Source organism: Gymnodraco acuticeps, unplaced genomic scaffold (genome assembly GCF_902827175.1).
Source record: "Gymnodraco acuticeps unplaced genomic scaffold, fGymAcu1.1, whole genome shotgun sequence".
Lineage (NCBI taxonomy): Eukaryota > Metazoa > Chordata > Actinopteri > Perciformes > Bathydraconidae > Gymnodraco > Gymnodraco acuticeps.
Genome location: NW_022991779.1, coordinates 104,951 through 381,559, shown reverse-complemented (window position 1 = coordinate 381,559; position 276,609 = coordinate 104,951). Strand labels below are relative to the sequence as shown.

Here is a 276,609-nt window from a genome sequence, read left to right as displayed (position 1 = left end):
TTCTACATCAACATGTGTCCCCTCTTCTTCATGTCTCTTCTACATCAACATGTGTCCCCTCTTCTCATGTCTCTTCTACATCAACATGTGTCCCCTCTTCTTCATGTCTCTTCTACATCAACATGTGTCCCCTCTTCTTCATCTCTTCTACATCAACATGTGTCCCCTCTTCTTCATGTCTCTTCTACATCAACATGTGTCCCCTCTTCTTCATGTCTTTCTACATCAACATGTGTCCCCTCTTCTTCATGTCTCTTCTACATCAACATGTGTCCCCTCTTCTTCATGTCTCTTCTACATCAACATGTGTCCCCTCTTCTTCATGTCTCTTCTACATCAACATGTGTCCCTCTTCTTCATGTCTCTTCTACATCAACATGTGTCCCCTCTTCTTCATGTCTCTTCTACATCAACATGTGTCCCCTCTTCTTCATGTCTCTTCTACATCAACATGTGTCCCCTCTTCTTCATGTCTCTTCTACATCAACATGTGTCCCTCTCTTCATGTCTCTTCTACATCAACATGTGTCCCCTCTTCTTCATGTCTCTTCTACATCAACATGTGTCCCCTCTTCTTCATGTCTCTTCTACATCAACATGTGTCCCCTCTTCTTCATGTCTCTTCTACATCAACATGTGTCCCCTCTTCTTCATGTCTCTTCTACATCAACATGTGTCCCCTCTTCTTCATGTCTCTTCTACATCAACATGTGTCCCCTCTTCTTCATGTCTCTTCTACATCAACATGTGTCCCCTCTTCTTCATGTTCTTCTACATCAACATGTGTCCCCTCTTCTTCATGTCTTCTACATCAACATGTGTCCCCTCTTCTTCATGTCTCTTCTACATCAACATGTGTCCCCTCTTCTTCATGTCTCTTCTACATCAACATGTGTCCCCTCTTCTTCATGTCTCTTCTACATCAACATGTGTCCCCTCTTCTTCATGTCTCTTCTACATCAACATGTGTCCCCTCTTCTTCATGTCTCTTCTACATCAACATGTGTCCCCTCTTCTTCATGTCTTCTACATCAACATGTGTCCCCTCTTTCATGTCTCTTCTACATCAACATGTGTCCCCTCTTCTTCATGTCTCTTCTACATCAACATGTGTCCCCTCTTCTTCATGTCTCTTCTACATCAACATGTGTCCCCTCTTCTTCATGTCTCTTCTACATCAACATGTGTCCCCTCTTCTTCATGTCTCTTCTACATCAACATGTGTCCCCTCTTCTTCATGTCTCTTCTACATCAACATGTGTCCCCTCTTCTTCATGTCTCTTCTACATCAACATGTGTCCCCTCTTCTTCATGTCTCTTCTACATCAACATGTGTCCCCTCTTCTTCATGTCTCTTCTACATCAACATGTGTCCCCTCTTCTTCATGTCTCTTCTACATCAACATGTGTCCCCTCTTCTTCATGTCTCTTCTACATCAACATGTGTCCCCTCTTCTTCATGTCTCTTCTACATCAACATGTGTCCCCTCTTCTTCATGTCTCTTCTACATCAACATGTGTCCCCTCTTCTTCATGTCTCTTCTACATCAACATGTGTCCCCTCTTCTTCATGTCTCTTCTACATCAACATGTGTCCCCTTCTTCATGTCTCTTCTACATCAACATGTGTCCCCTCTCTTCATGTCTCTTCTACATCCAACATGTGTCCCCTCTTCTTCATGTCTCATTCTACATCAACATGTGTCCCCTCTTCTTCACTGTCTCTTCTACATCAAACAGTGTCACCCTCTTCTTCACTGTCTCTTCTACATCAACAATGTGTCCCCTCTCTTCTTCATGTCCTCTTCTACATCAACATGTGTCCCCCTCTTCTTCATGTCTCTTCTACATCAACATGTGTCCCCTCTTCTCATGTCTCTTCTACATCAACATGTGTCCCTCTTCTTCATGTCTCTTCTACATCAACATGTGTCCCCCTCTTCTTCATGTCTCTTCTACATCAACATGTGTCCCCTCTTCTTCAGTCTCTTCTACATCAACATGGTCCCCTTCTTCTTCATGTCTCTTCTACATCAAAATGTGTCCCCTTTCTATCTTCTTCATGTCTCTTCAGACATCAACATGTGTCCCCTCTTCTTCATGTCTCTTCTACATCAACATGTGTCCCCTCTTCTTCATGTCTCTTCTACATCAAACATGTGTCCCCTCTCTTCATGTCTCTTCTACATCAACATGTGTCCCCCTCTTCTTCATGTCTCTTCTACATCAACATGTGTCCCCTCTTCTTCATGTCTCTTCTACATCAACATTGTTGTCCCCCTCTTCTTCATGTCTCTTCTACATCAACATGTGTCCCCTCTTCTTCATGTCTTTCTACATCACATGTGTCCCCTCTTCTTCATGTCTCTCTACATCAACATGTGTCCCCTCTTCTTCATGTCTCTTTACATCAACATGTGTCCCCTCTTCTTCATGTCTCTTCTACATCAACATGTGTCCCCTCTTCTTCATGTCTCTTCTACATCAACATGTGTCCCCTCTTCTTCATGTCTCTTCTACATCAACACGTGTCCCCTCTTCTTCATGTCTCTCTCTACATCACACGTGTCCCCTCTTCTTCATGTCTCTTCTACATCAACATGTGTCCCCTCTTCTTCATGTCTCTTCTACATCAACACGTGTCCCCTCTTCTTCATGTCTCTTCTACATCAGAACATGTGTCCCCTCTTCTTCATGTCTTCTCATCAACATGTGTCCCCTCTTCTTCATGTCTCTTCTACATCAACACGTGTCCCCTCTTCTTCATGTCTCTTCTACATCAGCACGTGTCCCCTCTTCTTCATGTCTCTTCTACATCAACATGTGTCCCCTCTTCTTCATGTCTCTCTACATCAACACGTGTCCCCTCTTCTCATGTCTCTTCTACATCAACACGTGTCCCCTCTTCTTCATGTCTCTTCTACATCAACACGTGTCCCCTCTTCTTCATGTCTCTTCTACATCAACACGATGTCCCCTCTTCTTCATGTCTCTTCTACATCAACACGTGTCCCCTCTTCTTCAAGTCTCTTCTACATCAACACGTGTCCCTCTTCTCATGTCTCTTCTACATCAAACTGTCCCCTCTTCTTCATGTCTCTTCTACATCAACACGTGTCCCCTCTTCTTCATGTCTCTTCTACATCAACATGTGTCCCCTTTCTTCATGTCTCTTCTACATCAACACGTGTCCCCTCTTCTTCATGTCTCTTCTACATCAACACGTGTCCCCTCTTCTTCATGTCTCTTCTACATCAACATGTGTCCCCTCTTCTTCATGTCTCTTCTACATCAACATGTGTCCCCTCTTCTTCATGTCTCTTCTACATCAACATGTGTCCCCTCTTCTTCATGTCTCTTCTACATCAAACATGTGTCCCCTCTTCTTCATGTCTCTTCTACATCAACATGTGTCCCCTCTTCTTCATGTCTCTTCTACATCAACATGTGTCCCCTCTTCTTCATGTCTCTTCTACATCAACATGGTCCCCTCTTCTTCATGTCTCTTCTACATCAACATGTGTCCCCTCTTTTCATGTCTCTTCTACATCAACATGTGTCCCCTCTTCTTCATGTCTCTTCTACATCAACATGTGTCCCCTCTTCTTCATGTCTCTTCTACATCAACATGTGTCCCCTCTTCTTCATGTCTCTTCTACATCAACATGTGTCCCCTCTCTTCATGTCTCTTCTACATCAACATGTGTCCCCTCTTCTTCATGTCTCTTCTACATCAACATGTGTCCCATCTTCTTCATGTCTCTTCTACATCACCATGTGTCCCCTCTTCTTCATGTCTCTTCTACTATCAACATGTGTCCCCTCTTCTTCATGTCTCTTCTACATCAACATGTGTCCCCCTCTTCTTCATGTCTCTTCTACATCAACATGTGTCCCCTCTTCTTCATGTCTCTTCTACATCAACATGTGTCCCCTCTTCTTCATGTCTCTTCTACATCAAACATGTGTCCCCTCTTCTCTCATGTCTCTTCTACATCAACATGTGTCCCCTCTTCTTCATGTCTCTTCCTACATCAACATGTGTCCCCTCTTCTCATGTCTCTTCTACATCAACATGTGTCCCCTCTTCTTATGTCTCTTCTACATCAACATGTGTCCCCTCTGTGGAAAGAGACTCTGAAAGTTTCAGGAACAAAGATTCTCTCTCTTTTTGTCCTGATCCATTTCTATAAAAACCTGTCTGAAATGAGCTGATCAGATTTTGGCCACTTGATGATTGTCCATAATGATGTTTTGTCTTGAGTAACCATTAGCCAATCAGCAACCAAGGTAACCCCCCCCCCCCCCCCCCACCTTATCACCTGCATCTCCTCCTAGAGCACCATTGAGTTCTTTGTAACCAAATCTCTCTCAGAGGGGCGTGGGGAGGGGCTCCTTATTTTCATCTAAAGTCACAGACAGAGAATCAGCACTTTGGAAACAGAGGGATTATGGGATGCATGCTGCAATGATCTGTTGGTGTTTCAGCCAATCAGAGACATGTTCTGTATATATCTGAGACCTGTAGTATATTGATGAAGAACGGTATTATAGGGGACCTTTAAGACACACACTTTAATATCACAGGCACACACAACCAGTCTGAAACCCCATCATGAAGTCAGTTTATTTATTCTTAACCTTTTTAACATTACCATATTTTATTCAATATCCTCCTTAGATAACTTTTTATTTTATTTGTTTTATTATTTTCTCCTAACAGCATTGTGAAGCACCTTGAGATGACGGTGTTTTTAAAGTGTGCTATATCAATTAAATGTATTATTATCGTTTGATAGGATGATGGACGAGTTCTTGCAAAGTCTTGGAAAAAGATTTTTTTAAACGAAAACATAAAATTGAACAAGACTAATGTTTGCTCATTTGACCAGTCGCCGTCCGAAACTGTCACAGAGTAGATGCTGGATGTTACAATTATAAAATCACCAGGATTACAAGATATGTTCCATTAGTGATGGTGCATGATGCATGTTACAAATACAATACATGTTTCTATCTATTGCTAAATAAGGGTCTATGTTATTGGCATCTCAACTTTTGTGGCGTACCAGTTTTAAAGTAAAAGTGAAGATTGATAGAAGAAGAAGAAGCGGCAATTATTTCTGCATTTTGAGCAACTAGGTTACGAAGGTTAGCAGGTGTTTTATTAAAGCTTTGATCACAATCACTAGAGGGAAATACTAATTATTGCGCTGTTACTGTGGAGTGTAAAGTGTTGGTACATTTTAGAAAAGAGTCACAGAAAATCTTCCCATAAAAAAGTTTAGATCTGGATTTTCAGATAAAATTAACTAAATTGTTGATTTGTAATTAAAAACAATAAAGGGTAAATACAGCCTGAGCATTTAAACCCTATACTTCCATTTTAAATGGTTAATATCCTTACATTTGTGAGTAAAGTTCAAATCTTCCCAGGACTTTGCAACCCTAACAAATCATGTATTACCAGGTTAGTTAACTTCGCTTGCTCTGTTAATGTTTTAAACCGCATTTAATCTTTTAGGAACATCAGCCCTTAAACGCTTTACACCCCTCTTGATTGAAATTGACACCGTATTCTGTGTTTTCAGCAGATGTTGGTAAATGCTCGGCAGCAGAGATCGCTCTGAAGAAGCAGCAGGCGATGGAGAAAAGACGCCAGCGACTGCAGGCCCAAAACCTCCGAGCTCCGACCTGAGGAGGCAAACCGGCCGCGGAAAACTACAACACACCTGTCTCCCTTCACCTGTCTCCTTTCACCTGTCTCCCTTCACCTGTCTCCCTTCACCTGTCTCCCCTTCACCTGTCTCACCTGTCTCCCCTTCACCTGTCTCACCTGTCTCCCTCTCACCTGTCTCCCTTCACCTGTCTCCCTTCACCTGTCTCCCTTCACCTGTCTCCTTTCACCTGTCTCCCTTCACCTGTCTCCCTTCACCTGTCTCCTTTCACCTGTCTCCCTTCACCTGTCTCCCTTCACCTGTCTCCTTTCACCTGTCTCCTTTCACCTGTCTCCCTTCACCTGTCTCCCTTCACCTGTCTCCCTTCACCTGTCTCCCTCTCACCTGTCTCCCCTTCACCTGTCTCACCTGTCTCCTTTCACCTGTCTCCCTCTCACCTGTCTCTCCCTTCACCTGTCTCACCTGTCTCCTTTCACCTGTCTCCCCTCCCCTGTCTCCTTTCACCTGTCTCCTTCACCTGTCTCCCTTCACTGTCTCCCTTCACCTGGTCTCCTTTCCCTTCACCTGTCTCCCTTCACCTGTCTCCTTCACCTGCTCCCTTCACCTGTCTCCTTTCACCTGTCTCCCTTCACCTGTCTCCTTTCACCTGTCTCCCTTCACCTATCTCCCTTCACCTGTCTCCCTTCACCTGTCTCCCTTCACCTGTCTCCCTTCACCTGTCTCCCCTTCACCTGTCTCCCTTCACCTGTCTCCCTTCACCTGTCTCCCTTCACCTGTCTCCCTTCACCTGTCTCCCTTCACCTGTCTCCCTTCACCTGTCTCCCTTCACCTGTCTCCCTTCACCTGTCTCCTTTCACCTGTCTCCCTTCACCTGTCTCCCTTCACCTGTCTCCCTTCACCTGTCTCCCTTCACCTGTCTCCCTTCACCTGTCTCCCTTCACCTGTCTCCCTTCACCGGTCTCCCCTTCACCTGTCTCCCTTCACCTGTCTCCCTTCACCTGTCTCCCTTCACCTGTCTGAAGAGGAAACAAACCGCTGTCAGAGATCCACCTGTGCAGCACTGCTCTTAATAGCATTCTGAGGATTTAAATGTAACAGTTAAGATCTCCGAATAATCCAGACCGACATTTCCTGTACAGAGTTATGTTAAAATTAAACTGTAATGATGTTTATGTCAAGTTCTAATCTATCAGATTTCTTTTTTAAAGCTGTTCTTTTCTTTTAAATCATGTCAAATTTTTGACAGTATTCGTGGGTGTTTTAAGTAAAGAGCTGGGATCATGGTTAGCCTAGCTTAGCATAAACACTGAAGGTAGGGGGGAACTGCTAGCTTGTCACTGTTTAAAGTATAAAAACACATCTAACTTTGCCTCTAATACTCACTGAGGCAAGGCTAGCAGTTTCCCCCTGCTTCCAGTCGTTATGCTAAGCTAGGCTAACCACGTCCTGACTCCACACAGACGAGATCTCCTCAACAGAATAAGTGTTTCCTAAAACGCTGAACCATTGCTTTAATGCCAGATTACATAACGATAGTACAAATGTTTATTTCAATCTGTTTTAAAGAAGGATAAATATTCCTAATTCAAGTCTCTTGTGATTTAAAGACGTTTGTGTGTTTTGTTCTTTGGCTCTTAATGGGTGTCATTTTATATTTGTAGGGACCAAACTCTTTTTGCACATCAATAAAAAGTAATTAGTCTTCTGTCAAAAGATGGATTTAGTTTTTAGTTCACATCAGTTTGCAGTTATCGTGCTAAGCTAGGCTAACCTCACTGTTCGGATTCTTTTAAATATTTCTCGTGTCTGTTCTTGATCTTGAATCCTTTGAGTCGCTTTTCTAACCTTTTCCCTGTTTTCTACGTTGCTGTAATTTCACTTTATTTCATGTAAAGCACTTTAACTGATTTCAAAGTGTTTTTACCAATAAAACGTTGTATTGTTGATATCATTGCTGGTTGTTATTGTTTTTTTTTTTTATCTGACTCATCTCAGAAAAAGACATATTTCCATATTTGATCAATATGTTGTTCTTATCTGCATGAAAGATAACATATTAAACAAACTGTAGAGATAAGAGTAGCATTGATGAACCAACATTAATTCTATATAACATAAAACAGAAAAGTAGGACCACATATCTAAAAGGCTGACGAAACAGTATTATTTATTATAACACTACAAATAGAAATACTGCATTAACATACAAGTACCTCAAAACCAGAGGTGGTAGAATAATTCAGATCTTGTACTTGAGTAAAAGTAGAAGTACTCAGATCTTGTTCTTGAGTAAAAGTAGAAGTACTCAGATTGTGTACTTGAGTAAAAGTAGAACTACTCAGGTCTTGTAGCCTACTTGAGTAAAAGTAGAAGTACTCAGATCGTGTACTTGAGTAAAAGTAGAAGTACCAGATTGTAGGAATACTCTGTTACAGTAAAAGTACTGCATTCCAAATGTAACTCAAGTAAAAGTAGAAAAGTATTCTCATCAAAATATAGTTAAAGTGACAGTAAAAGTAGTCTTTGTGCAGATTGGTCCATTTCAGAATAATATATATGATATGTTTTATAATGATTGATCATTAAAGTGTTCTCAAAGCTGGTGAAGGTGCAGCTAGTTTGAATGGCTTTGTATACTGCAGGGTAGCTTGTGGATTTACTCCAGGTGGAACTAAAGTCTGATTTAACACTTGATTATATTTCACATCATTCATCCAGATCTGTAAAGTAACTAAAGGTATTAAAAACATCTGTATTAATGCCATTTTCTTAATGTCTTTCATTTTTCATAAAAATACAAGTTTATACATTTTTAAATCCCTAATTGTTGATTGTATCTCTACAGCAGCTTCACCTGAAAACCAGGGTTTGGGTTGTAATTTGGGGGGGGGGGGCTTCATTAAGTCTGGCAGCTGTCTGATGGAGCAGATATATATACAGAATTACAGATCCTCGCTCAGGTACTCGCTCCGACCGGTAAACCGAGCCTCGCTATCAGCAGACAGGTGTGTAACTGTAGTCAAATCACAGGCACACTGATGATATCTGCCTCGCTCTAATCACGTTGTCTTTGTCCCAAAAACCAACTCCAAGATCCACTTTACTCCGTCTAAAAAATAACGTTTCTCTTTGCCAGGCAGCAGAAGACGTTTCTTTAATTAAAAAGGAACTCATTTTGGCTTTCAGAGTCAGTGTGTGAGACATCAGCTGTAACACTGTGTGATGGGAGGGATTTTTTGTAATACACTGAACAAAAATATAAATGCAACACTTTTGTTTTTGCTCCCATTTTTCATGAGATGAACTCAAAGATCTAAAACATTTTCTATTTACACAAAATAACCATTTCTCTCAAATATTGTTCAAAAATCTGAAAAAATCTGTGATAGTGAGCACTTCTCCTTTGCCGAGATGATCCATCCCACCTCACAGGTGTGGCATATCAAGATGCTGATTAGACAGCATGATTATTGCACAGGTGTGCCTTAGGCTGGCCACAATAAAAGGCCACTCTGAAATGTTCAGTTTTATCACACAGCACAATGCCACAGATGTCGCAAGTTTTGAGGGAGCGTGCAATTGGCATGCTGACAGCAGGAATGTCCACCAGAGCTGTGCCCGTGAATTGAATGTTCATTTCTCTACCATAAGCCGTCTCCAAAGGCGTTTCAGAGAATTTGGCAGTACATCCAACCGGCCTCACAACCGCAGACCATGTGTAACCACACCAGCCCAGGACCTCCACATCCAGCATGTTCACCTCCAAGATCGTCTGAGACCAGCCACTCGGACAGCTGCTGCAACAATCGGTTTGCATAACCAAAGAATTTCTGTACAAACTGTCAGAAACCGTCTCAGGGAAGCTCATCTGCATGCTCGTCGTCCTCATCGGGGTCTCGACCTGACTCCGGTTCGTCGTCGTAACCGATTTGAGTGGGCAAATGCTCACATTCGATGGCGTCTGGCACGTTGGAGAGGTGTTCTCTTCACGGATGAATCCCGGTTTTCACTGTTCAGGGCAGATGGCAGACAGCGTGTGTGGCGTCGTGTGGGTGAGCGGTTTTCTGATGTCAATGTTGTGAATCGAGTGGCCCATGGTGGTGGTGGGGTTATGGTATGGGCAGGCGTATGTTATGGTCGACGAACACAGGTGCATTTTATTGATGGCATTGTGAATGCACAGAGACGAGATCCTGAGGCCCATTGCTGTGCCATTCATCCACGACCATCACCTCATGTTGCAGCATGATAATGCACGGCCCCATGTTGCAAAGATCTGTACACAATTCCTGGAGGCTGAAAACATCCCAGTTCTTGCATGGCCAGCATTCTCACCGGACATGTCACCCATTGAGCATGTTTGGGATGCTCTGGATCGGCGTATACGACAGCGTGTTCCAGTTCCTGCCAATATCCAGCAACTTGGCACAGCCATTGAAGAGGAGTGGACCAACATTCCACAGGCCACAATCAACAACCTGATCAACTCTATGCGAAGGAGATGTGTTGCGCTGCGTGAGGCAAATGGTGGTCACACTAGATACTGACTGGTTTTCGGACCCCCCCAGACCCCCCGATAAAGCAAAACTGCACGTTTTAGAGTGGCCTTTTATTGTGGCCAGCCTAAGGCACACCTGTGCAATAATCATGCTGTCTAATCAGCATCTTGATATGCCACACCTGTGAGGTGGGATGGATTATCTCGGCAAAGGAGAAGTGCTCACTATCACAGATTTTTTCAGATTTGTGAACAATATTTGAGAGAAATGGTTATTTTGTGTAAATAGAAAATGTTTTAGATCTTTGAGTTCATCTCATGAAAAATGGGAGCAAAAACAAAAGTGTTGCATTTATATTTTTGTTCAGTGTAAGTTCTGATGAACCTTTGTGGGAAAAGTACTGTGGTGTGAAAGCGCCTAATATAATGTTTGCAAGTTTAGAGTAGTGGCTGATGTTTTTAGTCAGAAACAGCTCAACATACACATGTACACATACAACACTACTAATAAATAACTTTAGTGCTGAGTTACTTATTTGCAGTGTAAGAGACTGTATATCAACGCAGCCTATGTCGGTCTTCTCACTCGCACTTTCCCGCTACATCTGGCCGAACAATGAAACCTAGCCAAAGTAGCTAGATAGCATTAAACATATAGCTGCTAATGCTATCAATATAATGCCAATTGAAGAATGTTGGTCACAGAAAAGAGTGTAAGCTAAATTAAGTTATAATAAAAAAGAAGAACGGCCCAAAGGAAAATAATTGTCATCCAGGCAGCTAAACTCAAACAATAGTTAGCTGTTCCACATTGGCAAAACATATTTATTTAAGTTAAAACATATTTATTTAGACCCCTAGCTTGCTCACATTATGACAATATCTGCTCACTTTGTTGAGTCGTTTGTCGTTTGGTTTCTGTGTAACTTACCTAGTGTTAGACTCTCCTCCGCTGAAACATCCATCCTCCACAGCAGCCAGAGTAGAGTAGAGGAAGAGAGGAGAGTAGAGTAGAGGGGAAATGGCAGTTTGGACGTTTGATGGACAGTTGGACAGTTGAAGGTCTTGCCAGCACCACCGGCTGACTCAAATCCAAACGGTCCACAGAAACGCGCTAGGCCTTACCACCCAGGTCGACCACAAGGTGTTTGTCCCCGTGCTCCAAAACACGGAAAGGTCCGTCGTAAAGAGGCCTTTTGACCCCTGTGTGCATCGTGCCGTATGAAAACGTGCTCTGCCGAGCGGAGATCCGCAGGAACCCGGGACACTTGAGTACCATGTTGGGCAGTGGGAATCGGAGCAAAAGTCTCGGCGGTGTCCTGCAGGCAAACCCGCTGTGCTGATGCCGACCAGGGAACCGATGTGTTAGGGAGGAAATCTCTGGAACTCTCAGCGGCTGACTGTAGACCATCTCAGCCGTGGAACACTGCAGATCTTCCTTGGACGCGGTCCGCAGGCCCAGCATTACCCAAGGCAGCTTGTCGACCCAATTTCCATCCTTCAGGCTGGCTCTGAGTGCTGCCTTCATGGAGCGATGGAAACGTTCACAGAGGCCGTTAGCCTGAGGGTGATAAGCGGTTGTCCTGTGAAGCTTAACCCCCAGACCACACGCCACAGAGTTCCAGAGCTCAGACGTGAACTGCGAACCCCCGACGGGGTGCCAAACCGACACACCCACGTCGCAATGAAAGCCCGGGCTATGTCAGGCGCTGACGTCGACACGAGAGGAACCGCTTCAGGCCAACGGGTCGTCCTGTCCATCATGGTGAGGAGGTAGAAAAGACCCTGAGAGGAGGGCAATGGACCCACCAGGTCGATGTTGACGTGGTCAAACCTCCTCTCCAGCACCATGAAATGTTCCAAAGGGGCTTTCGTGTAGCGATGCACCTTAGCACGCTGACAAGCCACGCACTCACCAGCCCAAGTCCTCACGTCCTTTTTAAGTCCCCGCCAGACAAACTTCGCGGCCACCAAGCGCACCGAAGGTTTACCGCCGGGGTGAGACAGGTCGTGCACCGCCTCGAAAACGGAGCTCCTCCAACTGGCGGGAACGACCGGCTGCGGCAGGCCTGTGGAGACATCGCACAGGAGAGTAACGCCTGCGTCACCGAAAACCACGTCTTCCAAGCGCAGCCCCAAACTGTCCTCCTTCAGGGCCTGTACGCCGGGGTCCGTGACCTGGTCCGTCACCATGCGGGTATAGTCCAGGCCCAACTGGACGGCCTCGATGACGACCCTGGAGAGGCAATATGCGACAAGGTTCGATTTGCCAGGCACGTGCTTAATGTCTGTGGTGAACTCTGAGATGTAAGACAGCTGCCGCTGCTGACGTGCAGACCAAGGCTCAGCCACTTTTGACATGGCGAACGTGAGCGGCTTGTGGTCGACAAACGCCGTAAATTCACGGCCTTCTAGCAAAAAACGGAAGTGCCACACGACCAGCCAGAGTCCAAGGAGCTCTCGGTCAAAGGCGCTGTACCTGCGTTCCCTGGGCGTCAGCTGACGGCTGAAAAAGGCAAGTGGCTGCCAAGCGCCCTCCACCCATTGCTCGTGCACCGCACCAACTGCGCAGTCCGATGCGTCCGTGGTAATGGAGATGGGAGCCGTGGATGATGGGTGCGCCAACAGGGCCGCCTGAGCCAACGCGGTCTTGACCTCTGTAAAAGCAGACTCAACTTCCGCCGTCCAGTCGATCGCCTGGATGGGGGTCGTACCCTTCAAAGCCTCATACAGCGCCGCGACAGCCTCAACCTTCGCCGGCAGGGGTGCTGCACCGCCTTTGGTGACGCGGTGTCCGAGAAAGTCAATGTCAAACACCCCGAACTGGCACTTTGCAGGATTGATTATCAACCCGTGTTGGCTGAGCCTCGTGAAAAGGGCTCGGAGGTGGGACAGGTGCTCTTCCACCGAAGCGCTGGCGACGAGTATGTCGTCCAGGTAGACGAAAACAAATGGCAGGTCCCGCAGCACCGAATCCATCAGGCGCTGGAACGTTTGAGCGGATGATGGGTGCGCCAACAGGGCCGCCTGAGCATCTGCAGGAACTCGAAAAGTCCAAAAGGCGTTATGACTGCCGTCTTAGGAACGTCCAGGGGATGCATGGGCACCTGGTGGTATCCGCGCACCAGGTCCACTTTAGAAAACACCAACGTACCGGCCAGATGTGCTGAAAAGTCCTGAATGTGCAGCACCGGGTAGCGGTCAGGTGTCGTGGCGTCGTTGAGGCGGCGGTTAGGGTTAGGGTTAGGGTTAGGGTTAGAGCACGGGGCTCCGTAATGGACGTGTTGGCTAGCGTCGTCTGAACCCGGGAAGTCAAGTTGCGCAGGAACGTCTCCATGAACAGAAACCGGGGGTCTTCCCCCCCCCTAGCAGATTTAGCATTTTCTCCATTAGCTGAGATGGCTTGCTGTCTCCTAGGCCTTGAATATCAACTATATGGCGGGCCCTCTCCTTAGCAGATAAGCTAAATGTCTTAAGGAGAAGGGCCTTAATCGCCTGCTACCACGTGGAAATATTTCAAATCCCGTCACAGACTTGTCGGCAGGCAAAGTGTGCCTCCACGTGTGCGAACCATGCCCCCAAAACTCTGGCAGCTTTACAAAAACATCGCGATCAGACATGTTCATTGAGTCTTCGGAAACTTTCTCGAAAACGTCAGGGTCACCAGTGTAGAGCCGATGAACGGGAGTCAGAGGCGGTGTATTCAGAATGGACTTCCACACTTTATTATCCATTAATCAACAACAGGTAAGTACTGCTCTGCATGACAAGCTAGCATGAATGATCTCAAACCCCGGTACCCTCACTAACGGGTCCGGGTTGCAACACAATAATCTCAATGGTGAATTATGTATCGTCACCACAATATCATACTATTACTATAGGAGTGTTCTATAGTGTGTTAAAAAACAACTACAGAAACACTATATATTATACTATATACTATTTAAAATAATATAGGAATACTACAAATATCTAGATACATAGTATTACTATTGAAATATTATAGGGCTACTATAGCTAATAAAATGGCACTACAGAAAAAACTATAGTATACGATAGCTGGTGAAAAATACTATAGAACACAACAAACTTACTATAGGCTACTATACAACTCTTATAGTATACTAATACTATAGTTCATTTTCGTAAGGGGGTGAGCGGAGCAAAACCCAGTAATGCACAAGTCAACAGCAGACTCAGATTCACAAAATCACCCTTTTTTTGTGATCAACATGTTTTATTAAAGCAAAAGACACCTCTTTACACACATATAACACATACAAACACCAGTACTGCAATGAGAAAAGAGGGGGGGGGGGATATGATTAGATCTACCTGACTCATATGACTCAAATGACTCATATGATTCCGTAAAAGGATCCGGATTTTCCATCTCTAGTTGTAATCACAAAAACATTTAAGAACCATCTCTATTTGAGACAGACGAATAGGAAGTTTTAAAATGCGGACTTATTTCCGGGTTTTAGGACTCATTCCTGCACCACTCTGGTTACCTGAGGTTAAACGATGAGTATCTGTCAGTTGATGTGAAGTCTGCTGCCCCCTAGTGGCCACAAGTGAAATTATGCAGATTTAAAGGAAACCACTATATGATATACCAATGAAAAAAACAAAACAATGATTCCCTTAAAAAAAAAGTCGTATAGGTTTAATAAATGCACCACACACACACACACACGCACGCACGCACGCGCACACACACACACACACACACACACACACACACACACACACACACACGCACACACACGCACACACACACACACACAAGAACATGGCAGAAAGTGTTTACGGCGGATCTTTTTCCCCGCTGCAGCCGACACGTACCTGCAGGTGAAATGAAGTTACCTGAGAGATACACTGAACTCTGAATGACTCCCCCTTTAGCTCCCCCCTTACCTCACCCCCTCATTAATAATTCCCGGGCCAAACCCAGTGACAGGTTGGTGTGTGTCCAGCTCTCTCAGACGACAGCCACTCTGATAAAGAGCCGGACAGGTTTCACTGTAAAGACCTTTTTCTGACGTCTGTGATATGTTAACGTCAGCGGAAAAACAAACTACTAAACTAGGAACGGGTCATTTAAGAGTCTCTTGAACTCTAGTGATACCTGGTTTAATCAAATATAAGAGCAGGTTAAAGAGTAGAACAGACACAGAGGAGCATTAAGTGCTTCTACATTTCAATAACACATTTTTAATACTCTTTTTATTGTCATTTTTGTAAACATTCAGACTCAAATGTGTGCAGAATAGTTACTGTGCATATAACGTACATCTCTCCATGGGTGATAATAATCTCATTTTAATCATGTTTAAAGATATCTACGTATATCTCAGCTTACATACCAATTACTTAAATAAAAGCACAGAGAGAATTCATAAAGAATAATAAATGATAATCATAATGGCCTAATTACAATGAGAAACATCAAATAGAAGGGAAAGAAAACAAATATATATATACTAATAGTAATAATAATAAATACAATTTTGTTTTACTTTACACATCATTGTATCTCTGTTCAGGATCATTTAAAGAAGGATTGCCAAGACAGAAGTTTTAATATTAATTATTGGTAAATCATACTTATTGGTAAATCATACATCCAAATTGGGATCAATAAAGTTCTATCTTATCTTATGTAAATACAATTATACATTTAGTTGGGTCATTTTTTGTTGTTGAATTTAGAATCGGAGGATGACACCCTCTTCCTTTTTGTCACACAGTGAAATTTGGTCTCTGTTTTTAACCAATCCTAATACTAGGAATACTTATTTTAGGTCTGTTCAGGGAATTGAACCGGCGATCATACGAGTCCCAGTCCAAGCCCCTTCTGACTGAGCCTCTGCTGGATGAATAAAGTGTATGCAGGACCTGTCATATAATTGTCATACGAGTAGGAGTATAGTGGGCCATTAAAATGTCATATTAAACAAAAGTATGTCATGAAAATGTCAAAAGAAGTATGACATACAAATGATCAACTTCACAAGTTATTTAAAAAAAAAAGTCCAAGTATAGTGGGTGTGATATAATGTCATTAAAGTAAACCATAAAAATGTCAAAAAAGGTTTGTCACACTATAATGTAATGTATGCCATGAAAAAGTAATTTAAATAAAAGTAAAAAAAGTTATAGTATAAATAGTCATTAAACTCATAAACGTGTGACATGTGATAAATAGTCCTGGTATGGTATGTTATACACAACAACAATACTACACTATATACTATACTAACAAGTATAGTCATATAAATGTCACACAAAACGTACGCAACGAAAATGTCAAACCAAACCTTTATTTAGTATATAGTTTAAAAAGTCATGTATATTTCGTCAACATAAGATAGTTTAGTTTATCGATCTTTGTCCGTTATCTTTTAATGTCGGTATAACGAGGAAGAATACTCTATTCTGTACACAATACAAGCTTATTAACATGAGACCTATTTCTTGCAATATTAAGCATTTTTCTGGGCTGTACATCAAAGAGAGACATTATTAAAAACTTGGATTTTGGGTTGTTTTCCAAGAAGAGCTGCAAACAGCAGCTTGACATATTTGACGTTATTAGAAACAGTGATTTATTTTTGGAATAAATGTACATCGTTGGCTTTGTAATAGGATACATTTAGACTGTGGCTGCGAGGGAGTGCGGTCGTCTTTCAATGGTTGATGGTTCGATCCCAGCCTGGCATTCAACATGTCGATGTGTCCTTGTGGAAGATACTGAACCCTGAGTTGCTGTGTGTGTGTGTGTATACGTGTATGTGTGTGTCTGTGTGTGTGTATGTGTGTGTGTGTTTGTGTGTGTATGTGTATGTACATGTGTGTGTCTGTGTGTGTGTATTTGTATGTGTCTGTGTGTGTGTGTATTTGTATGTGTGTATTTGTCTGTGTGTGTGTATTTCTATGTGTATTTGTATGTGTGTATTTGTCTGTGTGTGTGTATTTATATGTGTGTGTGTGTGTGTGTGTGTGTGTGTGTGTGTGTGTGTGTGTGTGTGTGTGGTGTGTGTGTGTGTGTGTGTGTGTGTGTGTGTGTGTGTGTGTGTGTGTGTGTGTGTGGAGCTTTTAGGGGTCATACAGAGACTGGATAGAGGGCTATATAAATACAGTCCATTTATCCAGAAAAAAGCCAAAACACATAAATATTGGCCTTAAAAACACATAACAAGTTGTTTATTACATAAATGATGGCAGAAAAAGTAACAGCAAAAAGGTCATATATATATTTCATATAGAACACTAATAAAAACAAGTCATAATATTAATTATGCCCGTTGATGTTATACTAACCTACAGTATGTCATAAACATGTCGTAAATAAGTCAGAGTATATTATATATTTTTTCAAGTCACATTTTTCAGTTCCCATCATAAATAAACTGTGTTCTATACATTTGTAACATTTTCTGACTTGTCTCTGTCTACTCTGAGGCTGCTGAGTGTAAATCATGTTTCTAAGAGCAGTGTTTCTGTAGTTTCTCTAAAGTTATGGTGCAGATTGTTTGAGAGAAGACTTTCTTGGAGGCTCTGGCTCAGAGACTTCCATGTTGGCTCGTGTGAAAATAAATCCTGAGTGCAAATCACAAACAGATGAGAGTTTGAGGCGGAGGGTCCGAGAGCAGCAGAGAGATTATGAATGAGACTTTTAATTGTTTGTGACGGCAACAACTCGCCCACTTCTTCTTCTTCTGCTGCTCCATTAGAGGCAGTCAGACCTGAAACATCCATTATCAGATGATATAAAACAATATGAAGCATTAACAGGGCTCAACGCTAACTTTTTAAAGCGGTTGCCAGGCTGGCAACCAGGCATCAGCTTTTGGTTGCCAAAACTGAAAATATGGTTGCCATTTTTAGTCACCTTATATTTTAAATAATGAATATACTATGCAGTTATACATCAACTTAATAATGAAAATGTGACACAAAAGAATGTTCAAATGCTTTACAATAAGTAATTAACACAATTATTTGAAACTAAAGTGGTAGGAAACTTGTCCACCCTCAATTGCTGGTATACAGAACACCAGGAGTGCAGCTGTTGTCATGTTCTTCACAGATCCCTCACAAATGAATTGAGCAAGTCACTAGTTTCTTGCGCACGCGAGTAAACGTGCATCGCTTTCTGGCTCCGTAATCACACCAATGCACGTGCAACTTAATTATCAGGTTCCGACTCGTCACAACAATAATTAAATATCACTCTTAATACAACAAATAATAAACATTTATCTATTTTGGGGTGCACATTTTGCTGTTTGCTGCCCTTATTTCTTTATGTTAAAAAACTGGTTGCCACTCATAGCAACCAAAGGCCAAGAAGTGGTTGACTTTTTTCTGAATGGTTGCCAATGGCAACCTGGCAACCGTTACTGTCGAGCCCTGCATTAAGGAAAAGCAGTGGCTACGCCAGAGTATTTTTGTTGGGTAATCTATGGTAGGGCTAACTCACACAGTGGTGGGGCTCAAATCAGTATTTACCAGGCCCGTCGCGTGGGCTGGGCATCCGGGGCTTTAAAAGACGACAATTCTCAAGTGGTGGCTCACACAACAACCCCAGAGCCACCACTTGCGCCAGGTAAACAAGGTATTACATGTCAGTAAACTTCCAAGTTATGCATGTAAGCACAGTGTGTTCCCCTAGGATGGAGTCATGCACTTTGAATACAAAATGAATGTATGGATACAGCTCTCAACACTCGAAAGGGAGCTGTATACTTTTCAATAATGCAAAAATCTTTAGAATGTGATCACAACCAATAACAAATCATTTAAACTTCTTTATTCTTTCCTATGTTACCTAGTTAGTATTCTTTCTTTTTATTTATGCATATTTGACTAATCACTCCCCTTTTAAACAGTTTTTTTGTACTCTCCTAATTGGACATTGGAATGATTTCTTACCTTATTTTTTACAACTATTAAATAGATAAAGATGTGCTCTCTCTAGCTCTGTCGCTCTCTGTCTGTCTTGCTCGCTCACAGAGGCTGTGTGCTCCTCCGCCACGTATTATTATTTTAAAGTATAACTTTAAAAAAAGTTTCCCCTATATACATTTGCCGCTGCTGAATGTATATATAGGGGAAACACTGAAGCAAAGCATAAATTACAGCTATGTTGTTGACGTTACTTTGAATCACGCGGGTAAGCTACTACACTACTTTTACACGACTATTCCTTGCACCCCTCTTCTAGCATAACCCCGAATGGTCTCAACCTTATTGCATCAGTAACGTGCACTTGTTGTTACAGCAAGATCAGTTTGTGTATGCGAAAAGTTAATGCTCAGTTTTAAGACACAAGATGAAGAGTCGTGGATCCTGTTGTGGTTCTTCATTAATAAAATATACTTTAAACACCAAAAGTGAAAAGGCATAATATGTAGAATGACCCATTTAAAGACATTATATAAATTAATTATTATTATTGATGTATTAATCTGTTCATGTGTTCTTTCCTTCATTGTTACTGCTGGTAAATGTAGAGATGTGTTATTTGTACTATCTATAATGCCGGTTAGGGTCCGAATACAAAACAAATGATTGGTTGATTACATTTTGTAATATTAGTTTACATTTTGATCGTTAAAGTAACTAAAGTAATCTAATACATGTAGTATAATAGTAGGTGGTGCTAGTTTGAATTACTGCCGGTTAGTTAAATATATAATACATCAAACAGATATGAAATATATTTAGCATTATTAATTCAAACTATTAACTTAAAAATGTTAAATACATGTAGTAGAATAAAAACAACAACACAGGCCTTTCACATGTGGAGTAGAAGAATCATTTAGAATAAAATGTAAATAAATAACAGTAACTCAACATTTTAAGCTATTCTCAAATGTAATTGTATGCTGGAATATTATGAGTTAAGATTATGATTGTTCAGGAACTAGGAAACTAAACCAGGAAGTATAAAACTAAACAGGTGTCCACAAACATCAGCATCAGTTTCTCTCCACGTGGCCTCACGCTGCCCCCTGCTGGTCAGAGGACAGTATTACATGTTTAAATAGTTTAAATCCATCACCTGTTTTTAATCATAATGCAGGTAACTGTGAATGTCTCAGGCTCACAGGAAAGTTGTTTACTTGTGTTTCTCTGATGTGCTTACATATTTTGTGTCAAATCACCAGTGGTGGTGGCAGTATTTAGGTCGTACGAGTCTGAAAAAAAAGTGCATATTTAGAGTCTGAAAAAAAAGTGCATATTTAGAGTCTGAAAAAAACCCAAAAGTGCGTATTTAGAGAGTCTGAAAAACATTCTCCAAGAAACATTCTGAAAATGTTTTCAGGATGTTATTCTTTTTTTAGAAAATGTTCCTGTGATGGCAAATATTAACACGGTCACGATCAACGTCAGATTTATTTCTAGAGCGCTTTAAAAAACAAACTTGTTGCATTTGTTTGAAAAGGATGTTTTAAAAAATCACCATATTTTGGACGTTTTAATTTGGTTCCCAGAATGTTCTTCTGAAAGGTACTTTCTCTAAAAACATTCTTAAAATGCTTGGTAATAACCTTTTTAAAATGTTTTTGATAACATTGTTAGAACATTATGCCCTACTATACTTAAAATGTTTTCAGCTGCAAGTTCGATGTTTTCATGTTGCCAGAATGTTATTATTTGAGAGTAGGATAACGTGCTTTATCGTTCCGATTTATCAGAAGTCTTTTTTTAAATGCGACCGGCAGCTAGTACAAGTCACTGTCGGTGTCACATGTACTGGAGGGGACCCAGAATCAGGCCGTTTCTCAATCGCGAGTAAAACTGCTGCAGAGCAATTATTTCAAGTATACTACGCCATCGAGTGGCGCCGAAGGACTGTTTAAATGCATGTTAAATGCCCAGCATTCTGTGCCACTCTATGACGTAGTATACTTGAAATAGTTGCTCTAAAGCATGTGTACTCGCGATTGAGAAACGGCCACAGACTCGGAATCAGCTGGTGAAAGTAGCTGGGTATGGAGGTTGGTTATGGCGGCAGTTGTTGCAGGGTGGGTAGAGAGGCCTGGCTGGTAGTGATGGCAGTTTGACACTGAAGCTTCGAACGGAGCTTCAACCCTGGACTTCCTATTCCATAGAAGCAGTGCTTCGAAGCTTGCTTCAAATCACGTGACATGACTTCCGAAGCAGCAACTGCTTCAAATCACGTGACATGTGACGTCCGAAGCAGCAACTGCTTCAAATCACGTGACATGTGACGTCCGAAGCAGCAACTGCTTCAAATCACGTGACATGTGACGTCCGAAGCAGCAACTGCTTCATTTCCTGAATGAATCACTTGACTGGTTCGCGGTCCATTCACGCGATTCAATGCACTGCCTCGTCTCTATTCTGACAGGTGACAGGTTGAAACAGTTTCAAATGTGAGCGCTTCAAAACTTTATGACCGCTCTAAACAATGCACAATGTGTGGGTTGTTGTCGTAGTTTGCGTTGTTGCTGTTGCATTTGAATTGTAGTATCATTATAGAGCAAGCCAGGAAGAAAGATAGGTCGTTCTGGCTCGGGAAACACTTCGAAATGTGGAGAAGTTGTGAACAAATAGACAATTATCAGTAATATAAAAACAGTTCAATATTTCAAGGAATAGATAGCCCAGTGGGTAGAGCCTCCGCGCAGCTGGCTCAAAGCCCGGAATGGACGTATTTTAATCATTGCTTTTCAACTTTAATAACTGATAAAAGGCCCTCTCCGCCCAAAAACATGTCTAGCACTCTCTAGTCTCTTCTCAATAACCCAATACACACAATTATCAATCTTTAATTGCAAATAGAACATGATATTCAGTCTTAGTGTGTGTGTGTGCATCGAATATTCTTCAAGGCAAAGATACGTTATACCCACTGCAGCCTTGCACTTCGCCAGGAGAGGTCGCTGTAACTGAAGCTTCGAGAAATGAACCTATTTCCGACACAATTGTCCAAGTGGTTCGATGCTTCATTTTGCCATCACTACTGGCTGGTCTTGGGAGTGTGGAAGGCCTTGGATTCCTCCTGGGAGAGACATAAAAATGAGTGTGAGTCAAAAGCAGGCAAAGTTGTCAAAGAATATGCTGGTAAAAAGCTAGAACGGCACGCAACAAACCGTTCACGACAACAATCCGGCAGGGAATGAGTGCAGGCTGCAGGCTTTCATAGTGTGGCTGATGAGCAGGTTGCAGGTGTGGTTGATTGGAGATTGCTCCCAGCCGTGTAGAGCAGACCAGCAGGCAGGGGGGGAGAGAGAGAGACACACAGTAGAAACAAACACTAACAGGGGTTTCAGGGACGGGCAGTGACAGTCGGTCCGTTCTTCTATATGTCTGCCGGTCTCAAATCTAAAGGGTGCATTAACGATTTTTATCCAATATGCATAAACAGCGGACGCTGTTTATAAGCAGCCCTCATAAACCACACACGGCCAGATAGCTATATCCAACAGTTAGAACCTACATACGAGACACAACCTTTATAGTCAGAAAAAAGTGTGATTATTTTCTGATATTTTACACAAATGATATTATGAATATTGTGGGCCTACATACCTTAGTGCAATGGTTCCCACATTTTTTCTGTCAGGCCCCCCCTTTGGAGAAAAAAAAAAGTTGGGACCCCCCAACACAAGTCAGGCTCAGTGGCGGCGCCAGAGATTTGTTTTGGGGGTGCTGTGGGGTAGCTTGACGTTTCATAGAGGGTGCTCAAACATTTAGGGTTTCCCATTAATGTACCGGTCGCTACAGTGGAATTTTCGACTGCAACACTCCCCACGCAAATACACAGTGTACCCGCGACTGTTACAATGAAGGCTCGATAATCAGCTCACGGCATATAGGTATAAGCAGGGGTAAAGTGCTATTTTTATAGGTGGTGTGTGGACCTCACATAGCGGGGTCCGGGAGCAAGCTCCCCTGGGAAGATTTTTTTTAAAAATATTGTAGTTAAAAGCATCAATCTGGTGCACTTTGAGAGCAAAATGAGAGATCTATGGATACCTCTCTCAACACCCATATTAAACAGAACTGTAAACAGATTTACTTTTTGGATATTTTACAAATCACCCTTTTAAACTTAATTGTTTTTTTACTGTCCTATAGTATTTCTTACCTGTTTTTCATTTATTCTCTTATTTTTTTATAACTATAATGATCATATAAATGTGTGCCTCGGAATTAATTGTTTACATTAATGGTGACCAAAACGTTTGAGACCCACTGAGATAACCTTTAGCTCACTGAGTCTCTCAGTCTGACAGGAGAGGACTCTCCTCCACTTTGTTGTTGAAAAAAAACTCCTTATATCTGTTAGCATAGCTCGCTAGCACCAGAAGCTAACAACAACGATCTCCTGTAGCCTACCGTTTCACACACACACACACACACACACACACACACACACACACACACACACACACACACACACACACACACACACACACACACACACACACACACACACACACACACACACACACACACACACACACACACACACACACACACACACACACACACACACACACACACACACACACACACGAGCTTTAATGAAACAGAGACCCAGACGTAATAGTACTGTATCATATTATTTTCGAATCAATAATTTTTTTGTTATTTTTTTAATAACCATTTTTCCTCCTGGTCTCTCGCACCCCCCTGTCATGCCTCTGCGCCACCCAGGGGGGGGGGGGGCGCGCCCCACACTTTGGGAACCACTGCCTTAGTGTGATTATAAGTGCATGTGAGTGAATATTGGCATGCAAATTCGTTTTTATACGTCCTATTCATTGTCTCAATGCGCTCATACATCTTAAGAAAGTTATCACCAAACATTTTAAGAATGTTTTTAGAAAACGTTATCCTGCCTTTCAGAAGAATATTCTGGGAACCAAAATAAAACGTCCCGCTGAAAACATTCCTAGAATAATGAATGGTAACAAAAATGTCTAGCTGGGAACTCATGCCACCACAAAACATGCAATATCTGCTTACAGCTTATCATGAATTATGTTCTTCTTTGTTTTTTCAAAATGAAAATATGATATCAGATTTTTTAAAAACATCCTTTTCAAACAAATTTAACACGTTTGTTTTTTAAAGCGCTCTTGAAATAAATCTGACGTTAACCATGACCGTGTTTATATTTGCCATCACAGGAACGTTTTGTAAAAAAAGAACAACATCCTGAAAACATTTTCAGAATGTTTCTGGGAGAATGTTCTTCTTTTGTTATCATGTAACATTGAGGGAACGTTTTATAAAGAATCTCTTTAATGTGTTACCCAACAACGTCCAAAAACACATCCTTAGAATGTTGCAGGCAAAATGTTCCACCTTTGTTAACATATCACATTAAAGGAACTGTTACGTCCCCACTAAGGTCTAGGGAACCTGGAGACAATAACATACAACCAATAATTAATGAGGGAGTCAGCGTAACAGTTTACAAAAGGTTTATTTTGTAAACCCAGAACCGAACAGACATTTAACTGAAACCTTAGTTGGTGAGGAGGAGGAGGAGTCAAAGGATTGCGCCAAACAAAAGAAACAAGCATAATAAAACCAGGCCTATCTCTACATCTATCCTTTGAAACCAAAACTCAAACAAAAACCCTCACTAACTAAACTACAAAGACTTTGACAAAACAATATACAGGGGTGGCAACAATCCGCTAACCTAGTGTGTCTAAACATTAGTTAGCTACGTGGTGAGAAATGTACAGGGTACCCCAGACTTACCTAACTCCTCCACCTCTCAACACACACACTTTCAAAAAGGTCTGACAATACAAAGTGAATTTAGTTGCTAAACACTGCAGGCTCCTTCATCAGCAACAGGCCCAGAGTGAGAGAGCGAGAAGACTTTCTGGGTGCCTCCTTTATGGTCGGCCCTGGCTGCTGATAGGCCAGCTGAGGGTGAGAGGATCCAATCAGCCATCAGACTCAGGTGCACAGGCAGATACCGATCAGCTGCTGATTAGCTGTGCAGAAGACAGGGAGAAGAGAGAAACACAGGAGGGAAGGAAAACCACACCAGTACAGCCTGCCTGGCACGTAACAGGAACGTTTAATAAAAAAACTTTCTGTCATCTCAGGCCTTATTAACATCCTCAAACCATCCTCTGAATGTTGCAGTTAAAACGTTATGTCTTAGTTAACCTTAACCTGTTAAGCCCCAAGCCTGTTTTTCAGGATTCAGGCTCGAAAATGACATTCCCAGAACAAATGACCATATCTTCCCTTCTAAAAGGGTTACATTAATAATCTTTTTTCTCAAAGTAATGATAAACCTGTGAGTTGGATGTAGAAAAGTCAGAATCAATATAGATGTTTGTTATTTTAAAGAAAATTCAGATTGAACATAGTAAAAACCTGTAAATTATAGTGTCCGTCCAAAAGATATTTTGTACTTATAGTGAAAACTTACCTTGGATGATGGGTTAGTAGACTACAAGCTTTAGGAATAATAAATACCCTGTATCAAGATTGATGCAAAACAAGTGATATTTGACATTTTTAGACAGATTTAGCAAAAAAAACCCTCTTCTGGGGCCATTTGGATGGATTTTCCATATCTCTGGCCCCCCTTGCTGGATTTTGACATGTGACATCTCTTCCTGACCGTTAGAGCCAATAGAATCGAAGGGAAAGCGTCCCGCACACACTCTTAAGAAATGAAATATGGATATTGTTTGCATTAATTGCTTTTTTAAATATTGAAACTACTAAGTAAATGCACTTTTTACAATTAAATCAAGAGACTTTAATTGCATTTATGTAAAAGTTCAACGTTTTGGGATTACATTACCATGTTGTGTTTTATTTAAATGGTAAAGTTATTTAAAACGCACTGATTGTCCCAAAGTCCTTGCCGTACTTTCTCAGCACAGTCGCTGTAAGACCGGGGAAATGCGTCATTTGGACCCTGTGACTCTTTCATGTGCCATCCTGCGATTTTATGGTAAGTTTCTTAAATATTAACATATATTAAACACAAACGGTCCCTGAAATAAAAAAGTTGATGTGTAGTTTTGATTTCCCTGCTACCAACTGTATACTTTGATAATAGATTTGCAAAGCGGTGCAGCCTAGCTAACAGCTAGCTTAACTGTCTCTTTTTAATTATGTTCCCTTGCACTTAAAAGTGTTAGAATATGTCACAAAAGAGGTGACATTTCAAGCTTTGTCTGTAGAAGTCTCAATCGTTATGTATTTAATGATTTTAGCTCGATGTGGTTATAATTAGTAATGTCAGCTTAACTTCTACCTCTGACCAAGTGGACACGTTTTTTCCATCCTTTTAAAACAAAATCTGTTTTTAAATGGGCTTGATTTAAAGATTTGAGAGCCTGGTGGCAAACGCCACAAAGGTCATAGTCGGTTAAGGTCTTCTAAGTCTGTTAAAAATAACTTCATCAAGTGTAACGCCCTGAGGGAGGTTTTTTTGTTAAATTGTAAAGCTTATTTGGAAAAAAAATTCCCATCTGCACTGTACTGTTGCGTCAGCCGGAGCCGTGCCTGGTCGTTACGTTAATTATGTCGGCGAGGAATATCAAAGTGTGAATTATTTAAAGCATGTAAAGGAACGCACTCAACAAGCACATCTTCACTTAAGACAGCTCTTAAATAGACACGGAATTCACCCGAAAACGTGTTTCTTTAACATAATCAGAGAGAGAGAGCAAGATTAAATCGTGGTAGTGGCAGGTACTTCCGCCGCAGATGCCACTATTTGCTGAGACAACTGCGGCTGCTGAAGGGGTGTTACTCTGGGTGCAGAGCCAAGCGAATGTTTGTGGCAGTTGCAACATTTAGATTTTTAATGGCGGTATACAGGATTAATTATTTTTGGCATGAAGTTCATTAATTATTTAACTTTGAATTTAAGATTTCCAAGTTGTTGGGGAGTGGCCAAATGTATCGATGAAAGCCGTCGGCTCAAAAGTACAGTAAGTATCCTTCACGTCTCCAATAAGTTGAAGGCTAAATGAGTAGGATTTGTCAGTTAAAACAAACAATGTTCTAAGTTGGCTTCAGCTCGAAGCACATGCCGTGTTTAAGATCAGTGGTGGAATGTAACCAACTACATTTACATTACTGCACAAAGTACAAGTACCACAGAAATATACTTGAGTATTTCCATTTTCTGCTACTCTGTACTTCTACTCAATTACATTTCAGTGGGAAATATTGTACTTTTACTACACTACATTTATTTGACACTTGTAGTTACCTTTTTAGATAATGTTTATATTCACATACATTTACTACTAATTTACTCAGTTCTTTCCAAAATGTGCTCTATATTAACAAATCACAACATTAACACATCTTGTATGTAGATTTTTTATTATAAGAACATTCATTTTTATTCTATAATGATGCAACCCTTTTACAAAAGGCATTCTGCACAAATAACTTTTTCTTTTGATACTTGATTATATTTGGCTAATAACTCTTTGGTGCTTTACCTTAAGTATTATTTTGAACTTGGGACTATAGCAAGTAATGGAGTATTTATACTTTTACTTTAGTACAGGATCTGAGTAATTTTTCCACCACTGCTTAAGATCCAGTAATGGGTTGCTATATCCTGCACCTCACACCCTGAATTATGTTAATGGCTGCAATAATAGTTGTTATTTACAATACATTTTGATCATTAACACATTTATCTTTTTCTCTAGGTTTTGAATGTGGAGATGCAAACAGTGTACTGAGACTCAATCTACAAGGTACCAATTACTGAAGCACTATAAATTAAAAATCCTTCAGGACAAGCCCTTCATCACAGAGTTCGGAGAGAGATGGCCAGCTCTGTTTTCAGAGAGCGAGGTGATTTTTTAAATATTTTAATAGATGCACATGTATAAGAAAATAACCTCAGCTGAAATTCTTTGTTTGGTCTACACCAGTAAAGGAACTCCTGTCCTTTCTGCTATGACACTTGATGGATATTATTATAGATGCAACAGCTTTAAACAAAACATTTTAACCTGTATCACAATGTGTTGCAGGTAAACGCAGAATTCACCTGCATCACCACCGTTACGCTGCTGCCTACCTTCATGTCTCAACTGGATCGCCATTCGTCTCAGTTGATGAAGGTTTTCAAAAAGAAGGGGGGAACAGCAGGACGCAATTTGGGCCTGATCATGGCAGCCATGCGGACAAGGTATGTAGTTGTATACAATTGTGTAGTTTGGGCACTGCAACACCATATTCTCTTTATCTCTCTCTTGTTGTCCCTCTCATATACATATATTTTATGCTCTCTGACCCCCTTTCTTTGACTTGCCAAAAATCAGCACACAAGCATAATCAGTATTCTTGTGTGAAGATTTTGAAAATGTGTTTGTCCCTCAGGATCCCACAGTTGAAACACGACGGGACTGTGTGCTTAAAGCGCTCTGCGTCTACATGAATGAAAGTTCCGAGAGCTTCATAAAGGAATATTTGGTAAGTTGAAACATAGCCAAACACAGATATATATATATATATATATATATATATACCTCTGAACATCAGCAGGAGAGGACTCTTTAAAGTAGAGACACTACATACTGATATACACCTGAACATCAGCAGGAGAGGACTCTTTAAAGTAGAGACTACATACTGATATACACCTGAACATCAGCAGGAGAGGACTCTTTAAAGTAGAGACTACATACTGATATACACCTGAACATCAGCAGGAGAGGACTCTTTAAAGTAGAGAGACTACATACTGATATACACCTGAACATCAGCAGGAGAGGACTCTTTAAAGTAGAGCCACTACATACTGATATACACCTGAACATCAGCAGGAGATAACTCTTTAAAGTAGAGACACTACATACTGATATACACCTGAACATCAGCAGGAGAGGACTCTTTAAAGTAGAGACACTACATACTGATATACACCTGAACATCAGCAGGAGAGGACTCTTTAAAGTAGAGACACTACATACTAATTGGAACCTGAACATCATCATGTGCACCTACCACCAATGGGCTGTTGGAGTCAAGTGTTTTTTTATGTTGAATTGTTGTGGCAATTCAGATGGTTGTTTGCAAAATGCAATGTTATAAGTGTACACTACTGCACTTTGTCTAAAATGAACATTTTAAATAAAGTGAGGGGAATACAAATTACTGAGTTGTAGTCATTTGAATTACTTGTATTGTTAGAGCAATTTGGATTAAATTATGTTAAGTGCAAATAAATCAGTGCAAACGTTAAGTAAATACAACATAATTGGGTTAAGTAAAAACAACAATTTAAGTAAATTCAACATAACTGTATGATGTAGCATTTAATTAAGATGCTTAGGTAAGATTTACTTAAATGCAAGAAGTAAATATTAGTTTACTAGTCTGTTTCCTATTTACTTAGCCTTGTTACGTGCAGCCGGTTGACATAACTAGATTAAGTAAATCTAACATTTCATTTATTTGAGTGAACACTCATGTTAAAAAAAAATGGTGGGGTCTTTGCGCATGCAATCTTGCTTCAGAGCGTAGTAATATCTTCGCTCTGATATTTGAAAACGGAATTGCAGTTTTATTACTTATAGATTATCAGAACATTTCAAAGGGGACACAGTCACATTGGATATTAACCTATGGATTAACTACAGCATCATTTTGATCGTTTTAATGCCATTGAAGACCAGTTTTGACCAGACAAAGACCAAGGTAAGCCATGTTAGTGTTTTTGGCTACCTAACGCCACATGTTTTGATGTACGTTTTTGTTGATAACGTCGCAAGTTTGTATCTTTCAGTGTTGAGGTGGGCACCGTTAGATTCTGTGTCTTTACGATCATAAACGATGTGTTGGATGTGCAGCTAGGATAAGTAATAAGGGAGCTAGGAGTGATTTTCGGTGCAGTAATAGGTTAGCATTTTTCGCTCTGGGCTAATTCAGAGGGTCAGTGTTAGCATTGTGTGTTTTTAAAAACAAAACAAAAACAACAAGATCAGTTAAATGAGTTTTTCCCCGTTATATGGATATCAAATATTCATAGTTTATTAAATATTAAGGTTCCTTAGACGTTGTTTCCTGCAAATTACGGGATTTCGGTCCCGGAACTGGGTCCGTGGGGCTTAACAGGTTAAACCTTATAGGAACATTATTTGAAATAATAATTATCCTAAAAAGATTCTTTGAACATCAGATTAAAATGTTTCTTTAAAACATTATTAGAACCTGTAGGTCATGTTAGCCAAAGTTGTGACAACGTTCACCGCTAGCTGGGTTCCCCCTTACAAGTAGAAGTAGTTTTGGGACACACAGATCCACAGACAGCATCAGAGGACCCACAAAGGTGGGTCCCAGGGGTTTCTAATATAACATGTACCCTGGGTGAAACCTGTTCTGCCATATTTGATTTCTGTTTATTTTCCAATTGTCCAGATGCTGCCTATGCTAGGAGTATAAAAAACAATGGGATAATTTTTCATAGAGACTATATCTGCACCAGTGAAACACTCGCCTATAACTGAAACCGCAGCAATAAGCTATTTGAATGTTACCTCGGTTAAACAATTGATGACCATAGAAACAGGTTTCGAAGACAGGAATGCATGGTTGGATTGGATGATTTACACTGCTGAGCAAATGAAGTTGAGTGACTGTGTGAGTGATTTTATATCCTTTTATACATTTAATCATGGTGCAACAAAAATGTCTTAAGTAAATCAATTTCTATTCAATCATACGTTTGAAAAAAATGTCTACCTAGAATGTGGGCTACTGCTATAATCTACCTTGAAATGTTTTTCATTGCCTATTCCAGGGGTCTGCAACCTTTTTGACCAAAAGAGCCATTTTACTCCTTTTTCCAAAACATTTTTTTGTCTGGAGCCGCAAAACATATTTCATAGTTTTTTATTGTTATATCAGACAAAAACTACAGTTTTTTTGCATTTATTAGGCTATTTATTACATGATATAAAACTGTTAACCTCTAATAAGAAACAAAGAACTCTTATAAGGAGAATTAAAAATAATACACAGGCCTACTTTAAAATAAATTAAACACAGCACTTGGGGAGTCCTCTGCACATTCGAAGGGAAAACAAATATTATTAAAATGGGCCCGCTTTGAAATAAATAAAACATAGCTGCACCCTAAAAAGAGTTAAAGGTAGGGTAGGTAAGAATGGAGAAACCAGCTTGAGTGCGCTAGAATTTGAAAGTACACAACCGGAAAAAACATGCCTCTTCTTTCAGACTTTCTTACAGAGTCCCTCCTCCAACACACACGAACGCGCACATGACCAATGAGGGCACGAGATAAGTTTGTGCACAGATGGAAGGCTGACAGGCAGGTAGGCCATCCAGTTATTTTAGCCGGGCCGGCTCAGATGATAGGTCGTGCTTTTTACAGCGCTACGGCTTCCAGAGATTAATTTTTGTATGTATTTATTGTCAAAGCATTTAATATATTCATTGCTATCGGGACGTTAAGAGCATTCCATGGAATATAACAAAAAGTGTTTTCTGAAATAAATGACATACCCCATTGAATTATGACTGAAGATCGTCAGCTGTCTTCCTCTCCCTTGTTGTTCCTCGATACGTAAAGGCTGCACCACCGTTGACAACTTCTCTCTACATATCAAACATACCGGTAAACCAGCATCGTTTGCTGTGAAAGCATATAACTCTGTCCACACAGAATTAAATCCTGTGTTCCTCCGGTACTTTTCTTTGATTTATCCATAGTTCGCTCATCGAGCCGGGGGTCAGGTTATTCGCCTCCAAGAAAAGGCGCTCGCGCGGGACCGTAGCAGGATGTGACGCATATTTTAGTTGACCTAATTAAAACCGTTTTGTTTTTTATTTATGTGTCACAGTATCACCTCAAAATACAAGATACGAAACATTTTCAACCATGCAACAAAATATAAATAGTCCTACAAATACTTTTATTTTATTTCCTTCTTATTTTTGTCTAAGCTCAAGGAAGCCAGAGCAGAGGGCTTAAAGGGCCGCATGCGGGGGTTGCCGACCCCTGGCCTATACAATCGACCTACCTTAACCGTTTGGGTACTTTTGTATATGATTTCGGATGCGATGTTTTAAACTTTATAACCATTTGTATTTTTAATTATATATTATACGAAGTATAAAAAGGAGGGATATGTTGGAGAAAATACAAGGTGTCTTCTTTATTATGGGTTTTCTGATGGGCATGATACTGTGTGTGACTTTGCACTATGTGACCTTGCAGCTGCCTCTTCGTAGATAGGAGAAGGCAGGGCATAATTCATGTTGTTTATACCAACGAGAGCACACCCACTTTGTCTCCTTTCCTCTTTGAGGGGCAAAGAGCAACACTGCCTTTCCAGAGATGTCCCGACACCTGATGACGCAAAACCGATTTACGACACTGTTTGGTACCTCCTGACTTTAGACTATATAACCATATCCTTTGTATGTGACTTAACTCTGCTCCTTCTTGCAAGAATAAATTAGTACCTGACTATTGATTCTCATCCCGGTGTCGAGTGATATTTTCCTAACAATTAGGTATAAGGGATATTAAATGCTTTTAGTGTTTACAGAATAGAGTATTCAATTGTTATCAGCATAACAAGTTGGACTGCATTTGTAGAGTAAATGCCAGCAACATGTTCTACTTTGTGTAAAAAGGTGGTTTGGTTAATTACTGGTAACTTGAATCCAAGACATCTGTGAATATGTGTTTGTAAAATAAAAAAACCTGTAAAATAAACTTTTTGTTGAACGACAGATCTGAGGGAGAGTGACTTGAGCATCCAACACTAAACAGATAAGTCTGGTTTAAACGTTAAGTGTATTTCATGATACATTAATTTAGTTTTAATGAATCAACATTCCCACTAAATAATAAAAAGTTAGCAACACTTTTCTGACTCCTCCCCACTGTTAGCACCCCCTTTGCTCCATATTAACCTGAAGAGTCCCTGGTATTTCCCAATAACTGTGAATCAGAGGGAGGGAACAAACCCAGCTGCAGTGAGAGGAAGAGCTACAGTGGAAAGAGGAGAGCTTACACGTCAAACGTCAGAGAAGCAGCCACACTGCAGTCGAGACTAGTCTCTGTTTCTGTCCAAAGAAAACACAAACTGAGTTCATCAGATCTTTCTCAACAACACAGCAGAGTCTCTGATAAACACTGGTGAGTACATCTGATTATATTTACACTTTGAATAAAATATAATATAAGTATGGTGTTGTTTGTCCTCAGGCCTACGGTTCAGCCCTCTGGATTTAACTAACTTGTAACTGAGTATCTGCGGTTAGGAGTTTATCCTCATTCCTGGTTTCCTGCCATTATTACTGTTTACTGATTACTTCCTACATCCTGCTTACTCTTTTTTGTAGAGGTGTGTCATATTAAAAGCTTACCACCAAAGAACCAGTTAGAGGTTTAAAATGTGAGGCAGGTGTGTCACAAAGTACTGAGAGCTTTGTTATCAGTGTTATTGTTTAATATAAATTGGTCTACATTAGGGCTAAGGTTGATTTTTCCGCAGTAGTACAATTGCACAAGTGTAATTTCTTGGATTTAAAGGCTGTATTACAGTAAAGTGTGACTGTTCAAACTATTTGCTTTTTCTGATTATCTATCAAAAATGTTATTGTGTAAAAATATTGTGCACAAATAGTCAATCGACAATATTGTTAGAGGTGTTGGGGGAAAAAATGTTTTGATGTTTTATATTCTCCATATCGACCAGCCGTAGTCTTTACAACAGGATAAAGAGACATTCATTACTGTTATCTTAAACCTATTATGTCTTGAATGTTAACAGTTGCTCAAGCTTGGCTTAGTGAAAGTCAAAACAGCATATTACATTTTAAATAATTGGCCAAAATCAATCCCATTTATATATTTTTTTGTAACTACATTTAAATAAATTGTTCTTCTTCCACACTACAGGTGAAGATATGGCTGCAGCTAGTTGTACACCATCTGAAGATCAGTTTCTGTGCTCCATCTGTCTGGATGTGTTCACTGATCCAGTCACTATACCATGTGGACACAACTTCTGCAAGAACTGCATCACTGAACACTGGGATACAAGTGACAGGTGCCTGTGTCCCTTGTGTGTAGAGGCTTTTAATACAAAACCAGATTTGAGGGTCAACACTTTCATCTCTGAGATGGTCGCTCAGTACAGACAGTCGGCTCAACAGAAAGCCAGCAGCAGCAGCTCAGAGCAACAAGTCTTCAAAGCAGGAGAAGTTCCCTGTGACGTCTGCACTGAAACCAAACTGAAGGCCCTGAAGTCCTGCCTGGTGTGTCTGACCTCCTACTGTGAGACTCACCTGGAGCCTCATCTGACAGCTTCAAGCCTGAAAAGACATCAGCTGATCGACCCTGTGGAGAACCTGGAAGACAGGATGTGTCCGAAGCACGATAAACCTCTGGAGCTGTTCTGTAGGACCGACCAGACATGTGTCTGTATGCTCTGCCATGTTTCAGACCACAAGATGCATGATGTGGTTCCTCTCAAAGAAGAATATGAAGGGGAGAAGGCTGAGCTTGAGACAGAATCTCAGCAGATGATCCAGAAGAGACAACAGAAGATACAGGAGATCAAACACTCAGTGGACCTCAGTAAGGAAGAAGCAGACAGAGAGATAGCAGAAGGAGTGCAGGTCTTCTCTGCTCTGAAGGAGTCTGCTGAGAGAGGCCAGACCAATCTCATCAACACGATCAAAGAGAAGCAGAAAACTACAGAAAGCCAGGCGGAAGATTTCATCAAAGAGCTGGAACAGGAAATCTCTGAGCTGAAGAAGAGAAGCTCTGAGGTGGAGCAGGTCACACACTCTGAAGACCACCTCCATCTTCTCCAAAGATTCATGTCCCTTAAAGTTGCTCCACCCACCAAGGACTGGACAGAGGTCAGCATCCATTCATCACATGAGGGAACTGTGGTGAGAGCTGTGGTTCAGCTGGAGGAGACTTTCAGTGAAGAGATGAAGAAGCTGATTGAAGCTAAACTGAAGAGGGTCCAGAAGTACGCAGTGGATGTGACTCTTGATCCCAAAACAGCAAACTCATTTCTCATCCTGTCTGATGATGGGAAACAAGTGAGTCATGGTGATGTGAACAAGAATCTCCCAAACAACCCAGAGAGATTTTCTGGTTGTTATTGTGTTTTAGGAAAGCAGAGTTTCTCTTCAGGCAGATTTTACTTTGAGGTTCAAATTAAAGGAAAGACCATGTGGACTTTAGGAGTGGTCAGAGAGTCGATCAACAGGAAGGGAGTGATCTCACTGAGCCCTCTGTGGGGTAACTGGAATTTATGTTTGAGAAATGGAAATGAGTACAAAGCTCTTGATGATCCTCCAGTCATTCTCTCTCTGAAGTCTCAGCCTCAGAAGGTGGGGGTGTTTGTGGATTATGAGGAGGGTCTGGTCTCCTTTTATGACGTAGATGCAGCAGCTCTTATCTACTCCTTTACTGGCTGCTCCTTCACTGAGAAACTCTACCCATACTTTGGTCCTGGTCTTAATGATGGTGGTCAAAACTCTGCACCTCTGATCATCTCTCCCGTCAGAGTAAACTAATCACTTATCCTATATTGATTTATTTCCATTCAAACAAACATATTTAGTGTCAAAACTATATAGCTTCCATCTTATTTTCTACACAATCTGTTTACTCTGGCACATTGATTTACACAAGTCAACATTGTAAATTGCTGCATTAATCTTTGTGGAGAATATCTATTTAAACATCTGATGAAGCAACACACATTATGTTTTACTTCCAGAAGGAATCACTGTTTCTGAGACCATGAAATATGTTCCCTTCAGTGTGACGAAACTGTTTTCTATTTGTTGTGCAGCCAAATAAATGCTTACTTTTCTAATGAACGGGGCCTTTATTAGGTATAAGGGATATTACATGCTTTTAGTGTCTACAGAACAGAGTATTCAATTGTTATCAGCATAAAAAGTTGGACTGCATTTGTAGAATAAATGCCAGCAACATTGTATACTTTGTGTAAAAAGGTGGTTTTGTTAATTACTGGGAACTTGAATCGAAGACATCTGCGAATATGTGTTTGTAAAATAAAAAAACCTGTAAAATAAACTTTTTGTTGAACGACAGACCTGAGTGAGCAGTGACTTGAGCATCCAACACTAAACAGATCAGTCTGGTTTGAACGTTAATTGTATTTCATGATACATTTATTTAGTTTGATTGAATCCAGCTCAGGAATGATGGACTCTGCCACTACCTATGAACACTACTATATACAGAGAGGAAGTCAGTGCATTTAAATAATAAATAGTTATCTTTGACAACTAGAAATAGTATGAAAAATGCAGTTTTATTTAATTACAATCTCCTTGTTTATAATTATTTGACCTCAACTCTATCGAGGGATGGGTGAAATGGCTAAAATCAACTATATAAGTATAAGGGGTTTAACAATACCAACAACTCAAGGTATGATAATATAAGGATAATAAGTCAATGATATTTGTCAAGATTAGACAAATAAATTAACATCCTTCATAAATGTATGAATCTGATGTATCAACATTTGTATTAATTGTTTCATAATTAACTTGAAAGGCATCCATTTTCCTTTGAGTTTATTTCTTTAAAGATAAATTCCTGATAAAAGTATCTGCACTTTTAAATGTAGTGTTAACTCACAATGAGGTCCTCTTGTGAGAAATACAATCAGTTCCCAGTTTTATGTTGTACATCTATCAAACTAATGCTAAATAATACACCAGTCCTGCAATAAATATAATGGGCATCATTGAGGATAGATAACAGAAAAAGGTTAAAAGTAGTCACATATCTAAAATTCTCTTATTTGACATTACATTGTATATTACTATATTAAAATACTAAATTGATCGTGCCTTGGCGAAAGAGGTTACACATCTGTGTCCAGTTAACTAAACTGTTCAGTTTAAAGTAAAGCTGAGACAGTTTCAACACAAATAATAAAAGTTAGCAACACTTTTCACATATCTGACTTCTCCCCACTGTTAGCAGCACCTTTGCTCCATTTTAACCTGAAGAGTCGCTGGTATTTCTCAACACCTCTGTGAATCAGAGGGAGGGAACCATAGACTGTATAGGGGGAAACACAACCAGCTGCAGTGAGAGGAGGAGCTACAGTGGAAAGAGGAGAGCTTACACGTCACACTCAGGAAATGAAAGTTAAGTTAGTCAGAGAGGCAGCCACACTGCAGTCGAGACGAGTCTCTGTTTCTGTCTAAAGAAAATACAAACTGCGTTCATCAGATCTTTCTCAACAACACAGCAGAGTCTCTGTCAAACACTGGTGAGTACATCTGATTATATTTACACTTTCAACTAAATATAATACAAGTATGGTGTTGTTTGTCCTCAGGCCTATGGTTCAGCCCTCTGGATTTAACTAACTTGTAACTGAATCTCTGCGGTTAGGAGTTAAACCTCATTCCTGGTTTCCTGACATTATTACTGTTTACTGATTACTTCCTACTTCCTGCTTACTCTTTTTTGTAGAGGTGTGTCATATTAAAAGCTTACCACCAAAGAACCAGTTTGTGGTTTAAAATATGAGGCAAATAGGTGTGTCACAAAGTACTGAGAGCTTTGTTATCAGTGTTATTCTTTAATATAAGTTGGTCTACACTAGAGGTAAGGTAGTTATCAATATTATATCATCATCTGTTACAAATGCCTTGGTATCTGACATGATGATTGTCTCACTTTTAAACTTCATGTCAATAACCTGCTTAAAAAGCTGAGGGTTAGGCTAGGTTTCTTCTACAGGAACAAGTCCTGTTTCTCGCTTGAGGCCAGGAAAAGGCTAGTCACTGTGACCTTTTGACCTGTGCTGGACTATGGTGATTTGATGTATATGAATGCACCTGCCAATTGCCTGGTCAAGTTAGATGCTGCGTATCACAGCGCACTGAGATTTGTGACAAACTGTAAAGTATTAACCCATCACTGTACCCTGTATGCAAGGGCTGGTTTGCTTTCACTAACTGTACGGAGGCTCAGTCACTGGTACATGTTTATATACAAAGCCATGTTAGGGAAACTTCCATCTTATATCTGCTCCCTGATCTCACGGTGAATTGTAAGTGGCTACTGCCTGAGATCGAATGCTGTGGTTTTATTAAATGTGCCAACTGCTAGGACTGTCTTAGGGAAGACAGCTTTTAGATGCGCAGCTCCTCTGTCTTGGAATAGTCTGCAAATTAAATGGAAACTGAACAATCTGGTGCCACTAAATGTTTTTAAAGCTCGGTTGGATGCTACTCAATCGGAAGCTATAGGTACCTGTTTATGTGGATAATTAGGTAAATGATGCTGTATGATGTCCTTTTGTTGTTCTATTTATCTTTGTATGTTTCATGTGGAACTACTTGAGCAGGTCTCCCTTGAAAAAGAGATCAATGATCTCAATGGGAATTATCTGTCTAAATAAAGGTGTGAAATGAAATGAAATCTGGATATTAGACTAGATATAGTGTCAGGTTTTTCCGATGTAGTAAAACTGCACAAGTGTAATTTCCTGCTTTTAAAGGCTGCGTTACAGTAAAGTAATGAAACTTCCTTAAACTTCCCAACTGTTCAAACCATTTTCTTTTTCTGATTATTTATCAAAAATGTTATTGTGTAAATATTTTGTGCCCAAATAGTCAATCTACAATATTGTTAGAGATTTTGGGTGACACATTTTGTGATGTTTTATATTCTCCATATCGCCCAGCTGTAGTCTAAACAACAGGATAAGGAAACATCATTACTGTTTTGCCATGTTAGCTATCTTGAACCTATTATGTCTTGAATGTTAACGGTTGCTCAAGCTTGGCTTAGTGCAAGTCAAAACAGCATATATTACATTCTAAATGACTCTGTCTAATGTCAATTCCATTTCTATCTTTTTCCTTTTATTGTATTTTAAATAAAATGTACCTCCTTCCACACTACAGGTGTAGACATGGCTGCTGCAAACTATCTGCCATCTGAAGATCAGTTTCTCTGCTCCATCTGTCTGGATGTGTTCACTGATCCAGTCTCAACAGCATGTGGACACAACTTCTGCAAGCACTGCATCACTGAACACTGGGATAGAAGTGACATCTACCAGTGTCCCATGTGTAATAATGAGTTCAACACAAGACCTGAGCTGCACGTCAACACTTTCATCTCTGAGATGGTAGCTGAGTTCAGACGGTCGGCTCAACAGAAAGCCAGCAGCAGCAGCAGCAGCTCAGAGCAACAAGTCTTCAAACCAGGAGAAGTTCCCTGTGACGTCTGCACTGAAACCAAACTGAAGGCCCTGAAGTCCTGCCTGGTGTGTCTGACCTCCTACTGTGAGACTCACCTGGAGCCTCACCTGACAATGTCAGGCCTGAAAAGACATCAGCTGATCGACCCTGTGGAGAACCTGGAAGACAGGATGTGTCCGAAGCACGATAAACCTCTGGAGCTGTTCTGTAAGACCGACCAGACATGTGTCTGTATGCTCTGCACTGTTTTAGACCACAAGATGCATGATGTGGTTCCTCTGAAAGAAGGATATGAAGGGGAGAAGGCTGAGCTTGAGACAGAATCTCAGCAGATGATCCAGAAGAGACAACTGAAGATTGAAGAGATCAAACACTCAGTGGACCTCAGTAAGGAAGAAGCAGACAGAGAGATAGCAGAAGGTGTTCAGGTCTTCACTGCTCTGAAGGAGTCTGCAGAGAGAGGCCAGGCCAATCTCATCAACACGATCAAAGAGAAACAGAAAACAACTGAAAACCAGGCGGAAGATTTCATCAAAGAGCTGGAACAGGAAATCTCTGAGCTGAAGAAGAGAAGCTCTGAGGTGGAGCAGGTCACACACTCTGAAGACCACCTGCATTTTATCCAAAGATTCATGTCCCTTAAAGTTGCTCCACCCACCAAGGACTGGACAAAGGTCAGCATCCATTCATCACATGAGGGAACTGTGGTGAGAGCTGTGGTTCAGCTGGAGGAGACTTTCAGTAAAGAGATGAAGAAGCTGCTTGAAGCTGAACTGAAGAGGGTCCAGAAGTACGCAGTGGATGTGACTCTTGATCCTGATACAGCAAATCCATATCTCATTCTTTCTGATGATGGAAGACAAGTGAGTCATGGTGATGTAAAGAAGAATCTCCCAAACAACCAAGAGAGATTTTCTTACTGTAATTGTGTTTTAGGAAAGCAGAGTTTCTCTTCAGGCAGATTTTACTTTGAGGTTCAAGTTAAAGGAAAGACTAAATGGGATTTAGGAGTGGCCAGAGAGTCCATCAACAGGAAGGGAGCGATCATACTGAGCCCTTGGTCCGGTAACTGGACTTTACGTCTGAGAAATGGAAATGATTACAAAGCTCTTGATGCTCCTCCAGTTATTCTCTCTCTGAAGTCTCAGCCTAAGAAGGTGGGGGTGTTTGTGGATTATGAGGAGGGTCTGGTCTCCTTTTATGACGTAGATGCTGCAGCTCTGATCTACTCCTTTACTGGCTGCTCCTTCACTGATAAACTCTTCCCATTCTTTGGTCCTGGTCTTAATGATGGTGGTCAAAACTCTGCACCTCTGACCATCTCTCCTGTCAGCAGGCCCGGACTGGCCATCGGGAGGACCGGGAGGTTTCCCGATGGCCTGGCCTGTTAAGTGGCCTGCTGGCCTGAGGAATTGTTTGTATGTATTGTGAACGCAACGCTGCGCAAATGTGGGTCTGACTCTGCCTCACAGAGGGTGACTGGCTGTCTTCATGATGTGGCCTGCCGACATGGCCACTTTCATACAGATCATACACTAATGCCCTCGATTGGTCTCGTGTCATTCAAGCTCGGGAGGGTGTGTATGTGTGGCGCGAGCAAGCGAGAGAGAAAGCGCGTGCACTGGTTACGTGTATTGTTGTTGTTAGCATCCAGTGCTAGCTAGCGGCGCTAACGGAATGAGCTGTCAACAAGGTGGAGGAGAGTCCTCTGCTGTCAGACTGAGAGGCTGATAACTACAGCTCAGGTGAGGTAAAGGACTTTAGAGTGTTTAGATAGTTAACTTAGTCTAAGTTCATTGTGGGTCTCAAACGGTTTGGTCACCATTTATGTAAACACATATTTCCATTTGAAGGGGGAGTGATTAGTAAAATATAGATGAATAATACAACAAAAAAAAGTTAACTAGGTGAAAAAAGGTAGGATAAACTTTAAAAACTTGTTGAGAGCTAAAACTAGTCTTTGCTGCTGCCTCAAAGAGGAGCAGGAGGGAGAGGGGGGAGACGGTGAGGCTGGTTCAGGAGCACAGACACACTATGCCATGCTAACTATACAGTAAATGAACCAAAAACAAATAAATAAACAAGTTTCAATGTTTTTCCATATTGGATATGGTATGTTATTGGTTATGGCCATATTCTTATGATTATTTAAATGTATACGGTTCTGTTTCATATGGGTGTAGTAGTCTCTTTATTTCCCCCTCAAAGTGCACCAGATTGATGCATTTAAGTCCAACATTTAAAAAAAAAAAATCTTCCGCATGCCCCCGGACCCCCCTATAGGATTTGAGGTCTACCTCCACTTAAAATATGTTCACATGGATAGGTTCCTAAATAGATTTGCACTTTAAAAAAAAAATAGTAACCCATGTCCATGTTTATTCTGGGGTAGTTTTAAAGTTTATGGCTATCACTATGGGCAGCAACGCTGTAAATATTGACAAATAAATCCAGGAAAATTACACAAAATAAAACTGGTAGTGGCCTGGTTGGGTGTATAATTCCCGGCCTGACTTATTGTCCCAGTCCGGCCCTGCCTGTCAGAGTAAACTAATCAATTTTCCTATATTGATTTTTTTCCATTCAAGGTAATAATCTAAAATATTATTTAGTGTGAAAACTGTATAGCTTCAATCTTATTTTCTACAGAATCTGTTTACTCTGGCAAATTGATTTATAAAAGTCAACATTGTAAATTGCTAAATTAATCTTTGTGGAGAATATCTATTTAAACATCTGATGAAGCAACACACATTATGTTTTACTTCCAGAAGGAATCACTGTTTCTGATAACATGAAATGTGTTCCCTTCAGTGTGACGCAATTGTTTTCTATTTGTTGTGCAGCCAAAAAAACGCGTACTTTTCTAATGTAACAGGGCCTTTATTAGGTATAAGCAACCCAGTCTCACAAAAAAAACGTGTAATAACTACGTTGGTCCACAACTTGGGACGTAGTATTTCTACAAAAACGCCTCTGAAATTGTAAGATCCCTACGTTTTTTTTCCACCATTCATTCCAATGGCTGGCGTCTATGTCACGTGATCTTCAAATTTCTCCCTGCAGAAAAACAAAACATGGCCGAGCTTCGTTTTATTCTCTGTGGAAAATGCCTATTTTAAGGTTAGTTTGGCCATTAAAATGCGTTTTGATGTCATTTGATGTGAGAAATATGAGTTGTTATTTCAGATTATGTGTGCAGTGGATGTACATGATCTTTAGTTTGCTTGTTATTACGAAGATTACTTCAGGAAATTGTGTCTATACAACGTTTTCATTGTTACCAAGGTGGTTGCTAGGGACGCTGCTATCGATATTATTTATGTTATGTTGTGTAACTGTTTAATGGTGTTATCTTTATTGCTACCCCCTTCCCCATCAATGTATAGTGTTGGTGCACAGCGCAAACGTATTAGTTTAACAAAATCCGCATCTAAAATTGTGGCATAGATACGTTATTTTCCCCTGTGCAATTCTCCATTTACTCAACAATAGCAGATAATTATCCTTGTGTTTATTTATTTGTTTGATTAAAAAACCTGTTAAGCCCCAAAGTCCCCCTCTGCGGGGCCTTTTTTAATTTTAATTTTTTACGACACTGTGTCTCAGGGCATCGTAATATTTAAGAACCTATTAATGTGTTATACCAGATTAACGGGAAGAATCTCAGCTAACTGACAATGCAAACCATTTTTACCAAAACAAAACACAAGTCTCATAAGAAGCATCTAAAATAAATGATCCCTGCGCGAAAATGCTAACGCACTTTGGCACAGAGCTCAAGATCAAAGATACCCTTATTACTTATCGTAGCTGCACATACAAGATATCCGATTAAAGCTGAGGTTCCACAGATTATTTAGGCATATATATCATCACTGAGTGATCCAAAGTCTTGACAGGGGAAGCAATCACAGACATCACAACACGTACCTTTACGTAGCTTTTACGGGAGATCGTCTCACCGTAGCTGTCAATCTGATCAAAAGACTTGTTCAATGGCGTTAAAACGAGAAATAACTCGGCTGAATCGGTCAATCTATAGGTTGATAATGTTTCTGGGTAATAATCTTTTTTATTTATAATCCATAATTCAATTTTTATGTAAAAATCGGAGAGTAAAAGTTAGCTGCTAATGGTAGCTACCAGAGTTATCACAGCTTCCGGTCTTGGCTATGCGGCAGTCTCACACACACACATTACCAAATAATGAGTATGTGGGAGTTCCCCTCGATTCCATTGGCTCTGACGGTTAGAAAGAGATGTCACATGTCAAAATTGACCAAGGGGGGCCAGAGATATGGAAAATCCACCCAAATGACCCCAGAAGTGTTTTTTCTTTGCTAAATCTCTCTAAAAATGTCAAATTTCACTTGTTTTGCATTAATCTTGATACAGGGTACTTATTATATGTTGTAGTTTGGATTCCTAAAGCCTTTAGTCTACCATCCCATCATTCAAGGGTGGTTTTCACTATAAGTAATTTTTTTTTTTTGGACGGACACAATAATTTACATTTTTTTACTGTGTTCAATCTGAATTTACTTTAAAATAAAAACATCTATATTGATTCTGACACTTCTACATCCAACTCGCAGGTGTAACCTTGCTTTGAGAAACCCCGTCCCCTCCTCCCCCCACCCCGTCCCCAGAACTACACATGCTGGCTATTGTGTTTCGCAACATGTTCTCTATGGCACGTCTGTACTGGGAATTGTAGTTTTAAAAGACGTTTTCATATTTATATAGACATTTGTATTAATTGGGATAAACCCCTTGAGATGCACCATCTCGTTTTCAAGGGGGTCCCGACAATAGCAACAACTTACAGACATACATAAACAAAAAGACAAAATGCAAAACATGACACACAAGACAAACCACATGCAGTCTGTTAAGTACAATTCAAGCAATGCATACAATCATTACAATTTGAGAGACAGTCGAGCAAATCAGTTTCATCAATATCAGTTTCATTAATAACAAGTACAGACCAGTTGAAAGTGAGATGATAATGCATGTTTAAACATACCCAATGATGCAAGAGATCTAATAGCAGCAGGTAAAGTATTCCAGTCTGTTGGGGCTTTGAAAATGAACGCTCTTCTGCCAATCAATTGTTTTGCAGAGGGGACAGAGAAATAAATCTGAACAGAATGTCTAACTTGATGATTTGACGAGTAGGGTACGAAATACTGCTTTAAATAAGGGGGATAGTTAAGATAAATACATTTAAATATCAGCTGAAGCCAATGTGTGTGTCTTCTTACATTTAAAGAAGGCCATTTAAGTTGGTTATACATTGCGCAGTGATGTGTATGAAAAGGACAACCAAGAACAAATCTGCATAGTCTATTGTAGGCTATGTTGAGTGGAGCAAGATCTGATTTATGTGCATTTTGGTATACAACATCACAATAGTTCATAATCGGAAGAATAAGTTGAGAAGCAATTGTCTTTGGGACACTGAGCGTAAAACAATTGCGAGAGCGGTGTAAAACACCAATTCCGTAATTGACTTTTTGTATTACATGCTTTATATGTAGTTTAAATGAAAGTTCAGAGTCTAGCCATACACCAAGATATTTAAAGCTATCAACTTTATGCAGAGAAGTGCCATCCTTACATGTTATTACTACATTAGGTTTGGATTTGAGCTTCTGCCTGGTACCAAAGACCATGGTATAAGATTTTGTTTAGTTAAGCAGTAGTTTATTGTGTGATAACCAGTCCTGTAAGATATTAAAATCCGATTGAAGAGAGATCTGAATTTGTGAAAAATCTGATTTGGATGTATATATGACAGTGTCATCAGCATAAAGGTGAGTACAACAATTCATGAGACAAGAAGATAAATAATTTCCCATAATAAGAAGTTGCCAGTATTAAACTGTGTACATCCCTGGAGGTTTAGGGGATAGGAAACACTCAAATTTAAAACATATAATTAATATATGGGTGAAAATTGCTTGTGCCCATAATGGGCAGCATTAATATATACCCACATGACAGCTAAGATCAGAAGAGCTTTATTTAACAGCTGGTCTTATGTCTGTGACCCCTCCTGTTGTTAATTGATAAGCCTGAAACATGCACTTGTCAAGGTTCAGAGGCACATTTTGCAAATATGGCAGTAGCCATCAATCATCTTAAGATAAGATATACTTTATTGATCCCAAGTTGGAAACATTTGCATTACATCAGCATGTGTAACGGTTGTAAATATGCAGTGGTGTTTATTTGTAAATCATTTAGTATAATCACACAAATTCTGTGTTTTATATTTAATAATTCTGTGTTCTCTATTTATTGATTGTTCAATACCTGACAAGGTCGGAGATGAAAAATTTGTGTCGCAGGTTCCTCAACAGTGCATTACAAGACATCTATCAATATGTGTGTATACCTCCACCATTAAACTGTCGTATTCTGCACATTTCTTATACTATCTACATACATCTTATAATAGTATAATACATATGTATAATATCAGTTAAAATAAGTACTTCAACATAGTTAACATTGCTGGAGGTATACACAAATATTGATAGGGGCGGTGGTGGCGAAGTCGATAGGGACTTGGCAACTGGAAGGTGACTAGTTCAAGTCCCGGCAAGACCAACTGCTACCGAGGTGTCCCTGAGCAAGGCACCGTTCCCCACACTGCTCCCCGGGCGCCGTTCAAAATGGCAGCACACTGCTCCTAACACTAGGATGGGTCAAATGCAGAGAAACAATTTCCCCACGAGGGATTAATAAAAGTCCATCTTATCTTATCTTATCTTAATACACTGTTGAGGAACCTGCAACCCAAGTTTTTAATTCATCGCATAACTACACCGTAGTTGTGTATAATATGATATGTCAATAAACCTTAGAAAATCTTGAAAGGGATGTGCAAAATAGTCATTATATACAGTCTTTAATTAACTATTAGTAGAGAATAACGAGTAATGAATATACTTTATAGGGATCCTATTAATATCTAATAATACAAATAATGAAATTCAATAACATGCTTTAACCACTAGGTGTCCCTTTATATCAGCTGTGCACCTTTATGGTGTAAATACAGCCTATCTACCAATTGGATCAAATATAAAAGTCAGCCGAATTAGTGTTGATACGGCAAGGAGACGTATTGTGTGAAAATAAATGTAAGGTGTTGTTTAATTGCTGATATATTTATGATCCACGTCACGTTTTCAGTTTTGGCGGCAGCTCTTCCTCTTTGTCTGCTCATCAGGGCTCGATAAATAGAGAACTACGGCAGATATGTAATATTTAATGAAGCCGAACCGTGTATTAGAATGCCGTTATGTGATGACTTTCAAAGAGAAAAGCAAGCACACTCGGAATAAAGTATTATGTTTAAATGTTTTCGGTCTGTTTCCGGTATTTATTTATGACGATGTGATGTGAGATGTGAGACTGGGTTGGAGAATTGCACAGGGGAAAATAACGTATCTATGCCACAATTTTAGACGCGGATTTTGTTAAACTAATACGTTTGCGCTGTGGACCAACACTATACATTGACGGGGAAGGGGGTAGCAATAAAGATAACAGCATTAAACAGTTACACAACATAACAGAAATAATATCGATAGCAGCGTCCCTAGCAACCACCTTGGTAACAATGAAAACGTTGTATAGACACCATTTCCTGAAGTAATCTTCGTAATAACTAGCAAACTAAAGATCATGTACATCCACTGCACACATAATCTGAAATAACAACTCATATTTCTCGCATCAAATGACATCAAAACGCATTTTAATGGCCAAACTAACTTTAAAATAGGCATTTTCCACCGAGAATAAAACGAAGTTCGGCCATGTTTTTTTTTTCTGCAGGGAGAAATTTAAAGATCACGTGACATAGAAGCCAGCCATTGGAATGAATGGTGAAAAAAAAACGGGGTTTGTCAAACAGAGCACATGGTGTAGTCCAAACGATAGCTGGGGATTCTGGGTAGTGTAGTGTCTTCTGCTATCCTTTACTCCGAAAAAATATTTGTTTCTCCGAATCGAAGGGGAAAAATACAAAAGCATTGCACACAATTTATTTAAACCAATAAATGTTGTGTAATTAACAAGGATAATCTGGTGTTTTTTAGTCGACGAGTAGTGCAGATATCACTGTAAAATCAATCGACAGTAAGGGGAATACTTACTTCCGGGTGTGCAATTCTCCGTTATCCAATGAGAATGGATGCTCACCAGGGGCGTCGCCTGGGGTAGGCATCCGGGGCTAGCAAGTGCCGGATGTTTTTTCTTTAGCCCCGGACAAATTCTCCCTCAATAATATAATACATTAACCTACTTTACCTATAGGACGGACGGCAGAAATGTAATTTCCCATGTTCAGTGAATGCAACACAGAGGCAAGATGACGCCACCAGACCAATCAGAGAGTTGCATGGAAATACACGTGTTTTATTGGCTGACAGGTACGTACCTCTCCTCTGTGACAATGTTTAAACTTTAAACTGTCAGCCCCAGACGCGGAGATTCTGAAGATGGACATTAGACATTTCTTTAATAAAAAAGACGGCAATTCTCAAGTGGTGGCTCACACAACAACCCCAGAGCCACCACCTGAGCCAGATGAACAAGGTATGTACCTGTCAGTAAACTTACAAGTTATGCGAACATGTAAGCAAAACATACATTATAGCTACGTTGACGTTACTTTGAATCGCGCGGGTAAGCTAAACCGTTAGCAAGTAGCTATAGCTAGCCAGATATATTAAATAAACACTTTGTCATACAATCTAAATGTTGTGTTTTTTAGCGTTACTTGGTGATTTCAAAGAAAGCTCTCTGGGAAATGTTGACTTACTGTCTGTGTTCGACATGAAGCTAGAAGCTACCTTACAGTAGTACACAGTTGATCCTGATTCCTGAGTCCTGTCAGTTAAAGTGTTTCATAGTTAGCTTAGCTAAGCATCAACCTAGCACTGAAATATATATATGGATGTTATGTGACAGTATTTCTGAGAAAAAGTCAGCTGAAATGGTGGCATAGTTGCCACTGCTTTACGTGTCGACAGCATGTTTGAACGTATTTGCAGCAGTACATGTGGCTGTCTGGCCACTGACGTTGCCATAACAACACCTGCATTTAAATGTGCAACCTCTTTTTGTGACAGATTTTGCATGGAAATATAATTCTTCTGATTTATATTTCCTATTGACAGCTAGTTTCTATGTGAACATTATGAGATGGACAGCCAGCTAACAAGCTTTTTATACAAATATTTCAAGGGATACTATGCTCCCAAATATTAAGCCTTGACCCGCATCTTAAAATTGATATGATCAAAAAATGATCTGCATTGTCGGAGGCCTTTTTTCCTCATTATCATGTCAAATTGTACAGCTTTCCTTAGTGTTGAATGCAGAAAGATGACTATATTAGAGTATTAAGTGAAAATGACTATATTAAAGTTTTAAGTGAATTACTCAAACTACATTTGTATAGGAATGATTCTGTCCTATTGGCAGATAACTACTCTAACAGTGATATCTACAAGAGGTTTCCAATGTAAATGTAACTATTTTCAATTGGTTAGTATTACATTTTGTGACAGTGTGGTGACACTCATTTTAATGAAGACAAATGTGTGTATCTTGAAATTCATTTATTTGACAGAGCTGGAAACTGATACATACTTGTTTGTGTTTACCTACACAGTCATCACAGATGAGCCAAACAGAGTAGAGGATGAAGAAAGGAGAACAGGAGAAAGGGACACACAAGAAGGAGATACAACAGACAAGAACGACAATGGAGACAACAATGAACAGGAACACCAGAACAGACAAGAGTCAATGGGTAACATGACTGATTTAGGGACTGCAGATACAGGGCCAAGGCAAGTGAGACACCACTGCTTTCCATCCAGCATGTTTGGCCAGCAAAAGAGATCATTTCAACCGCAAACAGCAAGTGATGAGGGATTATTATTTCCTCCTTCCATCCCTTTTTTCTGTTTAATCTGATTACTAACAACTTCTAATAATTTATGTTAATAATAAGTGTTTTTAAATAATAAACCCATTTCTGATTCTGATTCTGAGATTTCTTTTTGACATATGGGTGTTGAGAGATGTATCCATATCTCTTGATGTTGCTCTCAAAGTGCACAAGATTGATGCTTTTAACTTCAGTATTTAAAAAAAGCCTTCCTGGGGGACCCCAGAGGAGGTGAGTTCCCCCCAAAATAGCACTTTATCTCTGCTTATGTAACTCCGGTGTAGTGTCCCCTCGGCAACAGATCACTCAGAGCTGGTGATTACTTTCCTGCATTTCAATGGACAGCATATAAAAGGACACGTGAGCTGCATTGCTTAAGAGATCCTCTCATGCTATCTCTTTTACAAAATAAGTGTCCAGTCAACAACAAAACATCAGTGATCGTATAGTGGTAGTATATTTTTCACAAGCAATGTGAAACATTAAACTTATACAAACTGGTGTACAAAACTCACATACCTGCGTTGATCTCCTGGAGTGTCTCTACTCTTTCTTCTCCACATCTCTTGTCCACCATCAGAGATTGCAAACATTTCAGAAACAGCTAGAGGTAGGGGACAAACAACTTGTTCGCTGGGCATGTCAAAAACCTCCTGCTTTGATCAAGACTTTAGGGAGCCTTCAGCCCCTCTAGCAAAGGGACTGGAAAGCAAGCTTTGAAAATTCAGTACCATCTACATGCTGTCATGTTCCAGACGCTGCTCTCAACCACTCAGGGCCTGCACACATACCTGCAGAAAGAAACACTTGACTTGGTGCAGGCAGTAGATTACAAAACCGCAGTTGAGAACACACTGAAAAGTTACCAAAGTAACGAGAAAGCACACGAGGTCTATGACAAGACCAAGGCCCTGTGCAATGATCTTGATATTCCCGAAACTGACACAGAGGAAGAAGCGTAGAAACATGGAAGACTTTGTAGTCAAGGCATCATGTGGAGCAACATTAAACATAAATAAACTGGTGTATAAAACTCACATACCTGCATTTCAATGGACAGCATAAAAGGACTCGTGAGCTGGGTTCTGGTACTCAGATTAGCTATTGATGATCACGTTGATAAATCATATAAAACAAATAGCCAATCACACTAAAAACATGTTGATGTGACTGTGAGCATTAAACAATTAACATTAAACTAAACAAACACAACAGTACGTTATTGTCCTTATAAAATAAAAACATACATTTTGTCCACCGAGATAATACAGGCACCTTACCCTCAAGAGATCCTCACGTGCTATGAGAATCTCCCACAATCCATTGCCGTAACAAAGCTAATGCAGGCACACGTTTGTGACACTAGATGGCACAATTGTGTATGTGCGTGTGGGGAGTCTTGCAGTAGAACATTTGACTGTAGCGCCGCCACTGTGGGCTAAGCCCCGAATGTTTCCAGGTCCAGGCGACGCCCCTGATGCTCACATTGCCTTTAAGCGTCCTTACCAGTAGAAATACATTGCTTTTAAAATCGTATTGTGCAACACGAAAAAAAGGGGAAATTCGTGTTGGTGAACACGAATCAATAGATTAAAAATCGTGTTGGTGAACAAGAAATGCCATGAGACTGGGTTGCACAGTTCGGTACGTTTTCGGTACAGCAGAAACAATTATCACAAAACATAAAATATATATATATTTTTTTAATTATTATTAAACTGATAATAATGTATTCACTCAAATAAATACAACATATAATAAAATAAACATTAAGGTGCAGCATTTCGATGAACTGAAATAATCTGTATTTGAACTGTACTGTACTAGTACCTAAGCAGCCAGTTTGACATTAGGACTTGCTTGTCATTGTATTTTCATGTTTTTTTTAAAGAAAGATGAACTTGTCCACATTGCTTGCCGAAATGGCAGATCTGCTGGCACTAACAATGTCTCCTGCTGTGGAGAACACCCTCTCTAGGGACAGAGGTAGCAGATACAGCCAGGTAGCGCTTTGCTAACATGGCAACATAAGGATATTTGGCGTTTGTAAGAGCTTTGACTCGGTCTGAACTTTTTGCGAGTGGTGGAGGCTTAAATGCTAGTGGGAGTTGGGTTTGCACTTCAGTCTTTTTTCAAAATGTTCCCAAACCGGAGACTTCAATGATGCTGCAGGATTTTCGATTTCAACTTTATCTGCGTTCGCCATTTCGAGAGTACCTGAAATTACTGACTACATATGAACGGTGAACGCATCCCTGTGACCAGCTCTCATAGTATGCCTCTCGTCCAATGAAATGACTTGGTTTCTCTATGACGCGATGAACCCAATGTGAGCAAATTACACTGAACGCTGCGACGCAGCACCTGAGATTACTTCCAAAATGTTGTTCACGTTCTCAATTTTGTACGTTTAACATTATATTCGTGTAACGAACCGAAGGGCCCATATCGAATGATTTCGGTACGAATACTGTTCTGACACCATAGTGTATTGGCAACCCCTAGTGGCAAAATTCGGTACTGTAGCTTTAAGGCACCAGATAGCGCGACTCTCCATCTTGTGTTTTAGTTTACACAGCAAAGCCATGCAGAGCACATCGTAGCTCAGTTCTATGCCACAGATCATTTTGTTTTAAATCCTTGGATTAGATCTGTCTGTAAGTATACACACTTACCTGTGTGCCAAGTTATATTTAAAAAATGTGGTTTAATTGATTGTGTGGTTTCAATGTGTAAGATAAGCTAAGCTAACTAGCTGCTAAGCTAACGGACATAGCTCATTCTTAGCATAGGCTGTTGATTATACTGCACTCTATTTGCATTATGTTGCACATGTATTATTTCAATTGTGTAACTTGTGTTGTATTTTTCTGTTTATTCTCGCAGTTTTATAATTTCAAGCCTCAGTAAATGGTCAACTCAACAACTGTCTTCTGAGTCTTTGTTCGCTATCTGTTAAGCTATGCAGTGCGATGCATACGCAAGGGCAGAATAAACACGTATACCGTTACACCCCTAATAACTGTAATTTCCTGGTTTTAAAGGCTGCATTACAGTAAAGTGATGTAACTTTCGTAAATTACCAAACTGTTCATTGCTTTTTCTGATTATCCATCAACAATGTTACTATTTTGTGCCCAAATAGTCAATCTACAATATCGTTAGAGATGTTGGGTGAAACATTTTTTGATGTTTTATATTCTCCATATCGCCCAGCCGTAGTCTAAACAACAGTAAAAGGAAACATTCATTACTGTTTTGCCATGTTGGCTATCTTAAACTTATATCTTGAATGTTAAAGGTTGCTCAAGCTTGGCTTAGTGCAAATCAATAGAGCATATATTAAACTGTAATGACTCTGGCCAATATCAATCCCATTTCTTTCTTTTTCTGTTATTGTATTATAAATAATATATACCTCCTTCCACACTACAGGTGTAGATATGGCTGCTGCAAACTATCTGCAAGCTGAAGATCAGTTTCTCTGCTCCATCTGTCTGGATGTGTTCACTGATCCAGTCAGCACATCATGTGGACACAACTTCTGCAAGAATTGCATCACTGAACACTGGGATAAAAGTGACCAGTACCAGTGTCCCATGTGTAAAGAGGCTTTTAATACAAGACCAGATTTGAGAGTCAACACTTTGTTCTCTGAGATGGTGGCTCAGTTCAGACAGTCGGCTCAACAGAAAGCCAAGAAGCAGCAGCTCAGAGCAACAAGTCCTTCAAACCAGGGGAAGTTCCCTGTGACGTCTGCACTGAAACCAAACTGAAGGCCCTGAAGTCCTGCCTGGTGTGTCTGACCTCCTACTGTGAGACTCACCTGGAGCCTCATCTGACAATGTCAGGTCTGAAAAGACATCAGCTGATCGACCCTGTGGAGAACCTGGAAGACAGGATGTGTCCGAAGCACGATAAACCTCTGGAGCTGTTCTGTAAGACCGACCACACATGTGTCTGTATGCTCTGCACTGTTTCAGACCACAAGATGCATGATGTGGTTCCTCTCAAAGAAGGATATGAAGGGAAGAAGGCTGAGCTTGAGACAGAATCTCAGCAGATGATCCAGAAGAGACAACTGAAGATTGAGGAGATCAAACACTCAGTGGACCTCAGTAAGGAAGAAGCAGACAGAGAGATAGCAGAAGGAGTGCAGGTCTTCACTGCTCTGAAGGAGTCTGCTGAGAGAGGCCAGGCCAATCTCATCAACACGATCAAAGAGAAGCAGAAAACAACTGAAAACCAGGCGGAAGATTTCATCAAAGAGCTGGAACAGGAAATCTCTGAGCTGAAGAAGAGAAGCTCTGAGGTAGAGCAGGTCACACACTCTGAAGACCACCTCCATCTTCTCCAAAGATTCATGTCCCTTAAAGTTGCTCCACCCACCAAGGACTGGACAGAGGTCAGCATCCATTCATCACATGAGGGAACTGTGGTGAGAGCTGTGGTTCAGCTGGAGGAGACTTTCAGTAAAGAGATGAAGAAGCTGCTTGAAGCTGAACTGAAGAGGGTCCAGAAGTACGCAGTGGATGTGACTCTTGATTCTGATACAGCACATCCTAAACTCATTCTGTCTGATGATGGAAAACAAGTGAGTCATGGTGATGTGATAAAGAATCTCCCAGACAACCCAGAGAGATTTTCCGATTGTATTTGTGTTTTAGGAAAGCAAAGTTTCTCTTCAGGCAGATTTTACTTTGAGGTTCAAGTTAAAGGAAAGACTGGATGGACTTTAGGAGTGGCCAGAGAGTCCATCAACAGGAAGGGAGCGATCATACTGAGCCCTCAGGGGGGTAACTGGACTATATGGTTGTTAAATGGATATGAGTACAAAGCTCTTGCTGGTCCTTCAGTCCTTCTCTCTCTGAAGTCTCAGCCTCAGAAGGTGGGGGTGTTTTGTGGATTATGAGGAGGGTCTGGTCTCCTTTTATGACGTAGATGCTGCAGCTCTGATCTACTCCTTTACTGGCTGCTCCTTCACTGAGAAACTCTTCCCATTCTTTGGTCCTGGTCTTAATGATGGTGGTCAAAACTCTGCACCTCTGACCATCTCTCCCGTCAGAGTAAACTAATCACTTGTCCTATATTGATTTATTTCCATTCAAGGTTATAAACAAACATATTTAGTATCAAAATTGTATAGTTGCCATCTTATTTTCTACACAATCTGTTTACTCTGGCAAATTGATTTACACAAGTCAACATTGTAAATTGCTGCATTAATCTTTGTGGAGAATATCTATTTAAACATCTGATGAAGCAAAACACATGTTTTACTTCCAGAAGGAATCACTGTTTCTGATGCCATGAAATATGTTCCCTTCAGTGTGACGAAACTGTTTTCTATTTGATGTGCTGCCAAAGAAATGCTTACTTTTCTAATGTAACAGGGCCTTTATTAGGTATAAGGGATATTACATGCTTTTAGTGTTTACAGAATAGAGTATTCAATTGTTATCAGCATAAAAAGTTGGACTGCATTTGTAGAATAAATGCCAGCAACATTTTCTACTTTGTGTAAAAAGGTGGTTTTGTTAATTACTGGGAACTTGAATCGAAGACATCTGTGAATATGTGTTTGTAAAATAAAAAAACCTGTAAAATAATATTTTTGTTGAACGACAGACCTGAGTGAGCAGTGACTTGAGCATCCAACACTAAACAGATAAGTCTGGTTTAAACGTTAAGTTGTATTTCATGATACATTAATTTAGTTTGAATGACTCCAGCTCAGGAATGATGGACTCTGCCACTACCTATGAACACTACTATATACAGAGAGGAAGTCAGTGCATAAAATGCAGTTTTATTTAATAAAAGTCTCCTTGTTTATAATTATTTGACCTCAACTCTATCGAGGGATGGGTGAAATGGCTAAAATCAACTATATAAGTATAAGGGGTTTAACAATACCAACAGCTCAAGGTATGATAATATAAGGATAATAAGTCAATGATATTTGTCAAGATTAGACAAATAAATGAACATCCTTCATAAATGTATGAATCTGATGTATCAACATTTGTATTAATTGTTTCATAATTAACTTGAAAGGCATCCATTTTCCTTCTTTGAGTTTATTTCTTTAAAGATAAATTCCTGATAAAAGTATCTGCACTTTTAAATGTAGTGTTAACTCACAATGAGGTCCTCTTGTGAGAAATACAATCAGTTCCCAGTTTTATGTTGTACATCTATCAAACTAATGCTAAATAATACACCAGTCCTGCAATAAATAGAATGGGCATCATTGAGGATAGATAACAGAAAAAGGTTAAAAGTAGTCACATATCTAAAATTCTCTTATTTGACATTACATTGTATATTACTATATTAAAATACTAAATTGATCGTGCCTTGGCGAAAGAGGTTAAACATCTGTGTCCAGTTAACTAAACTGTTCAGTTTAAAGTAAAGCTGAGACAGTTTCAACACAAATAATAAAAGTTAGCAACACTTTTCACATATCTGACTTCTCCCCACTGTTAGCAGCACCTTTGCTCCATTTTAACCTGAAGAGTCGCTGGTATTTCTCAACACCTCTGTGAATCAGAGGGAGGGAACCATAGACTGTATAGGGGGAAACACAACCAGCTGCAGTGAGAGGAGGAGCTACAGAGGAAAGAGGAGAGCTTACACGTCACACTCAGGAAATGAAAGTTAAGTTAGTCAGAGAGGCAGCCACACTGCAGTCGAGACGAGTCTCTGTTTCTGTCTAAAGAAAATACAAACTGCGTTCATCAGATCTTTCTCAACAACACAGCAGAGTCTCTGTCAAACACTGGTGAGTACATCTGATTATATTTACACTTTCAACTAAATATAATACAAGTATGGTGTTGTTTGTCCTCAGGCCTATGGTTCAGCCCTCTGGATTTAACTAACTTGTAACTGAATCTCTGCGGTTAGGAGTTAAACCTCATTCCTGGTTTCCTGCCATTATTACTGTTTACTGATTACTTCCTACTTCCTGCTTACTCTTTTTTGTATGGTGTGTCATATTAAAAGCTTACCACCATAGAACCAGTTTGAGGTTTAAAATATGAGGCAAATAGGTGTGTCACAAAGTACTGAGAGCTTTGTTATCAGTGTTATTCTTTAATATAAGTTGGTCTACACTAGAGGTAAGGTAGTTATCAATATTATATCATCATCTGTTACAAATACCTTGGTATCTGGCTTGATGATGGTCTCACTTTTAAACTTCATGTCAATAACCTGCTTAAAAAGCTGAGGGTTAGGCTAGGTTTCTTCTACAGGAACAAGTCCTGTTTCTCGCTTGAGGCCAGGAAAAGGCTAGTCACTGTGACCTTTTGACCTGTGCTGGACTATGGTGATCTGATGTATATGAATGCACCTGCCCATTGCCTGGTCAAGTTAGATGCTGCGTATCACAGCGCACTGAGATTTGTGACAAACTGTAAAGCATTAACCCATCACTGTACCCTGTATGCAAGGGCTGGTTTGCTTTCACTAACTGTACGGAGGCTCAGTCACTGGTACATTTTTATATACAAAGCCATGTTAGGGAAACTTCCATCTTATATCTGCTCCCTGATCTCAGGGAGAATTGTAAGTGGCTACTGCCTGAGATCGAATGCTGTGGTTTTATTAAATGTGCCAACTGCTAGGACTGTCTTAGGGAAGACAGCTTTTAGATGCGCAGCTCCTCTGTCTTGGAATAGTCTGCAAATTAAATGGAAACTGAACAATCTGGTGCCACTAAATGTTTTTAAAGCTCGGTTGGATGCTACTCAATCGGAAGCTATATGTACCTGTTTATGTGGATAATTAGGTAAATGATGCTGGATGATGTCCTTTTGTTGTTCTATTTATGTTTTTATGTTTCATGTGGAACTACTTGAGCAGGTCTCCCTTGAAAAAGAGATCAATGATCTCAATGGGAATTATCTGTCTAAATAAAGGTTTGAAATGAAATGAAATCTGGATATTAGACTAGATATAGTGTCAGGTTTTTCCGATGTAGTAAAACTGCACAAGTGTAATTTCCTGCTTTTAAAGGCTGCGTTACAGTAAAGTAATGAAACTTCCTTAAACTTCCCAACTGTTCAAACCATTTTCTTTTTCTGATTATTTATCAAAAATGTTATTGTGTAAATATTTTGTGCCCAAATAGTCAATCTACAATATTGTTAGAGATTTTGGGTGACACATTTTGTGATGTTTTATATTCTCCATATCGCCCAGCTGTAGTCTAAACAACAGGATAAGGAAACATCATTACTGTTTTGCCATGTTAGCTATCTTGAACCTATTATGTCTTGAATGTTAACGGTTGCTCAAGCTTGGCTTAGTGCAAGTCAAAACAGCATATATTAAATTCTAAATGACTCTGTCTAATGTCAATTCCATTTCTATCTTTTTCCTTTTATTGTATTTTAAATAAAATGTACCTCCTTCCACACTACAGGTGTAGACATGGCTGCTGCAAACTATCTGCCATCTGAAGATCAGTTTCTCTGCTCCATCTGTCTGGATGTGTTCACTGATCCAGTCTCAACAGCATGTGGACACAACTTCTGCAAGCACTGCATCACTGAACACTGGGATAGAAGTGACATCTACCAGTGTCCCATGTGTAATAATGAGTTCAACACAAGACCTGAGCTGCACGTCAACACTTTCATCTCTGAGATGGTAGCTGAGTTCAGACGGTCGGCTCAACAGAAAGCCAGCAGCAGCAGCAGCAGCTCAGAGCAACAAGTCTTCAAACCAGGAGAAATTCACTGTGACGTTTGCACTGAAACCAAACTGAAGGCCCTGAAGTCCTGCCTGGTGTGTCTGACCTCCTACTGTGAGACTCACCTGGAGCCTCACCTGACAATGTCAGGCCTGAAAAGACATCAGCTGATCGACCCTGTGGAGAACCTGGAAGACAGGATGTGTCCGAAGCACGACAAACCTCTGGAGCTGTTCTGTAAGACCGACCAGACATGTGTCTGTATGCTCTGCACTGTTTTAGACCACAAGATGCATGATGTGGTTCCTCTCAAAGAAGCATATGAAGGGAAGAAGGCTGAGCTTGAGACAGAATCTCAGCAGATGATCCAGAAGAGACAACTGAAGATTGAAGAGATCAAACACTCAGTGGACCTCAGTAAGGAAGAAGCAGACAGAGAGATAGCAGAAGGTGTTCAGGTCTTCACTGCTCTGAAGGAGTCTGCTGAGAGAGGCCAGGCCAATCTCATCAACACGATCAAAGAGAAGCAGAAAACAACTGAAAACCAGGCGGAAGATTTCATCAAAGAGCTGGAACAGGAACTCTCTGAGCTGAAGAAGAGAAGCTCTGAGGTGGAGCAGGTCACACACTCTGAAGACCACCTGCATTTTATCCAAAGATTCATGTCCCTTAAAGTTGCTCCACCCACCAAGGACTGGACAGAGGTCAGCATCCATTCATCACATGAGGGAACTGTGGTGAGAGCTGTGGTTCAGCTGGAGGAGACTTTCAGTAAAGAGATGAAGAAGCTGCTTGAAGCTGAACTGAAGAGGGTCCAGAAGTACGCAGTGGATGTGACTCTTGATCCTGATACAACAAATCCATATCTCATTCTTTCTGATGATGGAAAACAAGTGAGTCATGGTGATGTAAAGAAGAATCTCCCAAACAACCAAGAGAGATTTTCTTACTGTAATTGTGTTTTAGGAAAGCAGAGTTTCTCTTCAGGCAGATTTTACTTTGAGGTTCAAGTTAAAGGAAAGACTAAATGGGATTTAGGAGTGGCCAGAGAGTCCATCAACAGGAAGGGAGCGATCATACTGAGCCCTTGGTCCGGTAACTGGACTTTACGTCTGAGAAATGGAAATGAGTACAAAGCTCTTGATGATCCTCCAGTCCTTCTCTCTCTGAAGTCTCGGCCTCAGAAGGTGGGGGTGTTTGTGGATTATGAGGAGGGTCTGGTCTCCTTTTATGACGTAGATGCTGCAGCTCTGATCTACTCCTTTACTGGCTGCTCCTTCACTGATAAACTCTTCCCATTCTTTGGTCCTGGTCTTAATGATGGTGGTCAAAACTCTGCACCTCTGACCATCTCTCCTGTCAGAGTAAACTAATACATTTTCCTATATTGATTTTTTTCCATTCAAGGTAATAATCTAAAATATTATTTAGTATGAAAACTGTATAGCTTCCATCTTATTTTCTACAGAATCTGTTTACTCTGGCAAATTGATTTATAAAAGTCAACATTGTAAATTGCTGCATTAATCTTTGTGGAGAATATCTATTTAAACATCTGATGAAGCAACACACATTATGTTTTACTTCCAGAAGGAATCACTGTTTCTGATAACATGAAATGTGTTCCCTTCAGTGTGACGAAATTGTTTTCTATTTGTTGTGTAGCCAAAAAAACGCGTACTTTTCTAATGTAACAGGGCCTTTATTAGGTATAAGCAACCCAGTCTCACAAAAAAACGTGTAATAACTACGTTGGTCCACAACTTGGGACGTAGTATTTCTACAAAAACGCCTCTGAAATTGTAAGATCCCTACGTTTTTTTTCCACCATTCATTCCAATGGCTGGCGTCTATGTCACTTGTGCAGTGGATGTACATGATCTTTAGTTTGCTTGTTATTACGAAGATTACTTCAGGAAATTGTGTCTATACAACGTTTTCATTGTTACCAAGGTGGTTGCTAGGGACGCTGCTATCGATATTATTTATGTTATGTTGTGTAACTGTTTAATGCTGTTATCTTTATTGCTACCCCCTTCCCCATCAATGTATAGTGTTGGTGCACAGCGCAAACATATTAGTTTAACAAAATCCGCATCTAAAATTGTGGCATAGATACGTTATTTTCCCCTGTGCAATTCTCCATTTACTCAACAATAGCAGATAATTATCCTTGTGTTTATTTATTTGTTTGATTGATTAAAAAACCTGTTAAGCCCCAAAGTCCCCCTCTGCGGGGGCTTTTTTAATTTTAATTTTTTACGACACTGTGTCTCAGGGCATCGTAATATTTAAGAACCTATTAATGTGTTATACCAGATTAACGGGAAGAATCTCAGCTAACTGACAATACAAACAATTTTTACCAAAACAAAACACAAGTCTCATAAGAAGCATCTAAATTAAATGATCCCTGCGCGAAAATGCTAACGCACTTTGGCACAGAGCTCAAGATAAAAGATACCCTTATTACTTATCGTAGCTGCACATACAAGATATCCGATTAAAGCTGAGGTTCCACAGATTATTTAGGCATATATATCATCACTGAGTGATCCAAACTCTTGACAGGGGAAGCGATCACAGACATCACAACACGTACCTTTACGTAGCTTTTACGGGAGATCGTCTCACCGTAGCTGTCAATCTGATCAAAAGACTTGTTCAATGGCATTAAAACGAGAAATAACGCGGCTGAATCGGTCAATCTATAGGTTGATAATTTTTCTGGGTAATAATCTTTTTTATTTATAATCCATAATTCAATTTTTATGTAAAAATCGGAGAGTAAAAGTTAGCTGCTAATGGTAGCTACCAGAGTTATCACAGCTTCCGGTCTTGGCTATGCGGCAGTCTCACACACACACATTACCAAATAAGGAGTATGTGGGAGTTCCCCTCGATTCCATTGGCTCTGACGGTTAGAAAGAGATGTCACATGTCAAAATTGACCAAGGGGGGCCAGAGATATGGAAAATCCACCCAAATGACCCCAGAAGTGTTTTTTCTTTGCTAAATCTCTCTAAAAATGTCAAATTTCACTTTGTTTGCATTAATATTGATACAGGGTACTTATTATATGTTGTAGTTTGGATTCCTAAAGGTTTTAGTCTACCATCCCATCATTCAAGGGTGGTTTTCACTATAAGTAATTTTTTTTTTTGGACGGACACAATAATTTACATTTTTTTACTGTGTTCAATCTGAATTTACTTTAAAATAAAAACATCTATATTGATTCTGACACTTCTACATCCAACTCGCAGGTGTAACCTTGCTTTGAGAAACCCCGTCCCCCCCTCCCCCACCCCGTCCCCAGAACTACACATGCTGGCTATTGTGTTTCGCAACATGTTCTCTATGGCACGTCTCTACTGGGAATTGTAGTTTTAAAAGACGTTTTCATATTTATATAGACATTTGTATTCATTGGGATAAACCCCTTGAGATGCACCATCTCGTTTTCAAGGGGGTCCCGACAATAGCAACAACTTACAGACATACATAAACAAAAAGACAAAATGCAAAACATGACACACAAGACAAACCACATGCAGTCTGTTAAGTACAATTCAAGCAATGCATACAATCATTACAATTTGAGAGACAGTCGAGAAAATCAGTTTCATCAATATCAGTTTCATTAATAACAAGTACAGACCAGTTGAAAGTGAGATGATAATGCATGTTTAAACATACCCAATGATGCAAGAGATCTAATAGCAGCAGGTAAAGTATTCCAGTCTGTTGGGGCTTTGAAAATGAACGCTCTTCTGCCAATCAATTGTTTTGCAGAGGGGACAGAGAAATAAATCTGAACAGAATGTCTAACTTGATGATTTGACGAGTAGGGTACGAAATACTGCTTTAAATAAGGGGGATAGTTAAGATAAATACATTTAAATATCAGCTGAAGCCAATGTGTGTGTCTTCTTACATTTAAAGAAGGCCATTTAAGTTGGTTATACATTGTGCAGTGATGTGTATGAAAAGGACAACCAAGAACAAATCTGCATAGTCTATTGTAGGCTATGTTGAGTGGAGCAAGATCTGATTTATGTGCATTTTGGTATACAACATCACAATAGTCCATAATCGGAAGAATAAGTTGAGAAGCAATTGTCTTTGGGACACTGAGCGTAAAACAATTGCGAGAGCGGTGTAAAACACCAATTCCGTAATTGACTTTTTGTATTACATGCTTTATATGTAGTTTAAATGAAAGTTCAGAGTCTAGCCATACACCAAGATATTTAAAGCTATCAACTTTATGCAGAGAAGTGCCATCCTTACATGTTATTACTACATTAGGTTTGGATTTGAGCTTCTGCCTGGTACCAAAGACCATGGTATAAGATTTTGTTTAGTTAAGCAGTAGTTTATTGTGTGATAACCAGTCCTGTAAGATATTAAAATCCGATTGAAGAGAGATCTGAATTTGTGAAAAATCTGATTTGGATGTATATATGACAGTGTCATCAGCATAAAGGTGAGTACAACAATTCATGAGACAAGAAGATCAATAATTTCCCATAATAAGAAGTTGCCAGTATTAAACTGTGTACATCCCTGGAGGTTTAGGGGATAGGAAACACTCAAATTTAAAACATATAATTAATAAATGGGTGGAAATTGCTTGTGCCCATAATGGGCAGCATTAATATATACCCACATGACAGCTAAGGTCAGAAGAGCTTTATTTAACAGCTGGTCTTATGTCTGTGACCCCTCCTGTTGTTAATTGATAAGCCTGAAACATGCACTTGTCAAGGTTCAGAGGCACATTTTGCAAATATGGCAGTAGCCATCAATCATCTTAAGATAAGATATACTTTATTGATCCCAAGTTGGAAACATTTGCATTACATCAGCATGTGTAACAGTTGTAAATATGCAGTGGTGTTTATTTGTAAATCATTTAGTATAATCACACAAATTCTGTGTTTTATATTTAATAATTCTGTGTTCTTTATTGATTGTTCAATACCTGACAAGGTCGGAGATGAAAAATGTGTGTCGCAGGTTCCTCAACAGTGCATTACAAGACATCTATCAATATGTGTGTATACCTCCACCATTAAACTGTCGTATTCTGCACATTTCTTATACTATCTACATACATCTTATAATAGTATAATACATATGTATAATATCAGTTAAAATAAGTACTTCAACATAGTTAACATTGCTGGAAGTATACACAAATATTGATAGGTGCGGTGGTGGCGAAGTCGATAGGGACTTGGCAACTGGAAGGTCACTAGTTCAAGTCCCGGCAAGACCAACTGCTACCGAGGTGTCCCTGAGCAAGGCACCGTTCCCCACACTGCTCCCCGGGCGCCGTTCAAAATGGCAGCACACTGCTCCTAACACTAGGATGGGTCAAATGCAGAGAAACAATTTCCCCACGAGGGATTAATAAAAGTCCATCTTATCTTATCTTATCTTAATACACTGTTGAGGAACCTGCAACCCAATTGTTTCATTCATCGCATAAATACACCGTAGTTGTGTATAATATGATATGTCAATAAACCTTAGAAAATCTTGAAAGGGATGTGCAAAATAGTCATTATATACAGTCTTTAATTAACTATTAGTAGAGAATAACGAGTAATGAATATACTTTATAGGGATCCTATTAATATCTAATAATACAAATAATGAAATTCAATAACATGCTTTAACCACTAGGTGTCCCTTTATATCAGCTGTGCACCTTTATGGTGTAAATACAGCCTATCTACCAATTGGATCAAATATAAAAGTCAGCCGAATTAGTGTTGATACGGCAAGGAGACGTATTGTGTGAAAATAAATGTAAGGTGTTGTTTAATTGCTGATATATTTATGATCCACGTCACGTTTTCAGTTTTGGCGGCAGCTCTTCCTCTTTGTCTTCTCATCAGGGCTCGATAAATAGAGAACTACGGCAGATATGTAATATTTAATGAAGCCGAACCGTGTATTACAATGCCGTTATGTGATGACTTTCAAAGAGAAAAGCAAGCACACTCGGAATAAAGTATTATGTTTAAATGTTTTCGGTCTGTTTCCGGTATTTATTTATGACGTGCTGTGAGATGTGAGACTGGGTTGGAGAATTGCACAGGGGAAAATAACGTATCTATGCCACAATTTTAGACGCGGATTTTGTTAAACTAATACGTTTGCGCTGTGGACCAACACTATACATTGACGGGGAAGGGGGTAGCAATAAAGATAACAGCATTAAACAGTTACACAACATAACAGAAATAATATCGATAGCAGCGTCCCTAGCAACCACCTTGGTAACAATGAAAACGTTGTATAGACACAATTTCCTGAAGTAATCTTCGTAATAACTAACAAACTAAAGATCATGTACATCCACTGCACACATAATCTGAAATAACAACTCATATTTCTCGCATCAAATGACATCAAAACGCATTTTAATGGCCAAACTAACCTTAAAATAGGCATTTTCCACAGAGAATAAAACGAAGATCGGCCAAGTTTTTTTTTTCTGCAGGGAGAAATTTGAAGATCACGTAACATAGACGCCAGCCATTGGAATGAATGGTGAAAAAAACATAGGGATCTTACAATTTCAGAGACGTTTTTGTAGAAATACTACGTCCCAAGTTGTGGACCAACGTAGTTATTACACATTTTTTGTGAGACTGGGTTGGTATAAGGGATATGTCGTGCTTTTAGTGTCTACAGAATAGAGTATTCAATTGTTATCAGCATAAAAAGTTGGACAACATTTGTAGAGTAAATGCCAGCAACATGTTTTACTTTGTGTAAAAAGGTGGTTTGGTTAATTACTGGTAACTTGAATCGAAGACATCTGTGAATATGTGTTTGTAAAATAAGAAAACCTGTAAAATAAACTTTTTGTTGAACAACAGACCTGAGTGAGCAGTGACTTGAGCATCCAACACTAAACAGATTAGTCTGGTTTAAATGTCAAGTTGTATTTCATGATACATTTATTTAGTTTTTATGAATCCCTTATAAATCCAGCTCAGGAAAGATGGACTCTGCCACTAATTATGAACACTATATTATCATACCTATTTAGCCAGATTCTTATTTGTCTTTCACTTATCCTCTGGTCACAACCCCTGAATGCAGCTTTGAGTTTGTCCAACCATTATCAAAAGTGAAAGAAGAAGAAGAAGACCAACCAATCCCTATCTCAGGGTCAGGTCCCACCTGCCCACTACTGTATCATTACCGCCAAGCAGGGGCGTCGCCTAGACCTGGAAACATTCGGGGCTTAGCCCACAGTGGCGGCGCTACAGTCAAATGTTCTACTGCAAGACTCCCCACACGCACATACACAATTGCGCCATCTGGAGTCACAAACGTGTGCCTGCATTAGCTTTGTTACGGCAATGCATTGTGGGAGATTCTCATAGCACGTGAGGATCTCTTGAGGGTAAGGTGCCTGTATTATCTCGGTGGACAAAATGTATGTTTTTATTTTATAAGGACAATAACGTACTGTTGTGTTTGTTTAGTTTAATGTTAATTGTTTAATGCTCACAGTCACAGCAACATGTTTTTAGTGAGATTGGCTATTTGTTTTATATGATGTATCAACGTGATCATCAATAGCTAATCTGAGCACCAGAACCTAGCTCACGTGTCCTTTGATGCTGTCCATTGAAATGCAGGTATGCGAGTTTTATACACCAGTTTATTTATGTTTAATGTTTCACATTGCTCCACATGATGCCTCGACTACAAAGTCTTCCATGTTTCTACGCTTCTTCCTCTGTGTCACAGTTTCGGGAATATCAAGATCATTGCACAGGGCCTTGGTCTTGTCATAGACCTCATGTGCTTTCTCGTTACTTTGGTAACTTTTCAGTGTGTTCTCAACTGCTGTTTTGTAATCTACTGCCTGCACCAAGTCAATTGTTTCTTTCTGCAGGTATGTGTGCAGGCCCTGAGTGGTTGAGAGCAGTGTCTGGAACATGACAGCATGTAGATGGTACTGAATTTTCAAAGCTTGCTTTCCAGTCCCTTTGCTAGAGGGGCTAAAGGCTCCCTAAAGTCTTGATCAAAGCAGGAGGTTTTTGACATGCCCAGCGAACAAGTTGTTTGTCCCCTACCTCTAGTTGTTTCTGAAATGTTTGCAATCTCTGATGGTGGACAAGAGATGTGGAGAAGAAAGAGTAGAGACACTCCAGGAGATCAACGCAGGTATGTGAGTTTTGTACACCAGTTTGTATAAGTTTAATGTTTCACATTGCTTGTGAAAAAATATACTACGACTATACGATCACTGATGTTTTGTTGTGGACTGGACACTTATTTTGTAAAAGATAGCATGTGAGGATCTCTTAACCAGTTAAGCCCTGAGCCTGTTATTCAGGTTTCAGGCTCAAAAATGCCACTAACACAACAAATGATATATCTTCACTTCTAAAAGGGGTAAATTAATAATTATTTTTCTCACAGCAAGGTTACATCTGTGAGTTGGATGTAGAAGTGTCAGAATCAATATAGATGTTTTTTATTTTAAAGTAAATTCAGATGGAACATAGTAAAAACATGTAAATTCTAATGTCCACCTAAAAAAAACCCTTTACTTATAGTGAAAACCACCCTTGCATGATGGGTTAGTAGACTAAAAGCTTTAGGAATCCAAACTATAACATATAATAAGTACCCTGTATCAAGATTGATGCAAAACAAGTGACATTTGACCTTTTTAGAGAGATTTAGAAAAATAAAGTCTAAGCGGACTCACCTCTGGGTAATTTGGGAACCATCGGTTCCATTTGAACTTTTTCACTGTAAAAATCATTGTATTACTTTGAATTATCACTATATGTATTCATTCCATCCAAATACAACTGTTGTGAAAAAAATAAAAAAATAAATAAAATAAAATAAAACATAGGCCTACTCTTACAGTGAATTAGCCCCGAGCGAAAAATGCTAGCCTATTACTGCACCGAAAATCACTCCTCGCTCCCTTATTACTTATCCTAGCTGCACATCCAACACATTGAGACACAGAATCTAACGGTGCCCACCTCAACACTGAAAGATACAAACTCGCGACGTTATCAACAAAAACGTACATCAAAACAAATGGCGCTAGCTACTAACATGCGCTAGGCTAACAATGACTTACCTTCCTCGTTGTCTGGTCTAAACTGGTCTTCAATGGCATTAAAACGATAAAAACAATGATGTAGTTAATCCATAGATTAATATCCAATGGGGCTGTGTCCCCTTTGAAATGTTCTGATAATCTATAAGCAATAATACTGCAATTCCGTTATCTGCTGTCCGCTCTGTGCTCCGTGCGCTCTGGGTCCTGCTGCATTTCCTGCTTCGTTACGTTGTAAACAATAAATGAAGTCGGCTGCGTAATGTACTTAAGCTGGCTGCCATTCTTTATACTTTACGCAGGACCATATCTCTGGAACCCATTGGTCGATTGGTGTGATTTACACATTTTTCTTAACCATCAGAACCAATAGAATCGATGGGCAGTTCCCAAATCTACGTAAACATTACCATAGCGGACGTAATAGAGAAGCAAACGAAGCATATCTGAAAGTGCAAGCCTGGACGGCAATACTTTATACCGAGCATATTGCCATAAATATGATGATTGATTATCAGTAAAAAATTCTACGTGACACAAAGACATTGGATTAACCTTGAGATGCGTTTTTTTTCCGTTGAACACAACTTTTGATCACAAATCAAAAAAGGTAAGACGTAATTATTGTAATATTTTTGGAACCGGATGTTGTTTACTTTCTCTTTTCTGGCTGATAGCTCCAGGAATTCGAGGTCGGACAGTGATGACATTACATGTGTGGAATCTGTGGAGTCTCAGCTTTAAATCGTATATCTTGTTTGTGCAGTTAAGATAGTAATAAGGGCATTTCTACCGTGTGTTGTGTGTAAAAAAGCGTTAGCATTTTTTCGCTCAATGCTAATTCAAAGGCTTGATATTACTCTTGTGTTTTTTTTAGCTAACAATTGTTCTTATTGTCAGTTAGCGGAGTTTCTTACCTTTAAAAGGGTATGAAACATTAATAGTTTCATAAATGTTAAGAAGCCCTGAGACATGTGAGAAAAAAAAAACTGTGGGAAGGGTCCTCTGGGGGGACCTTCGGGCTTAACTGGTTAAGCAATGCAGCTCACGTGTCCTTTTTATATGCTGTCCATTGAAATGCAGGAAAGTAATCACCAGCTCCGAGTGATCTGTTGCCGAGGGGACACTACACCGGAGTTACATAAGCAGAGATAAAGTGCTATTTTGGGGGGAACTCACCTCCTTTGGGGTTCCCCAGGACTTTTTTTAAATACTGAAGTTAAAAGCATCAATCTTGTGCACTTTGAGAGCAACATCAAGAGATATGGATACATCTCTCAACACCCATATGTCAAAAAGAAATCAAAGAATCAGAATCAGAAACGGGTTTATTATTTAAAAACACTTCATTTTCCAATTAAATCATAAACTATGTCAAATGATTAGAAGTTGTTAGTAATCAGATTAAACAGAAAAAGGGATGGAAGGAGGAAATAATAATCCCTCATCACTTGCTGTTTGCGGTTGAAATGATCTATTTTGCTGGCCAAACATGCTGGATGGAAAGCAGTGATGTCTCACTTGCCTTGGCCCTGTATCTGCAGTCCCTAAATCAGTCATGTTACTCATTGACTCTTGTCTGTTCTGGTGTTCCTGTTCATTGTTGTCTCCATTATCGTTCTTGTCTGTTGTATCTCCTTCTTGTGTGTCCCTTTCTCCTGTTCTCCTTTCTTCATCCTCTACTCGGTTTGGCTCATCTGTGATGACTGTGTAGGTAAACACAAACAAGTATGTAAATCAATCAGTTTCCAGCTCTGTCAAATAAATGAATTTCAAGATATACACATTTGTCTTCATTAAAATGAGTGTCACCACACTGTCACAAAATGTAATACTAACCAATTGAAAATAGTTACATTTACATCTCTTGTAGATATCACTGTTAGAGTAGTTATCTGCCAATAGGACAGAATCATTCCTATACAAATGCAGTTTGAGTAATTCACTTAATATATTTACTTAAAACTTTAATATAGTCATTTTCACTTAATACTCTAATATAGTCATCTGTCTGCATTCAACACTAAGGAAAGCTGTACAATTTGACATGATAATGAGGAAAAAAGGCCTCCGACAATGCAGATCATTTTTTGATCATATCAATTTTAAGATGCGGGTCAAGGCTTAATATTTGGGAGCATAGTGTCCCTTGCTCCCTTTCAGGAGCCCCACTGGATTGGCTTTGATCTGAAATATTTGTATAAAAAGCTTGTTAGCTGGCTGTCCATCTCATAATGTTCACATAGAAACTAGCTGTCAATAGGAAATATAAATCAGAAGAATTATATTTTCATGCAAAATCTGTCACAAAAAGAGGTTGCACATTTAAATGCAGGTGTTGTTATGGCAACGTCAGTGGCCAGACAGCCACATTTACTGCTGCAAATACGTTCAAACATGCTGTCGACACGTAAAGCAGTGGCAACTATGCCACCATTTCAGCTGACTCTTTCTCAGAAATACTGTCACATAACATCCATATATATATTTCAGTGCTAGGTTGATGCTTAGCTAAGCTAACTATGAAACACTTTAACTGACAGGACTCAGGATCAACTGTGTACTGTAAGGTAGCTTCTTCTTCGAACACAGACAGTAAGTCAACATTTCCCAGAGAGCTTTCTTTGAAATCACCAAGTAACGCTAAAAAACACAACATTTAGATTGTATGACAAAGTGTTTATTTAATATATCTGGCTAGCTATAGCTACTTGCTAACGGTTTAGCTTACCCGCGCGATTCCAAGTAACGTCAACGTAGCTATAATGTATGCTTTGCTTACATGTTCGCATAACTTGTAAGTTTACTGACAGGTACCTTGTTCATCTGGCTCAGGTGGTGGCTCTGGGGTTGTTGTGTGAGCCACCACTTGAGAATTGCCGTCTTTTTTATTAAAGAAATGTCTAATGTCCATCTTCAGAATCTCCGCGTCCGGGGCTGACAGTTTAAAGTTTAAACATTGTCACAGAGGAGAGGTACGTACCTGTCAGCCAATAAAACACGTTTATTTCCATGCAACGCTCTGATTGGTCTGGTGGCGTCGTCTTGCCTCTGTGTTGCATTCACTGAACATGGGAAATTACAATTCTGCTGTCCGTCCTATAGGTAAAGTAGGTTAATGTATTATATTATTGAGGGAGAATTTGTCCGGGGCTAAAGAAAAAACATCCGGGGCTAAAGCCCCGGATGCCTACCCCAGGCGACGCCCCTGCCGCCAAGTATCAAATTCAAGCAGTTGGAAATAAGAGAAGGCCACACATTGGAAAGAAGGTATGTATTCATATTATAATAAAAGCGCATTTATTGTCACTATACCTTTACTGTTAGGTAAAATAAAATCAATGAATCTTTTAAGCTACTTTAATACTGCGAAACCTGCGAGGTAGACCATGGCATGTGCAGCCGCTAGCTTAGCAAATGCTAACGTAACATAAGCTAACGTGCTAGGTTGGGCTACCAACACTTTGTGTCAATTCTGATACTTCGTCGTAAACGGAGAACACTTGCAGTGTAGAAATGTTGACCGCGTAGTGTAGTCTCAAATGTCACACGGCTGCTGTGTCACGATGACATCACTAGCTTCGTTAGCGGCGATGCAAACGTTGACATTTGGTTTAGCAAATCATTGCAGACAGCTGAATTGATCCACTAAATGGTCAGTTGCCTCTTTTCGACACCAGTATTGGGGTCACTTATTAAATAAATTGGCTTAAAATGAAGCACTGATCTGATTGGCTACAGGAAATCCCCTCAGCAAAGGATTTCAGCGACTAGAGTAACTAGCTTCACCTCAGAGGAAATAAGTCATGAATCTCTGAGATGTTGGTGAGAGACTTTTTTGCTTCTCCCTTAAGATAATAGTTACTGTCCCACACACACCTTGCTATTTCAAATATCCTCTACAGTACGTTTATTTAGTGGGAATGCTGATACAGCATTCCAACTATATTCTGCCGAGTTATTTTGCGCCTCTTCTTCTCCCGCATTGAACATCGCAGAAACTCCGTTCGAACATCAAAACGTTCAGCTCGGTCGGGAATCGATGGCTATTACTTTTCTCATTCATAACTTTCATAATTCCAGAGATACATCACATAATTCATCAAATGTTTAACATTGAAGTCAATGGAGAAACTCTTCAGACTTGAAAAATCTTCATGTGACTTCAACTGCTAACTGTTCCTTCTTACTTTTACTCAGAAACCTCATTCCAACTTTAAAATGTTACACATCTTTCTGACATTATTCATGTTAAACAACTTTTAAATCTGATTCATACTTTTAGAGATTTTAAACATTGTTCAGACCAAGGTAAAGAGGCCTTCTTCAGATTTAGTGGGTATTGAGCAGCTCGTTAAGGTGTGTGATCTCAAAGCTAGAGTGGAGGACAGCTTGAAATTCGCCTTCATATATTTTTTAAAAACCTGCCATAATTCCCAAACCTTACACTCCTGAGACATAATTTGTCATGACAAACATAGGAAAACATCTCATAGCTTGAAAAATGAAAAATAATTAAACAAAATGCCTCTTGAGGGCATGAAGTGACAAACACTTTCAACATGTCTCCATTAAAGCCAATTGTACATTCAAGCTGATCTTTACTCAAAGCATTAGCCGCACACCTTTAGTTAATCTGCCAAAAAGGCCACATTATTAACCCGGAAATACACAAAAAGCACACTTCAGATGCTCAACTTCCTTCAGATGCTTCACGCATTGAAATTTCACCGATATCTGTTACGGTTCTTCAACAAAACGTTCACATGTAAGAGGTTTATCTCATTCAGAACAATGCAAATGCTCTCCTCTCACTGATTACTGCACATCACCATGGAAACCTTTGATCTCTGGACACGTCGTTAGCTCAAATATAGACACCTGTGTCATGTAACACGATGATGTCATAACTCCAACTGACATGCTCCGAGCAGCAGACTTCAGATAATGGTTAATGGTCCAGCCTTCAACATGTCTATGTGCCATAAGTGAGTTTTCCTCAAAAGCTGTTGCCATGGCAACGCATCCCTCGCCGTAAAACACGATATTGCTATAACTCCTATGAAAATGGTCAAAAAGTGCTCAAACTTCACATGTGTGCCAACAGTCCAGCCGTGAAGACATCTATTTGACAGTTTTAAGATTTCTTCAAATGCTGTTGCCTTGGCAACATAATGCTCACTATGAAACACGGTTTTCTCATAACTTCAGTTCAAATGCTCGAAATGGCCCAAAACTTCACAGGTTTGGTAACGATGCAGCCATCAACACATCTAAGCGTATTATGGGATGTCATCAAATGCCGTTGCCATGGCGAAAGATCATTCGCCATCAAGTTAATTCAAAAGTTTGCATTTCAAATATTCTGCTGGTTTTCCAAGCCTTTTTACTTTCTTTTCTTCTCTCATCACACATTCAAGCCCCCAGTGTTCATGTATCATTTCAATCTAAATTCTTCACTTTCTTCTTACACATTACATTTCAGCATAGCAATTCAGCGTCAGCTTTTCAGCATAAAGCATTCCCACAAGCAATTTCTTCAGGAATTGCATTCTCTAGTTATAATGTGATATTTTACAAAGCTAGCTGTTGGTTTGTGGATCTCTGTTGCTAGGCTGCTAGCCATCGGCGCAAGAAAATACGACTACTGATAAAAATGATCAAGACGCAGGTAAAAACTTGATTTTGTTTCTGCTTGATTCATTATAGATGCAAAGTGAGAAATTATTATTTTGATTTCCATAGGGATGTTCCTGCTGCATTTTTGCTAGAGTTCATAAATATTTTATTGTTAAAAGTATGCAGATTGTGATCCTGATGTATCGGACCCTTTGCCAATGTTGTTGTCAGGTAATGTAATTCCATCCAGTCCCACATGAGAACTACCCTCACAGTTATATCCTGTAAAATAGCTGTTCAGCTAGCCGGCCTCGTCTGAAGCCAGCCGGTGATGTGTGGATCTCCGCTGCTATGCCTTTAGCCTTCGGTGCGGGCCCCCAGTCCTCCGATGGTGTGGAGCAGTGGCGAGCCGTCAGGGCCCTCTAGGCCCTCTGTGAGGGCCTAAGATATTCTAAAAAATAATATTTGAAAAAAAAAAAAAAAAAAGATTAAATATTTTTTTATATATTTTGTTGTTGTTACATTTTTCATTAGTTTTACCAAAATAACTTGATTTAATTGTATTTAAAATAATATTTCCAAAGAAATAAATCCTTCGAATCTGCCTGTTCAGTTTCTGTTGGAATGTGAAGGGTTAAATGCCGTCTCTGCAAGTTATGTGAAGACGGGAGGGCTTGTTGGTCCCTCTGTACATTCACAGAGGGCCCGCTATAGTAACTCAATGAGAGAGTAATGTCAAATGACAGTACAATTGACCAATCATATCTTCCCTCTAAATGGGCGGGCTTTATTTTTGCGGACTTTATGACAAGTTCCGCCCGCTGTGAGGTCTATGCAAGTGGTGCAGTGACGCATCCTAAAACACGGAAGTAAGCTGCGCTCGGGTTCCCTCAACACAAAAGCAATGGGATTTCTCCATAGGATTTTGGAAAATAGCTTGAAATAAGGTCTGTGGAAAACGAACCTGTTAGATAAATGCACGATTTGTTCAGCCGGATAATATCCACATGCTACCCTACTTTTATTATTTTCGAATCATAAATCTAAACGATAGATTGATGAGCGATAGATTTATGATTAGCATACATTCGTTCATGATGGCTCACTTCAGTGATAGTGATGATGACATCGTTGCGAAATTATTAACCGAGTCATTTTCAAGATTGAGTTACAATGATAAACTGGAGTGGCAAAGGATCAGCTGAATGACCCGCAAGTGCTTCATCCAAAAGGACAGGAGGATCATGGACTTTGTGTTTAAGTGATTTGATCATCAAAGGTAGGCCTAAGTCATTTTCATTTGTAATTGTTACTTGGCTGTGGGTGCCCTGTCATGATAGGTGTTTATATAAATGGTGTTGTTTTGTGTGGTAGAGGTCATTCATGCGTTTTGCACCCCAGGCCGCTGTTTTGATATTCCGCTGAAGTAGACGTAATAACTCTTCTTTTTTTTCGAGGGAAGGGGGGGTCAGAGGGCCTAGGTATAAAAGTCACGGCTCGCCACTGGTGTGGAGAGGGGTCCTGCTGCTAGGCCAGCAGCCGTCAGTGTGGGACCACAGAGACCCGCCGGCAGAGCTAGCTGTTCAGCAGTCGGCCTCCTCTGAAGCCAGCCGGTGGCACGTGAATCTCGGCTGCTAGGCCGCTAGCCCTCGGCGCGGACCTGCAGTCCTCCGATGGTATGGAAGCTATCCGGCCTCTTCTGAAGTCAGATGGTTGTGTGTGGATCTCTGCTGCTCAGCTACCAGCCTTCGGCGCGGACCTGCAGTCCTCTGATGGTGTGGGGATCTGTTCAGCTAGCCAGCCTCTTGTTCCTGTTCGGGTTTGTTTGGCTGCTTGTGAAGTGACACCTGTATGTTTGAATTGTGTGCTGCTGTGTCCATCAGAATGTACCGAGGATATTCCCTGCCTTGCTTTGAATCGCCATTTCAACTTAAAGCATTTTGGCATGGCCCTCCTCACACTATAACACCTGTGCACCGGAGACGGGATAGCAGCGATAATGGAGGTAGTAGAGATGGGTGAGTCCTGATTCATCCGGATCATTAACCCGGATCCTAGTAATGAGCTGGTCGTGACGAGTCTCCCCTCTCCATTAACCCGAGTACTTTGAGTCCTACACCTGGTGACGTACAAATTAAAACTATAAATTGCGTCACTCGCTACTCTCCTTATAACATGTCAAATCACATTACAACGTACCCTAATCCATCTGCCTAGCCTTTAGCAAGTAGGATAGCTGCCAGAAGTTATCGTTTGGCTCAGGGGATGCGGATCAGTGAAACTTCCTGCAAAAAAACACTGTAGTACTATTATTAAGAATTACTATAGAAATACCACAAAGAAACGATCAGTATTATTATAGTAATTCTATGGTTTTTTGGAACACACTATAGAGAATTACTTTAGTACTACTATAGAGTTGGCTATGGTGATCTTATAGTGAAGTTACAGTTATACTATAGTGTTCGTATGGTATCACTGTAGTGTTGTATGGTATCACTATAGTGTTGTATGGTATCACTATAGTGTTTGTATAGTATCACCATAATGTTTCCTGTAGTATTTCTATGGTGTTTCGGTCACTATAGGAAATGACTATAGTTATACTATAAAGTTTTATGTAGTATCACTCAGAGGTCGCGTTAACCGAATATTTTCCGTCTATGACAGATTTTTTTTAACAATGACGGACAAATCTGAAAGCAGTCCGTCATTTTGACAGATTAGAACAAACTCGGAACAGCGGAAAAGTTTCCCCGCAGAGAGGCTGCTTATGGGTGTTATGCCGTGTTATGCATGCATTTCTCCAAAAAGGAAATTATACCGTTTCCAAACCTAACTGTGCCGTACAAATCACTGAAATGTCTGTGAGTTTTGGCTTTACGCTGTGCACGCTCCTGCGAGGTGCAGCAGCCATGCATAACACGGTGCATTTGAACTGTCCCTCCCCCCCCCCGTTGACAGTTCACGAGCATGCTTCCCCCCCCCCCCCCCCCCTCGCCAGAGTTGTGTAAAGGCCGACGGGGTAATTCTGGATTTTGACGGAAGTTTTACGATCCTGTCCGTCAAAATGACGGGCAGCGAAAAAGTCTAGCGCAACCTCTGGTATCACTATAGTGTTTTCTATATTATTTCTATAGTTTTTTGGAACATAATATAGAAAATGACTATGGTAATACTATAGAGTTGGCTATGGTGATCTTATAGTTTATCTATAGTTAATTAGCTCTAATAATTATGTAGGCTATAGTAAATATGGTATCAACAAATAAAAGTTAGCAATCAGAGCAGTTTCAATTTCAGAAGATAGGGACTTTATCAGGACCATTTCTAGCTTTTTGGGGGCCCTAGTTTTTACAGTTTTTTTAACTACAATGAATGTAGCCTTTAAGATGATCTGTGGAGATGCATCAATCTGTTAAACTTTCACGAAAACCAAGCAATTGAGACTTTCAAATTGTTCTATTAAAAAGGTAGACAATAAGGCTCCTCTACATCAATAAATGCAAGAGATGCAGCATTTTCTCAACAATGTATAATTTACATTTTTCATCTTCCTCAGACGTCACTCATTGGGGGACAGCCCAACGATGATTGTGTGTGTGTGTGTGTGTGTGTGTGTGTGTGTGTGTGTGTGTGTGTGTGTGTTTTCCTGGCCTCACCTGACACTAGAATATGGCAGAAAGTGTTTATGGCGGATCTTTTTTCCCGCTGCAGCCGACACTTACCTGCAGGTGAAATGAAGTTACCTGAGAGATACACTGAACTCTGGTGATACCTGGTTTAATGACATATAAGAGCAGGTTAAAGAGTAGAACAGACACAGAGGAGCATTAAGTGCTTCTACATTTCAATATAACACATTTGTAATACTCTTTTTATTGTCATTTTTGTAAACATGTGTGCAGAATAGTTACTGTGCATATAACGTACATCTCTCCATGGGTGATAATAATCTCATCTTAATCATGTTTAAAGATATCTATGTGTATCTCAGTTTACATACCAATGACTTAAATAAAAGCACAGAGAGAATTAATAAAGAATAATAAATGATAATCATAGTGGCCTAATTACAATGAGAAACATCAAATAGAAGGGAAAGAAAAAAAAAGATATATAATAATAATAATAATAACAAATAAAAATGTTTTACTTTACACATCATTGTATCTCTGTTCAGGATCATTTAAAGAAGGATTGCCAAGACAGAAGTTTTAATGTTAATTATTGGTAAATCATACTTATTGGTAAATCATACATCCAAATTGGGATCAATAAAGTTCTATCTTATCTTATGTAAATACAATTATACATTTAGTTGGGTCATTTTTTGTTGTTGAATTTAGAATCGGAGGATGACACCCTCTTCCTTTTTGTCACACAGTGAAATGTTGTCTCTGTTTTTAACCAATCCTAATACTAGGAATACTTATTTTAGGTCTGTTCAGGGAATTGAACCGGCGATCATACGATTTCCAGTCCAAGCCCCTTCTGACTGAGCCTCTGCTGGATGAATAAAGTGTATGCAGGACCTGTCATATAATTGTCATACGAGTAGGAGTATAGTGGGCCATTAAAATGTCATATTAAACAAAAGTATGTCATGAAAATGTCAAAAGAAGTATGACATACAAATGATCAACTTCACAAGTTATTTTAAAAAAAAAGTCCAAGTATAGTGGGTGTGATATAATGTCATTAAAGTAAACCATAAAAATGTCAAAAAAGGTTTGTCACACTATAATGTAATGTATGCCATGAAAAAGCAATTTAAATAAAAGTAAAAAAAGTTATAGTATAAATAGTAATTAAACTCATATGTCATAAACGTGTGATATGTGATAAATAGTCCTGGTATGGTATGTTATACACAACAACAATACTTCACTATATACTATACTAACAAGTATAGTATGTCATATAAAGGAATTATACAATCAAACAAATAAATAAACACAAGGCTAATTATGTGTTATTGTTGAGTAAATAACAGATTTCAGTTTTCTGAGCCCCTACTCTGCCCATAACTGACGGCAACAAAAGTCCTACATTATTCAATTAAAATAAAGAAGTAAAAACAATAAGTGTGGCTTTATATTGATAAAGAAAAAGGTTGATAAACGCTGTGAGAATGGATCTGCGGAGAGCATTTCGCCGCGATCCCAACTCGTCTATTACCAACGTTCAGGGAGCTCTGTGCAAGTCAATGGGACTCCCTGATAGTTGAAACTCGATGCTAAAGGCCCCCCCTTGCGTTGGAAAGTGACGACAGGGACCCTGACATAACGTCAACATAGGCCGAGTTGGGAGTGAGAATGTGTTGGACAAGCAGGCAGGCCATCCAGTTATTTTAGCCGTGCCGTGATGCTAAGAGCATTCCATGGAATATAACAAAAAGTGTATCTCGAGCCGGTTTCTCAAACTTACCTACCCCACCTTTAAGTCACATTTTTCAGTTCCCATCATAAATAAACTGTGTTCTATACATTTGTAACATTTTCTGACTTGTCTCTGTCTACTCTGAGGCTGCTGAGTGTAAATCATGTTTCTAAGAGCAGTGTTTCTGTAGTTTCTCTAAAGTTATGGTGCAGATTGTTTGAGAGAAGACTTTCTTGGAGGCTCTGGCTCAGAGACTTCCATGTTGGCTGGTGTGAAAATAAAACCTGAGTGCAAATTACAAACAGATGAGAGTTTGAGGCGGAGGCGGAGGGTCCGAGAGCAGCAGAGAGATTATGAATGAGACTTTTAATTGTTAGTGACGGCAACAACTCGCCCACTTCTTCTTCTTCTGCTGCTCCATTAGAGGCAGTCAGACCTGAAACATCCATTATCAGATGATATAAAACAATATGAAGCATTAAGGAAAGTTAATGCTCAGTTTTAAGACACAAGATGAAGAGTCGTGGATCCTGAGTCGTGGTTCTTCATTAATAAAATATACTTTAAACACCAAAAGTAAAAAGGCATAATATGTAGAATGACCAATTTAAAGACATTATATACATTAATTATTATTATTGATGTAATCGGTTCATGTGTTCTTTCCTTCATTGTTACTGCTGGTAAATGTAGAGATGTGTTATTTGTACTATCTATAATGCCGGTTAGGGTCCGAATACAAAACAAATGATTGGTTGATTACATTTTGTAATATTAGTTTACATTTTGATTGTTAAAGTAACTAAAGTAATCAAATACATGTAGTATAATAGTAGGTGGTGCTAGTTTGAATTACTGCCGGTTAGTTAAATATATAATACATCAAACAAATATGAAATATATTTAGCATTATTAATTCAAACTATTAACTTAAGAATATGAAATACATGTAATAGAATAAAAACAACAACACAGGCCTTTCACATGTGGAGTAGAAGAATAATGTAGAATAAAATTGTAAATAAATAACAGTAACTCAACATTTTAAGCTATTCTCTAAATCAGAATCAGAATACCTGTATTAGTCCCACAGAGGGGAAACTTGCAGCGTTACAGCAGGAAAGAGCCACAGACAGCTTAGTGTTGCATATCTTACATGCGTTAAAAAAAGTACAAGTTATAATATAATAAACAAACAACACAACAATATGCTAAAAAAAGTACTAAGTTATAATATAATAAACAATATGCTAAAAAAAATATAAAAAGTTACATAATTTTCAAAAATACAGATAAAAAACAAATAAAATCTACAAATCAAATCCTGTAGCAGTTCTTAGGATTTAGCAGCCCGGTATATATTACAGTTATTAAAGATGGCATATGTATATAAAGTATATATTGCACATAAAGCACATATTGCACATAGTTTGACGGTATTCAACAGCAGCAAGTTACACAATTTACAAAATACAAGATATATACCTTGTAACAGTAACAAGGGTTTAGCAGCCAGGTATAAATTACACAGTTATTAACGGCATATATATATTGCACATATAGCACATATTGCACAAAGTTGGTTTGTATTTAGCAGCAAGGGGTGTTATAGTCTGTGTTGTGGTGTGTGTAGGAGGGTCTACTAGGGGCAGTGCTGGTTGTAAAGTCTGACCGCTGCACGAAGGAAGGACCTGCGGTATCTCTCCGTGTGACAGGTGGGGTGCAGCAGCCTGTCGCTGAAGGAGCTGCACAGTGAGGACAAATGTAATATGCTGGAATATTATGAGTTAAGATTATGATTGTTCAGGAACTAGGAAACTAAACCAGGAAGTATAAAACTAAACAGGTGTCCACAAACATCAGCATCAGTTTCTCTCCACGTGTCCTCACGCTGCCCCCTGCTGGACAGAGGACAGTATTACATGTTTAAATAGTTTAAATCCATCACCTGTTTTTAATCATAATGCAGGTAACTGTGAATGTCTCAGGCTCACAGGAAAGTTGTTTGCTTATGTGCTTACATATTTTGTGTCAAATCACCAGTATATGGCAGTATTTAGGTCCAGTAAAAGTAACTGTAAAATACTCTGATATAAGTAAAAGGAAAATGACAGTCCCGTAAGTGTTTACTGTTATATGTTACCTGTAGGTTATCTGTCGCCACTTTTTAATTTAACCCCAACTCCCAATTCTCCTCGGAAACAAAAGAAAAAGTGCATATTTAGAATCTGAAAAATACGCACTTTTTTGTTTTTTCAGACACTAAATACGCACTTTTTTGTTTTTTTCAGTCTCTCTAAATACGGACTTTTTTGTTTTTTCAGACTCTCTGAACACAATCAAGCCTTTGTGGCAAAAGATTACAAACCTTTGAAGTGTGTATAACTGAGTTTAGTAATGATAACAAGGCTACAGAGATATGAAGAAAACTGAAGGACACTTACGCAACTTCTGCTCCTTGTTACCTTTGACGCTGAAAAATGCTGTTGTTGTTATTGGAATAAATACAAGACAATGCACTGAACAATAACTGAATCAAATAGTAAATAATATAACACATTTGAAGATTAATGTAGAAATCTAAATACAGGTAGTGATTCAGAAAGTAATGGCTTTGATGCAATTCAGATATTACCAGTACAATTACCTAAGTACACATTTAAAGTACTTTGAATTCACCCCAGGGAGCAGAAAGGTGCAGCTGACTGCAGTATTTACATTATTCTGTGGCCAGGGAAGTGCCCATTCATTTCTGTCATTATGTGTGCCACAATAATATAATATACGTGGATATATAGGCGTTTAGTTATGAATATGGCATATATTTGCTTAAAGCGGAAAACAATTATTTGTAGCATAAGTCATGACATCAGAGGACTTAATTTATTGATAATTAAAAGTTTAAACTACATTTAGTTATCAGCACTAAAAATGCAGCTGCGATCAGTGACAGATTTCTGTAAATACTGCATTTGATGTCTGGATACACGGACAGTACCTCATGGATTAAAGGGAATTTAGAAGCACTTTCCAATGTGAAGTAATCTGTACTTGCTCTTATGGGGAAAAGCTTCTCAAACTTTAAACACATTACTTGATTACTCCGTTGTGATAGTTTTGATATCAGATAGATATTGTGAAACATTACAATGACATAATCAAGGATAGAGGACATTTCTTGCAATGGTTTTTCACCAAGTTTTACAAAAAATGCACCCACCTCTAACTGATTCATAAGTTAACGGTAAAGCACTTAATAATGCTCTTAAATTAGCAAATGTCAGACTTCTTGTGCCAGATTTTGTGCATTTGCCAGCCCATTGCATTGCATTTCAATCAGAGGACAGTCAGGAGCAGACAGACTGTATCTTTAACAACGGTTAATTTTGAGGACACTTAGAAAGGATATTGTTAACAAAGTTACATTTTAAAAACAAAGGGAAAATCAGAGGGAGTAGGGAAACAGTTTCATGATTAATTTACCTTTAAAGTCGACTTCTCCGTTTCCATCGGTGTCGAATATGTCGATGACTCGCTGCACGAGGGGGTTCTGCTGGAGCTCTGGTAAGGACATGAACTCCTCCACACTCAGGGAGCCGGAGTTATCAAGGTCGAGTTTCTTAAATCTCTTTCCTAGCCTCTTAATCTCATCGGCATCAACTGAAATGAAAACAAAGACAAAGAGAGAGAGAGTTATTAACAGCCGCTAAAACAGACAAAGTCTTTGGATAACAGGAGGAGATTTGGACAAATATTATCAAGTTTTGGCGACACTTAAAAACCTGTGAACTTAAGCACACAGGAGGAGTTAGAACACCTGTTATCCACCTGTATTTCATCCTCTTTCTGTAAAGGCATTTCTCCCTAACGTACCTGGTTCCTTGTTCCTACTGGCCATGACTGTTCAGAGCTACTGGTCTCAGTCAAGTTAGACCTCATGCTACTGGACCTCCTAGTTCCACGCTCTAAGCCCTAACACCGGGTCATGTGACGCCTCGTTCATCACTAATCACTCTGCTGATAACCAAAGAGCTGGAGGACGCATTGTGTTGGTAACCTGGTAGTTCACGGAGATATCCTGTCCTTTAAAATAATCAAACATTTAAAGAAGTTTGGTCCAAGGCGATACAAAACATCACAAAGCTCATTACTAGAAGCTATCAGCAAACAAGTGCGTTCAGAACAATTATTAAAAGACAATAAAATGCCTTTCAATAAAACCTGGTCTCCTTTCCTGCAGTTTTTAGGAGCCGTTTCCTCTTTGCAGCTGATGGCCAGACCCACAACAACAAAGCTACTTGATGTGATGAACTAGTCTGTTATCCTTTCACCTTGTTTTTGTATTGTTAGATATGTTTTAATTATTTACCATTTTACTATTAGTACATTTTGTTTTTCAAATTACTTTGGTTTTTTTCCACTATGAAATATTCTAATAACAAATATAAAAATGACTACATTCAAACAATACCACATGACAAACCATTTATAATAAACAGTCTTAAAATCAAATACATTTAAAACTGTTTAAATTGAAGTTAAAATGGCAAATTAAAACTCTGAGCATTTCCACTTGAATTCCTCCACAGCAGTGTTTCTTCTTGCCGGTAACAAAGACTGACAACAATTATAACTTAAATGTTATATGTTCTCTCTGAAAGTAATCTGAGAATGATTGGTTTGTAAGTACAGAAAAGCATAAATAATTGTAATTCTGAAAATGTCTTGAGATCTGACAGCCTTCCTCTTCTACTCCCTGCAGCAACAACAGGCCTCCATGCTCACAACTAACTGATGTCATCACACAGAACGACCACTAGATGGAGACTGAGACATTATGAGACAAAAGTTACTTCTTACTCAAAAGGCAAACAAATACACGAGTCAACACACCTTCATGTGAGGATAATCACTTCTACAAGGACATGAAATATAAACAACCTAAGAGAACACTCAACAAAGAGACCCCAGCTACTCTTTGCCAGTTTCTCAACAAAGTTCAAGAGTTTATTTCTTTAAAAAAATCCTTTAAATAAAGTTCCCTGCACTGTAAGAAGTAGAATTAACTCACAATGTGATCCTCTTTTTATGAACAAACTCAGTTTACAGTTTTATTATAAACATCTAGATACAAATTCATGCTAAATAATACACCAGTCCTGCCTTAGATATGGTATCAATGAGGATAGGTTCCAATTAAATAAACTGTTCTGGTTAAAGTATAGCTGAGAGAGTTTCAACATAATAAAGAAAAACATTCTCACATATCTCACTCTCCCCACTGTTAGCACCAACTTTGCTCCATTTTAACCTGAAGAGTCGCTGGTATTTCCTCCCTCTGATTCACAATAACTGTGTGAATCAGAGGGAGGAAACCAAACCAGCTGCAGTGAGAGGAGGAGCTACAGAGGAAAGAGGAGAGCATACACGTCACACTCAGGAAACGAAAGTTAAGTTAGTCAGAGAGGCAGCCACACTGCAGTCGAGACTAGTCTCTGTTTCTGTCTAAAGAAAATACAAACTGAGTTCATCAGATCTTTCTCAACAACACAGCAGAGTCTCTGATAAACACTGGTGAGTACATCTGATTATATTTACACTTTCAACAAAATATGATATAAGTATGGTGTTGTTTGTCCTCAGGCCTACGGTTCAGCCCTCTGGATTTAACTAACCTGTAACTGAATCTCTGCGGTTAGGAGTTTATCCTCATTCCTGGTTTCCTGCCATTATTACTGTTATTCTTTAATATAAGTTGGTCTACACTAGCGCTAAGGTAGTTATCAATGTTATATCATCATCTGGATATTAGACTAGATATAGTGTCAGATAATTCAGAAGTAGTACAATTGCATAACTGTTAGGGGTGTAACGGTTCACAAACATTTCGGTTCGGTATGTATCTCGGTTTTTAGGTCACAGTTCAACCCAGTCTCATGGCATTTCGTGTTCACCAACACGATTTTTAATCTATTGATTCGTGTTCACCAACAAGATTTTGAATCTATTGATTCGTGTTCCCCTTTTTTTCACGATTTTAAAAGCAATGTATTTCTACTGGTAATGACGCTCATGGAAGCACGGCATTCGTTTGTGTCGGCTGCTCTTAAAGGCAATGTGAGCATCCATTCTCATTGGATAACGGAGAATTGTACACCCGGAAGTAAGTATTCCCCTTACTGTCGATTGATTTTACAGTGATATCTGTACTACTCATCGACTAAAAAACACCAGATTATCCTTGTTAATTACACAACATTGATTGGTTTAAATTGTGTGCAATGCTTTTGTATTTTTCCCCTTCGATTCGGAGAAACAAATATTTTTTCGGAGTAAAGGATAGCAGAAGACACTACACTACCCAGAATCCCCAGCTATCGTTTGGACTACACCATGTGCTCTGTTTGACAAACCCTGTGATAGTCCTCAAGCTCTGTGATTGGAGAGTGTGCTCCGAGGGTTACGCCGAGCCTCGAACAGCACTTGAAATGGGATGGAACCACGCAGACTGTCCAAAACTGGATTTGAACGGGTCCACCGCGTCCCCCCCTCCCCCACCCCGTCCCCAGAACTACAAATGCTGGCTATTCTGTTTCGCAACATGTTCTCTATCTATGGCACGTCTCTACTGGGAGTTGTAGTTTTAAAAGACGTTTTCGTATTTCCCATAATAAGAAGTTGCCAGTATTAAACTGTGTACATCCCTGGAGGTTTAGGGGGTAGGAAACACTCACATTTAAAACATATAATTAATAAATGGGTGAAAATTGCTTGTGCCCATAATGGGCAGCATTAATATATATACACACATGCCAGCTAAGGTCAGAAGAGCTTTATTTAACAGCTGGTCTTATGTTTGTGACCCGTGTTGTTAATTGATAACATTATATTACATTAATTGATAAGCCTGAAACATGCACTTGTTAAGGTTCAGAGGCACATTTTGCAAATATGGCAGTAGCCATCGATCAGCTTAAGATAAGATATACTTTATTGATCCCAAGTTGGAACATTTGTGTTACATCAGCATGTGTAACAGTTGTAAATATACAGTGGTGTTTATTTGTAAATCATTTAGTATAATCACACAAATTCTGTGTTTTATATTTAACAATTCTGTGTTCTTTATTTATTGATTGTTCAATACCTGACAAGACCGGAGATGAAATATCTACATACATCTTATAAGAGTATAAAATACATTATGTATAATATCAGTTAAAATAAGTGCTTCAACATAGTTAACATTGCTGGAGGTATGCACAAATATTGATAGATGTCTTGTAATTTTTTAGGTCACAGTTCAACCCAGTCTCATGGCATTTCGTGTTCACCAACACGATTTTTAATCTATTGATTCGTGTTCACCAACACGATTTCCCCCTTTTTTTCGTGTTGCACATCACGATTTTAAAAGCAATGTATTTCTACTGGTAATGATGCTCATGGAAGCACGGCATTCGTTTGTGTCGGCTGCCCTTAAAGGCAATGTGAGCGTCCATTCTCATTGGATAACGGAGAATTGTACACCCGGAAGTAAGTATTCCTCTTACTGTCGATTGATTTTACAGTGATATCTGCACTACTCATCGACTAAAAAACACCAGATTATCCTTGTTAATTACACAACATTGATTGGTTTAAATTGTGTGCAATGCTTTTGTATTTTTCCCCTTCGATTCGGAGAAACAAATATTTTTTCGGAGTAAAGGATGGCAGAAGACACTACACTACCCAGAATCCCCAGCTATCGTTTGGACTACACCATGTGCTCTGTTTGACAAACCCCGTTTTTTTTCACCATTCATTCCAATGGCTGGCGTCTATGGCTGCTTCTCAGGTCGACTATTTTCATTTCCTCGCTCCTCGGTCTCACCGGAAGTTGATTTGCCTGCGCCATCTTGAGTACCGTCCCATGGCTCTTATTTCTGCTGGAGGATCGAGGAGCGAGGAGCGATCATGGAGGAGCGATAACCGAGGAACCACCAGACCATCCTCCGATGAAATCCTCAGATACTCACTCACCCCGCCCCCTTACTGTGTATCGCTCACTGATTGGACGAGGCAGTGCATGATGCACTGATCTGATGCTTCTTGACATGAGAGCAGAGTGAAGAAAATACATGAACCTCACGGGAGTCACTCCTCAGTTTATACCGTGTTTTGTTTCAATTAATGTATCATTTAGTTACAAATATGTGATATATCTGAACAACAAAGTGGTCAAAAATCATTTAATTCATTTATTGGAAACATTTTCATGATCGCTTTTTTCGTTTTACATTTTCATTTATTGTCATTTCCATTCAGTCAGTCATTAAGTGCTATTAAAATGTTAATATGCTCCACACAAACAAACAAAGTGTGCAGTCCAATGAATGTTAATCTAACTGGGTTTTGATAGATAACATATCTGTTTTTGTTCTCTGAATAATTGTATTCCTATTGTGCACTCTAATCAATATTAATCAAACTATTGTTCATTTAAATACATTTTAAGAATGGCGTTTATCTTTTTTGAGAATTAGTTCTTATTTTATTTCATGTATTGGGGTCTACAACAGATGATACTAATGTTTGTGTCAGTAAATGTGTACTAACAGAGGCGGGGGTGTTTGTGGAAATAACGGGTACAGAGCTGCTGTCAGACGATCAGCTGTGCAGCGTCATCACAAACGGACGTCGCTTCGCGTGACGCTCCGGAGGAAAGGACGTTCCATTGCTCTTAAAACTCATTTCCCTGCTTCTCGTGGTTTCCTTGCGTCCCTTCATGCTTCCCTGGTGGGAGGGACTAACGGTACGTCCACACAGCAGCTTTTCAAAAATCTTGAAAATCTTGGAGCTGGGCGTGTCTGAAAGCTTGGGGATTTCGCGACCAACAACCAATCACATGAATCTCCCGCCCCCGACATACAAAGCAAAAAACCCCGGTTCTTCTCCACTATTTCTTTTTTTAACATTTTTAACATTTATGAGATTAATGTTTAAGGTGCTATTGTATGCTACATTCCATGCTGGCTAATGATACTGTCTATGCTTGCTAGCAACGAAGTAAACTAGCAACGAAGTAAACTGGATATAAAATCCGCAAACAAGGGAAAACCTACCAGTTTCACCCACTGCCTCTGCCACCTCCCTCCATGCCTGGTTCCTCCGGTTTGTATCCCGGTAAGTAAATAGGGACTGGTCATAAAGAACCGGGTGATTTGCTACCGCAATAACTAACTTCTCCTCCATTTTTGTGGAATATAGAAATTAACTGCGGGTCTGGTTCTCCCAGCTTGCACGCGGTTTGATTGGCTAGCGCTTGAACTGTCAGATTTGCATAAACGGATCTGATTGGCTGTCGCTTCCAGCTCAGCCTCAAAAGTTGAACATTGTTCAACTTTGGAATCCTGAACATCCTGGAAATCCTGGAAATCTTCGCCTCGCCCCCCCACAATGCAGTTCGGCGACAAGCGAGGGAAAGTGACGTCATCCCCATTCAAAGTCAATGGGCGGAGACGCGCTGGAAGCGGTGGACAAATCGCCAAAAGCTGCTGTGTGTACGGGCCGTAAACGCAGGGAAACGACGCAAGTGAGGGAAGCAAGGATTTCATTTAATCGACCTGAGAAGCAGCCTATGTCACGTGATCTTCAAATTTCTCCCTGCAGAAAAAAAAAACATGGCCGAACTTCGTTTTATTCTCGGTGGAAAATGCCTATTTTAAAGTTAGTTTGGCCATTAAAATGCGTTTTGATGTCATTTGATGCGAGAAATATGAGTTGTTATTTCAGATTATGTGTGCAGTGGATGTACATGATCTTTAGTTTGCTAGTTATTACGAAGATTACTTCAGGAAGTTTTCATTGTTACCAAGGTGGTTGCTAGGGACGCTGCTATCGATATTATTTCTGTTATGTTGTGTAACTGTTTAATGGTGTTATCTTTATTGCTACCCCCTTCCCCGTCAATGTATAGTGTTGGTCCACAGCGCAAACATATTAGTTTAACAAAATCCGCATCTAAAGATAGCCTACGTTATTTTCCCCTGTGCAATTCCAGTCTCACATCTCACAGCACATCGTCATTAACAAATACCGGAAACAGACCGAAAACATTTAAAAAAATAAAAATAATACTTTATTCCGAGTGTGCTTGCTTTTCTCTTTGGAAGTCATCACATAACGGCATTGTAATACACGGTTCGGCTGCATTAAATATTACTTGCCGTAGTTCTGTATTTATAGAGCCCTGATGAGAAGACTTCTAGACAAACATGAGGAACTGAAAACGTGACGTGGATCATAAATATATCAGCCATTAAACAACATCTTACATTTATTTTCACACAATACGTCTCCTTGCAGTATCAACACTAATTCGGCTGACTTTTATATTTGATCCAATTGGTAGATAGGCTGTATTTACACCATAAAGGTGCACAGCTGATATAAAGGGACACCTAGTGGTTAAAGCATGTTATTGAATTTTGTTATTAGATATGAATAGGATCCCTATAAAGTATATTCATTACTCGTTATTCTCTACTAATAGTTAATTAAAGACTGTATATAATGACTATTTTGCACATCCCTTTCAAGATTTTCTAAGGTTTATTGACATATCATATGTCACACAACTATGGTGTAGTTCTGCATTGAATGAAAAACTTGGGTCGCAGGTTCCTCAATAGTGCATTACAAGACATCTATCAATATTTGTGCATACCTCCAGCAATGTTAACTATGTTGAAGCACTTATTTTAACTGATATTATACATAATGTATTATACTCTTATAAGATGTATGTATATTTCATCTCCGGTCTTGTCAGGTATTGAACAATCAATAAATAAAGAACACAGAATTGTTAAATATAAAACACAGAATTTGTGTGATTATACTAAATGATTTACAAATAAACACCACTGCATATTTACAACTGTTACACATGCTGATGTAACGCAAATGTTCCAACTTGGGATCAATAAAGTATATCTTATCTTAAGCTGATCGATGGCTACTGCCATATTTGCAAAATGTGCCTCTGAACCTTGACAAGTGCATGTTTCAGGCTTATCAATTAATGTAATGTAATGTTATCAATTAACAACAGGGGTCACAAACATAAGACCAGCTGTTAAATAAAGCTCTTCTGACCTTAGCTGGCATGTGTGTATATATATTAATGCTGCCCATTATGGGCACAAGCAATTTTCACCCATTTATTAATTATATGTTTTAAATGTGAGTGTTTCCTATCCCCTAAACCTCCAGGGATGTACACAGTTTAATACTGGCAACTTCTTATTATGGGAAATACGAAAACGTCTTTTAAAACTACAACTCCCAGTAGAGACGTGCCATAGATAGAGAACATGTTGCGAAACAGAATAGCCAGCATGTGTAGTTCTGTGGACGGGGGGGAGGGGGGGGACGCGGTGGACCTGTTCAAATCCAGTTTTGGACAGTCTGCCGTGGTTCCATCCCATTTCAAGTGCTGTTCGAGGCTCTGCGTAACCCTCGGAGCACACTCTCCAATCACAGAGCTTGAGGACTATCACAGGGTTTATCAAACAGAGCACATGGTGTAGTCCTAAACGATAGCTGGGGATTCTGGGTAGTGGGGATTCTGCTATCCTTTACTCCGAAAAAATATTTGTTTCTCCGAATCGAAGGGGAAAAATACAAAAGCATTGCACACAATTTAAACCAATCAATGTTGTGTAATTAACAAGGATAATCTGGTGTTTTTTAGTCGATGAGTAGTGCAGATATCACTGTAAAATCAATCGACAGTAAGGGGAATACTTACTTCCGGGTGTGCAATTCTCCGTTATCCAATGAGAATGGATGCTCAAATTGCCTTTAAGCGTCATTACCAGTAGAAATACATTGCTTTTAAAATCGTGCTGTGCAACACGAAAAAAAGGGGGAAATCGTGTTGGTGAACACGAAATGCCATGAGACTGGGTTGCACAGTTCGGTACGTTTTCGGTACAGCAGAAAAAATGATCACAAAACATAAAATATATATATATTTTTTTAATTATTATTTAACTGATAATAATGTAGTCACTCAAATAAATACAATATATAATAAAATAAACATTAAGGTGCAGCATTTCGATGAACTGAAATAATCTGTATTTGAACTGTACTGTACTAGTACCTAAGCAGCCAGTTTGACATTATGACTTGCTTGTCATTGTATTTTCATGTTTTTTTAAAGAAAAATGAACTTGTCCACATTGCTTGCCGAAAGGGCAGATCTGCTGGCACTACCAATGTCTCCTGCTGTGGAGAACACCCTCTCGTTAGGGACAGAGGTAGCAGATACAGCCAGGTAGCGCTTTGCTAACATGGCAACATAAGGATATTTGGCGTTTGTAAGAGCTTTGACTCGGTCTGAACTTTTTGCGAGTGGTGGAGGCTTAAATGCTAGTGGGAGTTGGGTTTGCACTTCAGTCTTTTTTCAAAATGTTCCCAAACCGAAGACTTCAATTATTCTGGAGGATTTTCGAGTTCAACTTTATCTGCGTTCGCCATTTCGAGAGTAGGCCTACCTGAAATTACTGACTACATATGAACGCATCCCTGTGACCAGAGCCCTAGAGAGAGCCCTATCTCTCTAGGGCTCTGCCTGTGACCAGCTCTCATAGTATGCCTTTCGTCCAATGAAATGACTTGGTCGCTCTATGACGCGTTGAACCCAATGTGAGCAAATTACACTGAACGCTGCGACGCAGCACCTGAGATTCTTTCACACACACATACGGGTTTTGGGCCGAGGGCGACACCGTACTTCCGGTATCAACCATTTCACGCGAGGTGCATACAAAATATCATAGTCGATTGCCTTAATCAATATAGTCAACTCTAAAATACCACATATATGCATTGGCATGATAATATTATTGTGACAAGTGGGGTATTCACCTGGTGTTTCCAGAAGATAGACGTAGATGCAACCAAAATCGACCGAAGGCCACTTTTGAGGGTCGTAATTCCATACATTGTACATCCAACAACCCACACAGCTCTAGTTTACGCTGGTAACGACCTAGAGCACACCCCTCAAGTCCAGAGATGTAATCCGAAGACATGCAGCGATTTCTTCGGTCGTTAAATCAGAAAAGAAACCTAGTGCGCTCTGCCTGGCTACATAAGCTAGCTGTTTATATAGCATTGCCAGGATTTTTGCACCTCCAGAAAAATGGCGTCTTTATAAAAAAATATATGGCGCGCGTTGCATTGTGGGTAGCTGTGACGTCACTGTGTGTGAAAGAATTACTTCCAAAATGTTGTTCACGTTCTCAATTTTTTACGTTTAACATTATATTCGTGTACCGAACCGAAGGGCCCATATCGAATCATTTCGGTACGAATACTGTTCTGACACCATAGTGTATTGGCAACCCCTAGTGGCAAAATTCGGTACTGTAGCTTTAAGGCACCAGATAGCGCGACTCTCCTTCTTGTGTTTTAGTTTACACAGCAAAGCCATGCAGAGCACATCGTAGCTCAGTTCTATGCCACAGATATTTTTTGTTTTAATCCTTGGATTAGATCTGTCTGTAAGTATACAAACTTACCTGTGTGCCAAGTTATATTTAAAAAATGTGGTTTAATTGATTGTGTGGTTTCAATGTGTGAGATAAGCTAAGCTAACTAGCTGCTAAGCTAACGGACATAGCTCATTCTTAGCATAGGCTGTTGATTATACTGCACTCTATTTGCATTATGTTGCACATGTATTATTTCAATTGTGTAACTTGTGTTGTATTTTTCTGTTTATTCTTGCAGTTTTATAATTTCAAGCCTCAGTAAATGGTCAACTCAACAACTGTCTTCTGAGTCTTTGTTCGCTATCTGTTAAGCTATGCAGTGCGATGCATACGCAAGGGCAGAATAAACACGTATACCGTTACACCCCTAATAACTGTAATTTCCTGGTTTTAAAGGCTGCATTACAGTAAAGTGATGTAACTTTCGTAAATTACCAAACTGTTCAAACCCTTTGCTTTTTCTGATTATCCATCAACAATGTTACTATTTTGTGCCCAAATAGTCAATCTACAATATCGTTAGAGATGTTGGGTGAAACATTTTTTGATGTTTTATATTCTCCATATCGCCCAGCCGTAGTCTAAACAACAGTAAAAGGAAACATTCATTACTGTTTTGCCATGTTGGCTATCTTAAACTTATATCTTGAATGTTAAAGGTTGCTCAAGCTTGGCTTAGTGCAAATCAATAGAGCATATATTAAACTGTAATGACTCTGGCCAATATCAATCCCATTTCTTTTTTTTTCTGTTATTGTATTATAAATAATATATACCTCCTTCCACACTACAGGTGTAGATATGGCTGCTGCAAACTATCTGCAAGCTGAAGATCAGTTTCTCTGCTCCATCTGTCTGGATGTGTTCACTGATCCAGTCAGCACATCATGTGGACACAACTTCTGCAAGAATTGCATCACTGAACACTGGGATAAAAGTGACCAGTACCAGTGTCCCATGTGTAAAGAGGCTTTTAATACAAGACCAGATTTGAGAGTCAACACTTTGTTCTCTGAGATGGTGGCTCAGTTCAGACAGTCGGCTCAACAGAAAGCCAGAAGCAGCAGCAGCAGCTCAGAGCAACAAGTCTTCAAAGCAGGAGAAATTCCCTGTGACGTCTGCACTGAAACCAAACTGAAGGCCCTGAAGTCCTGCCTGGTGTGTCTGACCTCCTACTGTGAGACTCACCTGGAGCCTCACCTGACAGCTTCAAGCCTGAAAAGACATCAGCTGATCGACCCTGTGGAGAACCTGGAAGACAGGATGTGTCCGAAGCACGATAAACCTCTGGAGCTGTTCTGTAAGACCGACCAGACATGTGTCTGTATGCTCTGCCATGTTTCAGACCACAAGATGCATGATGTGGTTCCTCTCAAAGAAGGATATGAAGGGGAGAAGGCTGAGCTTGAGACAGACATTCAGCAGATGATTCAGAAGAGACAACTGAAGATTGAGGAGATCAAACACTCAGTGGACCTCAGTAAGGAAGAAGCAGACAGAGAGATAGCAGAAGGAGTTCAGGTCTTCTCTGCTCTGAAGGAGTCTGCTGAGAGAGGTCAGGCCAATCTCATCAACACGATCAAAGAGAAGCAGAAAACTACAGAAAACCAGGCGGAAGATTTCATCAAAGAGCTGGAACAGGAAATCTCTGAGCTGAAGAAGAGAAGCTCTGAGGTGGAGCAGGTCACACACTCTGAAGACCACCTACATCTTCTCCAAAGATTCATGTCCCTTAAAGTTGCTCCACCCACCAAGGACTGGACAGAGGTCAGCATCCATTCATCACATGAGGGAACTGTGGTGAGAGCTGTGGTTCAGCTGGAGGAGACTTTCAGTGAAGAGATGAAGAAGCTGCTTGAAGCTGAACTGAAGAGGGTCCAGAAGTACGCAGTGGATGTGACTCTTGATCCTGATACAGCACATCCTGATCTCATTCTGTCTGGTGATGGGAAACAAGTGAGTGATGGTGATGTAGAGAAGAATCTCCCAGACAACCCAGAGAGATTTTCCGATTGTATTTGTGTTTTAGGAAAGCAGAGTTTCTCTTCAGGCAGATTTTACTTTGAGGTTCAAGTTAAAGGAAAGACCGACTGGGATTTAGGAGTGGCCAGAGAGTCGATCAACAGGAAGGGAACGGTCACACTGAGCCCTCAGGGGGGTAACTGGACTATATGGCTGACAAAAGGATTTGAGTATGAAGCTCTTGAGGATCCTCCAGTCCTTCTCTCTCTGAAGTCTCGGCCTCAGAAGGTGGGGGTGTTTGTGGATTATGAGGAGGGTATGGTCTCCTTTTATGACGTAGATGCTGCAGCTCTGATCTACTCCTTTACTGGCTGCTCCTTCACTGAGAAACTCTACCCATACTTCAACCCATGTCTGAATGGTGGGGGTAAAAACTCTGCACCTCTGATCATCTCTCCCGTCAGAGTAAACTAATCACTTATCCTATATTGATTTATTTCCATTCAAGGTTATAAAGAAACATATTTAGTGTCAAAACTATATAGCTTCCATCTTATTTTCTACACAATCTGTTTACTCTGGCAAATTGATTTACACAAGTCAACATTGTAAATTGTTGCATTAATCTTTGTGGAGAATATCTATTTAAACATCTGATGAAGCAACACACATTATGTTTTACTTCCAGAAGGAATCACTGTTTCTGAGACCATGAAATATGTTCCCTTCAGTGTGACGAAACTGTTTTCTATTTGTTGTGCAGCCAAATAAATGCTTACTTTTCTAATGAACGGGGCCTTTATTAGGTATAAGGGATATTACATGCTTTTAGTGTCTACAGAACAGAGTATTAAATTGTTATCAGCATAAAAAGTTGGACTAGATTTGTAGAATAAATGCCAGCAACATTTTCTACTTTGTTTAAAAAGGTGGTTTGGTTAATTACTGGGAACTTGAATCGAAGACATCTGTGAATATGTTTGTAAAATAAAAAACCTGTAAAATAATTGTTTTGTTGAACGACAGACCTGAGTGAGCAGTGACTTGAGCATCCAACACTAAACAGATAAGTCTGGTTTAAACGTTAAGTTGTATTTCATGATACATTTATTTAGTTTTAATGAATCCAGCTCAGGAATGATGGACTCTGCCACTACCTATGAACACTACTATATACAGAGAGGAAGTCAGTGCATTTAATTAATAAATATCTATCTCGGACAACTAGAAATAGTATGAAAAATGCAGTTTCATTTAATAAAACTCTCCTTGTTTATAATTATTTGACCTCAACTTTATCGAGGGATGGGTGAAATGGCTAAAATCTACTATACCCATTATAGGTCATTTCATCCCCATAAGTATAAGGGGTTTAACAATACCAACTCAAGCTTTACTCTATTTTCAAGTTTTTCTTCAAAAAGATGAGTTTGTCTACGTTGTCAGTAGTGAGGGCAGATCTGTTGGCGGTAACTATGTCACCTGCCGTCGAGAAAACCCTCTCGCTGGGGACTGACTCGGATGTGAATGAGCATGTTTGACGTGTTACCACCAGAATACCGCACCGCTGTCGAACAACGCCGACACACCGTCCTCGTCCGATCCACAACTCGCACCCCATCATTGTTGTAGTCCACAGGGAACCCAACATGTTCCCACACAGCTGATTTAAAAGAAGCAGGTGGGTCTTCTAGCTCCTGTGTGTTGTGTGAACTCGCCATAGCTAACTGTTCTTCTTCATATATTGTGTTCGTTTTGTTGCGTTTTGTTCTTGTTCTTCATTTGTTATTTACAGGCGGCTGGCTTTTAGGCGCAATACCGCCCCCTGGATTATATATAGTGTAATACTGCCCTGAGTGACAGACTTTTTTCCCACTCGTAAAAAAGGAGTATTCGCCGTGTGACTGCATGTGCCGAACCGTGACGTCCGAACCGTGACGGTACGGGATGAATACGGATACCGTTACACCCCTACTAGATAGTGTCAGATTTTTCAGAAGTAGTAAAATTGCATAACTGTAATTTCCTGGTTTTAAAGGCTGCATTACAGTAAAGTGATGTAGCTTTCTTAAACTTCCGGACTGTTCAAACCAGGGGCGTCGCCTGGGGTAGGCATCCGGGGCTTTAGCCCCGGATGTTTTTTCTTTAGCCCCGGACAAATTCTCCCTCAATAATATAATACATTAACCTACTTTACCTATAGGCAGTGCTTGAATTGGAATGAAAAAGGTGCCAGTACTCTAAAATCAGCAACTTTTTCAAGTCAATTTTATATATACAGCCCATAAACAAGAATTTGGCTACTATAATGCTGGTGGGTTTGTCTCTTTACCCCTCTGGTGGTGTTCAACATTAATGACAAGGAAACAAAGCTCTGGTCAGAAGCATTTTTTATAAAAAGCTTTAACAAAATTAAGTATTTCTGTACATTTTGAATGCAATCTAACTTTCCAACTCAGAAAACGAAAAACGAAAAAGTGCCAAAAGTCTTCTCACATGGCTGAGCTGCTTTGCAATATACTTCACCACTGAAGAATACAAATATGTATAAAGTAAACTATGATGCAATCTAACTTTCCAACTCAGAAAAATGATAAAGAGCATGAACAAAGAACATGTAAAAACAAATGCAAAATGTGCACAATCTAAAATGAGAAACTGTAACTGCAAGTAACAAAGTCTGAGCCATGGTAAAGAGTTACATTGAACACCAAGCTGATCAGATAACTCCCTGGTTGGTCTGAAGTCCTTCTATCTCCAGGATCTGTACAAATCGGCACATTATGCCAAAAGTCTTCTCACTGGGTGAGCTGCTTTGCAATATACTTCACATTGTTAGAAAAGGCTCCAGAAGGCCTTGGGGACATCAGTATCAGGGGCTGGAGCTGGACAGGCTCTTTCATCAGCACTTCTCCTTCCCTTTGCCAGCCAGGACCTCACATACTGTTCCGGATTGAACTGTCCTAGTGATGGTCCATTACATTTAATGAAAACCAGGCTGGACAGTCGGCTGACAGAGAGAGCATTCCTTTTTGCAGTAAGGATATCGTTCATGCAGCTGAATGCCCGCTCACACTCACTAGTGGAGACAGCGATGGTTCGGACTGCTTTCAGTAGAGGCTCCATGGCAGCAGGTGTACGGGATGCCCTGGTTTCCTTGTATTCGCGAAAGCCCTGAACAGTCTCTCTTCTGTCCACTTTCAGCACTTCGCACAAACGTAGCACCTCTACGTCCCCATACTGTACGTCTAACTCCTCTTCAGGCCAACTTCCAGGATGGATAACTTTCATGTCCTGGATTAGCTGATTGTCCCGGGCCTCCCGGCCATGTAATGGGATTTCTCTTGTGCTGACATGAGAGGAGGTTGGGGAAGTCATTCTGTGTCTGTGTCTACCATACTGCGGAAAAACTGACCTGCATGAATCTGTACAAGCCTGCCATTCTCACGCAGGGCAACACCCTTGAAGGACTTCTCAGCTAGAGCTGTATGAACTGTAGTCATGTGTGGGCCAGGCATGGTGACCATGGATTCAAAAACTCGTATTTCTCGAGTTAAGAGCCTATCTGCTGTAGGCAGTGTCATCTCTCTTTTTTGGAGTTGCCGAGAGAGGTCGCTGAGCTCTGTGAGCGCATCGTACATCAGTCCCAGATTGCTGACAAACGTTGCAGATGTGAGCACATCATCCAGGCCCTTGTACTTTGCTCTGTCTCTGGAATCCCTGCTCGTGTCGTTTGCAGCATTTGTGAAGTGATCATGAAGCACTCGGTAGTTTTCCCAGACTGCTCTGACGCTCCTTTCACTTGAAGCCACCCAGCGGATGGACAAAACACGCCCTATCACCAGGAGACGCTGTCCGACTGCTTGCGCACACTGCGCTAACTGCCTCTGATTTTTGGGGGAGGCAGGGAACAAGGAATAGAGTTTGTCAAAAAAGATCTGGAAATGATTGAGCCCTGAGACCTCCTTGACCACATCCCCAACTGCCAGCTCTAGACGATGATTGGAGCAGTGCCACACAAACAGGCTTGGGAATTTACTACACAACTGGGTAGCAACGCCTGTTCTCTTCCCTAGCATGACTGAAGCCCCATCACATGCAAAAGAAACGAAACACTGACCTAAAAAGTCCTCGTTAAAATCTCTTCCAAGACACTCCATTAACGCCTTTGTGATGTCATCAGCCGTTGTTCCATCCAACTCGATCAGCTCCCAAAAAAACGTTTCGGGCTCAGCATCAGCTAATGCTGAGCGTAGACACACAACAAGCACCGTTTTACCACTAATAGTGGTAGATTCATCGACCAAAACACAGAGTTTTCTTTGGTTTTCTGTAATGTCTTTTGCCATTTTTTTCTTCAGCTCATGAGCTATGTGGTCGATGATTTCGCCACAGGTTTTATTGGAGTGCAAAACCCTGCCCACGTTCAGCCCATTCAGTTTCTGTACATTCAAATCAATTGGCATGTCTGTGAATGGCCGGCTATGTTTGCCAATTTTATATGCCGTTCGAAAAACTCTGATAGTGGTGTCTAATTCAGATGTATGCATAGACTGCACTTGATGTTGAATAGTTTCACGTGAAGCAGATGTAAGGATGTCAGCAGCTTTTACATGGGCTTGTGATTCTTTATGTTCTTTGATTTTTTTTCTCAGGCTAGCTTGTTGTTTGCCCTTGTCAACACCGAAATGAGACACTGCACACTCACCCCATTCAGTTGACAGTTTCAGTCCTTGTCCAGTGTGTATTCCCAAAGATTTGACATCTCTGCATATCCGACATCCTAGCTTCTTATCTTTAAGAAGGAGCCATGCATTGGTCTTGCAAAAATATTGCACCTGGTCCGTTGTCCAGCAGTCAGGTGCATCGCTTTGCCCGGTGTTGGTGGTGGCAGTTGCGCCAGCAGCAGCTAACGTTAGAGGCTCTGGAGGAGGCGGCGGAGCTAGTGCTAATGCTAATGCACTAGAACTTGGAGCAGGAGGATCAACCAAAGAAAGCTCCCCATCAGACACAATTTCCAACACAGGCACAGCATTCTCTGTATTTGAAGTTTCTTCTGGCGACAACCGCTGTCTTTTGCACTTTTATTAATCCACGCTAACATTTTAGAAATGCTAATTTGTGACGTGACTTGCTTTCCTTCTCTCGGGGGGCGTGCCTGCTCTGTTCTATCACTCTACATAGCCACCCACTGGGTGGGAGTTGCACTGCATAAACACAACACACGTGCATCTAGGTATGTAAATTGTAAAGCATTAAAACATGGTTTTACTAACAGTTTTCAGTATGTTGTTACTTCGGCATTATTATTATTATTATTTTGAAACGTGTATTACTATTAAATCACGGTCAAATAGGTTAATTTTGACATAGTCGTTTCCACCACAGTATTTACATGGAGAAGATAAGCCCCGCCCCCTCTCCAGCACGTTCTGTTTGAATGACAGGAGTAAACAGCTGACAGCCGCTGTGAAACTCCAGCGGTTAGAGCGATGAGAATGTCCGGTCGGCACCTCATGACTCATCTACTGAGTACCGGGCGGCTGTAGCTATATATATATATGGATGTATAATAATTACGGCGGGAGAGTGTTGAGTACTGGCACGGTGCATGAGTACCGGAGTACCGCCAGCATGCCGGTACTGAGCAAGAAGTGCCGGTACTCCATGGGTCAGAACCAGAAGTGCCGGTACTGCGTACCGGTGAGTACCGGCCCAATTCCAGCACTGCCTATAGGACGGACGGCAGAATTGTAATTTCCCATGTTCAGTGAATGCAACACAGAGGCAAGACGACGCCACCAGACCAATCAGAGAGTTGCATGGAAATAAACGTGTTTTATTGGCTGACAGGTACGTACCTCTCCTCTGTGACAATGTTTAAACTTTAAACTGTCGGCCCCGGACGCGGAGATTCTGAAGATGGACATTAGACATTTATTTAATAAAAAAGACAGCAATTCTCAAGTGGTGGCTAACACAACAACCCCAGAGCCACCACCTGAGCCAGGTGAACAAGGTATGTACCTGTCAGTAAACTTACAAGTTATGCGAACATGTAAGCAAAGCATAAATTATAGCTACGTTGACGTTACTTTGAATCGCGCGGGTAAGCTAAACCGTTAGCAAGTAGCTATAGCTAGCCAGATATATTAAATAAACACTTTGTCAAACAATCTAAATGTTGTGTTTTTTAGCGTTACTTGGTGATTTCAAAGAAAGCTCTCTGGGAAATGTTGACTTACTGTCTGTGTTCGACATGAAGCTAGAAGCTACCTTACAGTAGTACACAGTTGATCCTGAGTCCTGTCAGTTAAAGTGTTTCATAGTTAGCTTAGCTAAGCATCAACCTAGCACTGAAATATATATATGGATGTTATGTGACAGTATTTCTGAGAAAAAGTCAGCTGAAATGGTGGCATGCCACTGCTTTACGTGTCGACAGCATGTTTGAACGTATTTGCAGCAGTAAATGTGGCTGTCTGGCCACTGACGTTGCCATAACAACACCTGCATTTAAATGTGCAACCTCTTTTTGTGACAGATTTTGCATGAAAATATAATTCTTCTGATTGATATTTCCTATTGACAGCTAGTTTCTATGTGAACATTATGAGATGGACAGCCAGCTAACAAGCTTTTTATACAAATATTTCAGATCAAAGCCAATCCAGTGGGGCTCCTGAAAGGGGGCAAGGGACACTATGCTCCCAAATATTAAGCCTTGACCCGCATCTTAAAATTGATATGATCAAAAAATGATCTGCATTGTCGGAGGCCTTTTTTCCTCATTATCATGTGAAATTGTACAGCTTTCCTTAGTGTTGAATGCAGAAAGATGACTATATTAGAGTATTAAGTGAAAATGACTATATTAAAGTTTTAAGTAAATATATTACGTGAATTACTCAAACTGCATTTGTATAGGAATGATTCTGTCCTATTGGCAGATAACTACTCTAACAGTGATATCTACAAGAGATGTAAATGTAACTATTTTCAATTGGTTAGTATTACATTTTGTGACAGTGTGGTGACACTCATTTTAATGAAGACAAATGTGTGTATCTTGAAATTCATTTATTTGACAGAGCTGGAAACTGATACATACTTGTTTGTGTTTACCCACAGTCATCACAGATGAGCCAAACAGAGTAGAGGATGAAGAAAGGAGAACAGGAGAAAGGGACACACAAGAAGGAGATACAACAGACAAGAACGACAATGGAGACAACAATGAACAGGAACACCAGAACAGACAAGAGTCAATGAGTAACATGACTGATTTAGGGACTGCAGATACAGGGCCAAGGCAAGTGAGACATCACTGCTTTCCATCCAGCATGTTTGGCCAGCAAAAGAGATCATTTCAACCGCAAACAGCAAGTGATGAGGGATTATTATTTCCTCCTTCCATCCCTTTTTTCTGTTTAATCTGATTACTAACAACTTCTAATAATTTATGTTAATAATAAGTGTTTTTAAATAATAAACCCGTTTCTGATTCTGATTCTGAGATTTATTTTTGACATATGGGTGTTGAGAGATGTATCCATATCTCTTGATGTTGCTCTCAAAGTGCACAAGATTGATGCTTTTAACTTCAGTATTTAAAAAAAGTCTTCCTGGGGGACCCCAGAGGAGGTGAGTTCCCCCCAAAATAGCACTTTATCTCTGCTTATGTAACTCCGGTGTAGTGTCCCCTCGGCAACAGATCACTCAGAGCTGGTGATTACTTTCCTGCATTTCAATGGACAGCATATAAAAAGGACACGTGAGCTGCATTGCTTAAGAGATCCTCTCATGCTATCTCTTTTACAAAATAAGTGTCCAGTCAACAACAAAACATCAGTGATCGTATAGTGGTAGTATATTTTTCACAAGCAATGTGAAACATTAAACTTATACAAACTGGTGTACAAAACTCACATACCTGCGTTGATCTCCTGGAGTGTCTACTCTTTCTTCTCCACATCTCTTTCCACCATCAGAGATTGCAAACATTTCAGAAACAGCTAGAGGTAGGGGACAAACAACTTGTTCGCTGGGCATGTCAAAAACTTCCTGCTTTGATCAAGACTTTAGGGAGCCTTTCAGCCCCTCTAGCAAAGGGACTGGAAAGCAAGCTTTGAAAATTCAGTACCATCAACATGCTGTCATGTTCCAGACACTGCTCTCAACCACTCAGGGCCTGCACAACTACCTGCAGAAAGAAACACTTGACTTGGTGCAGGCAGTAGATTACAAAACAGCAGTTGAGAACACACTGAAAAGTTACCAAAGTAACGAGAAAGCACATCAGGTCTATGACAAGACCAAGGCCCTGTGCAATGATCTTGATATTCCCGAAACTGACACAGAGGAAGAAGCGTAGAAACATGGAAGACTTTGTAGTCAAGGCATCACGTGGAGCAACATTAAACATAAATAAACTGGTGTACAAAACTCACATACCTGCATTTCAATGGACAGCATAAAAGGACTCGTGAGCTGGGTTCTGGTACTCAGATTAGCTATTGATGATCACGTTGATAAATCATATAAAACAAATAGCCAATCACACTAAAAACATGTTGCTGTGACTGTGAGCATTAAACAATTAACATTAAACTAAACAAACACAACAGTACGTTATTGTCCTTATAAAATAAAAACATACATTTTGTCCACCGAGATAATACAGGCACCTTACCCTCAAGAGATCCTCACGTGCTATGAGAATCTCCCACAATCCATTGCCGTAACAAAGCTAATGCAGGCACACGTTTGTGACACTAGATGGCACAATTGTGTATGTGCGTGTGGGGAGTCTTGCAGTAGAACATTTGACTGTAGCGCCGCCACTGTGGGCTAAGCCCCGAATGTTTCCAGGTCCAGGCGACGCCCCTGATGCTCACATTGCCTTTAAGCGTCCTTACCAGTAGAAATACATTGCTTTTAAAATCGTATTGTGCAACACGAAAAAAAGGGGAAATTCGTGTTGGTGAACACGAATCAATAGATTAAAAATCGTGTTGGTGAACACGAATCAATAGATTAAAAATCGTGTTGGTGAACAAGAAATGCCATGAGACTAGGTTGCACAGTTCGGTACGTTTTCGGTACAGCAGAAACAATTATCACAAAACATAAAATATATATATATTTTTTTAATTATTATTAAACTGATAATAATGTATTCACTCAAATAAATACAACATATAATAAAATAAACATTAAGGTGCAGCATTTCGATGAACTGAAATAATCTGTATTTGAACTGTACTGTACTAGTACCTAAGCAGCCAGTTTGACATTAGGACTTGCTTGTCATTGTATTTTCATGTTTTTTTTTAAAGAAAGATGAACTTGTCCACATTGCTTGCCGAAATGGCCAGATCTGCTGGCACTAACAATGTCTCCTGCTGTGGAGAACACCCTCTCTAGGGACAGAGGTAGCCGATACAGCCAGGTAGCGCTTTGCTAACATGGCAACATAAGGATATTTGGCGTTTGTAAGAGCTTTGACTCGGTCTGAACTTTTTGCGAGTGGCAGTGCTTGAATTGGAATGAAAAAGGTGCCAGTACTCTAAAATCAGCAACTTTTTCAAGTCAATTTTATTTACAGCCCACAAACAAGAATTTGGCTACTATAATGCTGGTGGGTTTGTCTCTTTACTACTGTATATTTTAGAAAGGTTCACTGTACTTAACATTTTTTATGATAGGCAGCGGATATGGCTAAAGCTCAGTAAGGTCAATATTAACTGAAAATATAGCAATCAAAGTCTAGATCTTCTGCTGAAGACACATGAAGCAGAGACCTTTCAGGTGAGAGCCCCTCTGGTGGTGTTCAACATTAATGACAAGGAAACAAAGCTCTGGTCAGAAGCATTTTTTATAAAAAGCTTTAACAAAATTAAGTATTTCTGTACATTTTGAATGCAATCTAACTTTCCAACTCAGAAAACGAAAAACGAAAAAGTGCCAAAAGTCTTCTCACATGGCTGAGCTGCTTTGCAATATACTTCACAACTGAAGAATACAAATATGTATAAAGTAAACTATGATGCAATCTAACTTTCCAACTCAGAAAAATGATAAAGAGCATGAACAAAGAACATGTAAAAACAAATGCAAAATTTGCACAATCTAAAATGAGAAACTGTAACTGCAAGTAACAAAGTCTGAGCCATGGTAAAGAGTTACATTGAACACCAAGCTGATCAGATAACTCCCTGGTTGGTCTGAAGTCCTTCTATCTCCAGGATCTGTACAAATCGGCACATTATGCCAAAAGTCTTCTCACTGGGTGAGCTGCTTTGCAATATACTTCACATTGTTAGAAAAGACTCCAGAAGGCCTTGGGGACATCAGTATCAGGGGCTGGAGCTGGACAGGCTCTTTCATCAGCACTTCTCCTTCCCTTTGCCAGCCAGGACCTCACATACTGTTCCGGATTGAACTGTCCTAGTGATGGTCCATTACATTTAATGAAAACCAGGCTGGACAGTCGGCTGACAGAGAGAGCATTCCTTTTTGCAGTAAGGATATCGTTCATGCAGCTGAATGCCCGCTCACACTCACTAGTGGAGACAGCGATGGTTCGGACTGCTTTCAGTAGAGGCTCCATGGCAGCAGGTGTACGGGATGCCCTGGTTTCCTTGTATTCGCGAAAGCCCTGAACAGTCTCTCTTCTGTCCACTTTCAGCACTTCGCACAAACGTAGCACCTCTACGTCCCCATACTGTACGTCTAACTCCTCTTCAGGCCAACTTCCAGGATGGATAACTTTCATATCCTGGATTAGCTGATTGTCCCGGGCCTCCCGGCCATGTAATGGGATTTCTCTTGTGCTGACATGAGAGGAGGTTGTGGAAGTCATTCTGTGTCTCAGATTCTCTACCATACTGCGGAAAAAACTGACCTGCATGAATCTGTACAAGCCTGCCATTCTCACGCAGGGCAACACCCTTGAAGGACTTCTCAGCTAGAGCTGTATGAACTGTAGTCATGTGTGGGCCAGGCATGGTGACCATGGATTCAAAAACTCGTATTTCTCGAGTTAAGAGCCTATCTGCTGTAGGCCAGTGTCATCTCTCTTTTTTGGAGTTGCCGAGAGAGGTCGCTGAGCTCTGTGAGCGCATCGTACATCAGTCCCAGATTGCTGACAAACGTTGCAGATGTGAGCACATCATCCAGGCCCTTGTACTTTGCTCTGTCTCTGGAATCCCTGCTCGTGTCGTTTGCAGCATTTGTGAAGTGATCATGAAGCACTCGGTAGTTTTCCCAGACTGCTCTGACGCTCCTTTCACTTGAAGCCACCCAGCGGATGGACAAAACACGCCCTATCACCAGGAGACACTGTCCGACTGCTTGCACACACTGCGCTAACTGCCTCTGATTTTTGGGGGAGGCATGGAACAAGGAATAGAGTTTGTCAAAAAAGATCTGGAAATGATTGAGCCCTGAGACCTCCTTGACCACATCCCCAACTGCCAGCTCTAGACGATGATTGGAGCAGTGCCACACAAACAGGCTTGGGAATTTACTACACAACTGGGTAGCAACGCCTGTTCTCTTCCCTAGCATGACTGAAGCCCCATCACATGCAAAAGAAACGAAACACTGACCTAAAAAGTCCTCGTTAAAATCTCTTCCAAGACACTCCATTAACGCCTTTGTGATGTCATCAGCCGTTGTTCCATCCAACTCGATCAGCTCTCAAAAAAACGTTTCGGGCTCAGCATCAGCTAATGCTGAGCGTAGACACACAACAAGCACCGTTTTACCACTAATAGTGGTAGATTCATCGACCAAAACACAGAGTTTTCTTTGGTTTTCTGTAATGTCTTTTGCCATTTTTTTCTTCAGCTCATGAGCTATGTGGTCGATGATTTCGCCACAGGTTTTATTGGAGTGCAAAACCCTGCCCACGTTCAGCCCATTCAGTTTCTGTACATTCAAATCAATTGGCATGTCTGTGAATGGCCGGCTATGTTTGCCAATTTTATATGCCGTTCGAAAAACTCTGATAGTGGTGTCTAATTCAGATTTATGCATAGACTGCACTTGATGTTGAATAGTTTCACGTGAAGCAGATGTAAGGATGTCAGCAGCTTTTACATGGGCTTGTGATTCTTTATGTTCTTTGATTTTTTTTCTCAGGCTAGCTTGTTGTTTGCCCTTGTCAACACCGAAATGAGACACTGCACACTCACCCCATTCAGTTGACAGTTTCAGTCCTTGTCCAGTGTGTATTCCCAAAGATTTGACATCTCTGCATATCCGACATCCTAGCTTCTTATCTTTAAGAAGGAGCCATGCATTGGTCTTGCAAAAATATTGCACCTGGTCCGTTGTCCAGCAGTCAGGTGCATCGCTTTGCCCGGTGTTGGTGGTGGCAGTTGCGCCAGCAGCAGCTAACGTTAGAGGCTCTGGAGGAGGGCGGCGGGAGCTAGTGCTAATGCTAATGCACTAGAACTTGGAGCAGGAGGATCAACCAAAGAAAGCTCCCCATCAGACACAATTTCCCAACACAGGCACAGCATTCTCTGTATTTGAAGTTTCTTCCGGCGACAACCGCTGTCCTTTTTGCACTTTATTAATCCACGCTAAATTTTAGAAATGCTAATTTGTGACGTGACTTGCTTTCCTTCTCTCTCGGGGGCGTGCCTGCTCTGTTCTATCACTCTACATAGCCACCCACTGGGTGGGAGTTGCACTGCATAAACACAACACACGTGCATCTAGGTATGTCAATTGTAAAGCATTAAAACATGGTTTTACTAACAGTTTTCAGTATGTTGTTACTTCGGCATTATTATTATTATTATTTTGAAACGTGTATTACTATTAAATCACGGTCAAATAGGTTAATTTTGACATAGTCGTTTCCACCACAGTATTTACATGGAGAAGATAAGCCCCGCCCCCCTCTCCAGCACGTTCTGTTTGAATGACAGGAGTAAACAGCTGACAGCCGCTGTGAAACTCCAGCGGTTAGAGCGATGAGAATGTCCGTTCGGCACCTCATGACGCATCTACTGAGTACCGGGCGGCTGTATATATATATATATATGGATGTATAATAAGAACGGCGGGAGCGTGTTGAGTACTGGCACGGTGCATGAGTACCGGAGTACCGCCAGCATGCCGGTACTGAGCAAGAAGTGCCGGTACTCCATGGGTCAGAACCAGAAGTGCCGGTACTGCGTACCGGTGAGTACCGGCCCAATTCCAGCACTGGCGAGTGGTGGAGGCTTAAATGCTAGTGGGAGTTGGGTTTGCACTTCAGTCTTTTTTCAAAATGTTCCCAAACCGGAGACTTCAATGATGCTGGAGGATTTTCGATTTCAACTTTATCTGCGTTCGCCATTTCGAGAGTACCTGAAATTACTGACTACATATGAACGGTGAACGCATCCCTGTGTCCAGCTCTCATAGTATGCCTCTCGTCCAATGAAATGACTTGGTCGCTCTATGACGCGTTGAACCCAATGTGAGCAAATTACACTGAACGCTGCGACGCAGCACCTGAGATTACTTCCAAAATGTTGTTCACGTTCTCAATTTTGTACGTTTAACATTATATTCGTGTAACGAACCGAAGGGCCCATATCGAATGATTTCGGTACGAATACTGTTCTGACACCATAGTGTATTGGCAACCCCTAGTGGCAAATTCGGTACTGTAGCTTTAAGGCACCAGATAGCGCGACTCTCCATCTTGTGTTTTAGTTTACACAGCAAAGCACATCGTAGCTCAGTTCTATGCCACAGATCATTTTTGTTTTAATCCTTGGATTAGATCTGTCTGTAAGTATACACACTTACCTGTGTGCCAAGTTATATTTAAAAAATGTGGTTTAATTGATTGTGTGGTTTCAATGTGTAAGATAAGCTAAGCTAACTAGCTGCTAAGCTAACGGATATAGCTCATTCTTAGCATAGGCTGTTGATTATACTGCACTCTATTTGCATTATGTTGCACATGTATTATTTCAATTGTGTAACTTGTGTTGTATTTTTCTGTTTATTCTCGCAGTTTTATAATTTCAAGCCTCAGTAAATGGTCAACTCAACAACTGTCTTCTGATTCTTTGTTCGCTATCTGTTAAGCTATGCAGTGCGATGCATACGCAAGGGCAGAATAAACACGTATACCGTTACACCCCTAATAACTGTAATTTCCTGGTTTTAAAGGCTGCATTACAGTAAAGTGATGTAACTTTCCTAAATTACCAAACTGTTCATTGCTTTTTCTGATTATCCATCAACAATGTTACTATTTTGTGCCCAAATAGTCAATCTACAATATCGTTAGAGATGTTGGGTGAAACATTTTTTGATGTTTTATATTCTCCATATCGCCCAGCCGTAGTCTAAACAACAGTAAAAGGAAACATTCATTACTGTTTTGCCATGTTGGCTATCTTAAACTTATATCTTGAATGTTAAAGGTTGCTCAAGCTTGGCTTAGTGCAAATCAATAGAGCATATATTAAACTGTAATGACTCTGGCCAATATCAATCCCATTTCTTTCTTTTTCTGTTATTGTATTATAAATAATATATACCTCCTTCCACACTACAGGTGTAGATATGGCTGCTGCAAACTATCTGCAAGCTGAAGATCAGTTTCTCTGCTCCATCTGTCTGGATGTGTTCACTGATCCAGTCAGCACATCATGTGGACACAACTTCTGCAAGAATTGCATCACTGAACACTGGGATAAAAGTGACCAGTACCAGTGTCCCATGTGTAAAGAGGCTTTTAATACAAGACCAGATTTGAGAGTCAACACTTTGTTCTCTGAGATGGTCGCTCAGTTCAGACAGTCGGCTCAACAGAAAGCCAGAAGCAGCAGCTCAGAGCAACAAGTCTTCAAACCAGGGGAAGTTCCCTGTGACGTCTGCACTGAAACCAAACTGAAGGCCCTGAAGTCCTGCCTGGTGTGTCTGACCTCCTACTGTGAGACTCACCTGGAGCCTCATCTGACAATGTCAGGTCTGAAAAGACATCAGCTGATCGACCCTGTGGAGAACCTGGAAGACAGGATGTGTCTGAAGCACGATAAACCTCTGGAGCTGTTCTGTAAGACCGACCACACATGTGTCTGTATGCTCTGCACTGTTTCAGACCACAAGATGCATGATGTGGTTCCTCTGAAAGAAGGATATGAAGGGAAGAAGGCTGAGCTTGAGACAGAATCTCAGCAGATGATCCAGAAGAGACAACTGAAGATTGAGGAGATCAAACACTCAGTGGACCTCAGTAAGGAAGAAGCAGACAGAGAGATAGCAGAAGGAGTGCAGGTCTTCACTGCTCTGAAGGAGTCTGCTGAGAGAGGCCAGGCCAATCTCATCAACACGATCAAAGAGAAGCAGAAAACAACTGAAACCAGGCGGAAGATTTCATCAAAGAGCTGGAACAGGAAATCTCTGAGCTGAAGAAGAGAAGCTCTGAGGTAGAGCAGGTCACACACTCTGAAGACCACCTCCATCTTCTCCAAAGATTCATGTCCCTTAAAGTTGCTCCACCCACCAAGGACTGGACAGAGGTCAGCATCCATTCAACACATGAGGGAACTGTGGTGAGAGCTGTGGTTCAGCTGGAGGAGACTTTCAGTAAAGAGATGAAGAAGCTGCTTGAAGCTGAACTGAAGAGGGTCCAGAAGTACGCAGTGGATGTGACTCTTGATCCTGATACAGCACATCCTAAACTCATTCTGTCTGATGATGGAAAACAAGTGAGTCATGGTGATGTGATAAAGAATCTCCCAAACAACCCAGAGAGATTTTCCGATTGTATTTGTGTTTTAGGAAAGCAAAGTTTCTCTTCAGGCAGATCTTACTTTGAGGTTCAAGTTAAGGAAAGACTGGATGGACTTTAGGAGTGGCCAGAGAGTCGATCAACAGGAAGGGAGCGATCACACTGAGCCCTCAGGGGGGTAACTGGACTATATCGTTGTTAAATGGATATGAGTACAAAGCTCTTGCTGGTCCTTCAGTCCGTCTCTCTCTGAAGTCTCAGCCTCAGAAGGTGGGGGTGTGTTTGTGGATTATGAGGAGGGTCTGGTCTCCTTTTATGACGTAGATGCTGCAGCTCTGATCTACTCCTTTACTGGCTGCTCCTTCACTGAGAAACTCTTCCCATTCTTTGGTCCTGGTCTTAATGATGGTGGTCAAAACTCTGCACCTCTGATCATCTCTCCCGTCAGAGTAAACTAATCACTTGTCCTATATTGATTTATTTCCATTCAAGGTTATAAACGAAACATATTTAGTATCAAACTTGTATAGCTTGCCATCTTATTTTCTACACAATCTGTTTACTCTGGCAAATTGATTTACACAAGTCAACATTGTAAATTGCTGCATTAATCTTTGTGGAGAATATCTATTTAAACATCTGATGAAGCAAAAAACATGTTTTTACTTCCAGAAGGAATCACTGTTTCTGATGCCATGAAATATGTTCCCTTCAGTGTGACGAAACTGTTTTCTATTTGATGTGCGCCAAAGAAATGCTTACTTTTCTAATGTAACAGGGCCTTTATTAGGTATAAGGGATATACATGCTTTTAGTGTTTACAGAATAGAGTATTAAATTGTTATCAGCATAAAAGTTGGACTGCATTTGTAGAATAAATGCCAGCAACATTTTCTACTTTGTGTAAAAAGGTGGTTTGGTTAATTACTGGGAACTTGAATCGAAGACATCTGTGAATATGTGTTTGGAAAATAAAAAAACCTGTAAAATAAACTTTTTGTTGAACAACAGACCTGAGTGAGCAGTGACTTGAGCATCCAACACTAAACAGATAAGTCTGGTTTAAACGTTAAGTTGTATTTCATGATACATTAATTTAGTTTGAATGACTCCAGCTCAGGAATGATGCCACTACCTATGAACACTACTATATACAGAGAGGAAGTCAGTGCATAAAATGCAGTTTTATTTAATAAAAATCTCCTTGTTTATAATTATTTGACCTCAACTCTATCGAGGGATGGGTGAAATGGTTAAAATCAACTATATAAGTATAAGGGGTTTAACAATACCAACAGCTCAAGGTATGATAATATAAGGATAATAAGTCAATGATATTTGTCAAGATTAGACAAATAAATTAACATCCTTCATAAATGTATGAATCTGATGTATCAACATTTGTATTAATTGTTTCATAATTAACTTGAAAGGCATCCATTTTCCTTTGAGTTTATTTCTTTAAAGATATATTCCTGATAAAAGTATCTGCACTTTTAAATGTAGTGTTAACTCACAATGAGGTCCTCTTGTGAGAAATACAATCAGTTCCCAGTTTTATGTTGTACGTCTATCAAACTAATGCTAAATAATACACCAGTCCTGCAATAAATAGAATGGGCATCATTGAGGATAGATAACAGAAAAAGGTTAAAAGTAGTCACATATCTAAAATTCTCTTATTTGACATTACATTGTATATTACTATATTAAAATACTAAATTGATCGTGCCTTGGCGAAAGAGGTTAAACATCTGTGTCCAGTTAAATAAACTGTTCAGTTTAAAGTAAAGCTGAGACAGTTTCAACACAAATAATAAAAGTTAGCAACACTTTTCACATATCTGACTTCTCCCCACTGTTAGCAGCACCTTTGCTCCATTTTAACCTGAAGAGTCGCTGGTATTTCTCAACACCTGTGTGAATCAGAGGGAGGGAACAACCAGCTGCAGTGAGAGGAGCTACAGAGGAAAGAGGAGAGCTTACACGTCACACTCAGGAAATGAAAGTTAAATTAGTCAGAGAGGCAGCCACACTGCAGTCGAGACTAGTCTCCGTTTCTGTCTAAAGAAAATACAAACTGAGTTCATCAGATCTTTCTCAACAACACAGCAGAGTCTCTGTCAAACACTGGTGAGTACATCTGATTATATTTACACTTTCAACTAAATATGATATAAGTATGGTGTTGTTTGTCCTCAGGCCTATGGTTCAGCCCTCTGGATTTAACTAACTTGTAACTGAATCTCTGCGGTTAGGAGTTTATCCTCATTCCTGGTTTCCTGCCATTATTACTGTTTACTGATTACTTCCTACATCCTGCTTACTCTTTTTTGTATGGTGTGTCATATTAAAAGCTTACCACTAAAGAACCAGTTTGAGGTTTAAAATATGAGGCAAATAGGTGTGTCACAAAGTACTGAGAGCTTTGTTATCAGTGTTATTCTTTAATATAAGTTGGTCTACACTAGAGGTAAGGTAGTTGTCAATATTATATCATCATCTATTACAAATACCTTGGTATCTGACTTGATGATTGTCTCACTTTTAAACTTCATGTCAATAACCTGCTTAAAAAGCTGAGGGTTAGGCTAGGTTTCTTCTACAGGAACAAGTCCTGTTTCTCGCTTGAGGCCAGGAAAAGGCTAGTCACTGTGACCTTTTGACCTGTGCTGGACTATGGTGATCTGATGTATATGAATGCACCTGCCAATTGCCTGTTCAAGTTAGATGCTGCGTATCACAGTGCACTGAGATTTGTGACAAACTGTAAAGCATTAACCCATCACTGTACCCTGTATGCAAGGGCTGGTTTGCTTTCACTAACTGTACGGAGGCTCAGTCACTGGTACATTTTTATATACAAAGCCATGTTAGGGAAACTTCCATCTTATATCTGCTCCCTGATATCACGGAGAATTGTAAGTGGCTACTGCCTGAGATCGAATGCTGTGGTTTTATTAAATGTGCCAACTGCTAGGACTGTCTTAGGGAAGACAGCTTTTAGATGCGCAGCTCCTCTGTCTTGGAATAGTCTGCAAATTAAATGGAAACTGAACAATCTGGTGCCACTAAATGTTTTTAAAGCTCGGTTGGATGCTACTCAATCGGAAGCTATAGGTACCTGTTTATGTGGATAATTATGTAAATGATGCTGTATGATGTCCTTTTGTTGTTCTATTTATGTTTTTATGTTTCATGTGGAACTACTTGAGCAGGTCTCCCTTGAAAAAGAGATCAATGATCTCAATGGGAATTATCTGTCAAAATAAAGGTTTGAAATTAAATGAAATCTGGATATTAGACTAGATATAGTGTCAGGTTTTTCCGATGTAGTAAAACTGCACAAGTGTAATTTCCTGCTTTTAAAGGCTGCGTTACAGTAAAGTAATGAAACTTCCTTAAACTTCCCAACTGTTCAAACCATTTTCTTTTTCTGATTATTTATCAAAAATGTTATTGTGTAAATATTTTGTGCCCAAATAGTCAATCTACAATATTGTTAGAGATTTTGGGTGACACATTTTGTGATGTTTTATATTCTCCATATCGCCCAGCTGTAGTCTAAACAACAGGATAAGGAAACATCATTACTGTTTTGCCATGTTAGCTATCTTGAACCTATTATGTCTTGAATGTTAACGGTTTGCTCAAGCTTGGCTTAGTGCAAGTCAAAACAGCATATATTAAATTCTAAATGACTCTGTCTAATGTCAATTCCATTTCTATCTTTTTCCTTTATTGTATTTTAAATAAAATGTACCTCCTTCCACACTACAGGTGTAGACATGGCTGCTGCAAACTATCTGCCATCTGAAGATCAGTTTCTCTGCTCCATCTGTCTGGATGTGTTCACTGATCCAGTCTCAACAGCATGTGGACACAACTTCTGCAAGCACTGCATCACTGAACACTGGGATAGAAGTGACATCTACCAGTGTCCCATGTGTAATAATGAGTTGACCTGAGCTGCACGTCAACACTTTCATCTCTGAGATGGTAGCTGAGTTCAGACGGTCGGCTCAACAGAAAGCCAGCAGCAGCAGCAGCAGCTCAGAGCAACAAGTCTTCAAACCAGGAGAAATTCACTGTGACGTCTGCACTGAAACCAAACTGAAGGCCCTGAAGTCCTGCCTGGTGTGTCTGACCTCCTACTGTGAGACTCACCTGGAGCCTCATCTGACAAAGTCAGGCCTGAAAAGACATCAGCTGATCGACCCTGTGGAGAACCTGGAAGACAGGATGTGTCCGAAGCACGACAAACCTCTGGAGCTGTTCTGTAAGACCGACCAGACATGTGTCTGTATGCTCTGCACTGTTTCAGACCACAAGATGCATGATGTGTCGATCCAGAAGAGACAACTGAAGATTGAAGAGATCAAACACTCAGTGGACCTCAGTAAGGAAGAAGCAGACAGAGAGATAGCAGAAGGGGTTCAGGTCTTCACTGCTCTGAAGGACTCTGCTGAGAGAGGCCAGGCCAATCTCATCAACACGATCAAAGAGAAGCAGAAAACAACTGAAAACCAGGCGGAAGATTTCATCAAAGAGCTGGAACAGGAAATCTCTGAGCTGAAGAAGAGAAGCTCTGAGGTAGAGCAGGTCACACACTCTGAAGACCACCTCCATCTTCTCCAAAGATTCATGTCCCTTAAAGTTGCTCCACCCACCAAGGACTGGACAGAGTCAGCATCCATTCACACATGAGGGAACTGTGGTGAGAGCTGTGGTTCAGCTGGAGGAGACTTTCAGTAAAGAGATGAAGAAGCTGATTGAAGCTGAACTGAAGAGGGTCCAGAAGTACGCAGTGGATGTGACTCTTGACCTGATACAATAAATCCATATCTCATTCTTTCTGATGATGGAAAACAAGTGAGTCATGGTGATGTAAAGAAGAATCTCCCAAACAACCAAGAGAGATTTTCTTAGTGTAATTGTGTTTTAGGAAAGCAGAGTTTCTCTTCAGGCAGATTTTACTTTGAGGTTCAAGTTAAAGGAAAGACTAAATGGGATTTAGGAGTGGCCAGAGAGTCCATCAACAGGTAGGGAGCGATCATACTGAGCCCTTGGTCCGGTAACTGGACTTTACGTCTGAGAAATGGAAATTAGTACAAAGCTCTTGATGATCCTCCAGTCCTTCTCTCTCTGAAGTCTCGGCCTCAGAAGGTGGGGGTGTTTGTGGATTATGAGGAGGGGTCTGGTCTCCTTTATGACGTAGATGCTGCAGCTCTGATCTACTCCTTTACTGGCTGCTCCTTCACTGATAAACTCTTCCCATTCTTTGGTCCTGGTCTTAATGATGGGTGGTCAAAACTCTGCACCTCTGACCATCTCTCCTGTCAGAAGTAAACTAATACATGTTCCTATATTGATTTTTTTTCCATTCAAGGTAATAATCTAAAATATTATTTAGTAGTGAAAACTGTATAGCTTCCATCTTATTTTCTACAGAATCTGTTTACTCTGGCAAATTGATTTATAAAAGTCAACATTGTAAATTGCTGCATTAATCTTTGTGGAGAATATCTATTTAAACATCTGATGAAGCAACACACATTATGTTTTACTTCCAGAAGGAATCACTGTTTCTGATAACATGAAATGTGTTCCCTTCAGTGTGACGAAATTGTTTTCTATTTGTTGTGCAAGCCAAAAAAAACGCGTACTTTCTAATGTAACAGGGCCTTTATTAGGTATAAGCAACCCAGTCTCACAAAAAAACGTGTAATAACTACGTTGGTCCACAACTTGGGACGTAGTATTTCTACAAAAACGCCTCTGAAATTGTAAGATCCCTACGTTTTTTTTCCACCATTCATTCCAATGGCTGGCGTCTATGTCACTTGTGCAGTGGATGTACATGATCTTTAGTTTGCTTGTTATTACGAAGATTACTTCAGGAAATTGTGTCTATACAACGTTTTCATTGTTACCAAGGTGGTTGCTAGGGATGCTGCTATCGATATTATTTATGTTATGTTGTGTAACTGTTTAATGGTGTTATCTTTATTGCTACCCCCTTCCCCATCAATGTATAGTGTTGGTGCACAGCGCAAACATATTAGTTTAACAAAAATCCGCATCTAAAATTGTGCATAGATACGTTATTTTCCCCTGTGCAATTCTCCATTTACTCAACAATAGCAGAATAATTATCCTTGTGTTTATTTATTGTTGATTTGATTAAAAAACCTGTTAAGCCCCAAAGTCCCCCTCTGCGGGGGCTTTTTTAATTTTAATTTTTTACGACACTGTGTCTCAGGGCATCGTAATATTTAAGAACCTATTAATGTGTTATACCAGATTAACGGGAAGAATCTCAGCTAACTGACAATACAAACAATTTTTACCAAACAAAACACAAGTCTCATAAGAAGCATCTAAAATAAATGATCCCTGCGCGAAAATGCTAACGCACTTTGGCACAGAGCTCAAGATAAAAGATACCCTTATTACTTATCGTAGCTGCACATACAAGATATCCGATTAAAGCTGAGGTTCCACAGATTATTTAGGCATATATATCATCACTGAGTGATCCAAACTCTTGACAGGGGAAGCAATCACAGACATCACAACACGTACCTTTACGTAGCTTTTACGGGAGATCGTCTCACCGTAGCTGTCAATCTGATCAAAAGACTTGTTCAATGGCGTTAAAACGAGAAATAACTCGGCTGAATCGGTCAATCTATAGGTTGATAATGTTTCTGGGTAATAATCTTTTTTATTTATAATCCATAATTCAATTTGTATGTAAAAATCGGAGAGTAAAAGTTAGCTGCTAATGGTAGCTACCAGAGTTATCACAGCTTCCGGTCTTGGCTATGCGGCAGTCTCACACACACACATTACCAAATAATGAGTATGTGGGAGTTCTCCTCGATTCCATTGGCTCTGACGGTTAGAAAGAGATGTCACATGTCAAAATTGACCAAGGGGGGCCAGAGATATGGAAAATCCACCCAAATGACCCCAGAAGTGTTTTTTCTTTGCTAAATCTCTCTAAAAATGTCAAATTTCACTTGTTTGCATTAATCTTGATACAGGGTACTTATTATATGTTGTAGTTTGGATTCCTAAAGCTTTTAGTCTACGATCCCATCATTCAAGCGTGGTTTTCACTATAAGTAATTTTTTTTTTTGGACGGACACAATAATTTACATTTTTTTACTGTGTTCAATCTGAATTTACTTTAAAATAAAAACATCTATATTGATTCTGACACTTCTACATCCAACTCGCAGGTGTAACCTTGCTTTGAGAAACCCCGTCCCCCCCCCCCCCCCACCCCGCCCCCAGAACTACACATGCTGGCTATTGTGTTTCGCAACATGTTCTCTATGGCACGTCTCTACTGGGAATTGTAGTTTTAAAGACGTTTCATATTTATATAGACATTTGTATTCATTGGGATAAACCCCTTGAGATGCACCATCTCGTTTTCAAGGGGGGTCCCGACAATAGCAACAACTTACAGACATACATAAACAAAAAGACAAAATGCAAAACATGACACACAAGACAAACCACATGCAGTCTGTTAAGTACAATTCAAGCAATGCATACAATCATTACAATTTGAGAGACAGTCGAGCAAATCAGTTTCATCAATATCAGTTTCATTAATAACAAGTACAGACCAGTTGAAAGTGAGATGATAATGCATGTTTAAACATACCCAATGATGCAAGAGATCTAATAGCAGCAGGTAAAGTATTCCAGTCTGTTGGGGCTTTGAAAATGAACGCTCTTCTGCCAATCAATTGTTTTGCAGAGGGGACAGAGAAATAAATCTGAACAGAATGTCTAACTTGATGATTTGACGAGTAGGGTACGAAATACTGCTTTAAATAAGGGGGATAGTTAAGATAAATACATTTAAATATCAGCTGAAGCCAATGTGTGTGTCTTCTTACATTTAAAGAAGGCCATTTAAGTTGGTTATACATTGCGCAGTGATGTGTATGAAAAGGACAACCAAGAACAAATCTGCATAGTCTATTGTAGGCTATGTTGAGTGGAGCAAGATCTGATTTATGTGCATTTTGGTATACAACATCACAATAGTTCATAATCGGAAGAATAAGTTGAGAAGCAATTGTCTTTGGGACACTGAGCGTAAAACAATTGCGAGAGCGGTGTAAAACACCAATTCCGTAATTGACTTTTTGTATTACATGCTTTATATGTAGTTTAAATGAAAGTTCAGAGTCTAGCCATACACCAAGATATTTAAAGCTATCAACTTTATGCAGAGAAGTGCCATCCTTACATGTTATTACTACATTAGGTTTGGATTTGAGCTTCTGCCTGGTACCAAAGACCATGGTATAAGATTTGTTTAGTTAAGCAGTAGTTTATTGTGTGATAACCAGTCCTGTAAGATATTAAAATCCGATTGAAGAGAGATCTGAATTTGTGAAAAATCTGATTTGGATGTATATATGACAGTGTCATCAGCATAAAGGTGAGTACAACAATTCATGAGACAAGAAGATACATAATTTCCCATAATAAGAAGTTGCCAGTATTAAACTGTGTACATCCCTGGAGGTTTAGAGGATAGGAAACACTCAAATTTAAAACATATAATTAATAAATCGGTGAAAATTGCTTGTGCCCATAATGGGCAGCATTAATATATACCCACATGACAGCTAAGGTCAGAAGAGCTTTATTTAACAGCTGGTCTTATGTCTGTGACCCCTCCTGTTGTTAATTGATAAGCCTGAAACATGCACTTGTCAAGGTTCAGAGGCACATTTTGCAAATATGGCAGTAGCCATCAATCATCTTAAGATAAGATATACTTTATTGATCCCAAGTTGGAAACATTTGCATTACATCAGCATGTGTAACAGTTGTAAATATGCAGTGGTGTTTATTTGTAAATCATTTAGTATAATCACACAAATTCTGTGTTTTATATTTAATAATTCTGTGTTCTCTATTTATTGATTGTTCAATACCTGACAAGGTCGGAGATGAAAAATGTGTGTCGCAGGTTCCTCGACAGTGCATTACAAGACATCTATCAATATGTGTGTATACCTCCACCATTAAACTGTCGTATTCTGCACATTTCTTATACTATCTACATACATCTTATAATAGTATAATACATATGTATAATATCAGTTAAAATAAGTACTTCAACATAGTTAACATTGCTGGAAGTATACACAAATATTGATAGGGGCGGTGGTGGCGAAGTCGATAGGGACTTGGCAACTGGAAGGTCACTAGTTCAAGTCCCGGCAAGACCAACTGCTACCGAGGTGTCCCTGAGCAAGGCACCGTTCCCCACACTGCTCCCCGGGCGCCGTTCAAAATGGCAGCACACTGCTCCTAACACTAGGATGGGTCAAATGCAGAGAAACAATTTCCCCACGAGGGATTAATAAAAGTCCATCTTATCTTATCTTATCTTAATACACTGTTGAGGAACCTGCAACCCAAGTTTTTCATTCATCGCATAACTACACCGTAGTTGTGTATAATATGATATGTCAATAAACCTTAGAAAATCTTGAAAGGGATGTGCAAAATAGTCATTATATACAGTCTTTAATTAACTATTAGTAGAGAATAACGAGTAATGAATATACTTTATAGGGATCCTATTAATATCTAATAATACAAATAATGAAATTCAATAACATGCTTTAACCACTAGGTGTCCCTTTATATCAGCTGTGCACCTTTATGGTGTAAATACAGCCTATCTACCAATTGGATCAAATATAAAAGTCAGCCGAATAAGTGTTGATACTGCAAGGAGACGTATTGTGTGAAAAGAAATGTAAGGTGTTGTTTAATTGCTGATATATTTATGATCCACGTCACGTTTTCAGTTTTGGCGGTAGCTCTTCCTCTTTGTCTTCTCATCAGGGCTCGATAAATAGAGAACTACGGCAGATATGTAATATTTAATGAAGCCGAAAAGTGTATTACAATGCCGTTATGTGATGACTTTCAAAGAGAAAAGCAAGCACACTCGGAATGAAGTATTATGTTTAAATGTTTTCGGTCTGTTTCCGGTATTTATTTATGACGATGTGATGTGAGATGTGAGACTGGGTTGGAGAATTGCACAGGGGAAAATAACGTATCTATGCCACAATTTTAGATGCGGATTTTGTTTGTTAACTAATACGTTTGCGCTGTGGACCAACACTATACATTGACGGGGAAGGGGGTAGCAATAAAGATAACAGCATTAAACAGTTACACAACATAACAGAAATAATATCGATAGCAGCGTCCCTAGCAACCACCTTGGTAACAATGAAAACGTTGTATAGACACAATTTCCTGAAGTAATCTTCGTAATAACTAACAAACTAAAGATCATGTACATCCACTGCACACATCATCTGAAATAACAACTCATATTTCTCGCATCAAATGACATCAAAACGCATTTTAATGGCCAAACTAACCTTAAAATAGGCATTTTCCACAGAGAATAAAACGAAGATCGGCCAAGTTTTTTTTTTCTGCAGGGAGAAATTTGAAGATCACGTAACATAGACGCCAGCCATTGGAATGAATGGTGAAAAAAACATAGGGATCTTACAATTTCAGAGACGTTTTTGTAGAAATACTACGTCCCAAGTTGTGGACCAACGTAGTTATTACACGTTTTTTGTGAGACTGGGTTGGTATAAGGGATATGTCGTGCTTTTAGTGTCTACAGAATAGAGTATTCAATTGTTATCAGCATAAAAAGTTGGACAACATTTGTAGAGTAAATGCCAGCAACATGTTTTACTTTGTGTAAAAAGGTGGTTTGAGTTAATTACTGGTAACTTGAATCGAAGACATCTGTGAATATGTGTTTGTAAAATAAGAAAACCTGTAAAATAAACTTTTTGTTGAACAACAGACCTGAGTGAGCAGTGACTTGAGCATCCAACACTAAACAGATTAGTCTGGTTTAAACGTCAAGTTGTATTTCATGATACATTAATTTAGTTTTTATGAATCCCTTATAAATCCAGCTCAGGAAAGATGGACTCTGCCACTAATTATGAACACTATATTATCATACCTATTTAGCCAGATTCTTATTTGTCTTTCACTTATCCTCTGGTCACAACCCCTGAATGCAGCTTTGAGTTTGTCCAACCATTATCAAAAGTGAAAGAAGAAGAAGAAGACCAACCAATCCCTATCTCAGGGTCAGGTGCCACCTGCCCACTACTGTGTCATTACCGCCAAGTATCAAATTCAAGCAGTTGGAAATAAGAGAAGGCCACACATTGGAAATAAGGTATGTATTCATATTATAATAAAAGCGCATTTATTGTCACTATACCTTTACTGTTAGGTAAATAAAATCAATGAATCTTTTAAGCTACTTTAATACTGCGAAACCTGCGAGGTAGACCATGGCATGTGCAGCCGCTAGCTTAGCAATGCTAACGTAACATAAGCTAACGTGCTAGGTTGGGCCTACCAACACTTTGTGTCAATTCTGATACTTCGTCGTAAACGGAGAACACTTGCAGTGTAGAAATGTTGACCGCGTAGTGTAGTCTCAAATGTCACACGGCTGCTGTGTCACGATGACATCACTAGCTTCGTTAGCGGCGATGCAAACGTTGACATTTGGTTTAGCAAATCATTGCAGACAGCTGAATTGATCCACTAAATGGTCAGTTGCCTCTTTTCGACACCAGTATTGGGGTCACTTATTAAATAAATTGGCTTAAAATGAAGCACTGATCTGATTGGCTACAGAAAATCCCCTCAGCAAAGGATTTCAGCGACTAGAGTAACTAGCTTCACCTCAGAGGAAGTAAGTCATGAATCTCTGAGATGTTGGTGAGAGACTTTTTGCTTCTCCCTTAAGATAATAGTTACTGTCCCACACACACCTTGCTATTTCAAATATCCTCTACAGTACGTTTATTTAGTGGGAATGCTGATACAGCATTCCAACTATATTCTGCCGGGTTATTTTGCGCCTCTTCTTCTCCCGCATTGAACATCGCGGAAACTCCGTTCGAACATCAAAACGTTCAGCTCGGTCGGGAATCGATGGCTATTACTTTTCTCATTCATAACTTTCATAATTCCAGAGATACATCACATAATTCATCAAATGTTTAACATTGAAGTCAATGGAGAAACTCTTCAGACTTGAAAAATCTTCATGTGACTTCAACTGCTAACTGTTCCTTCTTACTTTTACTCAGAAACCTCATTCCAACTTTAAAATGTTACACATCTTTCTGACATTATTCATGTTAAACAACTTTTAAATCTGATTCATACTTTTAGAGATTTTAAACATTGTTCAGACCTTGGTAAAGAGGCCTTCTTCAGATTTAGTGGGTATTGAGCAGCTCGTTAAGGTGTGTGATCTCAAAGCTAGAGTGGAGGACAGCTTGAAATTCGCCTTCATATTTTTTTTAAAACCTGCCATAATTCCCAAACCTTACACTCCTGAGACATAATTTGCCATGACAAACATAGGAAAACATCTCGTAGCTTGAAAAATGAAAAATAATTAAAGTGAAGTGACAAACACTTTCAACATGTCTCCATTAAAGCCAATTGTACATTCAAGCTGATCTTTACTCAAAGCATTAGCCGCACACCTTTAGTTAATCTGCCAAAAAGGCCACATTATTAACCCGGAAATACACAAAAAGCACACTTCAGATGCTCAACTTCCTTCAGATGCTTCACGCATTGAAATTTCACCGATATCTGTTACGGTTCTTCAACAAAACGTAATGTAAGAGGTTTATCTCTCATTCAGAACAATGCAAATGCTCTCCTCTCACTGATTACTGCACATCACCATGGAAACCTTTGATCTCACACGTCGTTAGCTCAAATATAGACACCTGTGTCATGTAACACGATGATGTCATAACTCCAACTGACATGCTCCGAGCAGCAGACTTCAGATAATGGTTAATGGTCCAGCCTTCAACATGTCTATGTGCCATAAGTGAGTTTTCCTCAAAAGCTGTTGCCATGGCAACGCATCCCTCGCCGTAAAACACGATATTGCTATAACTCCTATGAAAATGGTCAAAAAGTGCTCAAACTTCACATGTGTGCCAACAGTCCAGCCGTGAAGACATCTATTGACAGTTTTAAGATTTCTTCAAATGCTGTTGCCTTGGCAACATAATGCTCACTATGAAACACGGTTTCTCATAACTTCAGTTCAAATGCTCGAAATGGCCCAAAACTTCACAGGTTTGGTAACGATGCAGCCATCAACACATCTAAGCGTATTATGGGGTGTCATCAAATGCCGTTGCCATGGCGAAAGATCATTCGCCATCAAGTTAATTCAAAAGTTTGCATTTCAAATATTCTGCTGGTTTTCCAAGCCTTTTTACTTTCTTTTCTTCTCTCATCACACATTCAAGCCCCCAGTGTTCATGTATCATTTCAATCTAAATTCTTCACTTTCCTACACATTACATTTCAGCATAGCAATTCAGCATCAGCTTTTCAGCATAAAGCATTCCCACTAACAATTTCTTCAGGAATTGCATTCTCTAGTTATAATGTGATATTTACAAAGCTAGCTGTTGGTTGTGTGGATCTCTGTTGCTAGGCTGCTAGCCATCGGCGCAAGAAAATACGACTACTGATAAAAATGATCAAGACGCAGGTAAAAACTTGATTTTGTTTCTGCTTGATTCATTATAGATGCAAAGTGAGAAATTATTATTTTGATTTCCATAGGGATGTTCCTGCTGCATTTTGCTAGAGTTCATAAATATTTTATTGTTAAAAGTATGCAGATTGTGATCCTGATGTATCGGACCCTTTGCCAATGTTGTTGTCAGGTAATGTAATTCCATCCAGTCCCACATGAGAACTACCCTCACAGTTATATCCTGTAAAATAGCTGTTCAGCTAGCCGGCCTCGTCTGAAGCCAGCGGGTGATGTGTGGATCTCCGCTGCTATGCCTTTAGCCTTCGGTGCGGGCCCCCAGTCCTCCGATGGTGTGGAGCAGTGGCGAGCCGTCAGGGCCCTCTAGGCCCTCTGTGAGGGCCGAAGATATTCTAAAAAATAATATTTGAAAAAAAAAAAAATTAAATATTTTTTAATATATTTTGTTGTTGTTACATTTTTTCATTAGTTTTTACCAAAATAACTTGATTTAATTGTATTTAAAATAATATTTCCAAAGAAATAAATCCTTCGAATCTGCCTGTTCAGTTTCTGTGGAATGTGAAGGGTTAAATGCCGTCTCTGCAAGTTATGTGAAGACGGGAGGGCTTGTTGGTCCCTCTGTACATTCACAGAGGGCCCGCTATAGTAAACTCAATGAGAGAGTAATGTCAAATGACAGTACAATTGACCAATCATATCTTCCCTCTAAATGGGCGGGCTTTATTTTCGCGGACTTTATGACAAGTTCCGCCCGCTGTGAGGTCTATGCAAGTGGTGCAGTGACGCATCCTAAAACACGGAAGTAAGCTGCGCTCGGGTTCCCTCAACACAAAAGCAATGGGATTTCTCCATAGGATTTTGGAAAATAGCTTGAAATAAGGTCTGTGGAAAACGAACCTGTTAGATAAATGCACGATTTGTTCAGCCGAATAATATCCACATGTCTACCCTACTTTTATTATTTTCGAATCATAAATCTAAACGATAGATTGATGAGCGATAGATTTATGATTAGCATAAGTTCGTTCATGATGGCTCACTTCAGTGATAGTGATGATGACATCGTTTGCGAAATTATTAACCAAGTCATTTCAAGATTGAGTTACAATGATAAACTGGAGTGGCAAAGGATCAGCTGAATGACCCGCAAGTGCTTCATCCAAAAGGACAGGAGGATCACGGACTTTGTGTTTAAGTGATTTGATCATCAAAGGTAGGCCTAAGTCATTTTCAATGTGGGCCGCCGCGCCGACTTAATTCATTTGTAATTGTTACTTGGCTGTGGGTGCCCTGTCATGATAGGTGTTTATATAAATGGTGTTGTTTGTGTGGTAGAGGTCATTCATGCGTTTTGCCACCCCGGGCCGCTGTTTTGATATTCCGCTGAAGTAGACGTAATAACTCTTCTTTTTTTCGAGGGACGGGGGGGGTCAGAGGACCTAGGTATAAAAGTCACGGCTCGCCACTGGTGTGGAGAGGGGTCCTGCTGCTAGGCCAGCAGCCGTCAGTGTGGGACCACAGAGACCCGCCGGCAGAGCTAGCTGTTCAGCAGTCGGCCTCCTCTGAAGCCAGCCGGTGGCACGTGAATCTCGGCTGCTAGGCCGCTAGCCCTCGGCGCGGACCTGCAGTCCTCCGATGGTATGGAAGCTATCTGGCCTCTTCTGAAGTCAGATGGTTGTGTGTGGATCTCTGCTGCTCAGCTACCAGCCTTCGGCGTGGACCTGCAGTCCTCTGATGGTGTGGGGATCTGTTCAGCTAGCCAGCCTCTTGTTCCTGTTCGGGTTTGTTTGGCTGCTTCGGATTTTTTTTAACAATGACGGACAAATCTGAAAGCAGTCCGTCATTTTGACAGATTAGAACAAACTCGGAACAGCGCCAAAGTTTCCCCGCAGAGAGGCTGCTTATGGGTGTTATGCCGTGTTATGCATGCATTTCTCCAAAAAGGAAATTATACCGTTTCCAAACCTAACTGTGCCGTACAAATCATTGAAATGTCTGTGAGTTTTGGCTTTACGCTGTGCACGCTCCTGCGAGGTGGCAGCAGCCATGCATAACACGCGCATTTGAACTGTCCCCCCCCCCCCGTTGACAGTTCACGAGCATGCTTCCCCCCCCCCCCCCCCCCCCCCCCCCCCCTCACCAGAGTTGTGTAAAGGCCGACGGGGTAATTCTGGATTTTGACGGAAGTTTTACGATCCTGTCCGTCAAAATGACGGGCAGCGAAAAAGTCTAGCGCAACCTCTGGTATCACTATAGCAGTGGTTCTCAAAGTGGGGGGCGCGCCCCCCCTGGGGGGGCGCAGAGGCATGCCAGGGGGGGTGTGAGAGACTAAGAGGAAAAATGGTTATAAAAAAAAAAAAAAATCATAATAAAAAAAAGTATTGATTCGAAAATAATATAATGCAGTACAGTACTATTACGTCTGGGTCTCTGTGTTTTCATTAAAGCTCGACTGTGTGTGTTTGTGTGTGTGTATGAAACGAGCCATTTTGTGTGCACGAGCGAGAGAGAGCGCACCGGTACTGGAGATCGTTGTTGTTAGCTTCTGGTGCTAGCGAGCTACGCTAACAGATATAAGGAGTTTTTTCAACAACAAGGTGGAGGAGAGTCCTCTCCTGTCAGACTGAGAGACTCAGTGAGCTAAATGTATGGAGTCAGATTTGGGTCAATATTCTAGCGCGTAAAACAAGCTACTCAAGAGCGGAAAATGTGCTTTTACACGCGCATAAAATGACCCTCACCCGTAGATTAAACCCCCGCAAGCGGCTCTGCGAGAGAGACAGCCCTCTTGCTCGCTCGCGGGAGTGTCAGCCTCGCGGAGTCTGTCTACGCGCGCGTGAAAAGTTTCTGGCACTTTGGGGCGGAGCCACTGGACTTTGATTGACAGCTGCCAGGAAACCCGGGGTTGCCAGGTTTGATAAATGCCTGAACTACCAAGAGCCGAGGAGTGACGGCGGCAAAATCAGTTGGACGAGATTGAATGGTAAAGTTGTCCATAAAAAACTATTATATTCGTAAAGTGTACAGCTAATATATAAATTAATTTTATATAAAACAATATATTTTTGAGTGGGCTGTATCTGTCGAAAATTGCATATATATATATATATATAAATTCATTTTATATAAAACAAACAATATATTTTTGAGTGGGCTGTACACTCTTAGAAGGGATGTGTCAAAAATGACACAACATGTGTTGAATTTCAACACACCTACAGAGTGTGCTCAGGGACAACACATGTTGTGTTTATTTATGTGTAAATCATTTTTACAGACAAAATGTGTTACATGCCCCTAACACACAATGTGCACATTTGACACATTGTGTGTCATAAATGTGTAACCAAGATGAACACACTCATTTGTTATTTCTGCACATTTTGTGTTATATTTCTTTAACCAGAATTAACATTTGATTGTGTTATATCTGCACATTGTGTGTCAATGACGATTACTGAAAGTACCAGGTGGTGGATATGGTTTTTATTCAAAAAATCGAATGCAAGAATACATTCATTGGACATTTATTTACAAGGATTTCATTAGCACAATATGTCATTAAGAAAATAATTGTTAACATTTAAAAACATTAATATTTTTCTAATTCATCAAATGTTGACAGAATAGATAATTCATAAAATCACACCTAAAAAAACTTTATACCTTGGTTAAAACAAACTTAATCTTCAGCAAACTTGTTGTAAATGACTTTCAGCTGAGGGAATATAGTGATGAGATTCTTCACAAGGACCACCTTTTCAGTGTTGGATGGATAATTAAGGATAAAAATGAATGGCAAGTGAGCTATTTATTTTTTATTTTTCAAAAAGAATACAAAAGGTTCTAGCATACAAATATTACAAATGAGTGATAATAAAGCAATTGGTTATAAAGAATGTCCTTTTGTATCAAGCAAATAAAAAAATAATTTTTACAACCAATATATCACTTAAATGCAACAATTATATATACACACATTTCACATTCATATACCTACAATGCCTCTCCATCAAGTCAGAGATGCAAACTTTGACAAGTTTAAGCCTGGTCTTCTCCGTAAGAATGCCATTAGTTTGCAGTTCGTCAAATACTTCTGGAATTTTCTTTTTCAGTTATAGGCCATTCAGAAGAACTGTAAAACGATTCCATACATGGGCACACACCATAGCTGTTAAGGATCCGAAATATTTTTACTTAGCTTATAAATGTAGGCTAGGTGCGTACAGCAGACAGTAGCTAGCAGTTTTCGACGGATACAGCCCACTCAAAAATATATTGTTTTATATAAAATACATTTTTATATATATATATATTAGCTGTACACTTTACGAATATAATAGTTTTTTATGGACAACTTTACCATTCAATCTCGTCCAAGTGATTTTGGTAGTTCAGGCATTTATCAAACCTGGCAACCCCGGGTTTCCTGGCAGCTGTCAATCAAAGTCCAGTGGCTCCGCCCCAAAGTGCCAGAAACTTTTCACGCGCGCGTAGACAGACTCCGCGAGGATGACACTCCCGCGAGCGAGAAAGAGGGCTGTCTAGAGAGCCGCTCGCGGGGGTTTAATCTGCGCGTGAGGGTCATTTTATGCGCGTGTAAAAGCACATTTTCCGCTCGTGAGTAGCTTGTTTTACGCGCTAGAATATTGACCCAAATCTGACTCCATATAAAGGACTCTGTCAGTGTTATCTCAGTGGGTCTCAAACGTTTTGGTCACCATTAATGTAAACAATTATTTCCGAGGCACACGTTTATATGATCATTATAGTTATACAAAAATAAGAGAATAAATGAAAAACAGGTATGAAATACTATATGACAGTAAAAAAAGAATAAAGTTTAAAAGGGTGATTTGTAAAATATCCATAAAGAAAAAGTAAATCTGTTTACAGTTCTGTTTCATATGGGTGTTGAGCAGTGACGTGCGGTGAGGTTCATGGCTGGTGAGGCACTGACTCTTTCAGAGTCAGATTTACAAATATTATATTTGGACCTTAATCGAAATGTTCTGTTATTTTCAAAAGCTTTTTTAGTCTGATGCTTCGATTCATTTTAAACAGACCGTTCAACAAAAGGATACCCAAAATCTAAATATTGGATTGTTCTTTCTTAGTAAGATCCCATGTTCATTACAATTGTGGTCTTACCTTGACTTGAAGATGAAGTCCATGCTATCCTTCTGGACAACAATCTCCATTACATTTTTGTAAAAGTCCTCCTTATCTTCCTGTAGTTTCAAAAGTCTAGCTTGTTATTTGCGTCTGCGTAGAATAACAGTAGCAACAAGAACCTGTGGGCTCACGTTCGCCCCCTTCAGTGCGGCAGAGGTTATGGCTGCCTCTCCTGGTGCTTTTTTCATTGCCGTTGTATGATGAGACCAGCGGGCCTAAATATCATATATACGTGAAATAAGTTATTTAGAGACTATGGATGGCGAGGATAAATGTAATAAAGGGATCTACAAACATTACATTGGTGACATACAGTGAGATGGTGCAGGCATGCGCTTAGGGCCCGCTTTCCAGCCAGTTTATGTGGGGTGACGCATCTGAGGTGAGGCAGAGCTCATCTGTGCCTCACCTTACCACACAGTAACTGGCTTGAGCGCGCTCACAAAATAAGTGCCCGCGCTACATTAGTGCCCGCGCTTCAACCAGTTACTGTGGGCTTACGTGAGGCAGAGCTCGTCCCTGCCTCACTCCTCATCGCTCCCATGTAGTTGTAGCGGAGCTCGGCCAATTTGCTGATTTTGACTATAAAAAGCGATTGGAATCATACAGAAATCATACTTACAACGCAGATCAGTGGAGACATTTTATTATTATTACTATTTAGTTTTTCTTTAGTTGTTTTTCCATTACATTGGAGTATGACAGTGAGGCTCTGCCTCCCCTGCCTCCCCTGACTGCACGTCACTGGTGTTGAGAGAGGTATCCATAGATCTCTTCATGTTGCTCTCAAAGTGCACCAGATTGATGCATTTAACTTCAATATTTAAAAATAAATCTTCCCGGGGGAGCTTGCCCCTGGACCCCCCTATGTGAGGTCCACACACCACCTGTAAAAATAGCACTTTACCCCTGCTTACACCTATATGCCGTGAGCTGATTATCGAGCCTTCATTGTAACAGTCGCGGGTACACTGTGTATATGCGTGGGGATTGTTGCAGTAGAAAATTCCACTGTAGCGACCGGTACATTAATGGGAAACCCTAAATGTTTGAGCACCCTCTATGAAGCGTCAAGCTACCCCACAGCACCCCAAAATAAATCTCTGGCGCCGCCACTGAGCCTGACTATTTGTGTTGGGGGGGCCCAACTTTTTATTTTCTCCAAAGGGGGGGCCTGACAGAAAAAGTTTGAGAACCATTGCACTATAGTGATTTCTATATAATTTCTATAGTTTTTTGGAACACAATATAGAAAATGACTATGGTAATACTATAGAGTTGGCTATGGTGATCTTATAGTTTATCTATAGTTAATTAGCTCTAATAATTATGTAGGCTATAGTAAATATGGTATCAACAAATAAAAGTTAGCAATCAGAGCAGTTTCAATTTCAGAAGATAGGGACTTTATCAGGACCATTTCTAGCTTTTTGGGGGCCCTAGTTTTTACAGTTTTTTTTAACTACAATGAATGTAGCCTTTAAGATGATCTGTGGAGATGCATCAATCTGTTAAACTTTCACGAAAACCAAGCAATTGAGACTTTCAAATTGTTCTATTAAAAAGGTAGACAATAAGGCTCCTCTACATCAATAAATGCAAGAGATGCAGCATTTTCTCAACAATGTATAATTTACATTTTTCATCTTCCTCAGACGTCACTCATTGGGGGACAGCCCAACGATGATTGTGTGTGTGTGTGTGTGTGTGTGTGTGTGTGTGTGTGTGTGTGTGTGTGTGTGTGTGTGTGGTGTGTGTGTGTGTGTGTGTGTGTGTGTGTGTGTGTGTGTGTGTGTGTGTGTGTGTGTGTGTGTGTGTGGGTGTGTGTGTGTGTGTGTGTGTTTTCCTGGCCTCACCTGACACTAGAATATGGCAGAAAGTGTTTATGGCAGATCTTTTTTCCCGCTGCAGCCGACACTTACCTGCAGGTGAAATGAAGTTACCTGAGAGATACACTGAACTCTCGTGATACCTGGTTTAATGACATATAAGAGCAGGTTAAAGAGTAGAACAGACACAGAGGAGCATTAAGTGCTTCTACATTTCAATATAACACATTTGTAATACTCTTTTTATTGTCATTTTTGTAAACATGTGTGCAGAATAGTTACTGTGCATATAACGTACATCTCTCCATGGGTGATAATAATCTCATTTTAATCATGTTTAAAGATATCTACGTGTATCTCAGCTTACATACCAATGACTTAAATAAAAGCACAGAGAGAATTCATAAAGAATAATAAATGATAATCATAATGGCCTAATTACAATGAGAAACATCAAATAGAAGGGAAAGAAAAAAAAAGATATATAATAATAATAATAACAAATAAAAATGTTTTACTTTACACATCATTGTATCTCTGTTCAGGATCATTTAAAGAAGGATTGCCAAGACAGAAGTTTTAATGTTAATTATTGGTAAATCATACTTATTGGTAAATCATACATCCAAATTGGGATCAATAAAGTTCTATCTTATCTTATGTAAATACAATTATACATTTAGTTGGGTCATTTTTTGTTGTTGAATTTAGAATCGGAGGATGAAACCCTCTTCCTTTTTGTCACACAGTGAAATTTGGTCTCTGTTTTTAACCAATCCTAATACTAGGAATACTTATTTTAGGTCTGTTCAGGGAATTGAACCGGCGATCATACGAGTCCCAGTCCAAGCCCCTTCTGACTGAGCCTCTGCTGGATGAATAAAGTGTATGCAGGACCTGGTCATATAATTGTCATACGAGTAGGAGTATAGTGGGCCATTAAAATGTCATATTAAACAAAATTATGTCATGAAAATGTCAAAAGAAGTATGACATACAAATGATCAACTTCACAAGTTATTTAAAAAAAAAAGTCCAAGTATAGGTGGGTGTGATATAATGTCATTAAAGTAAACCATAAAAATGTCAAAAAAGGTTGTCACACTATAATGTAATGTATGCCATGAAAAAGTAATTTAAATAAAAGTAAAAAAAGTTATAGTATAAATAGTAATTAAACTCATATGTCATAAACGTGTGATATGTGATAAATAGTCCTGGTATGGTATGTTATACACAACAACAATACTTCACTATATACTATACTAACAAGTATAGTATGTCATATAAAGGAATTATACAATCAAACAAATAAATAAACACAAGGCTAATTATGTGTTATTGTTGAGTAAATAACAGATTTCAGTTTCTGAGCCCCTACTCTGCCCATAACTGACGGCAACAAAAGTCCTACATTATTCAATTCAAATAAAGAAGTAAAAACAATAGTGTGGCTTGATATTGATAAAGAAAAAGGTTGATAAACGCTGTGAGAATGGATCTGCGGAGAGCATTTCGCCGCGATCCCACTCGTCTATTACCAACGTTTCAGGGAGCTCTGTGCAAGTCAATGGGACTCCCTGATAGTTGAAACTCGATGCTAAAGGCCCCCCCTTGCGTTGGAAAGTGACGACAGGGACCCTGACATAACGTCAACATAGGCCGAGTTGGGAGTGAGAATGTGTTGGACAAGCAGGCAGGCCATCCAGTTATTTTAGCCGTGCCGTGATGCTAAGAGCATTCCATGGAATATAACAAAAAGTGTATCTCGAGCCGGTTTCTCAAACTTACCTACCCCACCTTTAAGTCACATTTTTCAGTTCCCATCATAAATAAACTATGTTCTATACATTTGTAACATTTTCTGACTTGTCTCTGTCTACTCTGAGGCTGCTGAGTGTAAATCATGTTTCTAAGAGCAGTGTTTCTGTAGTTTCTCTAAAGTTATGGTGCAGATTGTTTGAGAGAAGACTTTCTTCGAGGCTCTGGCTCAGAGACTTTCATGTTGGCTCGTGTGAAAATAAAACCTGAGTGCAAATTACAAACAGATGAGAGTTTGAGGCGGAGGGTCCGAGAGCAGCAGAGAGATTATGAATGAGACTTTTAATTGTTAGTGACGGCAACAACTCGCCCACTTCTTCTTCTTCTGCTGCTCCATTAGAGGCAGTCAGACCTGAAACATCCATTATCAGATGCTGTGGCACAGAATATAAAACAATATGAAGCATTAAGGAAAGTTAATGCTCAGTTTTAAGATACAAGATGAAGAGTCGTGGATCCTGAGTCGTGGTTCTTCATTAATAAAATATACTTTAAACACCAAAAGTAAAAAGGCATAATATGTAGAATGACCAATTTAAAGACATTATATACATTAATTATTATTATTGATGTAATCGGTTCATGTGTTCTTTCCTTCATTGTTACTGCTGGTAAATGTAGAGATGTGTTATTTGTACTATCTATAATGCGGTTAGGGTCCGAATACAAAACAAATGATTGGTTGATTACATTTTGTAATATTAGTTTACATTTTGATCGTTAAAGTAACTAAAGTAATCAAATACATGATGTATAATAGTAGGGTGTGCTAGTTTGAATTACTGCCCGGTTAGTTAAATATATAATACATCAAACAAATATGAAATATATTTAGCATTATTAATTCAAACTATTAACTTAAGAATATGAAATACATGTAATAGAATAAAAACAACAACACAGGCTTCTTCACATGTGGGAGTAGAGAATAATGTAGAATAAAATTGTAAATAAATAACAGTAACTCAACATTTTAAGCTATTCTCTAAATCAGCATCAGAATACCTGTATTAGTCCCACAGAGGGGAAACTTGCCAGCGTTACAGCAGGAAAGAGCCACAGACAGCTTAGTGTTGCAATATCTTACATGCGTTAAAAAAAGTACAAGTTATAATATAATAAACAAACAACACAACAATATGCTAAAAAAGTACTAAGTTATAATATAATAAACAATATGCTAAAAAAAGATAAAAAGTTACATAATTTTCAAAATACCGATAAAAAACAAATAAAATCTACAAATCAAATCCTGTAGCAGTTTCTTAGGATTTAGCAGCCCGGTATAGATTACAGTTATTAAAGATGGCATATGTATAGAAGTATATATTGCACATAAAGCACATATTGCAAACATAGTTTGACGGTATTCAACAGCAGCAAGTTACACAATTTACAAAATACAAGATACATACCTTGCAACAGTAACAAGGGTTTAGCAGCCAGGTATAAATTACACAGTTATTAACGGCATATATATATTGCACATATTGCACAAAGTTGGTTTGTATTTAGCAGCAAGGGGGTGTTATAGTCTGTGTTTGTGGTGTGTGTAGGAGGGTCTACTAGGGGCAGTGCTGGTTGTAAAGTCTGACCGCTGCACGAAGGAAGGACCTGCGGTATCTCTCCGTGTGGACAGGTGGGGGTGCAGCAGCCTGTCCGCTGAAGAGCTGCACAGTGAGGACAAATGTAATATGCTGGAATAGTATGAGTTAAGATTATGATTGTTCAGGAACTAGGAAACTAAAACCAGGAAGTATAAAACTAAACAGGTGTCCACAAACATCAGCATCAGTTTCTCTCCACGTGTCCTCACGCTTCCCCCTGCTGGTCAGAGGACAGTATTACATGTTTAAATAGTTTAAATCCATCACCTGTTTTTAATCATAATGCAGGTAACTGTGAATGTCTCAGGCTCACAGGAAAGTTGTTTGCTTATGTGCTTACATTATTTTGTGTCAAATCACCAGTATATGGCAGTATTTAGGTCCAGTAAAAGTAACTGTAAAATACTCTGATATAAGTAAAAGGAAAATGACAGTCCCGTAAGTGTTTACTGTTATATAGATACCTGTAGGTTATCTGTCGCCACTTTTAATTTAACCCAACCCCCAATTCTCCTCGGGAAACAAAAGAAAAAGTGCGTATTTAGAATCTGAAAAAATACGCACTTTTTTGTTTTTTCAGACACTAAATACGCACTTTTTGTTTTTTTCAGTCTCTTTAAAATACGCCACTTTTTTGTTTTTTCAGACTCTCTGAACACAATCAAGCCTTTGTGGCAAAAGATTACAAACCTTTGAAGTGTGTATAACTGAGTTTAGTAATGATAACAAGGCTACAGAGATATGAAGAAAACTGAAGGACACTTACGCAACTTCTTGCTCCTTGTCACCTTTGACGCTGAAAAATGCCTGTTGTTGTTATTGGAATAAATACAAGACAATGCACTGAACAATAACTGAATCAAATAGTAAATAATATAACACATTTGAAGATTAATGTAGAAATCTAAATACAGGTAGTGATTCAGAAAGTAATGGCTTTGATGCAATTCAGATATTACCAGTACAATTACCTAAGTACACATTTAAAGTACTTGAATTCACCCCAGGGAGCAGAAAGGTGCAGCTGACTGCAGTATTTACATTATTCTGTGGCCAGGGACGTGTCCATTCATTTCTGTCATTATGTGTGCCACAATAATATAATATACGTGGATATATAGGCGTTTAGTTATGAATATGGCATATATTTGCTTAAAGCGGAAAACAATTATTTGTAGCATAAGTCATGACATCAGAGGACTTAATTTATTGATAATTAAAAGTTAAACTACATTTAGTTATCAGCCCTAAAAATGCAGCTGCGATCAGTGACAGATTTCTGTAAATACTGCATTTGATGTCTGGATACACGGACAGTACCTCATGGATTTAAGGGAATTTAGAAGCACTTTCCAATGTGAAGTAATCTGTACTTGCTCTTATGGGGAAAAGCTTCTCAAACTTTAAACACATACTTGATTACTCCGTTGTGATAGTTTTGATATCAGATAGATATTGTGAAACATTACAATACATAATCAAGGATAGAGGGCATTTCTTGCAATGGTTTTTCACCAAGTTTTACAAAAAATGCACCCACCTCTAACTGATTCATAAGTTAACGGTAAAGCACTTAATAATGCTCTTAAATTAGCAAATGTCAGACTTCTCGTGCCAGATTTTTGTGCATTTGCCAGCCCATTGCATTGCATTTCAATCAGAGGACAGTCAGGAGCAGACAGACTGTATCTTTAACAACGGGTCATTTTGAGGACACTGAGAAAGGTACTGTTAACAAAGTTACATTTTAAAAACAAAGGGAAAATCAGAGGGAGTAGGGAAACAGTTTCATGATTAATTTACCTTTAAGTCGACTTCTCCGTTTCCATCGGTGTTGAATATGTCGATGACTCGCTGCACGAGGGGGGTTCTGCTGGAGCTCTGGTAAGGACATGAACTCCTCCACACTCAGGGGAGCCGGAGTTATCAAGGTCGAGTTTCTTAAATCTCTTTCCTAGCCTCTTAATCTCATCGGCATCAACTGAAATGAAAACAAAGACAAAGAGAGAGAGAGTTATTAACAGCCGCTAAAACAGACAAAGTCTTTGGATAACAGGAGGAGATTTGGACAAATATTATCAAGTTTTGGCAACACTTAAAAACCTGTGAACTTAAGCACACAGGAGGAGTTAGAACAGCTGTTATCCACCTGTATTTCATCCTCTTTCTGTAAAGGCATTTCTCCCTAACGTACCTGGTTCCTTGTTCCTACTGGCCATGACTGTTCAGAGCTACTGGTCTCAGTCAAGTTGGACCTCATGCTACTGGACCTCCTAGTGCCCCCGCTCTAAGCCCTAACAACCGGGTCATGTGACGCTTCGTTCATCACTAATCACTCTGCTGATAACCAAAGAGCTGGAGGACCCATTGTGTTGGTAACCTGGTAGTTCACGGAGATATCCTGTCCTTTAAAATAATCAAACATTTAAAGAAGTTTGGTCCAAGGCGATACAAAACATCACAAAGCTCATTGCTAGAAGCTATCAGCAAACAAGTGCGTTCAGAACAATTATTAAAAGACAATAAAATGCCTTTCAATAAAACCTGGTCTCCTTTCCTGCAGTTTTTAGGAGCTGTTTTCCTCTTTGCAGCTGATGGCCAGACCCACAACAACAAAGCTACTTGATGTGATGAACTAGTCTGTTATCCTTTCACCTTGTTTTTTGTATTGTTAGATATGTTTGAATTATTTACCATTTTACTGTTAGTACATTTTGTTTTTCAAATTACTTTGGTTTTTTTTCCACTATGAAATATTCTAATAACAAATATAAAATGACTACATTCAAACAATACCACATGACAAACCATTTATAATAAACAGTCTTAAAATCAAATACATTTAAAACTGTTTAAATTGAAGTTAAAATGGCAAATTAAAACTCGGAGCATTTCCACTTGAATTCCTCCACAGCAGTGTTTCTTCTTGCCCGGTAACAAGACTGACAACAATTATAACTTAAATGTTATATGTTCTCTCTGAAAGTAATCTGAGAATGATTGGTTTGTAAGTACAGAAAAGCATAAATAATTGTAATTCTGAAAATGTCTTGAGATCTGACAGCCTAACTCACAACTAACTGATGTCATCACACAGAACGACCACTAGATGGAGACTGAGACATTATGAGACAAAAGTTACTTCTTACTCAAAAGGCAAACAAATACACGAGTCAACACACCTTCATGTGAGGATAATCACTTATACAAGGACAACAAATATAAACAACCTAAGAGAACACTCACAAAGAGACCCCAGCTACTCTTTGCCAGTTTCTCAACAAAGTTCAAGAGTTTATTTCTTTAAAAAAATCCTTTAAATAAAGTTCCCTGCACTGTAAGAAGTAGAATTAACTCACAATGTGATCCTCTTTTTATGAACAAACTCAGTTTACAGTTTTATTATAAACATCTAGATCAGTGCTTGAATTGGAATGAAAAAGGTGCCAGTACTCTAAAATCAGCAACTTTTTCAAGTCAATTTTATATATACAGCCCACAAACAAGAATTTGGCTACTATAATGCTGGTGGGTTTGTCTCTTTACTACTGTATATTTTAGAAAGGTTCACTGTACTTAACATTTTTATGATAGGCAGCGGATATGGCTAAAGCTCAGTAAGGTCAATATTAACTGAAATATAGCAATCAAAGTCTAGATCTTCTGCTGAAGACACATGAAGCAGAGACCTTTCAGGTGAGAGCCCCCTCTGGTGTGTTCAACATTAATGACAAGGAAACAAAGCTCTGGTCAGAAGCATTTTTTATAAAAAGCTTTAACAAAATTAAGTATTTCTGTACATTTTGAATGCAATCTAACTTTCCAACTCAGAAAACGAAAAACGAAAAAGTGCCAAAAGTCTTCTCACATGGCTGAGCTGCTTTGCAATATACTTCACCACTGAAGAATACAAATATGTATAAAGTAAACTATGATGCAATCTAACTTTCCAACTCAGAAAAATGATAAAGAGCATGAACAAAGAACATGTAAAAACAAATGCAAAATGTGCACAATCTAAAATGAGAAACTGTAACTGCAAGTAACAAAGTCTGAGCCATGGTAAAGAGTTACATGGAACACCAAGCTGATCAGATAACTCCCTGGTTGGTCTGAAGTCCTTCTATCTCCAGGATCTGTACAAATCGGCACATTATGCCAAAAGTCTTCTCACTGGGTGAGCTGCTTTGCAATATACTTCACATTGTTAGAAAAGGCTCCAGAAGGCCTTGGGGACATCAGTATCAGGGGCTGGAGCTGGACAGGCTCTTTCATCAGCACTTCTCCTTCCCTTTGCCAGCCAGGACCTCCACATACTGTTTCCGGATTGAACTGTCCTAGTGATGGTCCATTACATTTAATGAAAACCAGGCTGGACAGTCGGCTGACAGAGAGAGCATTCCTTTTTGCAGTAAGGATATCGTTCATGCAGCTGAATGCCCGCTCACACTCACTAGTGGAGAGGAGGTTGTGGAAGTCATTCTGTGTCTCAGATTCTCTACCATACTGCGGAAAAACTGACCTGCATGAATCTGTACAAGCCTGCCATTCTCACGCAGGGGCAACACCCTTGAAGGACTTCTCAGCTAGAGCTTGTATGAACCTGTAGTCATGTGTGGGCCAGGCATGGTGACCATGGATTCAAAAACTCGTATTTTCTCGAGTTAAAGAGCCTATCTGCTGTAGGCAGTGTCATCTCTCTTTTTTGGAGTTGCCGAGAGAGGTCGCTGAGCTCTGTGAGCGCATCGTACATCAGTCCCGATTGCTGACAAACGTTGCAGATGTGAGCACATCATCCAGGCCCTTGTACTTTGCTCTGTCTCTGGAATCCCTGCTCGTGTCGTTTGCAGCATTTGTGAAGTGATCATGAAGCACTCGGTAGTTTTCCCAGACTGCTCTGACGCTCCTTTCACTTGAAGCCACCCAGCGGATGGACAAAACACGCCCTATCACCAGGAGACGCTGTCCGACTGCTTGCGCTAACTGCCTCTGATTTTTGGGGGAGGCATGGAACAAGCAATAGAGTTTGTCAAAAAAGATCTGGAAATGATTGAGCCCTGAGACCTCCTTGACCACATCCCCAACTGCCAGCTCTAGACGATGATTGGAGCAGTGCCACACAAACAGGCTTGGGAATTTACTACACAACTGGGTAGTAACGCCTGTTCTCTTCCCCTTCAGTCATTGAAGCCCCCATTCACATGCAAAGAAACGAAACACTGACCTAAAAGTCCTCGTTAAAATCTCTTCCAAGACAACTCCATTAACGCCTTTGTGATGTCATCAGCCGTTGTTCCATCCAACTCGATCAGCTCCCAAAAAAAACGTTCGGGCTCAGCATCAGCTAATGCTGAGCGTAGACACACAACAAGCACCGTTTTACCACTAATAGTGGTAGATTCATCGACCAAAACACAGAGTTTTCTTTGGTTTTCTGTAATGTCTTTTGCCATTTTTTGTCTTCAGCTCAGGAGCTATGTGGTCGATGATTTCGCCACAGGTTTTATTGGAGTGCAAAACCCTGCCCACGTGCAGCCCATTCAGTTTCTGTACATTCAAATCAATTGGCATGTCTGTGAATGGCCGGCTATGTTTGCCAATTGTATATGCCGTTCGAAAAACTCTGATAGTGGTTGTCTAATTCAGATTTATGCATAGACTGCACTTGAGTGTTGAATAGTTTCACGTGAAGCAGATGTAAGGATGTCAGCAGCTTTACATGGGCTTGTGATTCTTATGTTCTTTGATTTTTTTTCTCAGGCTAGCTTGTTGTTTGCCCTTGTCAACACCGAAATGAGACCACTGCACACTCACCCCATTCAGTTGACAGTTTCAGTCCTTGTCCAGTGTGTATTCCAAAGATTTGACATCTCTGCATATCCGACATCCTAGCTTCTTATCTTAAGAAGGAGCCATGCATTGGTCTTGCAAAAATTATTGCACCTGGTCCGTTGTCCAGCAGTCAGGTGCATCGCTTTGCCCGGTGTTGGTGGTGGCAGTTGCGCCAGCAGCAGCTAACGTAGAGGCTCTGGAGGAGGCGGCGGAGCTAGTGCTAATGCTAATGCACTAGAACTTGGAGGCAGGAGGATCAACCAAAGAAAGCTCCCCATCAGACACAATTTCCAACACAGGCACAGCATTCTCTGTATTTGAAGTTTCTTCCGGCGAACAACCGCTGTCCTTTTTGCACTTTTATTAATCCACGCTAACATTTTAGAAATGCTAATTTGGTGACGTGACTTGCTTCCTTCTCTCGGGGGCGTGCCTGCTCTGTTCTATCACTCTACATAGCCACCCACTGGGTGGGAGTTGCACTGCAATAAACACAACACACGTGCATCTAGGTATGTAAATTGTAAAGCATTAAAACATGGTTTTACTAACAGTTTTCAGTATGTTGTTACTTCGGCATTATTATTATTATTATTTTGAAACGTGTATTACTATTAATCACGGTCAAATAGGTTAATTTTGACATAGTCCGTTTCCACCAACAGTATTTACATGGAGAAGATAAGCCCCGCCCCCTCTCCAGCACGTTCTGTTTGAATGACAGGAGTAAACAGCTGACAGCCGCTGTGAAACTCCAGCGGTTAGAGCGATGAGAATGTCCGTTCGGCACCCTCATGACGCATCTACTGAGTACCGGGCGGCTGTATATATATATATATGGATGTATAATAAGAACGGCGGGAGAGTGTTGAGTATGGAAGCAAACAAGAGACAGAAGTATTTGAATTTATTAGACACCGAATTTATATGCATTGAAAATAATTACTTTGAAAATCATGTATCTGATGTTTTTTGCTCCGAATTTACTATGTGAAATAAAAATGTAAAATTAAAGTGAAAAAAATTCGAATGTTCAAATTCAGATCCCAAAAATTCGACGTCAAAAAATTCGATGTATAAAATTCGATGTCAAAAATTGCGGTGCAGCATCATCCGGGCTACTCAGACAGGATAAGCAATCGAGCCCTAATGCAATCAAACTGACTTGGCCTATCAGAGCACGGCTTTGTCAGTCATGTGATCACAACAACCCGGGAGAAAAAATGACGGAGAACAGCGGGGCTCGCCGCTCGGGTAAGTTGTCAGTTTGTGCTCTTTATTTTACAAGCAGTGAGGGCTCGACAGCATTTGTAATCTTACATTAGCTAGCTAAATGAGTGAAGTAGCCTTGTTGTTAGCAAGCTCCGTAGTTATCATTATATGAAGTGAATCACAACGTTACCGTGGTTCTTTTGTGTGTGTGAGGGGGGGTGACGGTTTGCAAAGTAACGTAACGATCACTTCGGTTAGATAGGTCAAGTAGACCATGGTAGTAAATAAATAAATACACACACATCAATGTGTTGTGGATGGAACACAACAGATGGTGCTCTTACCTGTGATGCCTCCTCCAAACATTATAACCAGACTATCATTCAAACTATAAGTAACAGTTCTAGCTACTTGACTTTAGACAAAGAATTCAAAAGACAAAATCAAACACAATTTATTGAAAAACCAATCTTTATTTTACGGTGCCTCTCCTTTTGTTTGTATTATTAAACCCCTTTCAATCTAAAAAAACTGATCAACTCAACAGTTAACTTTATATTTATTATTGTCCAAAGCATCTAATAATAATAATAATAATACATGGGACTTTTATATAGCTTTGCATGAAACTCAAAGACTATTACACAATTTTTGTTCCCCTCTCATATTCACAGGATGGATGATTAGAGACTTTGGGGAAACCTCAGCTTTATGAACGTCCTGTCTGTTGGTTTGGCCGGAGAGGGCTGAGGGTTCTTTCCCTGCGAGGAGTCCTCCTCACAGGGAAAGACCCTGCAGGCCTGAGGGAGAAGGACCAGGCCTGATGGAGGAGGACCTGCACCAGCTGCACCTACAGAACTTAGCCATGCTGGGCATAGCTGTTACCACCTGCACAGGCCTAGCCTGTCAATTAACAGATTAACATTTAGTGTAACTTATGTATATTATTTCGTTTTTATTTTAAAAAAAAAAATGGTGATGGTTCATGCTTGATAACTTTTAGTTCCACATTTCAATAAATTGTATTTGCACTCCTTTTGGTCCGTATTCTTGCTGAAAATGTTAGATTACACATTCCACATCTGACTGAAGATTGGTACCATTTATTTATGACGTTCCAATACTCCGCGGTACAAGGCACAAGTGATAATGAAGCTCATAAAGTGAGGCAAATGCATTTGATCAGCTGACTTTTTTTTTTTTTGCCAAACTTTATAGGCCTGACAATAATCACACTGTTTCTGAGGTGCAACGTAAAACACAAAAACAACACAAATGAAGTTCCTGTTAGACTACAAAACTATTCTCTTTCTCTTAATGTCCTGTACTGCTCTTAAATCTCATCACATCAGCTTCTCTCCTTTCCCTCTTGGATGTTCTTCTGGACCCTCAGAGAAAGAGAACTGGTGAAGCAGTCCTGTCTCTCAGGCGGTGTCCTTTCCTAACAGAAATATCAAAAAACATATTATTGCAGAGCAAGTGTGTATTTAAGAAAGAGGTGTGTTTGTTTCTTCAGGGGCTATAAATATAATGATTTTATTTTTATTTGAATGTGTACTACAAAGATAAATCAGGTTATGAATAAACCGTTCTAAATTCATCAACATTGAAATAAATGTATTATTAAAATAATATTTAACTGTTATCAAAAACTTAGTGCAACTGTGGAAGCTTGCTCTGTTGTCTCACTGAAAGACAAAGGGTGGCAGCTCTCACTATGTGATGTTGCTTGGTAAAATGTAAATGTAACCTTTTGCTAATAAATTCCACTCAACATCACTGATGTGCAGGGGATCTAGTATTCAGCCATGTTTAATGGCATGTATATCAGTGTATTAGAGTCATTACTTTATGCATTCTTTGTAAAGTATGAAAAAGGTGTACCTTGGAATCCGTGCTGAAGTTCTCTGCTGCTAGGACTCCAGATCTGTCTCTCCTCCTCTGGTCCAGCCTGTCTGGATCACCTTAAGGAGACTTTGAACAAACAGATGTAAAGTTACATGCATGGGTTACAGACTTCTTTCCATGCAAACAACTTGTTATCTTCTTTTAAAAACAGGTCATAATCTTATTGTTATACTTAAGAAATGGCTGGATATCACAGTCCTTATACTGTATCAGTTTGATTGAGTATTATTGTGTAGGTCCTTTTTATTTTACTGTTACTTTGGATGAGGTTTTCATGAGTCAGTCAAATTAATTTGTTTTCAAATGCCATATTCATATGTATCACACACGTAAGGGTAAGACACAAACCTATTGAACAAATGCAATGCAATGGATAAGCTTCATTTCCACTGAAGTCACAGATAACGTCATATATAATATTTAAACAAATCATTTCCTTGTCACTAAAGCATTGACTACGCTATTCATCATCCTTAAATGCAGGCATTAAGTTACATGTTTGTTCTACAGCCAGGATAAGGCTGTTTCTCAAGTGTGATGATAATACAATTAAAAGAGGCATTGGTAATAATATTAAAAACAACAATGTTTGGGTCGTTCGTCGGATAGGCGGTTAGCTGCAATAAATAACTCCAGTTCAACAAACCATATTACAATATCTAAGGGAGCGTTATTATCTTGAAATGTGACGTTCATATTTTAAAGATACACATATTTCATTGTGAGGTTGATTTAATATAAACTAAGCCTCTCTTCAACAATACGTTGACGTTAGCTAGTCTATGTTATGCTATAGTAGAGCATAGCGAATTTAAATGAACCTTAACAATGCATACAGTAACCTAAATAGCAAACTAACTATCTAACGTACAAAGATGACCTTATTTTAGCAACCTCGCACAGAAGCCTTCTGGTATACAGTAGCATCCCACTTAATGTTTTACACTCTTGGATGCTACGCATAGCATCGTTAGCACAGATGGAGCTACGATTGCTCAAATGCTACCCCCAACTCTAAACATTCATTAACGTTAGCTTAATAAAAACACCAGTAACATAACATAAAGTACGCAGGGTTGACTTACCGAAGAAACTGCATTCATGGACGGTCTGTTTCAACCGCAGATAAATCCTATATTTGCATGACGAATAGTCCACCAGGAACCAACACAACAAACACTGCGAGTTCAAGTAGTGTTCTCCTCATGAGCTGAGCCGCTGTAGCATCACGGAGCTAACGGAGCTAGCAGAGAGGAGCTAGGAGCAGCAGCCCGTTGTCATGAAGGGGGAATCTAACTATATACAGAATATGTTTTTGTAGATCCAGGCTAGAAACATGTTCATTTTTTAAGTTGGACATTTTAACAAAGGGTCTACGGGAATTGCTCCCATCTGCATCCATCGCCTACAGTTTGCAGCATTGGGCTTCACCGCACTGTCCCGGGGTTTGCCGCTTGGCTCTGATAGGCCAGAAGTCGGTTTGATTGCATTAGGGCTCGATTGCTTATCCTGTCTGAGTAGCCCGGATGAGGCTGCATCGCAATTTTTGACGTCGAATTTTACACACCGAATTTTTTTACATCGAATTTTAAACACCGAAATATTTGACGTCGAATTTTTTTCACTTGAATTTTTGGGATCTGAATTTGAACATTCAAATTGTTTTAACTTGAATTTTTACATTTTTATTTCACATAGATAAATTCGGAGCAAAACAAATTCAGATTAATGATTTTCAAAGTAATTATTTTCAATGCTATAAATTCGGTGTCTAATAAAATTCAAATACTTCTGTCTCTTGTTTGCTTCCATAGTTGAGTACTGGCACGGTGCATGAGTACCGGAGTACCGCCAGCATGCCGGTACTGAGCAAGAAGTAACGGTACTCCATGGGTCAGAACCAGAAGTGCCGGTACTGCGTACCGGTGAGTACCGGCCCAATTCCAGCACTGCACGGTGTGACAGGTGGGGTGCAGCAGCCTGTCGCTGAAGGAGCTGCACAGTGAGGACAAATGTAATATGCTGGAATATTATGAGTTAAGATTATGATTGTTCAGGAACTAGGAAACTAAAGGAAGTATAAAACTAAACAGGTGTCCACAAACATCAGCATCAGTTTCTCTCCACGTGGCCTCACGCTGCCCCTGCTGGTCAGAGGACAGTATTACATGTTTAAATAGTTTAAATCCATCACCTGTTTTTAATCATAATGCAGGTAACTGTGAATGTCTCAGGCTCACAGGAAAGTTGTTTGCTTATGTGCTTACATATTTTGTGTCAAATCACCAGTATATGGCAGTATTTAGGTCCAGTAAAAGTAACTGTAAAATACTCTGATATAAGTAAAAGGAAAATGACAGTCCCGTAAGTGTTTACTGTTATATAGATACCTGTAGGTTATCTGTCGCCACTTTTTAATTTAACCCCACCCCCAATTCTCCTCGGAAACAAAAGAAAAAGTGCCGTAGTTAGATCTGAAAATACGCACTTTCTTTGTTTTTTCAGACACTAAATACGCACTTTTTTGTTTTTTTTCAGTCTCTCTAAATACGCACTTTTTTGTTTTTTCAGACTCTCTGAACACAATCAAGCCCCTTTGTGGCAAAAGATTACAAACCTTGAAGTGTGTATAACTGAGTTTAGTAATGATAACAAGGCTACAGAGATATGAAGAAAACTGAAGGACACTTACGCAACTTCTGCTCCTTGTTACCTTTGACGCTGAAAAATGCTGTTGTTGTTATTGGAATAAATACAAGACAATGCACTGAACAATAACTGAATCAAATAGTAAATAATATAACACATTTGAAGATTAATGTAGAAATCTAAATACAGGTAGTGATTCAGAAAGTAATGGCTTTGATGCAATTCAGATATTACCAGTACAATTACCTAAGTACACATTTAAAGTACTTTGAATTCACCCCAGGGAGCAGAAAGGTGCAGCTGACTGCAGTATTTACATTGTTCTGTGGCCAGGGAAGTGCCCATTCATTTCTGTCATTATGTGTGCCACAATAATATAATATACGTGGATATATAGGCGTTTAGTTATGAATATGGCATATATTTGCTTAAAGCGGAAAACAATTATTTGTAGCATAAGTCATGACATCAGAGGACTTAATTTATTGATAATTAAAAGTTTAAACTACATTTAGTTATCAGCACTAAAAATGCAGCTGCGATCAGTGACAGATTTCTGTAAATACTGCATTTGATGTCTGGATACACGGACAGTACCTCATGGATTTAAGGGAATTTAGAAGCACTTTCCAATGTGAAGTAATCTGTACTTGCTCTTATGGGGAAAAGCTTCTCAAACTTTAAACACATTACTTGATTACTCCGTTGTGATAGTTTTGATATCAGATAGATATTGTGAAACATTACAATGACATAATCAAGGATAGAGGGCATTTCGTGCAATGGTTTTTCACCAAGTTTTACAAAAAAATGCACCCACCTCTAACTGATTCATAAGTTAACGGTAAAGCACTTAATAATGCTCTTAAATTAGCAAATGTCAGACTTCTCGTGCCAGATTTTGTGCATTTGCCAGCTCATTGCATTGCATTTCAATCAGAGGACAGTCAGGAGCAGACAGACTGTATCTTTAACAACGGGTCATTTTGAGGACACTTAGAAAGGATACTGTTAACAAAGTTACATTTTAAAAACAAAGGGAATATCAGAGGGAGTAGGGAAACAGTTTCATGATTAATTTACCTTTAAAGTCGACTTCTCCGTTTCCATCGGTGTCGAATATGTCGATGACTCGCTGCACGAGGGGGTTCTGCTGGAGCTCTGGTAAGGACATGAACTCCTCCACACTCAGGGAGCCGGAGTTATCTAGGTCGAGTTTCTTAAATCTCTTTCTTAGCCTCTTAATCTCATCGGCATCAACTGAAATGAAAACAAAGACAAAGAGAGAGAGGAGTTATTAACAGCGGCTAAAACAGACAAAGTCTTTGGATAACAGGAGGAGATTTGGACAAATATTATCAAGTTTTGGCGACACTTAAAAACCGTTGAACTTAAGCACACAGGAGGAGTTAGAACAGCTGTTATCCACCTGTATTTCATCCTCTTTCTGTAAAGGCATTTCTCCCTAACGTACCTGGTTCCTTGTTCCTACTGGCCATGACTGTTCAGAGCTACTGGTCTCAGTCAAGTTGGACCTTATTCTACTGGACCTCCTAGTGCCCCCTCTAAGCCCTAACACCGGGTCATGTGACGCTTCGTTCATCACTAATCACTCTGCTGATAACCAAAGAGCTGGGGGACGCATTGTGTTGGTAACCTGGTAGTTCACGGAGATATCCTGTCCTTTAAAATAATCAAACATTTAAAGAAGTTTGGTCCAAGGCGATACAAAACATCACAAAGCTCATTGCTAGAAGCTATCAGCAAACAAGTGCGTTCAGAACAATTATTAAAAGACAATAAAATGCCTTTCAATAAAACCTGGTCTCCTTTCCTGCAGTTTTTAGGAGCCGTTTCCTCTTTGCAGCTGATGGCCAGACCCACAACAACAAAGCTACTTGATGTGATGAACTAGTCCGTTATCCTTTCGCCTTGTTTTTGTATTGTTAGATATGTTTTTAATTATTTACCATTTACTGTTAGTACATTTTGTTTTCAAATTACTTTGGTTTTTTTCCACTATGAAATATTCTAATAACAAATATAAAATGACTACATTCAAACAATACCACATGACAAACCATTTATAATAAACAGTCTTAAAATCAAATACATTTAAAACTGTTTAAATTGAAGTTAAAATGGCAAATTAAAACTCTGAGCATTTCCACTTGAATTCCTCCACAGCAGTGTTTCTTCTTGCCGGTAACAAAGACTGACAACAATTATAACTTAAATGTTATATGTTCTCTCTGAAAGTAATCTGAGAATGATTGGTTTGTAAGTACAGAAAAGCATAATAATTGTAATTCTGAAAATGTCTTGAGATCTGACAGCCTTCCTCTTCTACTCCCTGCAGCAACAACAGGCCTCCATGCTCACAACTAACTGATGTCATCACACAGAACGACCACTAGATGGAGACTGAGACATTATGAGACAAAAGTTACTTCTTACTCAAAAGGCAAACAAATACACAAGTCAACACACCTTCATGTGAGGATAATCACTTATACAAGGACAACAAATATAAACAACCTAAGAGAACACTCAACAAAGAGACCCCAGCTACTCTTTGCCAGTTTCTCAACAAAGTTCAAGAGTTTATTTCTTTAAAAAAATCCTTTAAATAAAGTTCCCTGCACTGTAAGAAGTAGAATTAACTCACAATGTGATCCTCTTTTTATGAACAAACTCAGTTTACAGTTTTATTATAAACATCTAGATACAAATTCATGCTAAATAATACACCAGTCCTGCCTTAGATATGGTATCAATGAGGATAGGTTCCAATTAAATAAACTGTTCTGGTTAAAGTATAGCTGAGAGAGTTTCAACATAATAAAGAAAAACATATTCACATATCTCACTCTCCCCACTGTTAGCACCAACTTTGCTCCATTTTAACCTGAAGAGTCGCTGGTATTTCCTCCCTCTGATTCACAATAACTGTGTGAATCAGAGGGAGGAAACCAAACCAGCTGCAGTGAGAGGAGGAGCTACAGAGGAAAGAGGAGAGCATACACGTCACACTCAGGAAACGAAAGTTAAGTTAGTCAGAGAGGCAGCCACACTGCAGTCGAGACTAGTCTCTGTTTCTGTCTAAAGAAAATACAAACTGAGTTCATCAGATCTTTCTGAACAACACAGCAGAGTCTCTGATAAACACTGGTGAGTACATCTGATTATATTTACACTTCCAACTAAATATGATATAAGTATGGTGTTGTTTGTCCTCAGGCCTACGGTTCAGCCCTCTGGATTTAACTAACCTGTAACTGAATATCTGAGGTTAGGAGTTAAACCTCATTCCTGGTTTCCTGCCATTATTACTGTTTACTGATTACTTCCTACATCCTGCTTACTCTTTTTTGTAGAGGTGTGTCATATTAAAAGCTCACCACCAAAGAACCAGTTTGAGGTTTAAAATGTGAGGCAACAAGGTGTGTCACAAAGTACTGAGAGCTTTGTTATCAGTGTTATTCTTTAATATAAGTTGGTCTACACTAGCGCTAAGGTAGTTATCAATGTTATATCATCATCTGGATATTAGACTAGATATAGTGTCAGATAATTCAGAAGTAGTACAATTGCATAACTGTTAGGGGTGTAACGGTTCACAAACATTTCGGTTCGGTATGTATCTCGGTTTTTAGGTCACAGTTCAACCCAGTCTCATGGCATTTCGTGTTCACCAACACGATTTTTAATCTATTGATTCGTGTTCACCAACAAGATTTTCCCCTTTTTTTCGTGTTGCACAGCACGATTTTAAAAGCAATGTATTTCTACTGGTAATGACGCTCATGGAAGCACGGCATTCGTTTGTGTCGGCTGCCCTTAAAGGCAATGTGAGCGTCCATTCTCATTGGATAACGGAGAATTGTACACCACAACATTGATTGGTTTAAATTGTGTGCAATGCTTTTGTATTTTTCCCCTTCGATTCGGAGAAACAAATATTTTTTCGGAGTAAAGGATAGCAGAAGACACTACACTACCCAGAATCCCCAGCTATCGTTTGGATTACACCATGTGCTCTGTTTGAAAACCCCGTTTTTTTTCACCATTCATTCCAATGGCTGGCGTCTATGTCACGTGATCTTTAAATTTCTCCCTGCAGAAAAAAAAAACATGGCCGAACTTCGTTTTATTCTCGGTGGAAAATGCCTATTTTAAAGTTAGTTTGGCCATTAAAATGCGTTTTGATGTCATTTGATGCGAGAAATATGAGTTGTTATTTCAGATTATGTGTGCAGTGGATGTACATGATCTTTAGTTTGCTAGTTATTACGAAGATTACTTCAGGAAGTTTTCATTGTTACCAAGGTGGTTGCTAGGGACGCTGCTATCGATATTATTTCTGTTATGTTGTGTAACTGTTTAATGGTGTTATCTTTATTGCTACCCCCCTTCCCCGTCAATGTATAGTGTGGTCCACAACAGCGCAAACATATTAGTTTAACAAAATCCGCATCTAAAGATAGCCTACGGTATTTCCCCTGTGCAATTCCAGTCCCACATCTCACAGCACATCGTCATTAACAAATACCGGAAACAGACCGAAACATTTAAAAAAAAAAAAATAATAATACTTTATTCCGAGTGTGCTTGCTTTTCTCTTTTGAAAGTCATCACATAACGGCATTGTAATACACGGTTCGGCTGCATTAAATATTACTTGCCGTAGTTCTGTATTTATAGAGCTCTGATGAGAAGACTTCTAGACAAACATGAGGAACTGAAAACGTGACGTGGATCATAAATATATCAGCCATTAAACAACATCTTACATTTCTTTTCACACAATACGTCTCCTTGCAGTATCAACACTAATTCGGCTGACTTTATATTTGATCCAATTGGTAGATAGGCTGTATTTACACCATAAAGTGCACAGCTGATATAAAGGGACACCTAGTGGTGAAAGCATGTTATTGAATTTCATTATTTGTATTATTAGATATGAATAGGATCCATATAAAGTATATTCATTACTCGTTATTCTCTACTAATAGTTAATTAAAGACTGTATATAATGACTATTTTGCACATCCCTTTCAAGATTTCAAGATTTTCTAAGGTTTATTGACATATCATAGGCCCACACAACTATGGTGTAGTTATGCATTGAATGAAAAACTTGGGTCGCAGGTTCCTCAATAGTAAATTACAAGACATCTATCAATATTTGTGCATACCTCCAGCAATGTTAACTATGTTGAAGCACTTATTTTAACTGATATTATACATAATGTATTATACTCTTATAAGATGTATGTAGATATTTCATCTCCGGTCTTGTCCAGGTATTGAACAATCAATAAATAAAGAACACAGAATGTTAAATATAAAACACAGAATTGTGTTGATTATACTAAATGATTTACAAATAAACACCACTGTATATTTACAACTGTTACACATGCTGATGTAACGCAAATGTTCCAACTTGGGATCAATAAAGTATATCTTATCTTAAGCTGATCGATGGCTACTGCCATATTTGCAAAATTTGCCTCTGAACCTTGACAAGTGCATGTTTCAGGCTTATCAATTAATGTAAGTAATGTATCAATTAACAACAGGGGTCACAAACATAAGACCAGCTGTTAAATAAAGCTCTTCTGACCTTAGCTGGCATGTGTGTATATATATTAATGCTGCCCATTATGGGCACAAGCAATTTTTCACCCATTTATTAAGTATATGTTTTTAAATGTGAGTGTTTCCTAATCCCCTAAACCTCCAGGGATGTACACCGTTTAATACCGGCAACTTCTTATTATGGGAAATACGAAAACGTCTTTTAAAACTACAACTCCCAGTAGAGACGTGCCATAGATAGAGAACATGTTGCGAAACAGAATAGCCAGCATGTGTAGTTCTGGGGACGGGGTGGGTGGGGGAGGGGGGGGACGCGTGGGACCCGTTCAAATCCAGTTTTGGACAGTCTGCCGTGGTTCCATTCCATTTCAAGTGCTGTTCGAGGCTCGGCGTAACCCTCGGAGCACACTCTCCAATCACAGAGCTTGAAGACTATCACGGGGTTTGTCAAACAGAGCACATGGTGTAGTCCAAAGGATAGCTGGTGATTCTGGGTAGTGTAGTGTCTTCTGCTATCCTTTACTACGAAAAAATATTTGTTTCTCCGAATCGAAGGGGAAAAATACAAAAGCATTGCACACAATTTAAACCAATCAATGTTGTGTAATTAACAAGGATAATCTGGTGTTTTTTAGTCGACGAGTAGTGCAGATATCACTGTAAAATCAATCGACAGTAAGGGGAATACTTACTTCCGGGTGTGCAATTCTCCGTTATCCAATGAGAATGGATGCACACCAGGAGCGTCGCCTGGGCTAGCCCCGGATGTTTTTTCTTTAGCCCCGGACAAATTCTCCCTCAATAATATAATACATTAACCTACTTTACCTATAGGACGGACGGCAGAATTGTAATTTCCCATGTTCAGTGAATGCAACACAGAGGCAAGATGACGCCACCAGACCAATCAGAGAGTTGCATGGAAATACACGTGTTTTATTGGCTGACAGGTACGTACCTCTCCTCTGTGACAATGTTTAAACTTTAAACTGTCAGCCCCGGACGCGGAGATTCTGAAGATGGACATTAGACATTTCTTTAATAAAAAAGACGACAATTCTCAAGTGGTGGCTCACACAACAACCCCAGAGCCACCACCTGATTCAGGTGAACAAGGTATGTACCTGTCAGTAAACTTACAAGTTATGCGAACATGTAAGCAAACATACATTATAGCTACGTTGACGTACTTTGAATCGCGCGGGTAAGCTAAACCGTTAGCAAGTAGCTATAGCTAGCCAGATATATTAAATAAACACTTTGTCATACAATCTAAATGTTGTGTTTTTTAGCGTTACTTGGTGATTTCAAAGAAAGCTCTCTGGGAAATGTTGACTTACTGTCTGTGTTCGACATGAAGCTAGAAGCTACCTTACAGTACACAGTTGATCCTGATTCCTGAGTCCTGTCAGTTAAAGTGTTTCATAGTTAGCTTAGCTAAGCATCAACCTAGCACTGAAATATATATATGGATGTTATGTGACAGTATTTCTGAGAAAAGGTCAACTGAAATGGTGGCATGTGTTTAGAGTTTTCAGAGGTCCTGATAATTTATTCCGGTAAATTACTCTGACCTCCTAATTGACCTTTCCGAAGATTATTGAGTCTATGTAAGGTTGCTGCTTGGCTCAGATCCACCAACGTCAGTAAGATCTCACCTCTTCCTAACCCCCCCCCGAAGAACCAGGTTCAATTAACTGCTGTTTCAATTCAGACAACTCTTTTTTTAATCTGTTTAAGCGATCCGAAGGATTTTGATATCAGTAAATGGAGTGTGCTCCTACCTAAGTGTGTGTGTGGCAGGGTGCAATCTTACCTTTGACGCAGGAGAGGAGGGCACAGATGTCTTTTAAAGGATCCCAATCCAACAGGTGGGATTCAGTTTATTTGAAGAAAAATAGGTCCAAACTAATACAGGGTTTTTACCTTCTCTCTTTACAACATTATAATCATCCTAACAAAAAAAACCGTGCTGTGATCATGTTCAAATGAAACTTTAATTCACAGTCTTACATTTATTACCAAAATGTTTTAATTTCAACTGCCCATTTCAGTTGTGACATTTTAAAATTCTCCCGATAGAATTTAGAGGTATTTCCTCGTAAAAAGACCGGTGACAATAAAAAGAGCATTCAACTTTTTCATTTTCACCAACTCAATTCACATCATTTCATACCGTTTTTTCCGACACAGACGGCGTGTATAACATTTAAAAACCCATACCTATCTGCAATTTCGGAGGGGAGATTTTCCTCACAGATGGCAGTATTTATAACATTCCATACACTTTTTCTCTCATCAAATCATTCCACTCAGCCAACAACCAATAAATTCGAGAGATATTTACCCCGTCTGGGAGGACCTTACCGAGAGCTATTAACCAGCTCTGAAGCACACAGCCTACCCGGAGAGAGTCTACCAGGGGTCACCCCCCCTCTCTCGCGCTCTCTCAAAAACCAGTCTCTTTATGCTAAAAAAACTGGATCCTAAACCCCAAAAAACAAACTCCTCCTCTTCACGTAATTTGTGAAGAACTGCGCATGTTCCTATAATGTACAAGGCTGACATGCCTCAACATGTTCCACAGCTGTTATGGGATAAGACACCCTTTCATATGAGGTAAAAAGGACATGAACTCTCTTTGGCCTCTTAATGTTTCTCCCCTTAGTGTGAAGCCCCCCCCCCCTCCCTGTGGACTGCTGCCCGAGGAGAGGAAGAAAACTCAACCTAAACACCACTTTGTTTTGTTTATACTGTAACTATAGAAAACCTAAAATATGAAGCATTTTTCCTTGTGGGTTATACAAGAATATAATTGATTATATTTGATTATAACTAACTTTCGTTTTTAAGTATTAAACATACTATGAAAACTCACAACACCCTCTTTTCAAAACGCAAAGTTATCAAAATAGCAACAGAAAAAATTGTAAGCATAGATGCATATTCAAAAACCGTCAAGAAGCATTCTCATTATGGGTTTATACAAGAATATGATTGATCATGTATGATTTATAATTAACTTTCGTTTTTTAAGTATTCACTTCATACCATGATCTCAATTAACTTTCGTTTTAAGTATTCACTTCATATGAAGATCTCAACACATGCCACTGCTTTACGTGTCGACAGCATGTTTGAACGTATTTGCAGCAGTACATGTGGCTGTCTGGCCACTGACGTTGCCATAATAATTTGTGACAGATTTTGCATGAAAATATAATTCTTCTGATTTATATTTCCTATTGACAGCTAGTTTCTATGTGAACATTATGAGATGGACAGCCAGCTAACAAGCTTTTTATACAAATATTTCAAGGGACACTATGCTCCCAAATATTAAGCCTTGACCCGCATCTTAAAATTGATATGATCAAAAAATGATCTGCATTGTCGGAGGCCTTTTTTCCTCATTATCATGTCAAATTGTACAGCTTTCCTTAGTGTTGAATGCAGAAAGATGACTATATTAGAGTATTAAGTGAAAATGACTATATTAAAGTTTTAAGTGAATTACTCAAACTGCATTTGTATAGGAATGATTCTGTCCTATTGGCAGATAACTACTCTAACAGTGATATCTACAAGAGATGTAAATGTAACTATTTTCAATTGGTTAGTATTACATTTTGTGACAGTGTGGTGACACTCATTTTAATGAAGACAAATGTGTGTATCTTGAAATTCATTTATTTGACAGAGCTGGAAACTGATACATACTTGTTTGTGTTTACCTACACAGTCATCACAGATGAGCCAAACAGAGTAGAGGATGAAGAAAGGAGAACAGGAGAAAGGGACACACAAGAAGGAGATACAACAGACAAGAATGACAATGGAGACAACAATGAACAGGAACACCAGAACAGGACAAGAGTCAATGGGTAACATGACTGATTTAGGGACTGCAGATACAGGGCCAAGGCAAGTGAGACATCACTGCTTTCCATCCAGCATGTTTTGGCCAGCAAAAGAGATCATTTCAACCGCAAACAGCAAGTGATGAGGGATTATTATTTCCTCCTTCCATCCCTTTTTTTCTGTTTAATCTGATTACTAACAACTTCTAATAATTTATGTTAATAATAAGTGTTTTTAAATAATAAACCCATTTCTGATTCTGATTCTGAGATTTATTTTGACATATGGGTGTTGAGAGATGTATCCATATCTCTTAATGTTGCTCTCAAAGTGCACAAGATTGATGCTTTTAACTTCAGTATTTAAAAAAAGTCTTCCTGGGGGACCCCAGAGGAGGTGAGTTCCCCCCAAAATAGCACTTTATCTCTGCTTATGTAACTCCGGTGTAGTGTCCCCCTCGGCAACAGATCACTCAGAGCTGGTGATTACTTTCCTGCATTTCAATGGACAGCATATAAAAAGGACACGTGAGCTGCATTGCTTAAGAGATCCTCTCATGCTATCTCTTTTACAAAATAAGTGTCCAGTCAACAACAAAACATCAGTGATCGTATAGTGGTAGTATATTTTTCACAAGCAATGTGAAACATTAAACTTATACAAACTGGTGTACAAAACTCACATACCTGCGTTGATCTCCTGGAGTGTCTACTCTTTCTTCTCCACATCTCTTTCCACTATCAGAGATTGCAAACATTTCAGAAACAGCTAGAGGTAGGGGACAAACAACTTGTTCGCTGGGCATGTCAAAAACCTCCTGCTTTGATCAAGACTTTAGGGAGCCTTCAGCCCCTCTAGCAAAGGGACTGGAAAGCAAGCTTTGAAAATTCAGTACCATCTACATGCTGTCATGTTCCAGACACTGCTCTCAACCACTCAGGGCCTGCACAACTACCTGCAGAAAGAAACACTTGACTTGGTGCAGGCAGTAGATTACAAAACAGCAGTTGAGAACACACTGAAAAGTTACCAAAGTAACGAGAAAGCACATCAGGTCTATGACAAGACCAAGGCCCTGTGCAATGATCTTGATATTCCCGAAACTGACACAGAGGAAGAAGCGTAGAAACATGGAAGACTTTGTAGTCAAGGCATCATGTGGAGCAACATTAAACATAAATAAACTGGTGTACAAAACTCACATACCTGCATTTCAATGGACAGCATAAAAGGACACGTGAGCTGGGTTCTGGTGCTCAGATTAGCTATTGATGATCACGTTGATAAATCATATAAAACAAATAGCCAATCACACTAAAAACATGTTGCTGTGACTGTGAGCATTAAACAATTAACATTAAACTAAACAAACACAACAGTACGTTATTGTCCTTATAAAATAAAAACATACATTTTGTCCACCGAGATAATACAGGCACCTTACCCTCAAGAGATCCTCACGTGCTATGAGAATCTCCCACAATCCATTGCCGTAACAAAGCTAATGCAGGCACACGTTTGTGACACTAGATGGCGCAATTGTGTATGTGCGTGTGGGGAGTCTTGCAGTAGAACATTTGACTGTAGTGCCGCCACTGTGGGCTAAGCCCCGAATGTTTCCAGGTCCAGGCGACGCCCCTGATGCTCACATTGCCTTTAAGCGTCCTTACCAGTAGAAATACATTGCTTTTAAAATCGTATTGTGCAACACGAAAAAAAGGGGAAATTCGTGTTGGTGAACACGAATCAATAGATTAAAAATCGTGTTGGTGAACACGAATCAATAGATTAAAAATCGTGTTGGTGAACAAGAAATGCCATGAGACTGGGTTGCACAGTTCGGTACGTTTTCGGTACAGCAGAAACAATTATCACAAAACATAAAATATATATATATTTTTTTAATTATTATTAAACTGATAATAATGTATTCACTCAAATAAATACAACATATAATAAAATAAACATTAAGGTGCAGCATTTCGATGAACTGAAATAATCTGTATTTGAACTGTACTGTACTAGTACCTAAGCAGCCAGTTTGACATTAGGACTTGCTTGTCATTGTATTTTCATGTTTTTTTTAAAGAAAGATGAACTTGTCCACATTGCTTGCTGAAAGGGCAGATCTGCTGGCACTAACAATGTCTCCTGCTGTGGAGAACACCCTCTCTAGGGACAGAGGTAGCCGATACAGCCAGGTAGCGCTTTGCTAACATGGCAACATAAGGATATTTGGCGTTTGTAAGAGCTTTGACTCGGTCTGAACTTTTTGCGAGTGGTGGAGGCTTAAATGCTAGTGGGAGTTGGGTTTGCACTTCAGTCTTTTTTCAAAATGTTCCCAAACCGGAGACTTCAATGATGCTGGAGGATTTTCGATTTCAACTTTATCTGCGTTCGCCATTTCGAGAGTACCTGAAATTACTGACTACATATGAACGGTGAACGCATCCCTGTGACCAGCTCTCATAGTATGCCTCTCGTCCAATGAAATGACTTGGTTTCTCTATGACGCGATGAACCCAATGTGAGCAAATTACACTGAACGCTGCGACGCAGCACCTGAGATTACTTCCAAAATGTTGTTCACGTTCTCAATTTTGTACGTTTAACATTATATTCGTGTAACGAACCGAAGGGCCCATATCGAATGATTTCGGTACGAATACTGTTCTGACACCATAGTGCAGGGGTGGCCAACCCGCGGCTCTCGAGCCGCATGCGGCTCTTTGCCTAGTTTCATGCGGCTCTTCAGTTCATATCGAATTGTATATGTGTGAGTTTGGGGGAGAGACACTGACTCCTGACTAGTGTTGCACGGTGTTCCGATACTTGAAAGGTATACCGCGATACCCTGTCGTTAAAATCGTTACGATTCCTCCGTTTCATTAGTATCGGTACTTTAAGAATGACGGGGGAAAGTACTCCGGTGAGAAAGCGCTGTTTTAATAAGAGCCGTGTGTGTTCAGCGCTCTGCTTCCACTCCCTGCACTGCAGCCGTGCTTGCAGTCCCTCCCTCTCAAGCACGCTCTAAGTCCCTCCCCTCTCTCATGCACGCGCTAGCTGCCAGAGAATGTGAGAAAACGAGAAGCATGGCTGCAAGTGGGAGTGCAACTGCCGCTGCGCCTCGGCTTGTTGACAAAAAATATGCCAGAAGCTAAATTTGGAAGTATTTGAGCTATATCTCTGACAGTGAGGGCAAGCCTACGGACACCACGAGGCCTGTCTGTAAGAAATGTATTAATTTTATTTAATACGAATTCTTGTCATTTATTGTATTTACCAGGGGCGTCGCCTGGGGTAGGCATCCGGGGCTTTAGCCCCGGATGTTTTTTCTTTAGCCCCGGACAAATTCTCCCTCAATAATATAATACATTAACCTACTTTACCTATAGGACGGACGGCAGGTTTGTAATTTCCCATGTTCAGTGAATGCAACACAGAGGCAAGACGACGCCACCAGACCAATCAGAGAGTTGCATGGAAATAAACGTGTTTTATTGGCTGACAGGTACGTACCTCTCCTCTGTGACAATGTTTAAACTTTAAACTGTCAGCCCCGGACGCGGAGATTCTGAAGATGGACATTAGACATTTATTTAATAAAAAAGACGACAATTCTCAAGTGGTGGCTAACACAACAACCCCAGAGCCACCACCTGAGCCAGATGAACAAGGTATGTACCTGTCAGTAAACTTACAAGTTATGCGAACATGTAAGCAAAGCATAAATTATAGCTACGTTGACGTTACTTTGAATCGCGCGGGTAAGCTAAACCGTTAGCAAGTAGCTATAGCTAGCCAGATATATTAAATAAACACTTTGTCAAACAATCTAAATGTTGTGTTTTTTAGCGTTACTTGGTGATTTCAAAGAAAGCTCTCTGGGAAATGTTGACTTACTGTCTGTGTTCGACATGAAGCTAGAAGCTACCTTACAGTAAGTAGTACACAGTTGATCCTGATTCCTGAGTCCTGCCAGTTAAAGTGTTTCATAGTTAGCTTAGCTAAGCATCAACCTAGCACTGAAATATATATATGGATGTTATGTGACAGTATTTCTGAGAAAAAGTCAGCTGAAATGGTGGCATAGTTGCCACTGCTTTACGTGTCGACAGCATGTTTGAACGTATTTGCAGCAGTAAATGTGGCTGTTTGGCCACTGACGTTGCCATAACAACACCTGCATTTAAATGTGCAACCTCTTTTTGTGACAGATTTTGCATGAAAATATAATTCTTCTGATTGATATTTCCTATTGACAGCTAGTTTCTATGTGAACATTATGAGATGGACAGCCAGCTAACAAGCTTTTTATACAAATATTTCAGATCAAAGCCAATCCAGTGGGGCTCCTGAAAGGGAGCAAGGGACACTATGCTCCCAAATATTAAGCCTTGACCCGCATCTTAAAATTGATATGATCAAAACATGATCTGCATTGTCGGAGGCCTTTTTTCCTCATTATCATGTGAAATTGTACAGCTTTCCTTAGTGTTGAATGCAGAAAGATGACTATATTAGAGTATTAAGTGAAAATGACTATATTAAAGTTTTAAGTAAATATATTAAGTGAATTACTCAAACTGCATTTGTATAGGAATGATTCTGTCCTATTGGCAGATAACTACTCTAACAGTGATATCTACAAGAGATGTAAATGTAACTATTTTCAATTGGTTAGTATTACATTTTGTGACAGTGTGGTGACACTCATTTTAATGAAGACAAATGTGTGTATCTTGAAATTCATTTATTTGACAGAGCTGGAAACTGATACATACTTGTTTGTGTTTACCTACACAGTCATCACAGATGAGCCAAACAGAGTAGAGGATGAAGAAAGGAGAACAGGAGAAAGGGACACACAAGAAGGAGATACAACAGACAAGAACGACAATGGAGACAACAATGAACAGGAACACAAGAACAGACAAGAGTCAATGGGTAACATGACTGATTTAGGGACTGCAGATACAGGGCCAAGGCAAGTGAGACATCACTGCTTTCCATCCAGCATGTTTGGCCAGCAAAAGAGATCATTTCAACCGCAAACAGCAAGTGATGAGGGATTATTATTTCCTCCTTCCATCCCTTTTTTCTGTTTAATCTGATTACTAACAACTTCTAATAATTTATGTTAATAATAAGTGTTTTTAAATAATAAACCCGTTTCTGATTCTGATTCTGATTCTGAGATTTATTTTTGACATATGGGTGTTGAGAGATGTATCCATATCTCTTGATGTTGCTCTCAAAGTGCACAAGATTGATGCTTTTAACTTCAGTATTTAAAAAAAGTCTTCCTGGGGGACCCCAGAGGAGGTGAGTTCCCCCCCAAAATAGCACTTTATCTCTGCTTATGTAACTCCGGTGTAGTGTCCGCTCGTCAACAGATCACTCAGAGCTGATTACTTTCCTGCATTTCAATGGACAGCATATAAAAAGGACACGTGAGCTGCATTGCTTAAGAGATCCTCTCATGCTATCTCTTTTACAAAATAAGTGTCCAGTCAACAACAAAACATCAGTGATCGTATAGTGGTAGTATATTTTTCACAAGCAATGTGAAACATTAAACTTATACAAACTGGTGTACAAAACTCACATACCTGCGTTGATCTCCTGGAGTGTCTACTCTTTCTTCTCCACATCTCTTGTCCACCATCAGAGATTGCAAACATTTCAGAAACAGCTAGAGGTAGGGGACAAACAACTTGTTCGCTGGGCATGTCAAAAACCTCCTGCTTTGATCAAGACTTTAGGGAGCCTTCAGCCCCTCTAGCAAAGGGACTGGAAAGCAAGCTTTGAAAATGCAGTACCATCTACATGCTGTCATGTTCCAGACGCTGCTCTCAACCACTCAGGGCCTGCACAACTACCTGCAGAAAGAAACACTTGACTTGGTGCAGGCAATAGATTACAAAACAGCAGTTGAGAACACACTGAAAAGTTACCAAAGTAACGAGAAAGCACATCAGGTCTATGACAAGACCAAGGCCCTGTGCAATGATCTTGATATTCCCGAAACTGTGACACAGAGGAAGAAGCGTAGAAACATGGAAGACTTTGTAGTCAAGGCATCATGTGGAGCAACATTAAACATAAATAAACTGGTGTATAAAACTCGCATACCTGCATTTCAATGGACAGCATAAAAGGACTCTGAGCTGGGTTCTGGTGCTCAGATTAGCTATTGATGATCACGTTGATAAATCATATAAACAAATAGCCAATCACACTAAAAACATGTTGCTGTGACTGTGAGCATTAAACAATTAACATTAAACTAAACAAACACAACAGTACGTTATTGTCCTTATAAAATAAAAACATACATTTTGTCCACCGAGATAATACAGGCACCTTACTCTCAAGAGATCCTCACGTGCTATGAGAATCTCCCACAATCCATTGCCGTAACAAAGCTAATGCAGGCGCACGTTTGTGACACTAGATGGCGCAATTGTGTATGTGCGTGTGGGGAGTCTTGCAGTAGAACATTTGACTGTAGCGACAGGTCCAGGCGACGCCCCTGGTTCAAACCATTTGCTTTTTCTGATTATCTATCAAACATGTAATTGTGTAAATATTTTGTGAACAAATAGTCAAACTACAATATTGTTAGAGGTGGTCGGGGAAACATTTGGTGATGTTTAATATTCTCCATATCGCCCAGCCGTAGTCTAAACAACAGGATAAGGAAACATTAATTGCCGTTTAGCCATGGTAGCTATCTTGAACCTAGTAAGTCTTGAACGGTAACGGTTGCTCAAGCTTGGCTTAGTGCAAGTCAAAACAAAACACATACAACTCCAAATTGACTCTGTCCAATATCAATCCAATGTCTTTCTTTTTCTGTAACTGTATTTTAAAGAAACTGTTCTTCCTTCCACACTACAGGTGTAGATATGGCTGCAGTTAGTTGTACATCATCTGAAGATCAGTTCCTCTGCTCCATCTGTCTGGATGTGTTCACTGATCCAGTCACTTTACAATGTGGACACAACTTCTGTAAAGACTGCATCACTGAACACTGGGATAGAAGTGACAGGTGCCAGTGTCCCATGTGTAAAGAGGCTTTTACCACAAGACCAGATTTGAAAGTCAACACTTTCATCTCTGAGATGGTGGCTCAGTTCAGACAGTCGGCTCAACAGAAAGCCAGCAGCAGCAGCAGCAGCAGCAGCAGCAGCAGCAGCAGCAGCAGCTCAGAGCAACAAGTCTTCAAACCAGCAGAAGTTCCCTGTGACGTCTGCACTGAAACCAAACTGAAGGCCCTGAAGTCCTGCCTGGTGTGTCTGACCTCCTACTGTGAGACTCACCTGGAGCCTCATCTGACAATGTCAGGTCTGAAAAGACATCAGCTGATCGACCCTGTGGAGAACCTGGAAGACAGGATGTGTCCGAAGCACGATAAACCTCTGGAGCTGTTCTGTAAGACCGACCAGACATGTGTCTGCATGCTCTGCCATGTTTCAGACCACAAGATGCATGATGTGGTTCCTCTCAAAGAAGAATATGAAGGGAAGAAGGCTGAGCTTGAGACAGACATTCAGCAGATGATCCAGAAGAGACAACTGAAGATTGAGGAGATCAAACACTCAGTGGACCTCAGTAAGGAAGAAGCAGACAGAGAGATAGCAGAAGGAGTTCAGGTCTTCACTGCTCTGAAGGAGTCTGCTGAGAGAGGTCAGGCCAATCTCATCAACACGATCAAAGAGAAGCAGAAAACTACTGAAAACCAGGCGGAAGATTTCATCAAAGAGCTGGAACAGGAAATCTCTGACCTGAAGAAGAGAAGCTCTGAGGTGGAGCAGGTCACACACTCTGCAGACCACCTCCATCTTCTCCAAAGATTCATGTCCCTTAAAGTTGCTCCACCCACCAAGGACTGGACAGAGGTCAGCATCCATTCATCACATGAGGGGACTGTGGTGAGAGCTGTGGTTCAGCTGGAGGAGACACTCAGCCAAGAGATGAAGAAGCTGCTTGAAGCTGAACTGAAGAGGGTCCAGAAGTACGCAGTGGATGTGACTCTTGATCCTGATACAGCACATCCTAAACTCATTCTGTCTGATGATGGAAAACAAGTGAGTCTTGGTGATGTAAAGAAGAATCTACCAAACAACCCAGAGAGATTTTGTGATTGTATTCGTGTTTTAGGAAAGCAGAGTTTCTCTTCAGGCAGATTTTACTTTGAGGTTCAAGTTAAAGGAAAGACCAGATGGGATTTAGGAGTGGCCAGAGAGTCGATCAACAGGAAGAGAGGAGTCTCACTGAGCCCTGAGGGTGGTTACTGGACAACAAGTTTGAGAATTGGAAATGAGTACAAAGCTCTTGATGATCCTTCAGTCCTTCTCTCTCTGAAGTCTCGGCCTAAGAAGGTGGGGGTGTTTGTGGATTATGAGGAGGGTTTGGTCTCCTTTTATGACGTAGATGCTGCAGCTCTGATCTACTCCTTTACTGGCTGCTCCTTCACTGAGAAACTTTACCCATTCTTTGGTCCCTGTAATAATGATGGTGGTAAAAACTCTGCACCTCTGATCATCTCTCCTGTCAGAGTCAACTAATCACATCCTATTGCATGTATTGATTTATTCCCATTCAAGGTAATAAACAAACACATTTAGTATCAAAACTGTATAGATTTCATCTTATTTTCTACATAATCTGTTTACTGTGTGGATTTGTTCACACTAAATTGTTAAGATTTTTGATATTATGTATCCCATAGTCAACACTAAATTGATGCATCCATCTTTGTGGAGAATGAATATCCAGTCAATCCTCCGATGAAGCCACAAACATTATTTTTCACTTCAAGAATAAATCACCGTTTGTTATCAAATATGTCACATTTGAATGTTGCTAAATTACTCTAAAGTAAACATTTTGTTATTATTTGATGTGCAGCCAAAAAAAAACACATGTTGGAATATTTGTATATGTTTTACTATTTATATAATAATGTAATTAAGGCTACGCCCATTCCATGCCTTCAATATGTAGAGAACACAGTTTTTGTTATTGTTATTCTAGCATGTAACATTTTTAGACAAATGAAATTAAAGTATACATGCCAACATAATTTTCTTTTTTGTAGGAAAGGTGGTTTGGATAATTACTAATAACTTGGTGTATGTAATCTGTAAATATGTGACTGTTCAATCAAAACTGTAAAATAAACTACTTATTGAACATAAGGCTGGTTTACAGTTAAGTTGTTTATGACAAATGCATTGTGTTTCCTGTAAACCCTTCATCAACCCAGCACAGGGATGATGGACTCTGCCACCAAGAAGACTCATCTGTCTTCCTTTTTTCATTAAAACATTTCAAGAATTGTACCAATCATTAAAGGATATCAGACAAGGCAAATATTTGTTCATTTATACTGAGTTTCATTGGTTAAAAGGCAACACAATAACATGTGAAGTGTAAATCAAAGTAAGAATGGGTAGCGTTATATTATCTGAAACAAGCAAACATTTAAATGGTTCATTAATTAATGTGTGGTGAAACACAGTATTGCACGCTACACTCACTCTATACTACACCCGCATTGCGCTGTGTCAGGAACATGTCAAGGAAAGCCCGCCGGCCTTCCCTTCCGACCAATCAAATCATCGGAAGGGAAGGCCTGACGTGCCGTGCTTGACGCTGCATCTCACATACACAACTGCCGTAGCGACAAGAGGAAGATATGAAATCTCCCTTCTACAAAATATAATATTTGCAAGTATAGAGTAGTGGCTGATGTTTTTAGTCAGAAACAGCTCAACTGTAGTGTACACACATTACTAATAAATAACTTTAGTGCTGAGTTACTTATGTACACTGTAATGGCGCGTTTCCACTGCAGCGGGTAGCTCGCTTTAAGCGTGCCGAGCCGTGCGGGGCCCGTTTTTGGTTGCGTTTCCACTTGGCCTAGTTTTGGCCCGGGGCTACTTTTTCACCTTTTTTCTGGCCCGACTAAATCGTGGTTCTAGGGCCAGGAACAACCAGGCTGGGTCGGGCTGAGTGTGCTAAACTAGAGAGAGAATCGCTGGCAAGGGAGCTACAACTACAACAAGATGAACATATTTGACCGTGAATTAATTGTAATACACGTTTCAAAATGATGCCGAAGTAACAACATACTGATACCGGTTAGTAAAAACCATGAATTAATGCTTTGACAAGTCTGCAGACAGACGGCAGGCGAAAAACCCTTTTAAAATGCGTGTTTTCTAAATGTAGCTTGGCTAAGCTAACGTTATATACGCTCCGACCGTCCACACTCACAACAACGGCCTATACAGACATAAATAAACCAGCGACTGTATTCGCCATGACACAGGCAGTCTGTGGTTTGTACTTGTTTAACTTTTGTCAAGTTTCTGAACAGATATGAAGAGCTGTGAGCTCTGAGTGCTAAGAGCTAACGGCTGTGTTGTTTTTCTGGGGCTCTCATTGAAGATGACGTCACGGCTCCGCCTACACTGCGTTACTATAGTAACTGCCCCAGTTCCTAAACTGTAATGGAAACGCAGCATTAAAGTGAGCCGGGCCTAATAAGGCCTAACCAAACCGAGCGAGGCCGAGCGAGGCCTGCAGTGGAAACGCGCCATAAGAGACTGTATATTAACCAAGCGGCAAACTCAATAAGGAAGTGCCACAAAATGCCGATAGATGATTGGCCGATAGGCCAATAGATGGCAGAAAGGATCCATTTCAATAGACCCCCACGTTAAAATGCCCAACTTTATAGCAGAAATAAACATGTTTCTACCCCAGGATGCACTACAAATTATTCGGGATATAGTTAGATAGATTCCACCTTATGAATTGGTGAGTGAATTGTTTTATAACGCGACCAGACTCGTGCGGACTCAGAGCCGTAATTAGGGACACAAAAGTTCAAAAGGGTAAACCTCGCATTGTCATAAAGAGAGACACAAAACATTTTGTGGAGCAGGGTTTTGTACATGATTTGTTTGGTTTTGATTGGGAAAAAATGGATCTGTGTGCTGATGTTGAAACTGCATGGTCTTATTTGTATCTTGGTTCTATGGAAATTATAGATAGACATGCACCCCTGCGTACATTTAGAGTGAAGGGTCGAGACAATCCTTGGTTTTCTGCTGAACTGTCTAATCTCCTTCATGAGAGAAACAAGGCCTGGGCAAAGGTTAGGAAATCAGGCTTGGAGGTAGAATGGCTACGTTTTAGGCAGCTAAGGAATAGCTTCACATCACAAATAAAAAGTGCTAAATCAAAGTACTATCTGTCAGTAACCACAAAGAACCTGAATATTCCTGGAAAATGTTGGAAAGCCATAAAATCGATATCCACCGGTGAAATTCGTAATGAGCTACCTCCGTGCCTTACCACAGCATCTGGCACTATATCGGACAGGGCTATGTTAAAATGTTTTAATGAGCATTTTGTGTCCTGTGGCTCTCTGTTTGATTATGTCACTAACTCTGCTTCTGTGAACACCACAATCCGTGACTCTGAACATTGAGGTCTGGAAAACCCTTTCAGTTGTACTCCTTTTACTATTGATGTTGTTCATGAAGCCTTAACCAAGCTAGATCCTAAGAAACCGGCTGGCCCGGACAACGTAGAACCTTTCTTTTTAAAGATAGCTGCAGATTTTATTGCTCCACCTCTCACTACTCTTTTTAACCTCTCCCTCAGCACAAATGCAATTCCAAAAATATGGAAGTCAGCGTATGTCCTGCCTTTACTAAAAGGAGGGGAGGCCACTTTATTAAATAATTATAGGCCCATCTCTAAATTGTCAGTTCTGGCTATGGTTCTTGAAAGCCTAGTGAGTGAGCAGGTAAAGGAGTTTTTATGTACATATGACATCCTGTCTAAATCAACCCGGCATCACGGCAAGACGTGAACATGTGACGATTTACCATGCTGGGAGACGTGAAGATCTCACGATTTCGTCCCTTCAAACGTGACAGTTACACGGTATTGTTAACCCATGTTAACCAGTGGAGAAATAACCGGAAATGCCAAGCAAATGCTACCCCGACGGTCGGTTGTTATTGTCAATATTAATATAATAATGATTTATTTTTTAATAGTCACACTCGATTACGGCTATTTTCTTGTTGCCCCAGCTGGTCGACACCTCTTTTAGCAGAAACAAAGGCTACATTAATGTATTAAATCGATGTTAATCCGTGCGTGTGGATGTGGAATTAACGGACGTGACGTTGTGTGATTGCGTTGCCAGGCAACAGCTTCGGTTCATGTTAATTTACAAACTCTTCAAATACAACCGTAGTTATATTTAAAAACATGTTAGAAGGCCTCACAAAATACTTTAATGTAAATTCAAATTTAGATGTGTAGGAATGTGTGTATAACAAAATACATCCGTCATAAACGAAACCGGAAACAGACGTAGGCAAGATCCTCAGCTCGATGATTGGATGGTTTACCCCGCAATGCATGCTGGGATATGGTGTTTATGTGATGTGAAATCCGAAAACATTTAAAAAAAATAAAATAATACTTTATTCCGAGTGTGCTTGCTTTTCTCTTTGAAAGTCATCACATAACGGCATTGTAATACACGGTTCGGCTGCATTAAGTATTACATATCTGCCGTAGTTCTCTATTTATAGAGCCCTGCTGAGAAGACTTCTAGACAAACAGGAGAACTGCCGCCAAAACTGAATACGTGACGTGGATAATAAATATATAAGCAATTAAACAACATCTTACATTTCTTTTCACACAATACGTCTCCTTGCAGTATCAACACTAATTCGGCTGACTTTTATATTTGATCCAATTGGTAGATAGATTGTATTTACACCCTAACGGTCTTTGTTTTTAAGATAAAAAAAGGTATTAATAGGAGGATCGTGACATCTTCACGTCTCCCAGCATGGTAAATTGTCACATGTTCACGTCTTGCCGTGATACCGGGTTGGCCCTAACACCGGGTCATGTGACGCCTCTTTCATCACTAATCACTCTGCTGATAACCAAAGAGCTGGGGGACGCATTGTGTTGGTAACCTGGTAGTTCACGGAGATATATCCTGTCCTTCAATATAATAATATAATCCTTTGCTTTTGCCTTGTTTTTTTATTGTTAAATATAAATATTTGTTTTAATTCTTATACTGTTAGTACTTTTCGTTTTGCAAATTCCTTTGGTTTCCACTAGGAAATATTATAATAACAAAAATATAAAATATAAAAATGACTACATTCAAACAAAATTACACGATAACAAATGTGTAATATTGTATATTCCTTTGGTTTCCACTATGAAATATTATAATAACAAATATAAAAATGACTACATTCAAACAATACTACATGACAAAACATTTATAATAAAAAGTCTTAAAATCAAAGACATAAAACATTTGTAATTGAAGTTATAATCGCAAATTAAAACTAGTAGCAGAAGTGCATTTCCACTCTACTTCCTCTACTCCAGTGTTTCTTCTTGCAGGTAACAAGACTGACAACAATTATAACTTAAACTTTATATGTTCTTTCTGAAAGTAATCCGAGAATGATTGGTTTGTAAGTACAGTAAAACATCCATCCATCCATCCATCTTCTCCCGCTTATCCGTGGTTGGGTCGCGGGGGTAGCAGTTCCAGCAGAGAGCCCCAAACGTTCCTTTCCCCTCATCCACCAGCTCTGACTGGGGGATCCCAAGGCGCTCCCAGGCCAGCGAAGAGATATCATCCCTCCACCTGGTCCTAGGTCTACCCCTTGGTCTCTTCCCAGCTGGACGTGCCTGGAACACCTCCCTAGGGAGGCGCCCAGGTAGCATCCTAACTAGGTGCCCGAACCACCTCAACTGGCTCCTTTCGACGCGAAGGAGGAGCGGTTCAACTCCGAGTCCCTCCCGGATGACCGAACTTCTCACCTTATCCCTAAGTGAGACACCAGCCACCCTGCGGAGAAAACTCATCTCGGCCGCTTGTATCCGCGATCTCGTTTTTTCGGTCATGACCCATCCTTCATGACCATAGGTGAGGGTAGGAACGAAAATGGCCCGGTAGACAGAGAGCTTTGACTTCTGGCTCAGCTACCTTTTCGTCACAACGGTGCGGTAAAGCGACTGCAGTACCGCTCCCGCTGCTCCGATTCTCCGGCCCATCTCACGCTCCATTGTTCCCTCACTCGAGAACAAGACCCTGAGATACTTGAACTCCTTCACTTGGGGTAAGGACTCATTCCCTACTTGGAGTGGACAGTCCATCGGTTTCCTGCTGAGAACCATGGCCTCAGATTTGGAGGTGCTGATCCTCATCCCAGCCGCTTCACACTCGGTTGCGAACCGATCCAGTGAGTGCTGAAGGTCGCAGACCGATGAAGCCATTAGAACCACATCATCTGCCAAAAAGCAGTGGTGCAATCCTTAGTCCACCGAACTGCAGACCCCCTCCCCCATGACTACGCCTCGAAATCCGATCCATGTATATTACAAACAGAATTGGTGACAAAGCGCAGCCCTGGCGGAGGCCAACCCTCACCGGAAATGGGTCCGACTTACTGCCGAGGACCCGGACACAGCTCTCACTTTGGGAGTACAGAGATTGGATGGCCCTGAGTAGAGACCCACTCACCCCATACTCCCGCAGCACCTCCCACAGTAACTCCCTAGGAACTCGGTCATACGCCTGCTCCAAGTCTACAAAACACATGTAGACCGGATAAGCATACTCCCAGGCCGCCTCAAGGATCCTTGCGAGAGTAAAAAGCTGATCCGTTGTTCCACGACCAGGACGGAATCCGCATTGTTCCTCCTCAATCTGAGGTTCGACAATCGGCCTGACCCTCCTTTCGAGTACCTTAGAGTAAAACATAAATCATTTTAATTCTGAAAATGTCTAGAGATCTGACAGCCTTCCTCTTCTACTCCCTGCAGCAACAACAGGCCTCCATGCTCACAACTAACTGATGTCATCACACAGAACAACCACTAGATGGAGACTGAGACATTATGAGACAAAAGTGACTTCTTACTCAAAAGGCAAACAAATACACGAGTCAACACACCTTCATGTGAGGATAATCACTTATACAAGGACATGAAATATAAACAACCTAAGAAAAACTCAACAAAGAGACCCCAGCTACTCTTTGCCAGTTTATCAACAAAGTTCAAGAGTTTATTTCTTTAATAAAATCCTTTAAATAAAGTTCCCTGCACTGTAAGAAGTAGAATTAACTCACAATGTGATCCTCTTTTTATGAACAAACTCAGTTTACAGTTTTATTATAAACATCTAGATACAAATTCATGCTAAATAATACACTAGTCCTGCCATAGATATGGTATCAATGAGGATAGGTTCCAATTAAATAAACTGTTCTGGTTAAAGTATAGCTGAGAGAGTTTCAACATAATAAAGAAAAACATTCTCACATATCTCACTCTCCCCACTGTTAGCACCAACTTTGCTCCATTTGAACCTTTAAAGTAGCTTGTATTTCACAATAACTGTGTGAATCAGAGGGAGGGAACAACCAGCTGCAGTGAGAGGAGCTACAGTGGAAAGAGGAGAGCTTACACGTCACACTCAGGAAACGAAAGTTAAGTTAGTCAGAGAGGCAGCCACACTGCAGTCGAGACTAGTCTCTGTTTCTGTCTACAGAAAATACAAACTGAGTTCATCAGATCTTTCTCAACAACACAGCAGAGTCTCTGTCAAACACTGGTGAGTACATCTGATTATATTTACACTTTCAACTAAATATAATATAAGTATGGTGTTGTTTGTCCTCAGGCCTACGGTTCAGCCCTCTGGATTTAACTAACTTGTAACTGAATATCTGAGGTTAGGAGTTTATCCTCATTCCTGGTTTCCTGCCATTATTACTGTTTACTGATTACTTCCTACATCCTGCTTACTCTTTTTTGTAGAGGTGTGTCATATTAAAAGCTCACCACCAAAGAACCAGTTGGAGGTTTAAAATGTGAGGCAGGTGTGTCACAAAGTACTGAGAGCTTTGTTATCAGTGTTATTCTTTAATATCAGTTGGTCTACACTAGAGGTAAGGTAGTTATCAATATTATATAATTATCTGGATATTAGACTAGATATAGTGTCAGATTTTTCCGTAGTAGTAAAACTGCACAAGTGTAATTTCCTGGTTTTAAAGGCTGCATTACAGTAAAGTGATGTAACTTCCTTAAACTACCAGACTGTTCAAACCATTTTCTTTTTCTGATTATCAAAAATGTTATTTTTTAAATATGTTTTGTCCAAATAGTCAATCTATAATATTGTTAGAGGTGTTGGGTGAAACATTTTGTGATGTTTTATATTCTCCATATCGCCCAGCCCTAGTCTTTACAACAGGATAAGGAAACATCCATTGCTGTTTTGCCATGGTAGCTATCTTGAACCTATTAAGTCTTGAATGTTAACGGTTGCTCAAGCTGGGCTTAGTGCAAATCAAAACAGCATATATTAAATTGTGAAGGCCAATATCAATGCCACTTCTTTCATTTCCTGTAACTGTATTATAAAGACATTGTTTTTCCTTCCACACTACAGGTGTAGGTATGGCTGCTGCAAACTATCTGCCATCTGAAGATCAGTTGCTGTGCTCCATCTGTCTGGATGTGTTCACTGATCTAGTAACAACATCATGTGGACACAACTTCTGCAAAAGCTGCATCACTGAACACTGGGATATAAGTGACAGGTGCCAGTGTCCCATGTGTAAAGAGGCTTTTAATACAAGACCAGATTTGAGGGTCAACACGTTGTTCTCTGAGATGGCCGCTCAGTTCAGACAGTCGGCTCAACAGAAAGCCAGCAGCAGCAGCTCAGAGCAACAAGTCTTCAAACCAGGAGAAGTTCCCTGTGACGTCTGCACTGAAACCAAACTGAAGGCCCTGAAGTCCTGCCTGGTGTGTCTGACCTCCTACTGTGAGACTCACCTGAAGCCTCATCTGACAACGTCAGGTCTGAAAAGACATCAGCTGATCGACCCTGTGGAGAACCTGGAAGACAGGATGTGTCCGAAGCACGATAAACCTCTGGAGCTGTTCTGTAATACCGACCAGACATGTGTCTGTATGCTCTGCCATGTTTCAGACCACAAGATGCATGATGTGGTTCCTCTCAAAGAAGCATATGAAGGGGAGAAGGCAGAGCTTGAGACAGACATTCAGCAGATGATCCAGAAGAGACAACTGAAGATTGAGGAGATCAAACACTCAGTGGACCTCAGTGAGAAAGAAGCAGACAGAGAGATAGCAGAAGGAGTTCAGGTCTTCACTGCTCTGAAGGAGTCTGTTGAGAGAGGCCAGGCCAATCTCATCAACACGATCAAAGAGAAGCAGAAAACAACTGAAAACCAGGCGGAAGATTTCATCAAAGAGCTGGAACAGGAAATCTCTGAGCTGAAGAAGAGAAGCTCTGAGGTGGAGCAGGTCACAGACTCTGAAGACCACCTCCATCTTCTCCAAAGATTCATGTCCCTTAAAGTTGCTCCACCCACCAAGGACTGGACAGAGGTCAGCATCCATTCAACACATGAGGGAACTGTGGTGAGAGCTGTGGTTCAGCTGGAGGAGACTTTCAGTAAAGAGATGAAGAAATTGCTTGAAGCTGAGCTGAAGAGGGTCCAGAAGTACGCAGTGAATGTGACTCTTGATCCCAAAACAGCACATCCTAAACTCATTATGTCTGATGATGGAAAACAAGTGAGTCATGGTGATGTAAAGAAGAATCTCCCAGACAACCAAGAGAGATGTTCTGGTTATATTTGTGTTTTGGGAAAGCAGAGTTTCTCTTCAGGCAGATTTTACTTTGAGGTTCAAGTTAAAGGAAAGACCAGATGGGATTTAGGAGTGGTCAGAGAGTCGATCAACAGGAAGAGAGCATTCCAATTGAGCCCAGAAGATGGTTTCTGGACAATATGGCTGAGAGATGGAAATGAGTACAAAGCTCATGATGCTCCGTCAGTCAGTCTCTCTCTGAAGTCTTGGCCTCAGAAGGTGGGGGTGTTTGTGGATTATGAGGAGGGTCTGGTCTCCTTTTATGACGTAGATGCTGCAGCTCTTATCTACTCCTTCACTGGCTGCTCCTTCAATGAGAAACTCTTCTCATACTTCAACCCAAGTGTGAAAGATGGTGGTAAAAACTCTGCACCTCTGATCATCTCTCCTGTTAGAGTAAACTAATCACTTATCCTATATTGATTTATTTCCATTCAAGGTTATAAACAAACATATTTAGTATCAAAATTGTATAGTTGCCATCTTATTTTCTACACAATCTGTTTACTCTGGCAAATTGATTTACACAAGTCAACATTGTAAATTGCTACATTAATCTTTGTGGAGAATATCTATTTAAACATCTGATGAAGCAACAAACATTAGGTCTTCAATGACATCCACTTAAACACAGACAGTGGCAGAACTTCAGTGTTAGTATTATTAGATCTCAGTGCTGCGTTTGACACTGTTGACCACAACATATTACTAGACCGACTAGAAAACAGGGTGGGACTTTCGGAAACAGTTCTAAATTGGTTTGAATCCTACTTAAAGGACAGAAACAACTTTGTTTCTATAGGTAAATACACATCTGAGTTTACAAATATGACATGTGGGGTTCCTCAAGGCTCCATCTTGGGGCCTCTTCTCTTTAACATCTACATGCTACCACTGGCTCAGACAATGAAAAACAACAAAATAAGTTACCATAGCTATGCGGATGACACACAAATTTACGTAACAATTTCACCAGGAGACTATGCTCCAATTCAAACACTGAGTAAGTGCATGGAACAAATCAATGACTGGATGTGTCAGAACTTTCTCCAATTAAACAAAGATAAAACTGAGGTAATGGTTTTTGGAGCCAAGTCAGAACGTATAAAAGTTAGCGCTGAGCTTCAGTCTGCAATGTTCAAAACAACAGATAAAGCCAGAAATCTAGGTGTAGTCATGGACTCTGACCTGAGTTTCAACAGTCACATTAAAACAGTTACTAAATCAGCCTACTATCACCTAAAGAATATATCTAGGATTAAAAGACTAATGTCACAGCAGGATTTGGAAAAACTTGTCCATGCTTTTATCTTCAGTAGACTCGACTACTGTAATGGTGTCTTCACAGGTCTCACTAAAAAATCTATTAGGAAGCTGCAGCTGATTCAGAACGCTGCTGCTCGAGTCCTCACTAACAATAAGAAAGTGGATCACATCACTCCTGTTCTGAAGTCTTTACACTGGCTTCCTGTGTGTCAAATAATAGATTTCAAAATACTGCTGCTGGTTTATAAAGCACTGAATGGTTTAGGACCTAAGTACATTTCTGACCTCCTGCTAAATTATGAACCATCCAGAACTCTCAGGTATTCAGGGACTGGTCAGCTTTCTGTCCCCAGAGTCAGAACTAAACATGGAGAAGCAGCGTTTAGTTATTATGCTCCAAATATCTGGAACAAACTCCCAGAAACCTGCAGGTCCGCTGCAACTCTGACTACTTTTAAATCCAGGCTGAAGACTTTTCTTGTTGTCACTACTTTTAATTGAACTATTCACATCTTAAACTGCATTGTAACTTTTATCCATGTATTTTTTCTTTTAATGTTTATTTATTATTTTTATTGTTTTTTGTAAAGCACTTTGAATTGCCTTGTGTTGAAAGGTGCTATATAAATAAACTTTCCTTAAATTTGAAAAAAATCTTTGATTAGTTATTTTGTTTTTTCAATAAAATTCGTATCATTTCAAAGTGATAGGTTGCATTTCCAATACCCACATACCTCTGGGATATTCTGCTGTAATAATTTGCAGTGTTACGATGGCATGGTCAGATCTTAATCGGTCACCAATACTACATTTTAATTTAACACCGCATTGAAATCTCCAACTATAATATTTTGGTTATTTTTTAGAGATGAGATAACTTTATGGATATCCTCAAAAAAAGTTTGGATTATCATCATTTGGCCCATAGATATTAATGATATTTGCGTGCAAGTCATCCACTGTCACATCTAACATAATCCACCTTCCATCCTCATCAGTTTGTACAGAATGAACTAAGTGTTGAATTTCTTTTTTAAACATAATCATAACACCCCTGCTATTAGTAGTGCCATGACTGAAATAAATATCTCCACCCATTCTGATTTCAACTCGTTTTCCAAATTAGAATGCGTTTCCTGCACACAAATAATTTGAATATTGTTTTTAATCTTTCAACCAAGTAAAAACTTCATTTATTTTTGTTACGGTGTCCAGGAAGCAGGACCCAAATGCAGATTTAAGTGACAAAATAATTCCTTTATTTCAAGGCTACAATATTCAGAGACAGAACACTCACCGCAGTTTACTCACAACATAAGACGAACCGACACTGAACACAGGAAGAGACAAGACTAAATACAAGAAGGGGTAATCACAAGACGAGACACAGCCGGGCAGGGGAGGAGAAACACAAGGACCACAGGTGAAAACAATCAGACAACTAGACACACCAGGGAAACTAACGACAGGAGGAAAAACACAGGAAGAAGGACCAGACAATATACAAGGATGAAAATACCCATAACCAGACATACAAAACTACAACAGACAGATCCTAACAGTACCCCCCCCCCCCTCAAGGGACGGATCCCAGACGTCCCAAAACAAAACCACAAAAAGTCCAAAACCACAAGCAGGGTGGGTGGAGGGGGTCCGGAGGAGGGACGTATCACTAGGCCACCAGGGTGGGTGGAGGGGGACCGGAGGAGGGACACAAAACTAGGGCCAACAGGATGGGTGGAGGGGGTCTGGAGGACGGGCTTGGGCTGACAGCCCAGGGGCAAGGCAGAGCTTGAAAAGGGGGTTATGGAGGGGCGAAGGCAGTGGCAGGAAGAGTCAGGGGGCCGGGCCCGAGGGCGAGGACCGCGGCTCTCAGGGGGCCGGGCTCGAGGGCGAAGACCGCGGCTCTCAGGGGGCCGGGCTCGAGGGCGAAGACCGCGGCTCTCAGGGGGCCGGGCTCGAGGGCGAAGACCGCGGCTCTCAGGGGGCCGGGCTCGAGGGCGAAGACCGCGGCTCTCAGGAGGCCGGGCAGAACCCGGTGTCGGCCGGACAGGAACCGGCGCTGGTGGGACAGGCCTCGGCAGGATCCCCCACGGAAGAGGACCAGGAGTTGGCAGGACCCCCGCCAGGAGGGCAGTCGGCGGGACCCCCAATGGGACAGGACACCGGATTGGCAGGACCCCCGGCAGGAGAGCAGTCGGCGGAACCTCCAACAGGACAGGACACAGGGTTGACAGGACCCCCGGCAGAAGGGCAGTCGGCGGGACCCCCAACGGGACAGTACACAGGGTTGGCAGGACCCCCGGCAGGAGAGTAGTTCGCGTGAGCTCCAACGGGACTGGACATGGAGCCGGAAGGACCCCCAGCGGAACCTCCATCGGCATAGGACATGGGATTGGCAGGACCCCCGGCAGGAGAGTAGACGGCGGGACCCCCAACGGGACAGGACATGGGATTGGCCGGACCCCCGGCAGGAGAGTAGACGGCGGGACCTCCAACGAGACAGACATGGAGTTAGCAGGACCCCCAGCGGAACCTCCAACTGACCAGGACATTGGGTAGGGACTTGAGACGTGACTCAAGTAGGGACTCGAGAGGAGACTCGAGAGGGGAACTCGAGAGGGGAACCAAGGGGGAACTCGAGAGGGGACTCAAGAGGAGACTCGAGAGGGGAACTAGAGAGGGGACTCCAGAGGGGACTAGAGGAGAGACTAGAGGAGGGACTAGAGAAGGGAACTCGAGAGGGGACTTGAGAGGGGAACTAGAGGAGGGGACTAGAGGAGGGAACTCGAGAGGGGACTCCAGAGGGGACTAGAGGAGAGACTAGAGGAGGGACTAGAGAGGGGAACTCGAGAGGGGACTAGAGGAGGGACTAGAGAGGGGAACTCGAGAGGGGACTAGAGGAGGGACTAGAGAGGGACTAAAGGAGGGAACTCGAGAGGGGACTGGAGAGGGGACTGTGGCAGCTGGGGCCGGGACTGGGGCCGGGACTGGGGCCGGGACTGGGGCCGGGACCATGGCTGCTCGGGCCAGAACTGGGGCTGAAACCATGGCTGCTGGGGACTGTACTAGGTCTGGAACCATGGCCGGAAATATGGCTGTATGATCCAGTTCTGAAGCCGGAAACATGGCTGTATGGGCCGGCTCTGGAGCCGGAATTGAAGCCAGAATCATGGCTGTAAGGTCCGGTTCTGAAGCCGGAAACATGGCTGTAAGGTCCGGTTCTGAAGCCGGAAACATGGCTGTAAGGTCCGGTGCTGGAGCCGGAAACATGGCTGTAAGATCCCGTTCTGAAGCCGGAAACATGGCAGTATGGGCCGGCTCTGGAGCCGGCACCATGGCTGCTAGGACCGGTACCTGAGTACGAGCTGGCTTCCTGACCTTGCGTCTTTTAGAAGTCTTTTGGAGGCTCCGTGGACCTCCAAACGCCAGGCGGGATCCCAAGAAAGGGCCAGAGAATGGAGACTGGCACTCAGGGCTGCGTGAGAAAACTCTGAGAAACTCAGGCAATGAGCCTCTCAACCATGGCATGTTGTCCACCTCCATTTGTGCCTTTTTGAGGACCGCCTCTTTGTCCCTTTTAGCCAGGGTTCTACTCCATTCAGCATAATGACACTGAAGAGTGTACTCTAGGGATAACAAGTCCAAATCAAAATTAAAATCCGCTGGGTCCATTGTTGGTCGGTTCGTAATGTTACGGTGTGCAGGAAGCAGGACCCAAATGCAGATTTAAGTGACAAAATAATTCCTTTATTTCAAGGCTACAATATTCAGAGACAGAACAGAACACTCACCGCAGTTTACTCACAACACAAGACGAACCGACACTGAACACAGGAAGAGACAAGACTAAATACAGGAAGGGGTAATCACAAGACGAGACACAGCCGGGCAGGGGAGGAGAAACACAAGGGCCACAGGTGAAAACAATCAGACAACTAGACACACCAGGGAAACTAACGACAGGAGGAAAAACACAGGAAGAAGGACCAGACAATATACAAGGATGAAAATACCCATAACCAGACATACAAAACTACAACACAGACAGATCCTAACCATTTTTGAGACATTAGCCAAGCCGTTACAGTTATAAGTTGCAATTGTAGTACTAGTACATGTCATGTATCATCTAAAATGCTTGAAAAGGACCCAAAACTGTAAACCTAAAAAACATATAACTACTGACATACACATATATCACAAAAACAATATAACATGCCTGTATTTCATTTGCCATGGAGTTAATTGGCATTGTTGCGGTCACAACCCCTTTCAATGTACTTTCTACATATATATCGAAGAAGAAGAGTTGTGGTTCTTCATTAATACAATATACTTTAAACACCAAAAGTGAAAAGGCATAATATGTAGAATGACCAATTTAAAGACATTATATAAATTAATTATTATTATTGATGTATTAATCTGTTCATGTGTTCTTTCCTTCATTGTTACTGCTGGTAAATGTAGAGATGTGTTATTTGTACTATCTATAATGCCGGTTAGGGTCCGAATACAAAACAAATGATTGGTTGATTACATTTTGTAATATTAGTTTACATTTTGATCGTTAAAGTAACTAAAGTAATCTAATACATGTAGTATAATAGTAGGTGGTGCTAGTTTGAATTACTACCGGTTAGTTAAATATATAATACATCAAACAAATATGAAATATATTTAGCATTATTAATTCAAACTATTAACTTAAAAATGTTAAATACATGTAGTAGAATAAAAACAACAACACAGGCCTTTCACATGTGGAGTAGAAGAATAATGTAGAATAAAATTGTAAATAAATAACAGTAACTCAACATTTTAAGCTATTCTCAAATGTAATTGTATGCTGGAATATTATGAGTTAAGATTATGATTGTTCAGGAACTAGGAAACTAAAGCAGGAAGTATAAAACTAAACAGGTGTCCACAAACTTTAGTGCAGGGGTGGGGAACCTTTTTCCTCTCAAGGGCCATTTCAATTTTTTCAACATCCTCCGAGGGCCGTACACATTATTGACCTCTGCTTAAAAATCACAGCCCATTCATTTGGCCTTTCTTTCATGCTGTGCAAAGAAAAAGCAACCTCTTAATCCAGATATCTTGCCATGACTCGCGCATGCATGCACGTGCACGGTGTGGCATGACCACCAAACAGAAAGATATGGATACAAGATGTGTGCAAATGTATTTAGTTTCCTATCCATGTGGACATTATTTAAGTGGGGGGGACCTAACCTCCTCTAGGGGTCCCCCGGGAAGATTTTTTTTTAAATATTGAAGTTAAAAGCATCAATCTGGTGCACTTTGAGAGCAAAATGAAGAGATCTATGGAAACATCTCTCAACACCCATATGAAACAGAACTGTAAGCAGATTAACTTTTTCTTTATGGATATTTTACAAATCACTCTCCTTTCAAACTGTATTATTGTTTATTAATAACAACTTTTGTTTACTGTCATATAGTATTTTATAACTGTTTACTTTATTCTCTTGTTTTTTGATAACTATAATGATCATATAAAGATGTGCCTTTACCTCACTGGTTGGAGAAAAAGCTTCTTATATTCGTTAGCATAGCTAGCTAACAAGATGCTAATAACAACAAAGTTATTGACTGTATGACAGATGAACAGATCGCCACTGGGCTTACAACTAAAGACACAGCCACGCAAAAACTGCAGCATGTGTACGGATTTATTGGTTGGCCTACTGCAATTTTTGAAGTCCCGGAGCGGCGTTCTGGTGCTCTCAGTCAGAACTGCACCCCTGTCAGACGAGACATATACCACGTGATGACACGTTAGGCTCGTGTTGTGTTCAAGGACCATGACCGTTGCCAGGAAAAACAGGCACTCGCTTGTTTAATTATTTTGCGGTCTAGATTTCTTAAATTTTTTGCGTGTGTTTATAAATTACCTCGAGGGCCATACCAAATGGTCTCGTGGGCCTTATACGGCCCGGGGGCCGGAGGTTCCCCACCCCTGCTTTAGTGCATCAGTTTCTCTCCACGTGGCCTCACGCTGCCCCCTGCTGGTCAAAGGACAGTATTACATGTTTAAATAGTTTAAATCCATCACCTGTTTTTAATCATAATGCAGGTAACTGGGAAATGTCTCAGGCTCACAGGAAAGTTGTTTACTTGTGTTTCTCTTGACTTATATGGCAGCTCGCCAGGCCCTCGTATCAGATTTACATCACCAGCGTCAGGCTCGGGCTACGCAGTTTTGGGGGATAGTATCTAATCTCCACGCAGTTTTGGGGGTTAGTTATTTGATCATCACTCATCGTGCTATGTATATCTATGGAGTGATGATGCCCGAGCCTAGTCGCCAAACTTAACTATATGCTGCTTCTAATAAACATGTTAAAGAAACACGTGAGTTGTCTGACTGAAATACTTTTAATTCTGAAAATGTCTTGAGATCTGACAGCCTTCCTCTTCTACACTTCTCCCTGCAGCAGCAACAACAGGCCTCCATGTTCAAAACTAACTGATGTTATCACACAGAACGACCACTAGATGGATCACAAGACTGAGAAATGATGAGACTAAAGTTACTTCTTACTCAAAATGTAAACAAATACATGAGTCAGCACACCTTCATTGGAGGATAATCACTTATAAAAGGACATGAAATATAAACAACCTAAGAAAAAAAGAGACCCCAGCTAATCTTTGCCAGTTTCTCCAACACACTCTCACTCCCTAAGCGTCCAGGAGCGACGCTTGGTCAGGGTCCCGTGGCGTCCAGTTGGGACGCGCAGAGTCTCCTTCAGCTTCAAAAACGGACGCAAATAGCTTTCAACTGATTGCAATGTATTCCCATCGGCGGTGGTATTTGACGCTCATGGAAGCACCGCATCCATTTATGTCGGCAGCTCTTAAAGGCAATGTGAGCGTCCATTCCCATTGGATAACGGAGAATTGTACACCCGGAAGTAAGTATTCTCCTTACTGTCGATTGATTTGACAGTGATATCTGCACTACTCATCGACTAAAAAACACCAGGTTACCTTAATGAAACGACATTGATAGGTTTAAATTGTGTGCAATGCTTTTGTGTTTTTCCTCTTCAATTCTGAGAAACAACTTGCTTTCTCTGAAATGTGGAGCGCCAAAGAGACTACACTACCCACAATCCCCAGCTATTGTTGTGACGACGCCTGTCCGCTTTGCGACAAACCTCGTGATTAATGTAAGAAGTAGAATTAACTCACAATGTGATCCTCTTTTTATGAACACAGTTTTATTACATACTTCTAGATACAAATTCATACTAAATAATACACCAGTCCTGCCATAGATATGGTATCAATGAGGATAGGTTCCAATAAACTGTTCTGGTTAAAGTATAGCTGAGAAAGTTTCAACATAATAAAGAAAAACATTTTCACATATCTCACTCTCCCCACTGTTAGCACCACCTGTGCTTCATTTGAACCTGAAGAGTCGCTGGTATTTCACAATAACTGTAACTCAAAGGCAGGAAACACAACTAGCTGCAGTGAGAGGAGCTACAGTGGAAAGAGGAGAGCTTACACGTCACACTCAGGAAACGAAAGTTAAGTTAGTCAGAGAGGCAGCCACACTGCAGTCGAGACTAGTCTCCATTTCTGACTAAAGAAAATACAAACTGAGTTCATCAGATCTTTCTCAACAACACAGCAGAGTCTCTGTCAAACACTGGTGAGTATATCTGATTATATTTACACTTCCAACTAAATATGATATGAGTATGGTGTCGTTTGTCCTCAGGCCTACGGTTCAGCCCTCTGGATTTAACAAGAAGTCCTAGTCCTCCAACTCATACGACCAAATGGGCTGATTGTTCAGGCCTTTATTACAACCAAATATGTCGTTTGTTCAAGCGCTTAATACGTCCTATAATCACGTTTTAAAATGTTCGCCCTCTAGTGCTCCCGTTGAATGCTAACGTTACAGATGGTCGTTTATTCACAAATAACCCTCTCTGTAAAATCCTAAATTGTAGGATAGTTTGGCCATTAAAACGCTTTTTGATTAGATTTCTGGCGAGAAGTGTATATTGTACTTTTAGAATCCACGTCCAGTCGATATGTAGGATCTATAGTTTGATAGATATTACGAAGATGATTTGAGGTATGCGGCAGCCTCCATGTAAAATTACGGGTTGAAAACAGTATTTCCGGTCTCGACGTTTTCATAATAAAATGAATGATCAAATGATGTAACAGTGATATGTGCAGTACTGGTAATCAACTAAAAAACATCAGTTTATCCTTGTTAATTATACGACATGTATTGGTTTAAATTGTGTACAATGCTTTTGTGTTTTTCCGATAGGTTTTCTCTTTCGATTCTGAGAGACACCTTTCTTTTTTTAGAGGTTTTGATAGGCTAAAACATCGATTGTTTTAGCCGCAATGCATGTTGGGATATGGTGTTTATGCGATATGAAATCGGGAAAACCTTTTTTTTTAAATAAAATAATACTTTATTCCGAGTGTTCTTGCTTTTCTTTTTGGAAGTCATCACATAACGGAATTGTAATACACGGTTCGGCTGCATTAAATATTACATATCTGCCATAGATATTTATTTATAGAGCCCTGATCAGAAGACCTTTTGACAGACTGGAAGAGATGCCGCCAAAACTGAATACGTGACGTGGATCATAAATATATTAGCAATTAAACAACATCTTCCATTTATTTTTACACAATACGTCTCCTTGCAGTATCAACACTAATTCGGCTGACTTTTTTATATTTGATCCAATTGGTAGATAGGCTGTATTTACACTATAACGGTGCACAGCTGATATAAAGGGATTTTTTTGTAGTTTTTAAAGATATTATTTACTGAACTACCTTTCCATCTCCTCATGCAGTTGACTGTTACAGGTCAGGTTCATGGTGCAATGCATAAGCTTCAAATCGAGAGACTGAAACTGTTTTAATTTCACAATAAAGTTAATAGTCTTATGTTTGATATTATTATGTTTTATTAACTACACCACTGGTTTTTTAACCCACACCGCCTAGTGGTTAAAGCACGTTATTGAATACTGTTGTTGAATACGTTTTATTTGATGAAAACATTTAAATATTAAGAGTAGCCTACATACACAATTGGGGAAAGTAGAAGGCATGATAGAAATATAGAATATCAAATATCAAGAAGATACTGTAGTGATCTCTACAATAAAACAGTTTAGTGCAGGACGTCCAAAGATATTAACAGGAGGATGTGCGAAACAGACAAACTAATAAGGCTTTATTTAAACATTAAAGGATACTTTAAGTTAAGGTCTTCTTTTGAATAGGAAAAAAACGTTGGGGTTATCCACAGATAAATATGAAGTCTGACAAAGTACTTAACGTCCAATATATTGCATAGTTTATTTTGGCACTTGACAATCACCTTCCCTGAATTTGACTCCGGTTTAACTAAAGTCTGATTTAAGGGTTGTTTATATTTCACATCATTAATCAGAATCTGCAAAGTAACTCAAATAAATGTAGTGGAGTAAAAATACCAGGTTAACCTCTGAATTGTAGTGGAGTAGAACAAAGTAGTACATGCTGCTGTAACAAAAACATTTCCCAACTTGGGATCAATAAAGTATATCTTATCTTAAGATGATCGATGGCTACTGCCATATTTGCTAAATGTACCTCTGAACCTTGTTTCAGAGGTACATTTTGCAAGTGCATGTTTCAGGCTTATCAATAAACAACAGGAGGGGTCACAGACATAAGACCAGCAGTTAAATAAAGCTCTTCTGACCTTAGGTGTCATGTGGGTATATTAATTAACCCATTTATTAATTATATGTTTTATAATAACTTATGTGTTTCGTATCCCCTAAACCTCCAGGGTGTACACAGTTTAATACTGGCAACTTCTAATTGTGGGAAATACGAAAACGTCTTATAGAGAGACGTGCCATAGAACATGTTGTGAAACACACAATAGCCAGCATGTGTTGTTATGGGGGGGGCTGGACCTTGGATGTATGGGCTGGACCCGTCCAAGTCCAGTTTTGGAAAGTCTGCCGTGGTTTCATTCCATTTCATAGAGCTGTGACGCTCAGCGTAACCTTGTCGCACTGCCACTCCAACATCCAATCACAGGCATTGATGGCTAATCACGGGTTTTTTAAAGCAAGGCGGATGTTGTAGTCCCAAACGATAGCTGGGGATTCTGGGTAGTGTAGTGTCTTCGGAAACTGTAGTGTCTAAACTCCGAAAAAAATATTTGTTTCTTTGAATCGAAGGTTAAAAACACAAAAGCATTGTACACAATTTAAACATATCAATATTGTGTAATTAACAAGGATCAACTGATGTTTTTGTAGTGGATGAGTAATGGAGATATCACTGTGTAATCATTTGACAGTGAGGGGAATATGTCCGGTTTTATTATGAAAACTTCAAGACCGGAAAAACTGTTTTCACCCACGCTAACTTTACATGGAAGCTGCATACACGTTATCCTGACCTCAAATCATCTTCGTAATATATCTATCAAACTATAGATCCTACACATCGACTGGACGTGGATTCTAATAGTACAATATACACTTCTCGCCAGAAATCGAATCAAAAAGCATTTTAATGGCCAAACTATTCCACAATTTTGGATTTTCCAGAGAGGGTTATTTGTGAATAAACGTCCCTCCGGAGCGTTTGCAATGAACGGGCCGGGAGCATGTTGTTTCTTACACGACCACTAGAGCACCTCTAGTGGTCGTGTAAGAAACAACATACACTTTAAAACATGTCTCTGGGTCGTAATAAGGGCATGAACAATCGGCCTATATGGTCGCTTTTTGTAGGAGGACGGCTGGGATTAAACTAATTTGTAACTGAATATCTGCGGTTAGGAGTTAAACACAATTCCTGCATGGTTTCCTGCCATTATTACTGTTTACTGATTGCTTCCTACATACTGCTTACTTTTTGTATAGGTGTGTCATATGAAAAGCTCACCACCAAAGAACCAGTTTTAGGTTTAAAACATGATGCAAATAGGTGTGTCACAAATTACTGAGAGCTTTGTTCTCAGTGTTATTCTTTAATATAAATTGGTCTACACTAGGGCTAAGGTTGTTATCAATATTATATCATCTGGATATTAGACTAGATCAGCGTGCCCAGGCGCAGAGGCATGACAGGGGGGGCGCGAGAGACCAGAGGAAAAATGGTTATTTAAAAAAATAATAATAATTTGAAAAATTATTGATTTGAAAATAATATCATACAGTACAATTACGTCAGGGTACTGTTTCATTCAAGCTCGGCTCTGTGTGTGTGTGGAACGAGCCATTGTGTGTGCGTGCGTACGTGCGCGAGCGAGAGAGAGAGTGCACCGGTACCGGAGATCGTTGTTGTTAGCTTCTGGTGCTAGCGAGTGACGCTAACGGATATTAGGAGCTTTTTCAACAACAAGGTGGATGAGAGTCCTCTCCTGTCAGACTGAGAGGCTCAGTGAGGTAAAGTTCTCTGAGTGTTTAGTTAACTTTAGTCTAAGTTATCTCAGTGGGTCTCAAACGGTTTTGTCACGATTAATGTAAACAATTATTTCCGAGGCACACTTTATATGATCATTATAGTTATAAAAAAGAGAATAAATGAAAAACAGGTATGAAATACTATATGACATTAAAAAAAAAAAAAAAGTTTAAAAGGGTGATTTGTAAAATATCCATAAACAAAAAGTAAATCTGTTTACAGTTCTGTTTGAAATGGGTGTTGAGAGTGCACCAGATGGATGCTTTTAACTTCAATATTTAAAAGAAAATCCGTGAGCTGATTATCGAGCCTTCATTGTAACTGTCGCGGGTACACTGTGTATTTGCGTGGGGAGTGTTGCAGTAGAAAATTCCACTGTAGCGACCGGTACATTAATGGGAAACCCTAAATGTTTGAGCACCCTCTATGAAACGTCAAACTACCCCACAGCACCCCCAAAAGAAATCTCCGGCGCCGCCACAGAGCCTGCAACCCCGTTTTGAAGAAATGTGCTGTGCAAAACAGGCTCATTGCAGCCATCTCTGCTGATAAGACACACTTTCTGCCAAATATCAGCATTTTCTTTGCAAAGTATTATAACTTATTGTTCTAGCAAAGGGATTGCACAATTGTATTATGTATTTATTTTTTGGAGCACACAGACTTATGGAGCATTGTTTTATTATCACTATTCTAGCAAAGGAATGCTCACATTCATATTGATGTATTTTAATAAATGTTAACTTGGCCCATTACATGACTATTTGTATTGGGGGGGGGGCCCGACTTTTTTTTTTCTCCAAAGGGGGGGCCTGACAGAAAAGGTTTGAGAACCACTGGACTAGATATAGTCTAAATACAGTAAAACTGCATGAGGGTAATTTCCTGGCTTTAAGGCTAAATTACAGCCCACAATATGCGTTTAGTCAAAAATGTTGTGATGGGCAATATTCTCCATATCGCAAAGCCCTATAGTCTAAACAACAGGATGTGGACATACTGTATGTATTGCTATATTGCCATAATAGCCATCTTAAACTTATTATCCTGACTTGAATGGTTAGCTTGAAGATCAGCAAAAAACATATACAATTAAAAGTTACTCTGTCTACAATCATTTCATGTATTAATCCCACTTCTTTCTTTTTCAACAAAGAAGTGTATTTTAAATATGTTCTTCTTCCACACTACAGGTATTAATATGGCTGCTGCAAACTATCTGACATCTGAAGATCAGTTCCTCTGCTCCATCTGTCTGGATGTGTTCACTGATCCAGTCAGCACATCATGTGGACACAACTTCTGTAAAACCTGCATCACTGAACACTGGGATAGAAGTGACAGGTGCCAGTGTCCAATGTGTAAACAAGAATTCAACACAAGACCTGAGCTGCACGTTAACACTTTCATCTCTGGGATGGTAGCTCAGTTCAGACAGTCGGCTCAACAGAAAGCCAGCAGCAGCAGCAGCAGCAGCAGCAGCTCAGAGCAACAAGTCTTCAAAGCAGGAGAAGTTCCCTGTGACGTCTGCACTGGAACCAAACTGAAGGCCCTGAAGTCCTGCCTGGTGTGTCTGACCTCCTACTGTGAGACTCACCTGGAGCCTCATCTGACAATGTCAGGTCTGAAAAGGCATCAGTTGATCGACCCTGTGGAGAACCTGGAAGACAGGATGTGTCCGAAGCACGATAAACCTCTGGAGCTGTTCTGTAGGACCGACCAGACATGTGTCTGTATGCTCTGCCATGTTTCAGACCACAAGATGCACAATGTGGTTCCTCTCAAAGAAGCATATGAAGGTAAAAAGGCAGCGCTGGGGAAGACAGAGGCTGAAACTCAGCAGATGATCCAGAAAAAACGACTGAAGATTGAGGAGATCAAACACTCAGTGGACCTCAGTAAGGAAGAAGCAGACAGAGAGGTAGCAGAAGGAGTTCAGGTCTTCACTGCTCTGAAGGAGTCTGCTGAGAGAGGCCAGACCAATCTCATCAACACAATCAAAGAGAAGCAGAAAACAACTGAAAACCAGGCGGAAGATTTCATCAAAGAGCTGGAACAGGAAATCTCTGAGCTGAAGAAGAGAAGCTCTGAGGTGGAGCAGGTCACACACTCTGAAGACCACCTCCATCTTCTCCAAAGATTCATGTCCCTTAAAGTGGCTCCACCCACCAAGGACTGGACAGAGGTCAGCATCCATTCATCACATGAGGGAACTGTGGTGAGAGCTGTGGTTCAGGCAATCAATGAAGCGATGAAGAAGCTGATTGAAGCTGAACTGAAGAGGGTCCAGAAGTACGCAGTGGATGTGACTCTTGATCCTGATACAGCACATCTTGATCTCATCCTGTCTGATGATGGAAAACAAGTGAGTCATGGTGATGTAAAGAAGAATCTCCCAAACAACCCAGAGAGATTTTCTTGTTATTATTGTGTTTTGGGAAAGCAGAGTTTCTCTTCAGGCAGATTTTACTTTGAGGTTCAAGTTAAAGGAAAGACTCAGTGGGATTTAGGAGTGGCCAGAGAGTCCATCAACAGGAAGGGAGCGATCCCACTGAGCCCTGAAGAAGGTTATTGGTCTATATGTTTGAGAGATGGAAATGAATACAACGCTTCTGATGATCCTCCAGTCCTTCTCTCTCTGAAGTCTCAGCCTCAGAAGGTGGGGGTGTTTGTGGATTATGAGGAGGGTCTGATCTCCTTTTATGATGTAGATGCTGCAGCTCTTATCTACTCCTTCACTGGCTGCTCCTTCAACGGGAAACTCTTCCCATTCTTCAGTCCCTGGGATAATGATGGTGGTAAAAACTCTGCACCTCTGATCATCTCTCCCGTCAGAGTAAACTAGGATCACTTATCCTATATTGATTTATTTCCATTCAAGGTAATAAACAAACATATTTAGTGTCAAAACTATATAGCTTCCATCTTATTTTCTACACAATCTGTTTACTCTGGCAAATTGATTTACACAAGTCAACATTGTAAATTGTTGCATTAATCTTTGTGGAGAATATCTATTTAAACATCTGATGAAGCAACAAACATTATGTTTTACTTCCAGAAGGAATCACTGTTTCTGAGACCATGAAATATGTTCCCTTCAGTGTGACGAAACTGTTTTCTATTTGTTGTGCAGCCAAATAAATGCTTACTTTTCTAATGAACGGGGCCTTTATTAGGTATAAGGGATATTACATGCTTTTAGTGTCTACATAATAGAGTATTAAATTGTTATCAGCATAAAAAGTTGGACTACATTTGTAGAATAAATGCCAGCAACATTTTCCTTTTTGTGTAAAAAGGTGGTTTGGTTAATTACTGGGAACTTGAATCAAAGACATCTGTGAATATGTGTTTGTAAAATAAAATGAACTGTAAAATAAACTTTTTGTTGAACGACAGACCTGAGTGAGCAGTGACTTGAGCATCCAACACTAAACAGATTAGTCTGGTTTAAACGTTAAGTTGTATTTCATGATACATTTATTTAGTTTTAATGACTCCAGCTCAGGAATGATGGACTCTGCCACTACCTATGAACACTACTATATACAGAGAGGAAGTCAGTGCATTTAAATAATAAATATCTATCTCTGACAACTACAAATAGTATGAAAAATGCAGTTTCATTTAATAAAACTCTCCTTGTTTATAATTATTTGACCTCAACTCTATCGAGGGATGGGTGAAATGGCTAAAATCAACTATACCCATTATAGGTCATTTCATCCCCATAAGTATAAGGGGTTTAACAATAGCAACAACTCAAGCTATGATAATATAAGGATAACAAGTCAATGATATTTGTCAAGATTAGAAAAATAAATGAAGATCTTTCACAAATGTATGAATCTGATGCATCAGAATTTGTATTCGTATTAAATTAGTTTAATATTTTAACTTGAAAGGCATCCATTTCCCTTCTTTGAGTATATTCCTTTAGTCCCTGATATAAAGTTCTCTGCACTTTTAAATGTAGAGTTAACTCACAATGAGGTCCTCTTGTGAGAAATACAGTTTCCAGATTTATTTTGTACATCTATCAAACTAATGCTAAATAATACACCAGTCCTGCAATAAATAGAATGGGCATCAATGAGGATAGATAACAGAAAAAGGTTAAAAGTAGTCACATATCTAACATTTTCTTATTTCACATTACATTGTATATTACTATATTACAATTCTAGATTGATCTTGCCTTGGTGAAAAAGGTTAAACATCTCTGTGTCCAATAAACTAAACTGTTGTGGTTAAAGTAAAGCTGAGACAGTTTCAAGACAAATAATAAAAGTTAGCAACACTTTTCACATATCTGACTTCTCCCCACTGTTAGCAGCACCTTTGCTCCATTTTAACCTGAAGAGTCGCTGGTATTTCCCAAAACCTGTGTGAATCAGAGGGAGGGAACAACCAGCTGCAGTGAGAGGAGGAGCTACAGAGGAAAGAGGAGAGCTTACACGTCACACTCAGGAAACGAAAGTTAAGTTAGTCAGAGAGGCAGCCACACTGCAGTCGAGACTAGTCTCTGTTTCTGTCTAAAGAAAATACAAACTGAGTTCATCAGGTCTTTCTCAACAACACAGCAGAGTCTCTGTCAAACACTGGTGAGTACATCTGATTATATTTACACTTCCAACTAAATATGATACAAGTATGGTGTTGTTTGTCCTCAGGCCTACGGTTCAGCCCTCTGGATTTAACTAACCTGTAACTGAATATCTGAGGTTAGGAGTTTAACCTCATTCCTGGTTTCCTGCCATTATTACTGTTTACTGATTACTTCCTACATCCTGCTTACTCTTTTTTGTAGAGGTGTGTCATATTAAAAGCTTACCACCAAAGAACCAGTTTGAGGTTTAAAATGTGAAGCAAATAGGTGTGTCACAAAGTACTGAGAGCTTTGTTATCAGTGTTTTACTTTAAAGGTCCCATGTCATGCTTTTCCGGTTATGACCCGTCCCCTTGTGTGTTATGAAGGTTTTTCTGCATGTAAACGGTCTGCAGAGTCAAAAACCCTCAAAGTACACCCTGTAGCGAGTAAAACTCTAACACAGAAAATTAGGGGTGTAACGGTTCACAGAAGTCACGGTTCGGTACAACAAGGAAAAGCAAAAAGAAGTCCCAAATGCATAATTTTTTTTTGCTGTTATTTATGTTTAACAGTAGTGCAAGTTTTGGTATGAAAATAAGGAACTCTAACATTTGGAATCATTAACTGTATTACACAGTTAAAAACAAACCACAAACAGTAACACTCAGATGGCCATATTATTATAATGGCTGATATCAAACAAAAAGGTTCAATAAGCTGTACAACTAAAAATAATTTCTTGAAAATATTTAAATAAATAATAAAGTGTTTGAATCACAATCAATAAAAGGCAATACAGAACTGTATAACATCTCCTGATGTCAAAATATAAAATAAATACAATGATAAATATAAAACAAAATAAAATGTGCACCTTTTAGGAGCAATGTCTTATATGTGCAATTAACTTGTGAGTGTGTGAGAGGCCATTATGCCTAAATAAAGGTACTCAAGCTTTACTCTATTTTCAAGTTTTTCTTCAAAAAGATGAGTTTGTCTACGTTGTCAGCAGTGAGGGCAGATCTGTTGGCGGTAACTATGTCACCTGCCGTCGAGAAAACCCTCTCGCTGGGGACTGAGACTGACTCGGATGTGACTGAGCATGTTTGACGTGTTACCAGTGGCGTTGCGCAATATTTCGGGGCTCCCCCGCAGGTCGGACCATGGGGCCCCGCCCCCTCTCCTAAATCAATAATAGAGTGACATGGGATAGTATGGAAGCCCATTTCCGCCACTTGAAAAAAATAAAATCCCCATGAAAAGTCATAATTATGAGATAAAAAAGTCGAAATTATGAGATAAAAAGTCATAATAATGAGATAAAAAAGTCAAAATTATGAGATAAAAAGTCATAATAATGAGATAAAAAGTCATAATTATGAGATAAAAAAGTCGAAATTATGAGATAAAAAGTCATAATAATGAGATAAAAAAGTCGAAATTATGAGATAAAAAGTCATAATTATGAGATAAAAAGTCATAATAATGAGATAAAAAGTCTTAATTATGAGATAAGAAAGTCGAAATAATGAGATAAAAAGTCATAATTATGAGATAAAAAGTCATAATAATGAGATAAAAAGTCATAATTATGAGATAAGAAAGTCGAAATAATGAGATAAAAAGTCATAATTATGAGATAAGAAGTGCGCATGCGCTGCAGTGGCGCTGTCTTCAAAGGTCCCTTCATCACCTTGCTGCTCTCCACCATGCAAACGGCATCTAGTCCTAAATAAGGTGACTTTTGTAAATGTTAGATGTTATATAGCCTATATTGCAACTAAACTACAACAATGCAGTTCATAGCTTTGACATTACCTGTTAACGCCACTAATTATTTTAACGCGATTAACGCATGTGTATTTTTTTTCCTCGGCCGCCCCGTAGTTTCAGAGCGCATCGAGTTTACAATACCATCTACAAGCTGATGCTGACAGCCCCGCTCCTGCTGCCCGCTTGTGGCAGACCACACTTCCATGCTCACCGGCAGGCACTGGCTGTTGGGAGGACCGGGAGGGTGTGTGTATGTGTGGCACGAGCGAGCGAGAGAGAGACCTTACGTGCATTGTTGTTGTTAGCATCTGGTGCTAGCTAGCTGCGCTAACGGATAGAAGGAGCTGTTTAAATGAAAACAGAGGAGCGACATTTCGCCACAACTGCGCCGAGCACTTGACTTTATGCAGGAAGCCAGACAGTGGGACATTGTACGAGAAGTCAGCACACTCAGCACGGATAGTGCGCAACATGATTGCAGCGTCCAGGCAGCTCCCGTTCGAGCATATGCCTTGAGTTGCACATAGCGCCAACGATCCATCTCTCTCACACACACACACACACACACACACACACACACACACACACACACACACACACACACACACACACACACACACACACACACACACACACACACACACACACACACACACACACACACACACACACACACACACACACACACACACACACACACACACACACACACACACACACACACACACACCATTTGTATTGTATTATTGTATGAGAGAGGTTCCAGGTTGAATTGAGGCGAATATTTGTAATGTTCAGAGGTTGTTGTGTTTAATATTCATGAGAATATTTGTCATTGTTCAAATGATAATAAAAATTAGCATAAAGCATATTTGTCCACTCATATGTTGATAACAGTATTAAAAACTTGAAAAATATTCCTCTAAGGTACATTTAGAACGGATAAAAAATGTGCGATTAATTTGCGATTAATCGCGATTAACTATTTTAATCGACTGACAGCCCTAATAAAGATACATCTGATTTACACAGTATAGGGTCAGTAGGAACTTTCTGTATAATATACATCTGATTTAAACAGTAAGGTCAGTAGGAACTGTATAATAATATACATCTGATTTAAACATCATTGACAAATACAAACAAGTGGCTGTGTATTTTAAAAACAATTTCAGTGCTGTGGCAACATCGGGGATACGTGGCAAAATGGACTGATTTTCAATGAGCAGGGTTTGTGCAAGGTCTTTGATTGTTCCACGCTCAATTTTCTTTATAGTAGGCCTAAGAGCATTACGGAGGGACAGGATCTGGAAAGGAAACTCGGCTGACAGGTCGTCTTTATACTGGCCTGATAAAGCACTTGCGGACTCAGACAGATCCTTGTCTGTTGCGCGCAAAAGTTCGCGGGGAAGCAGAAAAGAAAATCGCTGTGCAACTTCGCTCATTCCAACAAATCGATTTTTGAGTTGGGCAACGACAATATCGATATTTGCGTAAAATACCGCCACTCTAAAATGCTCCCCTGGGTCTTGGAGCCGCTGGTCCTCGCAAAGCTCTGAAAAGTGCCTCTTTGTGCGCCTTGCGCGTCTGTCTTTGAAGAGACTGTGGACACCCCATGAGGATGCCAGGTCTTGCGTGTGCGCTTTTAAGCCATCAAACTCTCCTCGGAGTTGGGCAAGTGTATCGGTTGCGTTACCAAGCATTGCTGTCGCAAAAAAAATCTCTCCGCACCGAATATTCGAATATTCGCTGCAGATTACTACCAAATATCCGGAGCCCGAAAAATGGTATTCGGGACAGCCCTACAGCGTACACATGACGTAGCAACATAGCAGGGAGGGGGGGGGCCTCGCCCTCTGCGCCCTGTTCCCGCGTTACGAAATCTAAGAGGATAACCTACAGTGGGGGCGGGGCCCCCTAAGCTCCGGGGCTCCCCCGCACCACGCGCGGTGCAGGGGCCTCCACTACGCCACTGCGTGTTACCAATAGCATACCGCACCGCTGTCGAACAACGCCGACACACCGTCCTCGTCCGATCCACAACTCGCACCCCATCATTGTTGTAGTCCACAGGGAACCCAAAATGTTCCCACACAGCTGATTTAAAAGAAGCAGGTGGGTCTTCTAGCTCCTGTGTGTTGTGTGAACTCGCCATCGCTAACTGTTCTTCTTCATATATTGTGTTCGTTTTGTTGTGTTTTGTTCTTGTTCTTCATTTGTTATTTACGGGCGGCTGGCTTTTAGGCGCAATACCGCCCCCTGGATTATATATAGTGTAATACTGCCCTGAGGGACAGACTTTTTTCCCACTCGTAAAAAAAGGCGTATTCGCCGTGTGACTGCGTGTGCCGAACCGTGACGGTACAGGACGAATACGGATACCGGTACGGGACGAATACGGATACCGGTACGGGACGAATACGGATACCGTTACACCCCTACAGAAAATACCTGTCTATGCTGCCCCAGAACGCCTCGTTGGACATTTCTCTTTTTCCATTGTTTTCTTCCTGGGTATGGTGACATGCCCATACCCAAATGGACCCATTGGTCCAAATGGACCAATCCGTGGAGCCGTTACGTTAAGTCCGTGGATTGGTCAAAATGGACCAATCCACGGACTTCCTCACACACACACTCAATCTTTTCTCAGCTGCAGCTCCGCCGATTTCTCCTCCCTGAGACGGCTGTGAGTCGGTGTGTGAGCACACACACAAACTCCCAGCCAGGCTGCGGGTGTCGGGCTGGGTTTAGCTGTCTCGCAGACGGCCACTGGGCTCATAGGGAGGGGGGGCAGGAGCTCCAACAAGCCGTTTAGGACAGAGAGTGAATACACATACTATACAGAGATGCTGTATGAGAAACCAATATGAGTTTGGAACATTGAACAATATAAATATATTCTAGTAGACCTCAACAATGGAATTATGATCAGTAGAAATGGCCAAGACATGGGACCTCTAATATGAATTGGTTTACATTAGGGCTAATGTATTTATAAATGTCATATCATTATCTGGATATAGTCTTAGATTTCAGTAAAACTGCATGAGTGTCATTTCCTGGTTTAAAGTCTGCATTACAGTAAAGTGATGTCATGTTCTTAAATTACCAGACCGTTCTATCCGTTTTATTATTTGTGTTGACCCACTTGGTCATTATATCACCATTGATTATTATGATGATTATTTATCAAAAATATACACGTGAAAAAACTTTGTGCACAAATAGTAAAGCCCAGAATATGCCTTAGTATGCATTTAGTGAAAAAATATTGTTTTATATTCTCCATATCGCCAAGCCCTAGTCTATAAAAACAGGTTTATGGACATATTCATTGCGTATTGCCATGGTAGCTATCTTGAACATATTATCATGACTTGAATGGTTAGATGTGCAAAGTGCAAGTCAAAAGAAAGCATATACAATAAAATCCCCAAATTGTTTTTTTCAACAAAATAACTCTATTTTAAATAAAATGTTCTTCTTCCACACAACAGACGTAGATATGGCTGCAGCAAGCTATCTGCCATCTGAAGATCAGTTTCTCTGCTCCATCTGTCTGGATTTGTTCACTGATCCAGTCAGCACATCATGTGGACACAACTTCTGTAAAGACTGCATCACTGAACACTGGGATACAAGTGACAGGTGCCAGTGTCCCATGTGTAAAAAAGAGTTCAACACCAGACCTGAGCTGCATGTTAACACTTTCATCTCTGAGATGGTCGCTCAGTTCAGACAGTCGGCTCAACAGAAAGCCAGAAGCAGCAGCAGCTCAGAGCAACAAGTCTTCAAAGCAGGAGAAGTTCCCTGTGACGTCTGCACTGAAACCAAACTGAAGGCCCTGAAGTCCTGCCTGGTGTGTCTGACCTCCTACTGTGAGACTCACCTGGAGCCTCATCTGACAAAGTCAGTCCTGAAAAGACATCAGCTGATCGACCCTGTGGAGAACCTGGAAGACAGGATGTGTCCAAAGCACGACAAACCTCTGGAGCTCTTCTGTAAGACCGACCAGACATGTGTCTGCATGCTCTGCACTGTTTCAGACCACAAGATGCATGATGTGGTTCCTCTCAAAGAAGAATATGAAGATAAGAAGGCAGAGTTGGGGAAGACAGAGGCTAAAATTCAGCAGATGATCCAGAGGAGACGACTGAAGATTCAGGAAATCAAACACTCAGTCGACCTCACGGAGAAAGATGCAGACAGAGAGGTAGCAGAACTTTTTCAGGTTTTCACTGCTCTGAAGGAGTCTGTTGAGAGACTCATCAACACGATCAAAGAGAAGCAGAAAGAAACTGAAAAGAAGGCTGAAACTTTAATCAAAGAACTGGACCTAGAAATCTCTCAGCTGAAGAAGAGAAGTGCAAAGGTTGAACATCTCTCACGCTCTGAAGACCACCTCCATGTCCTCCAGGGTGTCAAGACCCTAAACATCCAACATCCATCACCCACCAAGGACTGGACAAAGGTCAGCATCCCTCCACCATCATATGAAGGGACTGTGGAAAATGCTGTGGCTCAGCTGGAACAGACACTCACTGAACTGAGGAAACTGCTTGAGGGAACTGTGGTGAGAGCTGTGGTTCAGCTGGAGGAGACTTTCAGCCAAGAGATGAAGGAGCTGATTGAACCTGAGCTGAAGGATGTCCAGAAGTACGCAGTAAATGTGACTCTTGATCCTGATACAGCACATCCCAATCTCATCCTGTCTGGTGGTGGAAAACGAGTCAGTCTTGGTGATGTGACAACAAATCTTGCATACAACCCAAAAAGATTTCATTATTCCGTTTGTGTTTTAGGGAAGCAGAGTTTCTCTTCAGGCACATTTTACTATGAGGTTCAAGTTAAAGGAAAGACTGACTGGGAGTTAGGAGTGGCCAGAGAGTCCATAAACCGGATGGGGAAAATCAGACTAAGCCCTCAGAGGGGTATCTGGATTGCCTGGTTGAGAAATGGAAATGAGTACAAAGCACTAGATGATCCTCCAGTCCTTCTCTCTCTGAAGTCTCAGCCTCAGAAGGTGGGGGTGTTTGTGGATTATGAGGAAGGTCTGGTCTCCTTTTATGATGTAGATGTTGCAGCTCTGATCTACTCCTTTACTGGCTGCTCCTTTACTGAGAAACTCTTCCCATACTTCAGTCCGTGTGTGAATGATGGTACTCAAAACTCTGCACCTCTGATCATCTCTCCTGTCAGAGTCAACTAATCACTTATCCTATATGGATTTATTTCCATTCAATGTAATAAACAAACACATTTAGTATCAAAACTGTATAACTTCCATCTTGTTTTCTACAGAATCTGTTTACTGTGTGGATTGGTTCACACTAAATTGTTAAGATATTTGATATTATGTATCCCATTACATAGTCAACACTATACATTGATGCATCCATCTTTATGGAGAATGAATATCCAGTAAACCTCTGATGAAGCCACAAACATTATTTTTCGCTTCAAGAATAAATCACCTTTTGTTATCAAATGTCACATTTGAATGTTGCTAAATTACTCTAAAGTTATTTGATGTGCAGCAAAAAAAATGTTGGAATATTTCAATGTCATTAAGGCTATGCCTATTCCATGCCTTCAATATGTAGAGAATATGTTATTGTTATTCTAGCATATAACATTTTTGGACGAATTGAATTAAAGTATACATGCCAACATAATTTTCATTTTTGTAGGAATGGTGGTTTGGCTATTTACTAATAACTTGGTGTATGTAATCTGTAAATGTGACTGTTAAATCAAAACTGTAAAATAAACTAGTTATTAGGGGTGCACCGAATGGGAAATTCTTGGCCGAAACCGATACCGAAAATAGGAAACAGTTGGCCGAAAACCGAATGCCGAAAGGCCGAAAATGATTAATAGAAATATATATATATAATGTATACATTTTTTACCAATGTTGTTCAGCTACCTGATTATGGAAATAGACATGATTATGGCAAAACTTAACTTAAATAATAATCACTATTATGGGTCCATAAAACATTTATTCAGCACTTTTGAATGCATACAGTACATTTATATATGTCATGTATGTGTCGCCAACTCGTTTCTAATATGCAAAGACAACAAATGCGTCTATGATGTATTTTCGATCAGACGAGATCTCTTTCCCCCGTCTGTGTGCGAGGGGGCGGGGCAGTTTACACACACGCAGCTGCTACATGCAGCGGAGCACACTGCGGAGATGGCGGAGAGAACGCGCTCCGAGGTGTGGTTACACTTTACCCGTCTCGATGTGGAGAATACTTGTTACCATAAGTGCAATAAGAGTTTAGCATGTAAGCACGAGCAATTTGTCTAAACATTTAGCAAAAGTGCACCGCATGCAGACGGAGGAATGTACCGGGTTCGACCGTCTTTCTAGCAGCTCTGTAGCCCCATCCACGAGTAACGTTTCCACGTCAGGTGTTATGTATGCTAGCAGCAACACACGGAGTTAACTACACTATACAAACATGGGTTAATGATTAGAGGTAACTGAGTTATTTAGTTTGTTAAAGTTTCAGCTATTCTGTTTACAGTCTGTCATCAGATTATTTAATACGATTTGTTAAAGGCTCAGGGCAATCTCGATGACAAAGGTCAATGTCCCCCCCCCCCCCCTGTGAGCCAGCCGCGAGCATGGTCGCCGCGTCTTTATTACGTCATCACAACCACACGTTAGGTTACCAACGTAAACCTGTTCTGACATTCGGTGATATTTTTTCGGTGCTAAAACCGAAAGCCGAAAGGGCCGTTTTAACCATTTTCGGCCGATAATTTTCGGTGGCCGAATATTCGGTGCATCCCTACTAGTTATTGAACATTGTTTGTTTTTATGACAAATGCATTGGGTTTCGTGTAAATCCTTCATCAACCCAGCCAGGGGCGGTTCTAGGGGGGGGGGCAGTGCCCCCCTTACACTGACCTCTGACCCCCCTGGTGGCCCCCCTAAAATGAAAAGTGAAACAAATGAAAAATGTATGATTTTATTACACAATTTATTGAATGACGGAATAGGCGGAACTAACGTTATTCGTCATTCTAGTCGGACCCATTAGAGCGGTGCACTCAGGACCCATTAGAGCGGTGCACTCACTTTCACTATCCGGCTGAAGCGCGCGAAAAACAAACACTTTTCATCTCGGATCATCAGAGGCTGTTGCATCCAAGAAAGACTGATTGAAACCTACGTTTACTACCACGATAATTGAAGGTGAGTTAAACTATTGTATCCGTGTAATTGTAGATGTAAAGTAGAGATGTAACTGTTCATTGCCTTTATTTTTATATAAACATGATATGGTGTTAGTGCAAAAATTGTACTATAACTTAAGCTGAAGCTAACAGTAATAACTATAAGATCTATCTGAAATAAATAAGTGTACTGAAACAAATACCAATAACTGTATTGCATTGTTTTCTTATGCGCAATTACTTCATACTGTCTAGTTCTCTTTTTCGTCCTGCATTTATTGTGCCCCCCTCAGAAAATAACTGGCCCCCCAGTCAAATTGGTCTAGAACCGCCACTGAACCCAGCACAGGGATGATGGACTCTGCCAGCAAGAAGAGTCATCTGTCCTCCTTTTTTAATTAAAACATTTCAAGAATTGTACCAATCATTAAAGGATATCAGACAAGGCAAATATTTGTTCATTGATACTCAGTTTCATTAAAAGGCAAAGACAACACAATAGAATGTGAAGTGTAAATCAAAGTAAGAATGGGTTGCGTTATATTATCTGAAACAAGCAAACATTTAAAAAGGTAATTACAGATATTGTAAAAATAATGCTGTTATTTTATCCATTATTAATCAATTAGCTGGTTGTACTTCTGTAACACCAGCATCCATGTACATCTCTTCCTGGTGTTATGGTGCAGAGTGTCCACTGGATGGAGCACAACACAAAGGAAAGATAAGCATGGAGTCACTGTACCCTGTAAAACAAACCCTGATATATGAGGAGACACAGTTTGTGCTAAACCAACACATTCTCACTCCCAACTCGGCCTATGTTGACGTTATGTCAGGTCCCTGTCGTCACTTTCCTTTAGCGTCGAGTTTCAACTATCGGAGTCCCATTGACTTGCACAGAGCTCCCTGAACGTTGGTAATAGACGAGTTGGGATCGCGGCGAAATGCTCTCCGCAGATCCATTCTCATAGCGTTTATCAACCTTTTTCTTACTCAATATCAAGCCACACTTATTGTGTTTACTTCTTTATTTTAATTGAATAATGTAGGACTTTTTTTGCCGTCAGTTATGGGGAGAGTAGGGGCTCAGAAAATTGAAATCTATTGTTTCATCATTTTTTCCTCTCACACATCCCAGAAACTGGCCCTCCCACTGTCTCGGAGACTTCAACCTCCAGACAGGGAAGACATGTGAACTAACATCTCTTCTTTGGCTAGTTCTGTGGGAACGTAATTTTTAGGAGACAGGGTAGCTGGGGGAATTCCGTTTGTTGCTTCAAATGCATTTTACATAGCTGTGCTTTACTTGTTTTTAAGCATCTCGACATACACAAGAACTGTATCAGTACCAGCTAATTAAAGTCTCTTTGACAGAGATTGTCCTGTACATGAAACCTGAACGACAAAGTTTCAAGGCAGCAGTCATCTCAACAAGTTAAATATATTGTTTTCATGTTATCATATATTTGAATAAAAGCACAAACAAATCACGGCAATACTCCCTCAGGACTTTTCTTCACAATGATGGTTTGAAAATAAAAGAACATGTTATTGTTCGAAAACCAATAATGAAATAGAAGTGTCTTATATATATTGAAATAAATATTATTGTTTTTATGGAACAGAAACCCCAATGTTCATATATATATATATATATATATAAAATAATGAAATTCTTAGAATTGTATTTAATAAACACAGTAATAATACAAAAACAATACAGCACACAATGCGTTCCTTCCTCTTTTAAAAAAAAGACTTTCCATCATAATTTCTCACATTGCATACAAACATATTTACAAAACAAAAAGAATATTTACGAACAACAAAATCAATTGATAAATACAATAAAGACATAAACATATAAAAATAAACGAAAATATCAAGACAACAAGGAGAAAGGGAAAGGAAGGGACATGCAGAAGAGAGAGTATTGTGCTAATGTATTACTGTGAGGAAATCCATTGTTGTGAAGTGTCTGGCCAAACGTGTGTGAAGAGGAATCTGCTCTGAATGTAGTGCATGAAAGGAGACCAGGTTTTATTGACGGGGGTTATATTGTCATTTTGTGTTGAAGAGAGTTTTCCCAGGTCTGAGGTCTTCCAGGTTTTGAGCGAATGGTTAATAGATCATTTTGTTCTGTCTCTCCAGTTGAGTAACATATGTCTTATTTGCTAGAGTTATTGCTATGATAATGAAAGTTTGGAGATCCTGTGGTATCAATGGAGGATAGATCTCCTTAGAGAGCTATGGAGGGGGTGAGGGGAATGCCGATTTTGAGGACCTCTGATAACTTTCTCATGACCTCTGACCGAAACCGGGTCACTTGTATTGAATGAGTTGTATTTCAGTTATGGGACATGCAAAATGTTTTATTACAGATGGTGTGGCAGTTAATATCTGTCTGATTTGGATCTGATGCCCATGTGTGTGTTGGTATGGAAACAGTGTTGTCGTGTTGAGAAAATAGTTTAGTACATTTGTACTTGTATATTTTTGGGTTGTGGTGAACATAGTTTTAGTAGTAATGAAGGCTGTAGATTGTCAAAGTTATATATTGTCTTATATCGCTTCCTTCAAATGTAGGGAATGGAAGTGACAGTGGTGGGGTAAATCATATGTTTGTATGACTTGGTCGCAGGTGCTATGAGAGCTGCAAAATAAAAGGTGCACTGGGTTTTTTCCAAACAAAATGTCAAACCAAAATGTTGATAACACATTTTCTGTCTGCGACAAGGTAACAGACAAAACCACATTGTGAAGTGAGGCGTTCAGGGAACCAATCTAAATACCAATGGCATCATTATGCTAAGGCATATACAGATTTCAATCAACAACCAATGTTATATATTACTACTTTGAAGGATATAAAGTTAGTATTATGATCTCTACTTGTTAACTCCTCCTGTAATATTTATTTCTGCCTGTTCACATCTAGATTTGAAATGGCTGTTGTTTCAGATGTTGGTGAGATCTCAGGCTCTATGAACACAGTCACTCTTTTTTCAGCTGAAAAGATTTACACTTTGTCATATTTTGACTTCACGACTCAGCACTTGTCTTTAGTTTTGGGAGAGAGTGGTTAATATCATTTAGGAAAATTGAGGTTGTTGTGAAGATCAGATAAAGCACATATAAGACTGCTACTTCCTGCCTGTAGATGTGTTATAACATTGTTTGTTCAGACTTTGTCACTGTACTGGGTTTATTGAGGAAGCAAAGAGATAACGTGTCTTTATTACTAAGAAATGATTAACCAATCTAACGTTGGTTTCTGGTAAAGCTGTTATCATATCACCTGATGAACAGCCTCATTGACGTCACTTTATCTCACTGTCATTAATGTTTGAACAAGTAGATGACAATTATTTTTGTTGACATTGACCTATTTTCACTGAACTCTGATCTAAATTATTTAATTAAGTTTTGAACAGGCTCATTCACAAATATCTGCACATTTAAAAACTTGAATTCATAAAACAATACAATCACTCTCTCTCTCTCAGTCAAACAGGTGGCTTTCTCAGCCTCTCTGTTGGCTTCAGGCTCGGGAACTATCGGACCATTTAATACTGAAACTAATCTGGTCTTCAGATACATCTTCTCAAACATTGGGAATGCCTACAACACAAACACAGGTACTCAAATCGCCACATTATAAGTCACAGAAATCTAACTTTTTTGGCTATGCACAATTCAAATACATGATCAACAAACACATCTCAAGTTACCTGCACTGACAAAAAATGTCCCACAGGTTTTTTCTTTGCACCAGTGAGAGGAGCCTAACACTTTGAACTCTACATTGGTGCTGACGGACATCCTTCACATCCTTCATGTGCTGTGTTGTTCAAGAACGGAGAGAGAGTTTGTCGTGCACATCAACATCAGACGTCTCTTTTTGGGTCATCTGCAAATGGTGCAACGCTGTTTCTAGAGGTTGGAGATGTTGTGTTTTTGCGTAGGTGTGAAAACTCAAGGATATATGACAGTTACAGTTATTTTATAGCACCTTTAGTGGTCATCTGCTATCACCATGTGAAAAGTCAGTACTATACAAGTTAAATTAATTGTTCCTTAATACGAAAACTGCACAAGAACAATATTCTTTTTAATCAGGTATATGTGTGAAGTTTTCGTTCTGTTTCGTTGCTGAATTTTCATGAAATACACAGTGATCAACAGTGTATCAACATTTGTACCAGATTTTTCTCAACATTAAAGGTAGTGTATGTAAGTTTGAGAAACTGGCTCGAGATCGCAAGAATTTGAAAATACACGACTGGAGAAAATATTCAACTTCCTTATAGAGCCCCTCCTCCAACACACACAATGACCAATGAGGGCACGAGATAAGTTTGTGCACAGATGGAAGGCTGACAGGCAGGTAGGCCATCCAGTTATTTTAGCCGTGCCGGCTAAAATGATTGGTCGTGCTTTTTACAGCACCACGGCTTCCACAGATGACATTTTTTTATGGATTTGTTCTCAAAGCACTTAAGATATTCATTGCTATCGGGATGTTAAGAGCATTCCATGGAATATAACAAAAAGTGTATCTCGAGCTGATTTCTCAAACTTACCTACCCACCTTTATATAAATGAAGTGCAATAATAAAAAATGGTGTAAATATTAAAAGTTCATTTAATTTACCTCACAATTTTGATAAATCCTGTTTCTTTGTTGCCTCGATCAAGATGACAAGGCCAAGATACCGATATGTTGGTTAGAGCTCAGCATCAAAACAACTTTACTTTTCCTGTCAGATCTTTCTGTGTTTTTTTTCTTTGTTTTTTAGAAATGTGAATAATTTAGTTCTGTTGATGTGACCGAGGACATTTAATTTCTTCTTTCAAATGCATCTTACATAGCTGTTCTTTATTTGTTTTTAAGTATCTCGACATATCCAAGAACTGTATTCGTAAAATGTACCCCTCCCTCATCAACCTTGAAGTTTAGCCTCAGTTGTAGCACCGTGGCTGCTGGTGTGGCAGCCCAGCTCGATGAGGGAGGGGTACATGTTGTCAGATTGAGAAAAAAAATTCACCAGGAGAGTTTTCTTGACTAATGGCGCATTTCCACTGCAGCGGGTAGCCCCGTTTAAGCATCCTTAAATCGTCCTCAAGCGGCCAGGCCAGTTTTTGGTGGCCTTTCCATATAGCGTAGCACCGGCTAGCGGGTACTTTTTCCCTCTTTTTCCGGCCCCATAAAATCGTGGTTCTATCAGGCCAGGGCCAGGGTTGAACTAGTGACGTCAACACTCTCGACTGCTGATTGGTCAGAGAGAATCGTCACAAGATCGCGCGCAAGATCATCCCTAGCGTCGCATATATATCTAGAAGCAAGCTTGCAGCATTTTTATACACAGCATTTTTGTAAACGGAGGAGCTACAAAAATGGCAACGTCAAAAAAAAGCACACCGTGGTCGACCGAGGAGGTGACGACGTTCCTACATTTCATTGGGGATGATAAAATCCAGCGGGAGCTCAACGGAACAACAAAGCCGATCGCCCCGCCTACACTGCGTTGCTACCCCAGGTCCTAAACTGTAATGGAAATGCGCCACGGCCTCGGACGGCCAGCGAGGCAGCCCAAGGCAGCCCGAGGCCTGAGCGAGGACGCTTAGGGACGCTTAAACGGGCCTACCCCGCTGCAGTGGAAATGTGCCATAATAGAATGAATTCTGGGGGTTGGAGCTTAGACTTTCCGACTTTCAATTTTAAGGACCAGCCTACTGAGGCTAAACTTCAAGGTTGATGAGGGAGGGGTAAATGCTGTTGGAATTTGAATACAATTCACAAGGAGAGTTTTCCTGACTATCATAACGAATTCCGGTGGTTGGAGCTTAAAATAAATGAATTCGAAAATGTACATGGCACTAAGGACCACCCTAAGGAGCATCTTACTCCAATAGTACAAATTTATAGAAAGAGTTCAGGCATCAGGAGTCACACCAGCTCATTCAAAGCTCATCTGGGTTAAACTGAAGTGCTATTTCATAATGAATATCAGACTGAAAGAACAACTAATGTCAATTAATGACAAAACTGGTGAAGTAACCAAAAAATTTACTTTCAATATTGATCGAGCTCTAATGATTTGTCAATGCAACTACAGCAAATTCTATTCAAATTATTTTCTTCTACTAAAGCTTAGCAGAGTACAGCATACTGGGTTCTCCCTTTAAGCTTTCTTCAGAAACTGATACGATGATATTAAATGTCCATTCCTCCAACACATCTTTGAGAAATGGCAGGAAGCCACTGCAGTCACGGGATACATATGTTTGCAACAAAAACATTTGATATCCGGTAAAAGAAAAGCGTGTATTTATATAAGAAGTTGTCACTCCATTATGAAAATACTTGCAGATCTGCAAAGTAATTCCTGAGAGAACAAAATGAGCCAGGGAGCACGAGAACCTGAGACATTACATTTGTTAGCATTTGTCAAGTTTTTAAGGTGTGCGAAGTGTGTCATAATATTTTGGTGCCCACAGTAATCGGGTGACTTGTATGTCGCGCCTGAAACCGATGCTGGTATCCCAGCAGTACTCTGGAGAGAGAACCTTGCTGGGTTTGTGGAGCAGCATGTACTTGTTCAGATGGCTCTCATCGTGCCACAGAGCTTCCACATTGTTCCGTTTGTCCTCCATGATGCCCTGATAGCAGGCCTCGGTCAACGCTTTCACATTCTTCCACGAGCCTCCGAAGATGGCAGCGTGGTAGTAAAAATCCCCAGTTTTCATGTACGCCTTGGAGTTTGGGTTGCGGTCGTAGGTGTACAAATACTTTGGAAGGTGGTAGTAGTGGGCGTGGAGCAGAGCCACTGAATCCCCAAGAGCCTCTGATCCAAATCTGCCGGTAAATACCTGATCCACATCAAAGCAGAAGACGTGCGTGCAGTGGTGGCGAATATCAGACTCTATCACATCTGATATGCTCTTCATTCGCATCATAGAGATGTCCTGCCACCTGGAGTTCTTCTCCACTTTGATCACCTTCATGCTTCTCAGAGGAGACAACTTGATGTTAGGCACCTTCTCTGGCATGTCCGTAAACACGTAGTAGGTCACGGGCAAACCCACCATAAAGTGTTGCTCGGCTGAGTTCAGGAATGTGTGTAGGTAAGCATCAAGGTATCTTTTGAGGAAAAGAAAACAAGTCACTTTTCTGTTCGACTCTTATCACTCTACCTCCAGAGGAAACTGAGGTCCATTGATTTGTGCAACAAAATGTTGCAGATCTTCTTTCGTCTGCTGCTGCAAGTAAAAACGGTTTGCTGCAATGTGCTGGGGCAGTGGTATCTGATCTGGTGACCAGAACCGACAAAACAAACAGTAGCCTATGATTTTATCTGTAACTGCACTACAATTCATTTTAACACTAGATGCAGCATGTCCACTTCACATGTTTATGAGCACAGTAAAACATATATTTTCAAAGTCAGCTATAGTAACTATAAGCACTGGGTTTTTTGGGGGGTCATTCTTTTGTGTTTTGTTGTCATTTTTTACAGTTTGTTATACCCCTGTCTGCTTTAACAGAAACCTGGTGCAGCCAACTTTTATTTCTACAATCTGTCCAACCATCACCTAGTTAAACATTAATGCACTAAACATACAGTTGGCTGAGCTGGAGGAGGTATTTAGGTTTGACGACAGATTATCTTTAGAGTTATTACTTTATTCATGTGAAACCAACCTGCCCACAGCAAAGACTGTTAGAGCCACAGAGGATCCTTTCATCTTGTGCATCTCGTCGTAGAGGCGGGCGTCAAACAGCCCTTCCCAGATGATGGCAGCTTTCCAATATGTACAGGTTTGCACATCAGGTCTGGACCTGAAATATAAAACAAAAGTCTTTTTGTTAGACTGAATTCCCTTTTATAATACTCTTCTTTACCAACCTGAAGCTTACTACAGGAAATGTGTAACTTAAACACAATCTGTTCAGCCAAATTGTAAACGGTCTTCTGGTCTTACTGAAGATTGAGGCTGGCGTCCACACTGCTGTCCAGATTTTTTGCACTTTCCAAATGGCATTTCTCCATAGGTATGAAGCCTATTAAAAGTCTAAAACAAAAAATAAAAACACATGTTCATTAAGTAATGTTAGCATTTAGGCTTACAGAAATTGTTCTTGTATGTAGTGTCCCGTAAATGTATCGCAGACTCACTTTACAGATGGAGATATTAAGTAGATAGCACAGAGTGTGATGGAAACAAAGAGCACACATTTGAAAACACTCCTCATCCTCTGAAGATGTCTGCGAAAAAAGAGCCAAAGATGTCAGATTAGTCAGATATCTCTGATTCTTAAAATGCAGAAGTGTGTGGCACCGTAGTTTAAACAATAACGTAGTATTTATTTTGTTTGTTTTTTATTTTAAAGATGTGAAATACCGCATTGTTGAAAAACGCTGGGGTCAAGGCTCAGTGTAAGGTGATCTCTCTTGTGAAAGAACGTGGCAGCAGCTGATGTTTCATGAATGAAACGGCACCTGAGAAAAGAAGAGGAAGTATTTTACTTATTGAAACAATTCTCATTGAATCTCATTGGTTCAAATTCGCCCATCTAGGTATGGCAGTGCTTTTCTTTTAACTTTCGAGATAGTGGAGGTGATAGGGTAGCTTAATATTGGTGTTGATTCCAAAATGATATTTTACAATATAAGATCTAAAAGTACAAGCTATGGAATATTAACACAAGCAGCCATTCAAGAAGTTTGCCAAAATAAAATACACTTACAAATTTGGTAACATTTAGATTTTATATATATTTTTTATTCCCCTATTCTCTGGAAGAGTTTAGTTAGAAAAGACACAAACAGTGCTAGTTATGTTGCGTTTTCCGGGAATTGCCAGTGTAAATAAAACAAACAAGTCCAACAATTAGACAAAAATCTTCATAAATTCTTGTCAATGTTCGAAAATATAACTCATAGTATGGAAACACCTTTAAACTGAATTCAGACTAAGAAAGACATTGTTGACCGGACCAATTGTGCACACAGGATAACGTAATTAAATTGACATACAAAGGTAACTTACCCGAGAGTCACCGGCATTCATCCATAATTCATCAAATACTAGCTTTACCAGGTAAATACCCCACCCTTGATGTTGTCTTAAGACACGATTTGTCTCCCTGCGGTTCAGCTTTGTGTTCTGGGTCAAAATGCAGAGGGGGAGCTTCTTGTTCAAAGGTCTTCTCTGACGTTAACAGGAAAACTACCTGCCCCTCTGTTTTTCAGGTGTGTTATCTACCAACGGATGCCGCTCCTATTCACTTCTCATTAAGTCTTTATATGTCTACACCAACGCCCTCTGTTATCTAACACCTAACTGTCGCCTAACTGTAGTGAAAAAGTACGGAAGAGGATTAGGGCCACATTAGGACAATGTTTTGGGATGTGACTGAAAGTAAAAAAAACACTTTGATTCTGAGAAAAAAAAACTGAATTCTGACTTAAAGATGATTTTGTCAGGGTTGAGTGAAGCAGGCAGGACCCAAATACAGATTTAAACAGAAAATACCTTTATTTCAAGGCTAATGTACAAACAGAACTCTTCCCAGTGAACACAGTCAAGACAAACAAGGATCTCTGTTACGTCCCAACTAGGGGAAGAGGAATGCAACACACACACCAGTATGTAATTGGTAATAATTATAAGTGGTTTTATTACAGAACAGGATGAAACAAAAGGGAAGGCGTGCAGCCTGAACAAACAAAAGGGCCAAAAGGGCACAGGTTGATAACCCAACAAAAGGAGGACTCTAAAAAAGGAGTCTAATGGCATACAGGGAAAATAAATAATATAAAGAACGAAACAAAACCTCACTTTAAAAGTGGTACAACTAACCAAAGAATCTATACAAAACACAGCTAAACTAAAGGCGACAATCACAGAATCAAAAACGACTCTAACCACTAACTAATCACACAAGGTTAACCACAGTTCAACAGAATTCACTAAGGAGCAAGTAGCGAGAGGCGTCTGTTCACTCAACAGAGCCTCCAGAGTGGTGATAGTCCGCGGCCTTTGTACTCCTCCCCAGCAGGTGTGAGGCCGGCTGTGCGCTGCGATTGGATGATGTCAATCCAATCACTATCTTCAGAGGAGGACCAGAGGATGGGCAGCCAATGACGTCAGGGCTACTGCGCAGCTTATTTACATATTACACGCACAGCTGAAAACACTCACAGGCAGATTAATGAGCAGACAGAAACAGCAACCGTAACAATCTCACAAAGACTAACAGGAAAAACGAACCTAAATGCACACAGGACTAATCAAAGAAACTGTTCTATTGTTATAAGTGTTCACTATAACTTATAGGCTCTTGCATAGGAAAGGATTGGACCAACGTGTAGGTTGACTTGCTCTCGTTCGTTTATTAATCACCGATGCACAACATGTTACATCATAAAGGTTCCTACCCTATTATGCCTGATACTACAGAAACAAGACACAGGTGAGGAGGGAGGAGAAAACACAGGGGCACCAGGTGAACACAATAAGGAAATCAGACACAGGGGGGCAAACACAGAGACAAGAATCAACAGACAAGACAGGGGGTGAACACTTTTCAAAATAAAACAGGAAACCAGAGACAGACAAAACACAAAATAGAGAGACTGTGACAGACAGACCGTGACAGACGACCCCCACCCCCTTCAAGGGACGGATCCCAGACATCCCTAAAAAAAAAAGAGTTAAAAACGTCCAACAGGGTGGGTGGAGTGGGACCGGAGGAGGGACTCGGACGGACATCCCGGGGCAAAGCGGAAGCCGAGAAGGGGGTCTCGGGCGGATGGCCCGGGGGCAAGGCAGAGTTCGAGGAGGGGGTCTTGGGCGGACGGCCCGGGGGCAAGGCAGAGTTCGAGGAGGGGGTCTCGGGCGGACGGCCCGGGGGCAAGGCAGAGTTCAAAAAGGGGCGGTAAATATAATGGTATAAAAAATTGTGTAAATATTAAAAGTTCATTTCATTTACCTCACAATTTTGATAAATCCTGTTTCTTTTTTGCCTCGATCAAGATGACAAGGCCAAGATACCGATATGTTGGTTAGAGCTCAGCATCAAAATAACTTTACTTATCCTGTCAGATATTTGTGTGTTTTTTTACTTTGTTTTATAGAAATGTGAATAATTTAGTTCTGTTGATGTGACCGAGGAAATTGAATTTCTTCTTTCAAATGCATCTTACATAGCTGCAGTGGCGGTTCTAGACCAATTTGACTGGGGGGGCCACTGGGGGGCCAGTTATTTTCTGAGGGGGGCACAATAAATGCAGGACGAAAAAGAGAACTAGACTGTATGAAGTAGTTGCGCATAAGAAAACAATGCAATACAGTTATTGGTATTTGTTTCAGTACACTTGTTTATTTCAGATAGATCTTATAGTTATTACTGTTAGCTTCAGCTTAAGTTATAGTGCAATGTTTGCACTAACACCATATTTATATAAAAATAAAGGTAATGAACAGTTACATCTCTACTTTACATAAGGGTGTCTGCACAATCCCACATTACAGCAACAAAATCCTGCGGTGTTTGGCAAACCGAGTACCAGAAAATATACATTTAAAAAAAGAAAAAAAAAACTTTTCATTGTTAGGGGGGCCACAGGGGGGTCAGAGGTCAGTGTTAGGGAGGCACTGCCCCCCCCCCCTAGAACCGCCCCTGCATAGCTGTTCTTTATTTGATTTTAAGTATCTCGACATATCCAAGAACTGTATTCGTAAAATGTACCCCTCCCTCATCAACCTTGAAGTTTAGCCTCAGTTGTAGCACCGTGGCTGCTGGTGTGGCAGCCCAGCTCGATGAGGGAGGGGTACATGTTGTCAGATTGAGAAAAAAAATTCACCAGGAGAGTTTTCTTGACTAATAGAATGAATTCTGGGGGTTGGAGCTTAGACTTTCCGACTTTCAATTTTAATGACCACCCTACTGAGGCTAAACTTCAAGGTTGATGAGGGAGGGGTAAATGCTGTTGGAATTTGAATACAATTCACCAGGAGTGTTTTCCTGACTATCATAACGAATTCCGGTGGTTTGAGCTTAAAATAAATGAATTCGAAAATGTACATGGCACTAAGGACCACCCTAAGGAGCATCTTACTCCAATAGTACACATTTATAGAAAGAGTTCAGGCATCAGGAGTCACACCAGCTCATTCAAAGCTCATCTGGGTTAAACTGAAGTGCTATTTCATAATGAATATCAGACTGAAAGAACAACTAATGTCAATTAATGACAAAACTGGCGAAGTAAACAAACAAATGTACTTTCAATATTGATCGAGCTCTAATGATTTGTCAATGCAACTACAGCAAATTCTATTCAAATCCTTTTCTTCTACTAAAGCTTAGCAGAGTACAGCATACTGGGTTCTCCCTTTAAGCTTTCTTCAGAAACTGATACGATGATATTAAATGTCCATTCCTCCAACACATCTTTGAGAAATGGCAGGAAGCCACTTCAGTCACGGGATACATATGTTTCTATTGTTCCATTCTGAATGAACTAAAGGCAAGACATCCCTAACATAACGTTTCTCTGTTGTTAGCATGTATGTCTACGACCCCCATTTCAATACGTTGTCAAATCATTCAAATTGGATGCTTTGAAGACAACATATTAATCTGACTGTGAGCCTCTCCGCTCACACAGGGTTCAAATAGGGACGGAAAGAGCCGGTTGGTTCATCACAGGCGTTTATTAGCTCCAAACAAAGTATACACAGGTCTCAAACGGTCCTTTGGCGACCTTCCAGGATCCCGCCTACTGCAAAACAGACCAGAACCAGGTTACCACATGCTTTTATTCCGTAACTGATTACCTGATTCCGATCAGCTGTCTGGCCTCAGGCCGAGCCACTCCCTTCACTCCAGCAGCCGGCGCCCTAACCACACCCCGCTGCCACACTGACTCACTGACATTATGGTGATTATATCTTAAATTGGTGAAGATATAATTAATAGACATTGTACATGAACACTGTGAATACAGTTAACGAAGAGCAGCACATCGCTTTACAGAAGAGGAAAGACTGACACACAAATCACACATTAACAGGGGGAAGAAAAGCTATTGAGCAGTGGCGAGCCGTCAGGGCCCTCTAGGCCCTCTGTGAGGGCCTAAGATATTCTAAAAAATAATATTTAAAAACATTTAAAAAATATTATTTTTTTTAAATATATATTTTTTAAATATTATTTTTGTTATATTTTTACCGAAAAAAACTTGATTTAATTGTATTTAAAATAAAATTTCCAAAGAAATAAATCCTTCGAATCTGCCTGTTCAGTTTCTGTTTGAATGTGAAGGGTTACATGAAAAAAGCTCGTCTGGCCCTCTATGCGATTCACAGAGGGCCCGCTATAGTAAAACAACGAGAGAGTAATGTCAAGTGACAGAACAATTGACCAATCATATCTTCCCTCTAAATGGGAGGGCTTTATTATCGCGGACTTTATGACAAGTTCCGCCCGCTGCGCTGCCAAGTTTATGCATGTGATATATCAACGGGTCAAGCTAGGCGGAATTAGCATACGTTCATTCACGATGGCTCACGTTAGTGATAGTGATGACATCGTTGCGAAACTACTAACCGAGTCTTTTTCAAGAATGAGTTACACGGATAAATTGGAGTTAATTACCAAAGGGCGACCAACACCACAGCTTAATTTGGTTAAAAAAACCAAACGGTTCGAGAGGCATTTTAATATCGGCAATTACGCCAGATACAACTGGATGACCGGATCAACCAGGGAACAAAAGCTGTACTGCTGGGATTGCTTGCTTTTTGGTGCGGACAGTGGGTCATGGGCCAGAGATGGATATTCTGATTTAGGAAGTTTATCCAAATCAGCACATCGCCATCAGAATGCTTCAGGTCACCTCAGAGCTACTATTCGGCTTAAAACATTTGGGGACACCAGGATAGAGCTCCAGCTGGATGAGCAACAACGCCGGGGTGTCATCCTTCATAATGAAAAGGTGAAGAGGAACCGAGGAATTTTGAAACGCCTGATAAATTGTGTGGTGTACTTGGGCAAGCAGGAGTGTCCGTTCCGAGGTCACGATGAGAGTGTAACTTCATCAAACAAGGGGAATTACATAGAGTTGCTGGATTTAGTGGCAGAATATGACAGCGACCTGCACACACACCTCGCCACATCAACAGTATTTACCGGCACATCTTCAAGGATTCAGAATGACCTGATCAGCGCTGTCGCTAGTGTAATGACGGATAGCATGAAAGAGGAGCTGAGGAAGGCACCTTTTGTTGCGGTCATGTTGGATGAAACGACAGACATTAGCAACGTGGCGCAGATGTCATATGTGCTTCGATATGTCACTGACGATGGGATAAAAGAGCGTTTCTTCAAGTACGAAGATGTGACAGAGGACAAACGAGCAGAGGCCATAGCTACACGGCTGCTGGAGTTCCTGAGGGAGAGTGGCTGTATTGACAAAGTGGTCGCGCAGTGCTACGATGGAGCAGCTGTTATGGCCTCTGGATTGAATGGGGTGCAAGCGAAAGTTAAGGAAACAATTCCACAGGCCCTTTTCATTCACTGCTATGCTCACATCTTAAATCTCGTCTTGTCAAAGGGAGCTTCCAAGATAAGAGAGTGTAAGGTCTTCTTCTCCCACCTCTCTGGCTTGGCCACCTTTTTCAGCCGCTCAGCAAAGCGCACCAAGCTACTGGATGATATTTGCCAGCATAGGCTTCCACGGGCAGCTCCTACTCGCTGGTGCTTTCATTCTCGCTTGGTGTGCACAGTGGCAGAGAAGACCAGGGAATTGAGAGAGGTAAGATAATAATAACAATGAACGTAATGGAAATATTAACAATAATAAATAAATGATTTAGTGTTGGAAACTACCCACTCATAAAAACATGAAGGTAAAGAACTATGCTAGTATTACATTAAATGAAAAGCTAATCTTAGTGTTTACTGGAGGTCTATAAGTTGTTTTTTCTAAACTAAGCATTACTCTCGTACAGTAGGTGTTCGAGCACATCGTAGACCATCACACAGAGTTTGATGACGAAACTGTTCATTGCTCTGATGGATACATCACCCTCCTTACCAGCTTCGATTTCAGCTTTTGGTTGAAAACCTTCCACGCTATCTTCTCCTACTCGGATGTTGTTTTTGAAATACTTCAGAACAAAGGTTTTGATATGCAGTTCTGCCTGGCCAGAGTGGATCAGCTACAGCGACAAATTGAACAGGAAAAGGGGAACTTTGACAGCGTCTACGATGAAACCCAGGCTTTGGTTGGTCCTCCGCGCGGCCGTGGAGCTCAAGGAGACGTTCGTGCACGGTACAGGGAGCTCCACTGCAGCGTAATTGACAGCCTGCTAACCCAGATTTCCAACCGCTTCAGTGACCACAAAAAGCTGGAATTCCTGGCCCTTCTGTACCCGCAACAGTTCGGGCATTACTGTAACTATTTCCCAACTGCTGCCTTGAACAGTTTGATGGAGAGCTATGGCGGATATTTCGACCAGCCTCGACTGCACACGGAACTCGCCGTGATGTACGGCATGTCTGACATTTTGGGGAAAAGCTCAGCCGACATTCATCAGTTTCTCCTCAAAAAAGGACTGAGTGAAAGCATGAAACAGGTGTACACCCTCTCATGCATCATCCTGACAATACCTGTGTCCACTGCCTCTGTGGAGAGGTCCTTCTCTGCGCTGAAGCGCATAAAAAGCTACTCGAGGTCCACGACTGGGCAAGTCCGACTGTCAGACTTGGCCTGAATTTCGATCGAGAAGGAATTGCTGATTGCTTTAAAAGCAAAGGATCAGCTGCATGACGACGCCATCAAGTACTTCATCCAAAAAGACAGGAGGATGGACTTTGTGTTTAGGTGATTTGATCATCAAAGGTAAGTCAAAGTGATTTTCAATGTGGGCCGCCGTGCCGACTTAATTCATTTGTAATTGTTACTTGGCTGTGGGTGCCCTGTCATGATAGGTGTTTATATAAATGGTGTTGTTTTGTGTGGTAGAGGGTCGCTGTCATTGATGCGTTTTGCACCCCGGGCCGCTGTTTTGATATTCCGCTGAAGTATAGGCTGTGACGTAAAAATGTTTTCTTTTTTTTTTCGAGGGAAGAGGGGGGTGGGGTCAGAGGGCCTAGGTAGAAAAGTCACGGCTCTCCACTGCTATTGAGATGTATAAAAAATTTGACAACATTTGAGTGTCAATAACTATCAGTTAAAAACAGAGATAGAGTGGCATTTCGCAAAGTGACATACAAATAAATAAGCTGGATCAACAAGTGCAGACAGTTTGATCAAACATGTAAAAAGTTGACTTATATACATCTGTAACCAGATGCAACAAAAACATTTGATATCCGGGTAAAATAAAAGCGTGTATTTATATAAGAAGTTGTCACTCCATTATGAAAATACTTGCAGATCTGCAAAGTAATTCCTGAGAGAACAAAATGAGCCAGGGAGCACGAGAACCTGAGACATTACATTTGTTAGCATTTGTCAAGTTTTTAAGGTGTGCGAAGTGTGTCATAATATTTTGGTGCCCACAGTAATCGGGTGACTTGTATGTCGCGCCTGAAACCGATGCTGGTATCCCAGCAGTACTCTGGAGAGAGAACCTTGCTGGGTTTGTGGAGCAGCATGTACTTGTTCAGATGGCTCTCATCGTGCCACAGAGCTTCCACATTGTTCCGTTTGTCCTCCATGATGCCCTGATAGCAGGCCTCGGTCAACGCTTTCACATTCTTCCACGAGCCTCCGAAGATGGCAGCGTGGTAGTAAAAATCCCCAGTTTTCATGTACGCCTTGGAGTTTGGGTTGCGGTCGTAGGTGTACAAATACTTTGGAAGGTGGTAGTAGTGGGCGTGGAGCAGAGCCACTGAATCCCCAAGAGCCTCTGATCCAAATCTGCCGGTAAATACCTGATCCACATCAAAGCAGAAGACGTGCGTGCAGTGGTGGCGAATATCAGACTCTATCACATCTGATATGCTCTTCATTCGCATCATAGAGATGTCCTGCCACCTGGAGTTCTTCTCCACTTTGATCACCTTCATGCTTCTCAGAGGAGACAACTTGATGTTAGGCACCTTCTCTGGCATGTCCGTAAACACGTAGTAGGTCACGGGCAAACCCACCATAAAGTGTTGCTCGGCTGAGTTCAGGAATGTGTGTAGGTAAGCATCAAGGTATCTTTTGAGGAAAAGAAAACAAGTCACTTTTCTGTTCGACTCTTATCACTCTACCTCCAGAGGAAACTGAGGTCCATTGATTCGTGCAACAAAATGTTGCAGATCTTCTTTCGTCTGCTGCTGCAAGTAAAAACGGTTTGCTGCAATGTGCTGGGGCAGTGGTATCTGATCTGGTGACCAGAACCGACAAAACAAACAGTAGCCTATGATTTTATCTGTAACTGCACTACAATTCATTTTAACACTAGATGCAGCATGTCCACTTCACATGTTTATGAGCACAGTAAAACATATATTTTCAAAGTCAGCTATAGTAACTATAAGCACTGGGTTTTTTGGGGGGTCATTCTTTTGTGTTTTGTTGTCATTTTTTACAGTTTGTTATACCCCTGTCTGCTTTAACAGAAACCTGGTGCAGCCAACTTTTATTTCTACAATCTGTCCAACCATCACCTAGTTAAACATTAATGCACTAAACATACAGTTGGCTGAGCTGGAGGAGGTATTTAGGTTTGACGACAGATTATCTTTAGAGTTATTACTTTATTCATGTGAAACCAACCTGCCCACAGCAAAGACTGTTAGAGCCACAGAGGATCCTTTCATCTTGTGCATCTCGTCGTAGAGGCGGGCGTCAAACAGCCCTTCCCAGATGATAGCAGCTTTCCAATATGTACAGGTTTGCACATCAGGTCTGGACCTGAAATATAAAACAAAAGTCTTTTTGTTAGACTGAATTCCCTTTTATAATACTCTTCTTTACCAACCTGAAGCTTACTACAGGAAATGTGTAACTTAAACACAATCTGTTCAGCCAAATTGTAAACGGTCTTCTGGTCTTACTGAAGATTGAGGCTGGCGTCCACACTGCTGTCCAGATTTTTTGCACTTTCCAAATGGCATTTCTCCATAGGTATGAAGCCTATTAAAGTCTAAAACAAAAAATAAAAACACATGTTCATTAAGTAATGTTAGCATTTAGGCTTACAGAAATTGTTCTTGTATGTAGTGTCCCGTAAATGTATCGCAGACTCACTTTACAGATGGAGATATTAAGTAGATAGCACAGAGTGTGATGGAAACAAAGAGCACACATTTGAAAACACTCCTCATCCTCTGAAGATGTCTGCGAAAAAAGAGCCAAAGATGTCAGATTAGTCAGATATCTCTGATTCTTAAAATGCAGAAGTGTGTGGCACCGTAGTTTAAACAATAACGTAGTATTTATTTTGTTTGTTTTTTATTTTAAAGATGTGAAATACCGCATTGTTGAAAAACGCTGGGGTCAAGGCTCAGTGTAAGGTGATCTCTCTTGTGAAAGAACGTGGCAGCAGCTGATTTTTCATGAATGAAACGGCACCTGAGAAAAGAAGAGGAAGTATTTTACTTATTGAAACAATTCTCATTGAATCTCATTGGTTCAAATTCGCCCATCTAGGTATGGCAGTGCTTTTCTTTTAACTTTCGAGATAGTGGAGGTGATAGGGTAGCTTAATATTGGTGTTGATTCCAAAATGATATTTTACAATATAAGATCTAAAAGTACAAGCTATGGAATATTAACACAAGCAGCCATTCAAGAAGTTTGCCAAAATAAAATACACTTACAAATTTGGTAACATTTAGATTTTATATATATTTTTTATTCCCCTATTCTCTGGAAGAGTTTAGTTAGAAAAGACACAAACAGTGCTAGTTATGTTGCGTTTTCCGGGAATTGCCAGTGTAAATAAAACAAACAAGTCCAACAATTAGACAAAAACCTTCATAAATTCTTGTCAATGTTCGAAAATATCACTCATAGTATGGAAACACCTTTAAACTGAATTCAGACTAAGAAAGACATTGTTGACCGGACCAATTGTGCACACAGGATAACGTAATTAAATTGACATACAAAGGTAACTTACCCGAGAGTCACCGGCATTCATCCATAATTCATCAAATACTAGCTTTACCAGGTAAATACCCCACCCTTGATGTTGTCTTAAGACACGATTTGTCTCCCTGCGGTTCAGCTTTGTGTTCTGGGTCAAAATGCAGAGGGGGGAGCTTCTTGTTCAAAGGTCTTCTCTGACGTTAACAGGAAAACTACCTGCCCCTCTGTTTTTCAGGTGTGTTATCTACCAACGGATGCCGCTCCTATTCACTTCTCATTAAGTCTTTATATGTCTACACCAACGCCCTCTGTTATCTAACACCTAACTGTCGCCTAACTGTAGTGAAAAAGTACGGAAGAGGATTAGGGCCACATTAGGACAATGTTTTGGGATGTGACTGAAAGTAAAAAAAACACTTTGATTCTGAGAAAAAAAAACTGAATTCTGACTTAAAGATGATTTTGTCAGGGTTGAGTGAAGCAGGCAGGACCCAAATACAGATTTAAACAGAAAATACCTTTATTTCAAGGCTAATGTACAAACAGAACTCTTCCCAGTGAACACAGTCAAGACAAACAAGGATCTCTGTTACGTCCCAACTAGGGGAAGAGGAATGCAACACACACACCAGTATGTAATTGGTAATAATTATAAGTGGTTTTATTACAGAACAGGATGAAACAAAAGGGAAGGCGTGCAGCCTGAACAAACAAAAGGGCCAAAAGGGCACAGGTTGATAACCCAACAAAAGGAGGACTCTAAAAAAGGAGTCTAATGGCATACAGGGAAAATAAATAATATAAAGAACGAAACAAAACCTCACTTTAAAAGTGGTACAACTAACCAAAGAATCTATACAAAACACAGCTAAACTAAAGGCGACAATCACAGAATCAAAAACGACTCTAACCACTAACTAATCACACAAGGTTAACCACAGTTCAACAGAATTCACTAAGGAGCAAGTAGCGAGAGGCGTCTGTTCACTCAACAGAGCCTCCAGAGTGGTGATAGTCCGCGGTCTTTGTACTCCTCCCCAGCAGGTGTGAGGCCGGCTGTGCGCTGCGATTGGATGATGTCAATCCAATCACTATCTTCAGAGGAGGACCAGAGGATGGGCAGCCAATGACGTCAGGGCTACTGCGCAGCTTATTTACATATTACACGCACAGCTGAAAACACTCACAGGCAGATTAATGAGCAGACAGAAACAGCAACCGTAACAATCTCACAAAGACTAACAGGAAAAACGAACCTAAATGCACACAGGACTAATCAAAGAAACTGTTCTATTGTTATAAGTGTTCACTATAACTTATAGGCTCTTGCATAGGAAAGGATTGGACCAACGTGTAGGTTGACTTGCTCTCGTTCGTTTATTAATCACCGATGCACAACATGTTACATCATAAAGGTTCCTACCCTATTATGCCTGATACTACAGAAACAAGACACAGGTGAGGAGGGAGGAGAAAACACAGGGGCACCAGGTGAACACAATAAGGAAATCAGACACAGGGGGGCAAACACAGAGACAAGAATCAACAGACAAGACAGGGGGTGAACACTTTTCAAAATAAAACAGGAAACCAGAGACAGACAAAACACAAAATAGAGAGACTGTGACAGACAGACCGTGACAGACGACCCCCACCCCCTTCAAGGGACGGATCCCAGACATCCCTAAAAAAAAAAGAGTTAAAAACGTCCAACAGGGTGGGTGGAGTGGGACCGGAGGAGGGACTCGGACGGACATCCCGGGGCAAAGCGGAAGCCGAGAAGGGGGTCTCGGGCGGATGGCCCGGGGGCAAGGCAGAGTTCGAGGAGGGGGTCTTGGGCGGACGGCCCGGGGGCAAGGCAGAGTTCGAGGAGGGGGTCTCGGGCGGACGGCCCGGGGGCAAGGCAGAGTTCAAAAAGGGGCGGTAAATATAATGGTATAAAAAATGGTGTAAATATTAAAAGTTCATTTCATTTACCTCACAATTTTGATAAATCCTGTTTCTTTTTTGCCTCGATCAAGATGACAAGGCCAAGATACCGATATGTTGGTTAGAGCTCAGCATCAAAATAACTTTACTTATCCTGTCAGATATTTGTGTGTTTTTTTACTTTGTTTTATAGAAATGTGAATAATTTAGTTCTGTTGATGTGACCGAGGAAATTGAATTTCTTCTTTCAAATGCATCTTACATAGCTGCAGTGGCGGTTCTAGACCAATTTGACTGGGGGGGCCACTGGGGGGCCAGTTATTTTCTGAGGGGGGCACAATAAATGCAGGACGAAAAAGAGAACTAGACTGTATGAAGTAGTTGCGCATAAGAAAACAATGCAATACAGTTATTGGTATTTGTTTCAGTACACTTGTTTATTTCAGATAGATCTTATAGTTATTACTGTTAGCTTCAGCTTAAGTTATAGTGCAATGTTTGCACTAACACCATATTTATATAAAAATAAAGGTAATGAACAGTTACATCTCTACTTTACATAAGGGTGTCTGCACAATCCCACATTACAGCAACAAAATCCTGCGGTGTTTGGCAAACCGAGTACCAGAAAATATACATTTAAAAAAAGAAAAAAAAAACTTTTCATTGTTAGGGGGGCCACAGGGGGGTCAGAGGTCAGTGTTAGGGAGGCACTGCCCCCCCCCCCTAGAACCGCCCCTGCATAGCTGTTCTTTATTTGATTTTAAGTATCTCGACATATCCAAGAACTGTATTCGTAAAATGTACCCCTCCCTCATCAACCTTGAAGTTTAGCCTCAGTTGTAGCACCGTGGCTGCTGGTGTGGCAGCCCAGCTCGATGAGGGAGGGGTACATGTTGTCAGATTGAGAAAAAAAATTCACCAGGAGAGTTTTCTTGACTAATAGAATGAATTCTGGGGGTTGGAGCTTAGACTTTCCGACTTTCAATTTTAATGACCACCCTACTGAGGCTAAACTTCAAGGTTGATGAGGGAGGGGTAAATGCTGTTGGAATTTGAATACAATTCACCAGGAGTGTTTTCCTGACTATCATAACGAATTCCGGTGGTTTGAGCTTAAAATAAATGAATTCGAAAATGTACATGGCACTAAGGACCACCCTAAGGAGCATCTTACTCCAATAGTACACATTTATAGAAAGAGTTCAGGCATCAGGAGTCACACCAGCTCATTCAAAGCTCATCTGGGTTAAACTGAAGTGCTATTTCATAATGAATATCAGACTGAAAGAACAACTAATGTCAATTAATGACAAAACTGGCGAAGTAAACAAACAAATGTACTTTCAATATTGATCGAGCTCTAATGATTTGTCAATGCAACTACAGCAAATTCTATTCAAATCCTTTTCTTCTACTAAAGCTTAGCAGAGTACAGCATACTGGGTTCTCCCTTTAAGCTTTCTTCAGAAACTGATACGATGATATTAAATGTCCATTCCTCCAACACATCTTTGAGAAATGGCAGGAAGCCACTTCAGTCACGGGATACATATGTTTCTATTGTTCCATTCTGAATGAACTAAAGGCAAGACATCCCTAACATAACGTTTCTCTGTTGTTAGCATGTATGTCTACGACCCCCATTTCAATACGTTGTCAAATCATTCAAATTGGATGCTTTGAAGACAACATATTAATCTGACTGTGAGCCTCTCCGCTCACACAGGGTTCAAATAGGGACGGAAAGAGCCGGTTGGTTCATCACAGGCGTTTATTAGCTCCAAACAAAGTATACACAGGTCTCAAACGGTCCTTTGGCGACCTTCCAGGATCCCGCCTACTGCAAAACAGACCAGAACCAGGTTACCACATGCTTTTATTCCGTAACTGATTACCTGATTCCGATCAGCTGTCTGGCCTCAGGCCGAGCCACTCCCTTCACTCCAGCAGCCGGCGCCCTAACCACACCCCCGCTGCCACACTGACTCACTGACATTATGGTGATTATATCTTAAATTGGTGAAGATATAATTAATAGACATTGTACATGAACACTGTGAATACAGTTAACGAAGAGCAGCACATCGCTTTACAGAAGAGGAAAGACTGACACACAAATCACACATTAACAGGGGGAAGAAAAGCTATTGAGCAGTGGCGAGCCGTCAGGGCCCTCTAGGCCCTCTGTGAGGGCCTAAGATATTCTAAAAAATAATATTTAAAAACATTTAAAAAATATATTATTTTTTTTAAATATATATTTTTTAAATATTATTTTTGTTATATTTTTACCGAAAAAAACTTGATTTAATTGTATTTAAAATAAAATTTCCAAAGAAATAAATCCTTCGAATCTGCCTGTTCAGTTTCTGTTTGAATGTGAAGGGTTACATGAAAAAAGCTCGTCTGGCCCTCTATGCGATTCACAGAGGGCCCGCTATAGTAAAACAACGAGAGAGTAATGTCAAGTGACAGAACAATTGACCAATCATATCTTCCCTCTAAATGGGAGGGCTTTATTATCGCGGACTTTATGACAAGTTCCGCCCGCTGCGCTGCCAAGTTTATGCATGTGATATATCAACGGGTCAAGCTAGGCGGAATTAGCATACGTTCATTCACGATGGCTCACGTTAGTGATAGTGATGACATCGTTGCGAAACTACTAACCGAGTCTTTTTCAAGAATGAGTTACACGGATAAATTGGAGTTAATTACCAAAGGGCGACCAACACCACAGCTTAATTTGGTTAAAAAAACCAAACGGTTCGAGAGGCATTTTAATATCGGCAATTACGCCAGATACAACTGGATGACCGGATCAACCAGGGAACAAAAGCTGTACTGCTGGGATTGCTTGCTTTTTGGTGCGGACAGTGGGTCATGGGCCAGAGATGGATATTCTGATTTAGGAAGTTTATCCAAATCAGCACATCGCCATCAGAATGCTTCAGGTCACCTCAGAGCTACTATTCGGCTTAAAACATTTGGGGACACCAGGATAGAGCTCCAGCTGGATGAGCAACAACGCCGGGGGTGTCATCCTTCATAATGAAAAGGTGAAGAGGAACCGAGGAATTTTGAAACGCCTGATAAATTGTGTGGTGTACTTGGGCAAGCAGGAGTGTCCGTTCCGAGGTCACGATGAGAGTGTAACTTCATCAAACAAGGGGAATTACATAGAGTTGCTGGATTTAGTGGCAGAATATGACAGCGACCTGCACACACACCTCGCCACATCAACAGTATTTACCGGCACATCTTCAAGGATTCAGAATGACCTGATCAGCGCTGTCGCTAGTGTAATGACGGATAGCATGAAAGAGGAGCTGAGGAAGGCACCTTTTGTTGCGGTCATGTTGGATGAAACGACAGACATTAGCAACGTGGCGCAGATGTCATATGTGCTTCGATATGTCACTGACGATGGGATAAAAGAGCGTTTCTTCAAGTACGAAGATGTGACAGAGGACAAACGAGCAGAGGCCATAGCTACACGGCTGCTGGAGTTCCTGAGGGAGAGTGGCTGTATTGACAAAGTGGTCGCGCAGTGCTACGATGGAGCAGCTGTTATGGCCTCTGGATTGAATGGGGTGCAAGCGAAAGTTAAGGAAACAATTCCACAGGCCCTTTTCATTCACTGCTATGCTCACATCTTAAATCTCGTCTTGTCAAAGGGAGCTTCCAAGATAAGAGAGTGTAAGGTCTTCTTCTCCCACCTCTCTGGCTTGGCCACCTTTTTCAGCCGCTCAGCAAAGCGCACCAAGCTACTGGATGATATTTGCCAGCATAGGCTTCCACGGGCAGCTCCTACTCGCTGGTGCTTTCATTCTCGCTTGGTGTGCACAGTGGCAGAGAAGACCAGGGAATTGAGAGAGGTAAGATAATAATAACAATGAACGTAATGGAAATATTAACAATAATAAATAAATGATTTAGTGTTGGAAACTACCCACTGATAAAAACATGAAGGTAAAGAACTATGCTAGTATTACATTAAATGAAAAGCTAATCTTAGTGTTTACTGGAGGTCTATAAGTTGTTTTTTCTAAACTAAGCATTACTCTCGTACAGTAGGTGTTCGAGCACATCGTAGACCATCACACAGAGTTTGATGACGAAACTGTTCATTGCTCTGATGGATACATCACCCTCCTTACCAGCTTCGATTTCAGCTTTTGGTTGAAAACCTTCCACGCTATCTTCTCCTACTCGGATGTTGTTTTTGAAATACTTCAGAACAAAGGTTTTGATATGCAGTTCTGCCTGGCCAGAGTGGATCAGCTACAGCGACAAATTGAACAGGAAAAGGGGAACTTTGACAGCGTCTACGATGAAACCCAGGCTTTGGTTGGTCCTCCGCGCGGCCGTGGAGCTCAAGGAGACGTTCGTGCACGGTACAGGGAGCTCCACTGCAGCGTAATTGACAGCCTGCTAACCCAGATTTCCAACCGCTTCAGTGACCACAAAAAGCTGGAATTCCTGGCCCTTCTGTACCCGCAACAGTTCGGGCATTACTGTAACTATTTCCCAACTGCTGCCTTGAACAGTTTGATGGAGAGCTATGGCGGATATTTCGACCAGCCTCGACTGCACACGGAACTCGCCGTGATGTACGGCATGTCTGACATTTTGGGGAAAAGCTCAGCCGACATTCATCAGTTTCTCCTCAAAAAAGGACTGAGTGAAAGCATGAAACAGGTGTACACCCTCTCATGCATCATCCTGACAATACCTGTGTCCACTGCCTCTGTGGAGAGGTCCTTCTCTGCGCTGAAGCGCATAAAAAGCTACTCGAGGTCCACGACTGGGCAAGTCCGACTGTCAGACTTGGCCTGAATTTCGATCGAGAAGGAATTGCTGATTGCTTTAAAAGCAAAGGATCAGCTGCATGACGACGCCATCAAGTACTTCATCCAAAAAGACAGGAGGATGGACTTTGTGTTTAGGTGATTTGATCATCAAAGGTAAGTCAAAGTGATTTTCAATGTGGGCCGCCGTGCCGACTTAATTCATTTGTAATTGTTACTTGGCTGTGGGTGCCCTGTCATGATAGGTGTTTATATAAATGGTGTTGTTTTGTGTGGTAGAGGGTCGCTGTCATTGATGCGTTTTGCACCCCGGGCCGCTGTTTTGATATTCCGCTGAAGTATAGGCTGTGACGTAAAAATGTTTTCTTTTTTTTTTCGAGGGAAGAGGGGGGTGGGGTCAGAGGGCCTAGGTAGAAAAGTCACGGCTCTCCACTGCTATTGAGATGTATAAAAAATTTGACAACATTTGAGTGTCAATAACTATCAGTTAAAAACAGAGATAGAGTGGCATTTCGCAAAGTGACATACAAATAAATAAGCTGGATCAACAAGTGCAGACAGTTTGATCAAACATGTAAAAAGTTGACTTATATACATCTGTAACCAGATGCAACAAAAACATTTGATATCCGGGTAAAATAAAAGCGTGTATTTATATAAGAAGTTGTCACTCCATTATGAAAATACTTGCAGATCTGCAAAGTAATTCCTGAGAGAACAAAATGAGCCAGGGAGCACGAGAACCTGAGACATTACATTTGTTAGCATTTGTCAAGTTTTTAAGGTGTGCGAAGTGTGTCATAATATTTTGGTGCCCACAGTAATCGGGTGACTTGTATGTCGCGCCTGAAACCGATGCTGGTATCCCAGCAGTACTCTGGAGAGAGAACCTTGCTGGGTTTGTGGAGCAGCATGTACTTGTTCAGATGGCTCTCATCGTGCCACAGAGCTTCCACATTGTTCCGTTTGTCCTCCATGATGCCCTGATAGCAGGCCTCGGTCAACGCTTTCACATTCTTCCACGAGCCTCCGAAGATGGCAGCGTGGTAGTAAAAATCCCCAGTTTTCATGTACGCCTTGGAGTTTGGGTTGCGGTCGTAGGTGTACAAATACTTTGGAAGGTGGTAGTAGTGGGCGTGGAGCAGAGCCACTGAATCCCCAAGAGCCTCTGATCCAAATCTGCCGGTAAATACCTGATCCACATCAAAGCAGAAGACGTGCGTGCAGTGGTGGCGAATATCAGACTCTATCACATCTGATATGCTCTTCATTCGCATCATAGAGATGTCCTGCCACCTGGAGTTCTTCTCCACTTTGATCACCTTCATGCTTCTCAGAGGAGACAACTTGATGTTAGGCACCTTCTCTGGCATGTCCGTAAACACGTAGTAGGTCACGGGCAAACCCACCATAAAGTGTTGCTCGGCTGAGTTCAGGAATGTGTGTAGGTAAGCATCAAGGTATCTTTTGAGGAAAAGAAAACAAGTCACTTTTCTGTTCGACTCTTATCACTCTACCTCCAGAGGAAACTGAGGTCCATTGATTCGTGCAACAAAATGTTGCAGATCTTCTTTCGTCTGCTGCTGCAAGTAAAAACGGTTTGCTGCAATGTGCTGGGGCAGTGGTATCTGATCTGGTGACCAGAACCGACAAAACAAACAGTAGCCTATGATTTTATCTGTAACTGCACTACAATTCATTTTAACACTAGATGCAGCATGTCCACTTCACATGTTTATGAGCACAGTAAAACATATATTTTCAAAGTCAGCTATAGTAACTATAAGCACTGGGTTTTTTGGGGGGTCATTCTTTTGTGTTTTGTTGTCATTTTTTACAGTTTGTTATACCCCTGTCTGCTTTAACAGAAACCTGGTGCAGCCAACTTTTATTTCTACAATCTGTCCAACCATCACCTAGTTAAACATTAATGCACTAAACATACAGTTGGCTGAGCTGGAGGAGGTATTTAGGTTTGACGACAGATTATCTTTAGAGTTATTACTTTATTCATGTGAAACCAACCTGCCCACAGCAAAGACTGTTAGAGCCACAGACGATCCTTTCATCTTGTGCATCTCGTCGTAGAGGCGGGCGTCAAACAGCCCTTCCCAGATGATGGCAGCTTTCCAATATGTACAGGTTTGCACATCAGGTCTGGACCTGAAATATAAAACAAAAGTCTTTTTGTTAGACTGAATTCCCTTTTATAATACTCTTCTTTACCAACCTGAAGCTTACTACAGGAAATGTGTAACTTAAACACGTCATATGCATCTAAATATTTTTAGTAGTATTGTTTTATATTTACACTCAACTTAGATTCAGTTCAATTCTGTTGCACCAAAACGTTAACTGCAATTTCAGGTTAAACGTATAAAATAGCTACCCTTCTGGTATGGATTAAGCACAAATAGTTTCATGTGGCTCCATTAATTCAGCCAACATTTATTTATAAATACACCTTCTTCTTAGGAATTATTCAAAAAGGTGAAATACAAAAACCACCACTTATTTGTTGTTGCTGCTTTATGTCCAATCAGATGAAACCTGCGGCTTCTCAACATGATAGATAAATGTCTGTGTTGGTCTCAGGACTATCTGTTCAGCCAAATTGTAAACGGTCTTCTGGTCTTACTGAAGATTGAGGCTGGCGTCCACACTGCTGTCCAGATATTTTGCACTTTCCAAATGGCATTTCTCCATAGGTATGAAGCCTATTAAAAGTCTAAAACAAAAAATAAAAACACGTGTTCATTAAGTAATGTTAGCATTTAGGCTTACAGAAATTGTTCTTGTATGTAGTGTCCCGTAAATATATCACAGACTCACTTTACAGATGGAGATATTAAGTAGATAGCACAGAGTGTGATGGGAACAAAGAGCACACATTTGAAAACACTCCTCATCCTCTGAAGATGTCTGCGAAAAAAGAGCCAAAGATGTCAGATTAGTCAGATATCTCTGATTCTTAAAATGCAGAAGTGTGTGGCACCGTAGTTTAAACAATAACGTAGTATTTATTTTGTTTGTTTTTTATTTTAAAGATGTGAAATACCGCATTGTTGAAAAACGCTGGGGTCAAGGCTCAGTGTAAGGTGATCTCTCTTGTGAAAGAACGTGGCAGCAGCTGATTTTTCATGAATGAAACGGCACCTGAGAAAAGAAGAGGAAGTATTTTACTTATTGAAACAATTCTCATTGAATCTCATTGGTTCAAATTCGCCCATCTAGGTATGGCAGTGCTTTTCTTTTAACTTTCGAGATAGTGGAGGTGATAGGGTAGCTTAATATTGGTGTTGATTCCAAAATGATATTTTACAATATAAGATCTAAAAGTACAAGCTATGGAATATTAACACAAGCAGCCATTCAAGAAGTTTGCCAAAATAAAATACACTTACAAATTTGGTAACATTTAGATTTTATATATATTTTTTATTCCCCTATTCTCTGGAAGAGTTTAGTTAGAAAAGACACAAACAGTGCTAGTTATGTTGCGTTTTCCGGGAATTGCCAGTGTAAATAAAACAAACAAGTCCAACAATTAGACAAAAACCTTCATAAATTCTTGTCAATGTTCGAAAATATCACTCATAGTATGGAAACACCTTTAAACTGAATTCAGACTAAGAAAGACATTGTTGACCGGACCAATTGTGCACACAGGATAACGTAATTAAATTGACATACAAAGGTAACTTACCCGAGAGTCACCGGCATTCATCCATAATTCATCAAATACTAGCTTTACCAGGTAAATACCCCACCCTTGATGTTGTCTTAAGACACGATTTGTCTCCCTGCGGTTCAGCTTTGTGTTCTGGGTCAAAATGCAGAGGGGGAGCTTCTTGTTCAAAGGTCTTCTCTGACGTTAACAGGAAAACTACCTGCCCCTCTGTTTTTCAGGTGTGTTATCTACCAACGGATGCCGCTCCTATTCACTTCTCATTAAGTCTTTATATGTCTACACCAACGCCCTCTGTTATCTAACACCTAACTGTCGCCTAACTGTAGTGAAAAAGTACGGAAGAGGATTAGGGCCACATTAGGACAATGTTTTGGGATGTGACTGAAAGTAAAAAAAACACTTTGATTCTGAGAAAAAAAAACTGAATTCTGACTTAAAGATGATGTTGTCAGGGTTGAGTGAAGCAGGCAGGACCCAAATACAGATTTAAACAGAAAATACCTTTATTTCAAGGCTAATGTACAAACAGAACTCTTCCCAGTGAACACAGTCAAGACAAACAAGGATCTCTGTTACGTCCCAACTAGGGGAAGAGAAATGCAACACACACACCAGTATGTAATTGGTAATAATTATAAGTGGTTTTATTACAGAACAGGATGAAACAAAAGGGAAGGCGTGCAGCCTGAACAAACAAAAGGGCCAAAAGGGCACAGGTTGATAACCCAACAAAAGGAGGACTCTAAAAAAGGAGTCTAATGGCATACAGGGAAAATAAATAATATAAAGAACGAAACAAAACCTCACTTTAAAAGTGGTACAACTAACCAAAGAATCTATACAAAACACAGCTAAACTAAAGGCGACAATCACAGAATCAAAAACGACTCTAACCACTAACTAATCACACAAGGTTAACCACAGTTCAACAGAATTCACTAAGGAGCAAGTAGCGAGAGGCGTCTGTTCACTCAACAGAGCCTCCAGAGTGGTGATAGTCCGCGGTCTTTGTACTCCTCCCCAGCAGGTGTGAGGCCGGCTGTGCGCTGCGATTGGATGATGTCAATCCAATCACTATCTTCAGAGGAGGACCAGAGGATGGGCAGCCAATGACGTCAGGGCTACTGCGCAGCTTATTTACATATTACACGCACAGCTGAAAACACTCACAGGCAGATTAATGAGCAGACAGAAACAGCAACCGTAACAATCTCACAAAGACTAACAGGAAAAACGAACCTAAATGCACACAGGACTAATCAAAGAAACTGTTCTATTGTTATAAGTGTTCACTATAACTTATAGGCTCTTGCATAGGAAAGGATTGGACCAACGTGTAGGTTGACTTGCTCTCGTTCGTTTATTAATCACCGATGCACAACATGTTACATCATAAAGGTTCCTACCCTATTATGCCTGATACTACAGAAACAAGACACAGGTGAGGAGGGAGGAGAAAACACAGGGGCACCAGGTGAACACAATCAGGAAATCAGACACAGGGGGGCAAACACAGAGACAAGAATCAACAGACAAGACAGGGGGTGAACACTTTTCAAAATAAAACAGGAAACCAGAGACAGACAAAACACAAAATAGAGAGACTGTGACAGACAGACCGTGACAGACGACCCCCACCCCCTTCAAGGGACGGATCCCAGACATCCCTAAAAAAAAAAGAGTTAAAAACGTCCAACAGGGTGGGTGGAGTGGGACCGGAGGAGGGACTCGGACGGACATCCCGGGGCAAAGCGGAAGCCGAGAAGGGGGTCTCGGGCGGACGGCCCGGGGGCAAGGCAGAGTTCGAGGAGGGGGCAAGGCAGAGTTCGAGGAGGGGGTCTCGGGCGGACGGCCCGGGGGCAAGGCAGAGTTCAAAAAGGGGCGGTAAATATAATGGTATAAAAAATGGTGTAAATATTAAAAGTTCATTTCATTTACCTCACAATTTTGATAAATCCTGTTTCTTTTTTGCCTCGATCAAGATGACAAGGCCAAGATACCGATATGTTGGTTAGAGCTCAGCATCAAAATAACTTTACTTATCCTGTCAGATATTTGTGTGTTTTTTTACTTTGTTTTATAGAAATGTGAATAATTTAGTTCTGTTGATGTGACCGAGGAAATTGAATTTCTTCTTTCAAATGCATCTTACATAGCTGCAGTGGCGGTTCTAGACCAATTTGACTGGGGGGGCCACTGGGGGGCCAGTTATTTTCTGAGGGGGGCACAATAAATGCAGGACGAAAAAGAGAACTAGACTGTATGAAGTAGTTGCGCATAAGAAAACAATGCAATACAGTTATTGGTATTTGTTTCAGTACACTTGTTTATTTCAGATAGATCTTATAGTTATTACTGTTAGCTTCAGCTTAAGTTATAGTGCAATGTTTGCACTAACACCATATTTATATAAAAATAAAGGTAATGAACAGTTACATCTCTACTTTACATAAGGGTGTCTGCACAATCCCACATTACAGCAACAAAATCCTGCGGTGTTTGGCAAACCGAGTACCAGAAAATATACATTTAAAAAAAGAAAAAAAAAACTTTTCATTGTTAGGGGGGCCACAGGGGGGTCAGAGGTCAGTGTTAGGGAGGCACTGCCCCCCCCCCCCCCTAGAACCGCCCCTGCATAGCTGTTCTTTATTTGATTTTAAGTATCTCGACATATCCAAGAACTGTATTCGTAAAATGTACCCCTCCCTCATCAACCTTGAAGTTTAGCCTCAGTTGTAGCACCGTGGCTGCTGGTGTGGCAGCCCAGCTTGATGAGGGAGGGGTACATGTTGTCAGATTGAGAAAAAAAATTCACCAGGAGAGTTTTCTTGACTAATAGAATGAATTCTGGGGGTTGGAGCTTAGACTTTCCGACTTTCAATTTTAATGACCACCCTACTGAGGCTAAACTTCAAGGTTGATGAGGGAGGGGTAAATGCTGTTGGAATTTGAATACAATTCACCAGGAGAGTTTTCCTGACTATCATAACGAATTCCGGTGGTTTGAGCTTAAAATAAATGAATTCGAAAATGTACATGGCACTAAGGACCACCCTAAGGAGCATCTTACTCCAATTGTACAAATTTATAGAAAGAGTTCAGGCATCAGGAGTCACACCAGCTCATTCAAAGCTCATCTGGGTTAAACTGAAGTGCTATTTCATAATGAATATCAGACTGAAAGAACAACTAATGTCAATTAATGACAAAACTGGCGAAGTAAACAAACAAATGTACTTTCAATATTGATCGAGCTCTAATGATTTGTCAATGCAACTTCAGCAAATTCTATTCAAATCCTTTTCTTCTACTAAAGCTTAGCAGAGTACAGCATACTGGGTTCTCCCTTTAAGCTTTCTTCAGAAACTGATACGATGATATTAAATGTCCATTCCTCCAACACATCTTTGAGAAATGGCAGGAAGCCACTTCAGTCACGGGATACATATGTTTCTATTGTTCCATTCTGAATGAACTAAAGGCAAGACATCCCTAACATAACGTTTCTCTGTTGTTAGCATGTATGTCTACGACCCCCATTTCAATACGTTGTCAAATCATTCAAATTGGATGCTTTGAAGACAACATATTAATCTGACTGTGAGCCTCTCCGCTCACACAGGGTTCAAATAGGGACGGAAAGAGCCGGTTGGTTCATCACAGGCGTTTATTAGCTCCAAACAAAGTATACACAGGTCTCAAACGGTCCTTTGGCGACCTTCCAGGATCCCGCCTACTGCAAAACAGACCAGAACCAGGTTACCACATGCTTTTATTCCGTACCTGATTACCTGATTCCGATCAGCTGTCTGGCCTCAGGCCGAGCCACTCCCTTCACTCCAGCAGCCGGCGCCCTAACCACACCCCGCTGCCACACTGACTCACTGACATTATGGTGATTATATCTTAAATTGGTGAAGATATAATTAATAGACATTGTACATGAACACTGTGAATACAGTTAACGAAGAGCAGCACATCGCTTTACAGAAGAGGAAAGACTGACACACAAATCACACATTAACAGGGGGAAGAAAAGCTATTGAGCAGTGGCGAGCCGTCAGGGCCCTCTAGGCCCTCTGTGAGGGCCTAAGATATTCTAAAAATAATATTTAAAAACATTTAAAAAATATATTATTTTTTTTAAATATATATTTTTTAAATATTATTTTTGTTATATTTTTACCGAAAAAAACTTGATTTAATTGTATTTAAAATAAAATTTCCAAAGAAATAAATCCTTCGAATCTGCCTGTTCAGTTTCTGTTTGAATGTGAAGGGTTACATGAAAAAAGCTCGTCTGGCCCTCTATGCGATTCACAGAGGGCCCGCTATAGTAAAACAACGAGAGAGTAATGTCAAGTGACAGAACAATTGACCAATCATATCTTCCCTCTAAATGGGAGGGCTTTATTATCGCGGACTTTATGACAAGTTCCGCCCGCTGCGCTGCCAAGTTTATGCATGTGATATATCAACGGGTCAAGCTAGGCGGAATTAGCATACGTTCATTCACGATGGCTCACGTTAGTGATAGTGATGACATCGTTGCGAAACTACTAACCGAGTCTTTTTCAAGAATGAGTTACACGGATAAATTGGAGTTAATTACCAAAGGGCGACCAACACCACAGCTTAATTTGGTTAAAAAAACCAAACGGTTCGAGAGGCATTTTAATATCGGCAATTACGCCAGATACAACTGGATGACCGGATCAACCAGGGAACAAAAGCTGTACTGCTGGGATTGCTTGCTTTTTGGTGCGGACAGTGGGTCATGGGCCAGAGATGGATATTCTGATTTAGGAAGTTTATCCAAATCAGCACATCGCCATCAGAATGCTTCAGGTCACCTCAGAGCTACTATTCGGCTTAAAACATTTGGGGACACCAGGATAGAGCTCCAGCTGGATGAGCAACAACGCCGGGGTGTCATCCTTCATAATGAAAAGGTGAAGAGGAACCGAGGAATTTTGAAACGCCTGATAAATTGTGTGGTGTACTTGGGCAAGCAGGAGTGTCCGTTCCGAGGTCACGATGAGAGTGTAACTTCATCAAACAAGGGGAATTACATAGAGTTGCTGGATTTAGTGGCAGAATATGACAGCGACCTGCACACACACCTCGCCACATCAACAGTATTTACCGGCACATCTTCAAGGATTCAGAATGACCTGATCAGCGCTGTCGCTAGTGTAATGACGGATAGCATGAAAGAGGAGCTGAGGAAGGCACCTTTTGTTGCGGTCATGTTGGATGAAACGACAGACATTAGCAACGTGGCGCAGATGTCATATGTGCTTCGATATGTCACTGACGATGGGATAAAAGAGCGTTTCTTCAAGTACGAAGATGTGACAGAGGACAAACGAGCAGAGGCCATAGCTACACGGCTGCTGGAGTTCCTGAGGGAGAGTGGCTGTATTGACAAAGTGGTCGCGCAGTGCTACGATGGAGCAGCTGTTATGGCCTCTGGATTGAATGGGGTGCAAGCGAAAGTTAAGGAAACAATTCCACAGGCCCTTTTCATTCACTGCTATGCTCACATCTTAAATCTCGTCTTGTCAAAGGGAGCTTCCAAGATAAGAGAGTGTAAGGTCTTCTTCTCCCACCTCTCTGGCTTGGCCACCTTTTTCAGCCGCTCAGCAAAGCGCACCAAGCTACTGGATGATATTTGCCAGCATAGGCTTCCACGGGCAGCTCCTACTCGCTGGTGCTTTCATTCTCGCTTGGTGTGCACAGTGGCAGAGAAGACCAGGGAATTGAGAGAGGTAAGATAATAATAACAATGAACGTAATGGAAATATTAACAATAATAAATAAATGATTTAGTGTTGGAAACTACCCACTCATAAAAACATGAAGGTAAAGAACTATGCTAGTATTACATTAAATGAAAAGCTAATCTTAGTGTTTACTGGAGGTCTATAAGTTGTTTTTTCTAAACTAAGCATTACTCTCGTACAGTAGGTGTTCGAGCACATCGTAGACCATCACACAGAGTTTGATGACGAAACTGTTCATTGCTCTGATGGATACATCACCCTCCTTACCAGCTTCGATTTCAGCTTTTGGTTGAAAACCTTCCACGCTATCTTCTCCTACTCGGATGTTGTTTTTGAAATACTTCAGAACAAAGGTTTTGATATGCAGTTCTGCCTGGCCAGAGTGGATCAGCTACAGCGACAAATTGAACAGGAAAAGGGGAACTTTGACAGCGTCTACGATGAAACCCAGGCTTTGGTTGGTCCTCCGCGCGGCCGTGGAGCTCAAGGAGACGTTCGTGCACGGTACAGGGAGCTCCACTGCAGCGTAATTGACAGCCTGCTAACCCAGATTTCCAACCGCTTCAGTGACCACAAAAAGCTGGAATTCCTGGCCCTTCTGTACCCGCAACAGTTCGGGCATTACTGTAACTATTTCCCAACTGCTGCCTTGAACAGTTTGATGGAGAGCTATGGCGGATATTTCGACCAGCCTCGACTGCACACGGAACTCGCCGTGATGTACGGCATGTCTGACATTTTGGGGAAAAGCTCAGCCGACATTCATCAGTTTCTCCTCAAAAAAGGACTGAGTGAAAGCATGAAACAGGTGTACACCCTCTCATGCATCATCCTGACAATACCTGTGTCCACTGCCTCTGTGGAGAGGTCCTTCTCTGCGCTGAAGCGCATAAAAAGCTACTCGAGGTCCACGACTGGGCAAGTCCGACTGTCAGACTTGGCCTGAATTTCGATCGAGAAGGAATTGCTGATTGCTTTAAAAGCAAAGGATCAGCTGCATGACGACGCCATCAAGTACTTCATCCAAAAAGACAGGAGGATGGACTTTGTGTTTAGGTGATTTGATCATCAAAGGTAAGTCAAAGTGATTTTCAATGTGGGCCGCCGTGCCGACTTAATTCATTTGTAATTGTTACTTGGCTGTGGGTGCCCTGTCATGATAGGTGTTTATATAAATGGTGTTGTTTTGTGTGGTAGAGGGTCGCTGTCATTGATGCGTTTTGCACCCCGGGCCGCTGTTTTGATATTCCGCTGAAGTATAGGCTGTGACGTAAAAATGTTTTCTTTTTTTTTTTTTCGAGGGAAGAGGGGGGTGGGGTCAGAGGGCCTAGGTAGAAAAGTCACGGCTCTCCACTGCTATTGAGATGTATAAAAAATTTGACAACATTTGAGTGTCAATAACTATCAGTTAAAAACAGAGATAGAGTGGCATTTCGCAAAGTGACATACAAATAAATAAGCTGGATCAACAAGTGCAGACAGTTTGATCAAACATGTAAAAAGTTGACTTATATACATCTGTAACCAGATGCAACAAAAACATTTGATATCCGGGTAAAATAAAAGCGTGTATTTATATAAGAAGTTGTCACTCCATTATGAAAATACTTGCAGATCTGCAAAGTAATTCCTGAGAGAACAAAATGAGCCAGGGAGCACGAGAACCTGAGACATTACATTTGTTAGCATTTGTCAAGTTTTTAAGGTGTGCGAAGTGTGTCATAATATTTTGGTGCCCACAGTAATCGGGTGACTTGTATGTCGCGCCTGAAACCGATGCTGGTATCCCAGCAGTACTCTGGAGAGAGAACCTTGCTGGGTTTGTGGAGCAGCATGTACTTGTTCAGATGGCTCTCATCGTGCCACAGAGCTTCAACATTGTTCTGTTTGTCCTCCATGATGCCCTGATAGCAGGCCTCGGTCAACGCTTTCACATTCTTCCACGAGCCTCCGAAGATGGCAGCGTGGTAGTAAAAATCCCCAGTTTTCATGTACGCCTTGGAGTTTGGGTTGCGGTCGTAGGTATAAAAATACTTTGGAAGGTGGTAGTAGTGGGCGTGGAGCAGAGCCACTGAATCCCCAAGAGCCTCTGATCCAAATCTGCCGGTAAATACCTGATCCACATCAAAGCAGAAGACGTGCGTGCAGTGGTGGCGAATATCAGACTCTATCACATCTGATATGCTCTTCATTCGCATCATAGAGATGTCCTGCCACCTGGAGTTCTTCTCCACTTTGATCACCTTCATGCTTCTCAGAGGAGACAACTTGATGTTAGGCACCTTCTCTGGCATGTCCGTAAACACGTAGTAGGTCACGGGCAAACCCACCATAAAGTGTTGCTCGGCTGAGTTCAGGAATGTGTGTAGGTAAGCATCAAGGTATCTTTTGAGGAAAAGAAAACAAGTCACTTTTCTGTTCGACTCTTATCACTCTACCTCCAGAGGAAACTGAGGTCCATTGATTCGTGCGACAAAATGTTGCAGATCTTCTTTCGTCTGCTGCTGCAAGTAAAAACGGTTTGCTGCAATGTGCTGGGGCAGTGGTATCTGATCTGGTGACCAGAACCGACAAAACAAACAGTAGCCTATGATTTTATCTGTAACTGCACTACAATTCATTTTAACACTAGATGCAGCATGTCCACTTCACATGTTTATGAGCACAGTAAAACATATATTTTCAAAGTAAGCTATAGTAACTATAAGCACTGGGTTTTTTGGGGGGTCATTCTTTTGGTCATTTTTTACAGTTTGTTATACCCCTGTCTGCTTTAACAGAAACCTGGTGCAGCCAACTTTTATTTCTACAATCTGTCCAACCATCACCTAGTTAAACATTAATGCACTAAACATACAGTTGGCTGAGCTGGAGGAGGTATTTAGGTTTGACGACAGATTATCTTTAGAGTTATTACTTTATTCATGTGAAACCAACCTGCCCACAGCAAAGACTGTTAGAGCCACAGAGGATCCTTTCATCTTGTGCATCTCGTCGTAGAGGCGGGCGTCAAACAGCCCTTCCCAGATGATGGCAGCTTTCCAATATGTACAGGTTTGCACATCAGGTCTGGACCTGAAATATAAAACAAAAGTCTTTTTGTTAGACTGAATTCCCTTTTATAATACTCTTCTTTACCAACCTGAAGCTTACTACAGGAAATGTGTAACTTAAACACAATCTGTTCAGCCAAATTGTAAACGGTCTTCTGGTCTTACTGAAGATTGAGGCTGGCGTCCACACTGCTGTCCAGATTTTTTGCACTTTCCAAATGGCATTTCTCCATAGGTATGAAGCCTATTAAAAGTCTAAAACAAAAAATAAAAACACATGTTCATTAAGTAATGTTAGCATTTAGGCTTACAGAAATTGTTCTTGTATGTAGTGTCCCGTAAATGTATCGCAGACTCACTTTACAGATGGAGATATTAAGTAGATAGCACAGAGTGCGATGGGAACAAAGAGCACACATTTGAAAACACTCCTCATCCTCTGAAGATGTCTGCGAAAAAAGAGCCAAAGATGTCAGATTAGTCAGATATCTCTGATTCTTAAAATGCAGAAGTGTGTGGCACCGTAGTTTAAACAATAACGTAGTATTTATTTTGTTTGTTTTTTATTTTAAAGATGTGAAATACCGCATTGTTGAAAAACGCTGGGGTCAAGGCTCAGTGTAAGGTGATCTCTCTTGTGAAAGAACGTGGCAGCAGCTGATGTTTCATGAATGAAACGGCACCTGAGAAAAGAAGAGGAAGTATTTTACTTATTGAAACAATTCTCATTGAATCTCATTGGTTCAAATTCGCCCATCTAGGTATGGCAGTGCTTTTCTTTTAACTTTCGAGATAGTGGAGGTGATAGGGTAGCTTAATATTGGTGTTGATTCCAAAATGATATTTTACAATATAAGATCTAAAAGTACAAGCTATGGAATATTAACACAAGCAGCCATTCAAGAAGTTTGCCAAAATAAAATACACTTACAAATTTGGTAACATTTAGAATTTATATATATTTTTTATTCCCCTATTCTCTGGAAGAGTTTAGTTAGAAAAGACACAAACAGTGCTAGTTATGTTGCGTTTTCCGGGAATTGCCAGTGTAAATAAAACAAACAAGTCCAACAATTAGACAAAAACCTTCATAAATTCTTGTCAATGTTCGAAAATATCACTCATAGTATGGAAACACCTTTAAACTGAATTCAGACTAAGAAAGACATTGTTGACCGGACCAATTGTGCACACAGGATAACGTAATTAAATTGACATACAAAGGTAACTTACCCGAGAGTCACCGGCATTCATCCATAATTCATCAAATACTAGCTTTACCAGGTAAATACCCCACCCTTGATGTTGTCTTAAGACACGATTTGTCTCCCTGCGGTTCAGCTTTGTGTTCTGGGTCAAAATGCAGAGGGGGAGCTTCTTGTTCAAAGGTCTTCTCTGACGTTAACAGGAAAACTACCTGCCCCTCTGTTTTTCAGGTTTCCAACAGATGCCGCTCCTATTCACTTCTCATGAAGTCTTTATATGTCTACACCAACGCCCTCTGTTATCTAACACCTAACTGTCGCTCATAGTTCGACGCATGACTTAAAAGCTGTGAGCTCATGAGGGCTCAGGGACGCTCGCAACTCTTCTGGACAGATTTATACATTTTTTTTTATCACACTCCATTATTGAGAAATACCACCCCATGTGCAAGAGCCTGATTTCCACATTCACAACATACATGATGGACATGCCAGTTAATGATGAAGGGAAAAAGTGAAAAAGTACGGAAGAGGATTAGGGCCACATTAGGACAATGTTTTGGGATGTGACTGAAAGTAAAAAAAACACTTTGATTCTGAGAAAAAAAAACTGAATTCTGACTTAAAGATGATTTTGTCAGGGTTGAGTGAAGCAGGCAGGACCCAAATACAGATTTAAACAGAAAATACCTTTATTTCAAGGCTAATGTACAAACAGAACTCTTCCCAGTGAACACAGTCAAGGATCTCTGTTACGTCCCAACTAGGGGAAGAGGAATGCAACACACACACCAGTATGTAATTGGTAATAATTATAAGTGGTTTTATTACAGAACAGGATGAAACAAAAGGGAAGGCGTGCAGCCTGAACAAACAAAAGGGCCAAAAGGGCACAGGTTGATAACCCAACAAAAGGAGGACTCTAAAAAAGGAGTCTAATGGCATACAGGGAAAACAATTAATATAAAGAACGAAACAAAACCTCACTTTAAAAGTGGTACAACTAACCAAAGAATCTATACAAAACACAGCTAAACTAAAGGCGACAATCACAGAATCAAAAACGACTAACCACTAACTAATCACACAAGGTTAACCACAGTTCAACAGAATTCACTAAGGAGCAAGTAGCGAGAGGCGTCTGTTCACTCAACAGAGCCTCCAGAGTGGTGATAGTCCGCGGCCTTTGTACTCCTCCCCAGCAGGTGTGCGCCGGCTGTGCGCTGCGATTGGATGACGTCAATTCTGACTTAAAGATGATTTTACTTTTGGTCTGATGCCAAAAATGTTTTCCCATGTGGCCCTAATCCTCTTCAATAAAAAAACGAAAAATAAGCTAAACTTGTATATTTTTCGTTGTTTTATTAGTGGGTTTAGTTTGTGTGAGAAGGTGTGGCACTGCACAATCATACCTTAATGATGACGAGCATTTTTACAAAGCTCCATTAAAGGGGACCTATCATGCAAAATGCACTTTTGTACGTCTTTTATACATGAATATGTGTCCCCGGTGTGTCAGGGAACTCACCAAGTGTCAGAAAACACAACCCTCTCTCTTTTCCTCCATATACCTAAATCTCTAAAAACGGGGCTGCAACGGAGCTGATCCAGACGTTAATTTTTCTGATGTCAGAAAAGGGGTGCTCCGCCTATATGGGCCACTCTCCACATATCAGGGGAATGGGGGGTTGGGCTACGGCCACGGCCATTGACGCTCGAAAGCGCTGGAGACGCTGTAGTACATATGCCAGGCCTGTAACTGGCGCTGTAGTCTGCCACAAAAGCAGCGAAGAAGACTTCCCGCGCATGGTTGCCCTTCTGTTTATTCTCCGCTGTGGCTCTTTTTCTCCCTCCCAGAGGCAAGCGTTTGCTCCTGCTGCTGTAATTCAATGCAATCCCTCCCTCGCTGTAATTCTCTCCGGTAGTCCACCAGCAGATGACAAACACCTACCTCTCCGCCTCTTCCAAGGGACGAGGGGACCGTGCGGCAGAGTTTCAGTTAGATTTTTTTCCGCCGGTCAACATGTCCGTTAAATTTTAAATCTTCTGGACAAAATTAGAAAAGTGCCGGTCAAAGGTCTTCTTTGTTATTTATTGAGCTTTAAAACAAATGAATAACGACTCTATATAATCATATAAGAATAAAACACGGAGGACGGAGCCTCTCTTTTCCTCCTGCAGCTCATTTGCATTAAAACTACGTCACAGAATCAGGCCTTGCAAAAACAGGGCTGGAAAAGAGCAAATAGAGCGAAATGAGGCATGGATAAAATGCATGATCTGTTTGGTATTTTGAAAAAAAAACTTCACAGACATGTTTTATATATGGCCCTACAATATATTTGTCAAATATAGCATGATAGGTCCACTTTAAGTGATATTCTATGGTACAACCATTCTCACAACTTGAGACTTTCTGATGTGTATCGACTTCACACATTTTAAAAAGCCTGCACTTTGTTGCTATTCAATGGAATCATCACTATGCTGGTTATCAATCAATCAATCAATGTTTATTTATATAGCCCAATATCACAAATGTTACATTTGTCTCAGTGGACTTTACAGTTTGTACAAAATATCAGTATGACAATACCACACCCTCTGTCCTTAGACCCTCACATCGTACAAGGAAAAACTTCCGAAGAAAACCCACAGTTTAAAGGGAAAAATGGGAGAAACCTCAGGGAGAGCAACAGAGGAGGGATCCCTCTCCCAGGACGGACAGACGTGCAATAGATGCCTGGTTATATCTCTCACAGGCTCCGCCCTCTACTGGACTCTATGGGTACTACCTTATCATGCAAGCATTCACCTACTGAGACTTCTATATGTAGCCGGCCCCGGGGCGGGCTTACTTGAATGCGCGCGCATCTCACCGTATAAAAGGAGGCCTCGCCTCCTGACTGTCATCCCTTTCTCTTCAGCGAGCGGAAGTGAAACACTGAGCAAGAGACGTGAAAAGAGAAAGAGAAAAGCAAGCATGGAACCACTCCTTGAGCACCGGACCTGCCCGACATGCCCTGGCCTGATCGCGGGGGCTGATCCGCACCGCCTGTGCTTCCAGTGTCTGGGGCCGGACCACGCCGAGGACGGCCTGAACCCGTCGCCGGCCTGCAACGCCTGCCGAATCATTTTCAGGACCTCGAGGTGGTGGAGATGGGGGAACAGGAGGACGAGGTGCCATTCATGTTCACCCTCCCGAGGGGCCAGGTGGCCGCTTTCCGGGAGGAGGAAGATGACGAGGACGCTTCGTTGTCCGGTATTTTCGGGTCCGGCGGCCAGGAGGGTCCAGCACACATGTCTGCGCGTCCGGCCTTCATCTCGCCCCCGTTGCTAGATATCTGGAAGTGTGTGAAGGCGGCGTGGAATATTTGGACACAATGTTCAGGCTCGGAGCACAGATGGCGGCTGCGGCCAATAATCTCGGCGTGTTGGGTGTCTCCCTGATTACCCCTCAGGCAGACGCCCCCGCCCTCCCGCCTCAGGACGGGAGCGATTATTATTATTATGTTACGTAATGTGGTGTTACTATGGCAACACATCCCTCGCCATAAAACAGCAGAAGACTTCAGATAATGGTTAATGGTCCTGCCCTCAACAGCTCTACGCCAAATCTGAGATCTCATCATATGCCGTTTCCATGGAAACGCATCCCTCGCCATAAAACATGATGTTGCTGTAGCTCCAATGGACACGGTCCGGTCGTCCCACAATCTTCACCTGTATATCACCTCTCCATGCCTAAACAGCTCTACGTCCAATCTGACATCTCACCATATGCCGTTTCCATGGAAACGCATCCCTCGCCATAAAACACGATGTTGTCGTAACGCCTATGAAAAGGGTCAAAACAGCACCAGAGTTCAAATAATGGTTAACGGTCCAGCCCTCAACAGCTCTACGTCAATTATGGGGTGTTATCATATGCCGTTTCCATCGTTTTCCATCCCTCGCCATAAAAGACGATATACGGGGTGGACCCGTTCAAATCCAGTTTTGGACAGTCTGCCGTGGTTCCATCCCATTTCAAGTGCTGTTCGATGCTCGGCACACTCTCCAATCACAGAGCTTGAGGACTATCACGGGGTTTGTCAAGCGGAGAGAATACTTATTTCCGGGTGTAATATTCTGTAAAGCAAATGAGCTGCTCCGACCCTCGGTCCTGACGGACTCCAACTTGTGTTTATTAATCAAACAAATAAATAAACACAAGGATAATGATGTGTTATTGTTGAGTAAATGGAGAATTGCACAGGGGAAAATAACGTATCTATCTATGCCACAATTTTAGATGTGAATGTTGTTAAACTAATACGTTTGCGCTGTGGACCAACACTATACATTGACGGGGAAGGGGGTAGCAATACATATAACACCATTAAACAGTTACACAACATAACAGTAATAATATCGATAGCAGCGTCCCTAGCAACCACCTTGGTAACAATGAAAACGTTGTATCGACACAATTTCCTGAAGTAATCTTCATAATAACAAGCAAACTAAAGATCATGTACATCCACTGCACACATAATCTGAAATAACAACTCATATTTCTCGCATCAAATGACATCAAAACGCATTTTAATGGCCAAACTAATTTTAAAATAGGCATTTTACACCGAGAATAAAACGAAGTTCGGCCATGTTTTTTTTTTCTGCATGGAGAAATGTGAAGATCACGTGACAGACGCCAGCCATTGGAATGAATGGTGAAAAAAAACATAGGGATCTTACAATTTCAGAGGCGTTTTTGTAGAAATACTACGTCCTACGTTGTGGACCAACGTAGTTATTACACGTTTTTGTATGAGACTGGGTTGGTTGAACCCATACCGTGTTCCTGTTAGTGTTAGAAAAGGGCAAGGAAGAAACACTTCTAAAAAGGTAAGATCCATTGATTTGACACACACACACACACACACACACACACACACACACACACACACACACACACACACACACACACACACACACACACACACACACACACACACACACACACACACACACACACACACACACACACACACACCACACACACACACACACACACACACACACACACACACACACACACACACACACACACACACACACACACACACACACACACACACACCACACACACACACACACACACACACACACACACACACACACACACACACACACACACACACACACACACACACACACACACACACACACACACACACACACACACACACACACACACACACACACACACAGTATTATTAGATATTAATAGGAGACACAGTTAGACAAACTAATACTTGTCTAGTCTCCCATCTTTGTTGCAGCCTATGAGCCAGGCTGTAATAGCTTTATTTAAACATTAAAGAATACTTTAGGTATTAACTATAACTATTAAGCCTGTCAAAGTACTAATATATTGCTTTCCTGCAATGTTAACTACTGCATGTTTAAGCACTTATTTGAACTGATATTATATGGGCTCAGAACAGTCTCATAATACACACATGCACACAGAAGGATTCACACTTGTATTTCATGATCCGCAAAAGGATTCAAACTTGTATTTCTGGATCCACACTTGTGTTTTTCAATGCACACACAAATGTGTTCCGTTTCATGCATCATGCAATCCAAATACAGAAAAAAGTTTTACATATGTATTTTTGATCCTCACATATTAGTTTCCCGTTTAAAACCTCTGCACCTGCAAACACAAACCGCTTTCTGTGCACGGATCGCTGTGCATTCGTGTGTGGGTTTTTTGAGACTCCCCTGACGGTCAGCCGATTCGTACTTGTAATTTTTTCTATCTATAGCCAATCAGATGTCTCCTCAATTCTAAGCCAATCACATGAGCGCGCCTCCACGAGGGTAGATTTCTTGCATTCATGACGTAGCGCTTCATGTACGCATTTTGCGCTGTGCCTGCAGGCGCTAATGTCAGGACATCTCCACTCTCAGTCAGTACATTGCCACTTTCCGAACAGGAAATGCACGCAAATACAATCTTTTATATTATTAAGGTACAGCGCCACTTTCCGAACCATTGATGAATGCTTGTGTACACAAAAACGACAGGCAAAACCGTTTTAAATGTTTGTTTCCTGTATGGCGAATACAGCTGCTTTATTTATGTCTGTATGAAGTTGTTGTGAGTGTGGAGGGAGCAGCTACAGGTTAGCTTAGCCTAATCGATCAGTGCACTACGAAGCCAGTGCTAGACAGTGAACTGTCAATGGGGGGAGCCCCGCCGGTCATTATCGGCCGATATTCACTCTTGATAGTTTGATCGGTGCTCTCTATAAAGGCCGATCAGGAAAGCTGGATCTGATCGATATGGACATAACCGCGAGTGAAGTATAACGGGACGCGAGAGAGAGATCAGATCAGCTGCTGAGTCTGACGGAGACACGCAGCTCTGCATGATCACCTGAAGCTCCGCCCTCTGTTTAGCGAGCTGACCGGACTGCGCAAAATGCGTAGTGTCATGAACGCATGAAATCTACCCTCGTGGGGGCGCGCTCATGTGATTGGCTTAGAATGAAGGAGACATCTGATTGGCTATAGATAGAAAAAATTACAAGTACGAATCGGCTGACCGTCAGAGGAGTCTCAAAAAACCCACACACGAATGCACAGCAATCCGTGCACAGAAAGCTGTTTGTGTTGGCAGGTGCAGAGGTTTTAAACGGAAAATAAATATGTGAGGATCAAAAATACATATGTAAAACTTTTTTCTGTATTTGGATTTTATTTACATGTATATGAAACGGAACACATTTATGTGTGCATTGAAAAACACAAGTGTGGATCCGGAAATACAAGTTTGAATCCTTTTGTGGATCATGAAATACAAGTGTGAATCCTTCTGTGTGCATGTGTGTATTATGAGACTGTTCTGAGCCCATAATATTATACATTATACTCTTATAAGATGTATGTAGATAGTATAAGAAATGTGCAGAATACGACAGTTTAATGGTGGAGGTATACACACATATTGATAGATGTCTTGTAATGCACTGTTGAGGAACCTGCAACCCAAGTTTTTCATCTCCGACCTTGTCAGGTATTGAACATTCAATGAATAAAGAACACAGAATTATTAAATATAAAACACAGAATGTGTGTGGTTATACTAAATGATTTACAAATAAACACCACTGCACATTTACAACTGTTACACATGATGTAACGCAAATGTTTCCAACTTGGGATCAATAAAGTATATCTTATCTTAAGCTGATCGATGGCTACTGCCATATTTGCAAAATGTGCCTCTGAACCTTGACAAGTGCATGTTTCAGGCTTATCAATGAACAGGAGGGGTCACAGACATAAGACCAGCTGTTAAATAAAGCTCTTCTGACCTTAGCTGTCATGTGGGTGTAATGCTGCCCATTATGGGCACAAGCAATTTTCACCCATTTATTAATTATATGTTTTAAATTTGAGTGTTTCCTATCCCCTAAACCTCCAGGGTGTAGACAGTTTAATACTGGCAACTTCTTATTATGGGAAATACGAAAACGTCTTTTAAAACTACAATTCCCAGTAGAGACGTGCCATGGAACAAGTTGTGAAGCCAGCATGTGTAGTTCTGGGGACGGGATGGGGGAGGGTGGGACGGGGTGGACCCGTTCCAATCCAGTTTTGGACAGTCTGCCGTGGTTCCATCCCATTTCAAAGTGCTGTTCGACGCTCGGCGTAACCCTCAGCGCACACTCAAACATCCAATCACAGAGCTTGAGGACTATCACAGGGTTTGTCAAGCGAAGCGGAGAGAATACTTATTTCCGGGTGTAAAATTCTCTAAAGCAACTACTATGAGCTGCTCTGACCCTCGGTCCTGACGGACTCCAACTTGTGTTTATTAATCAAACAAATAAATAAACACAAGGATAAGTATGTGTTATTGTTGAGTAAATAACAGTGTGTGGTTTAGAAAATAATACAAAATTAGAAGGAAAAAACGATGAAACAATACAGATTTCAGTTTTCTGAGCCCCTACTCTCCCCATAACTGACGGCAACAAAAGTCCTACATTATTCAATTAAAATAAAGAAGTAAAAACAATAAGTGTGGCTTGATATTGAGTAAGAAGAAGGTTGATAAACGCTGTGAGAATGGATCTGCGGAGAGCATTTCACCGTGATCCCAATTTGTCTATTACCAACGTTCAGGGAGCTCTATGCAAGTCAATGGGACGCCCTGCCCGTTGAAAACTGACTCTCAAGGTACCCTGTCCGTAATAAAGTAACGGGGAGGGGCCCTGACCGACCGTCAACCTGTGACGGTTTGGGAGTGAGAACGTGTTGTTCCACTAGCAGTGATTGGATATTGTGCGGCTGTAGAGCAGAAAACAGTGGGGCTGATATCAGTGAGATATCACTTTTACGAGTGAAGGCAGTCACTATAACACTAAAACTACTCTTTACAATGAGGTAACCAGTGACGAGCCGTGACTTTTATACCTAGGCCCTCTGACCCCCCCTCACAGCGACCCTCTACCACACAAAACAACACCATTTATATAAACACCTATCATGACAGGGCACCCACAGCCAAGTAACAATTACAAATGAATTAAGTCGGCACGGCGGCCCACATTGAAAATGACTTAGGCCTACCTTTGATGATCAAATCACTGAACACAAAGTCCATCCTCCTGTCCTTTTGGATGAAGCACTTGCTTCAGCTGATCCTTTGCCACTCAATCTTGAAAATGACTCGGTTAATAATTTCGCAACAATGTTATCACTATCACTGAAGTGAGCCATCATGAACGAACTTATGCTAATTATAAATCTATCGATCGTAAATCTATCGTTTAGATTTATGATTCAAAAATAATAAAAGTAGGGTAGACATGTGGATATTATCCGCTGAACAAAACGTGCATTTATCTAACAGGTTCGTTTTCCACAGACCTTATTTCGGGCTATTTTCTAAAATCCTCTGGAGAAATCTCACTGCTTTCTGTCGAGGGAATCCGAGCGAAGCTTACTTCCGGGTTTTAGGGCGCGTCACTTCACCCTTGCATAGACCTCACAGCGGGCGGAACTTGTCATAAAGTCCGCGAAAATAAAGCCCGCCCATTTAGAGGGAAGATATGATTGGTAAATTGTAGTGTCATTTGACATTACTCTCTCGTTGAGTTACTATAGCTGGCCCTCTGTGAATGTAGAGAGGGACCAACAAGCTCTCCCGTCTTCACATAACTCGCAGAGACGGCATTTAACCCTTCACATTCCAACAGAAACTGAACAGGCAGATTCGAAGGATTTATTTCTTTGAAATATTATTTTAAATACAATTAAATCAAGTTATTTTGGTAAAAATAATGAAAAATGTAACAACAACAAAATATTGAAAAAAATATTAAAAATAAATTGTTATTTTTTTAATGTTTTCAAATATTATTTTTTAGAATATCTTAGGCCCTCACAGAGGGCCTAGAGGGCCCTGACGGCTCGCCACTGGAGGTAACTAACTGCAGAGTTTAGTATTATACAAGTATTTATGCCAACAACTAATACAAGGAAATATTAGGTTTGATTTAAAGATATTTTTTAAGGATATTACAGTTAGACCTACCATTTGTTTCCTATCAACTTGATGTCCTACATTAGTTTGCATTGTGTCAACACTTATGTGTGTGTGTTGTGTGTGGTAGAAACAATGGGTGAAATGTGATGAGGGTCACATGACTTGGGGCTGAGAAGCAGTGTCAGACTCGCAGTAAAAAATCCACTGGACGTTTTGGTTGCTCTTTCAACATTTATTTACCAGCAAAGACAAAACAAAATACGAAAACAATATTTAACGTAAACTTAAACAGATCCTAATAATCCTTCTTTTTGGTAAACATAAGGCTGCGTCTGTGTGTCAATGACGGTATTGCTGCCACCTGCTGCCCTCCCGTCACACACCGCACCTCCAACTTAAAGCTTTAGCCCCGCCCCTTTCACCTGAGCAAAGCGCACCTCTCACTGAAACAGAAACATTTATTAATACAGGTTCCAAATAAATCAAAACAAAATAAAACTTAAATGCGGCTCCTACACACACATTAAACCCTCCTTTTGTTGTACTTTGAAAACATGCCTTTTCAAATGGTTTCCCTCCCAGTACATTTTCATAATCATTGAACTAAACAAGAGCTCAATGTGAAATGGATTAAATATGTTGTCTTTCATCCAAGATAACAATCTTCACGTGCATTTTCATAATCATCCCAGTACATTTTCATAATCATTGAACTAAACAAGAACTCAATGTGAAATGGATTAAATATGTTGTCTTTCATCCAAGATAACAATCTTCACGTGCATTTTCATAATCATCCCAGTACATTTTCATAATCATTGAACTAAACAAGAACTCAATGTGAAATGGATTAAATATGTTGTCTTTCATCCAAGATAACAATCTTCACGTGCACAATTTTAAATAAAAATAAAAATACTAATTTCAAGGTCACTGGTCTTTGTTTGTTGTTTGTATTACGTTCCCTTCCGAACTAGGGGAATCAAAGGGAAGCAACACAACCAGATTGGTATTGGTAATTATTATAAGGGGTTTATTTTAGACAGCAATGTAAACAAACGGCAGGCAGGCAGCCTGAAACAAACAAAGGAAGGACTCTAACACAGGAGTCTACTTATATGTGGGGAAAATAAATACACTAACTAAAGAACGAAACAAAACCTCACTTCAAGAGTGGTACAACTAACAAAGGGAGTCTACACAAAACACAGCTAAACTAAAGGCAACAGTCACAAATCCAAACTATACTCTAGGGGTGGGCAATTCTTTTTTACAAGGGGCCACTTCAGAAACTCGAGCTGTGTTGGGGGGCTGAATCAAAAATAAGTTGAACTTAATTCTGCTCAATATACATTTTCTCCCATTATAGAATGCAGTATATTACATGTGTTTATGAGCCGTTACTGGTAATCAAAATAATAAGAATGTTCCCTTACAATAAATATAAGAAATTGTGGAGTGGGCCGAATAGGAAAATACTCCTATAGAGGTAATAAACATTAAAAACAATCATTGAATCAGTATTTAATTACATTGTTGACACGTTAATCTTCACAACCCAATACTGAAAAGGTGTTTTACAATATGTAAAACATAATAAATGAATCAGCTTTATACAAAAATAAATGAGTGTTTTTGATTTTCAGTTAATTTGACTTGTTCAGTGAGAAAAATCCAGTCGGTCTTGGGCTTGAACAAGTGCACGGAAATCTGGTTCAATGTCTGAGGTGGATATGCGAAGGACAGCTGAGAGGTGATCATCAGTGATAGAGGATCTGTATCTGGATTTGTTGAACTTCATCACTGAGAATGTCTGTTCAAATGTGTAGGTAGATCCAAAGAGGACCATCATCTTCTGAGCACGTCTCCTTGTGTGTGGAAAGTTCTCCTCTTTCAGGGAAGAGTAAAACTCAGGCAGTGAGACTGACCTAAAGTGCTCTGACAGAAGTGTGTCAGACTGCAGGTCAATGAGTTCAAGCTGAACATCACTGGGTGCTTCATCCACATGGCATGTAAATGGGGAAAATATCTTGTTCATTTCATTCTCAACTGTTTTGAAGTCTTTGAATCGCCTTGAAAACTCACCATGCAGTGCTTCTAACATGGATGAGTACCTCTGGAGGTGATCAGCTGATGGTGTAGCTTCCTTCAGTGTTGGCAGTGAGAATGTTGTCCTCCATGTGGCTTGAGAGAAGCTGCAGCTTTCTCATGAAAGCCTTCACTGCACATGTCATGCACAAAAAGGCCCTTGCCTTGCCGTTTGACATTTAGTTCACTCATTAGTGCAGTCACATCTACAGTAAAACCAAGGTCTGCCATCCAGTCTGCTCTTCTCTCGGGTCCCATACTCTTTTCAGCACTTTGCCCAGGCTGAGCCACCTGACAGCTGCATGGTATGTCACGATGTTCAGTCTCACTTTCCTCCAAAAGTGCAACAAACTGTCTGTGATTCAATGCTCTTGCCCTGATGAAGTTAACTATTTTAGTTACAACATCAACAACATGGTTAATTTTTAACACTGACTTACACAACACTTCCTGATGTATAATACAATGTAAAAATGCCAATTTCTGCTCAGGGTTAATTTCTGTCACTTTATCCTGCATTCTCTTCAATAGTCCAACATGTTTCCCTGTCAGATTTGGACATCCGTTGTCACGCCTGCCAGCTTGTCCCATTTCAGTCCCAACTTTTCCACACATGCATTTACCTCCGTGAACAAATCACTCCCTGTTGTTGTCCCTTTCATTGACTGCATGGCTGCCAGCTCCTCCGTGATTTTGAAGTCCGGAGTTATCCCACGTAGGAATGTGAGTAGCTGGGCAGTGTCACGTACATCGCAGCTCTCAGCCAAAGCCAAGGGAAAAAAGTCAAAGTTGACCGCTCTGTTCTGCAGCTGAAGCTCCAGATTTCCTGCGATGTCCTCAATCCTCCTCGTAACGGTGCGTCGGGAGAGGGGCACTTTCTCAAATGCCTCCTTTTTCTCCGGGCATATTAGTGCAGCGGAGTCCAACACACACTCCTTAATGAACCGAAAACGGTTTACTTTGTTTTGCAATTGTGTGGGATAAGACATAACTTGTCTTGACAGCTGCATCTCTGGATGTGGAATGTTTTGTGAAAAGTTGTTGTTGGCTTTGCAGCTTAGCTAGCAAAGCATCCGACTCCTTTGCCCGCTCTTCCACAGACAGGTTATTGTATTTATCTGCGTGTTTGGTAGCATAGTGGCGACTCACATTGTACTCCTTGAACACAGCGACCTGCGCACCACAAACTAAACACACAGCTTTACCTTTCACTTCTGTAAATTAATACTTAGCGGTCCATGTCTTCTTTTTTTGCCGTTTGCGGACATTTCGAGGACTAGCCGGCCAGCATGACTTGTAGCTGTTCACCGCACGTGCGTTTACGTAAATAATAAAAAAAAATAGCAGCACCCTTTTCAAAATAAAAGCAACACAGTTAGAAAAGTATTTACGCCATGCAAGCAATACAGCTGTGTTGCTTTTATTTTGAAAAGGTTGTTTTTTTTCATTATGTTATAATTTATGATCAACCTCAAGTGGGCCGGCCAACGGGCCGGATGTGGCCCGCGGGCCGTAAAATGCCCACTGCTCGAAACACTAAATAACCTACTCTACACTCTGCTAACACACAATATCACACGGAGATAGACACACAAGATTAACCACAGAATGAAGAGCAAAATGCGAGAGGCGTCTGTTCACTCAACAGAGCCTCCGGAGTGGTAGTTGTTCCCGGGCTTTATAATCATCTGCAGCAGGTGTGCGCCGCCGGTGCTCTGCGACTGGAAGACGTCGGGTCCGGCGTGCTCCAATCACGATCTTCGGAGGCGGACCAGAGGATGGGCAGCCAATGACGTCAGGGCTACTGCGCAGCTTATTTAAATATTACACACACAGCTGAAAACATTCACAGGCAGATTAATGAGCAGACAGAAACAGCAACCGTAACAGTCTGAGTAATGTTTTCAGTGTTATTTCAACACATCCTCACTCCCAGGTCGGCCTATGTTGACGTTATGTCAAGTCCCCTGTGTCGGCTTTTTCCAACACAAGGGGGGGGCCCTTAGCGTACATTTTCAACTTTCCGGGATGTCCATAGGCTTCTTTATAGCTCCCTAAACATGTTGTAGACGACTTGAGATCGCGAGCGAATGCTACCCGCAGATCCATTCTCACAGCGTTTATCAACCGTTTTCTTACTCAATATCAAGCCACACTTATTGTTTTTACTTCTTTATTTTAATTGAATAATGTAGGACTTTTGTTGCCGTCAGTTATGGGGAGAGTAGGGGCTCAGAAAACTGAAATCTGTATTGTTTCATCGTTTTTTCCTTCTAATTTTGTATTATTTTCTAAACCACACACTGTTATTTACTCAACAATAACACACAATTATCCTTGTATTTATTTATTTGTTTGATTAATAAACACAAGTTGGAGTCCGTCAGGACCGAGGGTCGGAGCAGCTCATAGTTGCTTTAGAGAATTTTACACCCGGAAGTAAGTATTCTCTCCGCTTCGCTTGACAAACCGCGTGATAGTCCTCAAGCTCTGTGATTGGAGAGTGTGCTTCGAGGGTTACGCCGAGCGTCGAACAGCACTTGAAATGGGATGGAACCACGACAGACTGTCCAAAACTGGATTTCAACGGGTCCACCGCGTCCCCCCCTCCCCACCCCGTCCCCAGAACTACACATGCTGGCTATTGTGTGTTTCTCAACATGTTCTCTATCTATGGCACGTCTCTACTGGGAATTGTAGTTTTAAAAGACGTTTTCGTATTTCCCATAATAAGAAGTTGTCAGTATTAAACTGTCTACACCCTGGAGGTTTAGGCGATAGGAAACACTCACATTTAAAACATATAATTAATAAATGGGTGAAAATTGCTTGTGCCCATAATGGGCAGCATTAACATATACCCACATGACAGCTAAGGTCAGAAGAGCTTTATTTAACAGCTGGTCTTATGTCTGTGACCCCTCCTGTTGTTAATTGATAAGCCTGAAACCTGCACTTGTCAAGGTTCAGAGGCACATTTTGCAAATCTGGCAGTAGCCATCGATCATCTTAAGATAAGATATACTTTATTGATCCCAAGTTGGAAACATTTGCGTTACATCAGCATGTGTAACAGTTGTAAATATACAGTGGTGTTTATTTGTAAATCATTTAGTATAATCACACAAATTCTGTGTTTTATATTTAATAATTCTGTGTTCTTTATTTATTGAACATTCAATACCTGACAAGGCCGGAGATTAAAAACTTGGGTCACAGGTTCCTCAACAGTGCATTACAAGACATCTATCAATATGTGTGTATACCTCCACCATTAAACTGTCGTAATCTGCAAATTTCTTATACTATCTACATACATCTTATAAGAGTATAATACATATGTATAATATCAGTTAAAATAAGTGCTTACACATACAGTAGTTAACATTGCAGGAAAGCAATATATTAGTACCTTGTCAGGCTTATTTATACCCCCAAAGCTTTTTTCTTATTCAAAATAAGACCTTAACCTAAAGTATTCTTTAATGTTTAAATAAAGCCTTATTAGTTTGTCTGTCTGTGTCTCCTATTAATATCTAATAATAAAATTAATACATTTCAATAACGTGCTTTAACCACCAGGGGGGTATACTACGAAGCAGGATTTTCGCTTAGCCGGCTAAATTCAGGGAAAACTCGGGCTTTCCGGCCCTACGAAGCTGGTTCTCTTTTTAGCAGGCTAGATCTCCATGGTAACTTATGCTTAGCGGCTAACCTGGTCGGGACCAGGTTAGGTTGCAGGCTAAGAGCTCAACTCAGTGAAAGCACCGCCTGCTGACCAATCAGAGCTCAGTGTGCGGAGTTTAAAGCGATCAAGTCATATTACAGGAGAAAGGAAATACAGAAAAGCTGCCGTCGCAGGAAAGACGGCCGGCAAAAATCACCGACTGTGTGAACGTGAACATTAATAGAATATCACCTCCCATCTTCAGAGCAATCTGACTATTATAACATTAGCGTTAAGAACACTTACCACATATCTACTACAACATAAGTAACCGGATCAGAGTAACATTAAGTACAGTCCGCGGCATATCACATCATAATGTATCATATATTTTCTTATCTGAGTCAGCTGAGCCGTATCTGGCCGTGCAACACTCACAGTGTCACATAGGCCTAATGTATGCAGAAGTATTATTTTAAGCAACAGTTAACGAAACACTCGAGACAAATGTAATTAAAGTCAGATCGTGTCTTAGCAGTGATATCATAAACCTGTTAATGTACGCATTCAAACACTTTTTCTTTTGCCAGCTGTATTCACCTTGCAGGTGCAGACTATGTGGCTTTTATCCTGGATAAAGTATTTAAGTCATGGATGTTTAAAGTTTAACTTCTTCATTTTTGACTAGTATTAAAGTTCACTTTTCATTCAGGAAGTATGACGCTGCGCTGTCAGTGCGCTTCTCCATGTCTGTGATTGGTCGAATGCTCCAAATACCACCCCTTTCATGTGAACGCGCACCTAACTAGATAGGAAACGGCTGGCTTGAGCGATCCACTTGATAACCCGCGTCGTAGTACAGTTTAGCGAGAGCGCGTATGTTTTGGATTAGGCCAACCGGCTAACTCAAACATATCCAGGTTAGGTTGAACCAGTTTCGTAGTATAGGCCCCAGGTGTACCTTTCTATCAGCTGTGCACCGTTATGGTGTACATATACCAATATACTGATTGGATCAAATATAAAAGTCAGCCGAATTAGTGTTGATACTGCAAAGAGACTTGTATTGTGAAGATTTTGTTTAATTGCTGATATATTTATGATCCACGTCACATATTCAGTTTCGGCGGCAGTTATTCCTGTTTGTCTAGAAGTCTTCTCATCAGGGCTCTATAAATAGAGAATTACGGCATATGTAATATTCAATGCAGCCGAACCGTGTATTACAATGCCGTTATGTGATGACCTTCAAAGAGAAAAGCAAGCAAACTCGGAATAAATTATCATTTATTTAAAAAAAATGTTTTCGTATTTCACATCAACAGGAAGTCCGGTTAACTAAAATGTCCGTGCGGAACAATACCCCAACCCATAGATCCGTGGGTGAATAATGTAATCACCACATTGCACACATCCCTTCACTTTAAAATGTATATTTACATGAAAGTATTTTGTGAGGCCTTCTTCAATGTTTTTAAATATAATTAGGGTTGTAGTTGAAGAGTTTGTAAATTATTATTATTAATACAGATACAGATACAGATTTCAGTATTCTGAGCCCTTACTCTCCCCATAACTGACGGCAACAAAAGTCCTACATTATTCAATTAAAATAAAGAAGTAAAAACAATAAGTGTGGCTTGATATTGAGTAAGACAAAGGTTGATAAACGCTGTGAGAATGGATCTGCGGGTAGCATTCGCTCGCGATCTCAAGTCGTCTACAACATACGTTTAGGGAGCTATATAGAAGCCTGTGGATATCCCGGAAAGTTGAAAATGTACGCTAGGGCCCCCCCTTGCGTTGGAAAAAGCCGACACAGGGGACTTGACATAACGTCAACATAGGCCGACCTGGGAGTGAGGATGTGTTGGTTATTTATATGACAGGAAACAAGTCTTAAAAACACAATAGGAAAACATGATGGGTCTCCGTATGTCAAGGATCAAAACCAATCTATAAATCTGGCAAGATTTAAAAAAACATGGCAAATAGCCTTTTATTTTATTTTATATTTCAGTGGTTCAAAACTCAGTATATGTATATGTGAATGTAAGCAGGATTACATTTGAGCTGATTTTAGTATCTAAACAACCATAATTGCTGTTTTATTTGTTGCTCAAAGTTAAGCATGAAAAATCTCCTCACATTTTCATAAGGCCTTTCAAGCCAGATTTAAAAATAGTCAAAAAATGGCATTGCAAAAATAGTACTGTGGTATTTAATGCAAGTTCAACAGGATAATACCAAATAGACCTCAGCACTGAGTTCATTGTGTTTTTGCTTTTTGTACTACATTGCAGTAACACACTTCCACCACTTCCTTGATGGAGCACAACACAAAGGAGAGATAAGCATGGAGTCACTGTACTGCAAACCAAACACTGATATATGTGGAGACACAGTTTGTGACAAACATGTACAGGATAAACTCTCATGTTGACCAAGGACAAATGGGTTTTTCCAATGGTGGTCAATGTAATAGTTCAACTATGACCATGCAACCTGCATTCATTTAATTTAATTTCAAACCTTTATTTAACCAGATTGGTCCCATTGAGATCATAGATCTCTTTTTCAAGGGAGACCTGCAGATGTCTTTGTCAAGAGATTTTAGTTTAAACAGCTTTTGACACACCTCATCCCTCCCATCTGTAAAGCACCAGCTTTGCTCCCTAACTATCAGAGAAAACCTGGTATTTCTCAATGCCCATGCAGATCAGAGGGAGGGAACAGACCAGCAGACAGTGAGAGGAGGAGCTACAGTGGAAAGAGGAGAGCTTACACGTCACACTCAGGAAATGAATGTTAAGTTAGTCAGAGAGGCAGCCACACTGCAGTCGAGACTAGTCTCCGTTTCTGTCTACAGAAAATACAAACTGAGTTAATCAGATCTTTCTCAACAACACAGCAGAGTCTCTGTCAAACACTGGTGAGTACATCTGATTATATTTACACTGTCAACAAGAAGGATTAACACTAAACTTCAGCTCTACTTCAGCTCCTTTATGTCCAACTTGTTTTTCTCAATCAACATAACCATATATATGATATAGAGTCCACTCTAAACAGCTTAAACAGTCTCTTTCTATCAACTACTTTAGTAACTTGTAACTGAATCTCTGTGGTGAGGAGTTTTGATTCACTTCTGCTCTCCTGCTCTTATTACATTTTGCTGATCACTTCCTACATAATGCTTTTACCCATTTCCTCTAGCTGTTTCAAAATAAAAATATTTCCATTAGAGAAACAGTTGGAGTCTTTTGATGTGAAGCAGCTCGAGGAAATTAATAATTATGGTCACACAGTGAGAAGAGCAGTGTTATTTTTCAATAGAAAAATGATCGAGAAAACCTATATTTTCATAGCTGTTAGCCAGAGTTGCATGCTTGGCCCTGTCGGAGTTAAATGATCACGGCTGCTCATGGCTTGTTACAAGTTATCACACTTATTTCTTTAAAACAATATATGATATGAATTGATGATTGATGTTTCAAATGTTTTTTCTTTTCGTTCACATGTGTGTAGATATGGCTGCTGCAAGCTACCTGCCATCTGAGGATCAGTTCCTCTGCTCCATCTGTCTGGATTTGTTCACTGTTCCAGTCACCATACCATGTGGACACAACTTCTGTAAAGACTGCATCACTGAACACTGGGATACAAGTGACAAGTACCTGTGTCCCATGTGTGAAAAAGAGTTCAACACAAGACCTGAGCTGCACGTTAACACTTTAATCTCTGGGATGGTCGCTCAGTTCAGACAGTCGGCTCAACAGAAAGCCAGCAGCAGCAGCAGCAGCTCAGAGCAACAAGTCTTCAAAGCAGGAGAAGTTCCCTGTGACGTCTGCACTGAAACCAAACTGAAGGCCCTGAATTCCTGCCTGGTGTGTCTGACCTCCTACTGTGAGACTCACCTGGAGCCTCATCTGACATCTTCAAGCCTGAAAAGACATCAGCTGATCGACCCTGTGGAGAACCTGGAAGACAGGATGTGTCCGAAGCACGATAAACCTCTGGAGCTGTTCTGTAAGACCGACCAGACATGTGTCTGTATGCTCTGCCATGTTTCAGACCACAAGATGCATGATGTGGTTCCTCTGAAAGAAGGATATGAAGGGGAGAAGGCCGATTTGGGGAAGACAGAGGTTGAAACTCAGCAGATGATCCAGGAGAGACAACTGAAGATTGAGGAGATCAAACACTCAGTGGACCTCAGTGAGAAAGAAGCAGACGGAGAGATAGCAGAAGGTGGTAAGGTCTTCACTGCTCTGAAGGAGTCTGTTGAGAGAGGCCAGGCCAATCTCATCAACACGATCAAAGCGAAGAAGAAAACAACTGAAAAAAAGGCTGAAGCTTTAATCAAAGAGCTGGAACAGGAAATCTCTGAGCTGAAGAAGAGAAGCTCTGAGGTGGAGCAGGTCACACACTCTGAAGACCACCTGCATTTTCTTCAAAGTGTCAAGTCCCTAAACATTCAACACCGACAACCCTCCAAGGACTTGAGAAAATTCCGCTTCACCCCAGCAGTATATGAGGGGACCGTGGTAAAGGCTGTGGCTCAGCTGGAGGAGACTTTCAGTAAAGAGATGAAGAAGCTGCTTGAAGGTGAACTGAAGAGGGTCCAGAAATATGCTGTAAATGTGACTCTTGATCCTGATACAGCACATCCCTGTCTCACCCTGTCTGATGATAAAAAAAGAGTTGAATATAGTGATGTCGAAGAGAATCTCAATCTCCCAAACAACCCAGAGAGATTTTCTGAATGTGATAGTGTTTTAGGAAAGCAGAGTTTCTCTTCAGGCAGATTTTACTTTGAGGTTCAAGTTAAAGGAAAGACTGAATGGTATTTAGGAGTGGCCAGAGAGTCGATCAACAGGAAGGAATATATCACACTGAGCCCAAAACATGGTAACTGGACTATATGGTTGTTAAATGGATATGGCTACAAAGCTCTTGCTGGTCCTTCAGTCCGTCTCTCTCTGAAGTCTCAGCCTCAGAAGGTGGGGGTGTTTGTGGATTATGAGGAGGGTCTGGTCTCCTTTTATGATGTAGATGCTGCAGCTCTTATCTACTCCTTTACTGGCTGCTCCTTCACTGAGAAACTCTACCCATTCTTCTGTCCTGGACTTTTATACTGCAGTAAAAACACTGCACCTCTGATCATCTTGCCTGTCAACTAATCACTCATCTTATTTCATGTTTTGATTTAGTCAGAACTGCATAGTTTCCATTTTATTTTCTACATAATAAGTTTACTGTGGTGATTGATTTACATTTCATTCGTTATGTATCCCATTAGATACAACACATTATTGGAAGCATTCGTTTACTCAATAATTATCTCATCAACACTTATTCTAACACACATATGGAGAATATGTGTTAAAGTTTTTATAAAGCCACAGATAATTACTTTAACTTCAAGAAGGAGCCATTGCAGGTTTTATATTGATTACTGGTTAAATAGCTTATGAATCAAAAACATTTGTAAATATCTGATTGTGAGTTAAAAACATTAAAATAAACTGCATGTTGAACACAAGGTCTGAAGTTTTTCTTTTTCTTGTAAAAATGCCTTTTCAAATGATTTCCCTCCCAGCACATTTTATAATCATTGAACTAAACAAGAACTCAATGTGAAACGGATTAAATATTTTGTCTTTCATCCAAGATAATAATCTTCACAAGCACAATTTTAAATAAAAAATACAAATATAATAATTTCAAGGTCACTGGTCTTTGTTGTTTGTGTGAGTAATGTGTTCAGTGTTATTTCAGATGACAGGAGACAAGTCTTAAAAACACAATAGGAAAACTTGATGGGTCTCCGTATGTCAAGGATCGAAACCAATCTATAAATCTGGCAAGATTTTAAAAAACATGGCAAATAGCCTTTTATTTAATTTTTTATTTCAGTGATTCAAAACTCAGTATATGTATATTTTAAGGTCAGCAGGATTACATTTTAGCTGATTTTAGATTCTAAACCACAATAACTGCTGTGTTATTTGTTGTTCAAAGTTATGCATGAAAAATCTCACATTTTCAAAAGGCCTTTCAAGTCAGATTTAAAAATAGTCAATAAATGGTATTGCAAAAATAGTACTGTGGTATTTAATGCAAGTTTAACAGCATAATACCATATCGACCTCAGCACTGAGTTCATTGTGTTTTTGTTGTTGTACTACACTACAGTGACACACTTCCACCACTTCCTGGGCCCTTTCTCATTTCATCAAATCCCACTCCTCGACTCCTCGGCCCTCCGGTAGTGACCCGGAAATTAATTTCAGCACGCCATGTTGAAGGACATCTCATTTCTCTAAATGCACTTCGAGGACCGAGGATCGAGCGTCGAGGAGGCTCTCTGGAGGAGCTATAACCGAGGATATCACAAATGAGGAGGGAATGGTTGAGGATCTAAGCCATGAAGCACCACTAGGAAAAAGTCACCATGACTGCCTGTTTTTCAAATTTCTATGCTACCATGAGATATGCGATAATCCAAACCGCAAGTTCATCCTTGATAAAGGAAATTATGAAAGCCTGAAACAGGAAATGATTGGGACAGACCTTTGAAAACAAGTCAGCTTCAGCACAGTGGGAGGCCATGGAAGAAAAAATCCTAACAAGTTGCAAGAGGCACATCCCTATGTCATCGAGAAAAAGTAAGAAAAATCGCTCTACTCCGGAATGGATGAAATGATAGAATCAAACATCAAATCAAATCAAAAAGTGCAGCTTACACCTTACAAAGGTTATCTGGTACAGAGAGTGACCGTTGTTCCTATGCAAAATTGTGCAACCAAGTTAAATGGGAGTGTCGGAAAGCTAAAAGAGAGCATGAAAGAAAAATTGCAAAGGAAGCTAAAGAGAATCCGAAAGCTTTTTATAAATATGCCAGAAGCAAGTTAAAAGTCAATGCCACAGTCGGAGATCTGAAAAAGGCTAATGGCAGCCTGGCTCAAAATGACAAGGACAAAGCCAATACACTAAATTCCTTCTTTGCTAGTTTGTTTACAAAGGAGGATACCTCATCAATACCAGACTTCCAGGACAGACCATTTAATACTACACTAAATAAATTGGACTTCACATCTAAGGACATCCATAAAAAACTATCGAACTTAGATGCCTCAAAAGCATCAGGACCGGATGGCATCTATCCCAGGATTCTCAAAGAACTGTGTGACGAACTAGATGAACCCTTACTTACCATATTTAAAAAATCGCTTGATGAAGGTGTGGTACCACAGCCTTGGAAGGATGGTCATGTAACTCCTATATTCAAAAAAGGTGACCGAAGCAATCCTGGAAACTATAGGCCTGTCAGCCTTACAGCAGTAGTATGCAAACTCCTTGAATCCTTGGTGCGTGATGCCGTCATAGAACATCTTGACTCAAACAACCTATTATCAGACCGCCAACACGGCTTCGTCCAGGGCAGATCCTGTTCAACCCAACTCCTGGCCTGCCTTGACATATGGTCTCGTACCCTTGACGAAAGAGGAAGTCTCGATGCCATTTATTTGGATTTCCAGAAAGCATTTGATACTGTACCTCACAAAAGATTACTGAATAAGCTCTATGGGTATGGTATCCGTGGAGACATACTCACCTGGATCTCAGACTTTCTCAAAAACAGGCGACAGAGAGTCTTTGTTAACGGGAAACCATCTGGATGGTGCCCAGTTCTCAGTGGAATTCCACAAGGTAGTGTCCTGGGTCCTGCACTGTTTGTCCACTATATCAACAACCTACCTGATAATGTGAGCTCCAGGGTCCAGATGTTTGCAGATGATACTAAAGTCCTCAAGGAAATTAAGTGTAAAGAGGATGCAGAAAAACTCCAGTCAGATCTCAGAGAAATACAAAGATGGTCCGAGTGTTGGCAGCTCAAATTCAATGCAGCAAAGTGCAAAGTAATGCACTTAGGTTTTCTGAATAAAAAATATGAGTATAATATGGGTGATAATTCAAACACTATAAACCTATCTGAGACTCAGAATGAAAAGGACCTTGGTGTGAATGTTGTCAATACCCTGACATTTAGTGACCATATCCGTCGGGCAAGTAACAAAGCCAATGGTATCCTAGCAATGATCCGCAGATCATACACTTATTTGGACTCTGACGTAGTACGTAGTTTATACATCTCTCTTGTACGGCCACTCCTCGAGTATGGGAATGTCGCTTGGTCCCCCATGTACAAAATGGATGCTGAGCTCATCGAGAAAATACAGAGAAGGGCAACGAAGCTGGATCCAGAACTAAAGGACCTACCATATCAAGAACGACTGCAACGTCTTAAAATCCCGAGTATGTATTATAGAAGGGCGAGGGGAGATATGATCGAAGTTTTCAAATATCTCCACAACATCTACAAAACATCATGCCCACTACAACGGGATTATAACACCAGGACTCGTGGACACTGCCTCAAGTTGAAGAAACAGTACTCAAGACTGGCTATCCGCCGCAACTTTTTCAGCCTGCGTGTGGTTGACTTGTGGAATGATCTGCCAGAAAGCGTTGTCACATCCAAGACGGTTAACTGTCTCAAATCCCGCCTCGACCACTACTGGTCAAACATCACCTTCACTTTTGACTATGTGACTGTTGCCAGCATCCATAGTAAATAAAGAATCAGTGATCTACTCAATTATTTATGAGCGACTAAAAGGCCTTAGGCCTATTACAGCCGTATCCTATTGATTGATTGATTGATTGATTGATTGATTGATTGATTGATTGATGGGTCCTCCACGGCTCCTTCGTGGATGCATTTCCGGGAACAGAGATGTTTCAAAGAGTCGTGACACACGGCCGGACTTATCTCAGCTAATCACAGCTCTGCATGCATCCCCTGGATATTATTTTATTAACTGCTTTCATCGCGACGCGATGTTTACAGTGAGAACAGCTGTGAGGTCCGTGCAGAAAGCAGAGCAGTGTGTATAATATATATCACTCAGTATAACAGGCCTACTCTTTTTATTTGCTTTAGTTTTAGTAGATATCTACAAACAAAGAGTCAATATTTTTCTAAAACCATTTAGTGCTTCACATAATAAAATACACAACGGCTGTAGCCTGTTTTAGGAACTGTATGTGCGTGTGTGTGGTACAGTGTGAGCGTAGATGCAGCGGACAGACAGGTCTCAGTTGGTTTGGTGTCCTCTGCTTACTTTTAATACTTGTAAATACAACTTTTGGCCCGTAATTTATTTTCCTCATTGTAGCGACCAGAGAGGGGGGGGGGGGGGATATATCCAGTCTCTGATATTATTACGTTATTATCAGAACACATCTGTCCATCAGACAGAGGGCTGCTGTGCCTCCTGTCATCATTAATGGACGTCTCTTTAAAATGACCACTCAGAGGAGAGGAGTTCTCATTTCTCTAACCGCCTGCTGCTTCCCCTCCTCTCTCCTCGGTTCCCCTCCTCGGCTCCTCCGCTCGCATCTCCTGTGGGCGGGACTAAGTATCGAGGATAGGAGTCGAGGAGAGGAGTCGAGGAGGGGAGTTAGAGAAATGAGAAAGGGCCCTGGTGTTCTGGCACAGAGTGTCCACTTGATGGAGCACAACACAAAGGAAAGATAAGCATGGAGTCACTGTACTGTAAACCAAACACTGATATATGAGGAGACACAGTTTGTGACACACATTTTTCAATGGTGGTCGATGTAATAGTTCAACTATGACCATGCTACCTGCATATGTCTTTGTCAAGAGATTTTAGTTGGAGGCAAAAAATAAGCCTGATGTTACAAGAGTTTACATTTTTCTAACAACTCTAAAAATGCTTAAAGGCATCCATCAATGATCCTAATTAACCAGGAGAGCTAAGGGTAGCAAGTGATATCAAGTATTCTTACTCTTCTGCTTCTCATAGAGTGCCTACAGAGCTCAGTGATTCCCTTTAACAAAATAAACTCATCTATGTACAGTAACATCTTCACCTCATGTAAAGACAGGAAAACTCTGAAAGTTGAGAAACAAAATCCCTCTAAAAAGAGCTGCAGTAACAGGTAGTAGTTGAGAGGGATAAGACACATTGGTTTCTCTCAAAAGGAACCTCAAACTAACTGACTTCATCAGGTTTTCTCGACAACAGAGACTCTGCTAAACACTATCTCTACAGCTGATAATGTTAACACAACCCTGTCTCCTAAAAATTACATTCCCACAGAACTAAACTGCATTCTCAATTACGTTTAGCCAGAAACGTATTTTCTCCCACGTTACGTTCGTTATGAACGTATCTCAAATAGCCTACGTTTATTTTCTACATATCTTTACCATTTATTGTCTTGCTTATAATAATGATAATAGTCATTTATAAATATCATTTTAGAGCACACATTTGAAATCAGTAGGCGAGGCTGTAATTTCGCCAGCTGTTACTCTCATGAGCGAGGCAGAAAGTAATAGTTGTATGATGCCAAAAAGCTGCTGTGTCGTTTATTGCACCTCAAACATTAAAACAAATCCAGAGTTACGTGTTTCTGTACTTCCTCTAAGAACAAAGGACAGTAAAAGAAGATCTCTGTGGCTTCAGGCTTGATCGCCGTTCAAATGACAGCGTTGGTTTCCCCAAAAGTGGGCGGGGCTGTAAAGTGACGTAGATTTTACTCTCATATATTATTCAAAACCATTCTATTTATTCTAACGTAAATTACATGCCAGTGTTTTTATCTTTTTATTTATTTGTTTTTATTTTAAATCGTATAATGTCTGACTTTTTTTGCCGTCTGTGAGGAAAATAAATGGGGCTCAGAGCCTCAAAATACTGAAATCTGTATTTTTTGTAATCTCTTTTTCCTTCTAATTTGTTATTCTTTTCTAAATAACACACTGTTATTTACTCAACAATAACACACAATTATCCTTGTTTTTATTTATTCGTTTGATTCTATAATCTTGGGCTTTTTAGCCGTAAATAAAGTCACCGGAAACAGACGGGACATTTCGAGCGATACACACCACAAACCCACTGAACAGATCCTCAGCTTGAAGCTCGTTAATTGGATGTTTTAGCCGCAATGCATGTTGGGATATGATGTTAATGCGATATGATATCCGAAAACATTTAAAAAAAATAAAATAATACTTTATTCCAAGGGTTCTTGCTTTTCTCTTTGGAAGTCATTTGGCTGCATTAAATATTACACATCTGCCGTAGTTCTTTATTTATAGAGCCCTGGTGAGAAGACTTCTGGACAAACAGGAGAACTGCCGCCAAAACTGAATATGTGACGTGGATCATAAATATATCAACAACAGTGGCGAGCCGTGACTTTTATACCTAAGCCCTCTGACCCCCCTTCCCTCGAAAAAAAAGAAAATATATTATGTCACAGCGGAATATCAAAACAGAGGCCCGGGGTGCAAAACGCATCAATGACAGCGAAGTTATTTTGGTAAAACTAATGAAAAATATAACAATAAAAACATATTAAAAACAAATATTTAAATATATATATTTTTTTAATGTTTTCAAATATTATTTCTTAGAATATCTTAGGCCCTCACAGAGAGGGCCCTGACGGCTCGCCACTGATCAACAATTAAACAACATCTTGCATTTATTTTCACAAAATACGTCTCCTTGCAGTATCAATAGTAATTTGGCTGACTTTTATATTTGATCCAATTGGTAGATAGGTTATATTTACACCATAACGGTGCACAGCTGATAGAAAAGGACTTGTAGTTTTTAAAGATATTACTGATTTTCTTTGAATATAAGAATGTAAATACTGAGTTGAGAGAATAGTCAGGGGATTTGGGTGATGGGAGACACATCTATGGAATCACAATTGCAATAGCTTACCATTAAATGACGGATATACCTTTCTGTCTGTGATGTTTTCAGATATTAATGTGTAGAAGTAAAACATGAGAAATAGTATAGCAATATCCTGTCAAATTAAGTAAAAACATGAATAAAACTAGTAAACTACACATCTTCAGATGTTATACATTCATAAGTGTCCTACACTAATAATACAAAGTTATTATTAGTATGCTGTGTGTACCTTGTGTGCACCGCCTACTGGTTAAAGCACGTTATTGAATTATTTTTGTTGAATAATGTTATTTGATGAAAAAATAACGGAGTACATACTTTCATAGGGGGAAAGTAGAAGGTCAATGATAGAAATATAGAATATACAAAATCAAGAAGATACTGTAAGTGATCTCTACAATAATACAGTTTAGTGCCGGATGTACAAAGATATTAATAGGAGGATGTGCAAAACAGACAAACTAATTAACCTTTATTAACACATTAAAGAATACTTTAGGTTAAGGTCTTCTTTCAAATAAGAAAAAAGCTTTGGGGGTATCTATCTACAGATAAATATTAAGCCTGACAAAGTACTTAACGTCTAATATATTGCTTTCCTGCAATGTTAACTATGTTGAAGCACTTATTTTAACTGATATTATACACATTAATTATACTCTTATGTATGTAGATAGTATAAGAAATGTGCAGAATTTGACAGTTTAATGGTGGAGGTACACACATATTGATAGATGTCTTGTTGAGGAACCTGTGACCCAAGTGTTTCATTCATTGCATAACTACACCGTAGTTGTGTATATGATATGTCAATAAACCTTAGAAAATCTTGAAATCTTGAAAGGGATGTGCAAAATAGCAATTATATACAGTTTTTAATTAACTATTAGTAGAGAATAACGAGTAATTAATATACTTTATTGAGATCTGCAGATAAATATTTAGTCTTCTCAAGCACCAACTATCAAATATCTCTCCTGATTGTTGGCACTTGACAATCACCTTCCCTGAATTTGACTCAGGTGTAACTAAAGTCTGCTTTAAGGGTTGTTTATATTTCACATCATTAATCAGAATCTGCAAAGTAACTAAAATAAATGTAGTGGAGTAAAAATACCAGGTTAACCTCTGAATTGTAGTAGAGTAGAATTACAAAGTAAGCTGTCGTGTGGGTATATATTAATGCTGCCCATTATGGATACAAGCGATTTTCACCCATTTAGTAATTACATGTTTTAAATGTGTACACACCAATGTGTTTCCTATCGCCTAAACCTCCAGGGCTGTACACAGTTTAATACTGTCAACTTCTAATTTTGGGGAAAACGTCTTTTAAAACTACAATTCCCAGTAGAGACGTGCCATAGAGAACATGTTGCGAAACACAACAGCCAGCATGTGTAGTTCTGGGGGGGCGTTCGAGTCCAGTTTTTAATAGCCTGCCGTGGTTTCGTTCCATTTCAAAGAGCTTGACGCTCGGCATAACCTTGGCACACTGCCACTCTAACATCCAATCGCAGAGCTTGAAGATTAATCACAGGGTTTGTCAACGGGACTGTAGTCCCAAACGATAGCTGGGGATTATGTAGTGTCTTCTGCCATCCTAAACTCCGAAAAAATATTTGTTTCTCCGAATCGAAGGGGAAAAATACTAAAGCATTGCACACGATTTACACCAATCAATGTTGTGTAATTAACAAGGATAATCTGGTCTTCCATGAGCGTCAAATACCGCCGCAGATGAGAATACATTGCAATCAGTTGAAAGCTCTTTGCGTCCCTTTATGAAGCTGAAGGAGCCTCGGCGCGTCACAACTGCACGCCACGGGACCCTGACCAAGCGTCGCTCCTGGACATTTAGGGAGTGATAGTGTGTTGTTAGGATCTGTTTATTTTATGTTTTATTTTGGAATTGTCTAGGACTGTCGACTTCCTGTTTTTCATTGAAGGATGTTCACCCCCTGTCTGTCATGTGTGTATTTGTTTCCTGTCTGTGTTTTCCCTCCTGTGTGATTACCTGATTCTGTTCACCTGTGTCTTTGTGTTTTCCCTCCCCTCCACAGCTGTGTCTTGTCGTCTTGATTGGCCATGTGTGTATTTAAGTTCTGGTTTTCTGTTGTGATCTTGTGGGTTCCTTTTTGTGCTTAGAGGGAGATAGAGTTCCTGTCTCGTTTTTTGTTGATCCTGCTGTCTTGAATAAAGGTTTTTTGCTGTTAAACAATTGTCTGTCTGCACTTGGGTCCTCCCTGCGCTGCTCACCCCTAACAATTATGTCCACATCCTGTTGCGCAGACCATTTTATATTTAAGAATAGCACTGATAACAAAGCTGTGTTAACTTGATAACAAACTTTTTTTTAATTCCCTTTTCCTGCTTCGTATAAAGAGCTTCCTGCTGGTTCTCCTGGGGACAACTTTTATGTGAAACCGCTGGACAAAATCTAGGAGGTATTATGTAGGCTGCTTTCCTGCCTACGTAATACCTCCTAGATCTTGGGAGTTTAGCTTAAACTCCCAACCACAAAGATTCAGTTGAAGGTTACAAGTCCAGAAAACTGACACGGAGAGATTGTGAAAGAAGCTAGCAGAAGCTTTTAAAGTGGGCTATTGTATAGTTACCCTGAGGAGAGATAGCCGTAGTTATCTTGTTAACACTTTCCGAAGTATTACATTAAGAGTAGAGCCTTCACCTGAGTAGAGTTGCTTCTTGAAAGTGTAAATATAATCAGCTGTACTCACCAGTGTTTGACAGAAACTCTGCTGTGTTGTTGAGAAAGATTTGAGGAACTCAGTTTGTATTTTCTTTGAGAGAAACAGAGACTTGCCTCGACTTCGGTGTGGCTGCCTCTCTGACTAACTTAACTTTCATTTGAGTGTGACGTTGTAGCCCTCCTCTTTCCTGGATTTCTCTACCCCTTCCTGCCGGTTTTTCATTCATTGCATAACTACACTGTAGTTGTGTATATGATATGTCAATAAACCTTAGAAAATCTTGAAAGGGATGTGCAAAATAGCAATTATATACAGTTTTTAATGAACTATTAGTAGAGATAATAACGAGTAATGAATATACTTTATAGAGATCTGCAGATAAATGTTTAGTCTTCTCAAGCACCAACTATCAAATATCTCTCCTGATTGTTGGCAATTGACAATCACCTTTCCCTGAATTTTACTCAGGTGTAACTAAAGTCTGCTTTAAGGGTTGTTTATATTTCTTATCCAATGCATTTGATACTGTGGACCATGGCATTCTATGCCAGAAGTTATCCCATATAGGCCTGTCTGACCAAGCTGTTGGTTGGTTTGCTAACTATCTTTCAAATCGCAAGCAATGTGTAAAATTCAGCGGTCTCTCCTCAAGCTTTCTTAATGTGCCCAGAGGCGTTCCTCAAGGTTCGGTCATGGGGCCGACCCTTTTTACTATTTATATAAATGATGTGGGTCAAAGTATGGATGCGTCTGTACATCTATATGCAGATGATACTGTTGTGTACTGTTGTGCTAGCACTGTTGCCTTTGCATTTGAACGTCTGCAGTCTGATTTTGACACTTTTCAGTCACATCTGTTCCACCTTAGGTTGGTGTTAAATTCAGATAAGACAAAAGTCATGTTGTTTTCCAATAAGAAAAAGTTACCAACTGTTCTTCCCTGCATCATGTCTGCACAGCATAACCCCATTGAAGCTGTTAACACCTACAGATACTTAGGCATCACCATAGATGAAAATATCTGCTTCAAACCACATATTGACAATATCTTAAGGAAATTTAAATGAAAGCTGGGATTCTTTTTTAGAAATAAGGCCTGCTTCTCCACAAGTGCGAGGAAACGGCTTGTAGCTGCTACATTTTTGCCGCTCTTGGACTACGTGGATGTTGTGTACATGAACGCCTCAGCTCACTCCCTTCATCTGCTGGACGCTGTTTACCATGGGGCTCTGAGGTTCATAACCAACTGTAAACCCCTCACACACCACTGCACGCTGTACGCTTTAGTCAACTGGACATCATTATCAATGCGCAGATCACTGCACTGGTACAAACTGATCTATACCGCTATGCTTGGACTGCTGCCCCTCTACATATCCACTTACATATCACACAAACAGTACAGCTATAGACTACGATCTCAAAATCACATCACTCTGTCCGTCCCCTCAGTACGCACGGTGCTTGGGAAAAAAGCCATATCATACTCTGCCCCCTCGACCTGGAACACACTTCAGCAGGAACTTAAGCTGACCACTTTGATACCCATCACGGATTTTAAACTCATTTGAAAAAAGCTGGAGAAATCATCTGTGGGTGTTTGCACCTGCTATATCTGACTGTATATGGATTTTAATGACTTTTTTACGATGTTGTATTTTAGTGTTGCCTCTGTGTTTAGTGTCCTGTCTGTCTGTAACTTTGTGTGGTAGTGTTACCACTGACAGGTCTCTCTTGAAAATGAGACCTTGTGTCTCAATGAGATCTACACCTGTATAAATAAAGGTTAAATAAAAAAAATAATATTTCACATCATTAATCAGAATCTGCAAAGTAACTAAAATAAATGTTGTGGAGTAAAAATACCAGGTTAACCTCTGAATTGTAGAGGAGTACAATTACAAAGTAACAATGAGCTGCCATGTGGGTATATATTAATGCTGCCCATTATGGATACAAGCGATTTTCACCCATTTAGTAATTACATGTTTTAAATGTGTACACACCAATGTGTTTCCTATCGCCTAAACCTCCAGGGCTGTACACAGTTTAATACTGGCAACTTCTAATTTTGGGGAAAACGTCTTTAAAACTACAATTCCCAGTAGAGACGTGCCATAGAGAACATGTTGCGAAACACAATAGGCAGCATGTGTAGTTCTGGGGGGGCGTTCGAGTCCAGTTTTGAATAGTCTGCCGTAGTTTAGTTCCATTTCAAAGAGCTTGACGCTCGGCGTAACCTTGGCGCACTGCCACTCCAACATCCAATCCCAGAGCTTGAAGATTAATCACGGGGTTTGTCAACGGGACTGTAGTCCCAAACGATAGCTGGGGATTATGGGTGTCTTCGGCCATCCTAAACTGAATTTTCTTTCGGATATCATATCGCATTAACAACACCACATCTGGCGTCACAGAGATCTTCTGTTACTGTCCTTTCTTCTTAGAGGAAGTACAGAAACACGTAACTCTGGATTTGTTTTAATGTTTGAGGTGCAATAAACGACACAGCAGCTTTTTGGCATGTTAAAACTATTACTTTCTGCCTCGCTCATGAGACTGGCGAAATTACAGCCTCGCCTACTGATTTCAAATGTGTGCTCTAAAATGATATTTATAAATGACTATTATCATTATTATAAGCAAGACAATAAATGGTAAAGATATGTAGAAAATAAACGTAGGCTATTTGAGATACGTTCATAATGAACGTAACGTGGGAGAAAATACGTTTCTAGCTAAACGTAATTGAGAATGCAGTTTAGTTCTTTGGGAACGTAAGTTTTTGGAGACAGGGTTGTGTTATCAATGTTTTACAAAGCAACATAATATTTCGATTCTCCTCTGTCTGAATAAAGAATATACTATAGCCTATGCATTTTGATTGATGCAGCCATCAGACAACTTTCCTCCGTGGAAACTCAGCCTCTGGGTGGGGCATTAACTTTGGCATCAGTTGACTGACATTTAACCTCTTAAGCCCCAAGCCTGTTTTTCAGGTTTCAGGCTCAAAAATGACATTCCCAGATCAAATGACCAAATGAAGAGTTTGGTTCCAAAACGCTATAAATCCATGTTGATTAATTTGAGTAAAAATGTATTTTCTTTACCAAGAAAAGTGGCAAGTGAAAACCACTATTTTCTGTTTCAAACTTTCACATAGCATCTTGAGGTTATAATAACATTACAAATTAAAATCCAGAATTTGATTTTCAAAGATTTATTTAAAAAACTGATCATTTTTTCCCCAAAATGCAATAAATCCATGACACGTTTTTTTCCCTCCAAAATGCAATAGATCCATTTTATTGTTCATATTGAAACTATGCAAAAATACATAACAGTAAGTAAGTTGATCCATATGAAAACCTCTGAACTTGGTCAATACTAAACTTATATATGGGCACTGGGCCAAAAATACATCAATCAAAAATGTATTTAACGGGTCATCTTGTTAATGCTACACATTCATTACAACAATAAAACATTACATGTGAGGAAAATGTATCATGAACAAGAACAACAATATCACATTAGACCACAGAAATTCCAAAATCACATTCATCTTTGCCATGTTACATTCATATGAGTGCTGTACGTTGTACGATTGTCTTGTGCATACTATAAATCCATTGCATACATATAACTATATCTGTGTAAAGAAATGAAGCTTAGCGCAAGTTCAAGAAAGAAGACCATACCCCCTGGTGTTACACGTCACTGCAAGCTCTTCTCCCATTAAGTAATCAGGGGCGGTACTCCCCAGCTAGCAATCATTGCACCTGCTAAACCCTTTAAATCTGCTCTTCCCTCTCTGTCAGTTGTCATTTCAGGTGTCAACGCACAAGTGTACGCGTCACGGTGTTCATGGTTAAGCCAAGCAGCAGCAGGGCTTTGTCCCAGCTGAGGGCTTCGTTCCAGCTCCAGGCATTTATTCATCAGCTCCGCAGTATCGCGGATTAAGCTACAGGCGGCGTTCCCCAGTCGGGTAGCGGGTCAGCCGGCCGGACGCGGGAGGAAAAGACAAGGAAATCGGGCTCCATGGAAGTTCCTCCGGCCTAATGGGAATGGCTACTTCACGCAAACAACTGACGTACGCTTCAGTCTCTTGAGAAGGCATCACTGGCATCAGGGCCGCCTAATGCGGCGCTTCCGGCTTCACGTGGAACGGGTCCTCATCACATGCGGAGTTTTACCCATTCTGGCTTCAACTACAACCCCTCCTGCAGGCAGGCAGGGCTTAAGCTATCCCATTGAAGCTATTCCTCCTGCGCTCACTTCAACAGGCGTCAGGGTAACGTTGGCAAAGGCAGTTGCAACAAATTCACGAGATGTTTCGTATATTGTTACGACATTTGGGTCATGCAGAGTGAGATCGCTACCCTTAAGAGAGGGGTGTGGCGTGCATGTGTGCATGGGCATGGTATGAGCGAGCGGGATACATGTTTTCTAGAAATAAACGTGGCAGCAGAAAAAAGGAAGGTCTGCGATCTTGCGAAATCTATCTTGCGAAACAGGAGAGCTAAATAATGCAACGACCTCCCAAGTAGAGCTCGCCTCTCTCCTGTCTTTCCGATAAAATGAGTTATTGAACCAGAAGCGTGTTGCTTCTGCCCTGGGAGAGGACAGAGAGTCACCCCCCCCCCCCCGTTTCCTCGACTACGGTCTGGGAGCCGACAGGAAGTTCAACACTATGCATTGCTACCTCTAGTCAGGGTTAAGGTGAGCTTCAGGCAGTGTTGGGGGTAACGTGCTACAGTATGGAGTTTCAGTAACGTATTACTTGCATTACTAATGCAGTCGGGTAATTACTCATTACAATGCTCAGTAACTAAACGCAGGTTCAAGCTTCAAAACAGCGTTTCCTGAAATGAATGGCGTTCCGTAGGGCTTCTTTTCCTCAATGAACAAGTCGCTGCACATTATCCTGTTCATGACCAGATACTAAATAAATTAGGAATTCGCTCCCAATATTAATTTAATGATTATTGACTAAATGATCGGTTTTCTCTTTTTTTCTTCTCCACTAAGAATATTCCGGTTCTTGGTGCACCAACGGCTAGATCTGCGACAACATCTCCTTGGCAGCAAGGCAAGTTTATTTATATAGCACTTTCCATACAAGGCAATTCAAATTGCTTTAAAAAATGAAAGACATTAAGAAATGGCATTTAAAATCAGTCATTTAAAAGGAAGCTAATAAAATAAACATTAAAAGAAAAAGTTTTAATATATGAATAGTTCAATTAAAAGCAGCGACAAAAGAAAAGTCTTCAGCCTGGATGTAAAAGTAGTCAGAGTTGCAGCGACTAAGGGTGCAACGACTAATCGACTAATCGATCAAATCGATTACCAAATTAGTTGCAACTAATTCAGTCGTCGATTCATTGTGACGTCAGCAGTGTGTTTACGTGCGTAAGCTCCAACGTTATTGGTCTTTTTATCAGTACCGGAGACATTTATAAATATATGTCATGTTTATTGCTACAAAAACATTATATCGCAGTCTAGTGTCACAACTCGTTCTAATATGCAAAGGACAAACAAATGCGCCTATGATGTATTTTCGATCAGATGAGATCTCTCAGCTGCTACATGCAGCGGAGCACACTGCGGATGTGGCGGAGAGAACGCGCTCCGAGGCGTGGTTAACTTCACCCGCTTCGATGTGGAGAATGCTCGTTGCCAAGTGCAATAAGAGTTTATCATGTAAGGGCGTAACACGAGCACTTTGTCTAAACATTTAGCAAAAGTGCTCCACATCCAGACGGAGGAATGCACCGGGTTCCACTGTCTTTCTAGCAGCTCCGTAGCTCCATTCACGAGTAACGTTCCCACGTCAGATGTTATGTATGCTAGCAGCAACACACAGAGTAACTGTGGGGTAGGGACGGGTGGCGCAGTGGTCTGTGCATCCGATCATCAGATCAAGGGGGAGTGCTGGGGAACTCTAGTTCGAAACCCGCTCCTGCCGCCACTGCGTCAGGCCGTTGTGTCCTTGGGCAAGACACTTCACCCGGATTTGCTCCTGTGGGTATCATCCACAGTACATGTATTATACCAATGTGTACTTGTAAAAGCGCCTCGATGACCTCGAGGCGTGAAGATGGACGGTGTGGCGCAGTGCGCTGTGCAATGATCATCAGATCAAGGGGTGAAACGCTGCTGCGTCTGTAAAGCCGGCGTGTCCTTGGGCAAGACACTTCACCTGAACTTGCTCCTGTGGGTATTGTCCACAGTATCTGACCATTGCATGTATGATATATGTGTAATGTGTGTATATGTAAAGCGCTTTGAGTCATTGAAAAAGCGCTATAATAAATGTAAGGAATTATTAACTACATTATACAAACTCGGTTAATGATTAACTGAGTATTTATTAGTTTCAATTTCAGCTTTTCTGTTTACAGCCTGTCGACAGATTATTTAATACAATTCGGTAAATGCTCAGGTGACAATCTCGATGACAAGGTCAATGTTCCCCCCTTTCTACGCACGGAGATAATGTAATCTAATAGCGTGCAGGCCAAGGCTGGCTCTTCAAAGCAGATATTACGACGGGCTTTAATGTTCCCATCATCGTTCAGCGGAACTCTTTCAGCCTTAAGTCAAGTAGGAGAAACTATGCGTGCACCGGCTATTCGGGTAATAATATTAATAGCGTCTCTCCCCAGTTCAAATCACCCACTGCTCAGGGAGATCTCCTAATGCGTTGCCTTCACGCATCTAGCGTTCAAATACAACATTACTAAACTACAACTCCGCTCAACTGGGAAAAGAGAAGAAGAAACAGAAGAGACTCCTCCAGGAGCACAGCGTTCCTAATCATGAGGAACTACAGGCCCAGTCTCACACCGGAGTTCCTAGCCATCACATCAAGCTCATGGTATTATCGTTCCTCTAACCAACTGCGTGCATCCACATAAACGTCTTCAACGACAGTTGCTCTTCCTCACCGGGAAACCGTACTTTGCATGCGGATTCTTCGGCACGCATCATCTCCCGTTTCCTGGACGTGGCATCCGCCGGCCTCACGACGACCGTGTTTTCCCCGACTTAAGGACGTGCACTGCACATCTTCCGTTTTGGGGGGGATATCTGCATGAGATCATTCCGATTTCCACTATTTCTACACATTTGTATCACACTTGCTGGATCTAACACTAGCGTCCCTCCATCATCCTCACTTCAGATGATAGAAGACAGTCTTAATCACTCAATCAGCTCATCAGCATCTATGACTCATCCCGGCACACTTAACGCTAATTAAGATATACTATATCATGGGTCATGTCTCAGTATTTAACCAAGTGTACGTCTTTTCTGCGTGCATCCGGCACTTCATTCATATTCTCGGGTTCATGCTCACTTGGCTCGTGGTAAACCAGGTTACGATATTCATGCATCACCGTACTCAAGCTAACAGCTCTCGGGCATTATATCGTCTACATCTCCCTCTTCACCGGACATCGGCTCGTGCCGCCAATCAAGATCTCTTCAGTTTACCTATGGTAAATATGCATATAACTGGTGGTGGCGTCTAATAGCATATCAGGGTTTTCGTTCAGACAGGTGCAGCCATTCAAGGCATATCTCCCTCCTCCCTGCCAACTCGGACGGTGGTTCTCCTCCGCCTTCACATCCTACATTCGCCCGGACATCAGTGCCGTGCTGGCCATCCAAAGGTCCCTCCAACACTAACGATACTTATATATACAACTGGTGGTGGTTTAACAAGTCAGCACATTTACGTGTCACCGTGTTCACGTTTAAACACTTCATACCGCATCGTTGCGACCTTCGGGTCCGCGTATTGAATCCTGCCGCGCAGGTTGCGGCCAGTGGGTCGCATTATGTTTAAACCCTGTACGTACAGGGCGAATAGGTCATCGTCATGTTTAACCCTGTGTGTACAGGTTGCGGCCTATGGGTCAGCATTTGTTTAACCCTGCGTGTGCAGGTTGCGGCCTATGGGTCAGCATTTTGTTTAACCCTGTGTGTACAGGTTGCGGCCTATGGGTCAGCTTTTTGTTTAACCCTGCGTGTGCAGGTTGCGGCCTATGGGTCAGCATTTTGTTTAACCCTGCGTGGGCAGGTTGCGGCCTATGGGTCAGCATTTTGTTTAACCCTGTGTGTACAGGTTGCGGCCTATGGGTCAGCTTTTTGTTTAACCCTGCGTGTGCAGGTTGCGGCCTATGGGTCAGCATTTTGTTTAACCCTGCGTGGGCAGGTTGCGGCCTATGGGTCAGCATTTTGTTTAACCCTGTGTGTACAGGTTGCGGCCTATGGGTCAGCTTTTGTTTAACCCTGTGTGTACAGGTTGCGGCCAGCGGGTCAGCGTCATGTTTAACCCTGCGCGTGCAGGTTGCGGCCGGTGGGTCAGCGTCA

At 40.5% G+C, this 276,609-nt stretch overlaps 15 protein-coding genes and 3 pseudogenes across 23 annotated transcripts; 14 read left to right on the top strand and 4 right to left on the bottom strand.

The window, feature by feature from the left end:
* Positions 1–33,245: 33,245 nt before the first annotated feature.
* LOC117535164 (E3 ubiquitin-protein ligase TRIM21-like) lies at positions 33,246–40,908 on the top strand. 2 transcript variants are annotated; one of them, XM_034199539.1, is made up of 2 exons: positions 33,246–33,361; positions 39,157–40,908. In XM_034199539.1, the coding sequence occupies exon 2, from the start codon at positions 39,165–39,167 to the stop codon at positions 40,845–40,847; it is 1,683 nt and encodes a 560-aa protein (XP_034055430.1). In that variant the 5' UTR covers positions 33,246–33,361; positions 39,157–39,164; the 3' UTR covers positions 40,848–40,908. The 2 variants fall into 2 exon arrangements, with proteins under 2 accessions (XP_034055430.1, XP_034055429.1); XM_034199538.1 differs by lacking the exon at positions 33,246–33,361 and adding an exon at positions 37,380–37,508.
* Positions 34,133–188,636, top strand: LOC117535166 (E3 ubiquitin-protein ligase TRIM21-like). Of its 3 annotated transcripts, XM_034199546.1 has the most exons (3): positions 34,133–34,353; positions 95,458–95,461; positions 186,660–188,636. In XM_034199546.1, the coding sequence occupies exons 1-3, from the start codon at positions 34,135–34,137 to the stop codon at positions 188,078–188,080; spliced, it is 1,644 nt and encodes a 547-aa protein (XP_034055437.1). In that variant the 5' UTR covers positions 34,133–34,134; the 3' UTR covers positions 188,081–188,636. The 3 variants fall into 3 exon arrangements, with proteins under 3 accessions (XP_034055437.1, XP_034055436.1, XP_034055435.1); XM_034199545.1 differs by lacking the exons at positions 34,133–34,353; positions 95,458–95,461 and adding an exon at positions 148,295–148,392 and having other exon boundaries at positions 186,429–188,636; XM_034199544.1 differs by lacking the exons at positions 34,133–34,353; positions 95,458–95,461 and adding an exon at positions 181,269–181,426 and having other exon boundaries at positions 186,429–188,636.
* On the top strand, positions 37,462–55,047 carry LOC117535170 (annotated as a pseudogene).
* On the top strand, positions 56,078–59,584 carry LOC117535167 (E3 ubiquitin-protein ligase TRIM21-like). Its single transcript, XM_034199547.1, has 2 exons — positions 56,078–56,225; positions 57,873–59,584. The coding sequence occupies exon 2, from the start codon at positions 57,881–57,883 to the stop codon at positions 59,513–59,515; it is 1,635 nt and encodes a 544-aa protein (XP_034055438.1). The 5' UTR covers positions 56,078–56,225; positions 57,873–57,880; the 3' UTR covers positions 59,516–59,584.
* On the top strand, positions 83,674–114,237 carry LOC117535161 (annotated as a pseudogene).
* On the top strand, positions 91,799–94,783 carry LOC117535168 (E3 ubiquitin-protein ligase TRIM21-like). Its single transcript, XM_034199548.1, has 2 exons — positions 91,799–91,823; positions 92,608–94,783. Exon 2 carries the CDS (start codon positions 92,616–92,618, stop codon positions 94,248–94,250), a length of 1,635 nt encoding a protein of 544 aa, XP_034055439.1. The 5' UTR covers positions 91,799–91,823; positions 92,608–92,615; the 3' UTR covers positions 94,251–94,783.
* Positions 107,243–110,017, top strand: LOC117535172 (annotated as a pseudogene).
* Positions 148,277–164,139, top strand: LOC117535165 (E3 ubiquitin-protein ligase TRIM21-like). 3 transcript variants are annotated; one of them, XM_034199543.1, is made up of 4 exons: positions 148,277–148,392; positions 161,593–161,958; positions 162,001–162,017; positions 162,246–164,139. In XM_034199543.1, the coding sequence occupies exons 2-4, from the start codon at positions 161,601–161,603 to the stop codon at positions 163,260–163,262; spliced, it is 1,392 nt and encodes a 463-aa protein (XP_034055434.1). In that variant the 5' UTR covers positions 148,277–148,392; positions 161,593–161,600; the 3' UTR covers positions 163,263–164,139. The 3 variants fall into 3 exon arrangements, with proteins under 3 accessions (XP_034055434.1, XP_034055433.1, XP_034055432.1); XM_034199542.1 differs by having other exon boundaries at positions 161,593–162,017; XM_034199541.1 differs by having other exon boundaries at positions 161,593–164,070.
* On the top strand, positions 170,274–173,186 carry LOC117535171 (E3 ubiquitin-protein ligase TRIM21-like). 2 transcript variants are annotated; one of them, XM_034199550.1, is made up of 3 exons: positions 170,274–170,389; positions 171,233–171,624; positions 171,853–173,186. In XM_034199550.1, exons 2-3 carry the CDS (start codon positions 171,241–171,243, stop codon positions 172,867–172,869), a joined length of 1,401 nt encoding a protein of 466 aa, XP_034055441.1. In that variant the 5' UTR covers positions 170,274–170,389; positions 171,233–171,240; the 3' UTR covers positions 172,870–173,186. The 2 variants fall into 2 exon arrangements, with proteins under 2 accessions (XP_034055441.1, XP_034055440.1); XM_034199549.1 differs by having other exon boundaries at positions 171,233–173,186.
* Positions 188,637–189,586: 950 nt separating the features above from the next.
* On the top strand, positions 189,587–197,385 carry LOC117535157 (E3 ubiquitin-protein ligase TRIM39-like). The gene is made up of 2 exons (XM_034199528.1): positions 189,587–189,842; positions 195,103–197,385. The coding sequence occupies exon 2, from the start codon at positions 195,111–195,113 to the stop codon at positions 196,812–196,814; it is 1,704 nt and encodes a 567-aa protein (XP_034055419.1). The 5' UTR covers positions 189,587–189,842; positions 195,103–195,110; the 3' UTR covers positions 196,815–197,385.
* A 6,981-nt stretch (positions 197,386–204,366) lies between these two features.
* Positions 204,367–209,694, bottom strand: LOC117535176 (N-acetyllactosaminide alpha-1,3-galactosyltransferase-like). Its single transcript, XM_034199557.1, has 6 exons — positions 207,860–209,694; positions 207,212–207,309; positions 206,986–207,075; positions 206,792–206,881; positions 206,511–206,648; positions 204,367–205,949 (listed from the first exon to the last, which is right to left on the bottom strand). The coding sequence occupies exons 2-6, from the start codon at positions 207,214–207,216 to the stop codon at positions 205,265–205,267; spliced, it is 1,008 nt and encodes a 335-aa protein (XP_034055448.1). The 5' UTR covers positions 207,217–207,309; positions 207,860–209,694; the 3' UTR covers positions 204,367–205,264.
* Positions 209,695–212,063: 2,369 nt separating this feature from the next.
* LOC117535154 (zinc finger MYM-type protein 1-like) lies at positions 212,064–214,685 on the top strand. Its single transcript, XM_034199520.1, has 2 exons — positions 212,064–213,633; positions 213,833–214,685. Exons 1-2 carry the CDS (start codon positions 212,218–212,220, stop codon positions 214,592–214,594), a joined length of 2,178 nt encoding a protein of 725 aa, XP_034055411.1. The 5' UTR covers positions 212,064–212,217; the 3' UTR covers positions 214,595–214,685.
* Positions 214,686–214,930: 245 nt separating this feature from the next.
* LOC117535155 (N-acetyllactosaminide alpha-1,3-galactosyltransferase-like) lies at positions 214,931–216,940 on the bottom strand. The gene is made up of 3 exons (XM_034199522.1): positions 216,873–216,940; positions 216,592–216,729; positions 214,931–216,030 (listed from the first exon to the last, which is right to left on the bottom strand). The coding sequence occupies exons 1-3, from the start codon at positions 216,938–216,940 to the stop codon at positions 215,346–215,348; spliced, it is 891 nt and encodes a 296-aa protein (XP_034055413.1). The 3' UTR covers positions 214,931–215,345.
* Positions 216,941–222,922: 5,982 nt separating this feature from the next.
* LOC117535150 (zinc finger MYM-type protein 1-like) lies at positions 222,923–224,770 on the top strand. Its single transcript, XM_034199515.1, has 2 exons — positions 222,923–223,718; positions 223,918–224,770. Exons 1-2 carry the CDS (start codon positions 223,146–223,148, stop codon positions 224,677–224,679), a joined length of 1,335 nt encoding a protein of 444 aa, XP_034055406.1. The 5' UTR covers positions 222,923–223,145; the 3' UTR covers positions 224,680–224,770.
* Positions 224,771–224,966: 196 nt separating this feature from the next.
* Positions 224,967–228,893, bottom strand: LOC117535151 (N-acetyllactosaminide alpha-1,3-galactosyltransferase-like). 2 transcript variants are annotated; one of them, XM_034199517.1, is made up of 6 exons: positions 228,358–228,893; positions 227,710–227,807; positions 227,484–227,573; positions 227,290–227,379; positions 226,677–226,814; positions 224,967–226,115 (listed from the first exon to the last, which is right to left on the bottom strand). In XM_034199517.1, exons 2-6 carry the CDS (start codon positions 227,712–227,714, stop codon positions 225,431–225,433), a joined length of 1,008 nt encoding a protein of 335 aa, XP_034055408.1. In that variant the 5' UTR covers positions 227,715–227,807; positions 228,358–228,893; the 3' UTR covers positions 224,967–225,430. The 2 variants fall into 2 exon arrangements, with proteins under 2 accessions (XP_034055408.1, XP_034055407.1); XM_034199516.1 differs by having other exon boundaries at positions 227,710–228,893.
* A 3,650-nt stretch (positions 228,894–232,543) lies between these two features.
* Positions 232,544–235,165, top strand: LOC117535179 (zinc finger MYM-type protein 1-like). The gene is made up of 2 exons (XM_034199561.1): positions 232,544–234,113; positions 234,313–235,165. Exons 1-2 carry the CDS (start codon positions 232,698–232,700, stop codon positions 235,072–235,074), a joined length of 2,178 nt encoding a protein of 725 aa, XP_034055452.1. The 5' UTR covers positions 232,544–232,697; the 3' UTR covers positions 235,075–235,165.
* A 312-nt stretch (positions 235,166–235,477) lies between these two features.
* On the bottom strand, positions 235,478–268,355 carry LOC117535187 (N-acetyllactosaminide alpha-1,3-galactosyltransferase-like). 2 transcript variants are annotated; one of them, XM_034199577.1, is made up of 6 exons: positions 268,249–268,355; positions 237,767–237,864; positions 237,541–237,630; positions 237,347–237,436; positions 237,066–237,203; positions 235,478–236,513 (listed from the first exon to the last, which is right to left on the bottom strand). In XM_034199577.1, exons 2-6 carry the CDS (start codon positions 237,769–237,771, stop codon positions 235,829–235,831), a joined length of 1,008 nt encoding a protein of 335 aa, XP_034055468.1. In that variant the 5' UTR covers positions 237,772–237,864; positions 268,249–268,355; the 3' UTR covers positions 235,478–235,828. The 2 variants fall into 2 exon arrangements, with proteins under 2 accessions (XP_034055468.1, XP_034055467.1); XM_034199576.1 differs by lacking the exon at positions 268,249–268,355 and adding an exon at positions 238,415–239,053.
* LOC117535186 (E3 ubiquitin-protein ligase TRIM21-like) lies at positions 256,438–259,239 on the top strand. Its single transcript, XM_034199575.1, has 2 exons — positions 256,438–256,626; positions 257,223–259,239. Exon 2 carries the CDS (start codon positions 257,225–257,227, stop codon positions 258,875–258,877), a length of 1,653 nt encoding a protein of 550 aa, XP_034055466.1. The 5' UTR covers positions 256,438–256,626; positions 257,223–257,224; the 3' UTR covers positions 258,878–259,239.
* Positions 268,356–276,609: the final 8,254 nt, after the last annotated feature.

Bases quoted from the DNA above. Each gene is read 5' to 3' on its own strand.
- LOC117535166 (XM_034199546.1), top strand. From the start codon at position 34,135: ATGGCTGCAGCTAGTTGTACACCATCTGAAGATCAGTTTCTGTGCTCC.
- LOC117535164 (XM_034199539.1), top strand. From the start codon at position 39,165: ATGGCTGCTGCAAACTATCTGCCATCTGAAGATCAGTTTCTCTGCTCC.
- LOC117535167 (XM_034199547.1), top strand. From the start codon at position 57,881: ATGGCTGCTGCAAACTATCTGCCATCTGAAGATCAGTTTCTCTGCTCC.
- LOC117535168 (XM_034199548.1), top strand. From the start codon at position 92,616: ATGGCTGCTGCAAACTATCTGCAAGCTGAAGATCAGTTTCTCTGCTCC.
- LOC117535165 (XM_034199541.1), top strand. From the start codon at position 161,601: ATGGCTGCAGTTAGTTGTACATCATCTGAAGATCAGTTCCTCTGCTCC.
- LOC117535171 (XM_034199549.1), top strand. From the start codon at position 171,241: ATGGCTGCTGCAAACTATCTGCCATCTGAAGATCAGTTGCTGTGCTCC.
- LOC117535157 (XM_034199528.1), top strand. From the start codon at position 195,111: ATGGCTGCAGCAAGCTATCTGCCATCTGAAGATCAGTTTCTCTGCTCC.
- LOC117535176 (XM_034199557.1), bottom strand. The intron at 206,649-206,791 runs GTAAGACCAGAA...TTTATATTTCAG, and splicing joins GACGCCAGCCTCAATCTTCA to GTCCAGACCTGATGTGCAAA. The intron at 205,950-206,510 runs GTTGGTTTCACA...TTTCCTCAAAAG, and splicing joins ACAGTCTTTGCTGTGGGCAG to ATACCTTGATGCTTACCTAC.
- LOC117535154 (XM_034199520.1), top strand. From the start codon at position 212,218: ATGTCAAGTGACAGAACAATTGACCAATCATATCTTCCCTCTAAATGG. The intron at 213,634-213,832 runs GTAAGATAATAA...CTCGTACAGTAG, and splicing joins AGACCAGGGAATTGAGAGAG to GTGTTCGAGCACATCGTAGA.
- LOC117535155 (XM_034199522.1), bottom strand. From the start codon at position 216,940: ATGGAGAAATGCCATTTGGAAAGTGCAAAAAATCTGGACAGCAGTGTG. The intron at 216,730-216,872 runs GTAAGACCAGAA...TTTATATTTCAG, and splicing joins GACGCCAGCCTCAATCTTCA to GTCCAGACCTGATGTGCAAA. The intron at 216,031-216,591 runs GTTGGTTTCACA...TTTCCTCAAAAG, and splicing joins ACAGTCTTTGCTGTGGGCAG to ATACCTTGATGCTTACCTAC.
- LOC117535150 (XM_034199515.1), top strand. From the start codon at position 223,146: ATGACGGATAGCATGAAAGAGGAGCTGAGGAAGGCACCTTTTGTTGCG. The intron at 223,719-223,917 runs GTAAGATAATAA...CTCGTACAGTAG, and splicing joins AGACCAGGGAATTGAGAGAG to GTGTTCGAGCACATCGTAGA.
- LOC117535151 (XM_034199516.1), bottom strand. The intron at 226,815-227,289 runs GTAAGACCAGAA...TTTATATTTCAG, and splicing joins GACGCCAGCCTCAATCTTCA to GTCCAGACCTGATGTGCAAA. The intron at 226,116-226,676 runs GTTGGTTTCACA...TTTCCTCAAAAG, and splicing joins ACAGTCTTTGCTGTGGGCAG to ATACCTTGATGCTTACCTAC.
- LOC117535179 (XM_034199561.1), top strand. From the start codon at position 232,698: ATGTCAAGTGACAGAACAATTGACCAATCATATCTTCCCTCTAAATGG. The intron at 234,114-234,312 runs GTAAGATAATAA...CTCGTACAGTAG, and splicing joins AGACCAGGGAATTGAGAGAG to GTGTTCGAGCACATCGTAGA.
- LOC117535187 (XM_034199577.1), bottom strand. The intron at 237,437-237,540 runs GTGAGTCTGCGA...TTTTTGTTTTAG, and splicing joins TTAATATCTCCATCTGTAAA to ACTTTTAATAGGCTTCATAC. The intron at 237,204-237,346 runs GTAAGACCAGAA...TTTATATTTCAG, and splicing joins GACGCCAGCCTCAATCTTCA to GTCCAGACCTGATGTGCAAA.
- LOC117535186 (XM_034199575.1), top strand. From the start codon at position 257,225: ATGGCTGCTGCAAGCTACCTGCCATCTGAGGATCAGTTCCTCTGCTCC.